Source organism: Hydra vulgaris, chromosome 05 (assembly GCF_038396675.1).
Source record: "Hydra vulgaris chromosome 05, alternate assembly HydraT2T_AEP".
Taxonomy (NCBI): Eukaryota; Metazoa; Cnidaria; class Hydrozoa; order Anthoathecata; family Hydridae; genus Hydra; species Hydra vulgaris.
The window spans coordinates 37297501-37570000 of record NC_088924.1 but is presented as its reverse complement, the minus strand read 5'-3'; the positions used below and the strand labels follow the sequence as shown (position 1 = coordinate 37570000).

At 28.3% G+C, this 272500-nt stretch overlaps 7 protein-coding genes and 1 long non-coding RNA gene across 8 annotated transcripts; 2 read left to right on the top strand and 6 right to left on the bottom strand.

Moving 5' to 3' along the window:
* Positions 1-23303: 23303 nt before the first annotated feature.
* On the bottom strand, positions 23304-24623 carry LOC136080042 (uncharacterized). Its single transcript, XR_010638404.1, has 3 exons — positions 23858-24623; positions 23551-23777; positions 23304-23468 (listed from the first exon to the last, which is right to left on the bottom strand). It is a non-coding gene; the product is annotated as an uncharacterized LOC136080042 (long non-coding RNA).
* A 9370-nt stretch (positions 24624-33993) lies between these two features.
* Positions 33994-35055, bottom strand: LOC136080833 (uncharacterized). The gene is made up of 2 exons (XM_065798091.1): positions 34490-35055; positions 33994-34409 (listed from the first exon to the last, which is right to left on the bottom strand). Exons 1-2 carry the CDS (start codon positions 35026-35028, stop codon positions 34121-34123), a joined length of 828 nt encoding a protein of 275 aa, XP_065654163.1. The 5' UTR covers positions 35029-35055; the 3' UTR covers positions 33994-34120.
* Positions 35056-35138: 83 nt separating this feature from the next.
* Positions 35139-37372, bottom strand: LOC136080360 (uncharacterized). Its single transcript, XM_065796976.1, has 2 exons — positions 37262-37372; positions 35139-37148 (listed from the first exon to the last, which is right to left on the bottom strand). Exon 2 carries the CDS (start codon positions 37140-37142, stop codon positions 35139-35141), a length of 2004 nt encoding a protein of 667 aa, XP_065653048.1. The 5' UTR covers positions 37143-37148; positions 37262-37372.
* An 11055-nt stretch (positions 37373-48427) lies between these two features.
* On the top strand, positions 48428-116234 carry LOC124806900 (pneumococcal serine-rich repeat protein). The gene is made up of 3 exons (XM_065798090.1): positions 48428-48615; positions 88163-88210; positions 103840-116234. The coding sequence occupies exons 1-3, from the start codon at positions 48567-48569 to the stop codon at positions 115632-115634; spliced, it is 11892 nt and encodes a 3963-aa protein (XP_065654162.1). The 5' UTR covers positions 48428-48566; the 3' UTR covers positions 115635-116234.
* Positions 116235-129473: 13239 nt separating this feature from the next.
* Positions 129474-130017, bottom strand: LOC136080359 (uncharacterized). The gene is made up of 2 exons (XM_065796975.1): positions 129956-130017; positions 129474-129816 (listed from the first exon to the last, which is right to left on the bottom strand). The coding sequence occupies exons 1-2, from the start codon at positions 130015-130017 to the stop codon at positions 129474-129476; spliced, it is 405 nt and encodes a 134-aa protein (XP_065653047.1).
* Positions 130018-138250: 8233 nt separating this feature from the next.
* Positions 138251-152014, bottom strand: LOC100199441 (S-adenosylmethionine synthase). Its single transcript, XM_065798089.1, has 8 exons — positions 150710-152014; positions 149849-149926; positions 147825-148049; positions 139319-139611; positions 139114-139197; positions 138871-138969; positions 138574-138791; positions 138251-138485 (listed from the first exon to the last, which is right to left on the bottom strand). Exons 1-8 carry the CDS (start codon positions 150765-150767, stop codon positions 138386-138388), a joined length of 1155 nt encoding a protein of 384 aa, XP_065654161.1. The 5' UTR covers positions 150768-152014; the 3' UTR covers positions 138251-138385.
* Positions 152015-158135: 6121 nt separating this feature from the next.
* Positions 158136-248844, top strand: LOC100214544 (TBC1 domain family member 9). The gene is made up of 29 exons (XM_065798088.1): positions 158136-158270; positions 170741-170855; positions 170940-170991; positions 174299-174376; positions 176782-176877; positions 180499-180585; positions 186978-187111; positions 195049-195114; positions 205948-206024; positions 213007-213048; positions 213442-213525; positions 213800-213932; positions 214092-214202; positions 214286-214371; positions 218727-218882; positions 229113-229221; positions 233405-233499; positions 234114-234208; positions 241016-241162; positions 241527-241638; positions 243539-243599; positions 243806-243994; positions 244167-244268; positions 244350-244448; positions 246421-246612; positions 246693-246888; positions 247007-247120; positions 247463-247908; positions 248035-248844. Exons 1-29 carry the CDS (start codon positions 158227-158229, stop codon positions 248716-248718), a joined length of 4002 nt encoding a protein of 1333 aa, XP_065654160.1. The 5' UTR covers positions 158136-158226; the 3' UTR covers positions 248719-248844.
* LOC136080832 (uncharacterized) lies at positions 160437-163317 on the bottom strand. The gene is made up of 2 exons (XM_065798087.1): positions 162872-163317; positions 160437-162770 (listed from the first exon to the last, which is right to left on the bottom strand). Exons 1-2 carry the CDS (start codon positions 163113-163115, stop codon positions 160516-160518), a joined length of 2499 nt encoding a protein of 832 aa, XP_065654159.1. The 5' UTR covers positions 163116-163317; the 3' UTR covers positions 160437-160515.
* Positions 248845-272500: the final 23656 nt, after the last annotated feature.

Sequence of the window (272500 nt, the reverse complement as noted above, 5' to 3'; positions counted from 1 at the left end):
TACAGTTCATAAACATATACTTTTAATTATATGAACTTAGAGTTTATATCAAATATAATTTATATATATTCATATAAATTGTATTTTATATGAACTGTGTGTTTATATAAAAATCATTTTATTTATAAAGGAATTAAATTTTTTATAAGCTTACCGTTTATAATATGAGGGCAAAATGATATTGGAATGTTATATTATAATATTCATGTTATATTATAATATAACAATGTTATACTATAATAATACAAGATGTTATACTATAATATAAGGGCAAACCATTGTTTCACCATAAATGGGTTTCAAACGGGAAACCCTTCAAAATCCCAGATTTTCTAGCCCATTTCATAACCAGATCTTGAGTTTTGCGTGGTTTTTAAACCATAAGGAATCCATCTAGAATTCAGAACTCGCGCCAACTAAATTCCGTTCCCGTAAACCTAGATAAAAACCGTAAGCAGCCCGTTTGCTATTGCTGGCTGGGTTTTTTTTTTAAAAACTAAAAATTTTGCACTAATTTGCTTAACCCCCTTTTATGATTTTAGATATCGAGAGAATATTTTCAAAATCTAGGTCATACCTAGATTTTGAAACCTTTCTACTGTTTCCGAAATCTTTACCTCTGTCCTGTACTGCTTGACCAACTTTGTGTCAAAGTGAAGAACAAGTTTTAAGCCCCTTACCTTATCCAGGTTCTGCTCTCTCACTATAAGTGCTTCATTCTCTATAATTTCATGTTTTTTTCTTGCCATCTGTGACTTAGAAATGTTCAAAATGTCAGTATCTACTCCCCCAGCTTGGAATAGGGAAGACAACAGATTGTACCTGAACAAGGTACGGTGGTTTCAAAAATGTAATCCACTTCCGGTGTACCTTTTTTTTTTTAAGAAATATTTCCACTAGGGTGTGGGGAAAATACCGCGTTGAAACATATTGTCAAAAAAGGTTTTAGTATTTTAGTATTAGGATGTCCATAGTACTTTAAACTATCTATGTTAATGTCACCGATACAGTATAATCTTTTTTTTTTTCATTATTGCTTTTAATAAAAATTTTTTGCAAATAATTCGAAATTTGAATAACATCGCCTTCAGGTGGTCTATATCAAGTAGAAACTACAACGTTTTTTGTATTTTTAATTATTATCTCAATTGTGAGGACCTCACTGTCTGAATTAGAGATCGAGGTCTTTTCTAATTTTAATATCGTGGTCATTACGAATGTAAACTAAATTGCCTCCACTCAAATGAAAAATTTTATAATGAGGAATCTTAAAATTTGAATTCTTTTCAGCATCACACCATGATTCTCTAAGACAAATAATGTTAAATATAAAATTGGATTTAAAAAAAATAGTTTTTTAGTTTGTCTATATTTATATTTAAACTTCTGATATTTATGTGTGTCATCATGAAATTGTTTAAATCTGTTTTTAATTGCGTTTTAAAAGTTTCAATATCAAAGTATTGCAAATGAAAATCTAAAGTCGTTTGTCTGCGTCACAAAAGTCGTTAAGTAAAATGTTATCAGTTTGAAAATGTTTCTTTTTCATGTCAACTGTTTAGTAAGAATGGTAAAGAGTTTTTTTTACAAAATTGACGATAAGCATTTAACTTATTTACAAAATTCTCGCACAAAAATTTTATCATATTTGATAACTGCATATTGACCTTCGTTTCGGTGTCTTTTTATTTCTTCTCAAAGCTTTTTTTATTTTTCTAAGGTTTCATTTGCGTAATAATCATTTATAAATATTTCACTGCCCTTAAGTTTTTTACAAAAGATAATATTTTGTTTTTTTCTTGAAAATTTAGAAGTTTGACGAATATAGTTTGTGGTTTGTCTTTTTTACTTGTCCTACTCGATAAGCTCTTTCAAAAATTTTGTCCTCCGCATTTCCTTATTATTTTTTAACGATACTCTTAACTATGTTAGGACAGTCATTCCGTGTTTCAGAGGAAGAATTGGCTACTCTGTCAATTCTTAGATTGTTTCGCCGCACAGTGGTTTGAAATAATCAAAAAGTGGCATTAGTTCCAGATTTGCGAAAATTTATTATAAAAAGTTCTGATTATGCAAGATTGTTGCAAATTTGTCATATTTTCATGTTCTGAAAGGATTTTTTTTAAACCACTTGGCGCTTCCCCGCAGATGCTTGAAAACGTCGTTTTTTAAAGAACAGTTATTTAGTGAAAAATTCATAGTTAAAGCTGAGTATTTATTTGCTATCGGATAACCTGCTATCGGCTCCTATATCAACGCAACCTAATTGTTGATAAACATCAATTAGTTTAGGTAAAATCTTTTCATTAACGTCGTTACTTCATGGGGAATTTTCAATCAGTAAAAGTTGCAACACCATTTCTGGTAGTACTGATTTACACACAGACTTCAAATGATTTTCAAAATAATACTGGAAATATAAGGATCAGATTTTTCTAAACCTCAACAAAAAACATCAGTTACGCTTTTAATTCTTGAGATTTTTTTTCATGATCCATAAGATCTTTTCTGTGACATTTGTGAGGACTTTCTCCACCGTTTTCGCATATAGTTCCAACTGGCAAAGTTAATTTAACCATCATTCGATCTTCATGAGTTAACATTTTATGAACACAAGTAGGAATTTTATACCATAAATATTTCTCATTAATAATTAAAACTGTTTGTAGACGACAATTTTCAAATTTAACCCTAACCCCTAACCCTGACAAGATTAATTGGAATTGGACAAGATAATCATTTGAATATTGTTCTTAAATGGACAATAAGATTTATATCTATATCAAAAATTTCTGAAAACATTATTGGATCAGAAAAAGCTCGCCGTGCAGTATTGTCATATTTAGATAAACTAGTGCTACCTGGATGGGATTTGTCTACGTATGAATTTAATTTATCTTAAAATCGTTTTTGCATAAAAGACTTTCGAGCTTTTACATAACCTTTATTTATTTTTTTGTCTGCCGTTGCTTAATATCCAATTTATTCGATAAATGAAGCAGATATTCCATAAAACGGATCCACCAATGAAGTGGACTTATTTTAAAGAGTAAAAACGCATTCTCAGTCTTCAATAATTTGTTTTTGTAATTTTCAATGTGACTCATTTCAGTAGGTGTTGCTTTACAAAGCGGGCACAATTGATGAGACGGTGTTTCAGTGATTTCCGCTTAAATTTGTCCATCGGTTGTTGTTAAAATAAAGAGCTTTTGATATTAGGAACTTTCCATTTGGCAGCCATATTAAAATATCAGAAAAGGAGTCTGTACTACTTTTATGCCTTTTGGCCCATAATCACGCCAAGCCAATCGTGTTTAGATTTTTACATCAACGTATTGTTAGTGTCTTACGGATTACCAGCCAAAAAATCTAAACCCGATCAGCTTGGCGTCATAGTTTTCTGGTAAATCTGGTATCTGGTAAAAATATTTTTTTGGCCAAAAATAAAAAAAAATAAAAAATCAAAAAACAAGAAAAATTATTGTAATTTTATATATTTAAGCCAAATAATAAAAAATAGTTTTTATATTATACATTTTTGGTAGTTTTTTGATGATAGAATTGCTTAAATCATCTACCAAATAAAATTCACTATTTAATAAAAATATTGATCTATAGTGGCTTGTTTCATTATTAAATATTGTGCAACATATAAAATTGAAACAACGTTTATCAATTATAAATGATAATGGGATATCATTTATATTTAGTTCATCTTCATCTTCTTGGAACACCTCTACAAATAAACAAAATGGGTGAAATAAAAACTTTGCAGTAGAATCATTAGAGCAGATTTTACACAATTCATTCAACTTGATATTTAAATATGTTACTTTCTCTGCGTTTTTAATTAAGATAAACTCATTAATGTTTGGACAAATCGTTTTGTTACAGGTTGAACAATTAAACTGAATTGTCTGAAAATGTATTAAAAAACGAATAAACGCATTGCATTCTGTATCAAGAGTACTGAAAGTTAAAGAATCATTTGGTTTTAGTCTCATAACAAGAAGAATCCATATAGTTTTTACTCTATCCCATTCACAAGTTTCAATGAGAGAAAGTATATCGAGTATGTGATTATATATTTTGATATCTTTTTTATTCTCTTCTAATACACTTATGATATTTTGTGACAATAAAGATGAGCACCAAATAGCCAACAAAAAATAATCAATTGTGCAAGTGTTCTGAATGATAATACTTCGGTATAATTGACACAGCAAAAAATAATCTGTATCCATTTTAAAATCATCTTTATTTAACAAAATACAGCCGCCCCATTTTGGTAAATGCTTTGAAAAAGATCTAAAGTTTGTTTCATTAATTATTTTTGCAGATTTCTTATTCAATAGTGAAATACTTAATTCAGAATCAATTATATTCAATTCTACGTTAGATTTAGCTTTCGATTGTATTAAACTCGTTGATATATCTCGTTTCATAGTTTCATTTATCTCTAATGTTTCTTTTTCAGATTCGCATTCTGATTCATTTTCACTTTGTAAAAAAAACATAAGCCTTGAGCCTGGATTAGGAGGTTTTTCTAAATACTTTCCACAACACAAATAAAGTATAATGCTAGCAATGTGACTACAACAACCACAAGTTCTTAAACCAGAAAAACACCCGCATGCCCAAGACAATACTGATTCTGGACTATCGATATTTGGCAAGTATTTAATATATAACCTATACTTAGTCGCGTTTGAATGTCTTGACTGAATTTCAGCGGAAATCAATTTATAATTTTGAATTTGTTGAATATTTTTATCAATCAAAATAATATATTTTCCATTTTTATTTAAATGTTCTGCTAGATAACTGTAACTTTGCTTTATTTGATAGCTACCAAATGTGATGTATTTTCGCATATCATCTATAGAAAACTTTGGGAAATCGTTTAAATCTAACGCGTCGATTGGTTCAAAATGCTTTTTACTTTTATTTTTTGTGTTCAAAATATATGATTCCAAATCATTTTTGAAATTAATTTTAATTTTCATTAGAATTGCAATATCTTTACCGTCTTTTTTATCGGATATATATTTTACATGAAAACAGTTAATCAAAGAGGCAGCTATTCTAACATCAGTCATTATATGAGGAAGCATTGTATTCCTTGTTTTTTCCAAAGATTTAAAAGATTGTTTAAATGTACCATTAACAGCCTCGATAACCCATCTGCATTTTGTAACAAACCTAGTATGGTTCGCTTGTAAACTAGTTAACTGACTTTTAGAACAAGTTGGCATCTTCGTAAACACTTTATATGTAGTTTTCAATTCATCAACGATATCTCTAAAACCTCTATCTAAAATGAATAAATCATTGGGCTCAACTAGTTCTCTTATATCGTTTTTGGTTTTTAAAATATTACTTAGTATAGTTGCGTCATTCATAGTTGCAGCAAAAGGTCCATAAACATCAATAATAAAACCATTTGCAGTGCATACTACAAAAGGCTTAACTAAATGTCTTTTTTTTTGCCCACTGTACAGTTTTCGTTGTAAAGTATTATTAGAACTTTTTTCACAGAATAGATAAGTACCATCGGCTATAATTGCTAGCTGTTCTTCTTTTAAGTCAAACAAATCTTTGATCATGTCTGTGTTATTTAAGAGCCAATCTTTTCTTGATCGTGATTTTGCTCCTAAATTCTTTTCAACAAAATCAGCACTAAGTGAGGTTCTTATCTGATGGCAATACTTTTGAACCTTTGACGGACACGACAAACCAAAATAACACGCAATTGAATTTTGATCAAGACCAGTCTTTAACCAAAAGAGATAAACGGCAAGAGCTTGCTCTTTCGAACGTTTGAAAGAGTTTTTAATTGTTTTTAATTCACTTACCAAATATAAAAATTCATCCTTGGTAAAACCGGTATTTTGGAAACAAAACTCAGTTGTTACGTTATTTATTTCGCTAAATTTTGCAAATATAGATGCAGTTTTTGAATCTCTAGACCGAAAACTTTTAAATAAATCTTGTATCATTGTTTTATTTAAGTTTACGGAGTTTTTGAAAGATGAAATATTATTTAAATATTCATCTTTAAGCCACTTACTGTCTGTCAAATGAAACTTACAACACCTACTATCAATAGGTATAAATATATTTGTTTTAATAAAAACATCAATTATCCCTTCATTTGATATTTTACTAAATGGAGTCGAACCAGATTCAGATTTACAAATAAAACAGTAACCATGTGAATTTGAAATTCTATCGATTTCTATATTGATCTTTTTCTTTTCAATAGATTTATTGCAATAATCATTGTCATCGTTGTCATCGACATTCTCGAACTCTTCAGAACCCTTATCAGTACTCCTAGAATCGAAATGATCATAGTTTTCAAGAACAATATTAGGATTTGACTCATCATTAGAATTATCTTCAACAAGTGTATTGTTAGAAATGACATTTATATTTTTATCAAGAAAAAACCCGGCTTTGTTCAAAGATTTTAAGTGCTTGTAACACATTATCTGATCATGTATAAGATTTATTCGATCAAGTTTAAAATGATATACAACTTTATCTATCATATTTTCATTTTTAATTTCAAAAACTTTTTTTGAGCCAATACTTTCACCTCTCTTTTTACAAACACAACAATATCTATTTCTAAGATTATTTAATACCATTTTGTAATATTATTATATAATTTTTTTAATTTTCAGTAGTTATAATAAAAATCTTTAAAGGATTTAATTCACATGAAATAAAAAATAAAAATTGCAAAACTTTTTATTAAGGAAATATAAAAATGAAATAAAAAAACCATTAGTGTTTTAAACTTTATTATTTAAGCTCAATTAAAATAGTTGCGGGGTAGTTAACTGTTGTTCTAATTCCTTTTATATCGTTTTAAAATGTGGAATTTAACCATACCATATCGATTCTATTAGCCACAAGTGCGTATTGAAAAGTTAAAAGTCTTTTTTTCAATTTTTTTGTAAATAAAAAATTGCCTTAAATTTTTATTTTTTTTGAGGGGGGAGGGTGGGTTAAAATTATTTTTAAGTTATAAAAAGTACTTTTCTAATATCCTTGAGCGTAATTATAAGTTTTAAAGGAGGAAAAAAAAAAAATTGGGGGAGGGGCGAAGAGGGGGAAGGGGGCTCAAAATTATTTTCACGTTGTAAAAAATAGTTTTCTAACATCCTTAAGCTTAATTATGATTTTTAAACAAAAAAAAATAAAAGGGCCAAAATTTCATGTAAGTTGGACATACTCCTTTATTTATTTGTCATTCAACAAAAAATTTTATTTTGAGAATAAGTTCTTTACTTTCGTTAGCATACTTTGAGATCATTAGTCTGCAAATTTTAACTGAATTAGGGGTTGTGTTTGCCCAAAACACACTCTAGTCATACGCTTGAAGTTTTAAGGGTACTATTGTAACAGGAAAAGAAAATTGTCTGATGAACTTTCAAATAATTCATTGAACTTTTGATTTAATTGGGAAAAATTACTGGCTCCATCAAATCCACAATTTAGAACAAAAATCAACTCCATTGAGTCCTTTTCGATTAGTAATTTTAGATTTAATTTGCGCCTCTTGTAATTCTATCATTCTTCAAGCAGTGTGTATTAAAATATTTTGCAATGGCACATTTGCCTCCTTGTCAGAGATGTATTGTTTGGTCTACAATTTTTTTTACATTCTAAAACATCGCTGTAAAGCGGATAAATATCTGCACCTCTCTCTTTACTTTCCAGTCTTACCGCTATGTACTGAGATTTACGAGTAAAACCATATTTCAATAGAAAAGCAAGTCCCTCTTCTGGAGACTTCATTGTCAATGTTTTTATTGATATCAATGCCAATCTGGATCTTGTAGAATGCACATGATAATTTTTTCAAAGTTCTTATTATCTAATTGTTTGGCTGTGTATCTTGCTGTTTCTAGTATATACTTTGTATCATATTAGGCTTTTTCAGACAGATTAGAAATTGTTATTCTTTTAGCTCGTTTTCCTTTGTCTTTAAAAGGCAATGTGTGCCGCCCTTTCTTTAATTCTGACGTTTCTAATACGTTTGAGAGTTTCCAGATAACTTCTTTAAATTCAAAATTAAATTCTTGTTCAAACCAGGAAAACAACTTTCTATGAAATTTATACTTGGAGTATTGAACATCCATCATTTTTTGTTTGTACGTGGTTTGTAATGTTCGTAACTTTTTCTCTAATTCTTTTTCTTGAGCACCTTTAGTTTTCATAAAATTCTTCTTCTCGAAAAATTTTAAACATTCTGACATTTTAATAACATCACCAGTCACAAAAGAAATAATATTTTTATTCTTTAACTTCATTTAAGACAATTTGTACTTTTTTATTTTTTACACAATTTTAAATCAACAAAAAGACTTTTTGTAAATTCTTTCAACTTGCGAAAGATTTTGAGGTTATATTAATTTAAAGAAAATATTTTAATGTTATATTAATGGTAGGTCTTAAAGTTACTACAAGTATATGTTTATATGACAATATTATGACATTTGATTAAAAATGACTCTCATGTTTTATCTGAAAAAATTTAAAAAAAAATTAAAAATTAAGTAGAAAAATTTTTAAACTGATAATCTTGTTTTTGTGCGGGTCCGGGCGGCATCAAAACCTATATTGGATTACATAAAGAAAGGTCAAAGTTTATTCATTCGTATTCAGATTTTTACAGGAACATACAGAATTTAATAAAAGTCACATTCAAGTATGCCATTATTTCCTAGTCTAAAAAGTTATCTTTCTCGGCATGAAATGTAATTTCATAAAAAATTTACTGCTTTTTCACTAAATAATTGTTCTTTAGAAAATGACATTTTTGAGCATCTCTGGGGAAGCGCCAAGTGGTCTAAAAAGAAAATTTTTTCAGAACATGAAAGTATGACTAATTTGCAACCATCTTGCATAATCAGAACTTTTTTATATCAAATTTTTGCAAATCTGGATTTAATGCCACTATTTGATTATTTCAAACCACAGTGCCGCGTGATCTATTTTCCAAATAGATTAGTCTTCCAAATAAAATAGTCTTTTTTTTTAATATACTAATTTCATTATTACACTCTTTGGCTTTTTTGTACTAGTTTACTTGTAAAGTTTTTCTCTTGGAAGTTAAAAGTTTCTTTGATATCGCTAAAGTTTTTTTGGATGGTAGGAGTTTTTGATTTGTTGATGTTAATGTCGCTTTCGAGGCTATAAAGTCTATCCGTGATAATTTTCAGATATATTTCAAACTATTTTTAAATTTTGAAGATAGTTTGATAAATTTGATTTGTAGTTTCGATTTTAAAAATAAATATATACTAAAAACTTTAAAATAATAAGATTTTTTTTATTCATTCTTACGGTGCAAAAAACACGACTGTTCACAAGAAGGCATGCGACTAATGTTAATTGTATGTATATATATATATATATATATATATATATATATATATATATATATATATATATATATATATATATATATATATATATATATATATATATATATATATATATATATAAATTATGTTAGTGTATTTTACAAACAGAGTGCTCAATGTTCTAAAAAAACAGAGCAATAATAAATTAGTAAAACACTTATCTATTTTTTGATTACTTCAACACTGTGTTTTTCCATCAGTAGGTTCATCAGGAAGATTCACCATCAGTAGGTACTGATGGTGAAACACAGTGTTGAAGTAATCAAAAATTAGATAAGTGTTTTTACTAATTATATATATATATGTATATATATATATATATATATATATATATATATATATATATATATATATATATATATATATATATATATATATATATATATATGTATATATATATATATATATATATATATATATATATATATATATATATATATATATATAGTTAGGCTGTTTTATATTTTGATCAATTATAATTAATTTAAAAAACGAGATATGTGCTAGGAAAATTTACTCAATTTTCATAACCACTGACCCCAAGATTAATAGCAAAATTATTCTTCTTTAACTTATTAAAAAGTCTTTGAATCTTTAATTAAAAAGTGTTTATATTTCATCTGGATTTTAAAATCAGGCAACAACTTGTAAACCTAATCTTTTTTTTGAGTTTAAGGCTTTCAGTGAAACCTCATCCAAACAAAACTAAGTTGATTACTGCAAATAATTGTTTTAACTTTGTTAATAGTTGTATATCTTAATCCTAAATCAAATTTTCAACACTACACAATTGGGCTTGTTAGTAAAATAAAACTCTTTTGTTTTTAAAAGTTTCCAAATTGTGTTGTTAGATCTGATATAGTCGCCAAAGTTCAGCAACTATTTTTGAAATTTTTTTCATTCTCCCTTTCTCAAAACTTAGCCACATTTTTTTAAGCTTGAATGTCTTTTTTTCCCAAAAAGTACTACAATGTTTACGCCTAAGGTAATCAATCATTACTTGTTCTAATTATAAAAACTCAACATTATGAGGTTTTCGATATTAGGTAAACTTGCACTTTTACTTTGCGCTAATTTTTTATTTGGCATGCTCTTTCAACTAATCTTCTCTAATCTACTCGAAACTGAAAATACTAAATAACTTAATAAAGAAATGTTGCTTGATAAGTTTATAGTCAGGAAATTTGCCTTGCTTTAGCCTAATCACGCAAAGAATATATAGACATATATTACCAACGAGTGGAAAAGATGTTCAATTGCACTCTGCAATAAAATTTTGTTGCTATTCTATTCACATGTTTCATAATTTATAACTTGCTATGTGTAAACCTAGGTTTAAATGATTTTAACAAACATTTTAAAAAAACTATCCGAAATTATCAGTACTATATTATAAATATATGCACATATACACACAGGCGTAGTATATTGAAGACATGTTAATAAATGCAAATAAAAACGTCCGTTAACATATCTTTAAAAATATTTAATTTTGTTGTTAAGATTTTTTTGCTAGTAATTTCTAAATCTCTTAACAGTCCAAGGCATCCACATAAATATAAAACCTTGTAAATTCTCCAAGAAGTTTGCATTAATGTTGTTATTGGCTTTGCGTTAGAGTTATTTAATATTTTTGATTTGATAACTGATAACTGGTCAGGCTAAAACACATTATTTAATTTCTATGACTGTTAGATAAGAATTAAACATCGCTTATTTCTTTAGAGTAAAGATTATTACTACTTTAATTGTGTCTTTAAAAATATTTACTTTAAAGTTTGACTTTTACTCTGAACTTAAATTTTCCATTTTCTGCCCAAGCTTCAATACCATCTGTGAAAAATCGAATGTTATAAGTGAACAGCTATATAAACTGTTTAAACTTTATCATCCAAGATGAAGGTATGAATTTTATAATTTATTATGTTTTTATCATTTGGGTAACATTTGTTTTACCAGTGAAGCGATTTACTCAGGATTTCTATTTTTTATTGAATTCAATGTTCTTGTATTTTTTTAACCAATCCTTCAAATTGTACTTACAAATGTTCTAACTTTTTAACCTTCTGTTCTTGGCTTTTTCCACTGCTAAGATAAAAAAAAATTTTGAATCAGCATATGTTCTTTTTAGTGTCTCTTTCCACAAGATAATTGTTTTTATTCATTTATCCCTGATTCACCTTGATCCAACTTGACAACCCAGCCGGCATTTTCACGTTTAAAAAATGTTTTGAAGATGTCAGATCGGAACGTTCAGACGTGGTTATTTTTAGGTACGAAGATGAAGATACCGAAAACGTTCCGAGGAGATGTTCAAAAGACGTCTGTTTGGAACATTCGAAAGACGTCCGATTCAAATGTTTAAAAAACGTCCGATTCGGACGTTCAAAAGATGTATCATTTTAACGTTTTCAAATGGTTCAGAATTAGTTCCCAGATGAAATTACCGAAGACGTTTTTTAAGGACGTACAAAAAAGCTTCGGAAAAGACGTTTAAAAGATGTATGCACGGGACGTCCAAATGTACATTTAGTACCGCTGCAATATTGTAGTATAATCAACAAATCTTTCCAGTCATAAAATCATTTATTAAAAATAAAAGGTACAAATAAAGTAAGCAATTCAGAGGTGTCTCAGCACCTATCGCTAATCTTTCTTTTCATATTTTTCCAATGCACCCTTGAGTTTCAATGTTGCTGAATTCAGTTATCGATTTTAAAACTAAATCTAAAGTTAGTAAAAACTTTACAAAACTTATAAAAAAGTTAGTAAAAACTTTTTTAGTTAGTAAAAACTTATGAAAAAGTTAGTAAAAACTTTTACAAAACTTATGAAAAAAATTATTTAAAAGTAGAAGAAGCATTACTTGAAACAATAAGGGAATAAATAGGCCTTTATAGCAGGTGACAAATCTATGGTACTTTTTTTGTTAATAACTATAGACATTCAGCTTTTCTAATTAGTAGACTTAGTAACTCTACTGATTGTTATAATCATTCATAAATACTCTGCTAATTAGTAAATATGTGCAATCAATAGTCATTACACAAACTTAGATTCGCTATTTAAGTTCATAGATAGTTTTTTATTTTGTCCCATAACTTAGAAAACATAAAGAGTAAAATGATTTTCTAGTTGAATACAAAGTATAAGTAGATAACATTTTGTTTTAGAAATAAAATAAAATTATGCAGTGTATATATATATATATATATATATATATATATATATATATATATATATATATATATATATATATATATATATATATATATATATATATTAGGGTGGTCCTAAAAACAACTTTTTTGAAAAAAATCTGCTCCCACCCCTTAAATGTGTTCTATATAATACGAAAACACTAGGTTTAAATTTTTTTTGAAAAAAACATATTTATAGAGGTCCCCCAAGACCCTTTAATATTTAACGGGTCCCTAATATTTTCAAAAAAAAAGTTTCTCAAAAATAGGTCAACCTGGTACTCAAATGAAGCGCAATTATATAAAAATTTCAAAAATAATATTCATTTTGAAAAATAAATTTGAAGTTTAAACTTATTTATCACAATTATCATGAAAAATTCACTTATTTCATTTTTTGCTAAAAAACAAGATTTTTACGTAGTAAAACCTAAAATAACTATATTATTTCAAAATGAATGTTATTTTTGAAATTTTTATATAATTTCGCTTCATTTGAGTACCAGGTTGACCTATTTTTGAGAAACTTTTTTTTTGAAAATATTAGGGACCCGTTAAATATTAAAGGGTCTTGGGGGACCTCTATAAATATGTTTTTTTCAAAAAAAATTTAAACCTAGTGTTTTCGTATTATATAGAACACATTTAAGGGGTGGGAGCAGATTTTTTTCAAAAAAGTTGTTTTTAGGACCACCCTAATATATATATATATATATATTTATATATATATATATATATATATATATATATATATATATATATATATATATATATATATATATATATATATATATATATATATATATATATATATATATATATATTATATATATATATATATATATATATATATATATATATATATATATATATATATATATAAATTGTTATGATCATGATCACCAACAACATAATCACTAACAACTTAATCACTAGCAACATCACTAACAACAACATAATCATCAGCACTTCAAATGCCTGTATTTGTCAACCATATAGGAACAAGAGAGATAGGAGACTTGTACCATCACCGTCATTGTTTTATCGTCCTTGTTTCCGCCCTTGCACAGGGTTGTACAGATGTCACAAAACAAAAAAGTAACAAAGTTAAAAGAAAAATGTGGTTTTTATTTACCTTTTGACTTTTGTTAAATAGTATTTATAAAAATCTTATTAATTATAATATTCATAAAATCATAGGTGGAGAAAACAATAATAATAATAAAAATCAACTTCTATGTTATTTGAAATAAATGTGGCTTTCATATATACATAATAGGTTAACTGAATCCAAAAAGCCATCCAAATAATGCGATCCAAATAGAGAACATCTTTAAATCACAGTTTGTATACACAATAAAATCATAATTTGAATAATTTGTAATATAACTAATGCTAGACCTTAAAAGCACATTAAAAACAATTAACAAAAATATTCTTATTAATAATTTATTAGCAGAAAAATTATTGAAATCACTTTATTAGTATATAAATATTTTGTTGTAGACAAAATGTAAATTCGAATTAATCAGTTAGATCAACATTAACAAATACTACGCAAACTTAAAAAATAAATGCAAGTTACATACTTATATATCGTAAATTGTATGTATATCCAATGTATGTGAATTTGGATGACACAATAATTAAACTTCGTGGTTATTGAAGATGTCAAATATACTAATTCACTCTGTAAATAATTCTGATTCACTCGAACAAGGCTGAACGCAACAACTACTAAGTTAGAAGTTATTAGAAAACAAAGAATAAAAGAGTAAGGAAATGTTGATAGAGGACTTAAATTAAAAATCGTAGGTTGTAGGAGTCGGGAAAACATTAAGATGAGAAAAAATAGAGTTCCAAAAAGATTAAGTGAGGAGGAAAAAAACAGACAAAGAAGTTTTTATTACATGCAGAGACAAATACAGTAAAAGGATGAGACTTTGGTAAATGATGAGTCTAGAGAAAAGTAGTTTTGTTTAATGGAACTAGAGATGATATCTCCTTTGGGCAACGACTATGAACTTTAATGTTTTAGAAATTTCGCAATAAAATACACAAGAATTATAATAAATGCAATTGGTTAATTCATTAGGTAAAATTTTCAGTTTTTTTAGATTGCATTACTGTGAAAAACTACGATAATTTTTAGATTGTTTCTTTTTTACACAACGTAATACCATTCATAATGTAACTTTGCTGAAGATGAATTATTAAAGTTTAAAAAAATGTCCTGCAAATTTAAATAAATATAAATAATATTTTTACTCAAAAAATTTAATATTAAAATAGAGCAGGCAAAAGTTGTAATTCATTCATTAAGTACTATTATCGATAAATTAGTTCAAAGAATTTTGTTGCGAATCAATAAAATTAAAGCAATAGACAGAAATTTATATTTTATAAGCATTAAAAAACTGTATTAAATAATAAAATTCATTCATATTTAACTTAACTTAATGGTTTTCCTGACTGGCATTTAATGGCTAAAATCAATCTAAAAGAAAAAAAAGAAAAAAAAGAGAAAAACTGCATGCAAATATCTTTTCTGTTGTGACAAATAGCCTTATCTGCAATTACCTTTTTATCATGACTAGCAATAGTTTCTATACTATTTATCCTTAATGGATGATAATTCGTTAAAGCGAACTTATTGACTGCATTCATACAACTTTGAAAATCAGGGAAGGTAAGCAGAAGATTGTATGGTTCACGATGTGACTTTTAATTATGCGTACTCTTTTTTTTCGTCACGGTAATATTAAATAACGTTGCGTAATTATATTTGTAATATTTAAATTTGCTGCTGTTTTGTTTTCGTAAGAATTAACTTATTTCCACGACCTCCCAACATTTCAATAATGCATGAAAGTAAAGATAATAGTAAGTTTATATGCTTTTAACATTAAACGATTATAAAATTGTTGAATTGGGATATCATTATTATTGATTAGGGTGATAAATTTATTAAAAAAAGACGATCATCTTTTTTATATAAACAATAGTATTCATATAATATGACATAGCTGTAAAAGAAAGAATTCGATAGTTTTGAATACTATTGTGTATAAAACAATCAATCAATCATTTATTTCATTTTATAGTAAAAACAAAACTAGAATCAGTCACTAACAGTTATGTAACTGACAAAAACGTGGCAAATATTCACTGTAAATTTGACAAAACATATATTATGATATTATTATGTTACTGTTTTTATTATTATTTATTACGAGTACTCGTAATAAATAATAATAATAAAAACAGTAACATAATAATAATAATATTATACTATAATAGTCAAAAACAAAATAAGAAAAAAAAACACTAAAAATAATAAAAAAACAACACTTATATAGAACAACATAGCGCTAATTTACATTTCGACACCCCCCCCCCCCCCTGTTTTTATTTTTGATTACGATAGAAACTTTTATGCTGATTAAGAATCGTATAAAAACATAAACTTGAAAACCAAAGAAAAGTTCTCTAATTTGATGTTGAAGTGTCAAAAAAATGTACCAGAAACACTAATATTCGCCATTTTTTTTGAAACACGACTAAGTTATAATTAAGGCGGTAAACATTATTAACTTAATCATTAAAAAACCTTATAGCCCGGTGTCTTGTTAATATTTTACTCCGTTAAAATTTTACTACGCAGTAAATTTTTAACGTCGTAATTTTACTGCGCAGTAAAATCTTAACGTTAAAAATTTACTTCGCAGTAAAATTACAACGTTAAAAATTTAATGCGCTTTTTATTTTTTTACTCTCATCAAGTAAAGAAGAAATGTTAAATTTTGTGGGAGGGGGGGGGGGGGGGGGGGGTAAAAATATACATGTTTTATATAATTAAGGGTACTTCAATTTATCTTCCTTTGAAACTTTTATTATTTAATGCATACATTAAATAATAGTTTAATTTCCAGGCAAGATTTTGATTCACATACCATCTGCGGTCATTCCACTTTTGGTGAGATAACTTTCCACGTCATTACCTAAATATCCTGATAAGAGACTGGAGCAAGGTTTTGTTGACATGTTGACATTCAGAACATGACAGCAAAAACGAAATTGCTCGAAAAAACCAATTTCCATCAGCTTTGCATGCATGCATTTTCAAAGGTACATCATTTTCTTTTCCATCAATAAGGTCTGGCATAACAAGTATTTTGTAATTTTTTTCAGAGCAAGTTTTTCAGCAATTTTCTGGGAAATATATTTGGAGGGATGTTTCATTAGGTTGAGAAGGCGTTGAAATTCATCTTTATGACCACACTCTGAAGATAATTCAGACATTTTTGAATTACTTCCTTTATCAATAAATAGTTTAAGATGATGTAGAGAGTATTTTTTTTTGCAATGTGTTATTCCCTTTACTGTTCTTAAAAAGCATGTAGAATTTAATAAAATATCAAGAATTTCATATGGACTCAGCCACGAGAAAGTCATTTTTGCACCTTTTCTATCATCTCTTTTAACATTTCTTAAAAATACTTTCTGACCAACACAATACTTTGATGCTGTTGTATGCTTTCTGTCATAGTCAATTTTTTGTTTCTTTTGTGAACAAACAATATTGCTCAGGCTTTTTCTTCAGTTCCTCTTTCCGTTTCTAAAGCTTTTTGTAAATCTTCTTTATCATATACAGGATTGTATTCATCATCGTTGAGTCTATCTATATATTTTACATCGATTTGAAGGCAGGGTTGTCGGTTATACATAAGGAAAAATAGTGAGTACCCCATTGAATCATGCACTTTAACACATAGAGCAAAAAAGATTCCATCTAAAACTGACACCCAATTTTGAACATTTTTATTTAAGACCTTAATAATTGCTTTCTCAATTGTTTGGTACTGTCTCTCTACAAGGCCATTGGTTTGTGGATGGTAAGCCGAGGCAACATGCTGCTGAGTACCTGCCATGTCATGTAATGCAATTGATACAGAGTTTACAAATTCCCAACCTTGGTCATTGATTTGTATTATAAAACAACCATGTCTGCATATAACTTTATAGAGAAAGGATGCTACTAATACTGCTGTTTTGTTGCTTAGAGGTTCAGCTTCAGACCATTTAGAAAAATAATCAATAAGAACAATCACAAATTTGAATCCATTCGATTCAGGTAATTGAATTAAATCCACACCAACTTGCTTTATTACTTGTTGTTCCACTTTAACAGGTTTTAAAGCAGGAGAGACTTTAAGATTTCTGTTGGAGATTTTCTGACATCGCTCACATTGATTTAAATGCTTTATAATATCCCGCACTATTGAATGTCAAAAAAATCTTGAAGATATTTGCTTTCTAACAGAATTAACGCCAAGGTGACTGCCTAATGCAACAGCTTTCTCTGAAGTTCCTAAATCCTCATGAACTTCTTTAACTATATTTAGTTGCTCTTCTCGATCTATTACCACAATCACCTACGAGAAACAAAAATTTGTTTGTGGACATTTAAATAAAAACAATAATTAGAACCAAAAAAATGTTTTAACTATTAACATTTTTTTGAAATTTTGAATTAGTTAAAAAGTTTTTCTCACCATGCCAAAATTTGTTTTTTTGAATACATCAACTTGTTGTCTATAGTTGCAAAGTTTTTACATTGCCTTTTAAAGTTTGCCTTTTTTCTTCTCTCGTTTACATCTGCAGGAAACTTTTTTTTATTCAAATATTTCCTGATATCATGAGGGTTAATATTTTTGTACATCTTGAAAACGCCGATAATATAAACGCTAAAAACTGTATATTAAAAAAGTCAGTAAAATAATAACAATAGCAGTAAAATTCCAAAGTTGAAATTTTACTACGCAGTAAAATTTTAACGGCAGTAAATTAAAAACGCTACACCAGTTTTTGTTCCGCTAAAACATTTTATGGAGAAATTTGTTGTTTATTTTCTCTTTGTTTTAGTATTTTTATCTTGAAAAAACATCGAATTTTAATAAGTATTGTTTTTTATTTTCAGATTATATAGGGCAAACTGACCAATTAATGGCCATATCTTTTTTAAAAGGCACTATGCAGACAGTAGTTTTGTCGGATTTAATTTTTCTTTGCTATATTTAATAATGGACATTCTTTCAATTTATTTTGAGTAATTGTAACCAAAATATAAAAAAAAACAATATAAACAATTCATTTGAACTTAAATTTTGAATAAACACCAATTAATGGCCGGGGTCATGAAATAAATTAACCCCCATAATAAATTAACTCCTGTTGCGTAAAAAATTACCCGGGGAGTTAATCTATTTCGAAATACGCCGTGGATAGCCTTCCGAAAGTCGGTAGGCAAAAAAAAATTCTTATCTTACCGAAAGTCCGTTTCATTGGTTAAGAATTTCACGTGTCAAAAGAAATTGAGTTTTTTTGTAACAAATACAAACTCACATAATAAAGTTGTCGATAAGAGATGCCAGAACTATCGAGAGTGCTAGAAAATCTGTTCTTGTTATATTGTTATAAAATATTCACGTAAGGGGTGTTACTAAAACCTAAAATATAACTTTTATAACATTAGAGATAATTTTGTTCTGTAAAAAGAATAAAAATACCAATAAAATGTTTTATCTGATGACATTTCACAAATATATTAAAAAACTTCTTTAATTTTAGAATAAACGCGTCAAATGACGAACTTTGCTAAATTTTGCTAAAATAAAAACAAAAAAAGCTTACTTAAACGTTTAAAGTTAACTAAAACAGATTTATTTTAAGCCAGTAAAGAAAATTGAATTTTCGCAAAATTACGAAAATGTCGTTAAAGGGGAATAAACTGTTAAATGACTAGTTTTTGAAAATTCATTCTATTAAATAAAACCAGATTTAAATTAAGGAATATTTAGCCTAAAAATTAAAAGCTTAAGCTTTTAAAAAACTTTTTATTATGTGCACACAGTTCTAATAATATGTTGTGAAAATGTTAATAAATAAAGACTCGCTAACTTTAAATTATTTTTGCGTGTTTAAATATACAAATAAAATTTGAAATTGTTTTTTTTCTCATAAAAAACTATTCTATAATCAGTTGGTCCATTGATAAGTCCTTTAAGTAGTATTTCTTTGTACACCCAGTTGATACTAGACTCATACTTCATTTTAAACCAGAAGAACGGTTGCTTGACTCGATAACTTGTGACAATAACTTGTACTAATTCTTAAATTATATTTTTACACCAATTTATATGAGAATTCCATTCCATTCGTTAACAAGAGTGGAGGTAGGTAGAGCAGCGGTACCACAGAGGTAGAATTAACTTCTAATGATAATAATCGTTAGTCATTTTATCAATTCTAACTAATCGCCTAACTAATACAAAGTTACACTCTTCTTCCCAACAATCTTCCCATTCGATGTATAGTTTTAATAATTTCCTTTCAGCAGAATACATAATGCTAAATAATAACAAAAATATAATACAATACAAATAAAATAATATTTATTGACAAATAGATGAACAAAATATAATAGGATTAAACTTATCTGATGTTAGTTGATTAGCCTCAAGTGAAAAAACCCGCCTAACTTTGTTTATTTTATAGTTCAAAATTTGTCTCGCTAAAAAAGTTGTTGTCATAAAATTCATGATATTTCTTGTTTGGTAACGAATGGAATTAAGGTCACGTGATTGTTTAAAAATGTAAACAAAAACTTAAAAATAAAACAATAAAAATTTGTTGCTAAACCAGCCAGGTTTAATTACCATATTTTTTAACATAGCTGGAGGTGCATGAAATAATTTTTTGATTTTCATGTTTATAAAGAATTGAATTTTCAATAATTTGGTGCATATTACAAAAAAAATTTGATTTTTATTGTAAAGTGGTAAAATTAAAAATAGAAATGCATTAAAAACTAACTTTTCTTACAAAAATGAGCAATATGCACCAAAAATCAGATAGAATAGACATTTATTGATAAGTGTTCTAAATTTCAACTATCAAACATGTAGTTATGTCAAAATATCTTAGTTGGTTCAAGACAGGTTTTCCGTGAAAATCGTAAAAAACAGAAAAGTGATCCCAAATCTTTAGCAATATTTTAACAATATCTTATTTTAGTCCGTTTAAAGGAAATATTTATTTAACAAGGAAGAATAGTTCTTTTATATTTTTTTAACTTGAAGATGAAAGAATTTATAGAAAAAAAATACCACTATTTTAAAGTTAGTGAATTTTTATACATTTTACGCGGAAATACTTTTCTTTTTTAAAAACACAAAAATTCTTAAGACGCTCAAGCTCGCTTTTATATTGAGTGAAACAGCCGTGGCACCTCAGATTAAATATTTCATCAAGTATTGTTGTATCCATGGTGGTCAAAAATTTAAATATACTGGCGAGGGAAAACGTAAATCTTCGTAAGTTTATGTGTTTTTTACATAAAAATTTCCTGTTCTATTTTAATTTTTTTTTTTATTTTGTTTTTATACATGTTTTATTTTACAACTACAAAGTAATTACAAGTTACCAATCACTGATTGGCAGTAAAGATATACAAATTTAAATCATAAATATAAAGTTATATTTATGATTTAAATTTTTATTTAAGTTATAAATAAAAATATAGTTGCTTACGATTCCGAGACATGAATAAAATAAATACCAATTACAACAAGATAATAACGTGTAAGTAAAAATAATCCGAGAAATATATCTCTATATTACTCCAATTAAAATAAAAAATACAATAAATAAAAATAATCTGCTGATTTTTTGGAGGAGAGTTTAGATGTTTCACTATAAGTTAATTTACCACATTTCAAGATAATGTTAGTGTATAAATATGATAAAAACAAAATTTGTGTAAGATTGATAAAAAGAAATACTTATTTGTAGTTATAGGAAGCTCGCAGAAGACTTAAGTCAGTCTTTTCATCGAGTACCCATTTCTTAGATGTGTAATACACATAAAAAATCAGTTGCATACGTGGTATATATGTATGTGTTACATATTTACCTTGTTATTAATATTATTTTTATTATCGATTTGTATTAAAAGTTAAGTTACATTTATTTATTCAAATTTAAAAAAATTCCTTACAGTTGTTTAATTTAATTATTGTAGATTTTAGCTTTTTTTTCAGAGAGTGTTCGTTGTTTAAGTTTAATAGTGATTCGTTTCTGGAAACTAATTTGTTAAATAAATAGGGACCACGATATGTAACTGAGAATTTTGAAAGTCTTGTTGTTTCAAAAGGTATCTTAAAGTTGCCTGTTGCTCTTGTATTGTATTTATTTATATTGTTTTAAAAAAGTGTGCTGTAAAATGCTCTGGAATATTATGATAAATGTTATACAATTTTTACAAAATTGTACATTTACTATAATTAATGATTAACTAGCAGAAAGCAACCCGTAATACGGGTTATGGTCGGTCTGTTACTTACTTTATAGTGACTGTTTTCCACAATTTAAAGTTGTGTAACCTTAACTAATACCCTGTAAGAAAAACGCCTTCAAATTAAAAAATTAAACCATCTGTAAAATTAAAATAAATTAATTTACCAATTATTTAACGTTATTTGAGTAATTTACAACTGACATAGGTCATATCAGTGTATGGCAGAACCATTTTCCTAGACATTACCAAGTTCAACACAATACGTTTTTAGTTACTGACACAAAATAATAACACTTCATCATGCCTTAAATTGACGAAAGATTAAAGCTAAATTCTTGTTATATTTTTTATAACATGAACTTTAATTAATAAGATTAATATGAAGTGAACGTAAATTATTTGAGTTAATAATTTTTTTGGTATCCCCTTGATACATGTTTCTTTAAAAAAGGAAATTGTCTTTAAAACGATAAATGCACACAACTAAATAAATTTATTATAAATAACTAAGCAATTGAGTACAAATACGTTTCAAACAAAAAAAAGTTGATTTATAATCAAACATGTGTATAACAAATTGTAAAAAATATGTAAACTTTGATCTTTTATATTGCATTAATGCGTCATATGACAAACCTAAAATAAAAATTGTAACAGATAAGTAGACATAAAAGAAAAACATAACAAAACAAAAAAAAAACAACTGGAATACAATTTACCTGCTTTTCGGTAGCCTGTTGTCATACTTAAACTGCTGTCATGATGCAACTTGTCAGTGTTGTTTTACGACGTTATTTCACACGTTGGCTTTTAGTAAACTTTAGTTAAATTTAAAAGACATAACAATAGATTTAAAATATTTTAATTAAAAAGCAAAAAAACAAATGCTTCAAAGAACTAAACTAAAAACATTAAAGATAAAAAATCAAATAGATATAAATAAATTGCATTTATATAGCTAAATAGTCTTGGCTTATAGTAAATTTTAAAAGCAGTGTTTGTTAATAAACTACACTACCAATTAATTATTTTTAACAAATAGAATGTAGCATCATATTATGATGATTGGGTAGTGAATCAATTTAACTATATTTAAGTTTATTTGGTGAAAAACAAATAAAATTTCAATTAAAAAAGACAAAAACAAACCAAATATACAATAATATATTATAAAAAGAAATTACAAATTTAAAAAAAAAAATTACAAAATTAAAAAAAATAAAAATAAGTCACCGAAGAAAAAACGGCAACAAAAAAGTTATAAATATCTTCACTGATAGAAGACATTTACAAGCTTTTGGTTGCTGTTTTTTCTTTGATGTCTCCCAACACCCCGGTATGGATGAGCCCTCCATTTGAAGGATGGCTCATCCATACCGCCATTACTTTGCCACTTATTGAAGGACCTCTCCGAGAGAGGCCCTGGGTGTTGGGAGCGATATCTTTTGTATTCCTCAAATGTTAACGACTCTAAAATTACAAATAGAAGGATATAATAAAATTTAAAAATATTGACAATTTTTTTTAATCAAAATATAAAGCATAACCTCACCATTTTCACAGGATGAATAGGATGCTAAAAATAAATTTAAAAAAAGTAAATTAAAAAGAGTTAAACTTGTGAGAAATTTAATTTTAATAAAAATATGAGTAAAATGCAAACAGTTTTAAAATGTCATATTTTTATTAAATAATTCCTTCACCTATTACACATATTTCTCCGTAAAAAAATATATAAAATTTAAAACACAGCCCTACCAGTTATGCTTCTACCAGACACTAAAGACACAATATACCTCAGAATAATTGATAGAATTATATTTACATATAAATAAATATATAACTATAATTTTTTTTACCTATTCCCCTCATTTCTTCCATGAAGTTGTCTAAAGTAAGAAAAAAGATAACTGAAGCTAAAACTAATAAAAACTAAACTAAAATAAACTTTAAATTTTAATATTTGTACCTCAGAAGACAAAGGTCGGTTATCCAGTTTTTTGTGAAAATGAGTTATGTATGAGACCTTTTTAGTTTTTCAGTATCTACATAGGTATAAAGACTGTTTTCCTGCAACAATGTGAAACAAAGTTTGGTCAATATAAAGGGTCTGTTGTCCCCACAATGTTCAAAGGAAAAAAGTCTGTAGTTCAGAAATGACTTTTCACTTTTTTTATTTAACTTTTTATTTTTGTCAAAATTATATTTTATGTGCCTCAAGTCAAATTAAATTAGACAAATTAAATAAAACATAAATTTAACCATCAAGAATAAAAAAGCCAATAAAGACTAATTATTTTACTATTTACTCTCTCCTGGACAATTTCTAAAATGTGACAACTGACTTGGACTACTGAGTGTACATATATAAATGCTTTATTTAACTATACTAATCACATAATTTATACTTAGTTTTTTTTCCAACTCTCCTAAAAGAAAAAAGAAAATAAATCTTAAGTACTTGAAGTTTTAAAATTCCAGTTACAGTACAAATAAACAAATTCCTATTAACGATTATCTAATAGCAAAAACACTGACTTATTTCAGTCTTCAATTCTGTGTCTAAACAATAAAACCACTTAAATGTATAGACGTTAAAATATCTACTTAACTTTTTAAAAATAAATTCACTAAACTAATATAAATCAAATCAAATCAAATCAAATTTATTCTGAATAAAGATCTTACATCAAGGATATTTACAAATAGTAATGATACTAATCTCAAGTAAACACCTATCAAATTTAATAATAATAAAGAGTGATAATAAAAAGAAAAGTAAAGTCAGATAAAAGGTGATAACTAATACCTTTATTAGCTCTCTCTTGATCAACTAAAGAAAATAAATTTTAATTAAACTAACTTGATGTAAAATAATAAGAAGCTGCTTATTGAGAATTTTAAATTTCTTCTCTATTATTGACAATATAATTTTAAGTATTACCTAAGTTCTTGGGCTTATTGTATAAAATTATAAAAACCTACTGTTTTACTTTTAAGTCAACAACAATATTTTAAAAAACATTACTTTATAAAAAAATAAAAATCCTTTTAAACATACTACCTCTCTCTTCATTGTTGTCAACTAAACAGAAAAACAAACAAACAACTGATATTAAATTTTCCCTTTGGTAGTTGGTTATTAAATAGATTAAATAGATCAAAGATCTATAATCTGCTTTAACAGTCTGCAACCTTATCATTAAACTATAACTATTTTCTACAACCTGGTGTAATTTAATTTCAAAAATTATTAAAGTACATTATATAAAATATTACATAGAATACATTACATAGAACAAATGTAGTGATAGTGGATTTAATCCAAAAATAGAAAGAACCTTTAGAAAAAAGCTTACTGCTTTTAAATCTACAAAAATTTCCAACTTACATTTTTTTATCTACATTTATCTATAATAAAATATGAATTAATGAGTTACCATTATTTAAAGTTGATCCAGAAGCAACTAAAATAAATTATCAAATAAAAAGTTTATTTATATAATCTTGACGATAATGTTGAAATAAACAATATTTATTGCTTGAAAAGTTAAGTAACAAATGTAATTTAAGTATATTAAAATAAATGTACGAAATTACCTGTTGTGGCTGGTGCAACTGAAGTTATAACTAAATAAAAAAATATTAAATAAAAAAGCTATGTTATCTGTCTTATCTATTTTATCCTGATGATTATGTTTAAATAAACAATATTTATTGATTCTTTTTAAAATAAATTAAAAAACATTACTATTTGCTGTAAAATAAAATAAAAGACATTACTATTTGCACCAACTGATGATGCTACCACACCTAAATGACAAAGTTTATTAAAATATTTAAAACATTTTCAATGCTTTAAAAGAATATTCGAAAGAAGTTTTTAAATCTACAAAATCTAAGTCCTTACTGAGTTCTACCTGTCTGTCTAAAAATAAAAATTGAGATAAAATTATATACAATAAAATTGCTAATGCTACATTTGTACTCAAATAAAATCTAAATGATAAAACTAACTTAAGTCGCTGTCAGCTAGCCTGTCTAAAAAAAAATTTGTATTCTCATTAATCCTAATCTATAATCTATAAATAAACTTACTAATATAAACAATAAATAAACTTGAACTAATATAAACTATAAATAAACTACTATATAAACTAATATAAACTATAAATAAACTAATATAACTATGTTACTAATATAAACTATAAGTAAACTACTATACACTATATACTTGTTAAAAAGGCCTTCAGCTTCTTTTAACTGCTCTAAAAAATGAAAAATACTTGCTTAAATTGATCTAAAAATACTGTAAGACAAAACTGAAACACTTTACTAAAAAAGAAACATTGTACTAAAAAAAAATTTTTTACCAGTCATTTTAGTTTTAACTTCTTTTAAAAAAAAACAGAAAAATAAAAACAACGAACAACAAACAAATTTTAGTTTTTAAACAATGAACAACATCAGTTCCTCTTGAAACTAAAAATTTATCAGCTCTAATCGGCTGGAAGACCTAGCTTGAAAGACCGCGTGGAGTAAAGAAAGGCTTTTAGAAAAGCCTAGAAAGTTCTTTATTAAAAAAGAAAGTGAAACGACACTTTCACTATTAAATTACAGTATTCATATTTAGAAGATTAGATAAATTACAGTATTCATGTTTAGATAGTACTAAAAAAACTATTTTACCAGACATTTTATTTCTAACTTCTTCTAAAAATGAAAACAGGCTATAAAAATTAGAAAAATAAAAACAACCAACAACAAATAAACGATTATTTAAATTTTCTACTTTAAACAATGAACAACATCAATTCTTTTCGAAAATAATAATATATCAGCTCTAATTTGCTTGCTGACCTCACTCGAAAGACCGCATGGAATATATAACCGCGCATTCAAAAGTCTAGAAACTACTTAAAAACTAAGAAATGGTGTATTTTACAGAATACAGAACCGTCATTAACAACAAGAACATTAGGTGTAACTATGCGCACTATTCATTAGCGTAATGATATTTAGATAAGCAACATATAAACAAATTTTGCATGTACTGTTCAGATTGCAATCTGAACAGTACATGCAAAATTTGCATGTATTGCAGTATTGCAATCCTAATCTTAACCCACACAATAATCTTATTAATGATAATAATACTTTTGTTAATGTTTAATAAAAATGTTAGATAAAATGAAAAGCTGATTAGATGTGGAGATGCAAATGGGCATTATGGTGATTTATCATATATCTTATATGATATAAGACAAATTGATTTAGAAATCACTGTGCTCCATTTTGCCTGTGTTCTTCTATCCATTTAAGTACTACACATTAAAAATTGTATTATTTGAAGCATATTTAGGGGTTGCAATTTTGTGTTTGATAGTCTCATATTATGTTTTTAACCTCTGATTAAATCAATGGTTGAAAACATAATATCAGCAATATGGCTTACAGCGTAAACTATAGTTTTTCAATATGTTGAATTAATTATTCGTTGATTTTCAGGTTACAAATTAATCATTAAATCAGAAAGTTTAATGTAAAAAATTATAAATCATTGATTTAGAATTTTTGTGGTTTTTTATTTACATTACATTTTCTGATTTATTGATTAATTGGTAAGCTGGAAATCAACAAATAATTAAGTCAATATATTGAAAAACTATAATTGACGCTGTAAGTCATATTGCTGTCTGCTAAAGAGTGTTAATCATTGTGCATAAGACCAAAAATAATATTTTGACCAGGATCAATGCTGGGTGTTTAATACGCCATATTTGATTACATATATGTTGTTACGTATTGTAGATAATTACGGTCATTATGCTAATGACTGATAAGGACTTTAGTTATGCGCATTGTGTTTATGTTTTTGTAAGTTAGTTATGAAGAGAAGAAAGCTGAATTAAGAACTTTGTTATTATACATGACGCTATGCGGAGAATTATTATATATAATACAAATAACATTGAATAAAACATTTAACCGTGTAAATCAAACACTGAAGGACAAAGTTAAAATCAAAGTCAGCGAACTAAATAAAAAAAATTAAAAAAATCAATAACAAAAAAGAAAAGAATGGCAACTCCTATATCAGAAATAAAACCTGAATCCAATCCATCATGCAAGCATAAATGACTGAATTGATGAAACAATTGATTACATCACAAAATCACATAACACAGCCACTTAAAGGAATTCGACCATCCATAGAAGCAGACACATCTGAAAATAAATGGCTAAATTTTCTTGATGTCTGTGTGAGATATAAAAAAGCCATTAAACTAACTGAATCAAGAAAAACATATAATGAATTACGACTGGCTTGCAGTACATCAATCAGCAAGATTGATGTACTGAGCATTTGGAGCTTAATGATCTTCAAAAAGCTAGAAGAATGGTTGAGAATGCTTTTGGACATTTTAAAGCTTGGCTATGTCATTTGCAAGCATATGGAATTTGATATTAACTTTGGTACAAAAATTATTAATGCTTGCATCACTCTTCACCACATTTGTGAATATCATGAAGATATTATTAAAATAAAGTAGAGTTTGCAATAAGAAGCTTATGCTTCATCATTGTGATGATTGTCTGGCTTAATCTAATATATATGGTTTAATAATATAATTATTGCTAAATATCTTAAAATAAAAAAAAGGATTTGAAAGACTGGAAACATGAGCGATTGAAGAAAATTTTGAACAAAATAAAAAAAAGGATTTGAAAGACTGGAAACATGAGATTTGTGAATATCATGAAGATATTATTAAAATAAAGTAGAGTTTGCAATAAGAAGCTTATGCTTCATCATTGTGATGATTGTCTGGCTTAATCTAATATATATGGTTTAATAATATAATTATTGCTAAATATCTTAATGAAAGGAACCAATAAATATAAATAATAGTATAATTAACAATATTGTATTACTGTTTAAACCTTTATCAGTAGTATGTACGGTATAATCACGTGTTTGTTAATTTATATATAATAAAAATTGTTCAAATAAATAAGTTTGTAAATTTAAATAACTTTGTAAATTAAACATTTATTTTCTCACTAATTTTTATATATTTCTTTTGACCCAGATGATAAATATTTTGCAAGCATCTGTAATCTATTAACAAAACTTTGCCTAAAGTATTAGTATGTTCTAAAACTAATAAGTAAATGAATAATTTGAATGAAAAATGAATAACACAAAATAAGACTTTTCCTTGATTTCCATGACCATTTTCAAATAGTCATAGGAAACTCATTATTATTCAGTGCTATATCGCCTACGGTCAGGGGTGTCGAGAGCCTTAGCGCTTCAATTTTTCAAAATTTTCATTTATAATCATTGAGGAACTTTGTATTTTATGTATCTTCTTATTTTATGGCGCCTCTTGAACATCTGCTGCCTTTCGCCCCTCTCATTGCTCCTGCTGATAGCCCACTATACTATATTGTCAAAATTGATTAAAAGTGGTGTATGAAAAATTGAAAAAAAAACCTTGAGTCGTCTGCTATATATATTATTATGGAGCTATCTGAGTCATCAAATCGAAGTTTTATAATTAATTAATTCCTAAAATTTCACTTCTGCAAAATTTTCTTCAATCGCTCATGTTTCCAGTCTTTCAAATCCTTTTTTTTATTTTAAAGCCAAGTCTTTTTGACCAACCTAAAGCTTGAAAACTTTGGGTTTGTCAAAAAATCCACCAGGCTATGGGCATTTCATTTGACCTCTTGATATTAATTATTTGAAACAAAGTTATATGGAAAACTGTTTAACGCTAAAGAAAAATAATTTAGTATAACTTTATTTAAGAGAAAATCGTTCTATTATGACGATTTAATTCTGATTACATAAGTTAATGACTGTTTAAGTGATTATATCATCAAGCTGATTTTATGTGTGAATGCTGGAAGGAACATTTTGAAGTAACATATCTTCTGGAATAATGTTCCGCCAAACATCGCTCATGTGAATAGGGTGTTAGGAACCGAGTAAAATGATGATACATAATTAAATAACGAATAACACAAGAATTAATTTTAGTAGATAGCACACGAGATATTAGCTCTTTGGAGCAGCAACTATATTATTTACAGAAAAGAGAAAGAGAAGCAACATTACATTTGACAATGGTAAGAGATTGTCTGCAAGAGCAGGTCCAAATATGTTTGCAATGCATTTTGGCGCCTTATGTAAAAGAGAAAGGGTATTATTTTAAGATCTGCCGTAGATATAACAACAGAATTCCATACGAAGACTGATTAGAGATTTATAGAGATAAAGAATAGATCCAGGAGTAAGAAAGTGACAAGCACAATAAAAAGATGCAACCTTTACAGATGCTAGTTTTGCAATTGATTTGATTTATGGTTTCTAGAAAAGATCAGAAAAATGAGATAATCCTAGAAGAGACAAGGTAAATGACTCATAGAGTTAATTACTGTTCGTATATAAAGGAAGATCTAGATTATTGCAATCACGATTAGCTGAAAAAGCTATTTGTTATCGTTATTTTATCTGAGTCAAAGTTCACTAGCCACTGAGAGCCCTGAGCAGAAGTGAGATAATTTTTTATCTTATTTTTTTTAGCCCTCTCTGAGCCCCCCTTCCTTATGAATAGTAAAACCACCCTAAGTCTTCAGGAGATAATAATGATGATGATGATATATACACATTTGTATAAAATATAACATGAATTTTAATTTTAAAAAGTATGCTTATAGGATCAATCAATATAAATGCAACCCTGGTCATAAACCTGGCCCCGGCCATGTTCTATCAAACCCAGCACCAATCAAATATCAGCCCCAGTCACTTATTAGACTGACTTAGAAAGAAGGTGTATGGAGTGTACACACATCAATTGATTTAAGGAGAACAGGAAGGGAGCATATCAAATGGTTTTGGTTAGGGCAGGCAATGATTATAAAACAAATTTAAAAAATCAAAAAACAAAACAAAAAAGTTCAGGTGCAAAATATCAAGTTGCTAAATATCAACTCAATCAAACAGCAAATATACATTCTTATTATTATTATATGTTATAACAACTATTAGAAGTTTACTTTATATTAGTTAGTTTGCTATTAATATATATTCTTGTCTGATTTTCTAGTTAAAATGTTTAAAATGGTTAAAATTGTTCTAATTATTATAGAACTTTTAAAAAAGACCTTTCTACCTGCATTTTAAAAAAGACTGTCCTTTCTACCTGCATTTTAAAAAAGATTGTCCTTTCTACCTGCATTTTAAAAAAGACTGTCCTTTCTATCTGCATTTTAAAGCATCTGAAGATGGACAGTCATTAGTTTTGCAAGAGATGGATAATAATCACAATCATGAAGTTTCTGAAGTAAGTTATAAGTTTATTTATTTTATCATACTTCTTCATATTACTTGATTGTATTTCTCACAGATAAACAACTTTGATTTTTGTTATTTTTTCAAATCTTCTTTTTAAAATCCATCAGATTCTCTATAAACACCTGCCTAATCAACAAAAGCTTCCAGACTATGCTATTCATAAAGCTAAAGAGTTGATGAATTTAAAACCAAATAAAAAGCTGCTACAAAAGGAATTAATTAATTCAACAGGCAAAGTTATAACTCTTAGAGATATGTCGAATATTGCTGCTTTATCTCACAAAAATGATAGCTGAAATGATATCACAACCTTTGTGACAACTTTAAAAGAAAAATATAGTAAGTAGTCTTTAAAATGCTTTTGCACTGTTATTGCTATGTTTACTATTAATCTATGAATATATTGAAATTTAATGCGCCTAAAAAATGCAGATAGTCATAAAATATGGTTAAAAGTTAATGCTGATAGACATACAATGTTTGAAAAAATGTTGCCCATAATGCTTAAAATAATTTTTATTTGACAAATTTATCATTATAAAAAGGTTTTTTATTCAAGCAGTTTCTATTAAAAGCTTTGTTATTACAATAGAACTATAGTTGTATCTAAAGTAGTCTCATTTTTGCGTGCTAGAAATAGAGAAGAATTATTTGCATTTGAATGTTGAATGAACAAGTTTAATACTTAATTATCTCGTAAATTGCTAATGAAAAATGTTTTTTGAAAAACTTTAAATTAAAATAAGCTATTCAGGACCAGGTTAGGTTATCCTGCTATTCTTAACATATAATTCATTACAACCTGCTTCATGTTAACGTTAGGAAGGTCATCTAGTTGTAAAAATTGCTTCAACTCTTTGATAGTGGCATTTATATATCACTATGGAGAACCATCCAAACCACACAAGTGTGGAAAAATGGATGTAAAACTTACCCAAAATTCTTAATTAGTAATGGCTCAACATAAAAATAAATTTGCAGATTATGCTAATTTTTTTAAAGTATATTTCATGTACTCAAAAAGAAGTAAAAACTATTTACATAAAAAATATTATTAAATATATATTTTTAGATGCAAATGTTGAAGTTTCAGCAGATCCAGAGGGGATTTTAAAAGGGATTTTTTTTCAAGATTTATATATGCATAGTGCATATAATGCATATCCTGAGTTTATATGTATGGATGCAACATATAAACTTTTAGAAACTCGAATGGTTGTTTATATTATACTTTGTTAAGATAGTGCTGGTTAGTATACTGCTTTATGTATTTTGTGTTTTAGTTAAAAAACTATCAATATATTTTGCAATATTGATAATTTTTTTATTTTTATTAATGCTATTATATAGGTGAAAGTGAAGTAGCCGCTGTAGGTTTACTTACAAATGAAGATGCAGAATCATTGAGGTTTGATTTATGTAGGCAAACAATACATGCATTAGTAATGTAGGAATAAATATTCTCAAAAAATGCTCCAAATTTTGTATAATATTTACTGTACTATAGTGACTTAGAACATCTTGTGTAGCTTACATTGGAAAACACAATCCTGGTACCTAAAGCTGCAATCCTATTTTCTTATTACAACCAGGGAGTACACTCTGCAAGACTCTGGAATTCTCCAGTGATGTTTCATGATGATACTTCCTCTTTTTGCACTATTTCAAGTTATGTGATTAGCATAGAAAAAGTTTTTTATTACAATATAAAACTCTTTTTTAATTATTTTTAGTTGGTTTGTGGAAGCATTTCAGAGAAACAATGTTTTGTGGTCTAAGACTAATGCTATCATGACAGACAAAGACATGACAGAAAGAGGTGTATTACGTGCTGCTTTTCCAGATGCATCTCTGTTACTCTGCTTATTTCACACTCTTAAGTAAAGTAAAATAGTAATATATATGTGTGTGTGTGTGTGTGTGTGTGTGTGTGTGTGTGTGTGTGTGTGTGTGTGTGTGTGTGTGTGTGTGTGTGTGTGTGTGTGTGTGTGTGTGTGTGTGTGTATTATAAATAACAGAGGCGTGGTGGCCCTAGAGGCTATGCGGGATTCCCGCATGGGCTTTTCACTTTTTCATCTAAATTTGGGCCTTTTGGCAAATTTTAATTTTTTCAAAATTTTATAGAAATTCCACAATTATTTACAATATTTCTGTTTATTTCTGTTTAATCACTTGATATAAAGTCTTCAGTTTTGAGCGCAATTATATTAGTATTTTGCATAATAATAATATTGCTCTGAAAACAAAGTAGATGTTTTAAGACGTATTATGATATATTTTTTTCATAAGAAAAATTATGAACCCATAAATGGTTTTTAACGATCGTAATGTTGACGAAATAAATTTAAATAAGTCCACATACCCAACAATAATAATAGCTATTATTATATAATTAAATTAACTTAAATTAAATTAATTTAAAAATTTAACCCCAAAACATTTTTCTTTAATAAATTAAATCGCAATACAATTACAATATAGTAATTGTATAGCGTTTTAATTCATTTAAGAAAAATGTTTTGTTGTTAAATTTTAAATTAAGTTTTATATAAATAAGCATCGAACTCATGTTTTGCATTTTAGTAACGTTTCGAAACAGATATAAACTTGTTTTATGATAAATAAAGTTTTTTATTTTTATACAGTTTATATTATTGTATGTTAAATAAAGAATTCACTCCGTAATATCCTGTCCTCAGACAGATTAAAAAAAGGAATACATATTTAAATATACAATATATATTAAAAAAAACTATCCGAGTAGAAGGCGGCGTCGTTCATGGCTTCCTGCTGCAAATATATTAACAATTTCATCTAAAGGGATTTCCTCTAAAATATCCGCATTGTAGTAACATAGTAACGTATCTCGCGTATGTTCCTGGGTCAATTTGTTTCTTAACTTGTTTTTTACATGTTTAAGAGCGGAAAATACTCTCTCGCACTCATCAATATCAACACTTATTGTCAAAATATGGTGATATATATGAAACGTATTTTTCATTGCCAAAGATCCGCCTAATGCTCTCCGTTGCAGAATATATCTAAAGTATGGAAAAATAACCATAATTAATTTTAAAATATAATAAATAACTGAACACATAATAAAATATGATAAACTCACTTGTAAGTGCATACAAGACATTGGTGCACAAGATGATTCTTTTCTTTATGAGCTCCTGTTTTGTAGTCGTTTTCTGCCAATACGCGTTCTTCGTTATCTGAATTTTCTGCTTCGCTATCTTCCATTTCATTGTCGTCATTTAGTATCCCGATTCGACGTGAGCCAAGAGCTTTCAAATAGAGTCGAAGTATTTTGAGTTCTTGTCCAAGACTAACACAATCAATGTTGTTCAATGAGGGGAATTTTGCAATATATGTATTGAAATTGTACGCATCAATTTCTTTGTCAGTCTTACAAATCAGCATATTTGGACATACAATTGAACACAAAGTATTCAAATCTTCGCATCCTTTATCACTAAATCTAGCACGCATCTCTGTCAATATATTACCGAATATTAAAGAACGTATTTCTTGAAATGTTGATCTCGGAAACGCATATAGCTGTTTCATACGGACACTGCCACCACCGTTCCCGTATGCTATACTTAAACGTTCTAAATCATTTTTCAACTCTGAGTTTTCAGGATCTAATTTCATGATACCATATATATTTCTTTAAAGTACCTATAAATATAATAGTTAACATGCAAATATTTTAACATTAGAATGTATATGTATCAAAATATTCTTTTAACAAGGTTAAATAATTATGAAGCAATCAAACAAGATAATTCAAAGTAATTTAATATTGATATTATTACCTTGCAATATGAATCAGCATATCTCCAGAAGTGGTCAAATTTTTTTCCAGTTTCTTCCAATTTCAACAGGGTTGCAGAGATTAATTGATTCACGCTGGAATAATCGCTATCTCGAAACTGCATTATTGCCATTAACTCATCCACGTGAGACATCATCTGGGAATATAATATAGCTAAAATTATACTCTCTTTTCGTAGAACTTGTTGAAGAAACGTAAAGGCAGTTCCTCGCGTTTCCACATCGAAATCAGAGTCAGCGGCAATTAAATCCAAAGTAGAGATTAATTGAACAACTAATCCATCGTTAACTTGCTTCTCGGCATCCTCACTGTTAAATCTACCTATTAAACTAGTTACAGCCTTGCATCTTCCTTGCCACTTATGCGTAAGGAACTTAGCCAGCTTTCTACTTCCACCTTGATTATGCTTGCTTCCGTTGACTGTATTCACAAATACTGCACATCTCTTGTAACCTGCGTTTACAAAGTTAAATAGGTTTTGAAGCATAGAGAACAGCTGCTGAATTGAAGGATGATCAATGAGGCTACAATGGTCAACAACAGCAAGACTAAGACGATGAGAATGACACCAAATGTGTTGATTCACATTTTGAGTAGCTTCACGAAAATGGTCCGCAAGCTTTGTCATCACTGATGCACCGTCGAAACAGTGCGCAATGCAATTCGCTTTCCAGTCAAGGTTTGTTTTGTCCAACATATTAGATATGTCTGTAAATAAATTTGTTGCTCTTCCACGAGTTATTTCACACATATCAATCAACCTCTCTTCAATGACATTGTGTAATGGAATGTAAGAAACGTATTCAGCGATTTCCACTTGGTGTTGCTTCTGAATGGTACGAATTACAAGACACATCTGGTTGCACAGAGCTATATCTGTTGTTGAATCAGCTTGTATACTAAAAACACCATTTTTATTTATTAGGCTAATAATTCGCTTTTGTATTTGAGTATTGAAAACTTTCAGTAGTGCATCAAAGGTGTCGTTACTAAGCCAGGTAATTTTTGATCCTCTGCCAACTGCACCAAATTTTTTACCAAACTTACATTTTTGCGATGTCTTTTCGTTGGCTGAAAGCTGCCTCAAGTGTTCATTAAGCATTGGATCCACTGTTATAAGAAGTTTTAACAAGGCTTGAATGTTTCCATGCCGCAAATAAGGTTCCAAAATGGCGGTAGCATTTTCGTTTCGGTGCCCACGCCATGGTAGGCCTTGCATAACAAGAGTGCGAAATGCTTTTATTATGCTTTTAAGAACAAAACGGTTTTGGTCTACAACTGTTTTAATCCCTTGGTCTAGAAGGTGACGAGTGGATTTTCCTGCTTTAGAGATAAAGAATGCGTCTAATGCTGCAGAGTGGGCAACTGATAGCTCATGTCTATTAATGTTGTGTAGATGGTGTGATCTTCCGGTTGGGTCTAACGGACATCCAGTCACGAAAATGTTGTTAGCATCACCATTAAAACATATACATACACTGCAAAAATATTTCTCTCTCTTCTGGTTAAAGCTGAGCCATGTACGTACAGTTTCATCTTGTTCGTTATCAATATTGCGTTTATAACCTCTGGATACTGTATTCTTTACAGAGCTTGGTTGAATTGGATGGGTACAAGTTATAAAACTTACCTCTTGTCCCGTTGCTGGCCTTTGCCAAAGTTTAATTGAATCATCTATGTTATCCAATGTTTGGAGGGATTGAATACTAATATGGTCTGACGTTTTCGAAATTGAAAAGTCAACTGAATTAATGTGACTAGAAACCTCGTCTGTAATTGCTTCAAAGGTATCATTGGAATCAGATGGTATAGGAGTAGTTGATGATGATGCAAAGAATCCAGGGAGAGTTTTTTGACCCGATTGCAATATCTTTAACTCAGCTTGAATTTTTTCTTTCTTCTTTTCCCATCCGGATTTCTGTTTTTTCATATTTTTCTGGAAAAAAAAATTTCAAAATGATAAATCACACACTAATACACACGTAATTAAAATTGAACAAAATTTAGAATACATTAACAATTATAAATGAACAAAAAAAAAAAAAGTACCTTTTAAGTGCTTTGTTCGAATCTTTGTTGAAATATTATAATAAAAAAAATATCTTATTAGTAAATCTGTTACTCATATCATTTTACTCACTGAGTCAATTTTCATGAGTATTTATACATGTCAATAACAATTAAGATAACCATAAAATTACTCCCCGCTATCAATTAAAATAACTTGCACAAGTTTTTAATATGTAACTCCTACGAGTTTAAAAATATGTATAACATAAATAACCTTTTAAAAATAGCGTAAAACCATATTATTTAACGAACTTATTTTAATTGAGGTGTGGGAGTACCGCAAATATTTTAAAATAAAATTTGATATTACAACCATACACTTTATATATTTACGACACATTTTTATTACTATTATTTATAGGTAAGTTTAAAATGAATTATAAAGATTCTATGGCTTTAAATTTTTTTATTTTCCCTATTTATTTATTATTTTTTTTTTTTTGAAATGAAAAAACAATAAAATAGCATTTTTTTAAAGATATGAAATACTTTTCAATTAAGTAACTGCTAAATAAAACTACGTTATAAAAACTTTTATGTTTAAATTATGTCAATAACGGCACCATTTTAAGAGCGGCATTTTTGCTGTTGTGAGTTTATGCGAAAATGTTAAGAAAGGTTAAAACACCGAACTAAACAAAAGCATAAACTATCTATAAAAAGAATTTCTTATTTTTCAAGATTTTCAATATTTAATTTAGAATAAAATTATGTATAATTTAAAAAAATTTATATTATTATACAATAAAATATATATCATTATATAATAATAGAAAAATTAAAATCTTTGATTTTTAATTTTGTGTTGGGCTATGTTCTTCAAACAATAAAATACTAATCGTATTTGCTTGCGGTAAAGTTGTGTTTTAAGAAAATCAACACAAAAACGTGGTCGCTACATCGTGTTGTAGCCATTTTTTATTTTGAAGTATTACAAACAATACTATTAATTACAAATAGTATTATCTCAACTTGTTAGTTTGTATTAATGATTTATTAGAATAAGGTCAGTTCTTATATATATATATATATATATATATATATATATATATATATATATATATATATATATATATATATATATATATATATATATATATATATATATATATATATATATATATATATATATGTATATATATGTATATTTTTTTTTCGTATGGGCCTTTACATCAAGCATATATGGTATAATCCCGCATATATAGGCCTTTTAACAAAAATCCCGCATGGGCTTTTTAGAGCCACCACGCCCCTGATAAATAATATGTATTTATAAGCCATTTTAAAGCATTTGCTCAACTTGACAAAATGATCAATCATATCAAATAATGAGTTCCAACATGTCTTGTAGTCTAAAATAAGTTTAAGTTTGAATTCTGATTTTGATTCTGATCATTCTTGTCTTTAAATGTTAAGTAGTCTGGTTTTACATCTTGTGCATTCAAATTTATATTTTTATATTTTTGTACCCATAGATCTTTTAATCGTGAAATTACTACTATTAAGCTTGGTATAACAAGTGGACAACATACATCCTGTCTTGAGCAAATTCAGAAATTGGCTTATGCAAAATCAGAAGAACAATATAATGAAATTTATGAAGTATTTAATTCTTCAGCACCAACCACAGTTTTGGAATATTTTAACGATAACTGGCACAATATTCGTAATGAGTGGGTTTTGGGATTAAACTATGCTTGCTCAAATTTTATGAACACAACTAATAATCGCTTAGAAAATTTCAACGGAAAACTAAAAGAGGTTATTGACCTTAATAGTACGTTTGAAAACTTCCTTGATATGTTTTATGTTTTGTCAACTTCAATGCGAAATGAAAGAGACCATAAAACTATTTTTCAAATGCAGAAAATTTGTGTTGATGTGTTTGGTTCTAATTTTGCTGAGGCAAATTGCAAGAGAATTCTTACATCCTATGCATTTGATCAAGTACTAAAACAAATTACCTTGCGTTGCAAAGTCAATGTCTTACTAGTTGAAAATAAAAATTATGTAGTTAATAGCAGTGAAGGTTTGCTTAAAGTTACTTTTAAACTCGTGTAATTGTATGTTTCGCAAGTTCATGATCCGCCATGTTGCCATATCTTTGCTGTTCGCCAGTTGCTAGAAATAAATCTCTTTGAATGCTGAGTTATGATGCCATAACTGAAGAATCTTGTTTAGCGTTTCATGTAGCTCCAAAAAAAAAAACTCTCAGAATGAAAAATTCAAGCTTGCTCTTCAGGCAACTTCATCTATAGCAACTCTAGTATCAGAGTCTACTGGGTATGCTTTTGAACAGAGAATGAGCATTCATAAAGAATTGCAAAAGGGTTGGGAACAGGGAAAAAATATGGTTGTAAATGAGCTTGAAGAGATAGACTTAAGCACATCTGATAATTTCTTATCTCCAGATTTTTCCATTGCAGGAGTGCCTGAGGATACACCAACATCGTCATTAACTGTTAAGGAATTACTTTACAGTGGAAAAATAGAAGACTTAATTGGAAACCCTTAGAAAAAGGATAGTTTAATCAGAGATGGGGCATCAGAACAATCTGTTGTTAGTAAAACACAACCACACCCAGAAGAATGTTTTGCTGTGGAGAATGAAGTAAGTATTGAAAGTAAATATAAATTTAAAATTTTTATCTGCAATTTCAAAAAAGCAATCAAAGCATGAGCCATGATAAGTCTTGTAAGGTTCAAATGTTTATTTTAGATTCTTTCTTAAAAAAGATACAGTTGCCTCAATGTGTTGCTCGAAGTGGACGTCCGAAAGGTGCAACACGCACAACTGAAGGTCTTCCTAAAAAACTTCAACAACACTCTTCTAATGTTCCAGTTCCTTTTGTGAAACTTGAACTTGCTAAAAGACATGCTATCAATTGTTGAAGTATTTATAAAAGTTTTATACACTTTCTTTTATTTTTTTATTTGTTTATGTATGTGAACCAAAAAGTGATTCAGAATTGAATAGGAATCAACCTTAGCTATTAGTGAATAAAAAAGTAAAATCAGTTTTAACAAAAATTAGATTCTTTTTTTAATCTTTATATATTTAATTTTCAAATAATTTTTTACCTGAATGTTTTTTTCCTTAATCAAAAGATATGAAATGCAAAGTCCTATGGTTAACCTTCTCGTGGTGCATTTCGTTAAATAAGTTACATAAGTTTCAAACTTTTGTAATTTATGAACCAATAACCAAGGCAATATTTGTAGTAAGTTATTTAAAGTATTAGTAAAATTATATTATATTTATATATGAAGCCAGGGCCGTGGCTTGGCTACCCGTGATTACTTTTTTGGTAATACCTATTTATGGAAAGTTTTTTGAATTTGGATCCGAACTTACGACCGGTTTGTTTGTTTTTGTATACTTTTTGTTTTATTTGGAGCTTCGACCTTCTAGCCACGGCACTGTATGAAACTATTGATTAAAATTGTGCAAAGTAAATTAAAAGCCAGCATCGAATTGCTTAAATGATCAGTCTAAAATTAAATAAGTGATTTATTTAAGTAGACATTTCGTATATTTCTTATCATAAGTTAGATTATATTTTATGCATTCCATATATTTTTATTTGATAAGTCCTTTATCATTAATGTTGCATTACGTATTGACTTTCATATGAAAATTCCCTTCTTCGTTTTTCAAAAAAAGATGGTTATTGAAAAATGTAAATTAATTAATCAATCAATTGAAAACTGTATTTAGTTATGAAGGTATTTTTTCAACAAGTTAAACAAATCTAGCTAATATGGAAGGTAATCAAAAATCAATTGCAAAACTCCGCGACAATTTACAACGGACTGCGAACAAAAAAAACATGAATTTGAATAAAAGGTTGTATAATTCGGATAATAATATATATATAAATATATATATATATATATATATATATATATATATATATATATATATATATATATATATATATATATATATATATATATATATATATATATATATATAATCTATTATTAGTGTCGATTTTCAGTTTTAATGATTTGTAAGCAAGCAACCCCATATTTTCACTTCACAATGTTAATAAAGTTTAATGCCACTTTCAATCAGCATCCCTAATTTACTAGGGTAATGTTGTAGTGGTAAGAGCGCTTGCTTTATAAGCGAGAGGTTCGGAGTTCGACTCCCACCACGTCCCTGGAAGTACTGCGCTCAACTTAGTTTCTCCGCGCAGCGGCCTTGGTCGTAAAGGTTTGTATTTCGGAGTTAAAGAGTTCAGAGAGGGTTCTACCACGATAAAAACACAGAAATTGAAAAAAAAAATGAGTAGCCTCCTCGACTGTAGTGAGCCCCTCGGGCCTTGGAGAGGTAAATAATTAAAAACAAAAAACAAACAAAAAAACATTTTTTTTTGAGTTTTGTTTTTTATAAATCTTTTTATTTAACACAGCATGTTATTTGAAAACTAGTTTTAAAATATGTGTTAAATACAAAGATTTATAAAAAACAAAATTCAAAACATATAAGGATCGCCCATCTCCCCCTCCTTACTATGGATCTGCCCTTGTAATTGTAATGGATACATTCTTAATCTCTGCTAAATTGTGGCCATATAAAACATAATAAACCATGAAATGACTGTATATAAGCATATGTATATATGCCTCCTAAGAAAGGCCTAATATAAAATCCCAACATCGATAAGCATAGACAGGGTCCTCAAGAGAAAAAAAATTTGATGTAGTAGTAAGTTATATGTAGGACGGGGCCCTATATATATATCTGTGGGGGCTCCACAGAATCAATGCGGGTTCTCATCCGATCAATTAAAAAATATGTTCTGAATGTCTTTAGAACATTTAAAGAAGGTTTTGAACGAGCAAAAAATGTTTACTAAAAACTGTTGTTTGTGGACAGGTAAGATTATATACATAAATTTACGTATATTTTATTATATTTTATATTTCTCTGTATCTATAATATAGACTATATTTTCTCTTAGAAAAAATAGTAAGGAATAGACAAAGACAAAAAAATTCTGCTGGATGTAGTCAAAAGAATGTTTTGTTATGCTTCTTTTTAAGGACTATATATTTATTAGAAATTTTTAATTTTTGATTTTATAGAAGAAATGATCCAGATTTGTCAACATTGTGCTAAAAAATCTCTTGATGAAACACGTTTTTTATGTTGCCATAAATGAAAGGTAGATTGCTTCCATTTTCACTACATGTTATTTTTTTTTAATAAGCATAACGCTTTTAAGCATATGGAGGCTCAGATTTGAAAAAAAATAAGCATATGTAAGCATATTCCTGAGCCTCGATAAACCATTTAAAAGATTTAAATTTTATTTAATTAAAACATTTATATATATTTCTAAATTTAAACCAACAAAAACAACAAAAATCGAAGTTTATGTTTTGCAATGCTACGACTTTATAAAGTAATGAAGTCATTGTGTTGCAAAACCTAAACCTCAATATTTGAACAGAAAAACATAAAGCTTAAGAGTCGCTCTGAAGTGTTTTATTTCTCTCTCTCCTTTTTTTTCTCTCTCGCTTTTAATGTGTAGTTTATTTAATGCCATATTCAAAATGTTTATTTTATTTCTAAGTCTTATTTTCAGATACTGTTAAAAATAGTAATATTAATGTCAAAGAGAATAACGAGAAAGCAGCCTACATTGCCGATTGCCGTTAAAAGCCGAATCCGATTGCCGTTAGAAGTTGTTGAAACTAGTGTTGAATGCAAACATTGCGAAAAATTATTTAAAAACCAACAAGAACTAGCTTTTCATGTTAAAGTTACTCATGGAATTAGCAAACAAAATCTTGTTTGCTAATTCATTCACAATCACAATTTCTTCAAAGTAAACATTCACAATAACAAGTTCTTAAAAGTAACGAAGAACTTAAGTGAAAGATGTGCTCAATAACATAGTCAACAAAGTTGTTAGTGCAATGAAAAAAAGTGAAGAGTCTACCAAATTAGCTGGTAAGAAACGCCACCAATAATATGCTGCCTTTAAAGCAGAAGCAATTAACGCCTACGGTTATGAGGCAAATCAAGAAACTATAGCAGAGTCGTTTGGTGTAATACAAAGTCGGTATTCGCGATAGCTTAAAAAAAAATGAAACTATTATTAAAAATACCAAATTATGCTATCGCAAGCTGTTTCTAAAGGAAAGACGTTCCACAAAATATCTTGAACTATACGAATTTTTTTACAAAGAATTTTTACAAGCCAGATCGAAAGGTCATATTGCTAACTTTTCCTGGCTTTGGAGTAAAGCTAGAAATTAGGGTCTATTCTAGGAAAAAATTTTGGTGGTGGAACACCCACCCCACACCCTCGTTCCGGCAAACTTTAGCGGAAAATCGGCGTTTATTTTGCGAAAAAAATAATATTTGCCGTAAAAACGCAATCGAAAACAGTCTAAAATAGCTCCTGAAAATATACATTTGAACATTGATCCAAACGTGGAAATAAAACACCATTTTATAGTTTGATTTCTACAAAAAAAAAGAGTTGAAAATTAGATCGAAACAAAGAAACAAAAAGAAACATAAGAAAGAAATGAAACCATTATTACAGAAATGGCAATGTTGACCAGAGCCCACATCCCTTTGTTGTTCATGAAAATTTACGAGTATGTACCCAAGGGTCAAGGTGAAACACATAATAGATGCATCTCACAACCGAGCTCAGGATTGGAAAAAAAACACTCCCTTTAATTTATGTTTCGGCCAGAAGGAGAGTAACCAAAGCTAGTCATCACTTTTAGAGGTCAAGGAAAACGCATTTCAAAAGACGAAAAGTTAGCATGCCACAAAGATATTCACGTTTACTTCCAACAAAATGCTTGCTTAGATCAAAACTTATGTAAGCAGTGGTGTGATGAAACAATCCTTCCATTTGTCAAAGAATAAAAAATTGATAAATTTGTTTTTTGCTGGACAATTTGAAGGGACAGATGCAGGAGGATTTTAAAGATGCTGTGGCTGCTGCTAAAAGACTTCACTAGTACGGTCTACCAAGTGCTACTGACCTTTGGCAACCAGATGACGCAGGATATGCTGCCACTCTGAAAAGACTTATTGCCATTGAACATCAAAAATGGCTATATAGAGATGATCATTCTGATAGATGGTTTAGTAATTAAATGCCCTATACTACAAAAGAGAGACGAATTTTGATTAATAATTGGGCAGGGGAAGCATGGAAAGCTTTAAACACTTCGAAGTATGACAAGCAAAGGAAGAAATGATGGATGATGACTGGGCGTTTAATGACCAGAGGGCCTTGTTAGTTACAAAGTGCCCCACTATCCATCATTGATCCTGGCAGTGATCAACCCATAGGAAATCAAAGTGATATTCAACCGGTGAAGGTAGGTGATGCTATAAATGAGGATGCCAACAAAATTCTTCCAGATGACACCTTTATTGGTCTAGACGAGAAGGAATGCGAAATTCATTTCTTTGATTTCATTGATAACATTTGCATATAGTATATTTGTTTTATTTTTTATTATTATACTACAACATTAACTTTAACATTAAAACCAAAGCAAATACAGAGCTTAAGTCAACTTTTTATTTTTCTTATACCCATAACCTTTAGTGACGCGCACAATTTAGAAAGTATTGAAATAAGCATATTTTATTAGAAATATGCTAAAGCTTCAGCATACTTTTGAGCCTCTTTTAACTTTTTGCTTAAGCATACCCGAACCTGTTTCAAAAATTTCATACGCTTATAAAAAAAAAACGTGTATTTCTGCATTATTTACAGGAAGTTTTATATATTGTAACTCCAATATCAATTTTTTAAGTATATTAGATATATTTATAATGCCTTTCTTTACTTTGCTTTATTTACTGATAATTTGGTTTAATCAATAAATCATAGGACGCCATGTTTTAAAATATGCTGTCAAACTTTTTACTGTGTAGGTAATCTTAGGCCAGATCAAGATAATTCCCCAACATTATCAACTGGTTATCTCTGACCCGATTGCATCAGTAAATTTTGGCAATAATATAGTTATCAACTTTGCTTACATAATTTAATGTTTTATTTGTAAACTATAGTTAGTGAAGTTGAAGTTGTATTCCTTGGAGAAAATGTTGCTCCACCTGCTTCAGTGAAGTCATTTACCCAAAAAATCATTTAGAAGTTACATCAAGTATGTCAGCTAACTTAGATCCTACAGTTTATTCACTTTTTTTCCAAGAGGTGATATTATTGATGCGCAACGCTGAACAAGCAACATTGGTTAGAAATCATGTTAAATTATCTCAGTTTTACAATTATGAACCTTCAGTAAGACAAAACTTCTGTTCAACAGTTTATGGCAAGAAACTATTTCTGCAATATGCAGCTGATGTATATATTAAAATTGAAGAGCATATGATGTCTTACATGGAGATGCAAGTAACCTTGGTAACAATAATAACGTTAGGCCAGGGTTTGTTATAGTTTTTTATTTACTTAGGTCTTAAAAAAAACTTTGAAAATGTAAATATTAGAATTTATTAAGCTACATATCTTTTTTTTAATTACCAATTATATTTTCTTGGACCCATCAGATGGTAATATTTATATTTTAATTGAAATTTAACCTTGCATATATCTATTATTTATTATACTCAGCTTTTCATTACTTTCAGATATTCTACGATATCACCATGGATACGATACCATGATAAGTTTAAGATTACTATAATAACTTTTTTGTTATCAATTTTTACGACAATTATTAATTAGACTATTTTCAGATTTGTTATATGTTTTAATTCTAATATAAGTCATAACTTTATAAAAAAATTTATATAACTGATTATAATTATCCTAAAAATAGATGTTTTTTTTAGTTGTCATTGCTTTTTTAGTTTGCTTTACTGTTGAAACATGGTCTTTATTTAGTAAATTTATATGGTATGAAATTTACTGCGTTAATCATTATTTAACAGTTATGAAGAAATTGGAATTCTAAACTATTGAGGTATAGATAATTTTGTTTAGTGGTAACATTAAAAAGCCTTTTTTTTATGGTTAATTGTTCTATAGCTATTTTTTGCTAATATATATTTTTTGTCATTGTCATTAAAAAAAGTTATGATTATAATAATTTTTGCAACTTTTTTTAACACGCGTGACTTTAAAAGTCTCCCCTCTGTTTAATGAACGTTTATTAATAAAGGGGAGCATTATTGGAACACTCTGTTATTACTAAGCTCTTATGTATTTTTTCGTACCCTAATTGATAATTACCTTTTTTTTTTTATTTATTTCAAATTTACACTTTTGCCGATAAAAAAAAATTTACAGTCGTAACTTATAAAAAAATATTTACATGACCGGAACTAGAAGAAGACAAATTTAGTCTTATCATTAAGCCCCAAAAAATGCGTCATTACTAGACAAAATATAGTTTGACAATAAAATATAGTTTCAATGTATATATCTCTGACATATATTATAAAAGAAAATTTAAATATATCGCATATCGTTTAAAATTTATAGTTTTTCAAAAAATAAGATATAACAATTGCTTTGTAAAATAAAAAAAGCAAAATTTATTAAAATATTAAATGACAAAAATAACATTTAAGAATTGGTTTGAAAAATAAGAAGATATGATTTTATATAAAAACGTTTTATTGGTAGAGCATTTTATAGTTTAACTTATTTAATTATATTTATAATACTTTTCATTGCCAATTAAGTAAAAGCAAATAAACAGCATAAAATAAAAGTAAAAGATTAATAAATAACGCAAAAATAAAAAAGAAATTTCTCAAAAAGAAGATTATCATTTAAAATGATAAAAATATATGTACAATTATTGATTAATTATGTATTAATAATCTAAAGTAATTAATTAATTAACTATTAATTATGTTAATTATTAATTATATTAACCATGCTTAAGAAATGTTTTAACAAGTCACTAATTCATGAGCACAATAATAAATATATAAAACAATGCTCCCCTTTATTAATAAACTTACTTATTCTAAAACAAAATAATAAATATGTTAAATATTGGTTTTGTAGTTTAAGATGATCTTTTTTTTTTAGGTATTGGCGAGTTGTACTTGGCTTTCCTTCTACGGTGCTTGCTGTTATTAAAAAGAATCTAATAAGCGAGCAATACCAAAAATTTATATTATATAGATCAAGCTGCCATTGTCCCGAGTTTTAAGGAGGAGAGCGCAAAACTAATTAAAACTTTTAGTTCTTCAGCGGAAAAACCGGGACAATCGGAGCCCTATATATAGACGAATTTGCATTTTAAATTTTTCAGAAAATATATCAAGTTAATTAGTTATTAGTTATTTATTACTAACCCGTATTACGCGTTGCTTACTGCAAGTTAAATATAAATTTCTGATATCAAAATTGATGACGTCAAAAAAGTTTATTCGTTCTTCAGCAACTACAAATTGCTTGCCATTAAAACCATTTTTTTCTCCAAATTTGTCATTTAGTTTGTACTTATACTTGTTGCTAACACTGCCACGAAAAATTGAATCAAAATGCAGTCATTTAATTTTGTCAAAACTTGGATGTAAAGTTTTATTGTTTGTGCTTTGGCAGAACGATTGGGCATTTAATTTCCCAAAACAACTTGTAAATGTAGTATTTCTTCACTTTCCTTACCAAAAAAAACTTTGTACTTTTTAGCTCTTTCTCTATAAGACAAGTCTGGATTTTTTTCAAAAGATCAATGATTTTTATTTACTTCTGATTTGTAGTGAAAAAACTTTTTTCTTCCCGATTCTTTAGCTCATTCGATGGATAAAGATCAATAGGTGGTTACGGGTAAAGAGTGCAAGTCTTTCTCAGCGAGTAACTCAAATGACGTGCACGCAGTTATTTTAAAGTAGGGTAAGATTTAAACCCTACTTCTTGTTTTAGTTCAACTTGTGTTTTGAAATTAGAGTGACTGATTTCATTTTCTGATTAAATTTACTCTTTTTATTGGCTTTACTTGTTTACAAGCTCATTTTATCCTATTTTTTTTTTCTTTTTTCTTTCAAATGTTATATCGAAAGATTAAATTTTGTATTTTTCAATCGTCATTTTTACATATTTTTAAAATTAGGTGACAGCTTACGACACATGTTCTTTTATGATTTAAACCAATGAAAAAGTAAATTTATTTATTACATTGATCATTTCAAGCGAGTCAAATTATTATTCAATGATACATTTTTGTTTTTGTTTTAATCACATTAATGGTGATGAGTTTTTAATAGAGAGTTATATTTTATTAACGTTATAGCGTTACGGATGTATAAAGAATGATATTTTGGTTCTTTTTGTTTTTGACTCTAAGTCAATTGTTTTGTGGTGAGTAAACTTTTTTACCAATAAAATGTTAAAGGTTTAGGTGATTTTTTATTGATATTATTGATTAATGCAATAAAGGACGATGTACGATTGTAACATAAATTATATTTGTTTTATAACACTATTTAGTTTTTACTGTGTCGAGTATCTATGAATTAGTATTAGTATTTAGTTTTTATAAATATATTTAAAATTTACAAAAAAAATGATTTAGATTTATTTCTGTATATTCCAATAAAAAAACTTAAGAAAAACGCATTCCTTGTAATTTATAATTTAATTTATTTATAATTTTTTATCAAAACTAAAAAATGAGGAGCCCATCTGCAAATCGCCCTAATTTGGACAAAAAAAAAATTTTTGTTCTATTTGCAAATTCTGTATATTGATATCTATAATTTTATAATAATATTATACTATATTATATAATATTATAATTATATAATAATATTAGACTAGTTGAAAAGTTTTTTTGTCCTAAAAATAGACAAAAAAAGTATCAATTTCTGTTGATGCGCAACTATGAGTAGTTCAGTTTTTCGTCGTTTTCTCAAAATTTATTTAATAGAACTTAACACGTTTTTAAAATGGGCTCCTCAAATATGCGTTATGAAATTACAATGATTGCATTGTGCATCAATCATTCGTCGAACGTCACATCTTCTGTCTTTTATTGGTTGGGCGAAACTTTTCTCCTCTAATTTTTTGCAGATATCTTGTCAAACTTGTTTAATATATTGTTGAATCTAATTTTCTTAGAAATCTTAAATAATGAATGCGTACAAAGTTAAAGAGCCGTTGTAGTTTTTTTCAAGTCGTTGTAGTTTTGATTAAAGCCAAAATAATGGAATTTCTAGATATCGGCATACCTCATGACGTTCCTTAAAAACACCGACAAATTTGCATTTGAAATATATTATTTCTGAGTGGATTCGGAGTTAATTTTTTTGTCAAATTTTTATGTCATAATATTCCTTCGGGGCTTTAAATTGACGTCATTTAAGATTTAAATAAAAAAGCTGAGTGGGTTTGAAGTTATTTTATGTTGTTAAATTGTTATATGTTTTTTTCATTAACTTTAAATTGACGTCATTTAAGACTTGAAAAAAAAATTTAAAGGTAGAGATTTTTTAGTTTAAAGACAAATGATTAAAAAGGCTCTTTATTTAACCTAATATTAACAAAAAAAAAGTTATTTAAAACAAAAAAACATAGAAGTATAAAATAAAAATAAAAACTAAATAAGCTTTCAGATTAAAAAAAATTAAAACTTTTCAAATTATAATTGAGTCAACATTAGAAATATCAACCAAGTAAAATCCTTCTTACTCTTGCGTTTTAGCGCTAACACTAAAAGCAAAAATTTTGTAGCCTTAATATAAAGTACATGTTGGCCAAGGGTTGTTTTGAGGTAGGCAACGAGACAATCGACTTAGGCCATAATGATTAAATAAAAATATTTTACACTATTAAAAATATTTTTTTTTTTATATAAACATAGTTTAAATTGGTGGATTTAATGAGTCAGCACATTTAAACCGTAATAGGTTTTAATAACATTAACACGGGAGCTTTGTTGAAAATATAACAATATATTACTATATTTATTCTGAAGATGCAAAAATTAAAAACAGTAAATTAGATTTTTGTACAATATTTGAAATATTTAAATATAATAGCTAATCGTATAATAAGTTTCAAAACTGCGTAACTGTAATAGTGACTGTAATAGCGTTTATAGAACAATCATTATCCGGTGTGGAGCGAACCCTGAACTCTTTGATACTTAAATTATTTTTATATTTCTTTCGTCTTTTTAAAGTTTGTTTTTCTTCAATAATGATAAAGAGATAATTGAGACTTTTTATTAGAGTTAAAAAAGGTTAAACCGTTAAAAAAAAAAAGCAATTGCTCAGCGTTTATTGGAGTAATTGTTCAGCTTTACGTAAATAAAAATTTGAGCAAAATCCCTCAAATTTTTATTAATGTAAAGTGAAGAAATTTACTCCAAAAACGCTGAGTAATTTAGCTTTACGTAACAGCTTACGTTTTTTATAAAAACTTGACCAAACTTTCAAATGGGTTTATTCACGTAAAGCTGATTATAAAGTTTATTCACGTAAAGCTGATATTCACGTAAAAGCAATTGCTTTTTTTTATTCACCCGGCCTATTATTAAACCGCTTTAAAGACGTCATTTTCGAAATAAGTTATAACATTTCAAGGAAATTTTTAAATGAATAAACAACATGATGTTATGGTCAATGATGAAAATAGTAATAATAAATGATATTAATAATACTAATTATTATAAAGATAATAACAATAATAATAATTGTAATAAGAACAGTAATAACAACAACAACAATAATAATAACAATAATACCAATATTAACAATAATAATAATAACAATAATAACCAGGGGCGGATCCAGGAATAATATTGACTGTAGCAAAAGTAAAACCCGATAAACCGAGCAACAGAGGACTTTTTTTTTTTTTTCCCCTCTTTTTAAACTCCAACATATAGACTTCTTCTAAAAATTCCAAAAACCTTACTTATAATTACAATAAAAATAACAAACAATGAAATTTTTTTTTTTTGATAGCCTTCGACATTATTCTAACGGGCATTGTAATCAAAGTTTAATTGTATGAAAAATAACATTCGAGCTGTTCTAAAAAAGGAGAACTGATGTAAAGTATGTGATTTAATACGTTTATTGGAAGGTCATTGTTATTATTAATGATATAAACAATATAGTGCTTTTTTTCTAAAAAAGAAGGTGTTAGAAATCATCATTAGTATATCACAAAAAATTACAAAGGTAACACTTTTAAGCTTTTTTTAAATGGTGAAGTAACGGCGTTCGGTGCGTTCGAGGAGAAAAAACGCACTGCAATATTTTAACCGCAAAACCTGTTTTGCAAGGTTACTTAGTAAACAAACTTATCCTTACCTTAATTGTATTCAACATCCTAAACTGTTGGCTAATGATCAATAAAGTAAAGTTCAAATCATGAAAATTTACTAAATTCAAACCATATTTCAACAGTAGGCAACTAAAACAAAATAATGGCAAAGATAGAACTCAATAAATATAAAGAAAAATAAATTTCATAAAAAGTAAAAAACCTAAAACTTTTTTAACAAAATATAATAAATAATAATAAAAGTATTCATGATAGCATTAAAAAAATATCCTGTAAATATTCTATCAGTATTAATAAAAATATCCTGTAAATATTTTATAAGTAATAAATAAAAATATCCTACACATATTCTCTCTTTCTCTCTCTCTTTATATATATATATATATATATATATATATATATATATATATATATATATATATATATATATATATATATATATATATATATATATATATATATATATATATATATATATATATATATATATATATATATATATATATATATATATACAGTGCTTTTTTTCGCCTGGAACGCACCGGAACGGCGTTCCGGCACCTTTTTTTTGATATATATAATTTTTTTGCTTTATATAAACATTTTTTTCCTCGTATTATATAATGAAAATAGTTCATTTTTAAATATTAAACATTCTTTGTAGATTTTAAAACATTACAGCGCTGCGTTTCAAAATTTGCTCGAGAAGAATTTAATTTATTTTCATTTTTTCTTAATAGCGTTCGTTTTTATGACGTTAACAAGAAACTGAGTTCAACAAAAACTTTGTTTTTCCGATTATAATCGGAAAAACATACAATTTCTTGAAAACGCGTATGGTTGCGAGATTAACAATTATTAATCTCACAACCATTCGCGTTTTTAAAAAATCTTTTAAGAAATTCTATTGTTTCTGTGCAATGTTTGTCCGAATATTAATCTCACAACACCTCACGCAACTTTAAAAAGATCTATTTTTAAAACAAAAACTTTACAACAGTATTTGCAACAGTAACTTTTATTGTATCGTTAATGAATTTCCTGTTATTAGCGTTTTAAATTCAAAGTTATAACCTAATTTATATATTTAAATACTGATATAAAATATCAATTAAACAAAATAACGCAAAACTAATTATGAAAAATATTACCAGTTTCTTCTCGGTGGATTCCCCTGTTCAGAAAAAAATCAATTTAAATGCAAAAGAAACAGAAGAAATCAAAATTACAACGTCAGATTTACCTTCTGCAGACAATGACACCAATTATAGCTGGCCAAGTTGCTGGACTTTAGAGCAAAAAACAGAGTTTTGTTCCAAAAAAGAGTGGCTTTGTTTTCGACAAAAAAAGCTCGGTTGCACTGCCTGCCAAAAAGTGAAAACACTTGGCGTAGAAGCTAAGATGGGAATGAAAATATCTAAAGAATGGTTCAATAATAAAGTTTTTTATTATGGTGAAAAAAGAAAGCAACAGTTAAGTTCGTTACGTAAGAAAATATTTGATCACAAAGAATCTGTAGGACATCAAGGTGCATTAAAGATGGTAGAAGAAGCTAAAAAAGAGACTCTGTCAAACAATATTTTAAAATCTTTAACGCGTGTGAAAATTGTAACAACAATTTTTTGAACTGCATATAAAGTTGCTAAAGGAAATCAGTCTTTTAATAATTTTGAAATGGAAATTGATCTTCAAGAAATTAATGGAGTTGAAATGGGTCGTATTCTTCAACGCATGCATTAATATTGTCAATCATATAGGTAACGAAATGAGGAAAAAAATTATTGCAGAAGTCATAAAGTCAAAGAGTAAGATTTCGATAATTATTGATGAATCAACCACTATAAGCCAAAAATCTTAATGCCTTTTACACAGCACATTCTGTGCTGTGTAAAAGGCAGCGGAATGAATTCACCAATCAATTTATTTTTGGATTTAGTGGAGCTTGAAAGTGTTACGGCTAAAGGACTTATTGTTGCTTTACTTGAATGTCTTCATTTTTATGGGATGAAAGATGAATATTTGAAAAATTATTTAGTTTCTGTAGCATGTGATAGCGCAGCAGTAATGTTAGGATGCAAAAGTGGCGTTTTTAAATTAATCACTGAAAAGTTTCCTTTTGAAATAGTTTGGCATTGTGCTAATCATAGACTGGAACTATAAGTAGGCGATACTATTAGGGAGATCTCAAGTGTTAACAGATTCAAATCATTTCTTGATAAGCTTTTCGTCGTGTATCATGCTTACCCAAAAAATAGCAGAGACTTACGTTCATGCGCAGAATTAATTTATATTCAGCTGCTGAAAATTGGTCGAATTTTAAATACACGTTGGGTGTCATCTAGTTTCCGTTCAGTTTTTGCAGTATGGGAAAATTACGAAGCGCTTGTGAAACATTTTGAGGAAGCGATGGTTGATCCTATAAGGGACAAAAACGAAAAATCCACTTATGCAGGTTTAAAAAAAAAAAATTACATCAACAGAGTTTTTAATAGATCTAGGATTAATGTGTGATGCTCTCCAAGAATTATCGGAATTGAGTTTGGACCGACAAGAGCGCAATATTGATCTATACAAAGCAAATCAAAAAATTAAAACTCTCGTTCAAGTATTCGAAGAAAGCAGAAATAATGGTGGTCCCTATTACAAGTTTGCTTTAGTTTCAGCACAGAATCTCCGTTTTCATATAGTTTTACTTCACAATAAAAATTCCAAAAACAATTCAGCTATTAATCCTAACGCCTTTTATATAAAACTAAAAGAATCAATTGAAAAAAGGTTGCTTGCTGACAAAGATGTTGAATTAGCTCAGTTGGCTCGCATCTTAGATCGAAATCATTGGCCTGATAACATAAACAACCAAGTGACATTTGGAGAAACTGAAATCAGAAATCTGTCGTTAAGACTACAGTTAAATGAAAGAGAAATGATTCGTGGATTCCGTGAATACCTGGCAGAAAAAACATATCCTGAAAATTTAGTTCATTTGGTACACTACATACTATTCCCATTTCCTCAAGTCAATGCGAATGAGGGTTTTCACAGATGAATCTGATCATCACACCAACAAGGGCTTCATTAATGGCAAAAACAGTTTAAACGTTGTTATTCATTAAATTAGTGGGACCACCGCTAACAAGCTTCGATCCTTCAAAGTACGTTGATTCGTAGTTACTTAGCGGATGGCATTCAGCAGTAGACACTAAGAGCAAGGAAAGGAGACAAGAAGATATGTCCAACGAAAATTTACAAAAACTATGGGATTTGTTATAAAAGTTTACAGTTTTGTAAAGTTTGCATTTTATATACAGTGACTGACCCCTCCCCCACTCAACCCCTATCCAAAAAAAAATATCTGTCATTATTTGAAAAAAAGCTTCTTTTATTAAAAAACGGTTTTTTATATTTGTTCCCGCCTTTATGGGTGTGATGTACGGGGGAGCCTACCAACAGCTATACATATAAAAATTATTTATAAATTAAATTACTAATTTCTGCCTCATTTTTGAAATATAAAGAAAAATACAGGTGAGTTCCGACACCTTTTTTTTTAGAAAAAAAGCACTGTATATATATATATATATATATATATATATATATATATATATATATATATATATATATATATATATATATATATATATATATATATATAATCCGTATAACTTTGTAGCAAATGTATCTACTCATCAGAGTTCAATATATTTTCAAATTCCATTTTTCGTGGAAATGCAGTTTTGGAAATGCAAATTTATCTACAACAATATTCAAACCAATTTTAATATCTCGATGAATGTGCAATATGGCAATACCATCTAAACGACCATCCCCCATAGTATTGCACAAGGAAGTTTTAATTCATTTTAGAGCTGATAATGATCTTTCGCATGTACATGCTGTGACTGGTAATGTGCAAAGAATTCAAAATATAGTGGAAATTTTGGGAAACGTATGGTCATCACATTTTTCTAGTGAATCTGAAATGGTTTTAGGAGCACTATCAGAGTGATTTTCCCAGTAAACTTCCCACATATCCAACTCAGCATAAAAGTAGCTTGGTTCTGGTAAATGGTTTTAATTTGTACAAACAAGTTCTTTAGCTTTTTTCCTCCACTCCTTGTCAGAAATTAAATTTGATGGTATAACGGAAAAACTAGCAATTCTAAATTTTCTAAAGAAAATAAAGAACCTTGCTGTATCAGAATGTGATCAAGAAAAAGAATTGAACAAATTACTCGATAATACTCACTCATATCATCTACTTCATGGTTATCACTTTGTGTTTGTTGACCACATGTTCTTGGTTTAGATGGCATTGTACTAGTAGCTGCAGCTATGCTAACAGCTTCTTTATACCATTCTGTGTGTGAAATATCAATAGAGCTAGGAAGAGGTATAAGAGTATTCTTTAAATTTTTTTGATCAACTTTTTGCAAAGTTTTTGTCAATGGTCTTGTATAGCCTAATAACTTCCTAACTATGATTAAGGTGATGATAAACTTAAAAGAAAAACATATTGCCACATATGTAGAAGCATCACCTTTGGATTTGTAGTTCCATGTCACATCTTCTTTGATACAAATACGAGATGCAACTATAGCTGGATATATTTCAATGAAGGCATCAAGACCATCAATTCTTTTAATCCTCCCGGTTCTACAAACATTGATTGTCTTTTGAAAAGAGGATGTCGGGCATAGCTCATTAATTTTGTAGATAGATCTTCTAACCTTTTTGGAGAGTTATTAAAAAAATCAGAGACAATTCAAACATGATCCATCATATATCGAATGGAAGGAATTGCACATGCTTTGGCAACACATAGATTAAGTTGATAGGAAAAGCAGTGAAGCTTTAGTGGGAAAGTGGAAAAGCATGGAGCTTTAAGAACATCTTTTAAAATTAATGCTGCTACACCACAAAAACGCCCTGCCATGTTACCAGCCCCATTGTAACCTTGCCCACGACAATAGGACATTTCCAGGTCAAGTTTATGAATACTTTTCTTGATCTTGGTTGATAAAGAAACTCCACTTAAGCCAGTATTACAAGAAACAATTTTCAGAAAATCTTCCTTAACTTTACAGCATTCATCCACATATCGAACAATTATAGCCATATGTTCTGTTTGGCTAACATCTGAAGCTTCGTCAGCTAAAATAGAAAAAAACTTTGCTTTCTTTATTCTGTCTGTCAATAGCGATCGAACAACACTTGCATAAATATCAATCAACTCATTCTGCACTGCCTTTGATCGATAAGTAGCATTTTTAGGACCATTTTTAAAATGGTCACTCAATATCTTGTCACCGTATAATGCCATCAGATATAATAAGCATATTTGAAAATAAGCATCAGATAATACATGCAGTTTCGGAATTGTTACGCATGATATCAATTTTTAAATTTATTATTTAAATATAAAGATGAATCAGACACAGACGATGGTTTATTGTTCACAAAAAAAAAATTCTTAATACAAAATGAGGGTTTGGTCAAATTACTTTTTTGAATAGCAGAACAGTGGGGTATTTGAATAAGTTGGGTATTTGAAGTGCTTTTTTCTCTCGTTACAACAATATTTTTTGCAGAATTTAAACTTGTTTGAGTACGAACTAAATTATTTCAAAATTCTGGCTGAGCGCTTTTAAAAAATACCAGAGGCATATAGTGATTAGATTTCAAAAAATGCATTTTTCCCATATGTGTACGGTTGCTTGGAATTTCTTTATTTGTTTCAACATTGTACAGCATCAAGTAAATTATTTGATTGGGTAATTCGAATTTCTTAAAAGACTGTGTATTTCTAAAGAGATATTCGAGACATGCATCTCCTGTAGTAGAATAAAAATTTTTTAAAGGAATCTAAAATAGAAAATAATTACATACATAATAATATTCATATTATAAAATAATAAAATTCAAATCAGTTAAAATGTTATATTATACAAATAAGAATATACTTTTAAAATATTTGAGATTGACATCACACAAACTAAAGATGACCAAACATGAGATATTTGATGCTTCAGCCAAAATAGCATCAACTTTAGACTTCTTAGCCTCAAATGCAGTATATGCGACATTGGAGATACCTAAAAAAAAAACAGGATGCAAAGCAAAAAAATTTGCACTATTGTATAATTCAATTGCACAAAGTTTCCTAAGAGTTGGTGCTAGTGTATTTTTTCCGATTAAAGCAATGGATACAGCAGAAAAAAAACAATTGCCATCTTGTGGAGTTCTGGACATAAGATTAAATTTATATGCATACACACAATATATATATATATATATATACATATATATATATATATATATATATATATATATATATATATATATATATATATATATATATATATATATATATATATATATATATATATAAACTATAATTAAAAACTATCTGTTTATCCACTGCGCTGCTCAGATAGAAATCAATAAAAACTATTAAAAAAATATAACCTAAGAGGCACCATGGAATACGTTTTTTCGTCCATAAGTTTATCAACAATCTTGCCAAACTATTACTTGCTGCAGCATCTATAAAACCATCGGCTGCACCAGACAATTTATATAAAATATGTATTCCCTAAGAGTCTCGCTGGCAGAAATTGTTTAATTCAGCGGTGTTACATAATTTAATCTGATCTATTAAAAAATGATTGTTTGCTTTTAACGCTTGATACAGCTCCATTTCTTTCATTAAAAAAACTTTTTTAACCGTATATATAGTAATATCAATTCACCCAAGTATAATTTTGGTTTTTTGCTACACTTGCTACAGGTCCTCGGTTGATGACTTTTAGTTCTTATATAAGACCTCCTTGTTAATAAAAACATAATACAAAATAGGTATTCAATATAATAATTGCACAGGGGTAAGTTTAGAGTTGTTTGAAAACATCACAAACAGGATTTTACTACAGTTGCAACACGTATTTTGCCATTTTATTTCACTCCCAGTCAAAATTAAGTAGCTACGCTCCGAAATGTTTGACATTCTTACAAAAATTTATGAACACGAGAGACAAAACCCTATAAAAACTCGGGTTTCTTTAGTGAAAAATTTAATTTTCGATTTAGTAAAATTAGTTAAGCTACAACAGCGGTCAAAATTTGATCTAAAATTTTTCTATTCTTTTGCATAAAAATATATACATATTTATATATGTGTGTAGAAAATAATAATAAATGTAGTCCGAGTTGACTGTAGCAATTGCTTCACTTGCTACACCCTGAATCCGCTCCTGATAACAATATTAATAATAATAGCAATAATGGTAATAATAGTTATAATAATGATAACATAATTATAAATATTAAATAATAAAGGAGAATTTAATAAACGAAGACAATAACAACAGCAACAAAAATTTTTTAAATAATGACAGCAACAACAAAGATTTAGTAGTAAGTTGAAAATAGTTGAATGAAAAGAGATAATTAAATAGATAAATAAATAAAGAATGTCAAAATATTAGTACTAATATTAATAATATTAGAATGAAAAATTTAATTAAAAAATTTAAAAATGGCAGATGATGACCGACAAACACATTACCATGTTAAGCTTTAGGCTCAACCTTCATATCATCAAGCGTCTAAAGTAGAGCCCTCTCATAAGACCCTATGTTATTTTTTTAATCTTTTTTTAAGATCCTCGCATTTTAACAGTAATCTATTATAATCAATGTCTTAGACTTAGTGTTGCGCTCTTATAAAAGCAATTTTTTCAGAAATATATATATATATATATCAGGATTTTCTACATCTTCACCCTGACATCCAGAATCACCAATAATTTCACAAATTGATGTGACCACCAGAGACACCTACCATACTGCACCCAATCAATATTAGAATCATATTTTGTAAATAAACACCTTATGCTTGCTCGTGTTTCTTTTTTTTTTTTTTTTTTACGGTTTTTATTTTTATTGTAGGAGTTTTGAGGCTAACGTTCTAATTCAGAAAAATTATTTCTTTGCTGGCTATCCATCGTTCCTGTAGATTTGTAATGTTTACAAATTGTTTACCTAAGAAGCGCAAGGATTCTGCTGTATTAGAATTCTTAACATAATATGAAAAACAGGGAACAACATTTTTTAAAGTTATTATCGGAAAAATTACAGGAGCAATTATTGAATAATGAAACTTACCTAGATTTCTCAAGTTTCCACCATGTCTACCATCACACAAGTTTGCATTGTAAGCCTATTTTAGACGATGTATTGTCCTTAAGATATTACAATTAGTATAAGTGTGAGGCATAGAGGCTTGGCTTCTTGAAGATTTTAATTTAACTTCTCAGCACATTAACGTTGGGCCAACGTCGAAAAATTCGTTGGCCGATGGTTGGCAACTGACGTCGCCACAACATGGATTTGGTTAGGCTAACGTTGGCCCAACGTTGACATCTGACGTTGGGTGAGCGTCGCATTCTAACGTTGGTCCAACGTAATATTTTGATTTATTTGGCAAGCACGTGCTTACTATTTCTTATGTAGTGTTCCTTAAAACTATTACATTGATTTCTTTTTCTCCAATTAAGTTTGAATAATTTTTTTTTGCGATAAACGAAAATTGATTTTTTTGCTGATAAATGAAGCAACTTGATATCGTAATAACACGGAAAACCAAATTTGTTGTAATGATCATTATATAATGACGTTAAAATATTCGTACAAATTATACACATATTAAAAAATATTATTATTTTTTTTGACTGCTTAGCTTCCTTACGAATCTTGAGTCTTTACCTTGCTTGAGAGGAACTTTTACGTTCGAACGCTACTCATTATATGATTTGATAGAAATCTCAGAAATTGAATCTTTTGTTCGACAAGCTTTCAGACAATGCCATAACTACTGTTAAATTTATATATATTTAAATATATATATATATATATACATATATATATATATATATATATATATATATATATATATATATACATATATATATTTATGTATATATATATATATACATATATATATATATAAATATATATATACATGTATATATATATATATATATATATATATATATATATATATATATATATATATATATATATATATATACATACATACATATATATATATATATATATATATATATATATATATATATATATATATATATATATATATATATATATATATATATATATATATTTATATGTATATATAATAGAAATTAAAATAGTACAAAAATCAGTAAAAGTCATTGTGTAACTTTAATTTAATCTACATCTATAAGAAATAACAAAAAAATGTAAAATATATGTATGTAATACTATATACAATAAATGTAAAAAATAATAAAATCAAAATGATGTAATACCTGCATAAACATGGAGACAAAGAATCACTACATTTTTTCTCAAACCATACCTAAATAGAAAATTATTGATTAACAATATCACTGCAAATATAAGAGTTAACTTGCATTAAAATTCCTTTACACAAATATTAGTCGAAATCAAACTGAAAAAAGTACGTATATAACTGTTAAGCAAAACTACAGTGGTCCGCTCAAAATGACTATATAGATCCACTGAAATTCTGTTATTGAATGTTTTCTGAAAATGCATTTATATTTTTAATAGCCTAACTTTATTTTTCAGTATTAATACTATTTAATTCTATATATTTAATTCCTCTTTAATTCTTTTACGGTATTAACAATATTTAAAAAAAAAAAAATAAGATAAAACCATCTAATCATTAGACAGTAAAATATTTAAAGTTCTTTAAGGATAATTTAAATTCATATCAACAGATGCTTAAATCAGTTCAGATATTACAATGAAAATAATATTAAGAAATAATGATAAAGTATAATGATTTTGACCTCCAAAAATATATCTTTTAAATTAAATTAAAGTATTAGAGAATAAAATGTAGTCTTGATTCAAATTATGGTAGGTTTATAAAAGCCTTATAGCACAATTTTGTAGATTCTCCTGCAATCAATGCTGCGCCATTAGGGGACATGGCAACTGCACAATTTTACCCCAGACTCTCATGTAAATTCTAATACCCTTAAGTTCTTGATAAATTATACTCTCTAAAATATTGTAGATAAACTTATTTACAAGTTACGTAAACACCTAAAATATACATTTTTATTGTACTTTGTATATAAAAAAATTATTTTACTCATAGTTCCATTTTATGTAAGAACCCCATGACTGTTGAATTTTGATTTAAAAATATGAGAAAAATAATTTATTACATAGAATTCTTATCAAAAATCTAAAAATAGTGGTAGTTAGAGTATAAGTACTAGTTTCAAATAAGCACAAAAACGGAAATAGAGTATTTTATACCTGTGCTCTCTAAATAACAATTAGTGCAATTTCTTTTCACAACCACCTCGTCTCTTGATTTAATCTTTTTTGATTTCTTTATTACCACTTCTTCTTGTGATTAGCCATTCTGAGTTCTAAAGACCACTTCTTCTAATATGTAATTCAATCTGCTTATACTTTAAAATGATACCTTCACAACTTCTTTGCATAACTTTGTTAATTAATAGCTTACAAATTTAACCAAATAATTTCGCTATTTCGTATGAAAATGTTTGAAAATGATGCTTCAATGATGTAATTATTAACTAGAAACAGATAACTAAATAGTTATTAGCTACTTAAGTAAACCCTTATTTTAAAGAAAATTAAATACTACATATATAATAATATACAAAATTAAACAAGTTTATGTAATGATTTTATGATTTAATGTTATATCCAAAAATACTCTTGATTATTTTAAATTTATAGCAATAAAATATTTTATAAATACACAATATAAATATTATATATAATATAATAAAAATTAAAAATAGTACACAAATCAGGAAATGTGTTTTGTACTGCTAACAAATAAAAATTCTTGTAATAATCATTAAAATTATTTTAAAATATTCGTATGGATTAGGTCGAGGTTGTCACGTATGTTCGTCACATATGTTCGTATGTCACGTATGTTCGTCGTATGTCATACGTATGTCATATACGTATGTCAATATATCATATCGTTATATCGTATGTCAATAGGTCGTCGTATATCGTATGTCAGTATATATCGTATGTCAATATATATCGTATGTCAATATATATCGTATGTCAATATATATCGTATGTCAATATATATCGTATATCGTATATCGTCCCAGTGGACACAGGGCGTAAAAAAGACGTCTTTTAAACGTTTTTTAAACGTTTCGGACGTCTTTTGAACGTTCAAAAGACGTCTTATTTAGGTCCTGTTCCCACTGGGGTATGTCAATATGTCATATCGTATGTCAATACATATGTCACACGTATGTCATACGCTATCACGAATGTTCGTATATTCGTATGGATTAGGATGAGGTTGTCACGTGATTGAAATGTTATCACCCCATTCAAAATGGTAGAAGCTGTGAATTGTTCTGAAAACGTAAACATTAAAAAACCTTTAAAAAATCGTTTTAAATATTTTTTTTTCATTTGAGTTTAAATAACAATGTAAACATTTTTTACGCTGCTTTTTATCAATGCCGTAGCGAGGAGGAGGGGGAGAGGGGCCTATGGGGCTTAGGCCTCGAGCGCCATTTTGGTAAGGGCGAAAAATTGGACAATTTTACTTTAAATATTTTAAGTTAGGTTATTGTAAAGGTGGAAGTTTTCAATTGTTAAGATTATTTATCTCCTCCCACTTCATCACTCGCAAGTTTCTTTCCTCAATGTCTTGCACGATTCATAACTTAAATTAAAAAATCTCATTTATGTGATAATTAAATTTTGTAAAAATGCCGTAAAAAAGATATTTTGCGCAATAAAAAATTATTAAAAATTTAAAAATGGCACCTCCAAAAAAACTATCAGGGGGATATTAAAAAAAACAAAAAAGACAAAGGGAAGAAAGTGAAAAGAAACTAGAAAAATTTAAAAAAAAATGGTTTGTGAAAGACGCTGATAGTTTTGTTAGCGCATCCCAAAATGAAAATTTAACTGAAAAAGAAGATTTAACAGAAATAAATTCATGTCAAATACAGGCTTTTATGAATTCATCCAATCAAGGCATTAACGAAATTCAGTCTTCCTCGCCGGTATCAAATCAAGATCTAAACAAAACTAAGGTAATCCAAATTTCATCTGATATAAACAAAGCACTTGTTGAGGATTTTTTTGTAAGTGATAAAAAAAATAACTTTCAATCATCAAATCCCAAAGAAGAAGGAAAAAAGGTATTCCAAACACAAATTTTGAGCTAAAGGATCCAGCCACATGGCCACAAATAACTGATTGAGTGAGGTGCTTTTTAATTGAAAATGGACCTGAGCAGAAAACCAGAGAAACCTTTCCATCAACTTCTCCTTCTGATACAAAAATACGACATTCAGTTCAAAGTGGTACAAAAAGATGCTTGCCAATGTCGAACTGGTGAAAAGGCAATGCTATAAAACAATTTAAAAGATGCAACGTTCTGTTTTTGTTGTGTACTTTTTTCCTCAACAAAAGCTAACAAGTTGTCTGATACTAAAGATTTAGTGACTGGAAAAAGCTTAATCCCAAAATTCCTGAACATAAAAATAGTCCTGAGCATAGAAAATGCTATGCAATTTGGAAGGAGAATGGAACAAAATTTAAAAAAAGGCCAAACTTTAGACAATGACCTTCAGAGAACAATAAACCTAGAAGCAAACAAATGGAGGGACATTTTAAAAATTATTGTTGATACCATATTATTCTGTGCAAATAATAATTTAGCTCTAAGAGGCAGTACTGATGCAATAGGGGAACAAAAAAGTGGAATCTTTTTAATTACCCTAGAGTTGATTAGTCATTACAATCCTCTATTGGCAGACCATATTGAAACAATAAAAACCAAAAAAGCTGCAGTTATATTTTTCACCACAAATTCAAAATGAAATAATTACACTTGTGGGAGAAAAAGTTAAAGGAGAAATCCTCTCACGGATTATAAATGCTAAATATTATTTCTTACTTTTTGACTGTACACCTAATGTTTCTCATAAAGAACAGCTGTGTAAAGTGATAAGATATGTTCTTATAAAAAATGGAATGTGCTTAATAATTAATTTGGTTGGCGTTCATGCTGCTGAAGTCTCACCTCTTATGGTTACATTCTTTGGATCTGTTCAAAAAATATTCACATTTTTCTCCAATTCTACATCAAGATGGGAAAACCTGATGAAAGAACTCCCAATTTCATTAAATGGTTACTGTGAAACAAGATGATCATTTAAATTTAAAAGTCAAAAAAAGTAAAGAAGTGATTAAGATAAATCTTTACATTACTTTACATTATGTTGTTGTTTGAACAATTTTAAACGCAACAGGTTTTTAGCATTTTTATTCTCAATTCATATCAACTTCTTGGTCCTTTTATATCTACTTATTCGCGTGATCTCTTAACTCTATTATAACCACTTCTTCACGTGATACAATCTTTCTTAACTCTATTATAACCACTTCTTCACGTGATACAATCTTTCTTAACTCTATTATAACTACTTTTTTACATGATACAATCTTTCTAGCTCTCGTACAGCTAACCTTACCACTTTATCTTCCTCACTCATTATCTTCCTCGGCATCATTCCTTCTTCTGCATGATAATCGCCTTCATATTTTAACCATAACTTTATAATATCTTCAATAACTGCAACATGTGCTTCAAGGCACTTATTCATTTGCATGGCAGCTGCTTAAAACAAGTTGAATAATATGTACATAAATATACATTTATCAAAGAATATATGAGTTATGGTCTATATACTAATTTTAATTCGATTATAAATAAACAAAATTCTCTAATATAAAAATTGCGCTAATTATAAAACAGCATTTAAAAATGAACGAAAACTATTTCAACATTAAAATCCATTCTAAAGTCAGTTGTATTACGACGTTGGTTTGACGTTAGCGCGTAGCTAAAAAAAGTTGCCAAACGCTTCCGACGTTGTTCCTACGTTGGTCAACGCATGCGTGCTAGCTGGGTCTGTAGAACTAGGAAAGCTAGCAGCTGAACCCTGGTGTACCAGAATATCATTGGTAAAAGGAAAATCTCCAGCTAAGAACAACAAATTCTTTTACATTTTAGTTTAAACCTGAATTCTATTAATGTCAACTGAATTATATTAATTTCGTTGGCATAAAGCCCAAAAAAAATAAGGCAATATTCTCACGACAATTAGATCCTGATAGATGATGATAAATCCTGATATATAAAAAATAAATGAGCATCATACACAGATCCAGATGTTTTAAAATTAACAACTTCGAAATGGCATTTCTTTCCACCTTTATCTCCTGCAAAAAGGAGCCATACCTCATTGCCAAAACCAATATCGAAGTTAATATGGTCTCGAAGAATTAAGCCAGACTTATGCAGACAAAGATGTCTTCCTAAAAATTTGTAAACTTTTAATCCGTTTGGGTGTTTTTCCAGTGACATCTGGTGAAGCATAAATATCATTTTGTTCTTCGAACAAAAACATATATGCGTTCAACTTTGCATCAAACACTTTTGATTAGCATGTGTTTAATATATACAAAGAGAGAGAAGTTGACCGTGATCTCAGTGGCAATCAATGCCAGATAATTAGAAATTGCTCTCTGATGCAGAATCCTAATATTTATATCCAACTACCTACAAGATATTTAAGGTAAAGTCTGAATGATGCCCCAAGGTTTAGTTATTACAAAACATCAGCTAAATGCGCTCTGTAAGACCACATCTTATCCAGAATTCTAGAAGCAGTAGATAAACACTAGTTCTACCTTTCGAAAAAGAAAGAGGAAAACTCTGAAAAGGACTTTTTGTCTCAAAACTGGATTTGGCGAAGCATCATGTCAGAATGTTTATAAACACAAGTATGAAAAAAATTCCACTATTTGACGTTCTGCAAGATGAGGAATCTCTATTTCAAACAGGAATAGTTTCGTTGAGAATAGTTATTGATAACAATACAAGAAATAATCAAAGTAAATCTACTAGATTTACAAGATTTGCTAATACTACCATCTGCTAATCAAAAATGATCCAGTAACCTTAAGTAAAAGTTTCATCAATCACAAGAACTTGGATAGAAAAACTTGACCAGATAAAGTGCTGCATCTTCTATAATAATAAAGTTTTTTGTGTTTGTATAATACATACATTGATTTTATCATATTGACTCACATACATAGTTCTGTTAACTAATGCCAACATACATGGTTCTATTAACTATGTATGTTGACATTAATATCCATAATCAGCTAGTAAAATATTGTTTTTTATCCTAAAATGCATTCCTTAACCTCAAATATTACATGTTAAAAACGCATAAGTGAACCCTAAATATTTACTAGCCAGCTATTATCATATCAATTAAAAAAATTTAATGTTATTTTTAATCTCAAAACTGAATATTCTAACCCCAAATGTCGGTTTTTTACGGTTTTATACATTTGGCAGTTTTCTGTGCTTTGAGCTACTGCGCTAAATACTCTCATATTTCCTCATCATTAAAGTGATCATTTATATGATCATTTATATGATTTTTTAACTAAATATAAAATTTTCCTAAAATTCGAGATAATGATTATTGAGTTTACTAATAAAAGGTTATAGCTTTTATTCATAACTTTTTCCCCTTTAATTAGTCACGTTTTAGTCATTTCCATAAGTACTTCCCCGTCCCCCGCCACTACCTTCACTAACATGACAATTTTTTTTTCAGACCAGGAATTACGATAAAACTCTTTACTGTTAGCCCTCTCATAGTTTTGAAATTAAAAATATATGTATCAGCCTACTTTTATGTGCTGTATTCAGAAAGTAACATGCATAAAGTGATCAAATATAATCTTTAACTCCAAAAATATGTAAAATATGTTGTTTTTTGGAAGAATAATGATTTTAGCCGTTTTTCTACCTCATTGCGGCACTTTGTTTTGGCTGCAGTAAGGCACTTTGCTTTGGCTGCAGTAAACACGACCGTTTTTGGACTTTCTACTCGGTGTATTGAAGTCAGAAATACAATCTATATTTTAGAATACATATACAATATACAAAGAAAATTTCTATAGACTATAGAAATAACTCAGGATAATGTTGAAGCTAAAATCATCTTTTTTATGAAGTACATTACCAGTTTAAAATGAATAACGTTTTCCTAAATGATAAATATTTAATTTTTAATACCTTCAAACTGGATCCTTTCAACGATATTTTAAATCTAAAGTAGTACTTTATAGGATAAATGTTTTTTGCAAAGTTGCTTATATTTTAGACACCCACCAACTAAATGTTTTTTTTTATTGGCTGAGTTCATACCACTCTCAAAATAGTTTAATTTTTTGAGATTAGTATGAACTCAGTTTCATTGAAAGCATTCCCAATCATTACACAAAAACCAAGACAGAAATTAAATTTAAAATCTGGATGGAATTCGGTCACTGGCTAAAACTTGTTTACTTTAACCTGTTCCTAACAAAAAATATTAAAGATACATCTTTACTTTCGGATGTGGTAGAAAGTTTGTTTCAATATTTTCTTTTTTTGCTTTAATGTGTTTTATGTGTGTTTTTATGTTTCATTTTAAAGTGTACGTAGTTTTGACTTAATCGTTATTGTTGATTATAATCAATTATGAGAGAGAGAGAGAGAGAGAGAGAGAGAGAGAGAGAGAGAGAGAGAGAGAGAGAGAGAGAGAGAGTTTGTTATTGGTTATAACAGAGTGTTTGGCTTGACCAAAACCTTCATTTTTAATTATTTAAATCAGTTGATGTATGTACACTCAGCTGTGCGTTCCGCTGCACAGTGACTCAGGATGATCAAAAAACGGCAAAAATTAAATAAAATTTGACATAAATTCTAAATAAATAATTTTATATATCAAAATAATATATTTTGGGTCAAAGATATCAAATTTGTTGATTAATTTTTTTTTACGCGCAGCTTCAACGCGTATAATGCGCGTATGCGTGCATTAAAGGTGACTATACGCGTACAAAAAAATTTTCTTGATATATTACTTTACTTAATATTAAAAAAAAAAGATTTTTAAAGGATGTTGATACATAGAGAAAATATAATATAATAAAACTATATTTTGTTACATTTATTTTATTATTTACATTACAATTAATTGAATAACTTCGTCTGGTAACGGTTTTCCTTGATAACTCTTATGTTTTCCAAAAGATATGCTTGATACTTTTGGATCTGATCTTACTAGAAGGTAGTGCATCTGATTCATCATTGTGTTTGACCTTGATATTTTTACCGTGTGCTTAAGTCTAGAATATCTTATCTGTTTATTTAAACTCTCCAATGCATCTTCCGAATATACCCCAATTGGCATAGGTAATTTATGTGATATAGAAAAACTATGCAGTAGCAGTTTATGTACAGTATAAGGCATAACATACCAGTCGTACAAACTCACTATACGTTTACCTGTTTCAGTGCAGTATAAATCTAATTCATTGATATTAATAGGACATCCACAAGATATGGTTATGAGAATATTATGCAATCTTTCAATTATATCACAATCAACTTTACTAATTTTAGGAAAAACTTCACTATTTTTAAATGCTCTTCTGGCAGTATTGCCGTCATTGGTATTTACAGACCCAGTTTTAGGCATGTCAAAACTTAGGCTTAACCGTTCTCCGAAGAGTACCTGAATCTCTTTTTTTTTTAAGTTTACAGATAATTTTTCCTCAATTGTTTTTGGCTTATATTTTTTAATTTTAATTTTATAACTCAAATGGAGAATAAATTCCAAGCATTTTATCCAGGCAATGCAAAGCTGAAATTCCGAGCCCCAAGGTTGACTCTTTCTCAGTTTTTTCTTTTAATAAATCAATATTGTTCATTTCGTTGGGTTTAGCATCGCATACATTGCAGGATTGAGTGGATTTTGTCTCTGTAAGTGCGTTAACTACTTTATTATCAAACATTGTAAGATCAACACTATAGCTGATATTAAAGGTCACCTTTCTTCCTGCAATATCAAAAACTTTGCGAAATGTCTTTAAGGTATTTATTTGATTTTTTAGATCTGATTCTTCTTCTCTTGATAAAATTGGACTCTCTTCTTTATATTGTAGATAAAGAGGTCTACAAAAGTGACAACTTGAAGGATTTCCTTTTTTCCAAAATTCGACATCTTCTTCTTTAAGCAATAGAGGCACAAAAGCTGTACTAAAAAGATTTTCTTCACTTTTAAGTTCTATACTTGTGTTGCTTGTCTCGTATTTCTGTTTATAAATACTTTAGCTTGATGCTCCATCAAAACCAATTTTTCCATATAAAACTCCAAAAATTTCGTTACCTTGACCACAACTAGGCATATCAATCATTTCATCTATTCTACTCACAGTGTGATCTAACATGCTTTGAAGAGTACACTTTGCAGAAATTTCAGAAAAGTGTATATTCTCAGGATAGCATTTCAATTTTTCCTCGAAAATATCGTGCAAGTTAGGATAAATATGCACATTGTGTACAAGAGCTGAGTTTTTGATCATTTGATATTGTTTATTGCTGAGATCAGTGTTCATTTTTAACGCAAGAGCTTCCTCTACACTCATATTAATGGGAAAGGTTTTATCCAAACTTTCATCAACTTTTTCTCTAAAACATTAGAAATATTGTTTTTTATAATGGAGGCTTTTTTTTTTCTCCAGCAGCCTTTGTACTTTTTGCAGAAGCTAAAAATAGAGCTTCATGATGTTCAGTAGCTAGTTCTTTTATTATTTTTCTTTTGCTTCGCTCTCCAAGAACACTTCATTGTTTATGGGGCCTTCCGGAGCCAAAATGGCTTTTTTTATTGTTCATAAGATTTTTTTGATGCCAACGATTTTCTCTTTGTATAAATGTATCATAACTTCGTCCACATTGTTTTAGTTTTTTTTCACCTTTGAAATAAATATAACTAAAGCAACCTTTACTTTATTTAAGTTTTCTTTGCGAATTTCTTCAGTATTTTTTATTTCATTAAGTAATTCCTTCCATAATCTTAATTTATCCACTCCTAATTCAAGTATATTTGGGATAAGATCTAATCTTTTCATTGCTATTGTTTTTAAGAACCATCAATATAATAAAACTAATATATCAGAAACATTTTAAATTACATTATATATTCCTTTACTTTACACTGTTTAAAATTTGCTTTTTTTATGGCTTTAACAATTGCCACATTTTTACATCCTGTAAAAACACTATATTACTAAGTTAACTTTATATTACAGAAAATAATAAAGTTGTTTAGCTAAGCTTTTTCAAACATATTGTACTTATCGAATAATAAATCGTTCTTTAAAATTGTCAATAAATATTTTAACAAACTTTTAAATAGTATATAATGACATAAGCACGTTTTTTAAAACTATATTTAATATTTATGATTTAAAAACTATATTAGAGCAAGTAATACAAGAAAAAAATTAAAATTTATGCTTCCCGCCATTTTCATTTGTTTTGATTATAAAAAATATTTTCAAAGATGGCGGAAAACAAGGTTTTTAAGTGTTTAACAACATTTGTATTTCTTTTATAACTTCCAATACCGCAGGAGACCGCAGTAATACCTTTATAATTCAAAAGTAGAAATGTTAATTAACTAGAAAAAAATATATATATTTTTGGAACTCGGTGGAACATTTTTTTAGCTGATATATAAACCAAAAAAATACAATTACTTGCTGCCTTTTTTTTCAAAAAGTCTTTAAACTTAAACAAAAAAATCAGGCTTTTTTTTTCTTTTTAGTAATTTAAAATATATAGAGCCAAAAGATTATCTTTAAAATAAATATACACTTTTATTTAAATTAAAACTACTCTTTTTTAGTTAAATAAAAATCTCACATTTTTCAGATTTTTTTGAAAATAATAACAAATTTTTTCACTTGTTTTACCATAAAATACAAAATAAAAGTTTTATTAAAAAATTATTTATACTTTTGAAATAAAAAATTATTGCAATTTAATATTATTTAAAAAAGGGCACTTAGTTTAGAGAAAAGTTGTGAGGGGTTTATTACCATTTTTTTGTTGTTTTGAGTCACTGTGCGCTGTATCATTTGATATATACACCCATTCAATTAAGTTTAAATAATCATAATATTATAAAAACATAGTTAATAATAAACAACAATAACTGTTAAACAAAAAAAAGAACACACACAGTTTTCCCTTGCAAAGCCTTTGATTAAACCAAAAATTAAAAGCATTTCTACCTTCTTATAAATAAGTTTAAAATGCGTAATTTATGGACATTCTCTTAGTAAAGAATCTGTACACTTAAAAAAAATGTTTCAATTTCAGCAGGACAGCCACATTACCAATACGTAATTTTAACCGCAGTTCTAATTAGTTTGTTGGATAAATTAAAAACTAACATTGCCCAACGGGTACAAGACATGTTTTAAACGTCTAAAATACGTACTACATTTTAATACGTGTTTTAAACGGTTTAAACGCATTTTGTGCCCTTCGTGTAAATACTTAACTTATAACTTGCTTCTACCACGTCCGAAAGTATAAACATCTTTAACTTTTTTTTTTTTGTTAGGAATAAGTCTAAACCAATGATATATTATATAAACTAGATGTCTAACTTCCATCCGAAAGGTGTAGCCGCTTTTGCCCTTTTTTACTAATGACGGATTAAATCTGTAAAAAATATTATTTAACTTTTCTCTTCTTAAATGAAGTAAGTATATTCTAAATATAAATACTATTTATGTAAAAGTATTAAGAGAAAATTAGAACAGTTGTAAAATAATAATTTATGGTTCCAAATTTATTTTCGATTAAAAAGGGATTGAAGTTATGAATAGTCAAGTTAAACGACTGACACTTTTGAAGCATTTTTATGAATTATAATACTTTTTAATAAACATAGGCTGATAAAAATATTTATAGGTATTTTGTAATTATTAAAACGTGTTTTAAAGTTATCTTTAATTCATTAGGAACTTATGACTTGCATTTTTAACTTTTATTCCGCACATCGGCTTCAGCTTTTGTCCTTTTTATAAATGGCGGACTATATTTAAAAGCAAAAAAAAGCCGCTTCATTTTTCGTCCAATAATGCCCCGCAAGTTAGATATCAAGTTTATACAATATATCAATGGTCTAAAGGTATCCGTTCACTGGCTCTTAATAAATCTGTATCTAATTTTGAAATATCATATTCGATTAATGGAGTTTTGGTAATAATAATAGATTACTGCTCGATGTAGTTAAGGCAATTTTAAAATATTATAGCGTCTGTGTAATATATTGTTGACTACGATATATTTCCGTTAAATGATCAGGTCTCTGAATTATGAAAAGACAAAAAAAATTAAAATGATAAATTTTGCGGTATCATAAAGTATAAATGTTTATAGCGAAAAAACTCAGACCGAAGATTCTTTTTTTTTTAAAAAAAATCTTCTTAAAATCACAATCGCTTGTCCAAATTTTAATAAGATTTTAAATAAATACGCTTTTTAAGTAAAATGAACATCATAGTTTAACAATATGATCTGTTCTAATCGTTTATTGACAATTTTTCTTAATTATAAGCTCTTTCTTGGTGGGAATTTTAGTATTTTTTGTGAAAATTGATAGAAATATTGTATTTTGACAACTATATGTAGTTAATATACGTCAGAACCGATAAGAACAAGGAATTATAATTAATTAAGGAATTTTTTCAAAAGATTTTATTTAAATTCATGTTAACGCCGATGAGCGGAATTGACCTTAAGACTCCAAAATGGTGTTCTTTAGATTCACTATTACAGGTAGTAAAAAGGTTTTGAAAACTATATATAAAAAAAAAAAGTTCTTTAAATATTAAAAAAACCTGAAGCAAACAAAATTATACTATTTAAAGCTCTTGTTTGGACATAACAAGCTGAAAAAACCATGCTAATTCCAAATAAAAGAATTCGAATAATTTGTGAATCGCCTTAACTACACCGAGTGTATTCAGTAAATAACCCATCGGTTTTGAAAATTAAAGACACGTGACTCAAATTATCATTTTAGGTTGGCTTGTTTTTTTTTAATTTATGTATTTTTTTTTTATTATTATAACAATATTTATTCAAATATATACAAGAAATGAAATTACAGGTAAAAAAAATTCGTTAAAAAGAGTAAAACTTTAACAATATTTAATAAAAAAATACAAAGGACACTCGAAGAAGACCGAAGAAGGTTTTATCAACAGGAACCGCTAAAAAAAAAAAACTACATTACGTTACCGTTTAAAAATAAATACTTTACTCTACAGTACATGCAAATAAAATAAAGTCAACATATAAATATGATCAAAAAACAGTAAAATTCATATTGCAACATATTTATGTAAATACGTAATTACATAAAGTTTATGTAACATATTACAATAAGCTTCCCGTAAAAAAATAAAATTATATACATACACACAAAAATTGAGATTCGTCTACGTTTTAAAAGTATACAGGGTCGTTTCCACACTTACCGCGAGTTTAACAAAAGTTATTATAATATGTTAGGTTACTAAAAAAGTAGAAATGCATTAGAAATAAATTTTTGCAGCCGTCAATGTAATACTATAAGGGTTAGTTTAAAATTATTCTCACTCTAAAATTTAAATCAATAATGTACTTATTTCGATTAAACTTTTATAGCGCAGTTTTCCATACTTATCGTATATATTGTCGACACTTATCGTGTATCTTAAAATCTACTTCGGTGTCTGGTTTAAAATGCGCTCGCGGATTCTAATGCATTAGAAACATTTAATTAAACTTTTTTAGGTATATAAATAAAAAAAAGACTATTAAATAAACATTAATTATATAGTGATAAAAATATTATTATGAATTAAAACTAAAAATTTTAAAGCATTTACATTATTTTAATACAAATCATTTAAGTTCTTAAACTGGAAAGGATAGAGTTTCATCATAACTATCTGAGTCTTATTTTATAATTATTATCAACATTTAAATGGAACTTATTTTCTGATTCAGTTTCGAGGCTTTCTTTTTTTTGTGCAACTTTTTCATATTTTCTCTTTCTTTTTTAGTTTTTTCATTTAACAACTTTTTCTCCATAGCCAAGTGTTTCTTTCTTAACCTTTCTTCCTCTATTTTTGACTTTTTATCTGCAGCTAATTGTTTCTTTCTTAATTTTTTATACTTTATTTGACTTTTCTTGCACTTTTGTTTTCTGAAACAAGCTGGTTTTGGTTCTATTACAGCTGCATTATTGCAATCAGGTATTTCCATATCGGTTATACCTTACACATTTTCTGAATTACAAGTTGTTGATAGATTTTTATTAACCCTGTTGTATTTCATCAGGTAAAATTATGGTCTTATATGTTTTAGATAAGGGTCTTTTTGAAAATTGATACAACTCGAGGTATTCAAGATTACCTTTCCAACCTAAATGTTCGTCAGCCATTTTAAACTGGTCTAAAATACTTAAATCAATGCACTTTTCAATAATGGTTATGGGAGAGGCAGCTGATAAATTCACACTTGAATGGTTCTCTTCTAAATAAGGAGCCGGAGCAACAGGTGACTTAGACAATTTTTGAACAATTTTTTTGAAGTCAACACTATTAGCATCAAATGGAAAAATTCTGGTATTTTTAAAACCACTTTTAATATCATTTGCCATAGAAGGATCGATTATAAAAGAATTTAAAACTTCTAATACATTTTCATTGTTTATCTCTTGTCCTTCATGGTCAATGCGCCATTTTTGGCCAAAGGATTTTCCCTTTGCTTTCATTGGCCCAAAAACAGCCACATCGAGCGGCTGCAAAATATGTGTTGCATTTGGGAAAAAGGCAACAATAATTATTCTATTTTTAGAGCAAAACTCACTAAGTTCGATAGAAAAATGTGACGCATGACCATCAAAAAAAATTATAACTGGTAAAGGAACTTCTTCTTTTATCAAAAATGAATGAAAAACGTTTGTAATATACTCAAAAAAACATTCTCCGGTTATCCAACCATTTTCACATTTTTCAATACCCCATCCTGATGGAGCAGCATTTATAGTTTTATTTGGAAGACGAACATATAAATTGTTAATGATGGAGCAAAAGTTCCGCTGGCATTTACTGCAAATAAGGTGGTGATGCTTTTTTTATTACTTCGAGCACTTTCTTCATATGTATTTTATCCTCGTTCACCAATTAAAAAATTATTTTTTGGTGACAACTAAAAACCACTTTCATCCATATTGAAAACGCGCATCTTATCATTTATATATTAAGCGTTTTCTCCTTAAAGCTTTGGAATTTCAGTAGACCAATCTCTTATGGCTTTTTCAGTTACTCCTCCTCTAGCTCGGTTTAAGTATTCGCCTCGTTTTTGAGATAGCTGTTTGTGACGGCGAAGAAATGCATAAAATAACCTTTTCCAGGACGGTTGTTAGTAAATTGTGTTTTTATATTGTTGGAATTCAAATATTTTTGCACTGTATCTAATAACTGTACTACAGACGTGGTAAATCCTTTTCTGGTGCATGTTAGTAACCACTCAACCAACTTGTTTCAATTTGTTCATCTTGAACCGATTCATACCCGCAGTGTTGTATCTTCAAAGAAGTTCTTCCAGATATTTTATCCCAAAACGTCTGAAAAGGAATTCCAAACGTCTTGCTTGCTTTGTACACAGCCATACTTTTTTAACAGCATTAATAGCATTACGTAATCGACTATCTGTATATTAAAGTCTTCGTTTTGAGCTACAAACTTTTGTCTTATATTTATATAATATTTCTGGCTTGTCATTGTAAAAATCTAAGTAAAATAATATTTATTTTTATAGTAAAAAAACAAATTGATTATTCATTGGACATACGATATGTATGGAATGACATTTTTTTTAGTTCATACATATCGCACATTCAAAAATACTATATTGGTACTATAATGATGAGTTATTTTAATAATATTAATAATGATTCATGTTTTATTTTCCTAATTAAGTCAATTTAGAAATAAAATTTTATGTTATCTTCTTAAACTTCCTTGTTTTATTTGAAACGCTTCTAACAGCTGCATAGTGAAGCGAAATGGTTAAAAAGCGGCAAAAACTCAAAATTTTGTAAAGTAATAAACGTTTTTATTAAATTATTGTTCCAATTCAAAAACAAACTTAAAAAGTGGGTAATTAAAAAATTTTCAAGTTGTAGACCCCTCCGCTTACCCCTCTTCCCTCCCCCTTCTCCCTTGAATTTTTAATGCAATTTTTTTTTAATTTTTAGATTCTAGAAATTATTCTAAAAATATTTTCTAAGTGAAAAAAATGTTTACCTTATTTATTAAGCATTAATATGTAATCCCTGATTATATATACTGATAAAGGAATTTTTACATGAAAAAGTTTAAATTTGAAAAGATAACATTTATTAAGAAAACAAAAAACTATTTATCTTCTCTGAGAAGGTCCTGTACGTCAGGATCAAGGTTAGGACCAGAAAATGTCTTTGGGTTCCTGAAAGCAATCGTTGAGATGACAGGGTCGCTTCTTGTTAGTAAATAATGGAATTGGTTCTGCATCACATTAATTCTAGATATTTTGCATGTGTGATTGAGTCTTGCATTTCGTATGGCCTTATTTTGTGCCTCCTGAGCCTCCTACGAATACGCTTCAATGGGAAGATCCAAATGCTCAGCAATTAAAAACCCATGTTCTAGAACCTTATGAAGTGTAGGTGGCATAATGTACCAAGGATAGGTTTCCAATATCAGCTCTGAAGTTTTATAACAGTATGCTTTAAAAGCATCCAAGTTCAGGTGGAATCTACTGCAAACGGCATTCAATATGTTTCTTAGTCTTAATATGATGTCCAAACTAACTCCTGTTATTTCAGAGAAAGATTCTGCTGCTAGAAATGCCCTCTTCGCAGTGATTCCTGTATTAGTACCTCCAAATCCCTGCTTAGGAGTATCAACCACTAAGCTTAACACCTCTCTAAACTTTTTTTTGATTTCTTTTCTTTGAGATTTTACAGATAATTTATCTTCTGGAGTCGGGACTGGTATATTTTAATATCCATTTTATATCCCAAGTGTAGAATGAATTCAAAAATTCGTATCCAACAGTGCAGTGTGGATAATCCTAAAGCTTGCTTATTGCAAACTTTTTCTCTAATTATATCCAACTTGTTCATTTCACTAGGTTTGGCAGAACAAACATTGCAAGATTGAGTTGAGTTTGTATCTGTTATAGCATTCACTGCCTTGCCGTCCAACATGGTCAACTCAATTTTTATTTTCATTTTTGCTTTCTGGTTAGAGAGGGGGATTTCAAGTTCAAAATCTTGAAGACTTTCTATTTGCTTCCTAACATCTAATTCTTCAGCTCTTGTTGACTCTTTTGTTTCTTTTTTATATTGCAGGTGAAGAGGCCTGCAAAAGTGGGGGCTTGAAAGCATTAGGTTAGACCATACTGTGATGGCCCCTATTTCCAGTTTCAACGGAATAATTGCAGTTTGGAACAAGAAATTTTCCTTTTTAACTCCTGTTGAAAGATCTGTGTCATCAAACCTTTGATTGTATACACTTTGAGATGAGGCTCCATCCATTCCAGCTTTCATATAAAATTTTCCAGTTGTTTCCGATCCATCTAGACACTCTGTATTAGATATGTTTATAATTCTTGATAAATTGTGCACACTTTATCAAGAATGTTCGCGTACAAATACATTAACAACAATTATCCACTTTAATTATGAACCACTACACGTCATATAACATTTAACATAATATAATCACATCATGTTAACAACATTTGTATTCAAGATTCAAGAAATACGGATGAAACAATTTTCCAGGCATGATGTGAACTCCCAAATTTTTTATTTAATACTATTTTCAAATGAGGATGTGTTACAAAATATTACGGTTATTGGAGCTTGGGAACATGAAGAACCCAAATAACGGCCCCCTCCAACCCTTTGAAAGGGGGGACAGTATTTTAAACAAAATTATTTTCAAAACTTAAAACGAACTTTAATTTTATCAATAGAATTCAAATTTCATAAAAAAATCTTTTGGTGTTCATAAGTAATGACCACGTACAGTTTACAACCCTCTCATTGTGGGGGGAAAAATATTTTACACTGATTTTTATTTTCTATAATGCCCATTAATCCATTTTGGGAAATTTGGGGCAGCTAATTTTTTTTTTTTAGTTATCCATTATAACATCCCCTAGAATAAAAAAGTCATTTCAGGGTGGAACTCTGCGGAACTTTTGAGATATATTATTTTCAAAAACAATATTTATCGGAAAATTTATATTTCCACCTAATATTTTAATTACTCATTTGGCAAAAGCTATATATTCAATATTTTAAGCTTTTTACTTTCGAAAAAGATAAAAGAATGTCTAATAAAGCTTTATGATAAAAAAAATAAAAAAGTCATCTAAATGAGTAAAAAAAAAAAAAATTTGAAATGTATAAAAAGTTCGCGAATTTTAGCGAACTTTTTTTACCTTCTATAGAAGGTAAAAAAATTTCGCTAAAATTCGCGAAAAGAAAAATGTATAAGAAAAATGTATATTTTGGTTCTCTCTAGTATACTAGAGAGAACCAAAATATACATTTTTCTTATCATTTGATATTTTTTCTAATAAGTTGTAAAAAAAAAGTAATGAAAATGGTGTATTAAAAAAATTTCACTTATGGCCACTTTTTGAGCTTTTCGCTTCATAGTGAGCTGGTACTTAAAAAGTATTTTCACTGACGTAATAATATTACGTCATATAATAACAATGACGTAATAAACCCACTGAGTTCAAATAAATATCTGTGTATTGCGGTTTTTATGTATTGTAATAGAAGCGCATGGCGATGTGTTTGATACACAAAATATAAAAATAAAAAAATATTGACTACTTTTGCAAAATTTATGTTAGTATTTTAAACCTACGATAAGTGTCGACTCACGGTAGGTGTGGAAAAGACCCTAAGTATATTTTCAGTGGAAAAAATGAGTTTTTTAAGACTTTTTTTAAAAGAATCAAACAGGTTCTTGAGAAATGTCTTTTGTAGTATTTAAAACTATATTATTCCATAAAAATGGTCCACGAAATGAAATAAAATACTTAGTTTGAGAAAATGGTTATCTAATTAAATTTTCATTCCTTAAAATATATATTTTTATATTTCTTTGCAAATACAAGTCGCGGAAAGAAACGGGCGATAAGTTCTTTTTACATTTATACATAAAAAAACGAATATTAAAAACATTTAGCTCGTATATATTATGCAAGTATGCACAGAACTCGCTTTAAAACATTTTAAAAAATAAAAAAGTTATAAATAAAAACGTTAATCAATTCCTCAAAACAGGAATTCATTTACATCCACAGTACTACGTATATATATTAACACAGTGTAAAAACTATAGTGTTTAAACATTTTTGGCCTACAAAAAAGGTTTTATTATGTAAACCTTATTACTACAATCGTACAAATAATAACTTTTAATTCTTTTTTATTTTAATTTTGGATTTCAAGCGTTTGGCTTTATAGAGATATTTTCTAAACATTCCGAAAATATATCTTAGAATATTTTATTAAATTAAAATAGTTCCTTCATGAGCGATTTTAGCTTTGAAGAAGTGTCCATTGGTTCTTCTCGCAACATTTACTGCAGCGTTTCCGATATTGTATATACAGTACTCAATTATTTGGTATGTAAAATATATAAATGAGAGGGAAAAAGGCTCCATAGTTATGGTGACAAAAAGAAAAACAAAACAAATTATCCGCTATTAAACATAAATTTTATTTTAAAATTAGATATTATTTAAAAAAATATTCTCTAGCAAAATATAATCCGGATTTTATACAAAAACGCAAACACTTTATTTAATATGTTACTCAAAAAGCAGTGCTCTAGCAAGAGGTTATAGTTATAAAATAGTTTAAAGGAAGCTATCTTAACTACTTTGGAGTACCAAAGTGTAATTTTAAAACGCTAATTAAGAACCTTTGAAATAAATTTGTGGTTTTTTAGTGAGGTTCGCAATTGATCTTTCGATTTATTCTCCTATGGTCACATATTTACCGCGTTATGGAACGATTTACTCAAAGTTTATAATAAATTTTCATTTACTTTATATTTTATATTACGTGAACAAGTAGCAAAAAATCGTTTTCAGACTAATTAAATGATAATATAACATTCAGAGACACATCATTACAGTGAAACACATGATAACATCATTACGTGTATCACTGTAATGACATTTAGACATAAAATTCATTTAATGCTTTTTGCTAAGAATTTCTGCAAAAACTTGTCTATGACCTTCCATTCCAAAAATAATACAACAAACCTTGGAACATATTGATAAAATTTTTCAACACTCTGTGAATGGGAAAAAGTATTTTTGAAGTCGAACTTTTTTCCAGAAAATTACTTTACTCATTAGTAAAATCTTCAGCTGGTTCATCTGTCTTAATCAAATATATTTATGAGCTCATACCATATACAAACATCATTTCTGGAACTTTATTTATTTGGTTTATAGTCATAAAGGCTCTGAGCTTGTTTTTTACTTCCTGTTGCAACAGGAGGAAAAATATTTGAGAGTAAGATATTCTCCGCCTTAAAGGTTAGCGAGAGGTTCTTTAGCCACAGTTATATGAAGTTCTGTCTTTCTTATACACCTAAAGTTTCATAATTAATTTTACTAGTAATACACTAGTATTTATTTTATTCAAAAATGTTTCTATTTTATTTATGTAATAGTTATTAAAAATAGAACGTTGTATCTTTTTATCTGGATGTGCATTATTTACACTTGATATTTTTATCATCAAAGAGAACAACATTCAGACACAAGAGCAAGAACTGATATCAAAAAGTCCAGTTTTTTAAAAGTTTTTGTGCCTGTTGCTACTTTACATTTACTTTGGTTTATTAGTCTGGATATTTTTTGAAGTACTTTGACTTTTTTTCTACGCAATAAGTGAACATTAAAGGTAACCAAATGACTTCTTTTCTACGCAATAAATGAACATTAAAACTAACTAGTAAAATATGTTACTGTAAACCCTTTTAGTTTGATCAAAACTAAACGTGTCAGATATAAACAGATAGAGGATAAAATATACATAAATATATGACCTATTATATATATATATATATATATATATATATATATATATATATATATATATATATATATATATATATATATATATATATATATATATATATATATATATATATATATATATATATATATATATACAGTCGAATCCCGTTAACTCGGACCCTGGATAAGTCGGACTTTTACTAAGTCGGACCAGTTTTTAATTCCCATTGAATTCTCTATACATACCGAAAGCTTCGCTTAACTCGGATATTCGCTAAGTCAAAAAATATATATATATCCGTTCACAGTCTGAGTTAACGGGATTCTACTGTAAATGCGGCCGTGGCGTAGTGGTTAGAGCGCTTGCTTTATTAGCAGGAGATCCAAGTTCGAAACGAGCTTTGGACATATTTTCGCGTCACGCCAAGGAAGGAGGCGTGAACTTCCTAGTTAAAGCACTTCCGCGTTGCTCTGTGGCAAGACTGTTAGGTCGTCTTGGGGCACCTAAATAACAAAAAAAATATATATATATAAATATTTATATATAATTGATGTATGTACGAGTATTTGTACATGCATCATCTAAGGGTTTATGCTTGGCTAGACACTTTTTGAATCTAAAAAAAGATATATTGAGATTTTAAACAAACAAAAAAAAGTCTATTACGTTACAAAATCGGATATTCCATCAAATCAAAATAAAATCACTACCTTCAAAATACAAACATTCAAATTCTAAAGCTATGGGTATTAAAAGCATATACTTAGGCTGGTTCAAAAGCTCGAAACAATTAAAAATATAAATCATATTAAGAAGAAAAATCTGACAGCATGACTATAAATTGCGGTGTTCCCCAAAGTTAAATTATGGATCCAACTTTATTTCTTATTTATGTAAATGGTTTCCATAAGTTTTTAAGCGTTTTAATAAAATGTATTTATAGCATAGGGCTACCATATAAAATTTTCGAAAAATCAGGACATCATGTCTTTTTTAACCTGTCAAATCAGGACAAATATAAATAAGCAGAAAGTCTAAATCAGGACAAAAGCTCGTCACACTAAAATAGAAAATGACAAAAAATACAACATTAAAAACCAGCTTTATTTTACATTTTTGTAATGACTACAAGAATTATTTTCTTTGCTTTTAAACCAATCATATTTTTCTCTAGAGTGTACTTTTTTCAGGAACAACTGGTCATTTTTTATCTTTTCATAGAACTGTGAGCAATTGAGATCAATATTTAACTTACAAAAAAGCAAACTTTTCACAGTAGAAACTAGCAAAGAACCTCTTTCAGGAGGCCAAATATTGTTCATCATTGAAAACACCCTTTCCACAGCAGCTGAAGTTCCAGGAAGACTAAAAATGTATTCCAACACCAGTGAAAAGTTTGCTACTGAAATGTCCTTTTCTCAAAATATTTCATCATCAGGACCCATTTTTCTTCACAACTCATATCATCAGATTTCCAAGTTTCAGAATTAGTTGACAAGTATGCCTTGACCAAAACAACTTTATCAAATAGTTCATCAGTATTTATTGCTGTACGTCTAATTTTTTGGTTAATTCTTTCTGCAGCTTCTTCCAACTCTAGAAATGTTATTGCACTGTTTTGAATCCACATGAACTTTTCAGCATCAGCAAAGCTATCTTTCCAAAGGTCAATATAAGAAAGACATCTCTCGTAAAAACCAGTAAATTCTTTTTTGACAGCAATTTCGTAAATAATTCCGTCTTCAAATAGTTTTGCAAGTATCTTTTTAGCTTCCAGTGAAATAAACTTATTCTCAAATCTCTCCTTCAGATTATTCTGCAATACTTTAATCTCATTAACAATATCACATGCACTTGCTCTTGTTTTTTCAATTCTCAGAATTGTTTTGTTGAATGTCTGAAGCTGACCATGCCTTATCATGTCTGCTACCACTGCCATTTCTGCCAGCACTGCCTAAAATTGCAAGAAATTAGTAAAAATGGAATGGAGAAGTTGGAGTTGCCAAGTCAATATTTTTCTCTTTGCTTTATTTTTTAGTTTTTGTCAAAATTATATTTTTTTCTTTTTTGTTATGGTTTTTTAAAATCAGGACATTTTGGCACCTGATCAGGACAGTCAGGACAGACCCTTCAATTCAGGACAGTCCTGATGAAAATCAGGACCATAGTAGTCCTATTTTAGCATGATATTACGAATAACTGAGTATAAAATTTTTATACTCAGTTCTATTTGCAGATGACACAATGTGCTGAGGCTTTTTAAATGTTTTTGAAAACTAAGTCAAATGTTTTAAATTTGTATGAACTGTTTTATTTTGGTTGAACTGTTTTATTATTTATTATTTTATTTGTATGAACTGTTTTATTTCTCTCATATTAATATACAAATACCATGAAAAAAAAGCATAAAGAAGTTGAAAATAAAAGAGGTATGAAGTTTATATAAAATAGTATTTGTTTTATTATGCTTTGTTTTTAAAAATCTCAACAACAATAACAAAAAGTAACAAATAAAGATGTTAGATTTTTGCATTTTTTTTTAATAACATTTGTGATTATTTTTAAAAAAGTTGCCTGCTTTATTTTGATTGTAAACGTTACAAGTTTGCCTTTCATTTCTAGCACCATAGGCTTTATATTAGAAAAGCATATTCTAATGGTGACCAAAAAAGTTATGTATAAATAGTTTTGTTAATGTTTTACCAGAACAAGAATGGTATGTTTTAACATACCCATTTTGTCTTACTTTTATTGTTATTGTTTGAAATAAAAATGACTGGGTCAACAGATATAATTTAACATAAACTTGTTTAATGACATTACTACTAGTTAATGTTGAATAGCGTTTATATAGTATTATAGTTTAAAGTATACTTATTAACCTTTTCTTTTTTTGTCTATTTAAACAATACATTGAAGTCAAGCTGTAGAGAATTATTTATTTTAGTTTTCTATTAATGAAATTATTTTCCAATTATCAGCATATGTCATTGTTTTCTTATAAAAAAAATTTTGTTAAATTGTTTTAATAGATTATAAATTTCAATAGTCCCAAAAGCTAAAACTATGGCTTAGGTCAAGTAGGAACTTGAATTAAAGCAATATAAATGAGGAAAAACATAATTGATTACAAATTAATAAAAAATCATTAAATGTCCCAAATGATTATGGACATGCGGAAGAGCCAAAAATAAACTAAAAATGAACACACTGTCCTTTATTTTCCTGAAGAAATTATTGAAAATGAATTTAAAAAAATCATTGATACACAATGTAATGAGATAAGCAAGAATTTAAAAATAATACTTGGTAAAAGTGTAGAGGAAGTTTATAATAATAATGTTGACAATATACTTAGTTTCGATTGCCTTATTGAAAATAATTCTAACCACTTATCTGTATTTCATAAAATTAATGATGCTGGAGCTTTGAAAACATTTTTCAGATTGTGATTATTTAGCTGCAGTTGGTATATACCTAGTACGGCATTAAAATTGCATAGTGATGAATGTGGTAATTGTCGTTTTCCTACCTTGATTTTTAAAAAAATACTGATTGGTTGATTGGTTGGTTTGCGTGGAGTATTGGTAATTAAAAAATTTTTTTTTTTTATACATGTTGTTTTTTTTGAGACAGGTTTTTTGTAGAAATGGTGTCAGAAAAAAACTAAAAAAAACTTTTTAATAATTATGTCATTAACTCTGAGGGCAACCAAAAACACCTAGGAAAATATTTATTATGGAAGGACTCAGTGAAAGCAATAAGTGTGTGAAGTGATAGGAAATGCAACAAATACTTGCAATTTTGTATTAACACATAAATAGAAAAATGGAAAATTTAGAAAAACGCAATTGATCAAAATGGCTGTGGACTTTTTCTTTCTGTTGTAAAGTTGATAATATAACAAATAAACTTTAAAGAAAATTATTTAGATAAAGTATGTCTAATTACTGTTTATCTCAAGGAAGTCAAAATACAGTTTTTCTTTTGGAAATTTGTGCCAATAAAGTTCAAAATTAAAAATATAGAAGAAAAAAAGCAACTTTAGATGGTAATCCAGATGCCTTACACAGAGGACAATTGGTGTTCATAATAAGATATTTTTTTGAGAATGATGGAACTTAAGATATACTAAAAAGATTTCTCACAATTGTTGATTATAAAAACAAGTGCTGGTATTGCAAACAAATTAAAAGAAATTATTATAAAATGTAATTTAAATTTACATTTTGCCTGGGTCAAAGATACAACAATCCAGCAAATATGTCTGGAAAATACAATAGCACAAAGACTAAAATAATTAAAAAGCATCCTTAAGCTTTTGTCTCCCCACGCATTGCTTATTTTTTAAACTTATGTGGAGTGCGCCCAATGGAAATGAAATGCCAAAAAATAAAATCATTTTTTAGAAACATTAAAAGCTATCTCAATGGAAGTTAATAAACCGCTTATTTATAACTGCTCATTGTTGAATTCACTCAATATCAAATACTAGAAGGAGCACCCGAATCAATGCTGTTCATCCATTAAATATTTATTCAGAAATTTGAAATTTAATTGTTTGTTTAAAAAATAAAGCCAATTTGCCAGCAGATAGTCATGCAAAAGTTGTTGTTCTGATTGCATGGTAACACCCATTTCAATTATATTGTTAATAACTATCTGAAACAAAGTTCTCCAATGTATTGATGATTGCAAGAAAATACTTCAGAGGAAAAAATTACCATACCTGAAAAGTTCAATTCAATTTCAGCATTTGACAATTGAAGAAATTCAATATAAACGATTGATGGAATGACTTATTACTAGAATTCCTCATTGACATTAACAACCCAATTAAAAATAACTTTAAGAGTTTGAAGAAGAAAAAACATTACTATGGCAATATTTCAGATAAACAGCCGTTCTAAGATCCTGAAAGCAAATTTAGAGTTGATGTCATAACTGCTCTAGGTTTTTATCATATATGTAGCATTCAAGTAAATATGGAAAAATGTCTAACATATTTTTACCAATGGTTAGTTTACTAGAAATAGAAGATGTGTTTTTAAAAACTCAAGCTGTAATTGTTTTAAACAAATATTCTAATGATATATGTACTAACTTGTTGAATAAGTAAGATTTATAAAGTAGGCTATAAGACTTATAAAGTAGGCTATAAAGGTATATAAAGTAGGCTATAAAGGTTTATAAAGTAGGCTATAAGACTTATAAAGTAAGCTATCTATATTAATGATTATTTTTGATGAAAGAAAATTTCCAATCGATTTCAATTCTTAATCAAATATATGTAAAAAAGCTTCAAAATATACTTTCTCAAATATGTGTTTGTTTTTGAAAACTCTCTACCATTCCTATGTCAATTTCAACAGTAGAAAGATCTTTCAGCTAATTAAAATTAATAAAAGTTAATAAACAAGAAAAGCAGTTTTTTAACTTTCTCATTTAACTGAAAGTATTAAAAAAAATCACTTTTTTTAGCTATGTTCCCTTTTAGGGCATAAGCAAAAACTAAGGATTTTTTTTTGGTAGTAATATTCCAAAAATCTTTCACCTTTTGTAAAAATTTTATGTAAAATTTTTGTAAAACCTTTTGTAAAATTTTTATGTAGGCCTCAATGTTTAATTTTTAGCCCAATTCCACGAATTAGCTAGGAGCTGCCCTGCATATATATATACATATATATATATATATATACATATATATATATATATATATATATATATATATATATATATATATATATATATATATATATATATATATATATATATATATATATATATATATATACATATTTAGTATATATAAATACATATATACATTATAAATATACGTATATTATATATACATACATACCTACCTACATACATACATACATACATACATACATACATACATACATACATACATACATACATACATACATACATACATACATACATACATATATATATATATATATATATATATATATATATATATACATATAGATATTCAACCCTCGGAATTAGGAAAAATGTGATCGGCAATAATTTGCCGACCTCAATCTTTTGAGGTCGGCAAAAAAATTTTGATACAAAGGTCTTACCATAAAACATATAAACATAGTCGGCAATTTTTTGCCAACCTCAAACACTTTCAGGTCAGCAGTTAGGTTAACATTGCTGAATTCCGACCCTAATTCCGAGGGTTGCATATTTAATATATATAAATATACATATGTTATAAATATATCTATATTATACATACATACATACATACACACACACATACATACATACATACATACATACATACATACATACAGACATACATACATATATATATATATATATATATATATATATATATATATATATATTTATATATATATATATATATATATATATATATATATATATATATATATATATATTTGTGTATATATATATATATGCAACATTAAATAGTTTTTATGCTTGCAGGTTTAACCACAACAACTCCAGCTACTACAACTCAAACTGGAGTTACAGGTATATAAACTTCCTATGACTTTTTAGTTCTATTAAACTCAAGAAATTAATGTATTGTATTTGCATAAAAAATCTTTTTTATTAACAAATTAATTATTTATTTCAATCTTGATTTTTAGAAAATATGTGTGTTTTTTGTTATATATGTGTGTTTTGCTTTTTTTTAAGCCTACTTTAAGAATTTGCTTTAATAACAATAATTGTAGTATTATTGTTTATTTTATCATACATATAATACCTGTCATTTTTCATTATATCATAAATTTATATGAGGAAAGCATACCTGTTTTGAAAAAAATCAAATCGAAATTTTTTTTTTTTAATTATTTTGAAAAGGAAAATTTCAAAGTAATTAATTTACTTCCATTTCAAAATAATTTCTCTAATGATATTTCAAAATAATTCCAAACTAGGATTTTCAAAAAAGTTCCTTGAATTTTGGCAACGAAATATATTTCAATTAGAAATATATTTTGTTGTCAAAAAAAAAGATTTCAAAACAATTCCTATTTTTCGGCACTATTCCACTTTTTGTATTTCAGGATAATTCTTTTCTTCAATTTGGAAACAGGTAATGCTACCCATTTATATGTATGATATAATGACATACCTACTATGACATCTATCAAAGTTACCTACTATGACATCTATAATAAATTACATTTTAATATTTATTGCTTTTTTGAATATTCTTTCAAAGAGTTTCAAAATATTTTAAAATTATAAATAAGTTTTATTGATAGTATTATTAATAAATAATATCTATAATTATAATTTATATAATTATAGATATAACTATAATTTTTATTAACAATTAATATTAGAATTATGATATTTATTTATAATAATTATAACATAATTGTACTTATGATATTTATAAATATAAAGTATTATACAGTTATAATATTTAATAATTTATCAACATTTTGTTAAATTTAAGTTTCACAAAAAGTTTTTCTTAAAATTAAGAAATATGCTACTTCAAATTTAATTAATATATGTGTTCTATATAAATATAAATAAATTTTTTTATAGTGATAGCTCACTAGCTATCACCATAGCTAGTAGCCAGTAGTGGTCCCATAACCAAATTTTATGTCAATTTAGATATTGATAAGCATTTTTTATGATGTTGTTCAAGCAATATTTGACTGTTTGATGATTTAAGGGTTTAGGTTAGGTTTAGAGCAAACAGACACAGTGCCCAATTATTACACAATAGTAGAAACTGACACATTTTATCTTTGAGTATTTGGTTGTTTTTTTTTCTTTGGAAAATAATTTTATTGACAAAAAAAAGAGTATTTAAGTATTATTTAATGTATTTTTTTTTTTTAAACATCTTCGCTTCCAACAAGGCTGCAAGCAGCCACTAATTAAAGTTGGAAGTTACTGAAAGAGAAAAGATGAAGATTGTAGAGCAAGATAGCGATTGACAGACAACTTGAAAGATTGCAAATTATATGAGTCAGGAAAGCAAGATGAAGGAAGCGAATTCCAAAGAGCTGATGTTCGAGGAAAAAAACTAGACGAATAAGCGTTTTTGAGCACTTAGGAACAGTCACAGAAAAAGGATGACACTTTATTGAATGCCGAGTAACACGAGAATGAATTATAGTAGATGGCACAAAAGATGCTAGCTCTTTAGAGCAGTGCCCATTATAGTATTTGTAGAAAAGAGAAAGAGAAGCAACATTACAACGATGTGATAATGGTTGGAGGTTGGCTGCAAGAGCAGGTCCAACTATGTTTACAACGCGTTTTTGCACCTTGTCTAAAAGAGAAAGGGCATCATTAGAAGATCCGCCCCAGATATGGCAATAGTATTCCAAGATCTAAATTATTGCGATAACAATTGGCTGAAAAAAATTGAGTTTTATCTGAATTAAAGTTCACTAGCCACTGTGAGCCCCATGCTGTAGCAGAAGTAAGATCCTTTTCAAGCTCAAATGCCCCCTCCAAGCAATCGGAGGGTGTTGGTTTTTTATCACAACAAGAATAAATAGTAGTGTCATCAGCAAACAATGCCACCTTAGATGAGACAATATCTGGAGGATTGTTAATGTAGATTAAAAAGAGTATAGGGCCAAGGATAGAACCTTGAGGAACCCCTGAAGTTACAAAATAAGAAGAAGAGTGTTGTCCATCGAGGACAACTTTTATGCTACGATTGGAAAGGAAGGATTCGATGATCTTAAAGATGTTGCCGGATACACCATAAGAAGAAAGCTTATGGAGAAGACCAGCATGCCAAACTTTATCAAAAGCTTTTGAAATGTCAAGAGCGATGGCCTTAACCTCTCCACCTTTATCTAATGCACGATAAAACCTGTCAGTTATTACTGTTAACAAATCAGCTGTAGAACGAGAAGATCGAAATCCATATTGATGGTCAGAAAGTAAGTGATTAGATTCAAGATGAGAAATTAAGTGTTTGTTAATTAAAGATTCAAAAACCTTACTTATGATAGGAAGAAGACTAATAAGATGGTAGTTAAACGAATCAGATCGCTCTCCAAAATTTTTGAAGATAGGGATAACAGATACCGCTTTCCCGCAGGCTGGAAAACAAGACTCTGATAAGCACTTGTTGAATAGTTTTGAAAGTATAGACAACAGCTCCGGAGAACACTTCTGCAAGACAATAACAAGTATGTTGTCCAGGCCACAAGCTGTAGAAGAGTCTAGGCCGGAAATCACTTTAGATACAGATGCTGGAGTGATATGAATGTCAAGCAATGGATCAACCTGTTTGTTGGCAATATCAGTTAGAACGCAACCAGCGTAATCAAGAGATGATATTGATGAAAAGTTTTTAGCAAACAATTCAGCTTTGTCTTTAGGTGAGGTGACAAAGTCTGAACCATACAAGAGAGGTGGAATTATAGATTTGCCCTTATTGATATTATTGAAGATTCTCCAGAAGTCACGAGAGCCTAATTTTTGAGATGAGATACGAGATCTCATGACCTGAGAATAGCGGGTTTTGGCGTTAGACAAAACCTTTTTACAATTGTTTCTAGCATTAATAAACAGACGCCTGTTTCCTGGAGAATTGTTTTGCTGATAAATATGGAAGTAACGGTTTTGATTGGCAATCGTAGCAGCACAGTGTGAAGAAAACCATGGAGGAGAGTGAGGCTTGACCTGGAATCGTTGAGAGGGAATAAAAGATTCCATGCCAGTCTGAATTCACAAAGTTATGTAAGAAGCACATTTGTCAACAGGAAGACGAAAGATTTCTACCCAAGGGCCATCGCAAAGAAAATCGCGGAAAGAATCCCTGTCAGCTTTACTGTAGTTGTAAGAGGTTCGATAATAGGGGGATACAGGTGATGAAGAAGATATTAGTTTTAGAGAGATCAAACAGTGATCAGAAGCACCTAAGGGTGAATGTGGAGAAACTGAGCACTGACTAGGATCAGAAACAAAACATAAGTCGAGTAGAGAAGGTAAATGGTTCGGGTTGTCTGGAAAGGGAGTTAGAAAGTTGACTATTTGAGTTAGGGATTGAGAAAGGCAAAAGTTGTGGGCTTTAATGCCTGCCGAATCACTGACACTAGAGCCAAGCCATTCAGAGTGGTTAGCATTAAAGTCACCAACAACAACTATATTAGCTGTTGGATAAAGAGAGAGGGCTTGGTCAATATGATCAGAAATAACATCAAAAAGTGTGCAGTCTTGAGATGAAGGAGAGCGATATAGAACAAATAGAAAGGCAATAGAGTGAAGTGGTGCTAAACGAAAGCACATAAAAGAATAGTCTGTGGATTCAAACCTAGTTTCACGACAAATGGGTGAATTCTTACGAATGTATTGCCCAGGCTAAGCATGTGACTATTGGAGTCTTTACAAATTAGAGGAAGATAACCATCAACACTAAGATCACAAGATGAGACAGCTGAACTCAAATTAGTCTCACAAAGAGCAAGTAGGTCTGGTGAACTTTGCAAGAGATAAGACTCAACAGAAGAAAAGTTACTTCAAAGACCACAAATATTAGTGAATGATAGGTTTAGAGAACTTGGTGATGATGATGGTTTTTTGTGTTTTATATTTTTTGGTACTTTATTCATTTTTAAATTAGATTGAAGAACTTGACTCAAAGCATAGATAGTACTCATAACACTGTTTAATAGCCCAAGCAATTGTCTCATTACTACTAATAAAATCTAAGCCATAACAAAGGGCTCCAAATGTGGCCTTCGCAATGCACACCAAAAGTAAAAACAGGGACACCATCCATGCGCAACATGGCACTGTTAATACTTTGATATTTTTCAGCTGTTGATGGAATCAGCCTCTCTGAGAGCTACAACAGAGTTTGGGAAACCTGTCTACCAGCCGGCCTCAGAACCATAAAACTGAGTTTTAGAGCTGTACCCTCATTAGGAGATAATAGAACGAGTTGCCTAGTCATAAAAACAGAGACACAAGCAAAACCCATGCATTGAGTCAAGAAGATCCAGCATTCAACATCCTAAACTGGAAACAATGTATTAAAAATACATCTCCGCATGTATAGTATTTAAATATTATTTAATATAAATAATATTTAAATATTATTAATAACATGAGTATAGCAATTGTATTAGGTAGTATTAATCATATGAGTATAACAAATTTAATATAAAGAGTATTTAAATATTATTAATCACATGAGTATAACAATTGTTCAAATTTTCCAATGAATTTTTATTCACTTCAATAACACATTATTAGAGAGTGTCTCAGAAATTTACTTAAAAATATTTTGTGAGCAACACCTTAATACAGGCTTTCACAGGAATGGCGTGCCATCGAGCGCTATTGCGCTCGATCGCACGCTATTCCTGTACTTAATACTTTTTTAAGGTGTTTTTATTTAGTTGTATTATGATCTACATCTTAATAAAATATCATGATAAATAAGGAAACCAAACTCTTTAAGAAAACTCAAAAATTCCTTTGATCGAATTATAACAAAATTTATCCTACAAGTTCTTATCCTACACAGCCTTCCGAAAATGCACAAATTAAGGTCTTCTGATTATGATATATGCTTCTGCCCTATTGTATCATCTATTGGTACTTATAACTATATTTGCCTAGATTTCTTCGAGATTTATTATCTCTATTAATACCGTCTTAATTCACCTTTGTTAAAGAATTATACTAAGCAAACTTTTTTAACAACCTTCTGTATTTTTTGATATCACAAACTTCTATTACCAGAAACAATAGATATTGCTGTCAACGTTATTATAAAAAACAATATAAAGCTCAAAATCAACAAATGTAATTTAAATAAACAATTTACTTTTGAAACAGCACAAATGCATTTTCTCTTTAAAGGACAAGTTTATGACAAAATTAATGGTGTTGCTGTAGATTCTTCATTACCACCTGTACTTGCCAATCTTTTTATGAATAGTGTATGATATAATATGAATTTAAAAAAATGAGTCAAATCTTTATTCGAGTAAAACCAGTTTTTTACAAATATTATGTAGATGATATTTTTGCAGCTTTTCCTTATGAAATCACACATTATTGCTAAATCAACAATAAGCATTCCTCAATATCTCCCGAGACAATTACAGCTGTTTTTCATAAAAAACTATTTTCAGAATATACACCAATCATATCAGCTTTATTTAGTTTTCATATAAAATAAGTCTTATAGATTTGTTTGATATTGATAGAACCTTTTTAAACTTTTTAAATTGATCATTCTTGTTTTTTGTTTCAATATTATATCTTTTATAGGCTTTAAAATGTAATATGTACCCATCTTGGATAATAGAAAAAATCCACAATTCTTACTTAAATAAAAATAATTGAGATTTTCCTTTATTGTCTGAAAATCTAACAAATCTTTACTGTCTAAAGATCTAAAAAATGTTTCACTAATTATAATAATATTTTTTTTTTCAAGTTTTAATTGTTCCTGTAACTAATTAGAATTAAAAATTAAAGGATTTATATAAGGTGGAAAAAACCCCATATGAATAAACAAGTAAACATTGTTAAAATGGTTTTTACCATTTGGAATAATTTACTGGTTCTTTTGTTATATTAGACATTTATAAATATTTTTTAATTAATTTTTTTGTGTATATTGGAATGTTGTTATCAATTAAAATAATAAGATATCTTTTAATAAGATTAAAAAAATTTTCTCAATTTTAAAAGTATTAACGCATTTTGTGTTAAGAAGAAGTTTAGGGTATATATATATATATATATATATATATATATATATATATATATATATATATATATATATATATATATATAATCAGGCAGTTTCAGAAAGCATGTGCGGTTAGGCACCTTGTCTGTCCACGCATATATAATTTTTTTTTAAGACAACTTTCCAAAAGCTTTTTTCTGAAACTTTTCAAAAATTTGCAGAACAAAATTAAGCTAAACTAAACATAAAAAATAAAAATAACAATAAACTAAAGTAAAAATAAAAAATAATTTAATAAAAATTATAAAAAAATAAAAATAAAACTAAACTAAAATAAAAAATTGTATTATAAAAATGTTTATTTAAATTATCAAAGAATATTATATATAATATAACTTATTTTTTATTTAAAAAAATATTTTTTATGATAAATAACTTTTAATTAAATCTTTTTGTTTTTTATGCAAAAACGCTTTTAAATAATAACAAATTAGTTCAAACGATTGTTTATAATAAACATATTTTATTTAAACATAGTCGTGGTATTTAACAAGTTTGGAAACGCAGGCCATTTTCTTTAGATTTTATAAAATAACTTAAATTTTTAAATATTCTTTTCTGGCGTATATTTTGATCATTTGGATGAGTTGGATGCTGTTTTAACTGCTATTGAGCTGCTATTTGTTGGAAAAAGACCTCAATTTTAGTTCAAATGATACCTAATTTAATTTATCCTAATCAATGTGAAGAAAGAATAATTATGTGTTTGTTTTGCAAGAAGCGATGTAAATCACAAGGTGACTTGTTGCCTCATTAACAAACACAAGGATAAGGTTATTAATAAACATTTTAGTAAAGAGTAAAAGAAATCAGAGCTTATACTTTATCTTAGTTGGTTTGAAAATAGTTAAGTTATTATAAAATAATATATAAAAGTTTGTAGTTTGTTAAAAAATGATGAAAGATTTTAAAGGGTGAAAGCTTTTAAGATTTTAAAAAGTCAAAGAAAATTGAATGAATTAAGAACAAATTTAAAAAATGCTCTTAACTTTGGAACAAGGGCATTTAGGTGAAGGAGGGATCACTTGATCCAACAAAAATGGCTTTTTTCATAAATCAATAAAAATGGCTATTTTCATAGCCACTTTTCTTTGAAAAATATTATTGGTATATTATTAATTTCTCCTAAAGTAGTAAAATAAATACTTATTTTACTACCTTAGTTTTATGGTGTATTAACTTTATGATAAAATAGAAATACAAGATTGGTCAATAAAAATAATATAATTGTCTTTTTAAATTTAAAATATCAATGACACCACTAATATTTTACAATATGTTTTATAAAAGAAAAAAAGATATTTTGTTTTGAACAAATCTTAGCCAAATTAAATTAATACAAACAATTTTTAATTGCTCTTAATTTCTTAATTTTTTTGTTATTGAGCATGACTCAATACTATACTGCTATAATGTAATAATACATATTACCCGTAAAGCTAATTACATTACATTTCCAGCTACTACAAATATTTTTTTTTTTAATTTGTTATTATTGTAACTAAAGACATTAACAGATGGGTTATCCTTGCAAGCACCAAGTGATCGTTGGTGTCCAATATAATTTTCAAATAAGCTATTTGCTAAAACTCTAAAATTCTCCTAAAAATGTTTAGAGACTTGGAGATAATTTAAAACAAATGATGTCACTGATGCATTAGCAGAATGTAAATTATCCCACAAAAATATTAGGCGCAGTAGCACCCCAAAAACTTTTAGCACAACGTTATTCTATATGCAAAAAAATATCATTTGGATACATATGATGAAACTAAACAAGAAGAACAATAAAAGGAAAGAGACTCCACAAGAGAGAAAATTAGTAGCAATAAAGTCACAAACACAAACTAACATAAATGATTTTGTTCCTAAATAAGTTTGGAATATAAAAGACTTGCACTCCTCCAAAGTTAATAAAAGAATAATAAATATTATTATGATGGACAATCAACCTTTTTCTGTAGTTGTCGATCAAGAGTTCGTGGAATTGATTTCTCGCTTGCAACCACAATAACTAATTCCGAGTAGAAAATTTTTTAAAAATTCTACCATTATCATATGAAAAAAAAAGTAGTATTTAATGACATTTCTGTAGCTGATCATATTTTATTTACAACAGATATTTTGACAAATATCCATAGTAATGATGCATTTACATAATATGCTGTGCATTGGATTATCGATTAATAGAAAGGATTGTGTTTTATACTGTAAGCATTTTCCAGAGTCTCACACTGGAATAAATATTTCAAATTTGTTTGATGCAATGCTAATTAATTAGGATATTTCCAAAAAGTAAATAAATATAGTCTTTCGAGTCAGTGCACAGTGGGCCAGAGGTGAGCAAAACCCTTAAAAACCAATTTTATATTAGTGTAATTTCTTTTTGTAAATGTAATCTAAAGACCCCCAGCACTCTAAAACTGATCTAATTTTTTCGCTACTGTGATTTTCGAGCTCAGTATATCAACTTTACCGCAAAAATGGCAATATTTTACCTGTCAAATATTGGTGAAAATGTAAAAAATCATATAAAAATTAAATATGAGGCCAGCAAGATAATTTTACAACATTTTACTTTCTTAACAGTTTATATTAATCCATTGACATCATATATCAAATTAAAATAAAGAAATATGAAAATTTATTTTTTATGCTTGCTTTTTTCAGTGTTTTTCGATAAAACCCCTTAAAACGTGGAATATTTTTTTTTAACACTTACTATTACACAAGTAGAAAAACACTAGGCTGCACTTGCCCTCACCCTAAATGTGAGGGCAACATGTTGATAAAATATTTTTTGTATTATTCTCAACTTGACTTATATTCATCGATAAGTTTTAAGTTTCATAGTATTATCTCTCAGTGTTCAAAAATAATGAAGATGAAATTTCGGGGCTTATTTGTTCCCAGCCTTAATCATCACAAACTTTTGCAAAGCCTCATTATTTAACATAAGTATAAACATACAAATGTTTGGAGTTTGCTCCATGTCTGCAAGTTAGCCATCCTAAACACCAAAAAATGCTGGATCCGTCACTGAAGAAAATATTTATTATTTGTATTTGTGTATGCAAAAAGTTTTTATTTATATAAAAAGAAGAGTTTAGTTTAGTAAGGAGAAATTAGTTTGTTTACAAGAAAAAAAGATTTTTAATTTCTTGTTGTGTTGAAAGCAAAAAAACTACATCATCTAGTATTTTAGTTTTAATGTCATCTAAATAACTTTTCTCGTTTTCATATAGAAAATTATACTTTATATGTGTCAAATGTGTTTTGTTCATTTAAATAACACCCATAAAATGGAAAAACAGTCAATTAGTTGTGAAAAGTAGTCATTTCATATACCCTGATATTAATGTTTTAGACTAAAACAACAGAGAGCACTACACAATAAAATTCCCCAGGTCTTAAACAAATTATGATCTTATGATGAAATTATTTGGCAGCTATGTTACAAAGATATCCAGAATAAGGAGGAGTCAGGGAAAAGTCAAAGACTCCTATCAACCTGAGGAGGTCAAGGGACTCTTGTTGTACTAATGTATGATATATGTCATTATCAATGAATATGTTAATAAAGTTCAATTTTACTGAACATTAATTGTTTATATTTACAATATCAATAAAATTAAGTACATAAAATAAATAAATATCAGAAAAAGTCTTGACAATCCATAACCACACCTACCTGTGCAAATATAACCATTTCTAGAGACCAAATATGGCCAGATTTAATTTTCCTGATATTAATTACCTATATTTAGGCATACAACATGTACCATTTAATTGTAAAACCATCTAGATATTCCAGAAGCACCCTTAACCACCCCTAAAATGATCACCTGAGCGGTCATGACCACTCCTGAAGACCAAATATGCTATGTCTATATTTAACCCATAAATAGTTTTGCTATTTTTAGACAATTCTGGCCCACTGTGTAGTGCTTATAACGTGCAACTTGGAATTAACTAGTTGAAATCCTCAGACATCTCAAGTTTTATTTATCAACTGCAGCTCGTTATCCAAAGATGCACTTTTTGATCAGGTTGCTGTATATGTCATGATAAAGAAATGCAGAAGCATCCGCACTCATTTTAACCATTCGAGTTTAGATTGCACCAAATTAAAAAAAATACAGAAAGAATTAGATTCCAAAATTTCAACAGCTTAATTACCAATTCAAGATGTTCCAACAAGCTGGAATAGTACATGTTAAATGTTGTATTAAATTGAGAATCTCAAAAGATTTATACAACTTTATACAGCAGACCACCCTCATTTGTTAAATTTAATATTAAGTTCAAATAAATGGGAGTTAATTGAAAATGTATTAGGAACTTTACAACCACATTTTACAAAAAATTTTATGATTACTGATAGTCAGTAAATCAAAATCAATGTTGTCATCAGTAATTAGCCATATACATGCATGACATAATTTTTATGAAAGACTTGCTTAATGTTATAATTAAGACTATAAGTATGTATATATTATGATTCAGATTATTTCAAAATATTATATATTATATTTTGAATTAAACTTCTGTAATAATCATTTTTTGGTATACTTTTTTACATATGCTTTTTTTATATGCTTTTTTTTTCTCTTTTTTAAATTGAATTCTATATGATTATGTACTTTAGTGATGCAATATTTGATAGCAGACTTTTTTGCATCAAGTATAAGTACTTTGTTTGCAATTATATACTTTGCAATACAACATAGCAAAAATAAAAAATTATATTCAAGCTTTTGAATTTTAATTTAAGAAGCATATTTAACTAGCATATTTAAGTATAATATATTTATAAGTATTTAAAAAGTATTTGTACAAACTTATTGAAAAAATATCTCTTTTTTCCTAAATAATTTTTTTTAATCAAGTTTTTTTACTTAATAATATCATTTTTTATTTATTTATTATTAATTTATTATTATTGATTAGTAAATGTAAATTACTTAATAAATATATTAATAATATAATTTTACTTAATAATAATAAAAGTAGAAAAGCATTTTTCCACTAAATTTTTTGTTGACATTGGTTCATAAATATGTGCTTTTAACTCATCTAAAATTATAATAATGTACATGAATTTTCTTGTTTCTAGTAAAGATTCCAACATAATGTAAAGACTGATATATAAATTATTAACTGATCCAGCTAAGTAAACTTTATATAAAATAAAGAGTTTATTTATGCTTTATTAACTAACATTACAAATAAATATACACTGAATAACTGACACTATTGATTTACATCCTTAGACATCCATCTAATTATACAGTCAATGAAATGTTTGCATCTATAATATTTTTATATAGAAATTATATACAAACTTTATCACATAACTACATTTCTTAAATGTTGATGTCTTTATTCAATGCTAAATTTGTCAATTCGTCTTAGTAAACAAAAAGAAAAAGGAATTAAACCTTATCATTTATTATTACATTTAGAATATGTAACATTAAACATGGACTATTTTTAAAGATTTTTCTAAAGTTTTTAAATTTTTTTTTTTTTAGTTAAAGTTTATTTATTTTTTTATTTTTTATTTTTAGTTAAGTACTTTTTTTTTTAGCTTGCTCTATAATTTGGCTAAACTAAATTCTTTCACCGCATTTTAAAAAAATTTGATTTTTATAAGATGCAAACAGCAGGTTTGCTCAGGTCTGAAATATTATTTGATGAATCGCCACACAAGGAGTGTGATCCACACGTGCTCCCTGTAACGGCCATTAATATATATATATGGTAAATGGTACATGTGGTATGCCTAAATATAGGTAATTAATATATATATATATATATATATATATATATATATATATATATATATATATATATATATGTATGTATGTATATATAAATATATGTTTTTAATTATTCACCTCACCATGACCAAGGGGACCAACAGTCAAGGAGGCTACTTTTTTGTATTGGAACCAAATAAGGGAATCAGACAACTTTTTAAAACTTAAAATTTTAAGTTACTTTAAGGACCACCCTAATATATATATGTGTATATATATATATATATATATATATATATATATATATATATATATATATATATATATATATATATATATATATATATATATATATATATATATGTATAAATTAGTAAAAATATCTTCTACAGCATGTTTCGCCATCATTAGGCTCATCAGGAAGAATGTCTAAACATCAAAAAGTTTAAATTATAGAAAAATTATTTCACAGGAAGTTGGGAATTGATATAATTATTTATGTAATAACTGTAGTATTTTGCAACCAGGAAGTTGCATCAACTACATTAGATAATTAAAAAATCATGAAAAGAATTCTTTAGAATTAGGGTAATTTTCGACTGGTCATTTGTTTTTATAATTTTTTAGAAGAAACTTATTTTCTTGTCTGCAGTTAGAAATTAATTCAGATTTTTTATTCAGTAAATTTTCTTGATCTAAATGTGTAATAATTTCAAATTTTTCTTGTAAACATAGCACACATTTTTTGGAAATGATATTATAGGCAGGCGCAGTTTTTAGAATGGCCCAGTTTAATTTGAAATTAATATTTTTTTCTTTCAGTAGCCAAATATATTTTGATAGCATAGTCTCTTTAGAGTATTTTTTATGTTTAAATGATTGTTTGTGGTTGGCATAATGTTTTTTCCATTTGCCTTCGGTTAAGCCAATATTTTGTTTATCAGGGTTGTTTTGCGAGGAAACAATGCAGTCATAGGGTAGTCAATTTTTTGCTTGCAGTTACAATTTTCAGTATTTTTTTCTTTGGGAAATTCATTTTTATTAATCAATGCAAAATTATGGCCTTTTATAATTCTTTCAATATTTTTCGTACAGCTATAGCTTACCTTAATAGTGTTTCTCTTAAAAATTTTGTGTAATTTATTAGAGGGAGGGAAATGTATGTTGACTAATTTTAAAAACACTTTTCCAATATTTGTTGAAACATTTTTGCTGTACGGAGGGTTGAACCTAATTATATTTCTATTTCTATTTCGCTTTTTTGCAATTTTTGTTTAAAATTTTAGCTCGAAATTTTTAAATCTGCTTGTTTTAAGAGCATCTTCATACACGCGTTTGGAAGAGTTGAAAATATTTTCATTAGAAGAGTTTTGATTTAGTCTATTGTTAATTGAAATAGGAATTTGTTTTAGGATTTGAGGGGGATGATTTGAATTTATATTAATATACAATAATTCATCATTAGGTTTTTTATAAGGCCTATAAGAATTTTCCGAGTTGTTAAATGTGACATCAAGAAAATTCACAATTTTTAAATTAATGTTAATTTCAATTTGGAAGCCAATGTTTTTGAAAATTTGTATAATATTTTTTCTGATTTTGTCAAGTTGAGGCCCTGATTTTTTTTTTGCATAATAATTAAACCATGTTGTTTAATTATTATGCAAACCAATGTTTAATTAGACGAATTGTGTTGTCTGTAATTTCAGTGTGGATTTTTCCAAATTCTATTGTTTTATCTAAAATTTCGGCCATAATTTATATAATTTTACATAAAATATATAATTTTGCATTGATTAATAAAAATGAATTTCCCAAAGAAAAAAACTATAAAATTGCTAATAAAAATGAATGCACATTTATACAATTTGATATTAATGATTTTTACCCCTCAATTACGGCGATGATGGTTAAATTATAAAACATTAGAACAGTTGACATAATTAGAATGAATTAATTTTGAACTAAAGTGGATTGCTTTGCATTAGGAAAGCTTGCCCAGTTTTCTTCAATAACTTGAAGAGCATACTGCAGCTGCTCTTCCCTCTTGAATTGACCAGACTTTGTTGCATCTTGGATTGGGACGACCTCTCTTTCTGCATGGTCATTGGTTAATGGTTGGGATTTTACAATTGTCTCTGCTGCGTTGAAGTTATCTCAGCTGTTCCATGTTTCCGGATCTTTAGCTGGGAATATATCTGGCATGTCCAGAGTAACAAATATGTTACTACTCCTCTTGTTAACAAAATCAGGAAGAGTTTTTTGTTGTACCATAGCCAAATCCACCTGGACGTGTTTCAAGGGTTCCTCTTCTCCTTTTTACTCTGAGGATCCTTTAACAAGTTGAAGCTTTGTGTTGAAATTCACCTCGGGATTGAAAAGGTAAAAGAGAATCAAATTTTTAATAGATACCAAATGTGGCCTGCAAGGTTTTGGCATTCTTTTACTGTATCTGTCTCTGTATGCTCTAAAACCATTTATTCGTCCAGTTTTTTTCCCTGCATTTCAACCTTTTCGAACTCTCTCCCATCTTCATGTTTTCCTGATTCTTCAACTTTTTAAGTCTTCAGTCAAATGTTTCCTTGCTCTATAACTCTATTCTTTTATCCTAGTAACTCCCAACTTAAAATTAGTTGCTTCTAGCCTTTTAGGAAGAGAGATTTTTTTCTTTTTAAAAAAAACATAAAAAATTAAAAATTACAAATCTAAAAAAAAAAACATTTTACATATTCACCTTTTAATGATGTTCTCACAAATGTGAATTATTCAGTAGTTTTAAATTGTAAAAAAATTGTTATTATTAAAATTTTAAAATAATTTTGAAAGGTGCCAAAAATGTGCTAACAACAAATTATATAATTTACAACAAAATATTTTAACAATTCATTTATCAAAACATTTTTTAAAAAATTGAATTTATATTTACTAATAGCATTTATATTATATGCAACATATAAATCATTATTATATTATACTCAAATGTATAATATTTAAATGTGTATTTACTTAAATAAAATGTTTATTTTTACTTATTCGTTAAAATCTATTTATTTAAATATATAAATTATATAAATTATATTTATAGTTTGTTCCGAATGGCTTCATTTTGAACATATATTAAACATTTTATTATATAAGATCTTTCAAGAACTTCTTGTATGCTGATATTCTCACAAAACAAAAAACTTTGTTAACCTCCTCTAAATATTGATCAAACCTATTTGAAAAATAACCAGAGCTTCAGACAAAAAATTTTAACACATCAAAAATGACGACTACCTTAATATATATATATATATATATACATATACTGTATATATACATATACTGTAATACTGTATATATACATATACTGTATATATATATATATATATATATATATATATATATATATATATATATATATATATATATATATATATATATATATATATATATATATACATATACATATATATATATATATTTATATATTTATATATATATATACATATACATACATAAATACATATATATATATATATATATATATATATATATATATATATATATATATATATATATATATATACATGTACATACATATATATATACATAAGTATATATATATAAATAAATCATATGACTTTTAGAAAAGTATTCTTGTTCCTGCTTACAAGAATTTTGTAGTAAGCACTACAAAGCAGGATTCTGTTCACTAGTATCTCAATCATGTTTAACTTCAACAATAATTACTAATGCTACAACATCAACAGTCGAAACATCAACAACAATTGAAGTTCACGCTACCTCGACTAAATCTACAAACACAACAACTAAATCTACAACAACAACTGAAGCTCCATCAATTGAATCCACAACAACAGCAACCAAGACCACAATTATGAATAAATCTTCAACTGCTGAACTTAAAACAACAACTGCTAAAACAGCAATTACAACTGAAGCTCCAACAACCTCTACTGAATCTAAAACATCCAAAACAACAAAAACAACTGATGGTCTAACTACTGAATCAACAACTTTAACAGCCGAGACTACAGCAACAACTGAATCAACAACAACAACTGCCGAGAGCAAAGCAACAACTGAAGCACCAACAACTGAATCAACTACAACAGCAGCAGAGACTATATTAACAACTGAATCAACATCAACATCAGCGAATACTACAACAACAACTGAATCACCAACAACTGAATCAACAACAACAACTGCTGAAACAACAATTACAACTGAAGCTCCAACATCCTCTACTAAATCTACAACATCCGAAACAACAAAAACTACTGATAGTCTAACTACAGAATCAACAACTTCAACAGCCAAGACTACAGAAACAATTGCCCAGAGCACAACAACAACTGAATTACCAATAACTGAATCAACTACAATAACAGCAGAGATTACAATAACAACTAAATCTACATTACCATCAGCAGATACTGCAACAACTACTGAAACACCATCAATTGAATCAACAACAACAATTGCTGAAACACCAATTACAACTAAAGCTCCAACACCCTCTACTGAATCTACAACGTCCGAAACAACAACAACTGTTGGATTAAATAATGAATCAACAACGTCAACAGCCGAGACTACAGCAACAACTGAATCAACAACATTTACACTTGAGACCACAACACCAACTGAAGCACCAACTATTGAATCAACAACAACAACTGCTGAAACAACAATTACAACTAAAGCTCCAACAACTTCTACTAAATCTACTACATCCGAAACAACAACAACAACTGATGGTCTAACTACTGAATCAACAACTTTAACAGTCCAGACTACAGCAACAACTGAATCAACAACAACAACTGCCGAGAGCAAAACAACAACTGAAGCACCAACAACTGAATCAACTACAACAACAGCAGAGACTACATTAACAACTGAATCAACATCAACATCAGCGGAAACTACAACAACAACTGAAGCACCAACAACTGAATCAACAACAACAAATGCTAAAACAACAATTACAACTGAAGCTCCAACAACCTCTACTGAATCTACAACATCCAAAACAACAACAACAACTGATAGTCTAACTACTGAATCAACAACTTTAACAGTCCAGACTACAGCAACAACTGAATCAACAACAACAACTGCCGAGAGCAAAACAACAACTGAAGCACCAACAACTGAATCAACTACAACAACAGCAGAGACTACATTAACAACTGAATCAACATCAACATCAGCGGAAACTACAACAACAACTGAAGCACCAACAACTGAATCAACAACAACAACTGCTGAAACAACAATTACAACTGAAGCTCCAACATCCTCTACTAAATCTACAACATCCGAAACAACAAAAACTACTGATAGTCTAACTACAGAATCAACAACTTTAACAGCCAAGACTACAGAAACAATTGCCCAGAGCACAACAACAACGGAATTACCAATAACTGAATCAACTACAATAACAGCAGAGATTACAATAACAACTGAATCTACATTACCATCAGCAGATACTGCAACAACTACTGAAACACCATCAATTGAATCAACAACAACAATTGCTGAAACACCAATTACAACTGAAGCTCCAACACCCTCTACTGAATCTACAACGTCCGAAACAACAACAACTGTTGGATTAAATAATGAATCAACAACGTCAACAGCCAAGACTACAGCAACAACTGATTCAACAACATTTACATTTGAGAACACATCACCAACTGAAGAACCAACTATTGAATTAACAACAACAACTGCTGAAACAACAATTACAACTAAAGCTCCAACAACCTCTACTAAATCTACAACATCCGAAATAACAACAACAACTGATGGTCTAACTACTGAATCAACAACTTTAACAGCCGAGACTACAGCAACAACTGAATCAACAACAACATCTGCCCGGAGTACAACAATAACTGAAGCACCAACAATTAAATCAACTAAAACAACAGCAGAGACTACATTAACAACTGAATCAACATCAACATCAGCGGACACTACAACAACTACCGAAGCATCAACAACTGAATCAACAACATCAACTGCCGAATCAACAATGATAACTACAGCTTCAGCACCCTCTACTGAATTTACAACATCCGAAACAACAACAGCAACTGTTGGTCTAACTACTGAATCAACAACATTAAACTCCGAGACTACAGCAAAAACTGAATCAACAACAACATCTGCCGAGAACACAACAACAACTGAATCACTAATAACTAAATTAACTACAACAACAGCAGAGACTACATTAACAACTGAGTCAACGTCAACATCAGCGGATACTACAACAACAACTGAAGCACCAACAACTGAATCAACTACAACAACAGCAGAAACTACATTAACAACTGAATCAACATCAGCATCAGCAAATACTACAACAACAACTAAAGCACCAACAACTGAATCAACAACAACAACTGCTGAAATTACAATTACAACTGAAGCTCCAACATCCTCTACTGAATCTACAACATCCGAAACAACAAAAACTACTGATGGTCTAACTACTGAATCAACACCTTCAACAGCCAAGACTACAGCATCAATTGCCCAGAGCACAACAACAACGGAATTACCAATAACTGAATCAACTACAATGACAGCAGAGATTACAATAACAACTGAATCACCATTACCATCAGCGGATACTGCAACAGCAACTGAAGCATCTACAATTAAATCAACAGCAACATTTGCTGAAACACCAATTACAACTGAAGCTCCAACACACTCTACTGAATCTACAACGTCCGAAACAACAACAACAACAACTGTTGGATTAACTACTGAATCAACAACCTCAACAACCGAGACTACAGCAACAACTGATTCAACAACAACAACTGCCGAGAGCACAACAACAACTGAAGTTCCAACAACTGAATCAACTACAACATCAGCAGAGACTACATTAAGAACTGAATCAACATCAACATCGGCGGATACTACAACAGCAACTGAAGCATCAACAACTGAATCAACAATAACAATAGCAGAGACCACATTAACAACTGAATCAACATCAACATCAGCAGATACTTCAACAACAAATGAAGCACCAACAAATGAATCAACAACAACAACTGCCGAATCAACAATAACAACTGAAGCTTCAACACTTTCTACTGAATCTCCAACATCCAAAACAACAACAACAAATGATGGTCAAACAATTAAATCAACAACAACAACTGCCGAATCAACAATGACAACTGAAGCTTCAACACTTTCTTCTGAATCTACAACATCCGAAACAACAACAACAAATGATGGTCAAACTACTGAATTAACTACTTCAACAGTCGAGACTACAGCAACAACTGCCCATAGCACAACAACAATGGAATTACCAATAACTGAATCAACTACAATAACACCAGAGACTACAATAACAACTGAATCAACATCAACATCAGCGGATACTGCAACAACAACTGAAGCACCATCAACTGAATCAACCGCAACAACTGCTGAAACAACATATACAACTGAAGCTCCAACACCCTCTACTGAATCTTCAACGTCTGAAACAACAACAACAACTGATGGTCTAACTACTGATTCAACAACGTCAACAGCCGAGGCTACAGCAACAACTGAATCAACAACAACAACTGCTGAGAGCACAACAACAACTGAAGTTCCAACAACTGAATCAACTACAACAACAGCAGAGACTACATTAAGAACTGAATCAACATCAACATCAGCGGATACTACAACAACAACTGAAGCATCAACAACTGAGTCAACAATAACAATAGCAGAGACCACATTAACAACTGAATCAACATCAACATCAGCAGATACTACAACAACAAATGAAGCACCAACAAATGAATCAACAACAACAACTGCCGAATCAACAATGACAACTGAAGCTTCAACACTTTCTACTGAATCTCCAACATCCGAAACAACAACAACAAATGATGGTCAAACAATTGAATCAACAACAACAACTGCCGAATCAACAATGACAACTGAAGCTTCAACACTTTCTACTGAATCTACAACATCCGAAACAACAACAACAAATGATGGTCAAACTACTGAATCAACAACTCCAACAGTCGAGACTACAGAAACAACTGCCCATAGCACAACAACAATGGAATTACCAATAACTGAATCAACTACAATAACACCAGAGACTACAATAACAACTGAATCAACATCAACGTCAGCGGATACTGCAACAACAACTGAAGCACCATCAACTGAATCAACCGCAACAACTGCTGAAACAACATATACAACTGAAGCTCCAACACCCTCTACTGAATCTTCAACGTCTGAAACAACAACAACTGATGTTCTAACTACTGATTCAACAACGTCAATAGCCGAGGCTACAGCAACAACTGAATCAACAACAACAACTGCCGAGAGCACAACAACAACTGATGTTCCAACAACTGAATCAACTACAACATCAGCAGAGACTACATATACAACTGAATCAACATCAACATCAGCGGACACTACAACACAAACTGAAGCATCAACAACTGAATCAACAATAACAATAGCAGAGACCACAATAACAACTGAATCAACATCAACATCAGCAGATACTACAACAACAAATGATGGTCAAACAATTGAATCAACAACAACAACTGCCGAATCAACAATGACAACTGAAGCTTCAACACTTTCTACTGAATCTCCAACATCCGAAACAACAACAACAAATGATGGTCAAACTACTGAATCAACAACTTCAACAGTCGAGACTACAGCAACAACTGCCCATAGCACAACAACAATGGAATTACCAATAACTGAATCAACTACAATAACACCAGAGACTACAATAACAACTGAATCAACATCAACATCAACGGATACTGCAACAACAACTGAAGCACCATCAACTGAATCAACCGCAACAACTGCTGAAACAACATATACAACTGAAGCTCCAACACCCTCTACTGAATCTTCAACGTCTGAAACAACAACAACAACTGATGGTCTAACTACTGATTCAACAACGTCAACAGCCGAGGCTACTGCATCAACTGAATCAACAACATCAACTGCCGAGAGCACAACAACAACTGAAGTTCCAACAACTGAATCAACTACAACATCAGCAGAGACTACATTATCAACTGAGTCAATATCAACATCAGCGGACACTACAACAACAACTGAAGCATCAACAACAGTATCAACAATAACACTAGCAGAGACCACAATAACAACTGAATCAATATCAACATCAGCAGATACTACAACAACAAATGAAGCACCAACAATTGAATCAACAACAACAACTGCCGAATCAACAATGACCACTGAAGCTTCAACACTTTCTACTGAATCTACAACATCCGAAACAACAACAACTAATGATGGTCAAACTACTGAATCAACAACTGCAACAGTCGAGACTACAGCAACAACTGCCCATAGCACAACAACAATGGAATTACCAATAACTGAATCAACTACAATAACACCAGAGACTACAATAACAACTGAATCAACATCAGCGGATACTGCAACAACATCTGAAGCACCATCAACTGAATCAACCGCAACAACTGCTGAAACAACATATACAACTGAAGCTCCAACACCCTCTACTGAATCTTCAACGTCTGTAACAACAACAACAACTGATGGTCTAACTACTGATTCAACAACGTCAACAGCCGAGGCTACTGCATCAACTGAATCAACAACATCAACTGCCGAGAGCACAACAACAACTGAAGTTCCAACAACTGAATCAACTACAACATCAGCAGAGACTACATTAACAACTGAGTCAATATCAACATCAGCGGACACTACAACAACAACTGAAGCATCAACAACAGTATCAACAATAACACTCGCAGAGACCACAATAACAACTGAATCAATATCAACATCAGCAGATACTACAACAACAAATGAAGCACCAACAATTGAATCAACAACAACAACTGCCGAATCAACAATGACCACTGAAGCTTCAACACTTTCTACTGAATCTACAACATCCGAAACAACAACAACAAATGATGGTCAAACTACTGAATCAACAACTCCAACAGTCGAGACTACAGAAACAACTGCCCATAGCACAACAACAATGGAATTACCAATAACTGAATCAACTACAATAACACCAGAGACTACAATAACAACTGAATCAACATCAGCGGATACTGCAACAACAACTGAAGCACCATCAACTGAATCAACCGCAACAACTGCTGAAACAACATATACAACTGAAGCTCCAACACCCTCTACTGTAGCTTCAACGTCTGAAACAACAACAACAACTGATGTTCTAACTACTGATTCAACAACGTCAATAGCCGAGGCTACAGCAACAACTGAATCAACAACAACAACTGCCGAGAGCACAACAACAACTGATGTTCCAACAACTGAATCAACTACAACATCAGCAGAGACTACATATACAACTGAATCAACATCAACATCAGCGGACACTACAACACAAACTGAAGCATCAACAACTGAATCAACAATAACAATAGCAGAGACCACAATAACAACTGAATCAATATCAACATCAGCAGATACTACAACAACAAATGAAGCACCAACAATTGAATCAACAACAACAACTGCCGAATCAACAATGACCACTGAAGCTTCAACACTTTCTACTGAATCTCCAACATCCGAAACAACAACAACAAATGATGGTCAAACAATTGAATCAACAACAACAACTGCCGAATCAACAATGACAACTGAAGCTTCAACACTTTCTACTGAATCTACAACATCCGAAACAACAACAACAAATGATGGTCAAACTACTGAATCAACAACTGCAACAGTCGAGACTACAGCAACAACTGCCCATAGCACAACAACAATGGAATTACCAATAACTGAATCAACTACAATAACACCAGAGACTACAATAACAACTGAATCAACATCAGCGGATACTGCAACAACAACTGAAGCACCATCAACTGAATCAACCGCAACAACTGCTGAAACAACATATACAACTGAAGCTCCAACACCCTCTACTGAATCTTCAACGTCTGAAACAACAACAACAACTGATGTTCTAACTACTGATTCAACAACGTCAATAGCCGAGGCTACAGCAACAACTGAATCAACAACATCAACTGCCGAGAGCACAACAACAACTGATGTTCCAACAACTGAATCAACTACAACATCAGCAGAGACTACATATACAACTGAATCAACATCAACATCAGCGGACACTACAACAACAACTGAAGCATCAACAACTGAATCAACAATAACAATAGCAGAGACCACAATAACAACTGAATCAATATCAACATCAGCAGATACTACAACAACAAATGATGGTCAAACAATTGAATCAACAACAACAACTGCCGAATCAACAATGACAACTGAAGCTTCAACACTTTCTACTGAATCTACAACATCCGAAACAACAACAACAAATGATGGTCAAACTACTGAATCAACAACTCCAACAGTCGAGACTACAGAAACAACTGCCCATAGCACAACAACAATGGAATTACCAATAACTGAATCAACTACAATAACACCAGAGACTACAATAACAACTGAATCAACATCAGCGGATACTGCAACAACAACTGAAGCACCATCAACTGAATCAACCGCAACAACTGCTGAAACAACATATACAACTGAAGCTCCAACACCCTCTACTGTAGCTTCAACGTCTGAAACAACAACAACAACTGATGTTCTAACTACTGATTCAACAACGTCAATAGCCGAGGCTACAGCAACAACTGAATCAACAACAACAACTGCCGAGAGCACAACAACAACTGATGTTCCAACAACTGAATCAACTACAACATCAGCAGAGACTACATATACAACTGAATCAACATCAACATCAGCGGACACTACAACACAAACTGAAGCATCAACAACTGAATCAACAATAACAATAGCAGAGACCACAATAACAACTGAATCAATATCAACATCAGCAGATACTACAACAACAAATGAAGCACCAACAATTGAATCAACAACAACAACTGCCGAATCAACAATGACCACTGAAGCTTCAACACTTTCTACTGAATCTCCAACATCCGAAACAACAACAACAAATGATGGTCAAACAATTGAATCAACAACAACAACTGCCGAATCAACAATGACAACTGAAGCTTCAACACTTTCTACTGAATCTACAACATCCGAAACAACAACAACAAATGATGGTCAAACTACTGAATCAACAACTGCAACAGTCGAGACTACAGCAACAACTGCCCATAGCACAACAACAATGGAATTACCAATAACTGAATCAACTACAATAACACCAGAGACTACAATAACAACTGAATCAACATCAGCGGATACTGCAACAACAACTGAAGCACCATCAACTGAATCAACCGCAACAACTGCTGAAACAACATATACAACTGAAGCTCCAACACCCTCTACTGAATCTTCAACGTCTGAAACAACAACAACAACTGATGTTCTAACTACTGATTCAACAACGTCAATAGCCGAGGCTACAGCAACAACTGAATCAACAACATCAACTGCCGAGAGCACAACAACAACTGATGTTCCAACAACTGAATCAACTACAACATCAGCAGAGACTACATATACAACTGAATCAACATCAACATCAGCGGACACTACAACAACAACTGAAGCATCAACAACTGAATCAACAATAACAATAGCAGAGACCACAATAACAACTGAATCAATATCAACATCAGCAGATACTACAACAACAAATGATGGTCAAACAATTGAATCAACAACAACAACTGCCGAATCAACAATGACAACTGAAGCTTCAACACTTTCTACTGAATCTCCAACATCCGAAACAACAACAACAAATGATGGTCAAACTACTGAATCAACAACTTCAACAGTCGAGACTACAGCAACAACTGCCCATAGCACAACAACAATGGAATTACCAACAACTGAATCAACTACAATAACACCAGAGACTCTAATAACAACTGAATCAACATCAACATCAGCGGATACTGCAACAACAACTGAAGCACCATCAACTGAATCGACCGCAACAACTGCTGAAACAACATATACAACTGAAGCTCCAACACCCTCTACTGAATCTTCAATGTCTGAAACAACAACAACAACTGATGTTCTAACTACTGATTCAACAACGTCAATAGCCGAGGCTACAGCAACAACTGAATCAACATCAACAACTGCCGAGAGCACAACAACAACTGAAGTTCCAACAACTGAATCAACTACAACATCAGCAGAGACTACATTTACAACTGAATCAACATCAACATCAGCGGACACTACAACAACAACTGAAGCATCAACAACTGAATCAACAATAACAATAGCAGAGACCACAATAACAACTGAATCAATATCAACATCAGCAGATACTACAACAACAAATGATGGTCAAACAATTGAATCAACAACAACAACTGCCGAATCAACAATGACAACTGAAGCTTCAACACTTTCTACTGAATCTCCAACATCCGAAACAACAACAACAAATGATGGTCAAACTACTGAATCAACAACTTCAACAGTCGAGACTACAGCAACAACTGCCCATAGCACAACAACAATGGAATTACCAACAACTGAATCAACTACAATAACACCAGAGACTACAATAACAACTGAATCAACATCAACATCAGCGGATACTGCAACAACAACTGAAGCACCATCAACTGAATCAACCGCAACAACTGCTGAAACAACATATACAACTGAAGCTCCAACACCCTCTACTGAATCTTCAACGTCTGAAACAACAACAACAACTGATGTTCTAACTACTGATTCAACAACGTCAATAGCCGAGGCTACAGCAACAACTGCCGAGAGCACAACAACAACTGAAGTTCCAACAACTGAATCAACTACAACATCAGCAGAGACTACATTAACAACTGAATCAACATCAACATCAGCGGACACTACAACAACAACTGAAGCATCAACAACTGAATCAACAATAACAATAGCAGAGACCACAATAACAACTGAATCAACATCAACATCAGCAGATACTACAACAACAAATGATGGTCAAACAATTGAATCAACAACAACAACTGCCGAATCAACAATGACAACTGAAGTTTCAACACTTTCTACTGAATCTACATCATCCGAAACAACAACAACAAATGATGGTCAAGGTACTGAATCAACAACTCCAACAGTCGAGACTACAGCAACAACTGCCCATAGCACAACAACAATGGAATTACCAATAACTGAATCAACTACAATAACACCAGAGACTACAATAACAACTGAATCAACATCAACATCAGCGGATACTGCAACAACATCTGAAGCACCATCAACTGAATCAACCGCAACAACTGCTGAAACAACATATACAACTGAAGCTCCAACACCCTCTACTGAATCTTCAACGTCTGAAACAACAACAACAACTGATGGTCTAACTACTGATTCAACAACGTCAACAGCCGAGGCTACAGCAACAACTGAATCAACAACAACAACTGCCGAGAGCACAACAACAACTGAAGTTCCAACAACCTTATCAACTACAACAACAGCAGAGACTACATTAAGAACTGAATCAACATCAACATCAGCGGATACTACAACAACAACTGAAGCATCAACAACTGAATCAACAATAACAATAGCAGAGACCACATTAACAACTGAATCAACATCAACATCAGCAGATACTACAACAACAAATGAAGCACCAACAAATGAATCAACAACAACAACTGCCGAATCAACAATGACAACTGAAGCTTCAACACTTTCTACTGAATCTCCAACATCCGAAACAACAACAACAAATGATGGTCAAAATACTGAATCAACAACTTCAACAGTCGAGACTGCAGCAACAACTGCCCATAGCACAACAACAATGGAATTACCAATAACTGAATCAACTTCAATAACACCAGAGACTATAATAACAACTGAATCAACATCAACATCAGCGGATACTGCAACAACAACTGAAGCACCATCAACTGAATCAACCGCAACAACTGCTGAAACAACATATACAACTGAAGCTCCAACACCCTCTACTGAATCTTCAACGTCTGAAACAACAACAACAACTGATGGTCTAACTACTGATTCAACAACGTCAACAGCCGAGGCTACTGCATCAACTGAATCAACAACATCAACTGCCGAGAGCACAACAACAACTGAAGTTCCAACAACTGAATCAACTACAACAACAGCAGAGACTACATTAACAACTGAATCAACATCAACATCAGCGGATACTACAACAACAACTGAAGCATCAACAACTGAATCAACAATAACAATAGCAGAGACCACATTAGCAACTGATTCAACTTTAACGTCAATCGTGACCACAGCAACAACTGAGTCAACAGCAACAACTGCCTAGAGCACAACAACGTCTGTAGCACCAATAACTGAATCAACTCGATAACAGCAGAGACTACAATAACAACTGAATCAACATCAGCGGTTATTTCAACAACAACTGAAGCATAGAAAACTGATTCAACAACATTAACATTCGAGACCACAACACCAACTGAAGCATTAACAGCTGAATCAACAAGTTTAACTGCCGAAACAACATTTACTTTTGAGTCTATATCAACCTCTACGTAATCTACAATATTCGAAACAACATCGCTTTAATTACAAAATATGTACATATTTTACAACAATTTTTTACTATCACAAATATCTTTTTTTGCCGAGTAAAATGTAGATTTAAATTTAGCACTGTTATATTTTATGCCTTGATTTTTTTTTTAAGTTTTCATTAATTTCGTATCTTTTTCAAACTATATTGTTTTTTATCTTTTTTGTTTACTTATTTCTTATATAAGGATTTTTTTGATATTGTTAGATTTGCTTGTTTTGACTATTGTAATAATTTTTTTATTTATTTGTAATTTAAATGTTTTATGTAAACTTTTAAATTTTTATATTTATTTTAAATAAAATAAATTAAGATTTTTTTAATATACAAGTTAAGATTTTTTTTTTTTTTTTTTTTTAATCTTAACCCTTAATGGCTAAACATTCAGAGAATTTGGATAGTAGACAAATGTTTTTTCTCTAAGTGGGGAATTAATATCACAGTAATTGGTTTTGGTCTAAAAGTTCAAGATATATTTTTTGTGCACACTGATAAAAGATTTTTCTTTCTGAAAATAATCATCGATAAGTTTTTTCATTTCTAAAGGAACTTTTTAAAAGTTTTGTTTTAGTAATTTTTCATGATGAATAGCTAACAAAAGTTGTTAAAAAAAAAAAAAAAAAAAGGATAACGATATAGAGGTCGCGGTGCAGTCGTTTGAGCGCTTTCTTAGAAACCACAGTGGGCCAGAATAGACTATTTGGAGACAAAATTAATAGTTAAATTAATAATAATACTGTATTCACCAAATTTCACAAGAATACCATAATGAGGTCTGCGCTTCTTGTGAAAGTGATAATTTTATTATTTAATTACTTTGGATACCTAATTTTGCATAGCAACAACCTATTTTTGGAAATCATCAGTTTTTCGTTGGTGCTATATTTACCGAATTTGACATGAGTACAAATATTAGGTTTAAGCTTCTTTAAAAATTTATATTTTTTATATTTGGTTTCTATTGATACCTTACTTTGGATTGCAACAATTCGTTTTTGGTAGTTAGAGATATTTTATTTGTGCTACGTACACTAAGCTTTACCATGTTGTATTAATATAAGGTCTTTGCTTCTTATAAAAGTGATTTTTTAATAATTTGTTATTATGGTTACTTAATTTTGCATGCGTAATTAGGTAGTATATCACCTACGGTTTACTAATTTTGCTTTTAAAATTAGGTAACTATAGCAATATATTTAATTAAAATTTATATTAATTAAACAATTAATTTTTTTTACACATAACTTTAGTACTTGTTCCCCAACAGCCCTAAGTGCCGCCACGAAAACAAGTTCTTGTTATGAAATTCTTATTAAAATTACAAAGCTACAAACCTAACTTACAATAACTATATTACTTCATACATCTATAGACTAACTAATAAATTACTCACACATACACATCTATTATAATATACTTCATAATACTATTTATATTTTTATATCAATTTTTAATTTTATATTTTTTTTAATATATAAATAATGCACATTATCACATAAACGAATATTTTTAAACAACCATCAAAACATTTAACTATTTCACAACTATAAGCTAACTAAAAACGTAGCAATAATAACATTAAACTAACTACTAAACAATTTCCTTCCCGTAACAATCTAAAATATAAATATAAACCGTAACGTCCACTAAACATATCTTATTAAATTTTGCAAGTTGTCTGAAGATTGTCGTAACACATGAAACTCAGAGTTGCAATATTAAATTATAAGCATAAGCATTTAGCTGATTCCTGGTACTGCAGGTAACAGTATCATATACACTATATAGCTTTAGTTTATATATTGAGAAATCTTTTAATTAAACAACATTATACATGATAATATAAAGATATTTTCTTTATACATATATATATACTCTTATGTATATATAAATATATATTAGGGTGTGTCAAAAAAAAGTCATGTCTGAAGAAAAAAAAGAGCCCTAGCTTATCATCTGCCCAGACCATGATTTAGTACTAAGGATTTTTTTTTTTTTTTTTTTGGAAAACCGTAAAGGTCCCTCCAGGGGGTAAAAGGGGCAATTTTTATAGCGTTTTGTACCGTTTTTATAACTGTTTGGAGGAAGTCTTAAAATTTATATTTTTAATTTTTTTTTTATATTTCTGTCTGTAAAGACCTATTTATTCTAAATAAAATGGGCTCTTATCTAAAAAAAAAATAGATAAAAAATTTAAATAGTTTTAAAAAACCTTAACTTTAGGGTTTTTTGGATTTTATAAAACCCATAAATATTTAAAAAAAATTATTGAAATTCATTTGAGTAGGTTTTATTTTTGATTTAGTTTTAACGCAGTACTATATTAAAGTCACTTGTATTCAGCTGCAGGGTTTATTTTAAGAAATATAAAAAAGAGAGGGCGAGGATAGGGAACAAATAAATATTTTTTGGCAATATAATAGTGAAAACCAACCAACCAATTTTTTTTTCTCTAACTAAAAAAAAAATTACAAAATAATAAAATTTCAAAAAACTTCAAAAGTAAAATTTTTTTAAAATTGAAATCCCAGTAAATTAATGATTATCTCTATTTCAGTTATCTATTAAAAACAAAGCAAAATAGATTTTAAAAATTTTTTAACAAAAAAATGTAACTAGATTTTCTCTAGAAAGAAACTAGATTTGCTAGCGGCCTTTTCGTAATCAATTTTTTTTCTACTTTTTCTGTTTTTCTTGTAATTATTTGTAAAGAGAAGGGTGTCCTGCCTTTTCTCCTCGGAATTTGCTCTGTTTATTAGGTCTTGAACTAACTTAATCGCCCTCTCAGAGCAGTCATTAACAACATCAAGTCCCGTGACTGTTGCTCTAAATTCTAAATAAAAATCATTGAATTCCCAAAACTCTGGAGGTATCTTCATCCATTGAGTTTCTGCCTTTCCATGTCTAAGCATGTCAAAAACTAGCCACGACTTGTCTGTTATTAATGGAGCTAAACTAGGAGGCTCATCTTTACTGAAGTTAAGACTTTTCAATACAGATTGGTCCATTATTTGGCGCTCCAAAGGGAAACTGTCAATTGGACATCTTTGTAAACTATACAGTTTCTTGGCCATATCACCACGTTCCCTACATTTTTCATCTGCTAGGGCGAAAACTACCAAAGTGGGATCCAGATACCAAGTATGTCTGAGAATAGAGCTCACAACAACCTGGGAGCCATGTAGATTCCATTCCTCAAACCTTTTCATTTGCCAGTAAGCTTTCATATCCTATTAAATAATATTAATAAATATTTTGAATCATTTTATTCAATAACAAGCCCTCTAACTTCTCAATAAAATACTTAAAGACCATATACCTGTGCTGGTGCTAAAGAGCTTAGCTCTGCTTTTAGAAACCACTCTGTAAAGAATGGAGAAATGAATAAAATCATACCAGTTATTTCTTCTTTTTCATTGTCAGTGAGGTTTGGGATTTCATTCATTAAAAGATATAATTTTAAATAGTATAAACCTTTCCCCATGAATCTTGAATGGTGAACTGGTCCGGGTAAATGAAATTTAAAGCTATTTGACGATAGAACCATTAAAGTAAGTTCAGCTAGCTCATGGTATTCTTTTCTAACATTTCCATCCTAAAAAGTTTTGTTATATTTTTAATTTGTTACAATTGTTTATTTTAAATATTTAGAATAAATAGAAACAAAATCAAAATTATAATAGCACCTTTTTAAAGATCTTTAAATTGATCACATTATTACAAAACTGAATAGCAGCTAATTTTTGAGTATATATCCATGTTCCAGGTGGTAATAATATTCTTTTCAGTTCCTTAGTTTCATTATCTATATTGTTCCAATTTTTTTTTAGAAATTCAAATAGTTTGTTTTGTGGACCAGAAGTTTTGCTGCTAGGGTAAATCTTCCAAAAATGAGTTATGTGCCGCTCAATTACATGATGTCTACATGCAATCAGCAACAATGGGCGTTGAATTTGACGAACTAATCTCATGCAAGTACCTTGCCAAACACCTGTATTTGCTGAAGTTGTGTCAAAGCAGATACATTTAACTTTATCTTCTAATCCAAAAAACTCCATTAATTCAAAAATAGCTTGCTTTTGATTATCCCCTGAACTAGACTCTATTGGAGGAATGCCAAGTAGTTCTGTTTTCCCATCAATTCTTACCAAAACTGCAATTCTATCTTTTCTTAATTGCTTTCCGGCCGTCAATTCATTGACTATTTTTCCATCAAAGTGTATGGTCATTAGTGAGTCTGATGAAACTACAGCGTTTTTTATATATTCCCTTATTTCTTTTGCTCCGGCAGATATTATGTTCTCTGCAGCTCTGTAAGATGTGGATTTAGAACACTTGAAGTTTGCTACAGAACCACCAGCCATGAAAATAACACTACTAATCAAAGCTGTATGTTGGTGGGGTGTTATACCCTCCCCAACTGCTGTATGAGCGGTAGATTCAAGTATATTTTTAGGAAGAAGAACAGAATTTTGAATATTAGGAATCTCGTTACAATCAAAGTCGATATCTGTTTCCTGGCCTAAATTGTCGCTAGTGTCACTAGAAGAACTTAGATAATCTAAATCATTTGTATCTAACACTACTGATAGCTCTTTTTCTAAATTTGATTTGCTTCTTTTATTTCTTTCAACAGAATACTCATATCTTTTATCTCTACCTCCAAGAAATCCTTTCCTTTCCCCAAGCTGGTCTTTTAAAAAAGCAATATCTTCTTCCTTGTCTTTCACTCTTCTCATTTTATCTTTTAGTATTTCTTCAAACATAACATGAGGGTGTTCTCCAATCCAAAATACTTTATTCATTTGTTCTTCAAATAAATGTCTCTTTTTTACTTCAGCAGGATTTGCTCTGTTTCTTTTATCTTTTAATTTCACCCACTCCTTTAACAATTTCTCAACTTTAATCCTTTAAAAAACAATATTTACTTGTATAAAGGTTTATAGAATAAACTGATTAGAACTCAATGATAAAAATTACCTAAGCTTTTGTATTGTAAGCACTTTAAATCCACCATGTATCCAAGGATCCATCAGTTTAGATAGTATGCAGCAGTCAGACTGATTAACTGGGCAGTTAGGTATAAAAGAAGAACTTTTGTTAGGACAACCTACTAAGCATTTCACTTTTGTTTCACATTTTGATTTTCGTAGAAAGAGATAATATTGAATTAACTCTTTAGCAGTTGCGAATCTCTTTGCTGGAAGTTTGGAGATTAAATTTTTAACTAAAAATATTTCATCCAATCTATTACTTCTAGCTTTTTTTTTTGGTGGCATTTTGTTAATTTTTTTATTATTTAATCTAAAAAACAAAATTTTATATAAAATATATTTCAATAAAACATATTATTTACTGAAAAGATTTAGAACTTTATTTAAAAAAGCCTAAATAAGTGCTGCGTAAAAATATTTGTTTTTGTTAAATATTTATGGATTTTGGGGTTTTTTAAAACTATTTAAAACTTTTATCTATTTTTTTTTAGATAAGAGCCCATTTTATTTAGATTAAATAGGTCTTTACAGACAGAAATATAAAAAAAAAAATTAAAAATATAAATTTTAAGACTTCCTCCAAACAGTTATAAAAATGGTACAAAACGCTATAAAAATTGCCCCTTTTACCCCCTGGAGGGACCCTTACGGTTTTCCAAAAAAAAAAAAAATCCTTAGTACTAAATCATGGTCTGGGCAGATGATAAGCTAGGGCTCTTTTTTTTTTTCAGACATGACTTTTTTTTGAAACACCCTAATATATATATATACATATATATTTAATATATATATATATATATATATATATATATATATATATATATATATATATATATATATATATATATATATATATATATATATGTATGTATATATATATATATATATACATATATATATGTATATATATATATATATATATATATATATACATATATATATATATATACATATATATATATATATATATATATATATATATATATATATATATATATATATATATATATATATATATATATATATATATATATATATATATATATATACACGTTGACACGGACCAGACTTAAGAAAATGAAACAAACCAAAAAAGTTGCACTTGTTTTGTCCGCTGCAAAATGGCACTTGTTAACGAAATTCTGCCTGTGTGCTGTCACCTGTCAGCTGATTGCTCATGTCATGGCATGCTATGACTCCAGACTCCTGAACTGTTTGCTGTGGTAGTATAGTTCGTTTCGTTTTTAAGACGAAAGACGTTTTCATGTCATGGCATGCTATGACTCCAGACTCCTGAACTGTTTGCTGTGGTAGTATAGTTCGTTTCGTTTTTTAAAATTAGGAACACTTTTTAGCATTGTTCGATGTTGGTTGCAAATGTTTTGTCCAATACTGTATATTAGGGTGAAGCGATTTTCATAGCAAAAAAAAAAGAGTTTAAAAACCAATATTACTGAGACACGAATCAATGTCTATTAATTATAAGATAAAAGTAAAAAAATATTTTTTGATTTTGATGAGATCTTGAGGGTCTTCTTTGGAATTTAAATTCTTGACAGGTCCTAATATTTTTGAAATTTTTTTTTCTAAACCATATCAACCTTGGACTCAAAAAAAGCAGAAAAAAATGCTTGTTTCATAAATAATAATTTTATTAAAAAAATTTTTTAGTGAAAAAAATACTTGCAAAAATATACCTTGAAGCCCCCGTTTTGTTGAGGTCGGGGGTTAATTTTTTAATAAAGACAAATATTATTTTCAAAATCAGCATGTTATTTTTCTTCTTTTAAGTATCAAGTTGATATAGTTTAGAAAAAAAAAAAATTAAACAATATTAGGACCCATCAAAAATTTACAATCCAATTGAGGAACCTCAAAAACTCATCTAAACTAAAAAAAAAAAGAGTAAGGTTCTTTTTTCACCAAAAGATATTGATTTTTGAAAATTTTTGAAATCAAATTTCAAAAATTTTCAAAATCGCTCCACCCTACTGTATATATATACTACTGTGATCAAAAAGTAAGGTGAATTTTTTTATAAAATGAAAAATCTTTATTTATTCTTCCAAATCTGTATCGTCCCCCTCAAAATAATCCCCCCCCCCCGGCCCCAATGCACTTTTGCCAACGTTTTTTCCAGTCTTTGAAGCATGCCGAAAAGTCCTTGGTAGGGATAGCCTTCAATGCGCGTGCCGATTCACGTTGGATCTCTTCAATGGACTCAAAACGATTTCCCCGGAGTGGTCTCTTGAGCTTTGGGAACAGCCAGAAGTCACACGGTGCTAAGTCGGGCGAATACGGTGGTTGTGGAGCAACATGTTTAGAGTTTTTGGCGAAAAACTCACGAAGAACCAGTGCTGTGTGCGAAGGCGCATTATCGTGGTGCAAATTCCAAGAGTTATTGGCCCATAATTCCGGTCTCTTTTTGCGAATAGCTTCACGCAAACGTCGCATAACGCTTAAATAATATTCCTTGTTGACAGTTTGGCCAGTTGCAAGGAATTCGTAGTGCACGACACCACAATAATCAAAGAAAACAGTCAACATGACCTTGATTTTTGAGCGACTTTGACATGTTTGCTTCGGTCTCGGCTCGCCTTTTTCACGGTATTTACTCGATTGGTCGGTTGTTTCAGGGTCGTATGCGTAAACCCAAGTCTCATCGCCAGTAATAATTTGTTTGTAGACGTCTTGATAGTCAGAAAGCATTGCTTCACACGTTTTAACGCGACACTCTTTTTCAAAGAAATTGAGAAATTTCGGCACCAAACGTGATTTGAGTCTTCTGAGGCCCAAATGATCCTTCAAAATCGCTTGCACCGACCCAAATGATATTCCAACCATGTCAACAAGGTCTCGAATGGTTAACCGACGATTTGCAAGCACCAATTCTTTGATTTTGTTGATGTGGCGATCATTAATCGAAGTCGATGGTCGTCCGGAGCGTTCCAAGTCATCAACACAAAAATGATTCTAAAAAAACTTGGCATATTATTAAGGAGGTAATTGGTAAAAAAAGCTTATACAGAAATTTACTTCCTCTAAATCTTAAATTTAATAACAAACAAATTGTAAATAAATCCTTAGTCGCTGAAACACTTAACCAGTTTTTTGTAAATATAGGTCCTACTTTATCATCTAATATAGCAACTACTCAATCACACTTTAGTTCGTACTTAACCTCAACCAACCTTAATGTTATGTCTAATTATAAACTTACAGAAAAAGAATTACTAGACGCAGTCTCTTTATTAAAACCCAATAAAAGTTTAGGATTTGATGATATAAGTAGTAATGTCATTATCAAATCAATAAAACAAATTACAATTCCATTACTACATATTTTTAATTTATCTCTAAAACAAGGCGTTTTTCCAGATAACCTAAAAATTGCAAAAGTCATTCCAGTGTTAAAATCAGGTTATCCTTCCGATGTTACGAATTATAGACCAATCTCAATTCTTTCTTGTTTTTCTAAAATATTAGAGCGGGTTATGTATAATAGACTATATTCCTTTTTAAATGTTAATAATATTCTTTTTCATAAACAGTTTGGATTTAAATCTAGTCATTCAACTGATCATGCAATCACTCACCTTGTTCATGATATATTTAAAGGGTTTGATGAAGACAAATATACCCTAGGTGTATTTATCGATTTAAGTAAAGCTTTTGACACTGTCAATCATCAAATCCTTCTATCCAAACTGAAAAGTTATGGTATAATAAATACTAATTTGTCCTGGTTTGATAGTTACTTGACTAATAGAAAGCAGTTTATTTCATATGATAGCGGAAAAACGGAATATAAGTCAATCACCTGTGGTGTTCCTCAAGGATCAATTTTAGGACCACTTTTATTTCTCGTTTATATTAACGACTTATATAAATTTTCTAACATTTTAAACTTAATTTTGTTTGCAGATGATACAAACTTGTTTTATTCTAGTAACGATATCAGTAAATTATTTCAAACAGTAAACAAAGAACTTGAAAAATTAACCCAATGGTTCAAATCAAACAAACTATCTTTGAACATCAATAAATCCAAATACACTTTGTTCCATCGTCTTCATAAAAAACAAGATATTCCATTAAAACTTCCTGATCTTTTTATTGATAACGCATTATTAAAAAGAGAGCAATCAATAAAATTTTTAGGTGTGGTTCTGGATGAAAATTTAACGTGGAGGGACCACATAGGTCTAATTGAAAATAAAATATCAAAAAATATAGGTGTTTTGTATAAAGCCAAGCAGTTTTTAAATCTATCTTGTTTAAAAAACTTATATTTTTCTTTAATTCATTGCTACTTAAATTATGCAAACGTTGCTTGGTGCAGCACAAACGCAACAAAAGTAAAAAAACTGTTTAGTAAACAAAAACAGGCTATAAGGATAATTACAAACGTTGACCGTTTCTCTCACACTCAAACGTTATTTAATAAACTTAATATTCTAAATGTATATAAACTAAACCTTTACCATATTCTTATCTTCATGTTTAAACTTGATAAAAAAATATCACCAATGTTATTTAATTCACTTTTTGAAAAAATAAACCACATATACCCTACCAGATTTTCAAAAAACAATTACATTCAATCCAAAACACATTATTCAGCAACCAAATTCTCAATTGCTAACCGAGGTCCTAAGCTGTGGAATACAATATTAAATAATGAGCTGAAATCTAATTATTCTTTAAACCAGTTTAAAACAAAACTTAAGCAATTACTGATGATACATGAAAATGAATTAAAGTTCTTCTAAAAAGCTTTTTAAACTAGCAAACAAAAACAAAAATTAACCTACTAATTACTCTTTAATATTATATTTAATATTCTAAACAATAGTCTGCTATTGTAAATGTATTTCTTATCTTATAAGTTTTGAATTTACAAACGATTTTTTTTTAAGTTTTATTATTTGAAATACTAATTACTAAAAATATTGTAAAATTTTATAATTTCAATTTTTATTAAAAAAAGTTATTGTAAATTCTTTTTGTAATATTAATACTTATATATCATCTTATTTTACTAATCAGTTCTTGAATATAAATACTCTTTGAATTACTAAATATTTTAAACGTTATATATTTTATTTTTTGCATTTTGTTAAAACATTTATTTGATGAATATGCATTTTTTTTGGGGGGGCTTAATGATAAGATGAATTTTGTCTTCTTCAAGCCCCAGTCATGTAAATATTTGTTTTTATAAATTACGAGTGTAAATTATTTTCAATCGGCAAATAAATAAAAAAAAAAAAAAAAAAAAAAAAAAAAAAAAAAAACACGTTCTCGGCCTTCTTTGAAGTCTTTGTACCACTTGTAAACATTTTTTTGAGACATAGTCTCTTCACCGAAGGCCTTTTGCAACATTCGATACGTTTCAGCAGCAGAAATATCATTCCGCAAACAAAATTTAATAGCACTTCTTTGCTCAACAAAATTAGACATCGTGAAAATCGCCGAATGCACTTTTGGTACTTCAGAAACAAGCGTAAACATAAAAAAATAATTATGAGTTTGACATGTAATTTGGCGCAAATGTTAATGACATTCCTACCAACTTAAAAATAAAAAAGATTGGACGATTCGAATAAGGCCGGAAGTTTAAATTAAAAATTCACCTTACTTTTTGATCACAGTAGTATATAAATATATATATATATATATATATATATACATATATATATATATATATATATATATATATATATATATATATATATATATATATATATATATATATATATATATATATATATATATATATACATTATTGGACAAAACATTTGCAACCAACATCGAACAATGCTAAAAAGTGTTCCTAATTTTACATGTCTTAAAAACGTTTCCAGAAGTTTCCAGAAGCATGCAGAAGTTTCCAGAAGAAGCATCTGGAAGCATCCAGTAGCATCCAGAAATATCCAGAAACATTCAGAAGCATCCAGACGCATCCAGAAGCTTCCAGAAGCATCAAAAAGAAGCATCTAGAATCTTCCAGAACAGGTTCACAGGTTTATTTTACTATAAAGAGACATGTAAATCGACATGTAATTCAGTCAGTATATGGAAGTCAATCAGTCAGTATTATCAAGACAATTTATCGAAGTGAGTTTTAGCAAAGTGTTTTATCGAAGAACATCAATACAAGAAGTAAAATACAACAAGTGTTTCGTTACATCAATTTAGTCCACATCCAACCAAGACATTGTGTTCCACAGAGCATTATTGTATCATCACAAGGTAAATGTAACACGGTAAGCCTTGAGAAGCGTCATTATTTATTTTTATTATTTTTATGACTTCAAGTGCAAAAATGGCTCCCGACAGTCTTGGATTGGAACTAAGAAAGAAAATTATTGACGATTACGTAAGTGGAATGTCAAAAAAAAGTATTTGTGATAATTATCGCGTGAAAAAATGGACCGTATCAAGACTATGTTCCAAATATCGTTCTACGGGAAAGTTGGCAGCAGATAACAAAGGTGATAGACCGCGTTCCACCACTTCTAGAGAGGATTCTATGATCGTCAGATCCATCAAGAAGGATCCCTGGATATCATTAGTCGAGATACAAAAGCAATTAGAGCTGTCTGTATTGGACCGAACAATCAGACGACGCGCTGTTGAAGCCGGATTTTTTTCTCGACGTCCTGCAAAGAAACCGCTGATTTTACTAAAAAACCAGTAGAAAAGACTCCTGTTTGCTACATCTCATATTGACTGAAATGTGCAGAAATGGCGAACTGTCCTGTTCAGTGATGAATCGAAGTTCATCATCATTGGGAGTGATGGCATTATCCATGTACGTCGACCGGCCGGAAAACGCCTCGATTTACGTTACTGCAATAAGACCGTGAAGCATGGTGGAGCCAATGTAATGGTCTTGGGGTGTTTTTTTGCAAACGGTCTAGGTCCAATACATCGAAACAATGGAATAATGGACCGTTTCATGTATAAAAATATCCTGAAAGATGTTTTGTTACCTCATGCTGAATGGAATATGCCAATAAAATGGGTTTTTCAGCAAGACAACGATCCGATACACACTGCAAAAGTAGTCAAGCAGTGGTTTCAAGACAACCACCTATCGGTGATGGGTTGGCCGCCTCAATCTCCGGATCTCAACCCTATCAAGAACCTGTGGGAGATCGTCAACCGCAGAATTAATCGTGAATGTGTTCGTAATAAGGATCAACTGTTTGAACAAATCCAAAAGGCCTGGGCAGCGATTCCACAATGTTTCATTGATCACCTGATCGAATCTATGCCTCGAAAATGCAAGGCTGTGACAACAAAGGATTCGCCACGAAATATTGATAGCGAAATACAGCTTGGTCAAAGTTTTGTCGAATTGCACTTGTTTTGTCCAGAAGGAAATCAAATTTTTTTAATACTTTTGATTAATTTATTAATTTTTGTGTACAAATAATGAACTTTGTGATGAATAAAACTTGAAGAACTTTGTCTCTAAACAGTTACATAGTTATTTCTCTAAATTGAAAAAATCCAGCACTTTTATATAAAGAAACTAAATTAACATTATTTGGTTGCACTCGTTTTGTCCGATACTGTATATATATATATATATATATATATATATATATATATATATATATATATATATATATATATATATATATATATATATATATATATATATATATATATATATATATATATATATATATATATATATATATATATATATATATATATATATATATATATATATATATATATACAGTGGGGTGCAAAAAAAGCCACACTCAATTTTTTGATAAAAAAACGTTAAAAAATGTCTTTAACTCATATAATAAAAGTAATTCAGGACAATTTTTAAAGAAATGTATATCATATTATTGTACATTACATGTAATGAAAATAAATTAGGATTTGTAAAGTATTTTTTAAGTTTTAGCTGTATTAGTACTTAATTGGCCATCCTTTGTTTCTTATGACTTCTGCGCATCTAGAAGGCATACTATTTACAAGTCTTTTTAATAAGTCATTTGGTAAAGCATTTCAACCAGCATAAGAATTTGGAACAGTTTATCTTCATTTGTTGCCCGACAATTTAAATCAGAACTATTATTGGATTTAAATCAGGAGACTGTGCTTGCCAAGACATAACTGATATCAATTTCGATTCCAGATGTCTTTTATTCAACCGTGCTGTATGTTTGAGATTTTTATCTTGTTGAAGATGTAGTCATTATTAGGGAAAAGTTCTTCTATACTTGGTTCAAGTTGATAAACTAAGATTTTGTGGTACAAATGCTGGTCCATGTTACCCTCCACCCGGTAAAGCTTTCCAACTTTGTGTGCACTAAAACAATCCCAAACATTAATCTTTTTGTCATGTTTAATGGTTGCCTTGCATGTTTGGGGGTTGAACTTCTCCCCAATTAATTTCCAGCAGTGAGATCAACTATTATGAAACAACACAAAAGGAGACTCATTGCTCCAAATAACTTTAGCCCATTGCTCACATATCTAATCTTTGTGCTCAATGCACCACTTTAATCTTTTTTTGCGATTGGTTTCACTAACAAAAGGTTTTTTATATTTGCTTTCCAGCAAAAAACTCCCCTGATGCTTTTATTCGACGAAATATTGTCCATTTTGAGATATTAGTAAGGTTTAAATCTAGTTTTATCTCAAAACATGTGATTTTACGATCTTTTTTGACGGCATTTAGAATATAGCGATCTTCCTTTTTTGATGTTTTAGGCTTTCTCCTAGATCCAACAGACCTTTCAGCTGTACCAGTGTGCTTATATTTCTTTACCAATCTACAAATAATTGAGTTTTTTCTTTTGAAACGTTTTTCAATGCTTCTGCGAGACTCTCCTTGGTCAGCAGCTTCAATAATTTGTCCAATTTCTATATTTTTTAGTTGTTTTCTAAAATATTAAATGTGTTTCTTTGAGCGCCCTCTTTTAAAATAACTGTCAACTTTGAAATGGGGTGTTTATTAAAAAACGTTTTCAACAAAGATTAAAGATCTTATTTAAATAAATATTAGTGTATATATAAGCATACCTTTTCTGTCCAAGGATTTTCACTACCGCATCCAATTTTTTTAGTTTTGCTTCCTTAAACATTACATACTTTAAATCAAGAAAAAATGTTTGTGTGGCTTTTTTTTTTGCACCCCACTGTATATATAAAGAGACGTATTTATACTTTTGGCGCCCTGGGGCACTAATTCTTTGAGCGCCCTCTTTTAAAATAATTGTCAACTTTGAAATGGGGTGTTTATTAAAAAACGTTTTCAACATCAACATATATGAAGTTAAACTCACTAAAATAAAAATAAAAAATCATAACTTTCTACATGACTTTTGTTTTGCAAATGTATTTACAATGTCATTAAAGTTGATATCGATGGTAAGTGCAGAATAAATAAATAGAATTGCTAAACTATTAAAACGATCACCAGTCATTCCGACCTCAAATCAAACTTAACCCTCTTCTGCTGAAATGGATCTCTCGGCTGAACAATTGTACGTTGGGCAGTATAGATATATCCTTAATGCCTACTTATAGTAGTTATAGATATAACGATAGTTATATTGTTCTTGAAGTTTATCAGTTCTTATCATTTTACAAATATCTATTATAGTTTTATGTCTTATTTTTTCAGATAAAACTATTAAATAACTTATGAATTGTATACACTCGTTAGCAAATAAAGACGAAACATCATTTTTATATATATTTTGAAGTACTTCTGCTTTTTTGTAAACTTCTAACGATGATAATTTTGTTATTTGAAACAAAAAATTAAATTTTTATATTTTATATTATGTATATATATATATATATATATATATATATATATATATATATATATATATATATATATATATATATATATATATATATATATATATATATATATATACATATAATAGAAAACTAGATATAAAAACCACAACTCATCATTCAATAATGTTAAATACAAAAAGTCCACCGCCCTAACAAAACTTTTTCTAAAATTTAAAAAACAATTTTAATGAACCCCCTATATTAACATGGTCTACTCTAAGGTCTGTACCCCCTATACTATGTACTGTACTATGTCAATACGAGAAATTTGCTATAGCAAATTTTTCCGTATTGATCTATTGTGCACCTGCACATTGACATTCGATACGATATAATATATTATATCGTATCCAAAACCATAGGAAATGCTAAATAACTTCTAAATAATTTCCGTCATTCATTTCATTACATCCACACACTGAACATGAATGACTAGAATCAGCTGCGTTGGCGAAGGCAGTGTGCACCTTTCCATCAATCATAGTGATTTTGATATGGTTTGTAATAGATATTTTTCGCCCTTCGAAAACAACGATGGATGGAACCAAATTTTCTATTTCACTTTTAAATTTACTTTCTTCATCAACCAATACAGATTTAGTTTCTTTTTTAAAATCAAAACTTAATAAGTTGACAATAAATGGCTGACGATGGATTTAAGTTTCTCCATGAAATAACTTTTTTTTCATCTATACTTGTAACTAGCTCAAAAGGAACAGCACAAGTCAAAAACAAATAATTTTTATTTGATAACCTACGACTAGTTGAGCCATCAAATCCAGCTTTGTAATATAGCGTTGCTTTATCAAATTTACGAGACAAAATAACTTCTCTCTGTAATGCTACTAATCTTTAAGAGTATGATAGAGTACAAGTATGATTTACCAGATCTTGTAATGGAGTATTAGCTGAATAATCACTAACGAATATGTTATAATGATCGCATAGTTCTTTTGCAGCTCTAGCGTTATTATATGCTGGGTATATACAAAAAAAATTTCTAAAGCATTATTTCGAATGTATTGATAAGAAGTCTTTGATACATTACAATCTAAAAGTAGTTCTAAAGCCTCAGTGAGTTTCATTACTGTTGATTTACTATTTGTTTTTAAAATGTTATGAACAATTTCATCTTTGTCTTTCCTTTTATGATTATTTATTTTGACTTTAGCAGCAAATAATATTGGATTAGTTGTACAACTATCCGTAATTGTACCAATTTTTCTATATTTTGTTCTTGAAGAATAATCGTAAAAGACTACAATTGGTCAAACAATATGATTGTTTAACGGTGTAACAAGACTTTCTGAATTGGAAAGAATATCTTTAGTCACTCAAAATCAAGTTCTCCTTGGTCCAGCCATTCACTATACTTATGCTCAAATTTTACAGCAATTCGTCTGCATTCAATCCAACTTTTTTTAAATGTTCATCAATTTTTTCTTTATTTTCTCGACTTTCTCTTGTTCAATGAAGTCATTAAAATCAGAATTAATTTGACAACATGGTACGGAACACTGTTCATGTATTGAGAACTGATTATTTCTGATACATTTCTAAATTTCAAAATATTTCACTACACAGCTAAAAAAATGTAAACAATCTAAAACGAATGAAAATAAGTAATAATTTAATAACAACCTTAACTTAAGTGACAACCCTAACGTTAGTTATTTCCATTTGGGAGGATGAGATAGAGCTATTACTGGTAGTAATTTAAATTTAAGACATATTTTTATCATACTCATTTCATAAAATTTTATAGAATTCATCAACAAATCCTTCGGCATTTTTAAGTTACATCAATGTCAAATATTGAACCCCCTCACTTTGAGGGGGTTTATATTTGATTGTTCAAAATTTATTCAGCTTTAGAGCATGTCAGTGCTCAAAGCTGCAAGAAGTAGCAGCCAAAACTAATTTTACCTCATAGTAAACATGTTAATCATTTATTGTATAAACTAATAGATGTGTTTGCTTGTGTTCCAATACGTGTAAGGATATATATATATATATATATATATAAATATATATATTTATTTATTTTTATTTTTTGTTCTTTAATCTTTACAAATTCGTAATATATAATAGAATCTTTACAAAGTAAGTAAAGTTAAATAAAAATCACAAAGTTACGTTATACAAAAAAAATATAAAATAAAACTGTAAAGTATTAGAAAATTCAAAGAACGCGGGAAACTTGCAAAAGACCGATGGTCTTGTCATCAAGAAACCGCTATGCGTTACTAATATTTTTGGATACTTCAATTTAAAATAAGTTAATATTTAAAAAATATGTTATCAGTTTTGGCAGATTAAAATTAAAATGCAAAATGCAAATAACAAAGAATGCAGAGAAAAAGAAGTTTTTAATTTTTTTAATTTTATTTCAATACGCATAAATATAAGTGGTACACGATTTGCTAAATAGGTAATATATAGTCGTTCACGTGTTCATAAATAAGTCTATGATTTATTTTTTGTTGTTGTTGTTGTTGTTGTTGTTGTTGTTATTGTTGTTTTTGAGTTATTTAGAGTTTTTAGAGTTATTAGAGTTTACATTGGTTTCGGAACAAAGTTAGTTTTATACATAGTTTTAAATGTTATTGGGTTAATAAAAACTCATAAAGTTGTTAGTGTTTACAATGAGATCTTTTAATAACGTTTTCAGAGTATTGAAGTTATTCGATTTTTCCAGTTGAGTAATTTTGTACATTAACTTGTTACATAGACAAGGCCCACGATACGAAATGGAAAAGCGCGAGAGATTAGTTTTTTTAAAAGGTACTTTGAAGTTTTTCTTTCCTCTCGTATGGTATCTATTTTTGTTATTTTGGAAGAAATTCATTGAAAAGTGAGAAGGAACAAGTCCAGGTTTATATTTGAGCATAAATAACAAATTTTGGAGTATACTGATTTGATATACATTTAATGCTTTCAAATTTTTTTAAAGTGGCTCAGCATGCGAGAGTCTATCCTTATTAAAAACTATTCTTGCAGCATGTTTTTGTTTTCGATATAGTGTGGTTAGTTTGGATTTATGAGTTCTCGCCCAGGCAACATAAGCGTATATGTAGTAGCTTTGTATAAACAAGAATTATAGGAACTTTAAATTATCAGGAGGAAATATAGAACTAGCTTTGTAAATGATACCAATGTTTTTTGATATTTTGGTATTTAATATATCTATATGTGATTTCCATGAGATGTTCTCATCAATAAGTATCCCTAGAAATTTAGTTGCTTGGGTTCTCTCTATTTTTTTAGTACTTATATTTAGCGAAGTTATATCGGGAGGTATTTTTATAAGGTTAGAATGAAAAAGAATGTATTTGGTTTTTTCTGTGTTAAGCGATAATTTGTCAGATTTTAACCAACTGTTTATTTTTTCAAGTTCAGTATTTGTAGTTTCATAAAGTTCTGTAATTGATGAGGATGCATAAAATAAATTAGTGTCGTCTGCGAACATTATGACATCCAATTTACTTGAGGCTTCAGGAAGATCGTTTATGTATATTAAAAACAAATGAGGTGCAAGAATGGAACCTTGGAGTCTTTGTTGATTTATCTAAGGCGTTTGACACAGTAGATCACGCTATCTTAATTAGGAAAATGGAAAAGTATGGGATAAAAGGTGCTGCAATAAACTGGTTCAAAAGTTTTTTACTAGACAGAAAACAATGCGTTAATACTCATGAAAAAAAATTTCAAAATAACTTAAAATAAAACGCGGTGTCCCCCAAGGACGTATTTTTTGTTTTCAAAGGAGTCATTTATATTATTTATAAGATCAAGAATTGCGTGTTTCGTTGAATGTTGCTTTTGGAAGCCAAATTGTTTTTCATTTTGGATTTTGTTATTTGTTAGATATTTATACAGTTTATTGTATATTACTCTCTCCAAAAAATTTGAAAATACAGGAAGAACGGAGATAGGTCTGTAGTTATTTAGTGTAAATGAATCCCCAGTTTTTAATATTGGTATTACAGTTGCTATTTTTAATTTATTCGGTACAGATCCTGTAATAATTGAAGATTTAAATATTTCATAGATTGATTGTTTTATCACCGGAAACACATTTACAACTATAAAATAAGCTACAAATATCGTCTATCCCAGGAGCCTTATTCGTGCTAAGCGGGTTTTTTGCAATATCTAGTTCTTCATGGTTTAGTCCAGAGAAAATATTTAAACAGAAATGTTGGTTTGTGATATAGGTTTCGAAGAAAGATATCAGGGCGTTAAACTTTTAAAGTCATGTTAGGGTCTATGTTTGCAAAAAAAGCTATTGTAGTTTTCAGCGATAGAAATTTTGTCGATAACGATAATTTTGTCGATATATTCAGTTTCGTTAACGATAATTTAATCGGGTAAATTATTTGATTTTGTATGGTTTTTACCTATTATTTCTTTCAATATGTTCCAGGTTTTTTTAATACCACTTTTGCTTTTTTGTAGTTGTTTTGAATAATAATTTTTTTTTTTGAATTCTTTCTTTTTAATTTTTTCAAATAGACTTTTGTATTCCTTGTATGAAGTTATGTTAGTTTCGTTTCTGTTTTTTAAATACTTGATATAGAGTTTTTGCTTTGTATTTGATGATTTTTTAATCCCGTTAGTTATCCATGGGCAGTTTAAATATTTTAGCTTTATTTCTTTCTCTTCAACAGGGAAACGTTTATTGTAGTAATCTAGAAAAATATTTATAAATAAATTGTATGCGGAGTTTGTGTGTCCAAGGTTACATTCTTGATACAACCCATCCCAATTTACTACCGATAGCGAGTCTTTAAAATTTTTAATTGAGAACTGATTGATTTTTGTTTTATAAATTTTGGTTTTAGGATAGTTATAGGTTCTTAAATCTTGAGATAATGAAAAATAAATAGGAAAATGATCTGATATATCGGGTTTGATAATTCCTGCTTTTAAGAAGGTTTCTAGAAATGTATTTGTTAATATATTGTCTATAGCAGAGACGGAGGTTGGGGTTACCCGTGTAGGTTTGTTGATGATTGGGAGGATACACAATTGAAACAGATTATCAAAAAAGAGTTTAGTAATTGCATTTTCTTTGTAGTTTAGACTGGTAATATTTAAATCCCCTATAAAGAAAATATTTTTTCCCTTGTCATTGATTTTGAGAAAGACTTCATTTTAGAAGTTTGAAAATTTAATGATATCACCTTCTGGAGGTCTATAGCAAGTGGAAATTATAATATTTTTTGATTTATTACCCGTTATCTCAATAGTAAAGACTTCACTATCAACGATAGTGAAGTCTTTACTATTGAGAAAACGGGTAATAAATCAACTATCTAACGATATCTTGACTTGTTAACTTTTCTTTTTTATATATATATTTTTGTATCTGTATCATAAATACTGTAATAAAGAACAAAAAAAAAAATTTCCGTTAAATGATCACGTCTGTGAATTATGAAAAGGAGAAAAAAATTAAAATGATAAATTTTGCGGTATCATTAAATATAAATGTTTATAGCAAAAAACCCAGACCGAAGATTCATTTTTTTTTTTAATTTTCTTTAAATTACAATTGTTTGTCCAAATTTTAATAAGATTTAAAATACATTCTTTTTTTTGGTAAAATGAACATTATGGTTTAACAATATGATTTGTTCTGATTGTTTATTGGCAATTTTTTTAAATTATAAGCTCTTTCTTGGTTGGAATTCTAGTATTTTTTGTGAAAATTAATAGAAATATTGAATTTTGACAGCTGTATATAGTTAATATGCGTCAGAACTGAATGGAATTAGGATCACTAGTAAATAAAGGAATTTTTTTTAAAGATTTCAACTAAATTCATGTTAACGCCGATGAGCGGAATTGATCTAAAGACTCCAAAATGGTGCTCTTTAGATTCACTATTACGGGTAGTAAAAAGGTTTTGAAAATTATATAAAAAAAAGGAAAGTTTTTTTAAATATTAAAAAAAACCTAAAGCAAAAAACTTATACCATCTAAATCTCTTGTTTGGACATAATACGCTGATAAAACCATGCTAATTTCAAAAAATTCGAATTATTTGTAAGTCGCCTTAACTACACCGAGTGGGCAGTTCAAATATATATATTTTAACTCTTTTTTCTCGATTTGAAAATATTTATTGTAATGTTTAAGAAAAGTATCAATAAATATATTATATACAGATTTTTTATGTCCAAGGTTACATTTTTTGGTATACTTTATCCTAATTTACAGCCGATGGCGAGTCTTTAAAATTGACAGCCAATGGCGAGTCTTTAAAATTTACAGCCGATGGCGAGTCTTTAAAATTTTAAACAGAATGTTGATTTTTCTTTTATAGATTTTGGTTAGTATAGAAAGCGACAAAATATATTTTAAACTTGGTGAAATTAATCTGGTCCAAAACTAAAAGTAACGTTAAAAATTCGATTTGCATTGAATTTTTAAATTTGTATTCGTATTAGGTGCTGGCATTGTATTGTTTGAAAAGGTGTAGGACGAAAATATCCTTAAAAAGGTTCGTCATTAAAATTTTTTAAAGAATTGCTTTGATTTTAAATAGTATAGATTGATAATCAAATCTCAAATAACATCAAAATATATTTAGTCGCTCAAAAGATTATAAGCTTCTCATATTTTTAGCGTTTTGCAGTTTTAAAAAAAGGTGAAAAAAAAAAAAAAAAATTGGTTTTTGATTTGCTTAGGGATCGTCCATAAATTACGCAACGCAAAATATATTTAAAAAACAGAAGGAGATCTTTTACGCGGCGGTTTCCAATAAACTTAATGGGCTATTTTTAATTTTTTTAATTAAGATTTTGTGAGGAAAAACTTTTGATCTTTTTTGTTTTGTTCATTGTAAAAATTTGCTTTACGTAATTTGTGGACGATTTTGATATTAGGAAACCTAGCTAAAGTATTTTTAAACCTATAAAATAAAAGTATCGTACGTGAAAATTTAAACTTCTTAAATAAATATTGATTTAATATTGTTCCCTTTTTAATAAAAAATCGTTTAAATCGTTTTTTAAAAAAAAATCGTTTTAATCATTTTTATCTACTTATTGAGTCATTTCAGAAGAATGTTAGGTGAGATACTATTTATTATCAATTACTATTTATTATCAAAAAACATTTACGCTTACTATTTTGAGTTTTAGTATTAGTACACGTATAGGTAGTACGTATAACACGTATAGGTAATACGTGGTACACGTTTACGTAATACCTGTACGGTAATACACGATAAATACGGTTTATAAATTAATTAAAATAAAACTAATAAGTAAAATTAAATTAAAAGGTAATACGGTAGAATTACCTATACACGTAAAGGTAAATAGGTAGGTAGTACAAGTATAGGTAATACGTGTACTAGCATCCGATTAATGGGTTTATAAATTAATTTTCATTTTAGAAATCATGTTTAAAAATTCAAAAGCAACATTTTAGTTCAGGGAAGATGTCACATGAGCAACTATTCTTTTTTTTTTTGTACGAAATAAACAAAACAAATCGAGATAAACGTTTTTATTTTCATATAATATAAATAGAAATTGCAAAAATATTATTAAATTTAAAATTATTTAAGCAACTAATACAATTTCTAACTAAGTGATTTTTTCTTTGTCATCGGATCGCAAGATACATTTAAAATACTAATTGTTTAGGAATTTCCCAAGTAAAGCCTGGCTTAAAGTGACCATAGACACTGGTTTTTTCGTATATAGGTTTCTTTAAATCAAGTTCCCTAAAGCAAAAAAAAATTTAAGGAAAATTTTATTTTAACCAATAAAATATACTAGACATGATTTTAAACTAAAGGTTATTTAACATACCTAACTATAACTCCAGGACGAAGGTCAAAATTATTATTGATTATTTCCAACAATTCAGAATTTGTTTTTTTACCAGTTCCGTACGTCTCTATAGTCATTGAGAGAGGTTTAGAAATACCAATAGCATAAGATACTTGCAATAAACAACGGCGAGCCAAACCTGCAGCAACAATTGATTTTGCAACCCAGCGAGCAGCATATGCAGCTGAACGATCTACCTAAATATATACCAAAATGCTTGTTACAATTAAATACACTTAAGAAACAATTCTTATTAATTAAAATTATTCTTCACACCTTTGAAAAATCTTTCCCTGAAAAAGCTCCACCACCGTGGGCACCCCAACCTCCATATGTATCTACTATAATTTTACGGCCTGTTAAACCACAGTCACCCTAAAATGTTTAAAAAAGTAATTTTAAAATATGATTTTTTCTAATCTAAGAAATTAAAATAACAAAATAAACTAAAAAAGATAAAACAATAAAAATATTTATCAAAGAAATTAAAATAACAACAAAACACTCTAAGCAAAATACCATAGGACCACCAATAATAAAGCTGCCAGAGACTTGGATATGGTAGATAGTCCGGTCATCCAACATTTTTGGATCAATAACTGTCTGTATAATAAAATAAACTCAAAATACAAAATATTCTGAATTTAGAGATAATACCTCATGTTTTTATGTAAGATAATAATATCTTATAAAAAAACTAATACTATTAATAATTAGAAATTACATTAATAATTTTTTCTCTGATGTCTTGACATATTTTCTCTTGAGTCACATTTTCTGAATGTTGTGTCGATACGACTATTGTATGAACTCTTAATGGTACACAAGCACCATTATCCATTTTGTATTCAATTGTTACTTGAGTTTTTGAATCAGGACGCAAATAAGGCATAGCACCATTTCGTCTATTTTCTGCAAGAGCTTGGTTTAATCTATGAGCATAAACACAGGTAAGCGGCATAAGTTCCTTTGTTTCATCGGTTGCATATCCAAACATGAGTCCCTGGTCACCAGCACCTGTAAAAAAAATAAAAAAAAATAATGATAACTCATTATATTTAGAGTTAAAGTGAAGCCTAGACTTTTTTTTATTATTAAAGTCACCTCCTCAAGGCTCCAGAGGGCCATTACACACTTTAGAAGATAATAGTGTCTGTATGATATTTTGTTGATTACAACAAATTTCCGTTAAATGATCAGGTCTGTAAATTATGAAAAGACGAAAAAAATTAGAAATAATAAACTTAGCGGAATCATAAAATGTAAATGTTTGTAGTGAGAAAACCCAGACCGAGGTGATTTCACTGTTTTTTTTTTTGTTTTTTTTTAAACTTTTTAAATTTTTTTTTTCTTAATTTGCAACTTTTTTCCAACCCTGAACTGAAGATTCCTTTTTTTTTTTTTTTAAATCTTCTTAAAATCATAATCGCTTGTCCAAATTTGAATAAGATTTTAAACAAATATATTTTTAGGTGAAATGAACATCACAGTTTAATAATATGATCTGTTCTGATTGTTTATTAGCAATTTTTCTTAATTATAATCTCTTTGTTGGTTGGAATTCTAATATTTTTGATGATAGAAATTGATAGAAATATTGTATTTTGACAACTATATATAGTTAACATATGTTAGAAACGATTAGAACTAGGATCTTTAGTGAGTTAAGGCATTTTTCAAAATTTTTTAACTAAGTTCATGTTAACACCAATGTATGAAATTGATCTAAAGACTTTAAAATGGTGTTCTTTAGATTCACTATTAGGGGTAGTAAAAAGGTTTTGAAAATTATATATAAAAAAGAGCAAAAAAAATTAATACATTTAAAGCTCTTATTTGGACATAATACACTAATAAAATCATGCGAATTTCAAATAAAAGAATTTAAATAATTTGTATATCGTTTTAACTGCACTGAGCAGTTGAGGTGATTTCTCTGTTATTGTTTTTTTTTAAAAACTAAAAAAGTTTTTTCTTCTTAATTTGTGACTTTTTTTCAACCCTGAACTCTGAACCTTTTTAAACAAGTTGGCCACTACACTGAAAAATAGGTTAAGTGTAGTACTTCCAGAGGTGTAATGTGGAAATTTGAACCTCGTTGTGAGTCAATTTATTTAACACTTGTCTACTAACACATTTTAAAATAATGAAAACAAAAAGCTTATTAAGTTCTAATTTCTTCATTTTATTTGATTTGATTTTTAATTAATTTTCTATTTCTTTATTTGCTATTATACAACTTTGGAATACAATTCAAAAACTGTGGGGGCAAAATTGATTCCTTTATAATTTAATATTTATTTTTAATGTTGATGAGTAGTGATATGCCAGATAAGAGCCACTTTTTAAAGATAACTGGCAATGAAAACACTAATTCAGGTTTTAGACAAAAATGTAATTATCAAATATGATGTGACTTTTTATATTCTAAATTTAATTGTTTTATTTTATTAACTTTAATTGATCATCTAAAATATGTAATAATTATTCAACTTACTATTCTTAATTTTGATATCAATCCTAATATCAAATCTCAATTTTACTATCTTGAAACTGTGGGAATTTCGGTTATTATTAATAATTAATTATTATTATTATTATTATAATCAGGAATATGCTACTACTAAATTATAATTAAAACAAAGACATTCAATATTTATGTTTTTATTAAGATATCAAAAGGTAGAACAGAGGAGGGATCAAGATGAGGGAAAGATGGTTTGTAGAGCATAAAGATACAGATGACCAGGGGTATCGATAATGTAAATAGTGGCAGATGTAGGAAAACTTGGAATGAGCGCACAACAGAATACACGATGAGCAGAGAAATGGACATTAAATCAACAACAACAGTAATAATGATGTAAATGACAATTATTGAAGCTTCATTAACTGTTTAAACCCTTTCCCCCTTTAATAATTCCGAAAATTCATCAAAAAAATGAACAAAAATTTTATAACTTTTTATATTATTTTATAAATTTTTTTTAAACTCTTATACTTTTTAATTTATCTCAGTTTTTTACTGAGATTTACATCCTGTTAATTTATTCATTTAATAAATGAAAAAATGGTGTGCTTCAAGGTAACCTGTTATTTAAAAAATCCTTTTACTTGATCAAAATTAAGTTAATTAAATATTATCTTCTTAACATAAAACACTTAAAACTTCACATCATTTGTAACTCAATGATCAAAACAACATGGGTTAGAAAATTTATGACTATATATTGTCAGTTAAGAACCCGCTGACCATGAAAAAAATGAAATCATGTCAATTTCATTTTTTTTAAATGACATTATGGATGAGGTAATGCAACTTTCTACAATCAAATGTTTTCCAGGGCACTAGTTTTGCAGATTGAGTATTGTTATTTTAATACTCATACTAGGAAGGTTTCCATTCAAGGGTTAAGAGCTCTATCTAATCAAAAATAAATTGGGACTTTAAATCAAAATTTTCAAAGTTATCTTAAGCAAAAGGTAATATATATTTAAGTTTGAAAGTATTTTGATGTTCATTAACAAACTTGATTAGGATTCAGGTATAGAGGAGGGGAAACAAAACCCTAGCATCAAAAAAGCATTGAGGGCAACTTTGTTTTTAATTTTCTTACTTCTCTACTTATTATGATAAACTATAACCCAATTTTGGATTTGGTACTAACTGTTACTTGTTTTGTTTGTTTTATTTATTATATTTTCTGTAATATATATATATATATATATATATATATATATATATATATATATATATATATATATATATATATATATATATATATATATATATATATATATATATATATATCTATATATATATATCTATATATATATATCTATATATATATATCTATATATATATATCTATATATATATATATCTATATATATATATATATATATCTATATATATATATATATATATAATATATATATATATATATATATATATATATATATCTATATATATATATCTATATATATATATCTATATATATATATATATATATATATATATATATATATATATATATATATATATATATATATATATATATATATATATATATATATATATATATATATATATATATATATATATATATATATATATATATATAGATATATATAGAACCCTTAGATGTTGTCCGAAAGTTTTTTCCATATTTTGTTGACAAAAAGTAAAAATTAAAATGCAAGACCGGAATTTTTTTTTTTTTAATAATGATAGACTGCCTGCCCCAACCAAACCCTCAGTCGATGTAGCAGCACTCCCTTGCGGGTCAGGCTATTTGTCAGTTGATGTAGCAGCACTCCCTTGCGAGTCAGGCTATTTGTCAGTCGATGTAGCAGCACTCCCTTGCGAGTCAGGCTATTTGTCAGTCGATGTAGCAGCACTCCCTTGCGAGTCAGGCTATAAGATAGTCGATGTAGCAACACTCCGCGCATGATTTACAGTAAAAAAAATAAAAATAAAAACATTTTATTAAAAAAAATAAAAATAAAAACATTTTATTAAAAAAAATAAAAATAAAAACATTGTTTATATTGTTAAAAACATTCAGAATGTTTTAAAAACATTCAGAATGTTTTTAAAAACATTCTGGTCAATTAAATTTGCGTTTTTTTATATAACAATTAATTCGTAATTAAATTAATAGTTTTGACTTTCGTCCAACACGAAAATGTTGGACGAAAGTCAAAAGTAATTAAAAGTGACGTATGTGTTGGCGTAAGAATCACTTTTTTCCTTCCGCTCTTCCCAAAGCCAACAAACTATAGATCTATATATATATATATATATGTATATATGTATATATGTATATATGTATATATGTATATATGTATATATGTATATATGTATATATGTATATATGTATATATGTATATATGTATATATTTATATATTTATATATGTATATATATATATATATATATATATATATATATATATATATATATATATATATATATATATATATATATATATATATATATATATATATGTATGTATATATATATATCAACCCTCGCAATTAGGGTTGGCATAGCCTTACTGCCGACCTATAAGTGTTTTACACTTATAGGTCGGCAGGATTACATTACAGGATTATTTCTCAGATTTTTGATGTAATTTTTAACATTGTTTGTTGTTTATGGTTGAGTGTTAAGATAAGCTAACCTGTTGCTAAACCTGTTGTTGATTTTAATGTTGGAGTTATCTCTGTAAGTGATAACTCCAACATTAAAAGTGCAAATCCTTTTTTTCACACAAAATATAATAAATGCAATAAATCAAGACTTTCAAAGTGGAAAAAACAAAATTTCTTTTCAAAATGTCTTATAACTCAAATTAAAAACTTTTATTATAATGTCATCAATTTTCCATTTTCTACAAATACGCTTGTATATATAAAATACGACCAGAGTTGGCATTAAACAACCAAAAAAACTTGCCCCATAAAACCTACCTGAAAAACCCCGGACAATCTGGGTTTTTTGGATTTTTTTAAAGATATTTTATAATCTAATGAACTAATTTAACCAACATTAACATTATAACTTTTATATTAATAACTAAATTATTATTATTTAAATTATTTATTTACTATTATTATTAGCAATTATACAATTTTAAAATAAATCAATACATATACAGTGGTGGCCAAAAGTCTTGGAACAAAACATTTAACGACCAAAAAAATTTATTTTTGATCCAAAGTATAAATTTTGAAAGTTTGATGCTTTTGTTTTTACATTGCAATATGTTTATAGTTATATATTTGTATATTGCGCAATTTATTATCGTTTTTTATTATTCATAAGCAATTTATCAGCTATATTATGCCAGAACTTTCACCTAAAAAAAGAGGAATTATTGCTGCATTATGTGAACAAGGTTTAGTTCAAAGAGAAATATCTGAAAAGCTTGGTTGTTCATTATCAACTGTAAGTAGAACTTTAAAAAGGCATAAAGAAGAGCCCCAATTAAATTTTACTTCAAAGATGAGATCAGGCAGGCCCAGAGCAACCACCTCAAGAACTGACAAACTTATTGGCCGGATCAGCCATCCAAATCCACGGCTGCAAATCTGCACACGAGATTTCAAAAGAAATTTTTATTGAGAAAAAAGTAAGTGACCGAACAGTTAGAAGAAGGCTTTTGGTAGATTTCAAAATGAAGGCATGCAAGCCAGCAAAAAAACCTTTTTTATCATTAAAAAACCTAAAAGATCGAAAAACATTTTGTCAGCGCTACAAAAATTGGACTGGAGAAAATTGGTCTAAAGTTCTTTTTTCAGATGAAACATGTATTAAACAATTTAATGTTACAAACAACTTTGTAAGAAGACCAAAAAACTGTAGATATATGCCAAAATATACAGTTAGCAGTGTCAAGGCTCCTGTGTCTTGTATGGTTTGGGGTGCTATTTCTGCCAAAGGAGGTGGGCCATTATGGATAATGCCCAAGAATACCACAATAAACAGCAAAGTCTATTTGGATGTTATGAAGGAGAAGTTGCCACCTTTCATGCAGATCTTGAACTGCACTTATTTCCAACAGGATGGTGCACCATGCCACACAGCCAAAATTGTAAAGAAGTGGTTTGCTGATGAAGGAATTCAAACCCTTGAAAATTGGCCTGGGTCATCACCAGATCTTAATGTTATTGAAAATTGTTGGCATATTATGAAAGTAAAAGTTGCTGCCAAAAAGCCTATATCCTATAATGATTTAGTTGAAGCAATCAAATCAGTGTGGATCCATAAAATTACACCAGACTATTGTACAAAACTTGTTAACAGCATGCCAAAACGTATCCAAATGGTAATTGACAATAACTATGCTTCCATTAAATATTGAACTTTTATCATGTATGTGCATGTACCTATCATCTTTAAAATTGTTATAAACACTTATTTTATTGAAAAAAATAAAAAAATTTACTAATAAATTGTTTTTCACACAAATATATTGATTTCATAACATAAAATATGATGTTCCAGGACTTTTGGCCACCACTGTAGATTTAACATGAAATTTTTTTCTATTACAATCATGTTAGAAAACTTCTTTTTATAAATTATTAAATAACATTATATAAAATATATTTTAAATAAAGTAGAAAATTATACTAATTTTCAATATCATTAAATAAAAATAAAAAATTTAACAGATATAAAATTAAAAAAAAAACCAAAAAAAACCCAAATTAAACAGAAGTGTAAGGTATTTTAATTTAAATGATTTTCTCAATCAAGTTCAAATTCAAATCAAGTTACTTTTAATACTTTATATAAATTATTTTTTAAAAAACCATCAACCTGAAATCCATTGACAATAAAGATCCTTTTCTATAAATGACCTTTTTTCAACTTGAAAAAAGTTGTACTTTCAATAATTTTATTAACAACTTTTTTTTCAACCTTACTTATAATGAACATATAACTTTGTCATTTAAATATTAAACAACAAGGCCATAGACAACTTTTTTTATGTTTAAGCTACGCAACTTTGAAACATAAAGCAAATTCCATATTTAAGTATGTTCATATATATGAGGAATGAGGATGCTATGCAAAAAATTGTGGTGATTGGAGACTGGGAACAACAAAAAACCAAAAATGTTAGCTCCCCCCAGCCCCAAATAGAAGGGTAATGAGTCAAATTTGTTTATTGTTTTTGCAATCTTAAACTTAATATATATTCATTATTAGGTCATTAAAGTCAAACAACAAGAGATTATTGAATCAAATTTGAAATTTGTCGATGAATATAAATTAAATTTAAGATGGAAAAAACAAAAAACAAATTTGACTCATTGCCCTCCTATTTGGGGCTGGGGGGGGAGCTAACATTTTTGGGTTTTTGTTGTTCCCAGTCTCCGACCACCGCAATTTTTTGCATAGCATCTTCATTCCTCATATATATGAACATACTTAAATATGGAGTTTTCTTCATGTTTCAAAGTTGCTTTGCTCAAACATCAAAAAAAGTTATCTACGGCCTTGAACAAGATGTCAAACAGTTTACAAATCACTAAAGGTCACTTATCTAAAAATTTAGTTAAACAAGATGATTTATAATTCTAATCTCAAAATGGTTAAACAAACCGAATTACAAAGAGCATGCTAATCAAATGCAAAATGCAAGACAAGCCATTCAAGCTTTGCATAATAAATTAAAACATAGTATTTCAAAATCAGAAATTAAAAATATTATATTAATATATATATATATATATATATATATATATATATATATATATATATATATATATATATATATATATATATATATATATATCAGTCTTTCACAGGAAGACCTGCGATCGCACATCTTTATATGACCAGGCAAATTATATTTTGTTTACATTTTTCTATTTCAAAAAACATTTTTTGTAATACACTTTTATTTAATTGATCCAAAAGTACTAAAGTTGCTTATTCTAATGGAATTGATGGGTATAAGTTCACAATATCAAAGGATACCTGTATTTCATCTTTGTCAATTAAATACGACTTGAATTTTTTAACCTAATAGGATTTTCATTTATCTATTATATCTCCTATTATATTTGATAAAGTGTCTGTGAATCAAAACTTCAAATACAAACAAGGGTTCAACAATACCAAAAATTTTTGACTGAAGGCAAGTTAAAAGCCTGCATTAGCTTTGCATAAAAGGAATTGCAATGAGGATATTGAATGGGATAAAGCAGAAATAGTTAAAGTTGAGGGAAAAAAATTTGAAAAAAAAGTCTGTGAAGCCTTGGAGATACAAAAACATCAATGTTCTCTAATATACGGTGGTATGATTTTGGACAATAGACATTATGTTAAAACAAATTTTTGGACTTCATTTTTTTATACTTAAGTAAAAGAAGCTATTATAAAGGTGATGTCAAAATTTAAAATTTTGTTGTTGTTATTTAATGGTCACAATTTTTGTAATTATATTATATGCTGATGATGCCGGTGCCTATAATCTGGCGAAAATTTCAAATAAATTATTTAGTATTGAGAGAATTCGTATTATCTGATGTTTTAAATTAGTTTATAAATATATACTCTTGCACATAATGTCAGCATTTAAATCATATATATATATATATATATATATATATATATATATATATATATATATATATATATATATATATATATATATATATATATATATATATACATATATATATAATGTTTGTTTGATTTTAAAAACATTACCAATCTCTTCTTCCTTTTCTTTTCCAATATGAACAGCCTGTGCAATTTCTTTTTGTTGTTGTTCAATGGCTACCAGTACATTCATAGTTTTGTAGTCAAAGCCTTTAGAGGAATCATCATATCCGATTCTTTTCACAGTATTACGTATAATTTTTTGATAATCAACCAAAGCATTGGAAGTAATTTCTCCAGCAACTAATACCATTCCTGTTTTGGCGAGCGTTTCTAAAAAATAATTAATTGTTGTTCCTCAAAAAAACCTTGAAAAAAAATTTAGAAAAATTAGACACTAATTTTTTCCCTAATTTCTTGTAAAAAAAAAGACTCAGTTTTTGTTAAAATTAATTTTTAAAAACTTAGGGAGTTAACGTAATAGTTGCTTATCGTCTGGGATAGTGCGAAAGCATGAACTAGTATTAGATAATACCGCGTATCTACACTACAGATTTTTTACTAGAGAAAGTTAAAAATTTATATATATTTTTATTTCAACAGACTTTGGGTTTTCCATCTTAAAAAGATAAAATGGAAGATTAAAAAGATAAAAAGGGTTTAAGATAAACATAAGACAAAGGCAGCAACGTATCCAGAAATCATTTTGGAACAGTTTTAAAATTATACCGGCACTAGTAGGTGAATTATCCATGGATGTTTTTAGGACCTCTTTTTTTTTATATGAATGCTGCATATTATTTATTAAGTACTGGAGTTCGGGCAGATATTTGGGCACCCGAACACTTTGATACCCAATATACTGATGTCAAAATCAGCTTAGATTAATCACTCTAAGATTACACATTAAAAGTTAAAAGTGAGCTAGTAAAAAATACTTGAAAAAGACTGGGGTGTGAAAATAAGGAGTTTATTAGTATTAGGACACTTTTCGTTGTATTTATTTTATTGTATGAACAGCAAAATGTTAAAAAAAAATGTTGTGGTTATTTAAAAGATTTTGTTTTATTTATTTGGTTTTGAGAGTAGCAAATTGAAAATATAGAAAAGAAATTAGAATAAATAAATGGAAAAACAGTGTGTTGGTAAGTTTTCTTATTTTAAAAAGGAAGAGGAAGATGAGCCCGGACCATTTTTTAGATTAACTTAATTCCACTTCTAACAGGAATAAGTGCATTATAATCATAATTATTTATAGCAGTGAAACATGGAGAATAAAGGTTGATGATGATCAGTATTTTTAAAGGACATCTTGTCACTTCTTAAATTGCTAATTTTGTATTTTGACCTATCAAAAATCAACTTTTAAAATTAGTGGATGATTGTTTAGGTTACCATGCTTTACAGAAGTAAGTCTAGAGTTGTAAATAATAAAAAGAAAAAAAGTTTTCTGAAATTTTCTTTTAAAAATTTAAATGACCTTATCTCAGGAACCAAAAAAAGTTTTATAGTTTGGAACCCTGAATTAAGTAAACAAGTCAGGCATAGAGAGACCGAACTATTTAATTTTTACTTAATAACAACATTTATCTCTTCATTGTAAAATTCAAAATAAACCACCTTTAAATGATATTTGTATTAGTTTCTAAAAAATTTTGTATAGTAGATTTTGATGTATTTTTATTAAATATTAAAAAAATATAATTTTTTTTACGGATTTTTAACTAACTTGTGATTTTTAAAATTAAAAATTTTATTTACTTATAAAAATATTATATTTACTATTATAAACTGATGATAAATTATAAAAATTCAAAACATATATATATATATATATATATATATATATATATATATATATATATATATATATTTATATATATATATATAAATATATATATATATATATATATATATATATATATATATATATATATATATATAAATATATATATATATATATATATATATATATATATATATATATATATATATATATATATATATATATATATATATATATATATATATATATATATACACACATACATATATATTTTAAAATTCTTAATACATTATTTTTTAATTTAATATTCATCAATTGAAAATTTTATTCATTCAAAGAGAATTACCACATGCAACTTTTGCATTGGGATCACCTTCCAAATGAGCATCTAGAATTGCATCAGAAACTTGATCACATAACTTGTCTAAAAAAAAAATAATTTACTTTGTTTTTATACAACTACTACCATAAATGATCAATGTATTAACATTTGTTATCATGTACTAAAACATGTATTTTATAAATGAGCTGAACACAAGTAAGCTGATTTATTTGTAAAAAGTTCAAATTATTATTAATGCATGTCCCACATACATGTTTGCAACAAAGGAACAAGCAGAAGTCATACTTTTTTATTTAGAAAAACATTTTAGTTTGTTTTCAATCAATTATATATTTGATATAAAAATAGTTAATTTGTATATCACATGTTATTTAATAATATATTCTGAATGATTTTAAGAACGTATCTTGTACAATAATGTATATTTACTTTTCAATAACAAAAATAAAAGTGTCAAAACAAATAATAAAAAATTATAATTTTTCTGTTTATTCTTTCACCACTAATTGTAGTATTTAAACTTAAATAACTCACGAGAACAAATTTATCAGCTTGTTTTTACAAGGTAAAAAATAACGCTGTTATCTATAAAAATAACGCTATTATCAATCTTATAAATAGTTTGTGTCCATACTATTTTGTGTCTTAAGCAGTAAAAAATACCAATCTTTAATTTTACTTTCGATCGGAAAATATACAAAATCTTAAAAACGTTTGAAAATTTTTTTTGTAGTTTTATAATTTAAATTAACTGGGTGACAGATAAGTTAATTGAGTGGGCGTTGGCCACCCAGATAGATGAAAAAAACATTTTCTGTGACTAGCACACTAAAAATTAACAAAAACTGAATAAAAGTTACTTACCAGGGTGACCCTCTCCTACAGATTCTGAAGTAAATAGAAAAGTGCTATCGTTTGACATTTTTGAATACTGATAATTGTTAAGTATGCAAACTTGCGTGGAAATCACTCGCCTTCAATTAAGTCGAATGTTGCAAAATATGGTACATGGGTTTGCGAAACAATGACGTCATATCGTCAGCCGAGAACCAAGAGGCTGTATGTTTACATAATGTGCTTTTTCAGTTTATTATCAATAAATATTCAACAATCAATATTGTATGTGTCCAATAAATCTAGTCTCAAAAATGATACAACTTTTGAAAGCATTTTAAAAGTTACTCGGACATTTTGGCAGAAAGTCTTTACAAATTAAATTTTAAAACTTGATTTTCTCGGAAACACAACATGTGGACATACTTAGTTCACGGCTGACGATATGTCGACGATAATAAGATAATCGTCAAAATTAAAATGGCTTCGGCAGTTTCGGCCGAAGCCATTATTATTATTTTGACGATTATCTTATTATCGTCAAAATATTGATTTTAATCCTTCGTAAACACCAAGTATGTTCAACCTATGAAATGCTTGTAAATATGTATAGTTTTATCATTAAACATGTTCAAACAAAAAAAAAAAAATAAAGTTTTGCATAAAATTAAGTGATATTTCCATAACTTTTGTCCGTTCTGTAACCACGCTATCGATGCATCCATATTTGTGAACTAATCTTTTTCTTATAACAAATCCAATTTTTCGTTCTCGAAAAAAAAAAGGTTTTCTAACTTGAGTTTCATTAGCACAGGTTCCAGATGTGCATAAATTGTTAGGAGGATTATGTTTTAAAGAATTGAATATAGTTGTAAATAACTCTTGTCTATTTCTTTTATAGACTACTCCTGTATGTAATGCAGCTTGTTCATTACTCGTAAAAATCTACACGGGTTTAACTTTATTCACATTAGTTGTTTCTTTTGAATGTTTGTAAACTCTGGCCTGATGTCTTTTTATACATACTTGCATAACTTAGTTCAAATGAATTGGAGATATTTCAGTATTCCATTCCTAATTTTCATCAAAGTAACATTTGTTATTAACCGGAACCTTAACTCTAACCCAGACTGTAACCCAGACCCAAACTAAAATAAATTAAATCTTTAGTAATAACTTTTATTAAAATTGAACGCAAGGTTCTAAACATATTGCACACTCTCTTAAAATGGATTCTTTTATATCAGTGCAACAACAAATATTTTCCAACGCTTTTTAAATATTTTTTTTACTTTCAAAACACTTAGTTTATTAGGTTAGACATGTATCTAAAAAATTAAACGATATTTCGTGTTGTGTTTTTTATGAAAGTTTACTAGTGAATACAGTACAGACGCTTTTTTGTCTTTTATTGTTATCTTTTTTAATAAAATAGATAAATAATTAAATAAAACTAATTTCTTAAAACAGAAGAGATTTTTATTATTATTAATTTATAAAAATTTAAACTAAAAGATTGATGTCTTTTAGTTTAAATTTTTTTTCGCAAAAAACCATATTCGTTTTTTGTGTGGAAAGTAATATTTTAATAACAATAATAACAGTTATAATAATAACAATAATGTTTATCAGTATTATATAACATAATATGATAGTTGATTTTTTATTAAAATATATTATTTATATATATTAACGATATTTTTTTATCAGTATTACTTTATTATTATTCTCGTTATCTATTTATTTGCATATAAATTTTATTTATATATTTTATAAGTTTATATACTTTATATGATAAATTATTAATAAAACTAATAGGCACAGTATATAAGTTCCAATTTTTATTTGTAATCTTTATTGTTAACCGTATTATTAATATTGTTTTTTATTGCAGTTTTCAGCATAAGTACGTATAATGTGAAATCAAAAACTAATTCAAAAACAAAAGTTAAATGTTAAGAGAAATAATTCACAAACCGAAAACTTGAAATTACTTTTACATCTTTAAGATTAAATGTCAAATACAAAGCCATAAAATCATTTAATATTGCTTTATATGTTATCAATTTATGTATCATTTGCAAAAATGACACATAAATTGATAACATACTCTTTTTCAAGTCAAATCCAGTGTTATTTGTGTTCAATAACTGAACGACCTGGAAAATTCCCAAATTTAACAAGAAGTGTAACAAGAAGAAAAAGTTTTCGTTGAAAAGTAATTTTTCCGTCCTTCCAAACATTATGCTTTCCCTAAAAGAAGAATCGTGGCTCGAGATTGTTTATGAAACATCGTTGGGTTATGGATTTTCTATAGTTGTAAATACAATAAAAAGTATGATGCATAAATTATTTACTTGTCTATCAAGTTAAAAGAAAAAAAAACAAACAAGATAAATTAAAAATCAGAAAAGTAATGAAGACATTTACATTACTAACGCATTTTATCATAGAAAAAAGCTCTAAAATGATTTCAAGTTCACGTAAATTTGTCACGGCACGTCACTAAGTTGCCTCGTTATATCCTCAATGTGAAGATCGTTCTACAATGTGACGACATTTGTATTTAATAAATATTCAGGTTTACAATAAGAAAACCATAAAATAAAAATATTTCTCGGAAGTTATCCGTTGTCTGCGTTGCTTCAAGAAACAAAGTATACATCTGTGCGGTTGCGACACTCTTTTAATATAATTTTGCTTACAACTGCGACGTAGCCAACAACAAAAAACCAACTTTGGTACAACTTTTTAAATAACTAATACATAGGTATAAAACAGATTTATAAATATTATTCGTTTTGTTTTGCTTGCGGTTTGATAGTTCAATATTTACGGAGGATTTTATTTAAGCTATATAATTTTACACTTGTAAATTATACATTGGATCAACGTTGATCTATATACGTTGAACAACGTAGGGTTATATACATTAGATTAAAGTTGGGTTTAGGTTGTAAAAAATCAACATTGCGAACTTATTTGCAAACGTTCGCCCAACATAACTGGGCGAACGTTGTTTTTAATTGCATCTGTAATAATCTTTTTATTGATATAATTGCTAAACACGTGATATTGAACTTGCGTCTGAAAAAACAGCCAACGCCATCGATGGTTTTACATCAGTTGGCCCAATATACGTATGCTAATAAATCATTAAAGTTTTACCTTATAATAAATTTGAATTAATAAAAATAAACAGATATAAAAAAAGCTACGTATAATTATAAAGTATAATAAAAAGTTGTTTATATATATTATTTCAACAATTCAAGTTTATAAAACAAGGATGTATTTTTAGTCAGCAACGACAATATATATTAAATGTTTTGATATAACATAAATTTACTTAATATCCTCAAGTTTATTTAATATCAAATATACACATATTTCATATTTTATTTTTTATTATCTTCATCTTTTTGTTAATGTAAGATGCATTTTTTAAAAGGAAATATGACTGTCATAAGGACGCTTTAACTTTTATTTTATTTTGAAAAACATTCTAATTTTTTAACATAAAATACATTTAATGCTTCAATAAAATAGAGGTTTAATTTCGTGGTCTTATTTCGTGGCTCAATTGTAAAATTTACTAATTTCAAACTATCGCACTGTTTGCAAATACTTTATCCCCAAGATTAATAAAACAAAGGAAAAATTTGATTCTTGGGTATCTCCAAATATAAAAAATTTAATCCGAGAAAAAAAAAATCCGCTTGGCATATCAACTGCTCGACTAAATGGAAAAATAATGACGTTAAAATATATTACAATCGTTTTAATCGTTTCCAGTGACGTATCCAGGATTTTTTGGTGTTTGAGCTAACTTTCAGACATGGAGCAAACTCCAAACATTTGTATGTTTATAATAATGTCAAATAATGAGGCTTGAAAAAAATTGCGATGATAGAAGACTGGCAACGAAAAAGCCCTTTAACTTCACCCCCTCTTCCCCTTTCCACCCCCATCACCCCACCCACCCCCAAACGTGGTGGGCAACAAGTTGATAAAGTATTTTTTGTACTATTCTCAACCAGACTTATATTTGTAGATAAATATAAGATTTCATAGTATTACCTCTCAGTGTTCAAAAATTGTAACCATATAAATTTTGACCATATAAAATTTGTAAACCCCTCAATTTGAGGAGTTAACAAATTTTATATGGTCAAAATAGATTTTTTTTTTCAAAGATACTTCAGATAGTATTATTGAGGCTCGTCCTGATATAGTTGATCTTCTAAACTCTCAATTCAAATCTATTTTTACATTTGAAAAATCTGATAATTTTCCATCGTTAATGAAAGTGATATTAAATCTGAATGGATTGTTATGGTAACTTGGGTTTCTCAATTTCAGATATTATTAAGGAACTAACCAATCTAAACCCATCTAAATCTTTCAGATTTGTCGGTTTGCATCACTTAATACTTAAGATATGTGCAAATGGTTTTTTAATTTTAATTACAAAAAATTTTCATAAATCCTTTAATTCTGAAACAGCAACCACTCTCTGGAAATTGGCGAATATTAGTCCGGTCTGTAAAAAAAACAAAGATAAGTTACTTGCTAAAAACTATAGACCTATTTCATTAACCTCTGTTGCCTGCAAATTCATCGAAAAAGTTATAAAGAACAAAATCTTAAAGCGAAATAATATTCTCTCTGCAAATCAACATGACTTTTTTCATCATAAATCATGCGTAACTAATCTAATAGAGACCTTTGATACTATTTTGTCTTTCATAGCATCTTACCAGTTTATTGATATAATCTATCGTTATTTCACCAAACCTTTCGATTCTGTACCTCACAACACATTTTAAAATTAAGATCTGTTGGAATAAACGGAAAACTCCTACAAAGGATTAATTTCTTTTTAGTAGGCAGAAGGAAACGCGTTACAATTAACAATACCAGCACTGTTTGGGTTGGTTATAAATCAATGCCTAAAAATCTCTAACGCGTGATTTGGGAGTCATCTTAATATTTAAGTGGAGAACTCATTGCTTGCTTTAGAAGCAAGAGATCCAGGTTTCGAAACGAGCCCTGGGCATATTTTGCGTTATTGGTAAAGAAGGAGGTGTAAACTTCCTGGTTAAATGCCCTTTAGCGGTGTTCTGCAACAAGAATGTTAGGCCTTCTTGGGGCCTAACATTCTTTTTTTTTCTTTTTAACGTTTTTTTTATTTCTTGTTCTACAAAAAATAAAATAAATAAATAAAAAAATTCTTAGTATGCTAAAAAAGACATTCACTTTCATTGATAAAAAAACGGCTCTCAAGTTATGTAAAGTGTTTATAAGACCACACTTTGAATATGTAATGTCTATTTGGGGTCTTTATTCAATCAGTTATGTAATAGATCAGCAAAATTCTAGAACAAACTACCTGAGAAATAAATTTTCTACTACACTACACTTTCTTTTAAAAATAGACTAGACTCCTGGTTGAGGAAAAAATTTAGAACAAATATTTATTAAACTGGTTGTTTATTTTGGGGTGTTTTCCCTGCTCACTGTATCTATAGATTATGGGTAAATTTACGACTACAACTATAATAAATAATAATAATAAAATAATATAAATGATTATAATTTTGGCGAAGTTTTACCTTATAATAATTACAAACAAACTCAAGTAAAACATTTTTTTTAAAGTCCCGTGTAAAGACATCTAGCTAGAGGGGGGTACAATTAATTTTGACTATTAAAATTTTCTTAAATTAGCTCTTCTTAAATTAGCTCTAGTTTTGCATCCCTTCATTTGTATGTGATTTTTTACTTTAAAAGTGTTGGAAAGTTGGCAAAAAATAGCGGAGTATTTCTAACTTTACATCGAAATTTGATATAATTTAGTTTTTTTAATAATAGATTTGATAAAAAGTTTATTTTTATTAAATCATAATGCTTAAAGTTTTTTTGTATAACCATTAAGTTTAAAGCTTTTGATATAAAAAAATGGTTTAAGCCGTAACAAATTTAGTTACACAAACGAAAATGTTTCATTCAAGTAGTTCAATTTTAACATCATTTCATAATTTTTATATGTTATGTTATTTACCAAAAATTATTTAAAAATTTTTAAGAATTATTTTTTATTATAATGTTATGCAGTTTTACAATCATAATAAAATTATATATTTTATTATATTGTTATAACTTTTTTTATACTATTTTACTTATATTGACAATATAAGTAAAAATAATGTAAAAAATTTATAGTAATAATGATAATACAATATTATTGTATTATTATTCTTGTTATTATTAACAATAATAATATTATTATTATTGTTATTATTATTACTATATTATTGTTAATAATATATTATTATTATTATCATTATTACTATTATTATTATTATTATTATTATTATTATTATTATTATTATTATTATTGTTGTTATTACTATTATTATTGTTATTATTATTAATAATAATATAATTTTATTATGAAAAAACATTTGAAATAAATTGTAATGTGTACTACATTTCTTTGTACCAATCCTTTTTATCCCCAAGATCTATAGTCTGATGAAAACTACAATTACCAGGTAGCTGTTACAACATTGTAATTTTTCTTGTTTTTCACATTTTATTTGTATGATTTTATAAATTTGATTGATTTTTTATTCCTTGATTTTTCAAATACAATATTCAAACCCAGCTTCTAATGTAGGTATTTGACTCTTCTTATAATTTAGATATTTGACTCTTAGGTATTTCTTTGATTTTTTCAATACAATATTCATACCTGGCATCTAATGTAGGTATTTCACTTTTTACAATACTGCTGATCGTGTGGCATGATGACTTTTGTTGAGGGGTAGCAAAAAGCACCTAAACTTAATTTTATATATAAAAACATAGCATTTCAAAACTTTGCTAAATATCTGGAACATTAATTTTATAGCAAACTAAAGTTTGACAGGTTTTTACATTTTTGGCTTTTGGACCATTCCCTAACAACTTGTACTAATATTCTAACAAAATTGAAATTACATTTTATACTTACTGTGCATTTAGCTTTGATTTCATTAAAGACTGAATAAAAGAAAATTGCGTACTCCAAGCTCTTTTAAAAGAACAAGACAAATGGTTTTTTTTTCTATGATTCATTCAACACTATCATAAATTTATAAATTAATACCGAAACCAAAATAAACCTTTATTTTAAAAACTGTTAAAAACAAACAAAAAAAATAATTGGTATTATACGTAAATTATTCAATTATAAAGTTAGGTATTTTGTGTGAGTTATTTTTTATTAAGTAATTATTGTAAAATGCCTAGTAATTTTTTTTACGTATCAGTTTTTTTCGCTGGTTTTTTAAGTACCTTTGCAGGTTAGCGGGTTTATGCCAGTCTGACCTGCAAATTGCAGTTCACTTAGAAGCTATGCTGTAATGTCTTCAATTTTAATTTTAATTTATATTTTATATATATATAATATGATGTAATGTATTTTTTCTAAATTAGTACAATATGTTAACATAATCAAAAGTGGGATAAAAATATACAAATATTTTATACAGCTCAATCTCATGTGGGTAAAGCCACAGGAAGTGTTACTGGCTAATGCATTTTGGTAAGTGAATTTAAATTTGTCTTTTTAAAAAAAAAAGATAAACTAGAGACAATAAAAGTATAAAAGTTTTAATTTAGAATAATTTAGATTATTTTAGAATAATTTTAGAAGCGTCTGAATAGTTCAAACATAATTATAAAATCAACTTAAAATTGTTTCAATAGTTTTAATTTAATAATTTTTCCTACATGCTAGTAGAGTACCTCGGTTGATTTATTGTTATATTTAAGAGGCACAACTGATAGTTTGTCAAATCCTTTTAGCAGATAATTTTTAAAATGTTTTTTAATTGCTTACTAGTCATTAGAAATTATCAAAGTTTCAATTTTTTTAATATATAAGTTTCAAAGAAATTAAGCTTGTATTAAATAACTTTTAATTTATAATAAAGACATAATAATTTTTTGCTTATATTTTTTCTGATTTTTTTATTTATCTTAACAATTGTTAAAATTTTTATTTTTTTAGTTAAGTTTTTTTTTCAGTTTTTTATTTCTCTTTTCAGTTTATGGTTTGTAAGGACCGTAAGGACTTCTTGGAAAATAACCTAAATTGAGAAAAAATAAAATAATATTATTAATCTACAGAATCTTCATCTGTGAAAACTTCTGGAAACTGATGGAAACTATATTTAAAACTATAACTGCTGACTAGGATGGAAACTATATTTTCTGACTAGGATGCAGAGGAATGAGCATCAGAATCAAAAGAAACCTCACCTAGAACTAGGTCGTTTTTCTTTTGTCCTTTCTCCACTTCAGCATTTTTTATATTCTTTATTGCCCACCATCGATCTGGTCTGTTTTTTTAATAGATATTTCAAAATCTTTGTCTACCTCTGTTGTAATATAAATTTTTATATCCTCTTTCTGGCCTGAAAAGCTGAATATCTTCTACCTCAGCCCACTTGGAACAAAATCAATCTGATCGGATCTTCTCCTTAAACTTCCCTACAGATATGTTAAAGAATTTGTTACACTCCTGTGTGACAAATTCTTTAACATTTTCCTGCATCTAGGTAAATCTAATAATGCTGGAATCCAAGATTATAGATTATTAAAGAATTTGTTTAGTTACTTATTGTTATATAGAAGTTTTTTTTTAATCATAAATTACTACAGAATTTTTTAGTTATTTTAGATAATTACTTTTTGTTATTTTTACGAAGTTCTCATTAAAAATAATAATAAAATATTTAAGACATTTTAAGCTTGTTTATTGCTGTAAATTAATTTTGTGTTTTATTTTATTGTTAATAAATTATTATTATCCGTATAAAGGTTCTGGGTCATTCCATGCCAAGTGGTGCAAAGGTCCCTTATGGACCATCTCAGATTTTATTGAAATTTTTTGATTTTGTACATATATATGTTAAAAGCATGTTTTGAAAATTTTAGATCAATATCTAATATGGTTCTTGAGAAAACGCTATTTAAGTAGTGGGCTATTTTGCATAAAATTTCACTCTACAAGAAAAAAGGGTTTTTTCATCATTTTTAACAGCCAATAACTTTTGAACAAGTTAGTTTTATACTTCAATTATTATAAGATAGCAAGTGTGCTGTGGATACTTTAAAAAAAGAAAAAAATATTATTTCTGGCATCTTAACTTTTTCCATAATGGCGGGCTAAAGTTGATTTTTTTGTTTTAAGAATTAGTTTTTTTGTGATTTTAAAGACCTTAATCTTAAAAACTAGTTACAAAGTTAATACAAATCAAATTGCCTGCTGATCTACATGTGGTGGATAAACATTTTAAAAAAAATCAGTTGATTAAAGAGCTGCATTCAAAAGTTATAGGTCTCCAAAATGAGTCAGATCGAGATTTTCATAAAATTGATCTGTGATGCAAAGCATCTGTTACCTAAGATGGCACTTTTTTTTTTTTATAAAATTTTTTATACGCATCAATTAAAGACTGTTAATTAATAAAAACCAAAAAAATTAATGGGCGCTTATTTATAACCCCCAAAAGGTAGTCTCTAAAAGTCAGGTAAATTTTCCATAAAATTCTGAAATTGACATAATAAATAAATGCATTGAATTATATAATGTTATTTATTATGAAATATCAATTAAAAAATATCAATGCTTAAAGCCTTTTAATCCCTTTAGATAAAGAACTTTTAAATCCCAATAGATAAAGTCCCCTCCCCTCTGTCCCCTCCCCTCTTTATAATACAATAATTTTTTTAATGAAAAACAAACAAAATGTTTTTAAGAAAATAAACAAAAATAATAAAATTTACAAAAAGTTAAATTTCTCAAATAATAAAATAATCTCATTGATTTCTTTTAAGTCAATACTATAAAATCTTCCACTGTTTGACTGGACTTTAAGAGATTGCACTTTGCATAAAATATGCATTAGAGGTACCCAACAAAGATCATCTCTGCATGGCCACGTAAACTTGTTACATAAAGACTTTTTCATGAATTTCATATTAAGATCTTGATGCTCTTCTGAAATACTAAGAATATTTCCTAAATACCATTGAGCATCGTAAACGCAGGCCACATATTCTCCTGGTGAGTAACTGGAAATTTTATTAATATAAATTCTGCAAGTAGAAAAATCCACATTAGTGCAAATAATATCAAATGAGACTCTTCTTATTTTTATTGAGGTAAGTGACATTGGGATAAAACTGTGGTGGTTTCGTGTCCCAGGTATTGTCGAACAAGAACGATATCTCTCTTCCAAATTGAAGTTTGTAGTATGTGTTTCTATTGAAACTTTGTCAACAAAAAAAAAAGATATTCCTTTGACGTGTTGAACACACCAGCTGTACATTTTGCTTGGTGTGTCAATAGGATCGTTTAGTGATTGTAGACTGGCTCGTGCAACAAGACGTTTCACTGTTCCACCAACACCATCACAAGGGCTTTTACCATGCGATGTTGCAAAAAAGTGCCACTCTGCAGTCATGTCAAAATCGTGTTTATGGTAGCATAAGTTGATAAGATTTTTGTAATTTTTATATTGTGATGCAGCTCCATCACTAAAATAGATAATGTGTTCAAATGTTTGTAATTGTTTAAGTTTATCAATAACATTACCGATAAAGCAATGAACAGCATCTGTTCCATGTTTCAGATGATCTGATATAACACAATAACTTTGACTATCAAGTTTTCCATCTTTTATAAAATACGCAACAAAGGGGTGCACAGTTGCTTGGCTGTTATTCCAGTGAAAACCTTGCACTGCATCCTGTATTAGAAAACTATAGTTTTCTGCAAAGTCAAGAAGAACCAAAGCTTGATTTTCTTTTAAATTAGTTTTCAAATGTTGGTAGTAGGTGGCTTGACTTTTTGATATAAAATGATGCACTCGTAAACTATCTAACTGTTCATAAACCATTTCAATAAATTCATCTAAAGGTAGAGTTGCTGGTACTAAAGTACATTGGTAATTTGATTTTTGCCATTGATAAAAGTTAACTTCACTAATTTCTTTTTCTGTAAACAAAGTGTCAATGTAGTCTAACAAAACCTTTTTAGCAGGACATTTATCGCAGCTATGCAGCATACAATCTCTATTTTCAATGCTACAAGCCATTAATTTTAATAAGATTTTGTAATCAGAAATTCCAGGAATTTTCTGTACAAGGAGCTTTACATTTTGATGGTACTGGCAAACACAAACTGCATGCAGACCAGAAGCACCACCCACAGGAATGCACCACTTGGACCTTAGCTCACATAATTTTGAAAATCCAACTTTAAGATAATTATATTTCTTTTTTAACTCAATATGTAGCTCTTTCATATTGACTAGTAGAAGGCGCTTTTGGATATGTTGCTTTTTACTATCTACTTTAACTGAAACAAACTCTTTTTTTCCTGGACAAACCCTTGAATATTCATCGCATTCGTAGAAATGAACAACCTCTGTAATTACATCTTCGCTTAGTTTTCTACCCGATTTTGGAGAAGGTTTTGATAGTATTCCACTTTTTTTACTTAATTTTCTGGCTTGTACTACAGATCTTTTTGAAGTAAAAAAAAACTTCTGAGTTTTCTCTATTGACCAACTGTCTGGAGTGAGTGTAAGAAGTGTGATTTTTTCAGAATTTGACAATGTTTTTTCAAATTTTGACTTAATTTGAGTCATAATATTGTCTAAATCTGTGTTTGTTTTTTTCAAACATTTTTTTGAGGGTGATTCAATTCCACAAAGTGCAGCTATTTCTAAACCTAGCACATTGGCAACAGCCTTTTGTGTATGAGCTCTTACGCTATCAATTTTACGCTTTCCATATGCAACTCTATCTTTTTTTGAAACAAGTTTTAGAGGTGAGCATCCAAAACTTGCAATACTTGAATTAAGATCTTCTTTTAATGTATGGTTGTCAACATAAATTTCTTTTTCTTGGAGTTCATTTTCTTTTGTATTATGTTTGCAATTCAGAACTTTTCTGCAACTAGTGCAAATTTTTTGACCAGGTATTAAACCAAAATCTTTGGCATATGAAAGACTGATAACTCTAAGAGAATCTAAAAAATAACGGAAATAATTATTAAATATATTTTTTTTTATTTATTTAGTGTTATTAAGGTATTTTTATTAAATTAAGATATTAAATATTGAAACTTACTTTTCACATTTTTTGCGTGCTTGTTCAACGGATTACAACAATACCTGCGATGTTCATTCTCATACCTCGACAAGTAAACTTTCTCGTGATAGCTACAAATAAAATCTATGGGATTTATTTTGCTTCTCAAAGAAATAAGCTCTTGGTTTAGTTTAGACAGTTCTTGGTAGCGTTTACTTTTATTAGATAGATAGCACTGTTCATTTAATGCTTTACCAATACAGCAAGTAGAAAGCTCAGGCATATTACTTATTATTAATTAGTTCTAAAATACAACAATTTATTTGGTTTTATTAGTACTTTTTAGATTGACATACTAGTAATATAGAATTAAATGAAACAATAACTAAACTTTTAAAAAGTAATAATTTTTTATGGAAAATTTACCTGACTTTTAGAGACTACCTTTTGGGGGTTATAAATAAGCGCCCATTAATTTTTTTGGTTTTTATTAATTAACAGTCTTTAATTGATGCGTATAAAAAATTTTATAAAAAAAAAAAAGTGCCATCTTAGGTAACAGATGCTTTGCATCACAGATCAATTTTATGAAAATCTCGATCTGACTCATTTTGGAGACCTATAACTTTTGAATGCAGCTCTTTAATCAACTGATTTTTTTTAAAATGTTTATCCACCACATGTAGATCAGCAGGCAATTTGATTTGTATTAACTTTGTAACTAGTTTTTAAGATTAAGGTCTTTAAAATCACAAAAAAACTAATTCTTAAAACAAAAAAATCAACTTTAGCCCGCCATTATGGAAAAAGTTAAGATGCCAGAAATAATATTTTTTTCTTTTTTTAAAGTATCCACAGCACACTTGCTATCTTATAATAATTGAAGTATAAAACTAACTTGTTCAAAAGTTATTGGCTGTTAAAAATGATGAAAAAACCCTTTTTTCTTGTAGAGTGAAATTTTATGCAAAATAGCCCACTACTTAAATAGCGTTTTCTCAAGAACCATATTAGATATTGATCTAAAATTTTCAAAACATACTTTTAACATATATATGTACAAAATCAAAAAATTTCAATAAAATCTGAGATGGTCCATGAGGGACCTCATTAAAATTTGCACCACTTGGCATGGAATGACCCTTCTGTTAAAAAAATTATTTTGTATTTTTTAACTTTATAAAAGTTTAATTAATTCTGCAAGGAGCGTATATGAGATGAAGGGCAGGGGATCAATTATAAAAGTACGGAGATACTAATGTAAAAAAAATTTCATAAAATGTTGGGTAGGTAGGTCAACAGCGTAGATAGTTTTAGGGAGCTGGAGGGTACTCAAAAAAACAATAGCAAAATGTGGAATGGGGAAGGAGGGGGGGGGGGGGAAGAAGGGTCTAAATTCAGGCGTACGCACATTATGTACAACCCCGTAATTTGCTAAACTTTTCATAGAGTTAAATATATTCTCGAAATACTTATTTAATCAAGCCAGATATATTTAATAAAATTTATTCTATAAAACATGTATTGCTCATTTTATTTTATTTTTAAAGTTAAATAATTACTGTTGAAGATTGCAAAAAAAGTGTAGTATTACTGAGTCAATATGAAATCGAAATCGTTTAACGAAAAACCTTTCATTGTTAATTTTGCTAGTTTTTTGATAAGAGAAATGTACAATACTTGCCAAATATGACATAAATTAGGAAATATTAAATATAATGTTTTTTAATGTGCACTTCAACACAATAACAGTTTTAATCGCCATCTGTCTTGAATTATTGCCATAAAATATTATTTATTGCTTTAATTAATAAAAAGCTGTCTGTTTTATGCTCTGTTATGCATTGATGATCTTAAAAAAAAGCACTTTTTTTTACTTTACATAGCCATTATGTACAAAAAAGTTAATGTTTCTTATTAATACTACATACATCAGTTTATACTTTAAAGAATGTTACTTAATTTGTAATACCTGCAGCAATATTTATTTTCTTTATTTCAACGCAACAAAGACATTCTTTTTCAAGTGGCATAGTTTTACAATATCCATACTTACACCATTGTTCAGCGCCAACACTTAAACAGCCTAACTTTGACGTTTTAGCAATATCAAAATTCAAATTTTCATAGCTGATACGATTTTCAACTATTTCGTTTCCTTTATCCATACAGGTTTTTTTTGTCTTTTTTAAAAGAGGTTTGAATCGGTATGGAGTTGCCGACATTTTAATCGTTTAGTTATCAAAATCCAAATGCAAAATACAAAATTACCTTAATATTTATATGCAAATCATCAAAATTTATCAATTTCCACTTAATTGAAATACTTAATAGTATTTTCTAACTATAAATTAAAGAATTTGGCTATTATCTCTAATAAATGATGTCGTTTACCAAAATCATTATGTCATTAAAAATTGTAAAAATTTATTATGTCATTAAAATGTCATTTCAATAGGAGAACAAAAACGTCGTAGCAATAAATGGGTCAGATAAACTAAAAAAAGTTTCCATTATTTACATAAAAAGAAAAAAGGATTCAGAATATATATTAAGGTGATCAACTACTTTTTTATATATTTATTTTATTTAAGATTGTAATATAAAAATCTTAATTTTATTTAGTTCTCGCGCTCTATAAAAAAATATTCATGTTTAGCTTACTATAAGGTTTATAGGAAAGTCATACAATTGATAATAAACGCTATTTTAAAAAACAAATAAAGCAATAACAAATAATATTGATTCAAAAAAAACATTCTACAATGATGTCATTTACTAAAACTCTTTGGAATTAAACGCGCTCAAATAAATTATAAAGTCTGTAGATTGCGGCGTAAAGACTCAGAGAGTATTGCTACTGTAGAGACAGTGAGCTTCGAGTAAAACAACAAAGTTTGTTTTTGTTGGTATGCATTTATTGTTTTATTTTACTTAAAAAAATTCTACCCAAACATTTTTTTTATTATTCTCTTTAAAAAAAAAACACTGATTTGGCACTTTGGGATCCCTTTAAAAGATAACTTGCATCAGTTGCATATTTTAAAGTACCGCATTGCAATTAAATTTAAATTGAAACCTCATTAAAAATCATTTTAAGTCTTAAAAAAATATGTATTTCCTCACCTTAAAAAACTTATACTTATACTATTTATTTCTTAAAACATTCATAATAACATTACCATCTTATGTTTGCTTTCTCACAATTTAATTTTTTTTTTTTTAATGAGGGGGAATTGTTTATGGGTGAAGTTCTTAACTGTCAAAAATGTTGAAACTTTTAATAATTTTATTTGACATTTTTGCTTTAACGAAATCTTTACCAACTACCCATAAACTAGTTAATCATTTCTAATCGACATTTATTCTATGTTCAATCTAAAAAATTAAATCTTTTTATAAATTTGTTATAAAGTTTACTAAAAAAAATTTTTAAAATAATTTTTCCTACAGGCTTGATTAGGGTTTGTCTGGCAATGCATTTATATACAGTTGCATAAGTACATTAACCATTTTTAATTCTATATTAGGACTTTTCTAATAAGATGAAAAAAATTATTGATTTATAACTATAAAGAAATAAATAAAGCATAAATGAATAACGAATGTAAATATGTAAATGTAGTTTTTTTTATGTTCGTTATTTTTGAATGAATGAACATAAAAAATAAGAATGTCAAACGAACATAAAAAAGTAACTGGAATTAAAATACTAAAAATAATTTTCTTTAACATAGTTTACAAATTTTAACAGTAAAAAATTTTTTTAAAACAGAACATGCTAAATTTGTAAAAAAATCTTAAAATTTCAAAAATTTTAATGAAATAAATTTAAATTTGTTATTATTTAATAATAAAATAAATTTAAATATAATAAATTTAAATTAGAAAATTTTAAAAATAAAAAGCAGTAAAAAATATATTTAAAACTGTTTTTTTATCAAAAAAAAAAAAAAATTATTTCATGTGTAATAATTGCAATATACATAGGTGAACACATAGGTGAAATTGCCATTTCATATGTAAAATTTACATTGCATAACACTTCTTAACAAGGCCTGTAGTATAGAGCTTCAGAATCTTATCCCATAATAATATAAAAAAACATTGTTTCTTCAGTTAGTTAATCTTCTATATATGGTTACTTTTTTTTATTTATGTTTGTATTTAATTATTTTTTTGCTAAGTTATTTTTTATATACATAATTAAAAATTGCACTATTTTTTACTTGACAGCAGCTCCAGAAAAAATAAGTTCTCCAAAACCAGCCTTCTTCCACACATCCATGTGGATATGTGGAGCAAGGCTGTTTTTGGAGACTGATTGATAAGATACTTTATAAGAAACAGTAGGGTCATTCTATACCAAGTGGACTAAAGTCCAATATGGACAACCTCAGATTTTGATGAAACTTGGTGGGTTGGTTAATATCAACAAGTAAAGCAATAAATGAAAATTTCCAGCATAAAATCTTTTGTGGCTTATGATATATGGTCATTTGAAATTTTTAATTTTGCCAATGATAAAAACTAGAGATGGGCTGATTCCGATTCTCCCGATTCCACCGATTCTCAAGGAATCGTAAGAATCGCGATTCTCAACTTTTTTTAACGATTCCGATTCTTTTTTAAAAAATTTTTAAACGACTTCACTTCTTTTATTATTAATCCCTTGATAAAGTTAATATATACACTCTTTGCCGTTGAGATTTTTTTTTGTTTAATTTACGTTAAATCTTCACTTTCCCATTTAATATGATCGTTGAAGTTAAGTAACTGTGAAGGAAAACTGTTTTAATTTCAGAATATAAACATATATATATATATAGTGTCATTATCATGCCAAAACAAAAAAAGCGAGGTATGGGACTATTTTGTGATCAATTCAAATGACACTAACTCTGCAATATGCAACTTTTGCAAAACTGTTATATCCAGGGGTGGTGGCAGAGTTTGTCAGTCATACACAACATCGAACATGCTAAAGCATTTAAAAATCTTTCATAAATCTGAAATCAAAAATCAGAAACATGATAAAGCTAGCGTTATCAATTTTTATATATGCGAGGATAGCTCTACCGCAGGACCATCTTGTAAATCCAGTCCTAACCCTGCTTTTTTTCAAGCAGAAAATCCTTCTCGACTATTGAATTGAAGGTATCAAGTAAAATTCAGTTCTTGGCAAAAAAAGCTAATCATGTTAGTATAACTACTGACATGTGGAGCTCAACAGCCAATGTTGATTACATGAGCCTAACAGCACATTTCCTCACAGAAGATATGAAACAAATTCACATTTGTCTTGATGTGGTACCTTTTCCTTATGAGTCCCACACCGCAACCAATCTTGTTAACTTTATGAATGAATCACTTGAGCGTTGGGGACTACTTGAAAAACTCAATGTAGTAGTTAGAGATAATGCCAGAAATATTGTTTCTGCTATGGAAGTCGGGAAGGTTACAAATATTCCTTGTCTTGCCCATACACTTCAGTTGGTTGTGAAAGACAGCTGCCTCGACAATGAACGCATATCTTTATAACTGCTACCTGTAGAAGAATAGTAGGACACTTTAAACATTCAGTTGAGTCATACTTTTGAGACAATCTCAGGAGATTCTGGGACTGCCTAAACACAGCATTTTTCAAGATGAGCCAATTAGATGGAATAGCACCTTCCACATGCTGAACTGTTTAATTGAACAAAAAGATGCGATTCTGTTGGTAACGCCACATTTCCCAAAAGCTACTCAACAAAACACGGAATCGTCAACCGGAGAATGGGATAGTTTGGTTCCTCTCGTTGCTGTTTTAAAAGTGTTTGAAAAGGTCACGCTTACTGCAAGTTCATCGAAAGTGACCACATCAGAAGTTATCCCAATAATAAATGCAGTTAACATGTCAATTGATCGCATCAAGGACTACGGAAATTTTAAAGAATCTCTGTGTCAATCTTTTCATCGACGTTATGCGAGAACGAACCTATATATGCTTTTGCCACAATACTAGATCCCAGATTTGAAAACAAGATTTTTCGGAGCAGGACGATGGCTGAGAAAGTTGTTACTTTATTAATTAGCAAGTTAAATGGATTGGACATAGACGAGGGTCATGAGATTAAAGCTGCTGAAAATCAAGAACCTACCACACCTGCTCCAGGTGCTGTTTGGTCATTATATAACCAATTAATCAACACAAATTCTGTAGTAAGTATTGTGCTTCTATATTAGTATTGTACTTTAAATATTGCAAGCCTATAAATTGTTTTAATGTTTTAGATTTATACTGCGCATTGCACAATGTCAGACCAAGTAGCAGTGTACTTGAAAGAACCTCTACTTACAAGTCACGAGGGCGTCTTTGAATACTGGAGGAAATCCAAATTTCTTAACATGAAAAAACTAGCACAGAAATATTTAGGGACGCCTCTATGTACAGTGTTTTCAGAGCGGTTGTTTAGTACTGTGGGTCTTATCTGCGATCGGAAAGAAGTCAGTTAATTCTGGAACGAGTGCAAATGCTTATGTTTTTGAACAAGAACCTCCTGTTTCTTAACTATCAGTACTAACGGTACTAATATCATATGTAAAAGCTGGTTGAAAAGACAACATTCTGTGTATCTGATCACTTTTACCATTACTTATGACTATATTATTTGTTTCTTAATAATAATAAGTTCTATACTAACATATATATTGTTTAATATTATGTTACTTGTTTAGTTGCTATTATTTCACAGGGCCGACGACACGGTTTTCAAAATAGAGGGGGAACACTCCCTTATTTCAAAAAAAAGTCTATTTATAGGTCAATTTTTTTAAAAAGGGGCATGCCCCTGGGCCTTGGTGTCTTTGGTCCTGTTTCACCTGTACCAATATAACTAATTTTGGTGTTTTCACTTTTAAAATCTGCATAAGTATTAAACTAACATGATATACCAGTTTTAATTAAAATAATAAGAATCGCAAAAGAATCTGAATCGGTAAAGAATCGGAATTGCAACAGAGAATCGGAATCGGTATTTTTCGAAATCGGCCCATCTCTAATAAAAACTTAATTCTAGAGTTGTATAGAATAAAAAAAGTTAAAAGGTTTTCTGAATTTTTTTATTTAAATATAGCACTTCAAAGTTTTTATTTTTGGAAAAATCAGAAGTTTCAAAATGATCATAAATCATGAACCATAAAAGATTTTATGCTGAAATTTTCAGGAATTTATTTTCGTGTTGATATTAACCAATCCACCAAGTTTCATTCAAAACTGAGGGATCCATGTTGAAATCCTAAAATCTTGGCTCATTTGGTATTGAATGACCCATAGACTAATAATATTATTATTCAACTAATCAATAAATTTAATAGAAAATTTCCTTACAAACTAATCCAAAATTGACATTTGGGAAATGGGAAAGACTTGAGGTCTATCCTGGGTAAAAAAGGATGTTTCTGGGACACTCTTATATAAATATAAAATATAACGCAAATTTCAATTAAAGATATTTATTGGGTTTGTCATTATTTATGAAGTCCAGGTTATAGCACTAGCTTTACCTTGTTTTATCAAACTCTGATCTGGTCAAATACTATTTATAAGTATTTGACCAGATCAGAGTTTTTTTTATTTATATCAAGGGTTAAAAACTGGCAGAAAAATATATGGTTCCGTTATGGCTTTCCAGCTCTTAAGTGTTTTGCTCCGGCTCTGGCTCAAGCAATGTTAAACATTGATAAAAAAAAATTTATGCGTTAAAAAATTGTTTTCAAAATGTTTAATAAACCTCTAGACTTTTCCAGAAATCTACTACATAATTGATAACTTGAATTGAACATTCAAACTGAAGGTTTAACCATTCAATTCAATTTTACCCCTGGTTTTTGTATTATGTAATTTAAATTTATCTTTTTGAATAGGGAAACTGAACGAGCAAATCCATACTTTTTATTACAAAAACGACGTGGTCATGGTGGAGGTGGTGGGTTTGCATCATTATTGCTTGGAACCTTAGATAATGTTTTTGATAATAAGGTTTGTTTCAACAGTTTTAGAATGATTTTATAATTTTTTTGTCTCTTGATACTTGTTAAGTTTATGTTTTAAATTTTCATTTAGCCACTTCCATTTCGGCTTCTCCTTCAAACTTCTGAATCTGACATATGTTATTGTAAGTTTAATTAAATTTATGTATTTTGTTTGTTTTGCAATAAATCTGATAAAAAGTGTAAAATTAATCGTAAGGCTAATAAAAAAAGTTATTCCATTTGTATTTAATTTTTTTCATTATTTGTACCTGTTTATTTAAAAAGGAAGTTTGAATAAAGCTATTAAATAAAATAGAAAAATGGAAATTCAAAAATGTAGTTTTGTGTAGTATTTTCGCAAAGAAATAAGTAAACTTAGCAGCTAGTACTGTCTGTTTATAAGAGATGAAGCGCTAACAGGCAGTTGTTTGTGTGTGTGTGTACATCATGAATTTACTACTAGTAAAGCTATACTTTTGTGTAAATTTTTATTAATTTGTCAAAATTGTATTTTATAGTGTTCAACCAGACTCCAGCTGCAATTTGTAAAAATAAATAGGTTTTTTTTGTAGATAGATTTAGATCAATTAATGACCAAAATTGAAAAGGTTTAAGCGAATCATTTTTAACTTTTCATTTTTTTTGCATTTACCGCTGGTTGTTTATACTGTCTGTATACCATTAATTACATTTGGATCTATTGCTGGTATTGGTGTATTTAAAAAAAGCACTAGATTTGATAGCAAGAAGTACTGAGTAGGATTATAGTCTTGATAGTACTGCATCTAATTGTTTTTTTTCATAAAGCAGTCTTGTTCATTATGGTTCATATTTTGGAGTTGTAGAGTTAATTGTAAAACAATTAAAAAAGAACTGTAAAAAGAAACAAAAGAACAGGGTCCCTTTAGTGAATATAGCGAAACAAAAAATAATTGAATTATTAGATTGATTCAAAATTTGAGTTTCAAGTCATCCTGGTATCTTAAGTTTCTGTAATGAATAAACTAAGCTTCATGTTTATAATTTTTTAATTATATTAATTGTTGTCGCCTTATTATAGTTATCAATTTATGATTTTAAATGTGATCCAAAACATATATTAGATTGAGATCACTATGTTCACTGATGTTGTGTTCACTGCTTTTGTGTCGCCTATAATTATGGTAATACAATTTGATGAATCAAAATCATTTAGCAATTTTTCGAAGCTTTAGAAGTATTATTAGATTTTCTACTTTTATATTTAACAATTCCTAAGTTATTATTCTTATTTTAAAGCATTATAACTTGGTATTTAGTCCTTTTTACTTTAATTTTATCAAAATGTAGAGAAGTATTTTTCATCTTTTATTCATATCTTCCTGTGGTTTTTTCTTCCTTATTGTTAATACTCCATACTTCAATCTGACTTGGAGTTTCAATTTCAAATTTAATTTAATATAGTTTTTACAGATTCTAACTGATTTATTTGCACATAAAGACATAGTTGTTACATAATTAAAATCTAACTTGATTTTGTCTTATACTTTGTCTTATTCATTTTTATATTCTTAATATCAACGTCTCTAAAAACAGAGCATTCTTTCATTTTTGGTTTTTAAATATACTTGTTATCTTTTTCTATAATCTTTTAATTCTTTATCCAACAACATCATTTTTAAAGAAATACTCATATAGCTGAGTTTGTTTCATAATTTTCTAATTTTAACACCAACTAACCTTACTCTTTCTTGTCTGTTTTTTACAATTGATGTCAGGTAGTTGTAACACCAGATAATAAAAGAAGTCAGATAGTTGTAATGTCCGATAATCAAAGTTTAAAATTTTTCTTCACTTCATCTTTAATTTTCTAGTGAAGTTGAAAAGTTGGGAATATAATTTTTTATTTTTACCTATATATTGTTTTTAAAGATTTAATTTATATTTAATTTATATTTAATTATATATTTAATATATATATATGCGGTAGTGGTTTAGTGGTAGAGCGCTCGCTTCATAAGCGAGAGGTTCCGAGTTCGATTCCCGCCACGTCCCTGGTAGTACCGCGCTCAACTTGTTTCTCCGCGCAGCGGCCTTGTTCGTCAAGGTTCGTGTTTCGGAGTTAAAGAGTTGAGAGAGGGTTATAACCACAAGTAACCTCCTCATCTGTAGTGGCCTTCTCGGCCTTGGGGAGATGAATTGTTAAAAAAAAAAAAAAAAAAAATTATTTATTTTTCTTTCATTTTTAATAATAATAATTATTTATTTTTATCTTCATATACTTTATCTTCATTTATTATCTTAGTTTTCTTTTCTTTGTTTTTATTCAGTTCAGGCAAAATGTTTTCATATTTACAGGGTTATTCATTTTTATATGCGTGCCTATTCATTTTTATATGTGTGTTTATTCATTCTTAAAGGCGTATTTATTCATTCTTATATGCGTTTTAAAAAAGCACAGTTTTTTCTAAACAAATTGTTCTTGATTCCTGGTAATAGAGGTTAAAAATACTTAAGACAAAGACTTTTTACATATGATGATGGTTTATTTAAGGTACAAACTACCCTCTTTTTTTAAATTAATTTAGTATTAGGTCATTGTTTGATTTTATTATTAAATTTATTGATTGATTAAATTATTATTTATCTAATTATTAATTTATCTAGATTTAAATTTAATTATTTATAATTATTATTAATGCACAAATATTTACCCTATGGATGGAGGAGAAAATAATAGTGCCAATGGAAAAAAAAGGAAAATGTTGCAAAAGAGCACATTGAAATGCTTAAGTATTTAGTTAAAGGAAATGAATCTACAACAAGCATGGAAATACTTGTTGTAGATTCTTATCTTAATTCATCCAAGTGCACAGTTCAAAATCTTGTCATTAAGTTAAACAGAGGAGAATTTGGTGACATGACTGCATTCAAGTTGTTATCTGATAAAAAAACAAGGTAAAAGACCTATGAACACTCAATAAAAATATTACTGAATTACGCGTACATGGAAACAATTTTTGTACGCAAGAAGCAAAAAAAGAAAATCTTTCTGCAGCAGGCTTCAACATGTCTCAGCTTACTATTTCAAGAAAACTCAAACGCTCGGATTTATCAAGAAAGCGTGTTGTGCATTTACCGGAAGAACAAAACTCAACACAAGTTATTGATGCACGCAGTGGCAACAACCTAATTTATATTTTGAATATATCTATATAAAAACATAAAAGTCTATTTATTTTTTATATAAAATTATATTTGAGATTTTATGGGTAGTTGACTTGCATATAAACGCGCATATAAGAATGAATAAATATGCATAAAAGAATGGATAAATACACATATAAGAATGAATAAATTCACATATAAGAATGAATTAAAGTGAGTAAATAAATTTTTATTTTATGCTATATTATAAAACTAATTTTTTTTTCTAGTGATACTTTTTAAAATGATCATCTTTTTTACTAGTGATAGCAACTTCCTCATCACGCAAAGAAGCCGAGGAACACTGGGTCTGGCTCCAAAAATATTTGATTAATACATTAGGTACTGAATTTTTTTATTTTTTTATAAAAATTTTTGTTTAATAAGTTTCAAAAACTACATAAAAAATACTACAACAATATGTTAAAAATTAAATTATATATGTTGCTTGCTAAGAATGTGGTTTATTATGATTCTTAAATTTATATAAACAAAATAATTTGAAAATGGATTTCAGGAAGATAATCAGAATTAAAAAAGGTTAAAAAAATCATTACAAGTAACTCAGGTTTGTCTTGCTTGTTTAAAAAAAGAAATCAATTATTTTAAAAATTTGTTTTTCAAATACTAAAAATTTTTTTGTTTTCTTTTTAATTTAAAAGATTATTTATTTACTTATTGAAATTATTTATTATTATTATTATTATTTATTTATGATATTTATTATTATTTATTGATATTTAGCTACTGATATGTTTAAAAAAATTGGAGGGAATCCATGTTTATGGTAAAAAAATTAATCAATATCTTTTAATTTATTTTGGAAATTTTCGAAGAATTTTGTCTGCTTGAAAAAACTTGTTCAAGTCTTTTTGAAACAACTATTCTTTTGTATTCAAAAAATCTTTGATTCAGCTAGTTTTTTTTCTGTATGCATCCATTCTTTAGAATTCTCCTATCAGATCATATCACACGTTTTTTTTATTTCTTTAATATGCAGCTTTTTAAGTTTTCTATTGGCATCTTTCTTGGTCTTTAACCATCCTCTTTATTTTTTTAATAACTTTTTTTTTAAGTTTTTTTTTAAGTTTTTTTTTAAGTACTAATTATTTATAAACTTTGGCATATATATAATTCTAACATATATAAAATTCGTCGAATGGTCACACACGAGCAGTGAACGCCTGAGGGAAGAAATGAAGTACATTAGAATAAAGGAGAATTATTTATCAAACAAAGCATATTTTGACAGTTGTCAAGACAAAAATAAAGATTAATAGAGGAATATTTAAAATAAGACAGACAATGCACCTAAACAGTACTAACAATAATAATAAAAAATAAGTTGTTATATAAATACTAATATGAACTAAGATAAACAAAAAATATATCACCAAACAAAAAATAAATAAAACAAAAAATACATTAAAAAATAAAAAGTATGCATACAACAATGAAAGGCCTCAGAATGGAAAAAAAACATTATTGCCAATGTTTAAACATAATTTGTGTAGTGATTAAGTAATAAACATCTCCTCAGAGTCGCGTCTATTATTACTGGCGTTTCGATGAGGATCAGCACTTATAACTAGTTTATCACGTCAGACAAACGTCATTGTCACTTATGCTTTACCCCGCGACTTACGCCTATTCCATACTGCAGTAAAAAAGGATTCACTACAAATAGCCAAAACCCAACCATACCCAAATTTGTAAAACACTAATATTTTTTTGATGATATAATATAAAAAGTGTTGATCTACTGCACAATATAAATAGTTAAATAAATCACTTACCATACCACTGGTAGAAAAAACTAAGCACTATAAATTAAAATTCAAATAAAAACACCAGAAACAAAACTAAAACAACTAAAGTGTGCAAACAGAAAATACTATTAAATTTTCCCCTAAGACCATGCAATATGTCAGCGATTTAAACCACATAGGTACTTCCCGCATAAATAAACCAAAAACAATCAAATGGCAATATACCCTATTAAAAAATCTTTTAAAATAAAATAAAACATAGTAGAGTCTTCAAAAAACTCTAACGCTGTCATAGATACTTCATTCGAATTTTGTTAACCAATCTAAAGTGTAAGAAAATGAAACAACCCGCGCAACTTAAAATCATAACTAAAAATCAAGTAATATTTGAAAGTAGAAAAAAACATATATATATATATCGCCTGCAAAAATGTAAAGATTTAAACATGTAGTGAAGGATATAAGAAATTCTCCGAATAATAATAAAAGACGAAAATTGCGCCTGTGAAAATTAAAACAAAGCTGAGTAATGAATGTAAGATAATATAGCATAAAAGTACTAATTAAGTACTAAAAGTACTAGTTTTTAAGTACTAATTTTTAGGTTTTAAAAAAAGTTCAAATCATATTTGTTTTTTCAGTATAAAGTTGATGACTCCATTTTTAAATCTCATCAAATATTGTTACTGGTTAAGTTTCAGTCTGTCAAATATCAAAAATACTCAAATAACTAACACAAAAATATTAATATTATAAAAAATTATTTTATAGAAATAATATTTTATAGTTTATAGAAGCAAATAGTAATAAATAAACAAAAATTTATCAAAAAAACTAAAAAATTAAAAATTAAAAAAAAAAAGTAAAATAAGAATAACAAAATATATAAACTTTAAAAAAATTATTTGGTTCATAATTAAAATTATGTTTCATTTATAAAATTATTAATATTTTTATTTTTTGATTTTTTGATTTCAGAAACCTTTGATCAATTAGAAGATGCTAAAGAGTTTGTTAAAGCAAAGATTGAAAGCTTAGTAGCCACACATTTATTACACAATGCATCATATGTTGGTAAACTTATATTACTTGAATATAGTCATTATTTAAGTTTTCAATTATGGTGATATGTATGTATGTATGTATGTATGTATGTATGTATGTATGTATGTATGTATGTATGTATGTATGTATGTATGTATGTATGTATGTATGTATGTATGTATGTATGTATGTATGTATGTATGTATGTATGTATGTATGTATGTTTGTATGTATGTATGTATGTATGTATGTACATATATATATATACATATATAAATGTATATGTATATAAATATATATACATGTATATATATATATATATATATATATATATATATATATATATATATATATTTATGTATATATATATATATATATAAATATATATATATATATATGTATATATATACACTGAGGCATATTCGTTTAGATGCATCAATTTGTTTCTCTTTGTCTCAATTTTTTTCTATGAATTGTCAACTGATATGCATACAAGTTAATATCAAAATAATTGTTGTGTTGTAAGCTAATAAAATTCACAAAAATTTTTTTTCTATGTGTCTTTATTAACATGAGAGTATGTTTGATATACAAAAGTACATTTTTTAATTGGAATATATCTATAGATGCAGTCATATTTTTGACATTAAAAGATGGAAATTAGTAATGCGTATGTCCTCCATTACACTGGATCACCTCAAAAATTCTGCCTTTCATTGACTCCACTAGTCGTTGAAGTGTAGTTTGATCCAACTCAGACCATGCTTCAAGGATTTTACACTTTAACTCAGTAACAGTTTTAAATTGGTGTCCGACTGCTTTAGCGTCATAAACTTTTCTTGATAGCATTTCCCACACGTTCTCGATTGGATTTAAGTCCGGGCTACAAGCTGGCCATTCGAGAACCGGGATGTTCTGGTCTTTAAACCATTTCATAGAATGGCTAGATGTGTGAATTGCAGCATTATCTTGCTGAAATATGGCATTATCGTCCATATTTTCATCCATATAAGTTATGGGAACATCATCCAACATTTCTGTATACTTTATTGAGTTCATTTTAGGTAAACCACAACACAGAGTCAATTTTCCTGAATAAGAAAATCCACCCCAAACCATTAAACTTCCTCCTCCATAATTTCGTTTTGTTTGTGGGTCATTTATTCCTCTTAGATCATGCCAATAACAACTGTAAGAGTCCGGACCATCTAAATTGAACTTTTTTTTATCTGAAAATATTACGTTTTGCCACTCATTAGTCCAATGCATATGGTTTTTAGCAAACTGTAATCTAGCAATTTTATGGTGTTTTTTTAACATTGGTTTTTGGTGTGGTTTCTTCCACTTTATGTTTGGTGTTGTACGTAGAATATGTGCAACATGTTTATTGGTGACAGGCAATAATAATTTATCCTTTATTTGTGTTGCATTCAATTTATTTTTGGTCGCTTCGAAGCGAATTCGATTAATTTGCTGATTTGTTAATACTTTGTTGCCGTTTGTTGCTTTTTTTACACCGTAATTGTCACCTTTTGCAATGTAGTTTTGTACAACATGGTCAGATCTTCCAATTTTTCTTGCTATTTCTCGTATAGAAAGTGCTGGTGAGATTTCTGAGCCACAATATAAATTAATTTGTATTTTTTTAGCATCTGTCAAATACTTTCCTTTAGGCATTTCGTAAAATGCAATAAAAATGATACTGGCAGAGCAAAAGATCAAATTACACTAAAATTTATCAATTTATTTGTGTAAAAGTGATTAAAAATCAATAATTACTGTTATTAACCTGATTGCGTCTATAGATATATTTCAATTTAAAAATGTGCTTTTGTATATCAAACATACTCTCATGTTAATAAAAATACATAGAAAAATTTTTTTTGTGGTTTTTATTAGCCCACAACACAACAATTATTTTGATAATAACTTGCATGCATATCAGTTGACAATACATAGAAAAAAATTAAGATAAAGAGAAAAAAATTGATGCGTCTAAACGAATATGCCTCAGTGTATATATATATATTTATATATATATATATATATATATATATATATATATATATATATATATATATATATATATATATATATATATATATATATATGTATTCACTTTTTTAGACTTTTATATTACATTAATAAGATTATATCTTATCTTAAATATACCTGAATTAGGAGTGGATTAATTATGTTTATGGAAGGATTTACTTACATAAACATAATTAATCCACTAAGAAAATCAAGAAAACTGATGAAATTAGCAAAGAAAACTTAAATAAAGGTTGCTTTAGTTATATTTATTTTGAATAAAAAGTAAAAACTAAAACAATGATAGATTATGATACATTTATATAAAAAGATTATCATTGGCTTGAAGGAAATCTTGTGACCAATAGAAATCGCCTTTTTCGTTATTGGAAAATGATAAAAGATAAAAGAACTAGCCACTGAACACTATGAAACTCTATCTTTAGCTTCTGTATGAAGTGCAAATACTGCTGAAGAAAAAATTACAGCCTAGATTTAAAAAAATAATGTCTAATGTTTTAAAGATCAAAAAAGTTATAGATGCTTTAAATAAAACCATATAAAATAATAATAAATTTGTAATACATAAATATAATTAATATAAAATATAGTTATATTATAAAACCATAAAAAATCTCATGAATCTGAGTCTAGAAGAAGTTCTTGCATTAAAAATAAATACTGATCTCAGCGATAAACAACATCAAATTATCAGAAACTCATCTCTTGTACACAATGTACATATTTATTCCATCTTATACAATATTTTAGTGGAAAAATTGAAATGCTGTCCTGAAAATGTACAATTTTCTAAGATTTCTGCCGAGTGTAGTCATCAAAAATTGTTAGATCACACTGTTAGAAGAATATCTGAAATGATTGATATATCGAAATGTAGTCAAGACAACAAAATATTTTGAGTTTTTATATGAAAAAACTAGTTTTGATTGAGCATTGAGCCCCAAAGTATTTATAAGCAAAAGTATGACACATGCAACACAATTATAGAAATTGAAGTTTTGTAGGACCATAATTATAGAACATGAAGAAGTTTTTAGTACAACTTTAGTGCTCTTATTTCTCAAAGTAGGAATGCTAAAATTTTGAAAAATGAAAATTTATTATTATTTAGAAAATTGCAATTTATTAAAAAAAGTTTATGTTCAAAAATACGAAAAGCAAATAAAAAAATATGATGCTTATTTGTTATTATTACGGTCGTAAAATAGAAAGTTTAGAAAACATAACAGGAGCCAGCCTTAATAATTTCTTTTGTTGTAAAAAATCTAACTATATACAGATTAGTTTACAATTAATAATAAAGTTACAATTTATGTTAAAATATTAATAATATATGCTATAATGTGCTAAATTCATATGTTATAAAAATCGTGCGCTTTAATATGGTGCTTTTAGGCTACAGAAAATGTCACTAAATTTAAAATATTTTTAAAGTAATGTAAAATTTGTTTTGATTTATTTATTGGTAATTGGTTATCATTCATATTTGTTTAGTTTAAGTTTTTTGTTTAAGTTCAACTTATATGGGCAATAATGAAAAGAATGTAGCGGTTTACTGTGACTGTTGCAAAAACTGTAATTTATTTCTTTGTTTAGGTGATACAGATTCTGAAAAGTTTCAATCAGCAGTGGCACGATTTAGGCGCTTGTTTGGTATGCCTAATGAGGAAAAGTTAGTAAATTGTAAGAAATTATTTTTTCTGTTATCAGTTCTTTGTTTTTCAATTTTTTTCAATTTTTTTAGTTGGTTTTTATGTCAGAGTTTTGCTTTTCATAGGTATGTTAGCTTTACTGCAGCTAAGGAACCTATCTGCCCCATATAAAACTGGTTCTACAGAATCATTATGGGAAGTTTATTTCAATTTAAAAGTATCAACTAGGATTAAACTTTTTAGTTTAATCCTAGTTGATTTGATTAATACTTGAGGGTTAAAGATTTTCTAGACTCAGCTATACTGATATAAACATTTTAGACATGCAGGAGTACAAACTATTATTTTTTGTTTTTCAGCAGAATTACTTAAATTTTCTTAAAGTAAATATCTCAGTTTGGGAAATGCCAAGTATCAATCTACCTGGAAAAGAGCTATCTATGGATAAAAATTTCTATTAACCATGAGTTCTGTAGATTTTATTCTGTGAAAATAAACATTTTAGCAGGTGTAACCCAGCTTAATCTTCATTTGAAGTCAAAGAAACACAAAGAGAATATGAAATCAGCTTGATCAGTCTAAATTTGTTACAAACTCAGATGGTTTAGCTCTGAAGTTATCTACAAAAAGTATAATATTAAGCACCAAAGAAGAAGTAGTTATGGCTGAAATTGTTCAATGTTAAGATATTTATGATTCAAACTGAGCATTTGCTGCAGCTGGTAACAATGCAAAATATTAGCATATGTTTTTGGGTTTTAATATTACTAAAGCATGTCAACAAAAATTGGGTGAGCTGAAGTATATGATTCTGTTCGGAATAACTCCTTGTATTCAAAAAAATATTTTTACTGAGTTGAAATATTTGCCTTTTACATTCTGATTTGATGAAACAACTACATCACAGACAAACAAATAATATGATGCTTCTGCCACATACCATTCATATCATTTTCAGCAAACCATAACATCTTACTTGGGAACATTGTTTGTAGGGAGGTGTAGAGCAGAAGACCTTTTTGATCATTTTTAAAAATTGTTAGGAATAAATCAGCTGCAATTAGTATCAATTCTTTCCATTAGTATGGATGGTCCCAATGCCAATAAATTGTCCTTAAAAAAGTTGGAAAATGATCTTAAAAATAAGGAAAACTTTTTTTTTATTGATGTTGGATCATGTCGTTTCATACAGTTTCCAATGCTTTTTTGGAATGTTTGAAAGCATTGATTTCTGAGGAATTAAAAGAATTAAAAAGAACTGAAAGATTTAATTGAATTAAATCTTTCAATTGTAATGGACTCGATTCAGCGGCAACCAGACCGCTAATTCAGCAGTCTGAATTCTTATGAATCCAGACTAATGACTAAATTTATATTCAAGCACTATATATAATGTTGTATATAAGCGGTATATTATATTATTAGTGAGTTAAAGTTTTATCAAAAAGTTGATAAATTAGTCTTGAAGAACTTAACAACTTTTCTTTTGTGAATTAAAAAAACATTTATCAGATAGGTAGGAAAAAGACAATGGTTGACAATTTGATTATGAAAGTTTTTATTTCAATTAAACATTATTCACTAGTGACTTTGTTCATTAAAATTTATTTATATCATTTTAAAATTTTTTAAAAATCTATTAATTTGTTACAAATATTATTAAGTAATGATGCAAAAATACAAAAACTTTGTAATACATTTTTGATACTCAGGTTTATCATTTTTAATGTATAAGTCAAATATCTAAAACTGTCACTAATACTATACTGTATACTGTGTATGCTTTATACGCTGTATAAAGTGGTATTTTGGTACTCCATAATATTTGGTAGTACTCTAAAGAAATGCCAATCATCTTTGATATACGTTGTTAATTTTGGTACATGAGGTGATAAGATTTTTCTAATACCACCCCCCACCCCCATCCTGTCCCAGAGAAATTTAACAAAAAATCTGCGTTTTTTAGCAAAAAAAATAATATTTGCCATAAAAAACCTAAAAAAAAAAAAAAGTCCTCAAATTTTAATTTGGGCGGCACCCGCTGGTTGATGGTCGGCGCTGTCGAAAACAGTCTAGAATGGCTATTCTATAAAATAGAATATGTATCAAATAACAAAATCACGAAAATCACAAAAAGTTCATCATTTTATACTTTAAAAAATATTAAGTATCAGATATAAATATGAAAAAAGTAGAAGTCAAAAAAGCGTTTAAGGATTAGATTAGACTTTTTTTGTGTATGAGTTAAATAATTTGCGGAATAAAATGTAAACAAACTAAAAGTAAAATTTGGTTGTTATTCAAGTTATTCAAATTAATTTTTTATTAAAAAAAAGTTATTTTATAAGTTCTTGTTAATAAAGTCATGGCGAAAAGAAGTGCAATTCTGTAATCAATCAAAAAGTTCATAGCCATGGCAACAAGTTTTATGGTAAGATGAAACAAAAACTTTTTTCTCCGCGCAGTGGCCTTGTTTGTCAAGGTTCGTGTTTCGGAGTTATAGAGTTGAGAGAGGGTTATAACCACTTTTAAGTAGCCTCCTCATCTGTAGTGGCATTCTTGGCCTTGAGGAGGTAAATAACAATATATACATATATATATATATATATATATATATATATATATATATATATATATATATATATATATATATATATATATATATATATATATATATATATACATACATTAAGGTGAGTCGAAAGGTAAAAAATCTTTAGTTGGAGATCCTGAACATGTCTAAAAAGTTGCTTTTTGATGTACTCGTTTGAAAAAACCTCACTTTTTATTTTATGAACAGTGTCTACAGGTCCCAACTCTGACTAGAAAGACTACATAAATACCCAATGTTAGTGTAATGTATTACAATGTATTACAAATTAAAAAGAATGTAAACTGTAACGAATCAATGTTAAACAGCAACAATACAAAGTTGTTTAACCTAACTGTTAATAAAATCTTTCTTGCTGTCTGTTTTTGGTATCTCTAATCTGAATTTCTTACTCTGTAACACCATGCCATGACGAGACTTTCTCCCATAAACTTTACAGCTCACAGCGCTAACGTCTTTAATTGTTCTCTCTACTGCCTGTGAATGACATGGAACATCGGGCAGTAGTATTGGATGTGTGTAAGTAAGTTGATCATTTGAAAGCATCGTGTGAAAGCATCGGAGACATAAAATTACTCTGGTCCCAGTCAATCATGTTAATGAACGATGTCGCAGCCAGATTTAATGTTATATCCTTCTTATCAAAGACGCGAACCGGTATGTTACTATTAGTCTGCTTTTCTCTTGCTCTTGTTATTTGTTCTACTGAAAAACGACGAATTTCCATATCACTATCACTAACTGCAGCTAACAGAATGTTTTCAGCATGCGCAAAGTAGCAGCTATTTTTGAGAACAGGACGAACCACAGCCTGATCTAATGCATCAAGTTCCTGAAACAACTGAACTAAATAAAAGAAGTTGTTAGCACTATTTTGGCAAGAAGAATTTGATTTGATTTTGAACCAAGAGGGTCCGTAAAAGTTCAAAATGAAATGTGTTACTCTTCTGAGAGGTTCAGATGCCACCTCTCTAGGCATGTAGAGGCGCAAAATCCTGTTGGCTTTCGTCAACCACCGAGCATGACTTATATTTCCAGGTAAACTCTTCTCGAGGAAATCAATATCTGTAGAAGCCTGACGTCCACGCTGTACTGCTAGACATGCTTTCAAAAAGTACAGTTGGTCTGTGCTAAGATCCTTCTTGACAGCTTCATCACAACCAGTCACCTTACCAGTAATTGGCAAATAATTAACGACAGGCAGTTCATTCGGATCATATTCTAGAGCTGAGCTAATTGTACCTGTCAATGTGGAAGGTCCTGTAGTTCGAGCAAAATCCACACCTGCCAAAAACCTTCTAAATGGCAGCTCGTTACAGTGTAGAAGGCATACCAACCACTGTAATGGTCTACCTAAGTTCTCCTCCAATTTTCTTATGATTCCCTTGCTTTTACCTGTATTATTATTTGTGCCATCACATGCAACACCTTGAATGCTTTCTACGAAGTTTGTCTCTATAATAACTGACATTAACTCCTTTGTTATATCAGCAGCTTTACTACTTTCAGGAACTACTTGATCGATGTATATGTTTCCTGGATACGAGACAATACTATAGTGTTCTTCTTTTTTACTTCTTCTACAACCAAAACTCTCAACTAATGTAACGTCTTGTTTTCCATCAAAGCCTATACAGCACAATTCCTTATTGCTCTACATATGTTCTTCAACCAGAGTATCTCTCCAGAAATTCCTTTGTCGATGTAGCTTTGAAGGATCAAGAATTGTTGCTGAAGACAACATACTGAGGTCTTTTAAAACAGCATTAACAATAAGACATGTATCTTTGTTGCTAATTTTGCATCGATCAACTGCTTTACATAATTCCTTGTACTTGTTTCTGTTCTGCACTGATACTGTCTCTTCCTCTGATGTATAATTACTTTCGGACGTGTTATGCTTATCCTCATCAATATCTTCCTCAGTTTCATATTCAACCTCTTTTGACTGTGCTTCATCACACACTGATTTCATAAATTTGCGTTTTTGTCTCTTTTCCAGTGTTGCTGTCATTTCTTTGTCTACTCCACCAATTATCATATTTCTAACAGTTTTCTGGTCAACCCAGAAATCCCACTCTATCAATGGAATTTTATTTGGCAGTGGGCACGTGCATAAGTTTCTATCTCTAATGCCCGAATCAAAGCATTTGCAGGTACAAATGTCAAATAAATGCTTAAAAGAATTCAACTTCTCAGTGAACTTGTCTGATGTTCTTTTTGCATCTGAATATTTTTCAAGTGTATGTACTTTATCCATAAGTCTTCTAATCCTAATGATTGTGCTATTCACTTCTATTGTGGGAATACTTGCTTTTGAATAAACACATTTCACTCTGTCTGCTAAAATTGAATATCTTTCTTGCAAGCTAATTTCTAATACTGTTTTCTGATTATAATAGAACACCTTAATAACGTCTTCATATGATGGGATTTGATTTTCAGGAAGATCAACTAACTGTCCAAACAATGGATGTTTAGTTGCACTTCGTGTACACATACTATCCATATTTAATATAATTTGTCTAAAATAATAAAAAAAACTACAACAAGTTATGTTTACAATAAATAAAAGCTGTTAAAACAATTTTTCATAAGAATTTAGTCAATAAATATTCCAATATTTATACAGACTATAATATGTTTAGCCCTCTCATAAATAGGCCTAAATGTTAAATGAAGTGATCTTTCTACAATCTAAACTATAGCCTACTGTAATAATTTTAGAGCAAGATAACACTTAACAAACAACTTAAAAGATTGCAAGTTATATGAATCAGGAAAACAAGATAAAGAAAGCGAATTCCAAAAGACTGATGTTTGAAGGAAAAACTAGATGAATAAGAATTTTTGGAGTAATTAGGAACAGTCACAGTAATAGGATGAGACTTAATTGAATGACGAGAAACACAAGAATCAATTTTATTAGATAGCACAAAAAGGCTAGCTCTTTAGAGCAGTGCCCATTATAGTATTTATAGAAAAAGGAAGAGAAACAACATTACAATGATGTGTTTTGAGGTTGGCTGCAAGAGCAGGTCCAACTATGTTTACAAATTTCTCTCAAACATAGTGACAGTATTGTCACATACTGTATATATATAAACATATATTTTTTTAATTTTACATTGTGTTTCCTCCTCAGAGCGACTCTTCAGAAATGAATGTGGAAATTAATAAATATCACTTTATACCAAAAATTAAATTACATGAAGTCATAAATGTCTTAACTACTGTAATATTTCACACATTAGTAGAGTTTCACATATCTGTGGAATATGTCGACACTATAAAAAATTCTTTAGATTTGTTTATTTCTGTTTTTTAATATATATATATTTTAATGGAAATTTTTATTACTGTTTTATCAGCTCAAATATTTTTGTACCTTTTTAAGAGAAACTTTTCAAGCATTTAGAAATCAATTTGGATATTTTATTTAATAAACATTCTAGATTCACATGTGTAATTATTTCAAATTTTTCTTGTATGCATAATATACTCTTCTTGGAACTGTTATTATATGCAGGTGCTATTTAAGGAGGATCAGGTCAATATAAAATTATAAATTTTTTTTAATCTTTCGACTCCATGTGTATTTTTACAACATATTGTTTTTTAAATTCTATTACTTTTTGAAGGATTTTAAATAATGATTGTACATTTATTCAATTTGAAATTAACCCCTCATTAGCGGCAGATATTTTAGTTAAAATAGTTGTCATAAGTGATTCTTAATGAATCCTGATTTCATAATATCCATAAATTCAGTTCTACGTTCTTAATTAATATTTAGTTATATATTTTTATAGATTATTCATGCAGTTATTGGAAGGGAAAAGTACCTCGACAAGGATGGCTTTACCTCTCCATCAACCATCTATGTTTTTATTCGTTTTTACTTGGAAAAGAGGCTCGTGTTGTCATACCTTGGATTGATATAATAGTGAGTTTTTTTATGAGTTAAATTGTTTTTAAATAAAATTGATAAAGTAAATATAAAAGCATTTACGGTAAGTTTACGGTTAGTATATATAATTATTTAGCTAACTACTGATTGGTTAGGGGGGGCACTTAAATTATCAATAGTTAAATCAAAAAATTATAATTAGTGGTTGAGTGCAATTGTGGCGTAGGGATAAACCATTTTGGTTATAGGTTGTTTTATTGTATTGTATTTTATTGGTTGTTTTTAGGCATTTTTAGTGAAGACTATAAAATATTTTAAAAATGAGTTGTGGGTAATTTTAAGATTGTGAAAAGGTACTGTAAATAGGGGAATTTAGATTAGTTGCATTGATTGTGTGTAAAGTATTTGGTTTTAAGGTTATATATATATATATATATATATAATATATATATATATATATATATTTATATATATATATATATATATATATATATACATATTTATATATATATATTTTCTGCTTAACATTATTAACATTACCTATCTACCGTGCATGTGCAATAGCCATAATGCCATTTTCTTATTTAGATATGACATTTTGAAAGAGTTGAAGCAACTTTTTTATAATTGGATGCCTTTTCTGGTATTAACCATTATTTCAGGTTCATAAAGAAGGTTGTCATCAAAGGTTTATCTGCCTCTTCTACCTTTACCCACAATTAAAATGGAATTAATAGGAATTCCTTTTCCTAGAAAAGTTGCCTTTACCAAGGCTGAAGGACTTTAGATAACAAGGTGTTATGAGTTATGTATATAAGTATTCTGGATAAATATTGTAAATAGTATGCTGGAAAGCGGCATCTGTTATCCCTATTTTCAAAAATTCTGGAGAGCGATCTGATTCGTCTAACTACCCTCCCATTGGTCTTCTACCTATCATCAGCAAGGTTTTTGAATCTTTAATTAACAAACACTTAATCTCTCATCTTGAATCTAACAACTCGTTCTACAGCTGATTTGCTAACAGTAATAACTGATAGGTTTTATTGTGCATTAGATAAATGTGGAGAGGTTAAGGCCATCACTCTTGATATTTCTAAAGCTTTTAATAAAGTTTGGCATGCTGGTCTTCTCCATAAGCTTTCTTTTTATGGTGTATCGGGTAACGTCTTTAAGATTATGGCATTGTTCACTTATGATACTACCATTTATTCTTGTCATGATAAGAAACCAACACTTTGATTGCTTGGATGGGGCTTTTGAGCTTGAAAAGGATCTCACTTCTGCTATTGAGTTTTATCTGAATTAAAGTTCACCAGCCACTGTGAGCCCCATGCTCATTACTGCATGGGGCTCACATTGGCTGGTGAAACTCAATTTTTTTCAATCAATCATTATTGCAGTTTAGATCTTCCTATATTTATGAACGGTAATGTACTCGAGTCATCTACCCTTCAAATGAAGGGTAGATGACTCGAGTACGATACCGTTCATAAATATAGGAAGATCTAAATTATTGCAATAATGATTGATTGAAAAAAATTGAGTTTCACCAGCCACTGTTAGCCCCATGCAGTAATGAGCATGGGACTCACAGTGGCTGGTGAACTTTAATTCAGATAAAACTCAATAGCAGAAGTAAGATCCTTTTCAAGCTCAAAAGCCCCCTCCAAGCAATCAGAGAGTGTTGGCTTCTTAAAATTTTCTAAGGTTAACTCTTACTTCTGATCTTTCTTGGAAACCATATATCAAATCCATTGCAAAATTAGCATCTGCTAAGGTTGCATCTCTTTATCGAACTCAACACTTTCTTACTCCGGATTCTATTCTCTATCTCTACAAATCAGGCTTTGTATGGAATACTGTTGCCATATCTGGAGCGGATCTTCTAAAGATGCCCTTTCTCTTTTAGACAAGGTACAAAAACACATTGTAAACATAGTTGGACCTGCTCTTGCAGCCAACCTCCAACCATTATCACACCGTCATAATGTTGCTTCTCTTTCTCTTTTCTACAAATACGATAATGGGCACTGCTCTAAAGAGCTAGTGTCTCTTGTGCCATCTACTAAAATTCATTCTCGTGTTACTCTTCATTCAATTAAATCTCATCCTTTTTCTGTGACTGTTCCTAAGTGCTCCAAAAACTCTTATTTGTCAAGTTTTTTTCCTCGAACATCATTTCTTTGGAATTCACTTCCTTCATCTTGCTTTCCTGAATCATATAATTTGCAATCCTTTAAGTCCTCTGTCAATCGTTATCTTGCACTACAATCTTCATCTTTTCTCTTCCAGTAACTTCCAACTCTAATTAGTGGTTGCTTGTAGCCTTGTTGGAAGCAAAGATGTTGAAAAAAAAATAGTATGCTTTATGTGGTTTTGGTTACATTGCTCATTGTGAGACTACTTTGAATTCAGCTGTTTTTACTTTAAATTCAGCTGTTTCTTCTTTAAATTTAGCTGTTTCTCTAAATTCAGCTGTTTCTTCTTTATATCTCAGTGTTAATGGCTATTGTCCTTTGATTCACAAAGACTCCAATACTCTAATAATACTTTGTCTGAGCATAAACTTGCTTATCAATTCAACTATTTGTCTTGAAATCAGGTTTGAATCTTCCTAATGGCATCTCTGGGTACTCATCCTGAATATCATGGCTCTGATCAATCTGGTACTTGTCAAATTAAAGTCTAATGATAATGATATAAATAATGATGATAATAATGAACATAAGTTAAAGTAAAATTTTAATCTCTTGCTCAGACAGTTAATTTTATTTTACAGGCAACTAGAATAATTAACCTTTGCTCTTTGAATTGTGTTTTGTCTTTAACCCTAGGTTGTGCTTAGTTTCTACTTGTTCTCTTTAATGTGTTTCATATCATGTTATAATATCGTTTTAGCTTTTGTCTAGTACTCCTACATTAGATTCAGCCAATCATCACACTTCATTAGATTCAGCCAATCATCACACTTCTTTTACTTTTACATTACTTTTGTGCTGACTGTGCAGATTCTTTTTATGAATTTCATTGGATGGTCCTTGGGCTAATGTCTTGATCTCTCTGTTGAAAGTTGTACCTCTTATTTAATCTCCTTGAGACCTGAAAGCTTTCATTTCTTTATGTTGGTTTTGAGGCAAACTTTGCTCTGCCCCATAGTTTTTTCCTTCCCTTGCAGCTCCTATTTCTAATTGCATTTTTTTTTTTTTTACCTTTTCCTAAAGAATAACTTTTTTGAGAATCTTTTTTTTTTTACCATTGGAAAAATTGATGCAAAACTGTTTTTTTTGAATGAATTCTGGTCCATTATTCTCAGATTTTTTGTATTTTATCACAGAAGTTAAGAAGATATCAACTTCACATTTTATCACAGAAGTTTCAAGCGTTCACTTAAAATCCCTCATACATGGATCTGATCTTTTTACGTCTCCCAAGTATTAGGCAAAAATATTTGCAAAGTATTTTTTCTCTAATTCATCTTTTAAATTGGATGGCCTTTTCTTTTCGTACCAAAGAAATAATTTAATTCACTGTTAGACATCCATATCACTTCCGTTTTTGTTACTAAAGTTCTTTCTCACATAAAATTCTTCTTGCATTCATTAGAAGATTCCTGTCATAGTATCACAAGAATGGTTTTTTTTTTAGGGTGGTACCCTAGCAGTTTCATCTTTTTTCCTTTGTTGTTTATGTCAATGATCTTCCTGGTAATATTATCTGTAAAGTAGAGATGATATTTGCAATATATATATGATAAATGTAACTCGGAATTAAAATTTACACAATTTTCAGAAATGAATAAGAAATAAAGCTATTAAAATATGTTTTGTAGATATATAGTTTTTATCTAATATTTATATTATATAAAAAATTTTATTCATTGAGAATAAAAACATCTTTGTTGTTGTTGTTTTAATTGCAAGAAAATAACAAGCTAACTGGGTATGGAACGAAGTATGGAATTATTTGATATGTAAGAAACCTATGATGGCACTTTGTATGCTGCTGTTTGAATGCAATGAATTAAAGTAATTGCTGAAATGCAGAGAATAAAGCTACTAATTAATTAATTAATTAATTTTTATAGTTTTTATATAACTGCTTATTCAGTTTGAGGTGTTCACTAAAAATAAACAAGATGCAATAGATGTTTAGCATGCGCAACACACTGCAAACAAGTGGCAATAGAAACGTGTACTATGTAATTTATTGTTGAATAATAAATAAATTTCATTTCCAATGTATTGTAATGTAAGATATGTATTCCATGTAAACTTTCGAAAGTATTGAATACAAAAGTTATTTTGGGCCGTATATTTTTTATACTTTAAGGGATCAAAACTATGTTTATATTAAGATTATCAAAGATTGTTATTTTCAATTTCAATTTGACAATTAGGTTTGGCCAATTCAAGGAAGATGTGAAAGTTTAACCCATCTTTACATAAGAAGTTTGAACATTTTTAAAAACAAAAAGTTGAAGCAAATTTTTTTAAATTGGTTATTTTTGCTTTATCATATTTTATTTTAAGATGACCAAATTTTTTTATTAAAAATTTTTTTTTGTATATATATAAGAGTTTGGCATTTCCAGGCATTAGTGAAAGTTTTTGAATGGAAATTGAATTTCCATTGAAATTTGTTGTTTTAGGCTGAATTTCCTAAGATAATTTCTTTTTGAATTGTTTTGGGAAAAAAGTTTGAATAAAATCTGAAAAACAACTTTTTTCATTTTACATAAAATTACCCATTATTGTTTTTAATGCTAATACTTTCATATGGGTAATTCCATGTTAAATGATTCAGACATTTTTTAAAGTATCACCATATATCTCAGATTTTGCTGATTTTTACACAGTTGAGAGTACTTAGTAAAATAAGAATTCCTTGAAAATTTTAGCTTCTGGCTCCAAGAAGATCCTGAAATATGACCATTTCACTTTTATCAGATGTAGGCCAGGCCCCTCTTGTCCCTTCCCTTTCTCTCTCTGCCCCTCTTGTCCCTTCCCTTGTCCTTTCCCTTCAGAATTGCAACGTTTGTTTAGAGGTTTCTAGTTACATAACTTTAAAAATATTTAATCTTTTTATTTAAAAATTTGTACCTGGCTATTTTCAGGGGTGGCGAATCCAATATAATGGTCGGAAAGTTCAAAAATTATTTTTGAGTACCTGTATTTATCAATTTAAATAAATTTAGGTAATTTTTAATATACCAGATTTTAATGCTCTAGAAATCCATGTGGCCTTGATGATATCAAAAAAAATTATTACTTATTCTATATTCATTGATCAAAAAATACAAAGATTTTGATTTGCAAGTATATGGATTTCCTTATATGGATAATGGGGCACAGGGTCCCAACTTCTTTGTAGCGGTGTATTGCAATTTATTTTTCAATACTTTCTAGACTAGCTTGAACTCATAAATTTCTGGCGTTTCTTTAGTGCCGATGTATGAGTGTTTAAAGGTGTTTTTAGGGCCCAATACACTAGGGAACAGGGGGGGGGGGGGCTAAGTCATGGGTCCACTTTTGTTGTGGAATTTTGTAATAGATTTTTCACTACTTTGCAGCCAAACTGAAGCTCTGAAAATTTCAGCACTTGTGTAGTCCTGATGAGCGTGTGTTAAAATTGTTTCCAGGGCAGATGACCAGATAGCCGGGGCACTGGGGGCCATGCCCCACTTTTCTCAAAAAAAAAAATTTTTAATTTGCATTTTTAACAAAGTAAAGATAACTTTGAAAATATTACTTTCAAGAAATTGGTTTGTATTTGCTCCAACTGGTTTTTGAACATTCTGTGTTCAATGATCTTTCTTAAAATGTTTTAAGAAAGTACATATGTCTATAAGATTTTTGATTTGCAAGTATACAGATTAAAAATATTCATCCAAGAAAATCATTTTAACAGAATTTTACATTGAATAATATAAAACTTTTTGAATTGAAAAGAAAACAGACAGAACAACATTGATCTGTCAAAGAACAACAATTGAAGAATATAAATTGATGTTATCAGAGGCAATAAACAAACATTGCAAATGTCAAGCAAGATATCTAAAGCAACAAAAAAAGTTGGCAAAAGACTGCTGTATTGTTGTGCTGCACAGTATAAAAACCACAAAAACTTTTACAATATCTGTTTCCATAAAAATGATTTTGACATTGATTTTTTGCATCAAGTCATGGTAAGTCACCATGTGATAATATTGGCGGCACTGTAAAACTATTTACTGCAAATGCAAAAATGTCTACAAAGGCCCATAAATGACCATATTGTGAATTAAGGAGATTTGTTCAAGATTGAAAAAGAAAGACAGAATTACGTACCACTTTGAAAAAACCTTTTCATCAATTTAACCCAGAATCTATAAATACTGTTAGCTTTAGAATCTATAGATACTGTTAGATTTTAATATAACAGGCATGTTTTCTTATTCTGGTATTCAAAGTGTTCAACCTAATCAGCAAATTAACACAAATACATCGAAATTTGGTGAATTAGTTCTGTGTAAGTATGATACATTTCATTGATTGGTATGATAAATGAAATTGACAATTTTGAGCAAGATCTTATGGTAACATTTATGCATCCACATGGTCCTTTTAACAAACTTTTCAAGCCACCTATAGCAGATGAGTGTTGGGTTCCAATTACCAACATAATTTGTATCATTAATGCAGCTGTAACAACAACTGGGCGTATATATACTTTGACTGTTGATGCATCTAACCAAATCTTAACACAATCTTGATATTTTTTTACTTTATATTTTTGTATTTGACTTTGTAAATAATTAAATAAAACAGAACAAGTACAAACTAAAAAATTTTTTAAAGACAATATTTTTAAAGTTATCTTTTTTTTTTAATTAAAAACTTTTTAATTAAATTTTTTTTGAGTAAAGTTTTTTTTTGAGAAAATAAGTGGGCTTGGCCCCAGTGTCTTGGGCCCTAAAAATAACTTTAACATGCACATACATTGCCACTAAAGAAATGCCAAAAGTTCAAGCTAGTCTAGAAGATACTGAAAAATCAATTGCAATACTCCGCTACAAAGAAGTAGGGATTCGGTGCCCCATTATCCATATATAGATAACCATATACTTGCTGATCAAAATCTTTATATTTTTTGAAAGATCAATGAATATAGAATGTGTAATTTTTTTTTGATATTATCAAGGCCCCATGAGTTTCTTGACCATTACTAACAGGTAAATAAAAATTGCCTAAATTTATTTAAATTGATAATTATAGGTACTTTAATAATAATTTTTTACACTTCTGATCATTTCATTGGATTCATCACCCCTCAAAAATACCCAGCTACAAATTTTTAAGTAAAAAGATTAAATATTTTTAAAGTTATGTGACTTAAAACCTCCAAGTAAATGTTGCAATTCTGAGGGGACAAGAGGGGCCTGGCTGATATCTGCTAAAAGTAAAACTATCATATTTCAGGATCTTCTTGGGCCAGAGGCTAAAATTTTTAAGTAATACTTATTTTACTAAGGACTCATAACTGTATAAAAATCAGCAAAATCTGAGATGTATGGTGACATGACCTGGGTCATTTGACATGGAATTACCCTTATAATAATAAATAAAATATCTCTTCTTTGTTCGAGCAAAGATCATCAAGGTAACAATCATATGGGTATCAATTATTTTTTTTATTTTTTTATATTCTTATGCTCAATAATAAAAAAGAAGCCATTGTAAAATGTTAAAATTTAAAGATTTTCTACAAACTTCACTGTTTATTTTTTTCCCAGATTTATTTTTAATAAATCTTGGTAGATCTTAATTTTCTTGTGTGATAAAATAAAGTTAAAAATTCTTTGCTCTGTTTTAATTTTTTACTAGCTTAATGCACTTATATGTGATTACCTAGCAATACTTTTTACTATAAATTATAAATGGTTATAAATTTTACTATAATACTATTCTAATTAAAAAAAATTTTTATTGCAGAGTTTAGAAAGAACAAGCGGATTGGTTCTTCCAGATGGAATTAAAGTTGTAACAAGAAATGTTACTGTAAGTTAGAATTTTTTTTTAACTTCTAATCTAAAAACATATCTTTTAATTAGTTGGTAATTAAGTTGGTTTTTAATTAGTAATTAAGTTGGTTTTTAATTAGTTGGTAATTAAGTTGGTTTTTAATTAGTTGGTAATTAAGTTAATTTTTGATTAGTAACTTTTTATGTCAATCAAAAAAAACTAATCAATTGGTCGTTTTGTAATTTTTTTAACTTTTTTGGAATACATTTCTTTTTTGTTCTAACATTTCAGCATCTGTGCATTAAAATACAAAAAAAAATTGTTAAAATTTTATTTTTAACAGAAACTTAAAGTTTGAAAAATTCAATCAAGTTTTTTTTCGAAAATTTTGTTGAAAATAAATAAATATTATTTTAATTAAATGGCATTTGGAAATTTACTTCTGGCAAATAAAATTTTTCCAGAAGTAAATTTTAGGGGTGGGAGTTAAGGTTAGTTTTAGTCTAACTGAATTTAGTCGACTAACTTTTTAGTCTAACTAAATTTAGTCGACTAACTTTTTAGCGTAACTAAATTTAGTCGACTAACTTTTTAGTCTAACAAAATTTAGTTGACTAACTTTTTAGTCTAACTAAATTTAGTCGACTAACTTTTTAGTCTAACTAAATTTAGTCGACTAACTTTTTAGCGTAACTAAAATTAGTCGACTAACTTTTTAGCGTAACTAAAATTAGTCGACCAACATTTTAGCGTAAATAAATTAGTCGACTAACTTTTTAGTCTAACTAAGTTTAGTCGACTAATTTTTTGGTCTAACTAAATTTAGTCGACTAACTTTTTAGTCTAACTAAAATTAGTCGACTAACTTTTTAGCGTAACTAAAATTAGTCGACCAACATTTTAGCGTAAATAAATTAGTCGACTAACTTTTTAGTCTAACTAAGTTTAGTCGACTAATTTTTTGGTCTAACTAAATTTAGTCGACTAACTTTTTAGTCTAACTAAATTTAGTCGACTAACTTTTTAGTCTAACTAAATTTAGTCAACTAACTTTTTAGCGTAACTAAAATTAGTCGACTAACTTTTTAGCGTAACTAAAATTAGTCGACCAACATTTTAGCGTAAATAAATTAGTCGACTAACTTTTTAGTCTAACTAAGTTTAGTCGACTAATTTTTTGGTCTAACTAAATTTAGTCGACTAACTTTTTAGTCTAACTAAATTTAGTCGACTAACTTTTTAGCGTAACTAAAATTAGTCAACTAACTTTTTAGTTTGACTAAATTTAGTCGACTAAGTTTTTAATTTGAGAAAAATATATTGTTACTTTTACCCAAAAAATACTTTTTTTAAATCTTGTTATGTGTTAGTTGTGAAGTGGTTTGAGCGCCATTTTTTTAATAACAAATTGCTGTAAGTTACAATTTAGATCTCCATGGCATCTTTTTCAAAGTTGATTTTCAGAGTTTTTCAAGTTTTTGGAGAAAATTTTTTTTTCTTAAGTTTGCGAGATATACACTTGGAGTTTTGTAATAGTAAAAAAACTGTATCCAATTACTCCCCCCTTATTACTAAGTAACTTTCAATGAAAAGCGGTTTAAATCTGGATTTAAATCGCTTTAATTAGAAATTGAGATTGAAATCTCAATTTCTAATTAAAGTGAACCTTAAACTATTAGAAAAAAAAATGGTGCCATATTTTTGAAATGTGTTGTATGCAGAAGCTTTTTCGGATTTCTTTTATATAATACCAGCAATCATTTTTTGAGGTAATAATACCTAATTTATTTTGTTCTACACTCATAAAACGCAGTTTTTACAGTGACGACAATATGATTGTAGTTGTTAGTAACAATTACACAATATAGAAATAATAAAAAACATTAATTGCGTAACAATTTGTTACGCAATTAATGTTTTTTATTATTTCTATATTGTGTAATTGAATATATATCTTGTTCAACTCTCAATTTTTATTTTTTTTAAAATTATTATTAAAATGCTAATAACTAATTATGTATTCGGTATAAAGTATCAGCTGTTTTTGGCGGAGTTGTTCTACTAACAAACCAATTTTTATTTAATTCAATGAAAGAAAATGTGGGGCAATACTAGGTACAAACAAAACATTTTTATTACCTAATTGTCACAAATTATATTACGTATTTTAAATTTCTTAAAAACAATAAATTTTAATGAATGTCTTTAAGTTGATTTATTTGTCTTAATTCATATTATGTTCATATAATTTCTCAACACAACAAAATTTAAGGAATGTCTTAACTGACACCTCAAAGTAATGGTTTCCCGCTATATATTAGATAAACCGTTATTCTCAATTATATATTTAAATTTACTTTAAGAAATTGCATTTTTAAACTATGTCGAAAAATAATAGGTCTTCTCCAATTGAATATGCTGCTCCAATATCTGATTTGATGAATCTGACAAAGAAAAGATTGGATAAAAGAAAGACTATAGATGAACAAAACCCTGCAGATCATAACGATAGCGAAAGAAGTTCAAGTTTTTCATCCGGTCAAACAGAAATTGAAGTTGATGCTCAGTCCATTGAAGCAGCAGCTAAAACTACATACGAATATTACTCAATTGATGAGGAAACATCAAAATGGATATGCAATCAATGTAATAGTAACAGACCTAAAAAGTACTCTTGTAAAACATCAAAGAGTATATTAGATTACCATCTTGAACATGATCACAAAATAATAACGCCGAAAAAAAAACGAACTATGAGTGGCTTGTCAAAAGGAGTTAGCAATAAGATTGATAGAGCTCTTTTAATTTTCATTATTGCCTGTTGTCTTCCATTTATGTTGGTAGAAAGTAGTGCATTTAAAGAATTTGTTTTGTGTTTAAATCCAAAGTATAAAGTGCCTTGCCGAAAAAAGTTAAGATCTCTTTTAACTGATTTATATCGAGAAAAAGTTGAACTTTTGAAATCAAAATTATTATCAATTAAAGTTTTATCTATTACTACTGACGGATGGACGTCCTGTCAAAACTATAGTTATATCTGCAACTGCACATTTCATTTCTGACAAAACAAATTTCATCAGTTTTTGTTTGGGCTTTGCATACCTTAATGGCCGCCATGATGCAGATAATTTAAAAGAGGCTTTGCTAAAAATCGTAAAAAAGTTTAAAGTAGATGATAAAATAATGAGTATAGTATCAGACAACGCCAGTAACGTACGCAACTGTCTAAATTCTTTAAAAGTTTGTTTAAACATTCAACCAATAAGATGCATGGGACATGTTTTGCAATTAGTTGTTAAAAATGTCATAGATTTAGTTGAAGAAGGTGAAAAAGATACTTCGTCTAAATTCTTTTTCATTGCAAGAACATTAACTAAGTGCAGGAAAATTGTTACATCTTTCAATCATTCTTCTCAACTTAATGATTTATTAGAGGAAAGTCAAACACGACAAGGGGTCGAAAAAAATCACATACTTCATTTGATTCAAGATGTGAAAACTCGTTGGCACTCTACGTTTCTCATGGCAGAGCGAATGCTTAAGCTTCACTCCTACGTAAAAGATATCTTTAATTCGAAACAACATTACAAAGATATGAGAAAATATTTACTCGATGAAGATGAAATGGTTAACTTAAAAGAAACGGTAAATGCTTTATTAAGCTTTAATCAAGTAAGTGTTTTACTATCTGGCGATAGGTATGCAACGTGTTCTTTAATTATTCCAAGTATAAAGTACCTTGAGATGCAGCTGAGTAAGAATAAAAGTGAGACTCCTCCTTTAATTGTAATATTGAAATCACATTTGTTAGAATCTTTACAAACTTACAAAGATTCATATGAATTAGAGAATAATTCCTTTACATTGTGTGCCACTTTTTTGGATCCAAATTATAAAAGTTTTTAATTCTTTGAAAAGTGCGAAAAAAAGAAATAGTTAAAAATTGTGAAAGAATTTTTGTCAGATTTTTATCTCGCAAAAAGAGTTGGTGAAATAATTCCAATTAAAAAGGTGACAAAGGAATCAAAAAAATTTAAGTTGTCATTTGAGGATGAAGAAAATGATTCCGGATGTGATAGTGACAAAAATGTAACCTTAGATTTAAAAAAAGAAATCAGTGAATATATAAGATTGTCAGTGCACGAACAAAATGTTTAAGAGTTTTGGCATCAAAATCAATATGTTTTTCCAATATTGTATTGCATTTCAACGATGATTTTATGTACACCTGCTACCAGTGCACCAAGTGAGCGCCTTTTTTCTGACGCATTAAACAATTTGTATACTAAGCGAAACAGGATGACGGCTGAATGTTTTCAAATGTTTTTGTACGAAAATTTGGAATTTTTTAATTTGGTTAAAAATTGGTGCAATTTAATCAATGTAATACGGAAATATCTTGTTGTAATAATTATTTTTGAATTTATTTTATTGTTCTTAAATAAAAACTTTTAAATTTAGAACTTGAAATGTTTTGTTTTAAAACAATCAAACAAGGTTGCAACATGTTTAAAAAATGATTTTATAAAGTTGTTGCTCTCATGTTTGGGACAGGGGGGGGACCCCAGAAACTTGAGGGCTTTTATGTTTCCAGGCTACAATTATCGCAATTTTTTGCAAAGTATCATTATCCGATTTTCAATTTTGTTTTTAGAAAAACCAATTGCTTAATTAGACTATAAAACTAAGTGCAAAATATGAACGTAGCAAGTCTTCCCGATTCTATGTTATTTAAATTTAAGTTTTTTTACATTTGTAAATGTATTTTACATTTTCATGTATTAATTATGACCCACCCAAGTTTATATTTCATAATGAATGATTTCATTAACCTTACCTTTTCTTTATAATTCTACAAAAAATGGCGTCTTAAATGCGGTTCATTTAAATTGATATTTCAAACTTACTTTTTAAATAAGATTGCTTCTAGTTAACTTTAGATCTTACTTTTCACGCTAAAACTCTTATTTTCTAACAAACTATCTACTCCAGCTTGAAGCAATTTAAAGCCAAAAATTGCTGCTGCCTAGTATACAGCCATATTTAATATAATTAAATGAGTTTATATACGACTAAAAATTAAACTTTTGATACAAAAAAAACAACTCTATTTTGGGAAAAATATATCGTAACTTAATTTTTTTTTAACAAAAAGTGAAAATGTACTTTAAAATGATAGATATTCTGCATTTTTTAAGTAATTGAAAAGTGATAAGAAATTTTCTGGTTTGATAAAGCGACCGCTGCCATTTAACAGAATGTTTATTTTACAGTTTTACACGATTTAATTGCGGAAGTTGCTTTTTTAAATGCGGACGATGAGCCTCTCGGTAAATGCTATTAAATGTTTTGCATTTTGAAAACTCTATTAATACGTTTAACATTTGGTATGCATTTTAGAATAAATAAATTGCCGAAGCTTAAATGTACTTAAAATGTAACAAACATAACCTAAATACGCCAACCAATTTAAGTGCAATTCTGTGCTTATTTGTCCGTACGTTGAAAAAATGAGAAAATGATAAAGTTTTATTTATGAATGTAATGATAACGTTGCATATATAAGCTTTCGCATTAAATTTCAAGCTTGTTGAGAAAAATGATGGAAGTTAGCGTTAATAAATTGGTACTTCTTATCGCTTATATGAAATTAAATATTTAGAGACTAAGTATATTCGCTAGTATTCAGGGGAAGGGGGGGGGGTGTGGTAAGTTGAAAACTGCCGTAAGAATAATTGCCGATTAAAAATTATACTTGCTGAGTATAAGAATATATATATCGATTGCTGAGATTTGCTAATAATTATAATAACATCTTAATTTGCCGAATGATCAAACTAAATATCGGTAATAGCATGGCCTGTAAGAGATGGACTTGCAACCTATTTTTTTTTTTTTTTTGCGAACCATGCTCATTGCGCATTGTTACAAATCTTTTGTTTTAAACAATAGAAATTAAATTATAAAGTCTGTCGGATTCGTCGAAAACTTTTGGTCTCGTCTAACCAGTTACATCAACTTCCTTTTAGTTATTCAAGATAACAGCAATAGATAGCGATTCCATGGCTCAACGAAAAACATTTGACGTTTGAAAAAAAACACGTAACTTTCATGAACTTTACTCTCTTATATCTTTTTGTATGCTTAAGCAAACACCTTAAGGTTTTTTGCATCAATTAGTGTTACTCAACCTCTTTCCAGTCATATATAGAAAGTACTATAGTTTATATGGCTTCATTTAAATTTTATCCATATCTTAAGACCACTTTTAAGAAAAAAGCTCGAAGCGGGAACATTTTTTTAAAACAAAGCTTTTAGAGGTTAGGATTCCTTAGTACCAAAACACATCCAATTTTTATAAAACTTTCCGTATACATTAAAAAAGGGATGACGAATCAAATGGAATGTGCACACTTTTTAACTTTTATACATAAATTTTTAGTTCTTAGCGTTTCAAAACTTCAAGGTTTATTTTTATAGAAAAAAAAAAGTGTTTTTTAAAAGTGTCCAGGTGGAAATTGCAAGTTTACTCTTTCCTCTTTTTATAACAAGTATTTATTTATGTTTTCTTGAAGAATAGGTTCTAAGGATTTGTATATAGAAACTATGTATATATATATAACTATCTTCCTTCGCATATTTTATGACGTTTTTTGTTTTGATTTTGCGTGACATAATGCAAATTTTCGGTGCCATAACAATGCAAATTTTCCATACTCAAGCCCTATACCTTTCGTCAAAAAATCATCAATTATTGCACTACAAAAAATTCAATAACTTTAGATCCGCTTAACTTCAAAGGCTGAATGACCCCTCGTTTTTTAAGTCAAGTCAAGCTCTATACAATGATATAAGTTACATATGTTTATTTGAATAATAAAAAAATCGTCAAGAATGGCTACAATAGAATCAGATTTTAAGTTTAATTTTATATAGCTAGATATTCCTTATATTTTAAGAAATAACACTGATAATAATATAGAAATTGAGATCATTTACTTAACTACTTTAGTACATGTATAACTAGAGATATAACAAATAATACAAAATATCAACTAGTTTTGTAGCTACTTAGAGAATATTGGTTTCATGTCCAGGGAACTACACCATCTACTACATTGCTGTAGACTTATTGTTTATGAATGTTATAGAATTTTTTATTTTTATGTTTAACAACAGAAATATATACAGTTAAGGATAAATAACTCATACATAAAATGAATATAAATACAATAAAGAAAAAAATAATTTGTCACAGTTTTAAAGAATTTAGCAAACCAATTTATGGCAAACCGCAAGAATAACTAAGTATTTAATATTAACATAGCATGATTTACCAGCTATATATAAACTAATTTTTATTTGACAAAAACAAATGGGTTATTATGTGCCTTGACTAACTTGAATAACTTTTTAAAAGGTTTTGCATTATCAAACGAGTTATAAAAAAGCCCATTAGAAAATACACCTACTAAAAAACAATGCTCAGTGGAATATATATTATGGAGCTTATAGAGTAGTCGAGGCAAAAAATGGCGACATCGGAAATAATACTCAAAAAATACACAAAACTAAGGCTGGTGAATGAAGGACCAAGGAGTTGCATGAAACCAGACCTTGACTAAAAATTTTATTTAAGCATTTTTACTTTTCGCTTTACTTTTTTAAATTATAATTATCTTTACAGATCTATTTTATTATTGATGGAACTAATTATCTTTACAGATCTATTTTATTATTGATGAAATTTAAATTAAAATTATCTTTACAGATCTATTTTATTATTGATGGAACTTTGTTTACACGAAAAAAGTTCCCAAATTTACAAATGTTCATCTTGGAAAAATGATGAAAATCTGTTCGTGCCGACAACTGATTTCCTTTTCCTTGGTGTAATTTGTTTAGTAATTTGTCAACACGTGAAGTAGTTACTTATCCTGAACAGTCTTATTAAACAAATGCTATAAAATTTAAACTAATACCACATGATCAGAGTTTCTGTTTAAAAACTAAGGGCAGCCATTTTAATAGATTTTTTTGTTGACGGGTGAAAATTTAGAGTTTGTCGGAAACTCGCATGGCTCGCTAATTTCTGCGGCCTCTTTGATGTAAAACAATAGGTTGCACGTCCATCTCTTATAGTTCCATGGTAATAGATAGTGAGTGTCATACCCCCAACACCACCTTCCCTTCTCGCTGGCTCCAATACTATATATCACTGATATAAAAATGAAAATTTATAGGCAATGTATAATAAAATCCAATTTTAGGAATGTTACTTATCTGGGATAATTTTTCCTATGTTGCTATTTTAGGCCTTTGAAATAGGGTTGTTAACCGAAAGGTTTCAAAGATTTCTGTAAAAAAATCTTTCAAAAGGGTATATACAATTACTAATTGTAATACTATATTATTTGCGAAAGTTACTTTGACAAATTTTGATGCTTCTATATATTCGTTACGAATAAAAATAAATACTAATTGTCAATTAGTATTTATTTTTATTCGTAACGAATATATAGAAGCATTAAAATATGTCAAAGTAACTTTCGCAAATAATACTTCTGAAAATTAGACTTTCGTAAGTTGCTATTTCAAATAATGCTCTTCCAAAACTTCCAAAAGTTTCACTTTCGGAAGTAGCACTTGAGAAATGAGCGCTTTTAATAACTACGTTTCGAAATCTATAAAGGAAGTTTATTCGCCTAACTGCAAGAAATGTGAAAATAAAATATCTGTATATATCAAACTGTTTGTAATGAAACTTTATCTTCAGTATAGCAACATATTAAATTTTTACTAGTTTGTTTTTTCAAATAATGATCAAAAAATTTATTTCGAAAGGAAAATTTTCGATAAATCCACTTGAAGAACGGTCACTTACGGAAGAAAACTTGAAATTCGTCATAAAAACAAGATTAAAATGTTCCATTTAAAAAAATCCGTTCAATGAACTAAGTAATTAAAAGCTCATTACTCATAAGTGTCAATTATCGCGCATGCAAATTTTTATGAAGTAAAAAACTGATATTATTTTTTAACTGAGTCCTTTCGGTAGGTTTCAAAAATCTTCTTTCGAAATGAATCGATTAGCAAGTTTCTTTTCGCTTGAGATTCTTGCGAAAATTTTATTTTTCGTATATTGCTTTACCAGCGGCGTGGGCAGGATTTTTTTGATGTTTCAGATATGACACTTTTAGGCATCGTGCGAATGTTGTTAAGTCAAATTAATTAATTAAGTCAAAAAAATTAATTAATTAAGTCAAAAAAAATAATTAAGTCAAAAAAAAATCAAGAATGTTGTTAAGTCAAATGAAAATGTTTCTCAAAAAAATTGCGGTGATTGGAGCGTGAGAACAAAAATACCCCCAACAAGTTGGCTTTCCCAACCCCGAATTAGACGTTAAATTAAACTGCAGAATGTTAATTAAACGTTCAAAGGGTGCCTTTTTTAGATTCCGTGCCCATTGGGTGTTTATAAACAGTTGCAACAACCGCATTGGTAGTTGTCTCAGAGCTGGGACAAAATTCTAATAATCAAAGTTGATTTAATACGTTACGAATTTGATTTGACGTGCCCCTATGAACCATATTTGGGACATTCAACCGCCACAATAATGTGCCATCATGTGTGAAATATTCATGGCTTCTTAGGTTATTCAGTTTTTAGTACTGAAGCTTGTTTTAATCGACTAATTTTAGTTACGCTAAAAAGTTAGTCGACTAAATTTAGTTATGCTAAAAAGTTAGTCGACTAAATTTAGTTAGACTAAAAAGTTAGTCGACTAAATTTAGTTACGCTAAAAAGTTAGTCGACTAATTTATTTACGCTAAAAAGTTAGTCGACTAATTTTAGTTACGCTAAAAAGTTAGTTGACTAAATTTAGTTAGACTAAAAAGTAAGTCGACTAATTTTAGTTAGACTAAAAAGTTAGTCGACTAATTTATTTACGCTAAAAAGTTAGCCGACTAGTTTTAGTTAGACTAAAAAGTTAGTCGACTAAATTTTGTTAGACTAAAAAGTTAGTCGACTAAATTTAGTTATGCTAAAAAGTTAGTCGACTAAATTTAGTTAGACTAAAAAGTTAGTCGACTAAATTTAGTTACGCTAAAAAGTTAGTCGACTAATTTATTTACGCTAAAAAGTTAGTCGACTAATTTTAGTTACGCTAAAAAGTTAGTTGACTAAATTTAGTTAGACTAAAAAGTAAGTCGACTAATTTTAGTTAGACTAAAAAGTTAGTCGACTAATTTATTTACGCTAAAAAGTTAGCCGACTAGTTTTAGTTAGACTAAAAAGTTAGTCGACTAAATTTTGTTAGACTAAAAAGTTAGTCGACTAAATTTAGTTACGCTAAAAAGTTAGTCGACTAAATTTAGTTACGCTAAAAAGTTAGTCGACTAAATTTAGTTAGACTAAAAAGTTAGTCGACTAATTTTAGTTAGACTAAAAAGTTAGTCGACTAAATTTAGTGAGACTAAAAAGTTAGTCGACTAATTTTAGTTAGACTAAAAAGTTAGTTGGGTAATTTTAGTTACGGTTTTTTTAGTTAAGTTAGTTACAATTTTTAGTTTTGGTCACAACACTAGTAAATTTCCAGAAGTAAATTTTTCCAGAGGTAATTTCCAGAAGAAAATTTTGAACAATATATTTTGTATTGAGAAAATTATTTTTAAAAGCTATTTAATTGCTTTTAAAAATATATAGTAAAAATACATAATAAGTTATAACTGTTTCTTTACTGTTTTTTTGAATAAGTTACAAGTTTATTTTTAGAACTTTGATCAAAAAAAGGTTTATGTAATAACTACTATTTTTATTCTCTGGTATATTTTATCTACTTAGGTTAGTAATTTTTATTTTTTCAGCATTATTTTTCCATGTTACTGCATGCATCAGATACTTTTGAGTTAATGGAACAATTGGCAAATATCGGAATGAAAAGGTAAACTTGAATTCCAAAAGTATAGAATACTTTATTCTAAACTTAAAGTATAAATTAAGTTTTCTATACTTGCAACTGTTTTTCTACTTTATGGGACAATTGTAGCAGTATGAATATAACAGACATACTTTTTTTACTTAAATTTTTCTGCTACTTTGGGTAGATTTCTTTAGTAAAAGAAAAAACTCAACATTTTTAAACTTTAGGTTGTCTAGAAATCATGATCCTAAACCACTAAATTTAAAATTGCACCCTAACTTTGGGCATTAAATTTCTTATGGCCGTTTCTTGCACATAGTTTTCTTCATAGTGATTTTGAAATCTACTAGAACATACATTGATTATATGGAAAAAAATTATGTGCATGCAAGTACTTGGAAAGGAGTTAGCTGTCAAAAATTTGTTTTGTGGTTGATGCGCTTTGTTAGATTATTCATAACAAACAGAGCCTTAGGTCTGCCTATTTGCTTATTATATGGTTTTCTTATACATGCATTTTTTAAAATCTGAAAAAAAAATCAAAAATGTGCATAGTTAAAACAATAAAATTATAAGCGACATCTTCCAACAAACCTTGCAAAAAACTTCAATGTTTTATTTTTTTGTTTTTTGTTTTTATGCTTTAATTTTTCAAATTTCTTAACTTTTTGTTTTAATCCTAAAATTAAATCTTTTATTTGCTTTTGCTTTATATGAAAGAAAAGTGGTTTAATTTAAAGTGCATTAATGCTTCACACAAAGAGCTAGTTGTTTTTTCTTGGTTCTTCAATAGTTTCATCTGAAGTGATCAAATATGAATTTCATGTTGTATTGACAACTGTTTGGTTCCTTCCAGTATATACCCAAAGAAAAACTATGGTATGCATATAATGAGTCATAGCATGAAAGATAAGTAAAGCATGACATGTACCAAGTAGTATTTAATACAAATATCACACCAAGTTAGGAGTTGTTTCTCTAAGTTAATTTGGATATTACACTTTGCAAAGGACTTGACTTGTTACATTAAAAAGCAATGAAATTTTTTACTCTTGTACACTTTTGTTGCAAAAATGTAATATATCAAAACTTTTAATTACAGGGTCATTCCATATAAGATGAGCCAAACCTTCTCGGGTGGCCATCTTAGATTTTCCTGAGATTTACACCCCTTAGAGGTTTTATGGAAAAAATGATTTTCCTAAAGTTTTAATTCATTATCTTGAAGCATTCTAAAATTATGGCAATTTGAAATATTGTCATAATTTTAGCCTATTTCGAGAAATTTGTCTATTTCAAAAACGTCTCATTTTCAAATACATATAAATAAAAAACCAATTATTTTAAATACTTAAAAATTAATCTGATGGCAGTAATCTACCTCAACTTTCAAAAAAATAAAATTTATTTTACGAAAATAAATATTTTTGCCCATCTTGGACTTAAAAAAAGTTATTTAAAAAAAACAATTTAAAGAAAAAATTTCAATACTTATAAATGCATATGAAAGCGGAATGCACAAGCAAATGTGAAAATTTTGTTATTTTGTGAGAATATAGGTAGTCATCATTCCTGTGTGGTAGTCATCATTCCTGATAAGTTTTGTAACATTGGGTTCAAAATTATAGAAGTTAGACCCCCCTAAAAATGCCTCCAGCTGTAAAATGTTAAAATTAGGACCATTTAAGAACTAAAAATTAAGCGGGTATCCAGTAAATTTAACACTTGAAACTTTTATGAATGTATCTTCAATATAAGAAGAAGAAATACAGAAAAAATAATTTTGGGATTTCTTGTAATTGCTGAGATATCTGAACTTAAACTTTCTATCAAAATAGGATTTCAGAAATCAACATCGGCCATTTTGAATTTGTTATATAACCAATATCTCTAAAACGGATTAACATTCATACCTAAAAATTCTTTTTATTCTTTTGGAAATAAAGTGTTCTAAAATTAAATTCAAAATTAATTATTTTCAAGAAGGGTTAAAAAAAAGTAGTGGCCAAGTATTACTTCATTTTATGATGATGCAATCTTTATTTTAAGTTATTGAATATGTATGGTGCAAATACATTTTATTAATTTTGATAAATTAAAGAACATATTTTAATATTTAGATGAAATAATAACAAGTATCATAAAACTAAGTATTAAAATGAGTAACAAAAAATATAATATTGGAGTTTTACTAAAGCTTGATTGTCATAAAATTTTGTTTACTTAAATGGTTGGCAAAAGATTTATTCAAAGCTTCACTGAAGAAGAAAAAAAAAATGCTTGCTTTGTAATATAACTTTTAATGATTATAGTTCTATATGTTTTCATTATGAAAAGATGTTCCTTGCATGTTATGAAACTACACAAAGGTATTGTTGTGACCTATACAAAGTTTATAAAACTAAAGCATTTAGTAAGTAATAGTTGAAAATCTTACAAAAAAATTTTTTTTCTGTGATTATTTTTAAAGTTAAAAATTATTTAGTAATTTTTTTATCATTGCTTAATGTTAATGACAAAAAAATTGTGATGGAAGTGTTTTATGTTTACACAAGGTTTTATATTTTGGATAGAAGTTGTTATAATTGTATAGACTTGTTTTCTTTTTTTTTAAGAATCCCTTCAGTCAATCAATGAAGAAACAGCTTAAAGAATGAAGTTATGCCTGTAGAACTTATCGTTAGAAAGATGAAGCTGTTGAAAATAATTAGATTGATGATGAAACCAATACAACATACATTCCAACTGGTTCTGAAATTGAAAATAAAGTATTGAGGATGTTGGGTTGCTCTCCATTAAAATCAGTGACTATTTGAAACAGACCCAGTTATGGGGGAAAAAAGTTAAAGGTTACAAGTTCTTGCTAACCATTAATTTCAAGTTATTTGGGAATTTCCAATAATGAAATTTCTATCAATTTTTCAATAAACAATGAGTATTTGAAAAAATTGACAGACCAAGATTTATTTTGTGAAACCATTAAGAAAAAAATGCCCAAATCAAACAGAAATAAAAAAATAAACTTATTAACATTAACATCAATTAGTTGGAAAATCCAACAAACAACAGAATACTTTTCTGTACCATTAGTAACCAAAGTCATTAGAACCATAGTCAATGGTTAAAAAAGCGTGTAAACTAAAGGGGTCTTAGGAGAGTTTAAAAAGATTACTAGAAATAAGATGTTACAAGCACATAAACCAAGTATCAAGAATTTTTATCTGAGTGACAAATATTCTTGGATTTGTCCTGGTAAGAAAGAATTCGTTTCAGTTAAAATCAATGGTCAAAAACAACATATCCAAAAGAGATTATTACTTGCAAACCTAAAAGAGCTACATTTAGAATTTCTAAAAACAGGAGAGAAAATAGGGTTTTCAAAGTTTTGTCAGCTTCGTCCGAAATGGTGTGTAACAGTAGATAGTGCATCTGGTGTGCATTCAGTTTGTGTCTGTCAAGTACACCAAAATTCAAAGTTGATTGCTTATGCAGTGCCTGGTAACATTGAGTATAAAGAACTTTTATCAAAAACAGCATGTGATATCGAGAATCGTAGCTGCATGCTTCATAGTTGTGATAACTGCTCTAATGTAGAGAACTTTAGACAGTATATAAGTGATATCTTCAATCAGCATAGTTTTTAATATGAGGATATAGTGCTGTACAAAAAGTGGTCAAAAAAGGAGAATGCTATTAGTTTGGTAACTTTAGAACTTCCGTTAGAGAAGTTTCTTGAAGAAATTGTTTCTGCAACTAAAAACTTGCGATCACACCATTTTATTTTAAAGGCACAGACCTTGTTCCTTCAAATTCTAAAAGAAAATCTTCAACAAATCCAAATTATTATTTTGCTTGATTTAGCAGAAAATTATAGTTTTTCATTGGAATAATAGCCCGGCAACACTACATCCATTTGTTATTTAGTATAAAGATTCTGAATATAAACTCAAACCAATAAACTATTGCATAATATCTGACTGTATGCAACATGATGCTAATGCTGTTGATGCATTTTTAGCTTGAGTTTTTGAAAATATAAAAGTTGTCTTGTCAAGTTTGACCTTATGTTATTACTTTAGTAATGGAGCAGCTAGCCAATACAAAAACTATAAAACTCTTAGCAATCTATGCCATCATTTTCAAGACCATGGAAAATGTGCAATTTTTTAGACCATGGAATAGTGGCATTTTTTGCAACAAGTCATGGTAAAAGTTCATATAATGGCATTAGTGGGACTGTAAAACAACTTGTAGCAAGGACTAGCCTGCAAAATAACCAAATATTATCTGTCACTGAAATGTTGTACTGAAAATATAACAAGTATTAAATTCATTAGTATTTCTGAAACTAATATGACTATAACAGATCATATAGAAAATGCTAAGCTTGATGACCGCTACTCTGATTCTAAAAGATTTCCAGGAATGCGTTCACATCTCTTTTTTATACCATGTAATGATGGAAAGCTAGAAATGAAATGTATATCAGGTGATACATGTTTTACAACAGTTAATGCAACTAATAATAAAGAAGCCTGGACTTCAGACTACATAGGTGATTAGCATACTTAATTGATTAATCTTGCATGATCTTAATTGATTAATCTTGCATGATTAATCTTAATTGATTTATCTTGCATGTGTCTATGATAATGAGTGGTACATTAGAATTGTACAAGAAATTGCAGATGATTCAGATATCTATCTAAAATTTGTGCAACAAAATGGAGTAAACTATAAATGGCCCAGGCAAGAAGACAAATGTTGGGTTCCTGTTGTAAAAGTTTAAGCTAAAGTAAATATTCTGCTTGCACAATGTCAATCAGCAAGAAGCTATCAAATTTCTGAGCAAGAATTTGAAGAAATATCAAATTTTGAAATGTTTAACAAAAATATTTAGACTATTATTTTGAGAACAAGATTTATTATTTATTATTTTATTTTATAGATTCTTTTATTGTAATTGAGATTTATTTCTTGGCTTTTTTTTTGAGTATCAAATTTATTCATCTATTGGAAAAAAATAAGTCTTTATGTACGGATATCTTTTTTTAAATTTTAGTTTTAAATTCCTTGTTAAAAAAAATAATTAAATAAACAAATTTTTACATTAAAATGTTCATCGGTTTTAAAGATATTGACTATATAAAAATTCAAAATGGCCGATTTTGAATTCCAAAATACTATTTTGATAGAAAGTTTAAGTTCATATACCTCAGCAGCTACAAGATATCCCAAAATTATTTTTTCTGTATTTCCTCTTCTTATATTGAAGATACATTCCTAAAAGTTTCAAGTGTTAAATTTACTGGATACTCGCTTAATTTTTAGTTCTTAAATAGACCTGATTTTAACATTTCAAAGCTGGAGACTTTTTTTAGAGGGAGTCTAACTTTTATAATTTTGAACCCAATGTTACAAAACTTATCAAGAATAATGACTACCATCTATATTCTCACAAAATAACATAATTTTAACATTTGCTTGTGTATTCTGCTTTCATTTGCTTTATTAACATTAAAAAAATTATTTAAGTTTTTTTTTACAACTTTAAAGTCCAAGATGGCCAAAAATAATAATTTTTGTAATATAATTTTTTAATTTTTAGAAGTTTTAGGTAGATTACTGCCATTAGTATGATTTTTAAGTATTTAAGATAATTGTTTTTTTATTTATATGGATTTAAAAATAAGACTTTTTTGAAAAAGACAATAAATTGCTCAAAATAGGCTAAGACATTAGTTTTTCAAATTGCCATAATTTTAGAATGCTTCACGATAATGAGTTTAAATTTTTGAGAAGTTCTTTTTTCTATAAACTCTACAGAAGGTGTAAATTTCAAAAAAATATGAGATAATCACCCTGGAAATTTTCAAAAAATTGGTTCATCTTTTATGGATTGACCCAACATAACTAATTATTGTAATTGAAGAAAAGCAGTTACTACGTATATCTATACCAATGCTAGGGCATTTTTTAGTTTACATTTATGTGAAGTAAGGCTACTTCTAGGACTTCTGTAGGCTTTTTATCACCTGTGCTCATGGATTTTTTTTTCAGATATCGAAAAATGTAAATGAGAAAGGGGCACAGATAAAGGGGGCAGTAACTTTTTAGAGACGTTCATAATGGTTCAAATGCAAGTCTCTAAATTAATTTAAATATTTAGATACTTAATATCTAAATATTTAAATTAATTTTAAAATAAAACCATTAATTCTTTAAATTCTATTTTGTTATAGGTAATCGGTGGTATGTATGTGGTTTGGACCCTCCCCTCCCCCCCCCCACTCCCCAAGGTGAGGGGAGGGGAGGGGAGGGGTGGCACCAATAAAAAAGGAGGGGGGGCAACTAATTTTTAGTAATTTAATTAACTTTTGTTAATTCCCTTTTAAGACCATAACATTGTATATTTGCTGGAAAATCTGGCACACATTTTTGATAGTCACTATCAAAATTTGAATCTTATGGTAAAGCATGAAAAAATCCAATAAAGATCTAATGGCCTTAACTGTATATTCATTAGAAAATGAATCATGTATGTTTCATGTTAGAAAACGAATGCTTGTATCTTTGTAAGTTGCTTGCCCCCTCCCTCCCCTTTTGATTGGTGTCACTCCTCTCCCTCACCTTGGGCAAAGCGCATTGACCAAAAAATTATTTTCATATAATTGATGTATGTTTTAGTGGCTTTCAAAATTACTTAAGAAAACTATATGCAAGTAATAACCTTAAGAGATACTAATGCTCAAAGTTTAAGTACAATTTCAAATTTAGTGGTTTTGAACCGTGGTTTCTTGTCTCATAAAGTAGTAAATGCATTTAACATTTTCACAAAATAGGCTGAAATAAATAGAAATTTTCAAAAAAATCTTTACTAGTGGTCCATTTTTATTTTTTTTTACAAAGTATCTGAAAATGAAAACAATTAGGAAACCAGATTTTGCCTAGATTTCTCAGACGATGGCTTTACTTTAACATAATGTAATTCTTTTCATTTTAGACTTCTTTCAGAGGATTCAATTGAAGACAGGAAAAATGAAAGGTTTTTTCTTTTTACTAGATTATAAATAAAGGAATGGTGCAAACTTAGTCTTGCTTCTTAAGCAATAGGTACAGAGTTAAGGACCATCGTGTTTTGATAAACAAGTTTATTTAGTATTCTCAACTAATCTAATGGTTTTGTTTAAAGTAATCAAGAGTTTAAATACTTAAGTTCTTGAGTCAATTTAAAAGTCATTTTTTACCATTAGCGTTTGATTTGAGCTAACAAGTATAAAAATGTATATATGTGTGCATATATGTGTGTGTGTGTGTGTGTGTGTGTGTGTGTGTGTGTGTGTGTGTGTGTGTGTGTGTGTGTGTGTGTACATACACATACATGCATTTTGATTTTTTCATTCTTAAGATTTAGTAATGTTTTTTTGTTTTTTTTTAGCCTAAAGTCCAATACAATAATGAAAAAATCTTCTTCTTTTTTAAAAAGTGACTTGGATGCAAGAGCTGCAAGCGAACATTATCGGTTTGAATTTTGTTTTATTTTAGTTTATTTTTGTGAGCAATCAATGTGTTTCATAAATGAATCAAAGAAAATTCATTTATTTTTATATATATTGTTATTTATGTATCGTTTTTAAAGATTACTCATAATAAGTTACATTTTGTGGTTTAGAATTTAAAATGTTTACATTCTGTTGCTTAACAGTTAAAAATGCTTAAAATCTGTTTTTTGACACACTTTTCAAGTGACATTAGGTCAAATTTAATTTTTTTTATTTTATCATTTTTTTGTCCAGGCGAATATTTCATTTACCAAAAGATGAAAAGCTTGATGTAAGTCTTCAGTGTACATTATGGAGTCCTTTTAACAAAGCTCACATGTGGGGGACATTGTATATTTCACCAAACTATATTTGTTACGAAAGTAAGGTGTGTTGTTTACAAAATATTTATCATTAGCTTGAAAAAAAATTTCAATTTTTTTATTAAATTAAAATTTAGTTATGTAATCTACAGTAATTAGTTAGAACCCAAATTTCATCTGTTGCTACATCTTTACATACAATAACATTTTATTATTGATATTAGATAAAGCAACTGTGTTCAACAATTTTGCCAATGCGTGAGATTTCTGTTGTTGAAAAGATGAGTGCAACAAGTGTTGTGCCTAATGCTGTTCTTATCACAACTAAAATGAAGGTAATAATGTACCAAGTTCAGTTCTTCTCTCAGGTTTTTTGAACTTTTAGTAATTTTCTTTTTACACTTTTTTGTTTATTTAGACAACCTTTTTATTTGCCTCCTTAAAAGATCGAGACTGTTTAATGGAGAAGATTTCTGATTTTCTCTCAAAAACTCCACCAATTAAGTGAGTCATTTTAAATAATTTTATTAAAAATATATAATTCAATAAAATAGATGAAAAAAGAAGAAATTTTATAAATTTGTCTCTGAGCCAAAGTACTAGGATGGCAGTGGGTGGGTAGCAGTGATTAGGTGGGTAATAATTGGTGCACAAATTAGTGCCACTCAGCCACCTCTACCATTGCCACTCATGCTGCTTCTACCATTATAATTTTAGTACTATATCTAATGTTGTGCCCTCTAAACAGGAGTTAACAAATAAGTCATCGATTTTGGCATTAGAAAAGGTTTTAAAATCAACATTTAAAACTATTGTTTGGTCAGCTTAGTTTTAATATTTATTTTATTTTCTATTTTAATATAATTTTATATTGTTTTTCTATTTTAATATTTATATTATTTTTAGTTCTAATATTTATTTTATTTTTCATTAAATCAAATCTAATATAAGGTTTTTCCAGATCTGGATGATTGAGTAATTAAAAAATAGACTTGTTTAAATCAGATTTTTTTTTTTAATTTAAAAAATATTTATTGTTATATTTAGTGATGTACTGATTAATCGGCATCGGTATTGGCATCGGCTTAATCTGCCACTTTTTGCACAATCGGTATCGACATCGGCCTCATTTTCCGATTTTCCAACCGATGGCATTTTTATATTTTTATCCTGCATTATAATAATAATTAAATAACAAATAAACTAAACTTTATGCATTATTTAGAATTTTTTTGATAAATTTTTATTTTGACTTTGTTTACAGGCAATATTATTTATTCTTAAGATGATGTTTATAAGCTTTAATTTAACAGCTGAATGTACTTATACTTTTACTACCATTGTGTTGTTTTTAGAATAATTTTATTTTGTGTTGTTCTATTGTTATACTTAAAAGTAACCTATTTAAGCATTGTTATCTATATGTGTTCAAGTATAACCTACTATATTTCTATATTTTTATTTGTTATTTTTGTTTTATTTCAATTCACCTCCCCAAGACCACTGCAATCGAGGAGGCTACTTTAGATTTGGTTACAACCCTCACTCAACTTTATGACTCCAAAACACAAACCTTGACAATAAAGGCCGCTGCATCAAGAAACAAGTTTAGCGCGGTACTACCAGGGACATGGTGGGGATAGAACATCACAAAATAAAATAATTATAAAAACAACTTAATTATCTAAAAATAGTTTATATATCTAAACAACATATGATTGTAGTTTAAATATCTAAATTACTATTAAATTAATAAAGACTTCTAAGTAAACTGCTTATGATAGAACCATTTTCTTTTTAAAAATGAAATAAAAAGGGTTCCTCGAAAATTGTATTTATTTTTTGAAAGTTTACTTTTCATAGTAAAAAAAACTAAAAAATGTATATTTTTTTAACTGAGTTTTTCTAATATCTTTTAAAATAATGGTTTGACTCTAATTTGAGTCTAAGAATTTGTTTACCAGTACTGATTCCATGAAAAAGATTACATGATTTAAAGTTTTATGGTTTTATATTTTTAAAATTTTAATAATTAGTTAATTCATCGTTATCGGCCTTTTCCCATCCATTGGCATCGGCCAAAAAAGTGCTATCGGTACATCACTAGTTATATTATATCTTTTGGTGTATAAAATGTTCTCTCTTACCTGATCTTGATAATATATGTTGTGCTAGATTTTGGCCTTCTCTAATTTAGGAAACCCACGATTCAAAGTTCATGGTCTTGTGGTTTAAAAGAAGCCCTCAGGAAATATATTAACATAAAAAAATCTATTTAATAGTTTTAACTTGTTTTTGGACCTTTGTACATAAGAGAAATGCAAAAAAGTTCATTCAGTAAAAAAGTTTAGTTTTACTGTGAACCTTATTGAAACTTTGATGATACACTCTACATGGTAATCGTGGTTAAAACACTCAAAACATGGTAACCATGGTTAAAACACTAATACTAGTTATCATGCTAGTTAACATCTAATATGGTTCTTGAGACTATTTAAATAGTTATACATTTTCTCACTTGATTTTGTTCCATAATGGCAGGCTAAAAAGATATTTTACTTTTGTGTTTCTATTTTGGAACACAAAATAATGCCATAAATCACTTAAATGTAATGTATTAACCTAAGTTATTATACAGGCATATGTGCAACCACTAAATCTATTAAAATATTTTTTGAACAGATCAGAACCTAATTTTATAATTTTATAGTTTACAAAAATATTTTTTTGTGGGTTGGGCTTAATTTTAAAGAGCTTTATTTTATTTGATTGAAAATTTATTAAGAAAATTTTAATTGAAAATTAATTTATTTAATTACAAAAAATGCTACTAATCAAATTGGATGTAAATTTATTTGTGGAGGATAAGTATTTTAGTAAAATTCTTTTGATTTGTGAGCATTTAAAAGTCATAAGTCATCTAAGTAAGATTTAAAATACAAAATGTATAACACTAATTTATTAAAATTTTTTAAGACCTTGACTAATTGAACTTTGCATAAAGTATTCATCAAAGATACCCAGCAGAGATCTTTGCAAAGCCATGGAAATGTAGTACCTGAAAAATTACATCCATAATTCAATACTGGAATTTTAACAAAGTTTGGGTGCTAATTTGGGCGCCCAAACCAGGCCTGCATACCAGTAAATTAGTAGGATTAACCAGTGTAAGAAATTTTAATTATAAAAACAAATAAAGTATGTCATAAAAGGGGCCAAAATAAAACCCTAGTTGTCCATTTATATAATCCTACAAGCCAAATAAGCAAAATGAAAAGAGTTGAATGTTCCTTTTTTCATGTATAAAAATCAAACTCAAAAGACAAGGCATATTGAAAATGTTCTGATGCCTTGGTCAGAGTTATAAAAACTGTTATTATAAAACAATTAAAACTGTTACTATAAAAGCAACGACTTACTTTATGACTCATCAGTTACATTAAAATGTTTAAATGTTATTGATTGTTACTGATTTTTTGCTTTTTTGCCTAAATCTTTTCCTAAAAGTTTTGTACAACAGTATTCAGCAGATTTGTCAACTAAATTGATAACCAATGAAATATATTATTCTTTCAAAAAATTAATTTTTATACTGTACTTATTGCTTTATAAATATTAATGGACAAGAAGTACCTGCAATAAAGTGTAGTACCTCTGCAATTACTTATTTGAATACCAGATTTTTCAAGAAGAAAATTTTTGATTTTCAAGTAGATTTCATAACATTCTACTTTTTATTTTACTGTTTTCAAAATTCTCTTGTTTATTTTACAGATCTTTTTGAGTTAGAAAAGTACTGCTGAGTTTTTCTAGTGTTCAACTCTCTAGTGTCCAACTCTCTGAAGTGAGTGTAAAAAAGGCAATTTTTTTTAGAATTTTTGTGATATTTGGTCAAGTTTTAATTCAATTCAAGTCATATATTTTTCGTATGCAACCTGATCTTTTTTGAAACAAGCTTAAGAAGTAAGAAGTGAACATAAACAACTTGATCCAAATTATCTAAATTGAGAGCTTCTTTTTATGTATGACTGTTAAAATAATTTATTTTGTTACATTTGATGCAGGTAATCTGTGGTGCTTGAACTAGACTGGGTAATAAAAGCCCACATAGAATTATGAAACATTTCTGTTGAAAACTTTTTATATGTAGGAGGATAAGTAATAACAACAACAAAAAAACGAACAAATGTTCAGAATAAACACAGGTTTGATTTAGGAAGAAAATGCTTATACACAATTCATAGTTATCAGTAATTTTATCGTTAAAGTATACCTAAAACAAAACATAACACATAAGTAACCATAAATCTTCATTAAATACAAAAGTTTAACAAAATCTCTTGGTTTGGTTTAGACAGTAAAATAAAAATTTTACTATTTTTTTGACTTTAATAAGAATTTAATAAGAATTCACTATTCATTCAACACTTTACTAATACAACAAAAAGAGAGCTATACTAATCATTATTAGTTCTAAAAAATAATAACAATTTATTTTTTTGAGTTTTAAAAAATTATTTTAAATTTTAAAAATTCTACTAACCAATCCTGCACTTTAACTCAAATTCAATTTTCAGTATAATAGTTAAAAAATCTTTAAAAGTTTAAAAGCTAAGTAAATCAATTTACATTAAAAGTTTAAAAGCTAAGTCAAAAATTTTGTGAATTATACAATACATTATACATAAAGGTATTATACATAAATATAAAGGTATTATAAATATGTTACACAAATATATAAAGGTATTAAAGATATATTTAACTTATTTAAATGTGGCAATTGTTTTTTATCTTTAAAATTTTATATTATTAAAATATGTTAGTTGAAGCTGAAGTTGTTATACTTTGTCATTTTAAAGATACAATACACTGGCTATGTTGGATATGCCAATGCAAATTTCTTCTTTTCAACCAGCACTTAAAAAATTATTTTCTTTGACTAACAAAGATGGCAATCCAGTTAAAGAATCTGTTAAGGAACATTTGTGGTCTTTGCACTTTGAAGAGTATGGCAGGTAAATGTTTTACAACGATTCAAATTTATATAAGTATAATATTTTGAACATTCAAATAAAATGTTTTTAAATTGCTATACATTTGAATATTTTGAATATTTTGATTATTTGAAATGGCTTAATATTTTTTTTATTCAAATGAATGTTTGAATAAAAAAAATATCAAGCCAATATTTTGTTTTAAATAATGCCATTTTTTAAGATTATAATATTTGCATAATTTAATTAGTTGTAAATATAATTTTTATAGCTAAAAAGCCCTTAATAACATTTTTGAGTAATTCTTATAACACTTTTACAATACTGTAAACTTTACAATGTAATTACATAGTTACGTTAAATAATTTAAGGTGTCCTATAAAACAATGATGTTTCTATGTAATTGACGTTTTTATGTAAAATCGCAAAAGCAATAGGAAATCGCGTGCTATTTTAACTTTGAACAGTAACTTTAAAACAAGATATCGCTTTAATAACACTTATAGTTTAAATCATTTCTGGAATAATAAAAGTATTTAAATGATTCGGTTTTTTCAAAAACTAAAAAATTTTTTTTTTAGTCTTCAGATAAATATGGTTAAAACTTAAGATAAACAATAATAAGACAATACCAACAAAGTTAGTGGATGGTAATGAATGGCATAATGTTTCAATTTACAAACGGGCTCTGTATAGTTGAAATTTATTATTACATGAAAACAAATAAAATTTCTAATAAGAAAACTAACTTTTTATGGAAATGCTAAAAAAAGAACAGAAAACTGTTGTGGCTAATTTCATTTTCAAAAACAAAGAGAAAATGATCAGTACTCTCTCTTTCTCTCTGTCTTGCAGTAATCAAGATCAAAAAGAAAAATGGCAAGAAGATAGAAATCATCTTGTTGCTCACTGTCTTTCTTCTACTGTAGTTTTGCCACTCACTTGTCTGAACATATTCAGATCATAATCAAGATCAAAAAGAAAAATGGCAAGAAGATAGAAATCATCTTGTTGCTCACTGTCTTTCTTCTACTCAGTTTTGCCACTCACTTGTCTGAACATATTCAGACAAGTGAGTGGCAAAACCTGAAGAGATCAAAAATGGGTAAATTTAAAAAGCCTAAACAAATATGGTGCTGAAGGTTCTTAACTATCTGACTATAAATGCACTGTGATGGAAATCATTGGAAAAAAATCAGCGCATATTCTCCCAGTCAAAGTTGATGACATGAAACTTGGAAAGAAGGTTTTGACCAACAAACTCACTGGCAATGCCATTTTAAATGAATTTCTTCAAATTATTTGTGTGGACATCCCAGACCCAGCTAGTTTTGTATCATATTTAAAAATCACTTTAATTTTTCTTAGATGTTTTGAAAAGTTTATTTGAATCGATTATAACAGTTATTGATAAAAAAATTCTATAAAAATTACAAAATTTTGTAGTGTTTTTATTTTAAGTTAAAACTCACTTATTTATAGAAATCTTAATTGGGCAAGACGCAAATTCATCAAGCTCTTGCATTGTTGTACCAGTTAATCCAGCCTCTAGCCTAGAGTCTGTCTCTAAAATGCCTGTCGAAACAGAAAGTGTTCGTTTTATAGGAAAAGAGAAATTTCCTCTTAAGTATTATGCATAACCGAGCATATGCTCGGTTATGCATAATGCTTTACTATTTTATAACTAATACTATTTGTAAATACTTTAGAATATTTCAAAATATTTAGAAATAGTATTTGTTATAAATATTTGTATTTATTAATAAACACTAAAGAAACACAATGCTTGAAAATCTAAATATTTAAGGTCTCTAAAAAGAGTTTTAAATTTAAAAAAATGTGTATATGTTCTGTTAGCAACTCGGTTAGCAAAATGTTTGATATTGTTTGCTTTTAAAAAGGCTTTATATTATATTTTTACATATTACGAATGTTTAAAATAAGTTACATTGTACATTTGCTTTATAGATAGGGCCCGTGATTATCTAACTATGGCACTAATTGAACCAGTTTGACGAAGTTCAATATTGTTAATCACCTATAATTAATAGTCAAGGGAGGATCAGACAAAATTTGGGGTGATTTATAAATGCATTCATAAAATATTTAATACTAGAAAATTCATGAGCGCCCGTGGCATCCATTTTTAGCAACCTTTTACACTTGTAAATGATATTTTATTTTGATAAGTGGAGTGAAGCCGGTGAAGGCAAATAAATCTTATATATATTATGAGTATTTATAAGTAAAAAAGAATTAAAATTAAAAATTTAAATGACTTAAAACAAATGTTAAAAATTAAAAATTCTAAGTTAAAAAATTTTATTAAAGAATTTTTTTATGAACTACATTACTCTCAAGTCCCTTATTTTTTTTTAATTTCTGGAAAATTTTACCACCCACCCCAGGCTTATTAAGACCCCCCCTTCCCCTCGTTTAATAATTTTAAATTGTTGTTAGCAAAATTTTTAAATCTCAAAACTAAAAAAAAAAATCAGTGAAAAGTGGACTTAAAAATTAGAAAATGATTCTTTCAGTCATCAATAAAAACAAAAACTTTCAGTGTTAATAGGCTTTAAAAATCACCGACCTGGTAAATCTTGATCCAGCATATTAAATCCTATTGAAATTATGCTAAAACAGCTGTTCAAAAATGCGCATTTGATCGCAAGCCACGCTAGAATTAAATAGTTTTAAGCGTATTTTGTTCTACCTCCTCCTTGTATTAAGGAATCAAGAGTAAAAGCATTAACGATAGCATTTTTTTTTAAAAGTGAGACATGATACACGTATTTATGTTATTAATTAACTAAATTAATTAAATATTTATTAACTGCCGTGTCTTTTATTATATTATTATTTATTATTATCAATATAATAGCATCAATTAGTTAATTAATAAAAAAATATTCTGAAAAAAAATGAAAATGGACTCCTATAGTAATTAAACCCAGAGTGCAGGCACCATGATCAAATTTATTAACCACTACACCACACAATGTTATAACTCAATAAGTTAATGAAGTTTAAATAAAATGAATTTGTTTTGACACATGATTTTTTAAAAGTAATTAATGCTCTTTAAAATGAAATAACTTCCGCATGATTAATACGATCAGGGATTCAGGAAATCAGTGACCTGGGTAAATATATATTAGATAAAAGAAACATATTTGCTAAAATAATATATTTGGATTGTTTCATTTCAGCCAATTATGAAAGCAGTTTCAGGCCTCTCTATAGTTGCGCTTTTTTAAACAGGCCATAGAGAATACGCTGTGACTTTATCTACTATTATTCCTTTATTCCTTTATTTGTGACTGGTAATCTTAAAAAACTTCTGTTAGTTTAATTAAGTTGTTTGTTTAATTAAGTTGTTTAGTTAATTTTAATTAAGATGTTTGTTTTATAAAATTAACTATAAAATAAATATAATGATAAAATAATTAATTAAAGTGTTTTGCAAAATATTATTGCATAATTATGCAAAAATCATAAAATTAAGCTTGTTTTAAAGGAAAACTAGTTTTGTATTAAAAGACATTTTCAGTTTCCTTGCGTTCATATGGAACATTTTTATCTCAACATGAAAAATGGCGCTCTCAAAAAAAAACTAGATCTCAAACCTTAGAATATTCTTGTATATATCAAGAAAAAAAAAAACTGCGATTATAGTACATATTGATAAACTGTATTTGTATAACAATGACAATAGGATTCAAAACATAAGAATTTCCAAAAGAGGCTTTAATTATCTATGTAAGGAAGTTTCCCCTTTTATGCCTATACAAGAAACTAACTTTCGCAAATATTTGCCTGTAGAAATAAAGAAACATTTTGTTGAAAACCTAATTAAAAAAATATATTTTCTTACCCTCAAGGAAAGAAACAATGGAGATAATAGCAAGTTTTGAAAAACTTTAAGGTTTTCCTCAAGTAGTTGGAGCAGTTGATGGATTTCACATGAGAATAAAGGCACCTTATAAAAATTCAGAGAATTATATAAACAAAAAAAGAATATCACTTAATTATTTTACAGGGATTGGAAGGTAGCAAGTACTTAACAGGTGATGCGGAAGTTATCAGACAAATCTAAATTTTATTGTTTGAGAAAAATAATTTGTTTTTGTGGTTTTATGCGTAGGCATAAATGTTTTATAAAATATGAACTTTATTATTTAATACAAATTATTTTAAATGAGGTTAAATGCAGCTGAACGAGAATCTTTTTGAAAGCAACTCCAAACGTTTTTTGTAAATAAACCTAATGTAGAACAAAAAGAAATCGTAAATCATTTTGAAAAGGAAGGATTTGCCTGAAGTACAATATATGATAACCTAAAAAAATTTGAAACTGTTCAATCCTTTTCTGATAGAAAGCACTCTGGTTGTCCAACATCCTAGACTAGAGAAAAGAAAGCAGAATTAACAAAAATTGTCAACAAGGTTTTAAATTCAGTGTAAATCAGTCGACAACTGGTTGTCAGTTAAAAAAACGAATATTAAATATAGAAAATGTGAAGACTCCAAAATACACTTTAGAACAACATTAAAGACAAAGAAAAGAAGCAGGAAACTAGTTAACCAACTCTATAACACAAAATTGCTTCTGGTCATCGATGACAAAAAATACTTTTGTTTTGTAGGGGACAACATGCCTGGAAATTCTGCATACTACACAAACAACAAAAAAACATCCCCAGAAAGTGTTCGTTTTATAGAAAAAGAGAAATTTCCGAAAAAATTCGTCGCTTATGAAAGACGTTAGAGCAAAATTAAGATCAACTGCAGATAGTGGTATTTTTTTAATTAAAAAATAACTTATTTTTATAAAAAGATAAATACTTTACTTAAAATATAATTTATATTTATAATTAAAATAAAATATAAATTATAATAGTTTTTTTTTCATTTATAAATAAGTTATTGATGTTTTTATTTTGTCCAATAACTTACACATCACCTGTTATTCAGAGATATTTTTGTAGGGTGGCAAATCTCACAATTTTTTAACAATATTGACACAGTCAATATTGTTACAACATGGTGTATCCTATATCATTTCTGTACTTTGACAAAGCAATATTTTTTTAACCAATGGATTAAACAAATAGAAGTTGACTTTGTAAATACTCTATTAAACCACAGTTGGATTGAACTTGACAATAAAGCTGTGTTTATAAGGAGCGATATAAAAAAACATTTCTTTACAAGTAGTTAGGTGTAAAGAGCTTTTTTAAAACAGTATTTAAAAAGGTATATTTTTTATTTTGAAAAAAAAACAAATCAGAAAAAAATAGTTTTAGATTTTTTTCATTACAATCGAAAATTCACTCTCAGCTCCACTTTTGAGGTGTTTAACATCCTTATCATTTCTCAGTTTTATGTTTCTGAGGACGCTCTAAAAATTCTTATTTTTCCAGTTTATTTTCTTTGGAATTCACTTTCTTCATCTTGTTTTCCTGATTCAAATACTTTGCAATTTTTCAAGTCGTTTGTCAATCGTTATCTTGCTCTATAAACTTCATCTTTCCTCTTCCAGTAACTTCCAACTCTAATAGTGGTTGCTTATAGCCTTGTTGGAAGTGAAGATGTTGAAAAAAAAGTTCATATTATTACTTGTATTGTTAAAGAAATTCAAATATTTTAGAATTTTAGTTTTATTTTTATTTAGAAAAAATCTAAAAGTATAGATGAAAAGGTAAATAAAATGAGTCTTCTAGTCTTATAGACATGTGAAAAAAAAATCATTATTTATCTTGAATTTCTTTAACAATGATATACCAGCAGAATTATTCATCAAATGTTTAGACTTTTTTTCACATAAAAACATGATTGATAACAATGTTTTACACTTAATACTAACTGAAAACAACAACAAAGATTTTGATATGATAACTATGACTCTCCTCTGGGCAATATAAAGTATGATAATCACTTAATTATTATTAATTGCTCGCTTTAAAAAACACCAAACTAGAAAGAAAAATTCCTTTATAATAAAGGTCATTAAAAAGAAGTGAATAAATATTTTTCTATAAATTGAATGGGATACAAAATTTTTAAACTTAAATGCTAATGAAACTTATAACAAAAGGTTATTTATCTATCAGGATGCTTGCAATAAATTCAAAGCCAAAACTAAAAATCTATGATAATAAATGATCTAAAGACCCTTGAATGATACTAAATGTATGATATGAATGATACTAAAAGTAAATGTAAAAAGAAGATAATATTATGGACCAAAAGTAGAAACAACAAATTTTAAAGTTTACCAGAAGTATAAGAATATAAAATAGTTATATAGTAATATATAGAAAAGAATTAAAAAATACAAAAAGCAACTTAGCAACAAACAAAAGTTATATATGCATATATAAACAGTTAAACCAAAGCTAAAGATTCTATAAAAGCGCTCTATACAAATGAAAAGTTAACCAATTATGAAACTGCTATCACTAGTGATGGAGTTGAAATAGTAAATATCTTGAACAAGTTAAAAAAATGAAGCTTTCTTTCTTTTTTTTTTACTCACTTTCCCAAATCCAAGGCCACTCAGTTAAGAAAACAAGAAAATTTTATCAATTATAGTTATGACTCTTTCTTAACTCTATAACTCCAAAACACAAACCATGGCAAACAAGGTCGCTATGCGGAGAAACAAGTTGAGTGGATTACTACCAGAGACATATTAAGGAACTCAGAACCTTTTGAAGTAAATGTTTTACACTACACTACATTTTAAAATGTATTTTATTTTACATATTTTATCTATCAGTTGTAGCATTTGAAATTTTTTGTTCTTTTTTTAATCATCTTCACTTCCAACAAGGCTGCTAGCATCCACTATTAGAGTTGGAAGTTACTGGAAGAGAAAAGATGAAGTTTATAAAGCAAGATAACAATTAGCAGGCGACTTAAAATATTGCAAATTATATGAATCAGGAAAACAAGATGAAGGAAGTGAATTTTAAAGAACTGATGTTCTAGGAAAAAAAAATGGACAAATAAGAATTTTTAGAGCGCTTAGGAACAGTTACAGTAAAAAGATGTGTCCTAGTAGAATGTTGAATAACACGCAAATGAATTTTAGTAGGTGGCGCAAGAGACGCTCTTTAGAGCGTCAAGTGACGCTAGCTCTTTAGAGCAGCGCCCATTATAATATTTATAGAAAAAAAAGAAAAGCAACATTACGATGTTACGATGTGACAATGGTTGAAGGTTGGCTGCAAGAGCAGGTCCAACTATGTTTACAATGTGTTTTTGCCCCTTGTCTTAAAGAGAAAGGGCATCATTTAAAGATCTGCTCCAGATATAGCAACAGTACTCCATACAAGGACAGATTTGAGATTTATAAAGATAAAGAATAGAATCCTGAGTAAGAAAGTGGCAGGCATAATAAAGAGATGCAATCTTAGCAGATGCTAATTTTGCAGTAGATTTGATATATGGTTTCCATGAAGATTGGAAGTAAGAGTTAATCCTTGAAGACAAAGGGTAGATGACTCATCAAGTACACTACTGTTCATAAAATGACCACTGCGATTTTTGCATATTTTTTAATGCATTCTACTCTGAATTGCTTTTGGGCTACTTTAGTGCTACAATTTTGTACCAATTTGTGCTAATTGTCAATCAGAGTCTAAAATTGATGTTTACATGTTTATTTTCAGATGTAACTGAAATATTTTGGAACATTTTATATTACAGAGACCTTATTTGAAGCAGTACTAGTTAAAATGGTACGCGGTAAAGAACTGGTACCAAGGCTGTTAAGGACTGGCTGCGTTCTGAAAACATCCCGCTACTGGAACCTTGGCCAGGCAACAGTCCAGATCTCAATATTATTGAGAATGTTTGGACTGTAATGAAGCAGAAGATTGCTGCACATAGCCCAAGTTCTGAAGATGACCTCATCAACTGGATTAAACGCGTGTGGGTGCAGGAGATTACGTCGGACTATTGCAAGAAACTGTGTAAATCGATGCCAGGACGTATTGAAAATATTCTCAAAAATAAAGGATTTCATTGTAAATACTAAAATATGAAAAGACATGCTGTTTAACCTGTATAGTATGAATAAACATTCGAAATATATGTACTGATTTATAATTTACTACTTGTTTTTCTAAATTTTGAGTGTTTTCTGTAAAAAATTGCAGTGGTTGCAAACTTTTGTCCATGACTGTAGATTGTTGCGATAATGATAAGCTGAAAAAATAGAGTTTTATCTAAGTTAAAAATTACTTACTAAATTTAAATAGTTTTAATACTATTATGGGAAGATAAGTAACAAAAAAATTAGGGATTGTACATAAGTTTAAACAATTTGATTATTAATAAATTTTTTATTTATTTTTAAGTTATTTGCATATTCTTCTGTAGACATTAGCCGGGTATTTTTGTATTTTTATTAACAATCATTTTAATTTGAGTTGATCTCTGTGGCATACCTACTTGCATCCTTAAAATAAGAACATCATGCTTCATTGTTTTGTTTTTAGTATTTTAACAGATCTTTCTCTGTTTAAATAGATTCTTTGACATCTAGCTCACTATTAAATGAGTTGTTTTGTAATTTTAAACATGTAAAAAGCAAAATAAAATTTTTGCTAAGGGGCCTGATGTAAAGTTTGTAGCTTTTCCATTTTATTTTGATAACTTGGTATTTGTTTCTTGTTCTGGTATCCTATATAGGACCTATTTTCATAAATATTTCTAAATTACGCAAATCTTTATCTTTTATATGGTTTCAACATTTAAGTATAACAGCAGTCTATACCCATAATATGGGTTCATTGTAGGTCTGTTCTGCAACTACTAATTATATACTTATTCTTATCGTCAATTTCAATAGATTAAAATTCTTTATCTTGGTTTTAAGTTAAGATAAATGCTTGATACTTAATAACTCAAAAATGTAATATTGTAAAGTTGTAAAATAGACAGGTGGTGAAGGCTAATTAGTTTTTTGCTTTTTATTTTGTGCACCCCCATTTATTAATTTATGATGATAAAATATGCAATAAAGTTTACAAGTTATATATCTTTATAACAAATTATTTACAATCAATAAATGATAACAAAGTATGTTACAAAATAAAAAAAATCTTTTTAGCAAATTTACAAAACATAGCAGTTTTCTTCTATATTGCATAAATAGGTTGTATGATAAATTTAAAATAAAAAAAATAATGAAATTATATGCAAATACAAATAAAATGCATCACCTATAAAAACTGGAAGTTAATTTATCTGTTGTGCTGCAGTTGTTGTTGTTGGTGCAGCAGTTGTTGGTGGTGCATATAAGATCATTCAATTGTTTCAAAATATTGCTTGAAAAGCCAACTATGAAAGAGGAAAATCTATAAACAATTCAAAAGATAAAAAATCAAATTGAGATTTAAAAATGAGAAAGCAAAATCTTTTGTCTCAATTTTTAGCGAATGATTAAAAGCAGTGAGTTCCAGTAATGAAACTACTAATTAATCATTTTCAACAGACATCAATAGGAAGTTAAGCCAAGCTGTCTATCAACAAAAAAATATCACAATAATAAAACACAATAGCACATATGATATATGTAAGTAAATATTACACTGCACTAAAGATTAACATTTATGTGTTTCCAGAATAATATTTTATAAAGATACCTCTATTAGCTCTTATTCTATTTTGAATAACTAAAAATGAACAGTCACATAAATATTTACTTTTTTGATTAGTTCTTTCTAGCTATATTGTAAAGTTGGCTGTAATGTTTCAAATTGTTAATATCACCTCTGCAATTTTTGCTATTAAATTTTCTAAAGAAATTATTAGTGATTATAAAAATGAATATTTAAACTAGGAAGTGCAAAGTTCTTGAATAATATGTAAACTAGAAATTTTGTAGAGTCATTTGCACAAGTTGCTATGTCTTGACTATTTTTAACTTACACAATTTTGTCTGCAACCAGACCAAGAGAATATGCATGCATTTGTTTTAGTTTTTTATGGATAGCACTGCTTGTTAATATTAAAATTCATGAATCTTCACAATTTTTTTATTGTGCTTAGATACTTAGTATTTAGTACTTTTCCTCAGCAATTTTTAATTGTGTTTTAAAAATTCGATAGTCAATAAATTATAAAATCTCTATCTGCTTAACTTTGCTCATGCATGGTAGATATCTGTTTTGTGTGTGTGTGTGTGTGTGTGTGTGTGTGTTAGTTGAAAAATATGTATGCATTTTCCTTTTTTTTTAGAGGTGTTTGTATGTACCGTACTCCAAAAACACATGAGCTTATATTGAAAGGTGTTCCGGATAGTTTACGTGGTGAAATTTGGATGTTGTTTTCTGGAACAGTCAATGAGGTAAAAGAGTTTTGCGCTTTACTGGTAACAAGTTTTTTTAATTAATACAATTTTTTTTTTACCATTTGTGATTTTCTATTGTTTTATTGTATTGAGTTCATATAAAATAATAAATATATTAAAAAATGTATTGCAAAAGAAAATATGTTAGAGTTTTTAATGTTTATTGTCAAGTTATTTTTTCAAACTAAAATCTTTTGATTGAAATAAATAAATGAAATTGAAATAAATAAATAAAATTGAAATAAATAAATAAAAAAGCTTTTAAATTGTCTCATTAAATTGTTTTATTTTGCTTTTTAACAGATAGTTTAACAGATGGTAAGTCAATCAAATGCTTGCACAACATACTTAAACTTATGTTGAAATCAAATCTATTGATAAATTAAGGAGCATATGACCATTGTTTCTAAATTCCAAAGCACTGATGTGGTTTTTCTCAGTTGCAGTAATAGTTTTTGGTGGGTAATTTACTGAGTTGCTACAGTAATAGGCTTTGTTGAATGATTAATCATTCAAAATTGTTTTGGTTGGCAAAACAGGTGGTAGTTTGCCTCAGCAGCAACCATGGTATTCGTAAAAATAAAAAAATAAAAAAGCAGGGTAAAAAGCAATACAGACCTGATCATAGAAATCATTGAATTATATTCAACTATCTATCTAACCGCAGCATTAATTTTGTCATTGATAGACAACATTCTCCTTCACTTTCAGTATCCTCAAGGATCTATCTGAATATAGTTAGATAGATAGTTGAATATAATTCAATGATTTCTATGAATTTTCTAATTCACATTATGAAGAAAATAATGGAGAAAATCAACACGCCTGAAAGGTTTAAAATTTTTAAAATGTTTTTAAACGCGTAATGTTGTTAAAAAACAGTATTTTAAAATTATACATACACTGTTAAAAATTTGCCGTAGATTTAACAGAGAATGTCCAGCAACAAAGTGACAGCACTTTCTCTGTAAAAATTAACGGTTTTCGTAGTTTCTATTTTCCGTAAAAATCAACAGAAAAAGTCCGTTAAATAAGTTACCGACTTTCTCTGTAAAATTCACGGTTTCCATATTTCGTTTTTTATGTACAAATTAACGGAGAAAGTCAGGCAGCAAAGAGACAGCACTTTCTATGTAAAATTTATGGTTTCCTTTTTACCGTTTTAATTTAATTTTTACCGTTCAAATTAACGGAAAAACTCCATTAATTCTGCGAATTGCAAAACAGTTTATCTCATTTTACAGAGTTAACTTAAAAGTCAAAAATAAATGAATCGAATTTAAATGTTGTTATAATAATTTGATTATTAAGAAACTACCCGTGAAATGATGAAAAAATATATTATAATACACATCAAACACAACAAAAAAGCTCAGTAGTTTTAAGTACTTTAAACTTACAAAACATTTAAGAAAACCTATTTTAATCATATAGACCATCTGCAAAATGTGCTAAGTCTTAAATATATCAATTACTTTTGATGCACTATAAGTAGCTCAGTTTTTACTAGTTTTCTTAAATTCAATTTACTTGGACTTTCAGTGCGTTTTCCAGATGAACCCCTCATATAATAATAGTTATAATAAATATAAACAAATTATATTATATAATTATTATATACATTATATAATATTTATGATAACAAATAATATTTTATTATGACAAATTGTACTATATTATAATAGTTATTATATATTATATTAAAATAGTTATAATAAATTAAAGATGTCTTCTGATCTGTTGATGCTCTGTCCATTCAAATAGCGCTAGTTCGTTTACGAAACTCAAAACGACATACTGTTTTTTACCAGTGTTTTTTTCGATTTAATTTCTTTTTTCAGGATTCTTTTTTGCAATACATCTACATAATAATTACAAAAATAAAAGATCAGATTAATAAATCATTATTTACAAAATGATAAGATCAGATTAATAAATCATTATTTACAAAATAATAAGATCAGATTAATAAATCATTATTTACAAAATGATAAGATCAGATTAATAAATCATTATTTACAAAATAATAAGATCAGATTAATAAATCATTATTTACAAAATGATAAGATCAGATTAATAAATCATTATTTACAAAATGATAAGATCAGATTAATAAATCATTATTTACAAAATGATAAGATCAGATTAATAAATCATTATTTACAAAATGATAAGATCAGATTAATAAATCATTATTTACAAAATGATAAGATCAGATTAATAAATCATTATTTACAAAATGATAAGATCAGATTAATAAATCATTATTTACAAAATGATAAGATCAGATTAATAAATCATTATTTACAAAATGATAAGATCAGATTAATAAATCATTATTTACAAAATAATAAGATCAGATTAATAAATCATTATTTACAAAATGATAAGATCAGATTAATAAATCATTATTTACAAAATGATAAGATCAGATTAATAAATCATTATTTACAAAATGATAAGATCAGATTAATAAATCATTATTTACAAAATGATAAGATCAGATTAATAAATCATTATTTACAAAATAATAAGATCAGATTAATAAATCATTATTTACAAAATGATAAGATCAGATTAATAAATCATTATTTACAAAATAATAAGATCAGATTAATAAATCATTATTTACAAAATGATAAGATCAGATTAATAAATCATTATTTACAAAATGATAAGATCAGATTAATAAATCATTATTTACAAAATGATAAGATCAGATTAATAAATCATTATTTACAAAATGATAAGATCAGATTAATAAGTCATTATTTACAAAATGATAAGATCAGATTAATAAATCATTATTTATAGTAAAAAAAAAGAAAAGTTGAAATGTTGAAAATGTTTAAAAATTGTATGTAGAGCAAGCATGTAGAGTGTAAATAAATAAAAAAACTTTTAAATTGCCTCATTAAATTGTTTTATTTTGCTTTTTAACAGATAGTTTAACAGATGGTAAGTCAATCAAAAGCTTGCACAACATACTTAAACTTATGTTGAAATCAAATCTATTGATAAAGTAAGGAGCATATGACCATTGTTTCTAAATTCCAAAGCACTGATGTGGTTTTTCTCAGTTGCAGTAACAGTTTTTGATAAGATCAGATTAATAAATCATTATTTACAAAATGATAAGATCAGATTAATAAATCATTATTTACAAAATGATAAGATCAGATTAATAAATCATTATTTACAAAATGATAAGATCAGATTAAGAAATCATTATTTATAGTAAAAAAAAAGAAAAGTAATGTTGAAAATGTTTAAAAATTGTATGTAGAGCAAGCATGTAGAGTGTACAGTTGCAGATAATTAGGATGCAGTGATATAGAAGAAAGTGTAGGTTAGAAGTAGATAAAGTTAAAGAATACATTGCAGATAATTTAAAAAAGCTATGGATTTTTATAGATTTTTTATAAACAATTATGAAAGTATATCTTCACAAATGACCCTGATCATTGTACTTGTGTGTTTTGGCAAAAGAGGAGCATTTTGTGGAGTAAATTCACTATATCAACTGGCAGCTTTTCCAGGGAACTTTGAAAACATCTATTCAATTGTCCAGCATAGCACTTCAATATTCAGATGTAGGTACATTTGAAATTCAAGGTTGGGTTAAAACCGAAACCAAAGCATGAACCTGAGAAAAACTTTCAATAGTAGTATTTCATTTAGAGTTACAATCAAAATTAATCAATATGATATAAATTGTATATAAATAATAATAAAATAATAATTTAACAATTATTAACATCAAAATTTTTGTTCTACAGATGACTACAATTTTAAATAATTTAAATATAGATCAGATAACGAGAATAATAATTAAGGGAGCTTTTTCAAAAAGACTGGGCACTACAAAAAAATAAATATAAAAATACATCTAACATACTATTTTATTTAATATATACCTTCTTTCCATGCGTTTATCCTCCTCCGGCTAATTGCAATATAGAGGCTACATACCAAGGCCCACGAAGACAATATAAATATTATATTTTATATGTTGACATCTTCAAAAGAGTTTAGTAATATAAATGTTTTAAAAAAAAAACTTCTTTTATTTTAAATTCTTTATAACTTAAATACCTTTTTTTTATTAATTCAAAAAACTTTTTGAAATAATAGAATAAGTTATTTTTATTTTTTTATTTTATTTATAATTTGTTTTTAGCTGGTCTCAAATCCAGGTTACTATGGCAAAATGGTCAATGAAAGTCGTGGTAAAATGGTTATGACGAGTGAAGAAATTGAGAGAGATTTACACAGGTGATATAAATTCTGTAAACAAAAACACCTCATCATCTGCTCACTAATTAGCGTTCCTAATTTTTATTCTACTTTTTAGGACTTTTTGTCCTAAAAATTTTGAAATGAGCCCTTCTAAAAAGTATTCCACTTTTTAGAAGGGCTCATTTTTTTTAAAAAAAAACATTTTTATTTTTATAAATCTTATTTCTATTATTGTTATAAACAATTTATTAAATTATAATTTTTTTTTTTTTTTTTTTGAAGTACTATAAAATTTTATATTATATATTTTATACTTGTATATAATATTGCATATATGTTATTAAAATTGTATGTTATTGAAATTTCATATTATGTATTTATATATATTTTATACTTGTGCCACTACATCGACTGAGCGTTTGGCATTGGGCAGCAATCTTTTCTTTCATTATTCTCCTTTTTTTCTTCTTTTTTTTTGAAAATGTTGTATAAATTAATGTAGTATGCTATTAATTTATACATTTTATTATTTTAATACACATTTTTTACAGTACAATACAGAATTTACAAAAATATTATCACAAAATGTTGAAAAAATATTATAACAAACATTAAAGATTTATCTTTGATTAATATAAAATCTTTTATAGATCACTACCAGGACATCCTGCTTTTCAAACTGAAGTTGGAATTGATGCACTGAGAAGGGTTTTAACTGCCTATGCTTGGCGCAACCCTAATATAGGTAAAACTTTTGGTGTTTAAAAAATATTTTAATGATGTCATGCTGTAATAAGGATAGGCGAAGTTAAGTATTATCGTTTCCCTTTGTCTCTCTTCTGAAGATAATGCATCGTCTTTATTTTTTCTAAGGTAGCTTTGATTATATAAGTTATTGATTTTTTTGAGATCATGATCTCAATTACAGATAATCATAATTACAACTCATTTGATTACCTCAGTATATTACCTCATTATATTACCTCAGTCCAGTTAATCTACCACTGTTGTATTTTCAAGATTGTTGTAAATACATTTCATTTAATAAAGGAGAATGCAGTCATTGCTTATTTTTTTTCTTACTTAACAATAACATTGATGATTTTATTGAATCAATTCCATGGTACTAACTTTTTCAATAGTAACATTGAAATTAAAAAAAGTTGACCAATTCCATTGTATAAGTACAAAACATAATACTTGTTAAGAATATGGACAATTATTGGTTTTATATAAGATTAGTTATAACATTTCATTAACTAAACAATAAGAACTCTCTTCAAGGTTTTGCATATAAGACATCAAACTATTTAAAATAGAAAAATTTGTGAGCTAACAGTTGTTAATTGTTCTAAACCAATGAGAAAGTGGTCAACTGTTATATAACTTCATGATTCAACATTTATTGATTTGATCAAAGGGGTAGAGTCTACAAATAACAAAAATATAAAGCAAGACTTTAAAATCTTTGGAAAATAAATCTATTTGAAGAGTTAGATTATCATATCATATTTATGCATATGATATCCCAGTGGATAAAACTGGTATGATAGCATATTAATGTTATTTTATGCAGTTTTTGAAACATGTAACTTTTATCTGAGATGGAGGTTTCTAAGTTGGAGGTTTACAAATAATATAAAATTTTAAGCATTATAGAAGATAAAATTTTTTCGTATTTTAAATTTTTTCAAAATGATCCAGGCACATAACTGATGCTTATTTGGCTTCCATTCTATTCTGTTTATAAATTTCATCAATTTTTCTTTTATAATAGTATCTTTAAAGAAACTAAATACAACTATACTTACAAAAAGTGAACTAGGTTCACCTTTTTAAATTTATTGCTAATTTGACAAGTGCATATTTGTTCACCATTATAATCACAATTCCGTTGGCAACTTAATCAATATCTCCTTAATAAAATGAAAATGATGTTAATTAAGAACTTTATTGATGTATTACGCATCGGTTTTATCTGTTATAACCAGTATACACAGCAAAAATCCAGAGACCCTTGTTCTAAACAAACAGTGTTGAAGTTTCCATAAATTTATCTGATTGTACTGGTTATAACAGATAAAACCGATGCGTAATACATCAATAACCTTTACTAGTAACCCTTTGTATTTCGTGTTTTATAATAGATACCACTGTAGATAATCTTCAGTAAGTTTTGTTTATAGCATATTGTATTTTAATTAATAAATGTATTTAATATTCTATAGCATATGGTGTGTATAGCATGTGGTGTGTATAGTATGTGGTGCAGTAAAACCGCACCGGAGATGTTAGAGACCTAAACTTGCAAGATTACATGTTATTATACTTATGCTAATTTAATTAAACTTTTTTATAGCGTTTTCATTGTTATTAACAACTAACTATAACTTTTATAAATATGAAGTAAAAACATAAAGATTAAAAAACATTAGTCGAAGTGTTTTATTCATTTATATTAGCATTAATTTAACTAGAGCACTTTGTGTTGAAATTAACAATTTAAGAAGTTAGTTTCTGCGTCGTTATAAATCAACGCTTGATTCGACTGATATAAAAACAAATGCTTGATAAAGTAAAAAAAAAAGGATATATTAAAAAGTTTCATTATATTTCAATTAAAACTTAAGTTTCCAAATATAAACATGTGTTTATATTTGTAAAAAAATATTAGAGTTAATATAAAATAATAATCCTTTTAACTAGAATTTAATTATGATTTTAAGCTTAAGAAGAAATTGTTATCAAAGTTACACTGTATATTAATAAAATAATATTTTGTATTAATAAAGTTATATATTAATAAAACTATATTGTATATTAATAAATAACATAATAAAATAAATAATAAATTTACCGATTGAAGATTGTTGAAGATTTAAAAAAAAAAAAATTAAGATTATTCTAATTTCATTTAAAAATTTAATTGAAAAAATTTATGTTTTACTCATGTGTTCATAAACTCATTAAAAATGGAAAAAAAATATGGGGAAAAAATAAAAAGATAGAAATATTTTTATTAGAGGGTTGTCAAGTACACAGCAAAAATAAAACTAACATAAAAAAAAAGAAAAGAAAAAGAAGTTAGCGGTGCTACCGAATAGTTTGCAATTCATTAACGAATGTTGGCATGGAGAACAAAAGGTTTTGGGATAACAAATTTATATTGCATTTTAATAGCAATTGTTGTCATGTCTGTATTGCGGTGTCTCGGTTTGCTGTTATGTGGTATCTCGGTTTGCTTTATTGTGATTTGCTAATATGTTAAGAAATGCAAAATTATCATGTAAAGTTGCAACATGCTATATTTTTTTTAAAAAAATATATTGTTTTAACCTCATTTTTAAATAATTGAAAAATGAAAGACTAGCAGGTGCAGCATTTGACAATTTTGTTTCTATCACGTGTGTCTGTTTAGATAACAATAAACTGCAAAGTTGTTTTTAACTCTAAATCGCATTTTTTTGCGATTGCCAAAGATAAATTATTAAAAGAAAAAAGTGACGGCATATTCGTCATTCATTTTTTACATTCCAACTACATTCTTGTCTTTTCGTCTATAAAAAAATATCTCTTAAAATTAGTTTTTTTATTTTTAAATATAGATTATTTTTTGAAACTTGAAACATATTTTTAAAACTTTTTTTTGATTTAACTATAATGTCTATATATTTATTATATTATTATTATTATCTATTTATAATATCTATATATTTAATATATTATTATTATTTATCTATTAATGACTACTTACGAGCTAGTAATTTAGAAATTTCAAGTTATTAAAACCTAAATAAATATGTGCAAATTATTTTGGCCTTAGTAATCTCAAGAGTTGCTAAAAGAAAATTATTAAAAACTGTGATATTCAATGATTATTGGTTAATATTTGAATAAATAGTCTTTTTTTTTAATAAGAGATTTATATTAATATGAATCTTCTTTGTCCAGAATTTGTTAAATTAAAAAAAAAATTATATAGGTAATTAGAATCTGTCAAATTTACCCTAAGCAAGAAACATTTTTAATACAAAACTTTCAAAACTGTCTGCGTCAAATAAGAAAATTTTTAAATTAAAAACGTATTTTTTCATTTATTTAAATAAATAACTTTTTAAGCTAGGTTTTTCGTTAAGCATCGATTTATTATCTGTTTATTTTTATTTATTATTCTTTTTCATTATTTTTATTCAATTATATTTGACCATTACTCCGTTTTACAAAACTAGAAAAAATACCATACAACAAACTTTTTCTGTGGACCAGTGTGTAAACAGGCTTGTAATGTTGTGTTTGGTTTTAAAATTGCACAAATACCTATATTAAATAAGTTATAACCCGGTAACAAATACGTCAACGGTAACTCTGTCTCGGAAATTATAAGCATTTTTAAAATACTATTTCGCTTTACATCGAATTGCGTTTCTTGCAACGTTAATGCTTCTCATTTTTTGTTTTATGTTTCCATGGATGTATTTACAAAGTTTTTTAAGAACTTAGTTTTGATATTATTTCCGCAGAATGTTTCAGTGCAATAAGTCTCATACTATTGCATTTTCAAAGATTTTCAAACCTTGTTCCTTAGAGGTGAATTCCTCAGTACTCATTATTTTTTATAAATATGATTTGAATAATTTAGTACGATTACTATTTTAAGTTTCTAATTTTTTATTTATTTTACACATTCAAAACTAAATTATTTCAAATTATCAGTATAACAATAAATAAATTTAGACGGAATATTAACTTATATTATTTTGTTTGCCCGCGTTTTAAAAATAGCGAAGTGCATTGTTTTGAGTTTTTCTAATCTTTTTTTTTTTTGATCTTGTTTATGGCTCTCCTCAAGTTTTTAAAGTTAGGTTTTTAATGCAGCTTAAAAAAAGACTTTATATGTTATCAGCTTTTTAAACATTCCAGGCGAGATCAGTTTGTGTTTAATTATTTTTGTGGCTGAATGGTAAAAATCATAAATAACTTACTTTTGAACAAGATTCAAAAATTTGTATAATTGGATGATTCACAAAATCTCGTTTATCCGACGAATAATGCGTAGGCTCGTTAAGAATGTGTGTATCAGCTAATTTGTTTCCGATATTCAGCGCGCCTGCGATCATTGGTCCTATAAATAAACACCTTGTTTCTTTTATTACGATTAAGTCTGCTTGTACACGATCGGTGTGGTCACTTGTCTGATTGTGGCCTTTGTTTATATTGCTGTTATTTGCTGATAGATTTTATTTGTGACGAGAAAATACTGATTTATTACGATTTAACCTGAGTAGTTAGCTGAATACTTTTTAAATTATTATCGAAAATTATAGAATTGTTATATTATAAAACCATAAATCAAGCATCTGTGTAAAACTATTTTACACCGGATAAAGATGAATTACATACTCTTCTACGCCTATATGTATATCGTATTTTTAATTAAAATGACGTGCTCATTACCGAACGGTAAGCAAAACCTGAAAGTCGCTAATGTTGAAAATTACAGTGTGCAAATGAAAAGTTTGGGTGATAGAGAGAAAAATGAAAATTTCATGACAACTGTTTTAGAGTCATCAGCTAGTGCCTCACTAAGCGAACTTCGTTTTGCAAGTAAAAAAGGTTTATGGAAAAATGATGCTACTGAAGACGTTATTCTGTCAAAAGTAATTGCTCCTGTGAACGCTGACGGTAGTAAAACTGAAAAAATATTCACGGTTTTACGTAACAGAGTGATAAAAAAAGTAAAAAAAATTGATATAAATACTAAAAAACGGTTAATACACGGTTTTTGGCATGGGTAAATACTAATGACATTATATTTAATAAAATAAATACTATTAAGATGTAAATAATGTAATTAAAAAATGTAATATAAATTGAATAATATATTGAAATAGAATTCATAAATCTTTTAGGTTTTTTTTTTAATGCCTAATAACATTTTAACATTTCTTTTAAACATGTTAAAAAGAAAGAAAGTAAACCTGAATTTTCCATTTGCGTTTAGTGCTTGAGTTCAATTTGATAAAGCATATTAATAAAGTACCAATGATAATAAAACCATATTGTTTTTAATTTTTTACTCACAAACCATTATTGAGTATGCAAAGTCTTGCAGTATTGTGTGTGTGTATATATATATATATATATATATATATATATATATATTATATATATATATATATATATATATATATATATATATATATATATATATATGTATATATATATCTTTTAGAAATATACTGTTGTATATTATATACTATTGCATTTTGTGTTCAAAGCAACTCATGAAAGCAACTCAGCAAATATTAGGAGTTACTTATATTGCATTTTACTTGTTTAAGCATTAAATATTATAAAGATTTTTTATATAATTCTAAGAAAAAAATGTTTGTTTTTCAATAACTCTGATACATTAAGTTCATTAATAACAATTAACATAATCAGTTGGTATTTTTATTATACCAAATTAAAACTATTAACTTTGAAAACATTTTCTATCAATTTTTAATTGTTGATTAACAAAACATGTAGAAAATTATAAAAAAAAGTTTATTTTTTCAGAATTATTAAAAATTATTATATAATTGTCCTTTTATTTATACATATTAAATTAGTACGATCAGGCTGAATATACGGACAAAATAGTTCCGATTATGCTTGGCGGGACTATTTCTCCGGCTATATGAGACTATTGTATCGTCATTGTTAGGATAAGGCTTGAAACTTTTAAATAACTTGTAATTTTAAATTTATTTTCTCGTTAATGAATGTATTTAGTATTTAAGTTTAAATTGGATATTATTTTTTTAAATAAATTTTGTTTTTCGTTTAAGTTTTTACAACTTTTACTTACTTTTACGGGAGGATATAAATACAACGAATAATGATAAATTCTATGCTTAATACCTTTCAGTTAAATAAAATATTTTGGCTTTTACTAATATCTTTTGTTATACTAAAAATAAACAGTTATTTATACTAAAAATGTTAATCTCTTTATGTTTCAATAAACTCAAAATTAATATACTTGTTTTTCACAAGCGAAAACATTCTATAATGGAATTAAAGATTGATATCGTTAAATGAGCAGCTAGGATACGATTTTGTTGCTAGGATACGATGTAGAGCGAATCAAAAAGCGAAAAAAACGGATGTTTTAGGAAAAGAGTTCTGAATAAAGTTCTAATAAGTTTAACGTCAAATTAATTATTTTTTATAAGTTTAAAAAAATGATTGCATCTATCCCGCTTTATTATTTATTTATCTTTTTGATTTGTTACAATTTCTAGCTGCTCTAATGTTAGTTCAAACCAATGTTTGACGCACTAACATTATACCTATTAACCATAGTTACCAATATTTTCTGGGCAAGTTGTTACCTAACTCGGATGCATTTTGAAAGAAATAATTAAAAGTTAATTAGTTTTTTTTTATAAAAAAGTTAAAATTACATTTACTATAATAAATTAAATAATATACTTTTTAAATATAACTTTTCAATGTTTAAGCTGTTAATTGAGCGAAAAAATATATTTCTTTTTCTTTTCTGAAGGTTATTGTCAAGCTATGAACATTGTTGCGTCTGTTTTATTATTGTATTGCACGGAAGAGGAGTCATTCTGGCTATTAACGAGCGTCTGTGAAAACATGCTACCTGATTATTACAATACAAAAGTTGTTGGTGCACTTGTCGATCAAGGTATAGTAGTTTATAGGTAATAATCATTTGCAGTATTGCAAATAGAGTAGTTTAAAGGTAGCAATCATTTTGATCCTACACTGACGTCATACTTAAAGTCTCTGAAGAATAAAACATAAGTTAAACGTTTAAGAAATATTACGCAAAGGGTTACCTATCTTGCTCTTTTTTAGTGGAAAAAGATGTTTTAGGGCATTAAATTTAGGAAGCGTTTTTCCCTCTAGGAATTTGAATTTGTAAGATCCTCCATCGGTTGATTAGCAGGGTCTCTTAAAAAAGGCATTTTTTTTTTTGCATGTGTATGTTTTCTGTACCTTTTAATTTTATATAATTTTTTTAATTATGAAATTTATATATGTTTTAGCTGTGTTTGAAGTTTTAACTGCTGAATATATTCCATTACTGCACGCTCATTTAAAAAAGCTTGGTATACTGAGTATGATTTCGTTGTCATGGTTTCTCACTATCTTCATAAAGTTGGTTTTAATTATTTTATATTTCATTCAAGATTATTGGATTTTTTACTTAAACTGATTTCTAAAATGTTTAATGTGAGCAGCAAACTGCAAACCTGTAAAATACGAAAATTTTTTTTGAGCTGTGATCTTATTGGGAATTAATGAAGTAATAATTTAAAAACAGTTTTTAACTGAATAAACCTAACCTGAAGTCCAAGCCAAATCAAAACAACATAAAAAGTAATTTTTTATAAAAATAAAAATATTTTTATAATTTATCAAGTAAAAGTTTTTTTTAATAAATAAACTAAAGTTGGCAACATTTAAAGTTTTAAATATACAATATTTATGACGCTGCTGTTATTTATGCATAAATAACGGCAGCGTTAAATAAAATTGACAATGTAATTAATATTACAAAAAGATATGACTATGCAGTTCATGATATTCTTGCAGTCGGAATGTTTAATGATTATTGTTCGCTTCGTGACGAAATGCCAAAATACGTACAACTACGAATGAACCACAAATGCTTTAAAATGTTTGCCCGAAAATTTAATCGTTTGATTTTTTACCTTAATTTCTAAATACATTCAAAAAAAAGAAATATGGCATTTATAACGATGCATACCGTGATATTATTTTAAAATAAAAAAACTAAGGTCTAAAAATTTTAAAATGAAAAATTTAAACTTTTTAATGAAAAAATTAGAATTTAAAATAATGTAACCTAATATTTAAAAATTTTTTAACGAAAAACTTAAGGTTTAAAAAATTAAATTAGTTTCACTTAGTTAATGTTTTTTTACCAATGTTTCGAAATACTGTTCTGATTTGTATAGACCGTAAAGAAGTATTGAAAATAAATTATGTTGTTATTTATTTATTTTTTTTAATATATCTTATTAATATATTTTATATATATATTTTTTATATAAAATAGTATATATACTTTATATAAAAAATAAAAAAAACTAACAAAATTTATTTTCAATAATTCTTTATGTCGAATGCGAATGGGAACAATATTTCGGAACAGAGGAAGTATATTTTAATTTTTGAGCTGTAATTCGTTTTAACAGAAAAAACGTTAAAGTTTATATTTAACAAAACAAATGTTAAGTTTGTATAACAAAATGAAAACCGCTTGGAAAATGCCTAAAATTATATATTATTAAAAAATAAAAATGCTAGCATTCTTCCATTCTATTTGCACAAACACTAAAAGCTAAAATAGCTTGTATTTACCGTCTAATTGATGGCCCTATTGTTTTGTGATGGAAATGGAAATGTTGGGCTAACTTAAAACTAACTGGAAAGTAAAAGATGTTTTCAAATTCAAAATATTGAACTTTCAAAACGAATTTTTGTTGAAGTCTTAAAGATAATTATCTTTAATAATTTATAATAATAATTATTATCTAAAATCAAAAAACACCAAGTCTTTTTGATATAAAAGACTTTTTTGAGATAAAATTTATTGCAAGTATGTAAAAAAAAAATTTATTTGTTTATTTATTTAAAAATTTTTATAGTACAAGAATGTTATGTATTTTTAGAAAACAACAAAAATTAAGAAGCAAAGTACGATATTGTATTAAAATAGAAAATAAAAAAACGTGTAAAAAAAAACAACTAAATTTCGAAAACTTACTCTCTCAGTGTTTTTTCCTATTCCTCGATTGCCAAATTTTTTCCTACTCGTTTTCAACCTAAGTTTGCATGGTTAGGTATAACAATATTTTCTTTTTGAAAAAATCATATTTGAGAAAAGATTTTGATTATTTGACCAGTTTTTTCATTTTTTCTAGGTAGATTTTTTATATTGTTTTTATTTTCAATGATATTTATTAAGGTTTTTATTGTTCGTATGTTTATTGTATTGAATGTTTCTTTGTTTATTTTTTCATCATTGAAGCGTTGTACCTTTGTCATGTGCAGTAAACATACTAGATTGCTTCTTTTATGACGGCGTAAAGGTATATTTACATTTTTTAAAAAAGCCATGGCCTTTATAAAAATTTTTTTACAGGCATAGACTCAGACTTCAAACAACGAATTTAGAGATAAATCTCGTTTATTTTGTTTTAATTCGCTTTACTTAATACAAAAAATACTGATCTTTATTGCTGTTAAGCTACAAAGACGTTATTAGCATGTCATTTACTTTGGTATATTTTTTTAGGTGTTGTTTCAGCTGGCGTTTACTATCCTTGAAGCGAATAAAGAACGTTTATTACAATGTGTTGACGATGGAGAGTCAATGACTGTTTTAGGACTTTATTTTGATCGGATTACTAGTAGAGATGCTTCTCAAGTACTTGAGAGATCTAACCGCAGGCAGAATTTGCCATTTAATACAGGAACTCCAGTGGTAAATATTTCTTTAAACATATGAGGTCGTCCATATAGTACGTCACACTTTTAAAGGAGGGGGTGAATTAGTGGTTTTGTGACAACTCATACAGGATTTGTTACTAAAGAGTTGTGACGGGGAATATTTATATTCTACATTATCTGTTGGTAAAGTGTTTATCAAACTTTAGGATATTAACGATTTAATAGTACAATCGTATCAAAAATTTGGGTTTATGACATCTGAAAATATCGACAAGCAAAGAAACCAACAAAGGTTGCGCGTTATGCAGGTAAGCTTATTATGAAATTAGAGTTTATGGTGATGAGTTTATTCTTTTTCTTTCCGTTTTATAACATTTTATAAATGCTAGCATTTAGAAGACAGTGTAAAACGTAACGTGTTGCGACACTTAGCTGCTGATAGTGCATTTCCAGCAGATGAACTGGAAAACTTATTTACAATATTCAAGGTATATTAGTGTGTGTGTGTCTGTGTGTGTACTTTTCCATATAATGCTTTTTTGTATATCAGTGTTTTTAAATTTTTGTTTGCTATCCTAAATAATATTATTATCAGCTTTTTAACTCACAAATAAGGTAAAGCCAGAAAATACATCTATGTATTGATTGTTAATTTATTAACAATCAAAGAGTAGCGATTGTTATTATTGGACTTCTCTTGAGCGCTTAAGTTCGTACATGATAGAAATAAGTGTTTAATTTTTGAACTGAAAAACGGTAATTTGAATAAAAAACAACAATAATTGTTACAAAAATCAGTGTTACTTATTTAATTTATAAGTTAATAAACGACAAAATTTAGAACCTAAAATATACTAATCCGTTATATTGAGAAAAAATATAACGCCAAAGATGACCAAATTTAAATGAGTATTATATACGAATTATTATACGAATGTTATATTGCATCATAATAGCATATTTTTTTTGTTGTCATTTTTGTTAAATCTCTAACTTTATATCGAGGAGTTAAAAAGTTAAATTGTTGGGTTATATTATTATTGATTGCGTTATATTATTTATATATATATATATATATATATATATATATATATATATATATATATATATATATATATATATATATATATATGAAGTAACTTTAAATTTGATTGCCAAAAAGTAAAAGATTATTATAATATTTTCGTTAACCACAAAACAAAGTTTTAAAAGTATTGCCGATATATGTTAATATATAATATAAGTTGATATGTGTTTAAAATAAAAAAGTATTTCAAATACATTTTTGGTTTGTGTTTCCATTAATTGCATCAGTAGTATGTTGTTAAATTATTTTAAAGTAGTATATTTAATTAATTGTTGCTCAGTGATTTTCAAGGTATTTTCTCTAAAACATATTAGATATATATAAATAGTATTGAAAGTCAATCTATGCTGATGATGACTATTTTACAAAATATTTTACAAAATATTTTACAAAATATTTTACAAAATATTTTACAAAATATTTTACAAAATATTTTACAAAATATTTTACTAAATAAAAAGCAGTTTCATTATGTCAAATGTTTAATATGTCGCGAAACTTTACTAAAAAATGTGATATTTTATTGTTTGTATTTTAAATTACTTGATGTAGAGTAGTAAAGATTACAAAAAATAACAGCTGCTTCAAAAGTAAAATAGTTAAAATTTATTTTTGTCTTTTTTTATTTTAAAGTGCATTGTTTTGAAGCAGGATACATTTGTATTTGAACTCGATTTTTCCTCCTAGTAATTGTGAGGTGTTATGTCCTCTGCTGGTATCTACTAAATCAAAGTATCTACTGGTTTTATTTTATTATCTCAGAATTCATTTTCATTCCAGCGACTTATAAAAGTAGAAGTTGTTTTGCCCACTTGTTCAAATTTTTTTATTTGCTTTGCATCTTATTTTATTCTAAATATCTTATCGCTTGCGATACAAACGATACCATATTTAGAATAAAATGTTTTGAAAAGTAAACATAACGGTAACCACAATATCAAACGCTGCAGAGAAGTATGTAATGTAAATGTGTACTATGTAACAGTTACTGGTAACCATGTCTCTAGTACACGAAATGGTACTATTTCGTAATATTTAGATTTGATGCAGTAATTTGAACTTAACCCATATTTTGAACTTAACCCATGTTTTGAACTTAACCCATATTAACCATAACTTGCCTATATTACCTATTTTCTAAAACTCATACTACTTGACATTTTAAAATAAGGTACTACTTTTGGAACATAATTAGTGGTACAATTTGCACAACTAATTTGACATTCAAAAATGTCAGATTTAAAAGTTTAAGTAATAAATATGACGTAAATTTTGAAAAAGTATTATTTAATAATAAATAAAAAAATAATGAAATAAATAAGCTGATTTGTATACTAATAAATTTATCATGCGTATTATATTATGGTGAGTAGACATCACATATGAAAAGTCGCTACTGGGGTAGTAAGAAGACTGATAGGGTATTACCTGCTGAGTACAGTGGCTGGAAAGATCCACATGAAGAAATTTGGATCGATTGTGAACGTTTTCAAGAATTGTTTGCTTATCTCTGTCCGTGGGGTGGAGGAGAGTTAAGTGACACGCTTGCACGGAGATGCTTTATAGTATGTTTAAAAGTTGTTTTTTTTTTCTGTGATTAAATGTTATAAAAGCTCGTTAATCAATGTAAAGATTATTTCTTCAGGTGGTAAACACGAGTGGTAGTGGAATGATAAACTTCAAAGAGTTCACAAATGTGTTTGAAATTATTTGTCGCGGAGATATGAACAAGAAAATGCGTTTGCTTTATAAAATGCATTTGCCTCCAGCCCTCACACTGGAAGAAGTTGCAGAGCTTTCTAAAACAGACAATAATTCGTATGATGTTGTAGAAAGTGCGGGTTAGTTATCTCCATTCTATTCTGTTCAATTATCTCAATTCTATTCTGCTCAAATAATGAAGTATATACTACCTTTCATCATTTCTACTTGTTTCAATTATTTTGTTTGCGTATCTAGCAGAAGCAGTTGAAGATGATGCCGAGTTGAGCATTTTTGGTGATGGCAATATCTTGGTCATTAAAAAATCACCTTTTTATCGTCAACAAAGCATAGATGAAGATATGGAGACAGGTAAAATAAGTCCAATGGGTATATTAATATATATATATATATATATATATATATATATATATATATATATATATATATATATATATATATATATATATATATATATATATATATATATATGTATGTATATATATATGTATATATATATATATATACACTCCTAATATTAAATAACCTTATAAAGAGGTTACAAACCAGGAAATTGTAAATCAATCTATTAAAAAGGTAACACCTTAAAATCATGTCATTCACTTTTTTATTTTTCTACACAAATATCTTTCTGAAATATATAAATTTATTTATAATGTAGTATCTATTTAAAAATAAACTAACATATTTTAGATTCATCTAAAGGACATAATCTTAATTTATTGTCCAAATCTCTAACTGACAGAGATCGCACAAACACAAAAACCAGTCAGCCCTTAGAGGTTGAGATTACGGCAAATTCTCTAAAAACGATTTTGGACAGACAAAGTCCTTTAAACTTTCTTTCAGAACATTTTGACGGAAAGAACGACAGAGCAAAACGAACCAAAGCAGAAGATTCTAACTCTTATGTTGTAGTTAACAAACCAAACAGTGACACCTTGGATTATGTTGATTGCTGTGTTCATAATGATGTTGCTGATTCATTTACTAGCGTTACAAATGATGATCAATTTGACTTTGATGCTTCGAACATATTTGATATGACAAAATCGGGACGTCTAAAAGTGAAGCAGTTTGTTGAATTTATGATTGAAGATAAGAGTGAAGATGATAACGATTTACCAGATATGAATCAAGTATAATTTATAATTTTTATAGCACAGCCTAAATACTGGGTTAGGCTTTAATTATTAAACACTGGGTTATCCTTTAATCTGTAAAGTCATTTTTTTTTTTTTTTAATGCAGTTTATTTATTTATAGGAACAATTTATTGAATTGTGGAAAAGTTTTTTTTCACTGTTTCGAGAAGATCCATTAAAAGAACAAGTTCTTTACCAGGCTATTGCTCAGTGCGGAACACTATTGTTACAAATCGGAGACCTTGCAAAAGAATATGAATTATCCAACGAGTCTAAAGAAATTCACACCGATCATTTTACCGGTAGTAACGATAAAATAAATTCGCCCATTTCAGAAAACAATGTGCTTGAAAGATCTTGTAATAAAGATCTAATGAAAATACTGCTTGATCAAAACGATTTAAAAGATTTTCAAACTCAAATTTTGGATGCAAAATCAACTGATGAATTTACAGATTACACTATTGTAAATCAAAATAATTTGTTTCTGGAGAATGAGCCTTTATTATCTTCATTAGAATCCGAACAATCAACTGCATCCAATTTTGAAATAAAACATAACATAACACAAGAATCTGATGGCATTCCTGATACCTTTGGCGAGGTAAGTAAGAGTGAGTCTGAAATACGCTTGTCAGCTCTCGGTGTTCTGGACAGAGAGTGGCGTATAAAATTTCGTCAATTTTTAGCTTGTATGGTATTGGAAACTACGCTAGCAGAACATTTTGAAAAACATTTCGATCTTGCTAGCGCAATTGAAAAGTACAATCAAAATGGCGGCTTTTCTTGTTCTCAATCGTCTTAATTAATACTTAATGAGTTAAAACATTTTTTATGTTCATTTATAGTCATTTATATAGCTTTTTTAAAATTCTATTTCTTCTAATAAGTTTGTATCAAATATTTTCTGAAATTAGTTTTTTTTTATTTACTTGAGTATTTCATTTTTTAACAAATAAATTGAGCAAAAAATATTTTCTATTGCTTAATGGAAAAAAGTTTAGTGACTGTTCAGTGAAGGTGAATGTTCAAATTAGTTAATATTTATATCAAGTCCATTAACTAAGCACCGTTGTAAAAAAATGAAAAATTGCTTGATGTCATGACCCAGAAAAATCCTTTAGGCGTATGATTGTACTATCATTGGTGGTTACTGGGATATAAGTCCCTAAATCTGGTTACACCGTCCGTGGAAGAAAATCCATTCTCAAATTTACATCGCATTAAAAAAGCTGCAATATATTTGACTCTATAGCAATAAAACTTAATTTTTTACAACTTTACTTTCATCCACTTCGTAAATTTTGATAGATTGCGTTAAATAAGTTGTTTTTAAAAGAAAATAAAAAAAATTAGAGCTTTTTTTAGTTCAAAAAAGAATATACGAGTTATCTGTACCAAAAAGATTTAAAAAAAGAATCGAAGTTGCTTTTTTATAAACTATTATAAAAAAATTCTGAGAGAAAGCTTGAGCAGTAGTTATTCAATCAATTTTTTTCGTAGATATAATATCTGAATTAACGAAACATATGCCAAATCGAGCAAAAAACCACGAGGAAGACTTCTTGCGTCTTGGCAAGGCTAATCGCTTTTTAACCAGTTTTATGACAGAAAAAATGCAACAAATTTGGGAGCAGCTAATTGACTATAATGATCTAAAAGTCCCGACTGGCATTGGTAAGCGTTGCCGCTCTAATCTTAGGAGGCTTGAGGAGGGGAAGCTTCAAACCCAACTAAAGCTGTTTGACTTCTCCAATATCAAAGTCCATTCTGTTACAAGAGATTCGGTTTGTTATTGTTTGATTTGCTCAGTTCGCAAAGCAAAGCACAATTCTCCACATCCAGTCTTGGCAATCCAGAAACCTAAAGCAAACCAGAATTCAGTTAAAAAAAGATGTTCTCAATGCTTTTCAATAGTTGGCAAGGGTCTCCCACACAGTTGCAAATAATCCCACAAAGACTACCTTGCGAAAGAATATAACAGAAATTACGTCAAAGGACTCTGTGGCAACTGAAAGAGTTGCAGCATCAGTTATTGCCAACAAGGAAGCTTCATCAAAGTTGCAACTGACAAGGGCATAAATCAGGTGGATAATCTTGTCATTCACTGCAAAGACTTGAAAGCTCTTTGTCAGCAAGTTTTTGAAACTAGAAACCTCTCTGATGACTACATTATGAAGCTGGCTGTGGATGGTGGTGGTTTTCTAAAAGTAAGCTTTGGAATCATGGAAAAAGTTTCAGCTTCGCAATCTCCGCCATCAAAACGACTTCTCATCAATTCTCTGGCCAAAGATTCTGGTGTTAAGCGTCAGTTACTGATTGCCATTTCTGAAGATCTCCAGGAAAACTATAGCAATATCAAGCAAGTCTTTGATCTGCTAAACATTTAAAAACTTCCCTTTGTTTTGTCCTGTGATATGAAGCTGTCAAATATCATTTGTGGCCTACAAGTACATTCTAGTGCACACTCTTGGTGTGACATTTCATCAAAAGATCTTGCTATTGTGGATCTCTAAGAACTTTTGGATCAAATAGAAGAGATTATCAGGCATTCAATGTGGCTGGTGCTAACATCAAGAAAGCAAGTTCACTCAGAAACTCTATTCATGAATCCATCATCAATGCCTCAGATGAATCTTTTGTCTTTCATGTTCTTCCACCCATGGAGCTTTATCTGTTGCTTGGTGTCTTAAATCATCTTCTACAGTCTCTCTCAAAGATTTGGACACATGCTCCTAAATGGCTGGCATTACTTCATATTCAACAGCAGTTATTTCATGGTGGACAACTGGCTGGAAATGTGCAGGAAGCTCTTTAAGAATGTGTATATTTTGGAGAGATTGGCCCAGCAACACTCCTTCTTTCCAGCTGTTTCCTTTATTGACACACTAAGAAAATTCAATGATGTTGTCCATGCTTGTTTTGGCAATGCTCTTGATAACAGCTATGCTGAAAAAATTCAGCAGTTCAGAGTCTCCTATTTACAACTTTAGGACGCCACCATCGCTCCCAAGGTTCATGCTGTCATCCACCATGTTCCGCAATTCATCCAACGCCGCAATAGCTTTTTGGGAATTTATTCAGTGCAAACAACTAAAGCACTCCATCATCTTTTCAGTAAAAATTGGCAAGGGTACAAGAGAAATGAAGAAAAATGTTATTTACCAGTGAATTTACTGCATAAAAATTTTTGTTATGTTTTTGGGATGAATAAAAATTTTTAAAGCCTTGTTATTTACATCAGCTATGTGTTTAATGAGATTTTATGCAAAATTTGAAAATGAATTTTCTTCCACGGACTGTTTAACCAGATTTAGGGACTTATACCTAGTAACCACCAATGATAGTATAATCATACCCCCAAAAGATTTTTCTGGGTCATGACATCAAGCAATATTTCATTTTTTTACAACAGTGTAAGATATTATTTACGATATATATATACAGTATTGGACGAAACATTTGCAACCAACATCGAACAATGCTAAAAAGTGTTCCTAATTTTATATAATAAAAACGAAACGAACTATACTACCACAGCAAACAGTTCAGGAGTCTGGAGTCATAGCATGTCATGACATGAGCAATCAGCTGACAGGTGACAGCACACAGGCAGAATTTCGTTGACAAGTGCCATTTTGCAGCGGACAAAACAAGTGCAACTTTTTTGGTTTGTTTCATTTTCTTAAGTCTGGTCCGTGTCAACGTCACGGAAGTTTTTTAATAATTAAAGGAAGTATCTAGAAGTTTCCAGAAGCATGCAGAAGCTTCCAGAAGTTTCCAGAAGAAGCATCTGGAAGCATCCAGTAGCGTCCAGAAATATCCGGAAACATTCAGAAGCATCCAGACGCATCCAGAAGCTTCCAGAAGCATCTAGTATCTTCCAGAACAGGTTCACACAGGTTCATTTTACTATATAAGAGACATGTAAATCGACATGTAATTCAGTCAGTATATAGAAGTCAATCAGTCAGTATTATCAAGACAGTTTATCGAAGTGAGTTTTATCAAAGTGTTTTATCGAAGAACATCAATACAAGAAGTGAAATACAACAAGTGTTTCATTACATCAATACAGTCCACATCCAACCAAGACGTTGTGTTCCACAGAGCATTATTGTATCATCACAAGGTAAATGTAACACGGTAAGCCTTGAGAAGCGTGATTATTTATTTTTATTATTTTTATGACTTCAAGTGCAAAAATGGCTCCCGACAGTCTTGGATTGGAACTAAGAAAGAAAATTATTGGCGATTACGTAAGTGGAATGTCACAAAAAAGTATTTGTGATAAATATCGCGTGAAAAAATGGACCGTATCAAGACTATGTTCCAAATATCGTTCTACGGGGAAGTTGGCAGCAGATAACAAAGGTGGAAGACCGCGTTCCACCACTTTTAGAGAGGATTCTATGATCGTCAGATCCGTCAAGAAGGATCCCTGGATATCATCAGTCGAGATACAAAAGCAATTAGAGCTGCCTGTATTGGACCGAACAATCAGACGACGTGCTGTTGAAGCCGGATTGTTTTCTCGACGCCCTGCAAAGAAACCGCTGATTTCACTAAAAAACCAGAAGGAAAGACTCCTGTTTGCTACATCTCATATTGACTGGAATGTGCAGAAATGGCGAACTGTCCTGTTCAGTGATGAATCGAAGTTCATCATCATTGGGGGCGATGGCATTTGCCGTGTACGTCGCCCGGCCGGAAAACGCCTCGATTTACGTTACTGCCATAAGACCGTGAAGCATGGCGGACTCAATGTAATGGTCTGGGGGTGTTTTTCTGCTAACGGTCTAGGTCCAATACATCGAAACGATGGAATAATGGACCGTTTCATGTATAAAAATATCCTAAAAGATGTTATGTTACCTCATGCTGAATGGAATATGCCAATAAAATGGGTTTTTCAGCAAGACAACGATCCGAAACACACTGCAAAAGTAGTCAAGCAGTGGTTTCAAGACAACCACCTATCGGTGATGGATTGGCCGCCTCAATCTCCGGATCTCAACCCTATCAAGAACCTGTGGGAAATCGTCAACCGCAGAATTAATCGTGAATGTGTTCGTAATAAGGATCAACTGTTTGAACAAATCCAAAAGGCCTGGGCAGCGATTCCACAATGTTTCATTGATCACGTATGATGTATATAAAGATGGTACTCAAGCACTTAGCGGAAATGAAAAATTCAGGTTTGCTTTTTTATTATCTTTTTAACATGCATAGAAGAAATGGTAAATAAGCATTAAAAAATTCAAGTAAATTCAGTTAAAAATTGTAAATAAAAAAATTCAGTGAGAATTGTAAATAAAAAATTTAGTGAGATTTTTTAGATAAGCATCAAATTTCAATTTGGTGTTTAAAAATAAACATATCTAGTTGTTCTTGGTTTTTTTTCTTTGCAACCAAATAAAGTTAAGTTCGATGAATTAGTTAACGTCATACTTGGACTCAAGTTTGATACGTGTTTGATGTTAGTGGTTCTCTCTCATATTTATGTCAATGTAAAAAAAACTTGTTGTTGCTAATTCATGGACTTATGAATTAGTAATGATAATTGAAGAGAAAAAAATATTTGGGTAGACTTCGGTCCCTCATTGGTGGGTTAAAGTTGAGTTAAAGTCAAGTAGCCCCTGTTGTGGGGCTACTTGAAGCCATAGTGTAAAAAGCCCCGTTTTTTTTTTGAGGTTTCCGGCAAATCTCTCGGATAGCTAATGATGTCTTCAAATAAAGGCTTTTACCCATTTGACACCTGGGAGGTTTTCATTGAAACATTGAACATCACTCCCTAATTGATCTAGATAGGATTTCACAATATTTCGAAGTTCAAATGAGGACAGTGGGTAGCCAAAAGTTGAAACGTTATTCAAGTGATCACAATATGACTGTTCTTCTTCAGGCGTGAAGACAACTGGATGCCCTGCATAAATCTTTGTTATAGTAAGGTGTCGTCTTCGAAGAGCTCTCTTACTGCTCGAACGGCTGATCTAAATTGTTCTTCAGCAAATTGTTGACTCATAGCTCCACGTTCAATATTCATTGTCTTTGTAAGCTCTAGATCCCTATTTTCTTTTATGTCTGCAAACCATTCTGGTGGTACCAGTTATGATAGCACGAAGTATACGCAAAAAGGTGTATAACAATAGCTTTAACCTACCATCAACATTTAGTCTAAACGACTAAACACCAGTAAATTATTTAAAACTGAAGTTGGAACACATACTTAAAAGTATTTTTTTTTTCTTGCTTTTTATGAATCTCAAAAAAAAATCTTTTTATATCGCGCTTACTGTAAGACATAGCAATATAAAATAACATAACAATTGATAATTAAAAAATTGATGTAAGTTCAGATCAATCTATCTACTTCGAATTTTATAGGGGAAAATTTCTAACTAAAGAGGTTTTCGAATTATAGAAAGTTGACTTTTTAGTGATACAAATTGTAAGAACAAGAAATATCTGGATTCTCTTTATAAAAACATTTTAGTCATAAAAAAATTATTGTAGCTAAAAAGTTGAAATCTAAATTATAACAGGTTAAATTTTGGTTAGATGAAATTAAACACTTGATAAATTTAACAGCAAAATAGTTCAATATGTTGTATTGTTGTTAGGATACAGGCCGACGACACGGGTTTTGAAGTAGGGGGGGGGGGGGGGAATAACAATCATTAATTTGTAAAAAAAGTCCTCTATACCTAGAAATTTCTTTTAAAAAGAAGGGTACTTTAGAAAAAAAGTGAGGAGCACGTGCCCTCCGGTGTCGTGGGCCCTGGGATAATTGACAATCTTTGATATCTTTTTTTTGCCATACACTTTTTGTTACTATGCACTTGACTTTTTGTTGCTATACAATTGACTTTTGGTTTCAACCACTTTCAAACCAATAAGAATATAAATTTAAACTTATTTAGTCTAAGTAATTTTAACTTGAGGTTAAATCAACTAAATGTAATGTAAAGTCAACTAAATGTAATGTAATGTCAAATTTAAGTAACATTAAGGTAAAATAGTTAATTTAAAACTTCTTTCCTTATTTGCATTCCCAAAAGTTTAAGCGGCCGTGGTGCAGTGGTTAGAGCGCTTGCTTTAGAAGCAGGAGATCCAGATTCGAAACAAACACAGAAGAAACTTTAGAAGCACAGGATCCAAATTTAAAAAACCTGTTCAAATATATACACAGTAGACAGTGTGTTCGATTCGCCGAGAGGTGACTGTCATGTACTAAAGCGGCGGAGATCCGAGTTCGATTCCTGGTAAATATCCAGTTTTATTTTGTTTTAATAACGAATCAAATAAAAATAAAGTATACTTAAGGCGGACGTTTTTTTCAGACACCCCTCTCTTGTAAGTCCGTAAAAAACGAGTCTTACGCGAGATCATTAATATTGAAAACAAAGCCTAAAACCCAGTGGCGAGGGTAGTTTGCCCATACCCTTTAATTGTTAGGGGGGGGGGGGGGAAGGGGAGGGAGCAGCAAGTTTTGTGTCCTTTTGTTAATTTAAATTTCTCTATCTTGAGTATGTTTATACTTATGCCAAATGAGGAAGCCTTGCAAAAAATTAGTATGGAGGAGATCTGGGAACAAAAAGCCTTGAAACGCTTGTTCCCACCCAAAAGCGTGAGAGCTCTAATGTAGTAAAATTTTCAACTTTAATATCTTAAACTAAATTTAAATTTATCGACAGATTTTAAATTTCGTTGAAAAGTATTGTAAATTACAAAAAATATGACCATGCAAACTTTACAGCCCCTCAATTTTTTTTTTTGGTAGGGGGAGGAGGAGAAAGGGGCCGAAAAATTTGCGGCCATGCATTTAAAGTGTCTTATTCAACGTGCCTATCAATAAGTAATTTTATCGATAAGTATTTTGTAAAATACATTCAATAAGCCTTTTAGTTCATTAAACAAAATAATTGAAAAAACAAGTTGATATTAAAAATAAAGCGATGTTTCTGTTAGCAAGTATTAGGTAACTTGATACAGCATTTGTGAGGGGCCCTAAAACTGTAGAATAGAGCCGGAACCAGCTTTTTTTGGTCTTTGAGATAGCTAACTTCCAGACATGGAGCAAACGCCAAACATTTATATGTTTATAATTATGTCAAATAAGGATGTTTTGCAAAAAATTGCGATGATTGGAGGCTGGGAACAAAAAAGCCCCAAATTTTGTGCCCCCTGCCCCAAACGTGAGAGCAACAAATTGATGAAATATTTTTTGTACTGTTCTCAACTAGACTTATATTCATCGATAAATTTTCAGTTTCATAGTATTATCTTTCAGCCTTAAAAAATAATGGTCATATAAAATTTATAAACCCCTCAAATTGAGGGGGTTTTAAACTTTTTATGGTCATAATTTTTGAAAGCTAAAATATTTTACTATGAAATTTAAAATTTATCGATGAATATTAGAAATTTATTATGGATATAGTTCCGGCTCTGGAATAGTACTCCATTGTGTCATAAACTTTCTAAAAATCATTTCTTTTAATATTTATAGTTACTTTTAAAAAGATTTACATAAATATAATACAAAGAGATCCCATTTCGATTCAAAGTAATTATTTATTGACGCTTAAGAATGACACTTAAAACGATATATTATCTGGTCTTCTGAAATGTGATTCGGACCATGGGATGCATTATTTGGGTTATAAATATTAATTTGTTTATATTTCGAATAAAAATCTGCCTTTTCTCTATGAATTATACTTTTTATTTACTTTTTTTAATGGTACTCATAGTGTGTATCAAAGTACCCCATGGGTGAAGTACCTTAAAAAACAAATTTCTAATTTTACTATAAATAGCCTCACAAGTTTAAACTGCTATATATTGGTAATTTATAGAATCTATTTTGTGGGTATAAATTCATTCTACAAATTAAACCAATCGCTTAAAAAAAAAGGCGTATTAAAAAATTTGTTACGAAGCAAAGACCAAAAGTGTGTCATGCCCCACTCTCCCCAAGTGTATGCCGAGAATCAATTTCGTACCTAGAAATTTATGCTGCTTGTAGCAGTCTCGAATTTACCGCCAACTAGCGACGCTGTAGCAGTTGTTAAAAATTCTTTGCAAAATTAAAATATTGAATGCAGAGTTTTTCAATCTATGGTGATAAATAAATTTTTTATTAAAAAAATACAGACAAAAGTTAGATTTAATGGGCACCACTTTAATGGAATAAAAAAAAAAGGAATTAATAAGTTAATTTACTTAGTTTCTAAAAACTAAAGCAGTAAGATAAATTATTATTTGCTAGTCACATAATATTTAAACAAACGTGAAGTAAAGAGCGCATACAGCCGACCGACTTATGAAAACAAATCGAATATCGTGGAAGTCCGAGATTATTTCGTGGCCGCCAGTTTTTAATTCTGCAATGGTGCAGAATTAAACATGACATGTCACAACATATTGTTATTTAAAAGTATCTAATTACAATAGTATTTTTTTTTGCATATTTTGCCTGATATATATAATTATAGATAGATCCAAGTTGTAGATTAAACCAATTGCTTCCTGCATTGCAGGAAGTTGGTTGAAAGTTTTACTCTTTCCTCCTTCCCACATTTTTTTCACATCTTTGGACAACCTCTTTTAAGTATTCTAACTTATCTAATCCTTGTTCATTAGCATGTTTTTCCACTATGTCCACAAAATCATATTTTGTTTTAGTTACGTTTTTCAGGTTGATCACTGAATTAAATGATAATGTGTTGTAAAAAGTAAAAAAAAAAAAAAACTACAGGGTGTCCCTAATAACATGATACTTAAGAAATTCAAATAAATGTCAGCAGCTCAATTTTTACTTTAGTTTTTTTGATTTATGTCCTCTTTCAGCCTGTGTAGCTCCCTCATCTATATCAATCATGGATGATGATGATGATTATGATGATAATGCTGCAGGGTGGACTCCCAGACAGTTTTATCCCAACTTTCTTTCTCCAAGGTTCCAATTCAACCATAAGTTAATTTTGTTTCAACTTTGAACATTTTTGTATGTGTCTTTCGATTTGCTTCAAAATTTTCTTGATGTTTTCTTTTTCATCTTTTAAAGTTAGACTACATCTTAATTTGATTGTTTTTAGAACCAGATTTGATTTTTCCAATGAACTTAATTTGATGTTCAAAGTTAGCAAAAATCCTTTTAGTTTTTCTTTTTTTTCAATAACATTTTGACACAAGTTTTGACCTGTCGTGAAAACTTTTTATTTAATAGATCGGCTAATTTGTGGAATAGCTTGCCAAGCGAGTTGGTTAAAGCACAATCAGTTAACAGTTTTAAAGCAGGTCTTGATTGCTGGATGAGCAGCAATCAAGCAAATCGGCTGTCATAGTGTGTTAATAGCACACTCACTGACTCACACCAGTTATAGCAATTCTTAATACTAATACTAATACTAAGTTATCAATGGGTATTTTTGGTTCGTCCGTAAATTGCGATTTCATAATCACCCATCCTCGTATATCAACACGTACAAACAATTTAAGTTCGAATTTAAATTACTAAATTTCTGGGGATAACCGGACTGTGAAATTTTTACACATGAAAATAAAAACTCTATATTATATGAAACAACTGGGTTTGTTTGCGGTCTCCTATGGCCTTTTTTTTCCCGTCACTTTGTTTTTAATATATTTTCACATAATTTAGAATTTCTTTAGGTCCAAGCAAACCTACACAAAATATATGTTTATACTTAAATTTTTCCTTTTCGTTAAATAATTTACAAATTTAATACTATTTTTAGATAAGGACAGAAATTTTTTTTTAATTCATGGAGTAGTTTTTATTGTATAGCACTTCAAAGTTGTTGTTAAAAAACAGTATCGGTGCAACTTTGAGATAAATATTTTGCTTCACTTTTTTCTTCAACTTAAGCAGCTATAACAACAAAATGGTTTGATGAATTTCAAATGTTCTAGACAATTTAAAATTACTATTTAAAATTAAAAAATAAAAAGTCTAAAAAATGTATTTTTTCATGTTCTGGACACACTGTGCGACTGAATAAATGCGAGTTTCATAAGTGCGTACTCGAATGGCGAACTGGCGTATGTGCGATCTTGCGTAAGTGCAAACTGGCATAAGTGCAGAGCAGTTGCAAAAACTGGCACAAGTGCGAACTGGTAAAAGTGCGCCAAAAATGTTTGCAAACATTTGCATAAGTGCGAATTGGTATAAGCGCGAACTTCATAAGTGCGAATCAGTTGCAAAAACTTGGGCTGGTATAAGTGCAAATTGGCATAAGTGCGCCAAAAGAATTTGCAAAGATTGACATGAGTGTGAAATGCCAATTTGTATATATTACAGCCCTTATTAATACGTGCTTTATAGTTTATTTTTTTTTATTTTTTTCTTTTCTTTCAATTTTTCTTATTAACTTGATTATTACTCTTAATATGAATATTGTTCTTGAAGTATTTTTTAAACTAATTGTTATTTATTTTACATTTATAGTTTTCAATAAATAGTTCGTAAAGTATAAATATATTATACGTTTATTGTTAATACGTACGATTGTGGCTCGGCGATAAGACAAAATAATGTCCTTTACTTGCCTCCCCCCCCCCCGCCTTTTTTATTTATATACTTTTAAATCGTAAATTTAACGGCGAAATAAACAAACAAAAAAAATGTTATTAAAATTTTGCGTAAAAAAATAAATTACAGCTTATACTATACACCGCGGTGTAAATAGTATAAGCTGTAATTTGGTGCATGAAACTCAATAAAAAAAAACTTTTTATGCTATTATTTTACATATAAATATTAGTTATATAAAATTAAAAAAATGACAAATATTTGTTGGTAAAATTTTTAGAAATAGACCTTTAAAACCAGCAAAAATAAAAAAAGAGCTATAAAATCTTTATCTTAAAGTAATACAAAACATAGTTTACAGTCAAGTACAACTTAAATTGATACAGCAATTGAGTATACATAAAATTGCATACTAAGTTATCACTATAATCACTTTGATCGGTTGAAATTCGGACAATTTTAAATTGAGTTTTCTCTAAGACAACTTAACGAATTGTAATGATTTTCTTTTTGCATTAATGATGCTGACATAATTAATTTTTATTTCAATAAAAATAAATATAGCCTTAACTACGACGTGCAAGTAATTTAATTTTTTGTAAAGTACCCGCCATCGCCTCCACAATTTTACTTTGCGCCACTTTTTTTGTAGACTTAATCCATAAATCTCGGAAAATTTTAACACTATTTTCACATTTGCCTCTTTTCCTCAATTTTCCCAGTAAGATTCGATAAATCGCTGCTCAGGACAGTTTGGTGGGTTAACATTCTTTGGAAAAAAATTGACTCTTTTTTTCTTATAACACCGAATAACTTTTTTGGAATAGTGAATCGATGCCAGATCTGGCCAAAATAAGGTTGATTATTTGTGCTTTTTAATTAGAGGAAGAAGTCGTTTATTAGTGCTTGTTAATTAGAGGAAGAAGTTTCCAGTATTCACTCACATATAGATCTGGTGTCAAAGATTGATTTGTTAGGAAACGAGAGCTTTTAAAACCTCAACTGCAAATTGCCTGCCATAAAGGAACTCAACAGTGATTTTCTTAAATTTGTCTGAAGCTTTATAACGTTTTGACTGATAATAGTATTGATTACCTGAAAGCATTGAGTGATCTTTTTTACAGTAAGTTTCATCGTCTTCTAAAATGCATAATTTTTTTTCATAAATAATTTAAGCAAATTTTTGGCTAATCCAATTGCCTTGATTTCTCCATCAAGCGACCTTTTTGGTATTTTTTTCTTGTAATATTCTTTCAGATTTTCTTTTTTGAATACTCTTTGAACGAAAGCTTTATTGCATTTTAACTTCATAGCTAAATTTTGTTGTGACTAAGTCGGATTTTGATGAATTTAGTCGACTATTAATTTTTTCTTCTTTTTGGAATAAGCCTTGATTTTTCACCACTTCCCAAATTTACTTTACAGTCTTGTTTTCCTTATAACATTTTATAATAATTCCAACAGTTGATTTTGGAACTTTACATGCTTTTGAAATCATGGAATATGAGAACAATAGATTTTCTATGTAAAATTTCAATTTTTTTTTTCGATTTTCTAACTCTTTACTCGACATTGCAAAAACTAATGAGGACTAAACAAAACTACACTCACACACAAGAAAACTAATTATGTTAATTATGTTAGCATCATTATATAAAAAAACCATTTCAATTGGTTAAGTAGTTTTTGAGAAAGCTCAATTTAAAATCGTCCAAATTTCAACCGATCATGGTGATACTAAATGAGCTGGCGAGAATCAGCATGGTGAAAGTAAAAGAAAAATTCAGTTAAGCCAATATTTATAATTACAAAGCCTCATTCTGTTAGATTTAAGACTGGTGTAAGGTGTAAGTTTATGAAAAGAAACTGGCAACTGTTTTTAGTTTTTAGTTTGTAGGGTTTTTTCTACAGTAAATCTAATAAAACCTTAAAAATCTCAAATTGAGGAAACGTTGACTTACACCATTCTGATTCTCACCGGCTCAAATATTATTAGAATTAAGGTTTAGGATCGTCTTAAAGTAGTTTTCCATCTTGGTGAAAAAGTGTATTTTATTAAGTATCACTCCTTCGAGAATGCTGAATGTAAGGATAAAGGTTGTTTTAACCTGCACCAATTCCCCTTTTCCAGGTTAGTCTGGTAAAAGATCTAATGAATGTTAGATCATCTGGGTCATAAAGTGTACAAGTTAATTTCAAATTTTCATAAAGTGTACGAGTTAATTTCAGATGTCTTTTTTCTGAAATCATAACCAAAATTTAAAGCTTAGAAAGGCTGTTCTCTACTTTTAATAAACAATATAAATATTCATTATTTAGATTAAAATAATGAGTACAAAATTTTAAGAAATAAATAATGACCATTTTAACTACCTTAGATATGCTAGTTTTCAACAAAGATATTAAAACAGAAGATATAGGGTCTAATTATTTCTTTTCCCACTAGAGTCTTGAAATGTAGTTGATTCCTGAGCAAAGAATTTATAAAAGATACCTTTCTGATCTCTTATAGCCTCTTTTATATAAAAAATAATACATTTCCGTCCCCATTGAAGTCTCAAGTTTCTCTGAACTGAAATAACTTTACGATCAGTCAGCCTAGCTTCATGTTGTATTATAGAGACATTCTTTGCAGGCATATTTTCTTACGGTAATAGTATCAAAGGTTTTCCACCATTAGAGGACAGACTGAAATATAGATTTATAACTGATTAATTATAACCAGTTATAGTTGTATATTATAGTTTTATATATATCATAGTTTTATAACTGATCTGTTCATGAACAATTATAAAACTTCTGGGAGCATCTTAATAACTACAACAAAAATATTGACTAGACAGTTGGAGCAAGAGTTATTAGCTGTATTTTTTTAGATGTTGCTGTAGACTGTGCAATTTTACAAGTAGATCCTCACACCACCATAAAATTTTCATCATGGTGCGAGCATATAACAGTAATTTGTTGTTCTTTCAAATTTGTTCGTTTTACAAGTAATTTATGATCATTCCTGTAAATATTTTTAACCAGATTTATTACTTTGTTTATAATTGATTGGGATATAGTTGTTTATTACAAGCTCCAGAATTATTTACAAAGCAACAATTTTTTTTTTTATCCATATAAAACTATAATGAGAAATCACAATCTAAATTTTAAATACGATGTCCCTAACGAGTAAAGTACACTTGAACACACGAGTAAAGTACACTTGAACACAAACAATATGTCCAAAATAAAAATGAAGATATATTTTTAAAGAAAAGATCAAAAAATATTTTTAAAGCAAAGATCACCGGTAAAATGGTAGCTAAGATTTCTGAAAATGAAGGTAATCTGATAAGTTGTTCGGCAAAGATTACAGAAGCTGTACTCAATGCACTTGGTGAGACATCGATTTGCAGATCCGCAGTCCGAAAAGTATCAACACTTGTGTATGAATTAAGCTTGATTCGATCTTATATCGACTCTTCTGAAGAAACGTGGAGCTTACATTTGATGGTAAGAGCATTGGCAAACAACATAGTTATAGCACTTGCATTTCGAGCAAGTCTTTAATTTTGAGCAAATTTCTAAATCTTTGGTTATATCTTTAAAAAAATTTGAAAATTAAAACTCTGTTTCTACTTATAACACAGTATTATTTTGGAATTTAGTTTATTAAATAAAATTTCCGTTGCAATATGTGACACCACTGCATTAAATACAGGTTCTACAATTGGAGTAATTAAGCTTTTGACAAAAATTGTTTAAGGTTAAGTATATCATCCTTGTCGACTTCATGTTGTCGATTTGTTATATAGAGGATACAAGTCTTATAGAGACAAAATGAGTTTACCCGCGATTCATTTTTCCGAACAAGAGCTTATTTCAAATGCACGATGGAATTTAAGAGCTATCTAATGCTTGAAATATATGCTTTTGACTCAAAAAAAGAATCAATAATAAAGGCGTGCAATTTTATTGTAGATCACTGGGCCAAACCATGGTTCACTTGTGCCTAGAGGGTCAGAGCTCCCCCCCCCCCCCCTTGGGGGGGGGAAGGAGCTCTGACCCTCTAGGCACAGCACTGCTCGTAAGTTATTTTCAGCCCTATGTAAATTTGTTACTTTATTTTTTTAACTAGTATTTTAGTTTATCAAGATCATTCCTTTTAAAAACAAGGCTTTTCAATCTGTCGCAACAATTGATTTTTAAAAAAATCAAAAGATTGCGTAGAGTGTTTTTGAATCTGTTACGATTAAAATTATTTTTTTCAAATTCATACTAATAAATATCACAACCTAATGGTAGTGTTCTTAAAAAAAACTTTTAATGAGATTGATGTCTAACCCCGAAATTTCACCATTTAATTTCGATTTTGTATAAAACCTGCATGCTGTGTTTCCTCCATTTGTATTCTCATAGCCAGGTTTTCGTTCGTCAACAATAAGTCCCATATGATTTTTGTAATTATGCTTGATTTCTTCTAAACTTTGTTGGGCACTAGATTTATCTTCATTAATCCTAACATTACTTTTTTATACCTTAACGATAGCTTAGGCATAATAGTCGTTTATTATTATGCATATATTGAATATAATTAATTTTAATTATATAATTATACAATTAATTATAGTTATAATTAATTAAATATATTTAGTTAAATAATTAGTTTATGTTAAAGTGTTATATGCACTCAAAAAAACGAATTCATGCAAAGTAGACAGACCAAAACTATAATTTTTTTTTTTAGCAATTAAGTTCATCATTAATCATTTTAGGAGTCGCACCACATAAATAGCATTTTTGTTGAGATCGTGTGTCAGTCAAGAAATTGGACACTTTTCCATCTATCATTGAGAGTATAAAGTTGAGTTTAACAGTTACTTAAAATTCTTTGAGTCTTAAAGATGTTGAAATAAGTTGCGATTTTTTAAAACTTGGAAAGTTCTGTTAAGTTCTGATAAGCACTTTTGTTTCTTTTTTGAATTAATAATTTTATTTGATTGGCAATAAAGTGTGGATAATGTCTGTGGACTTTGCCAAATAGTGTTTTGGCCGTCACTCAATTTTAATGGAACATAGGAAAATACAAAGAGCAACTCATGAGTTGCATCAGAATTTGTAAATTATTGTTTATAAGTGCTGTGACTGGACTCCCATTACAACCCCATTTGCTAATAATGTAATTTTCGTCGAAAAAATAACATTTTTGAGATTTTTGGATTGAGCTTCAATTAGCCGTTCAGTAGTAGTATGATCATCTAGCGAGAAATATAACCTTTTCGACTAGCATAGACTATAATAAGATGAAAACACTAGATGCCCTGCCTTTAAAGAATTCCGCGTCTGTTTATAAGAATGACTAATACGTTTAGAATAATGTAATAAGCTTATACCTTGTCAAAATTCAATTGTCTTCCACCAATAATAAAGTCTCTTGTTTTTCTTTTACGATTTCCAACTTTTCTGATTAAAGTAGCTTGGTTTTTGTACCCGACAAACAATGTGCTACTTCAGCAGCTGTGGTCAATCAGTAGCGCTTTGCGATTTTACCAAGTCTTCAACCTTACGTTTTTTGTTTTTAAAGAATGTGTCTTCAAATTTTTATCAGTCCGTCCTTGAGTTCTTTCAGATGATGAAAAAAGGATACCGCTGATATATACTATTTAAATTCTTTACCTCCATCTAACCAGCTTTTTTTTGTTTGTTCACAATATCAATGTAGTTTTTTCCAACCATATTCTAATACGTATTGCTTTACTTTTCAATAAAATTGTTAATGTAATTAAAAAATAAAATCACAAAAACAACAAATATTCTTAAAATAGTAAGGGAGACCAGGGATGGGCAGTTAGCAGCATAGGTAAGTAGAAGAGCTTCAAAGCCTTTCACTAAAAAGCGTCAGAAATTAAATGAACCTATCTAGTTCACTATACCAACTTTCATTTATTAGCGTTATTTATGTAATTTTTTTTACTATTGTAACTTTTATAACTTCATTATCTTTACAATTTTTAAAAGCTGCAGCATCAAGTGAAGTAAATTGAATTTTATTTATTGTGTGGTTCAGTTAAAAATGACCAAATTTTTCTTTTTCATTAACTTGTTTTTCGGGAATCAAGTGGACAAGTTTGTAACCAAAAAACTGTTGGGAAGCATTTTAAACCTTTACATTTTTAAGTTTTTATTTCTATTTTATAGTTCAAATTTAATTACTAAACAACAGTTAACAATGTTATTAACATATCATAATATGGCTATTAAATAAAGCTATTTCAAAAATACTGCGGTTCACGTAAACATCTTTAGAAATTTATTTAAATACAAAATTGCCTTTTTGTTCTTTTTTTGTGTCAGCCAGTGCAACCGCAAACAAAAGTTTATTATTATTGCTCGAGTCTTAAACAACTTTCAATTGATAACACTGAGCAACAAAAAAATATTTTTTTTTTGTATCTTTAGCAATTTTTTTCAAATTATACTAATTTTGGGCTGAGAAAAAAGAAAATGACAACGAATATTTTTTATTAGCTCTAGTTTCTGAGATATACAAAAAATTTTTATTTCAGTTAATTTACAACAGAGCAGTATGATATATAATTTATATATTCTAATAATATTCAAAGCACTTTTGGTTTTTTTTATCGTATATCTTTTTGCTTTCCTTTTGTAGACTAGTTCTGGAACATCCGTACACACAAACCAACAATAATCTGCAAGCATAGCCTCATTCCAAAAACCCTGATATCTTTGTTCTATTACAAAAATAACTTGGTGAAATCACTACAAGGGCTTCCCAAGTTTCCTTTTTTTGCCTCTTCAAAACATTGCCAAATGCAGGATCTTTCATAAATTTACGCATTTGTGGCCCAACAAAAATACCCTCTTTAACCTTTGCATCACTTATTTTTGGAAATTTATTTCTTAAATACCTAAAAATCTGTCCTTCTTTGTTCATACCTTTGACAAAATTTTTCATCAAACCCAACTTAATATGTAATGGTGGAAGAAGTACATCTTTTAGATCCACAAATGGTTCAGCAATAACATTTTTTTCATCTATGTTGAGATTTTATGCAGGCCAGTCTTTTTTAAAAAAATGTGAACTTCTATCTTTACTGTTCCACATACACAAAAAGCAGCAGTATTTAGTATACCCTAATCGCATTCCTAAAAGTGTAGCAATAACTTTTAGATCACCACAAATTTTCCGTTTGTGTTCATTGTAGCTAATTGAGTTGAGGAAAACTTTCATGTTTATATAAGTCTCTTTCATGTGAACTGCAAGGCCAGTAGGAATAGAAAGAAGACGGTTTCCGATGTACAGTAATACAGCTTTCAAGCTTAGCTTAGATGAGTCTATGAATAATCTCCATTCAGTTGGGTCATAGTTCAAATTAATGCAATACATTATTCCAAAGACATCAATGCAAACAACAAGATTATTTTTTTTCTCAAAAAAAGAAACCAGGATTTGCGTTTTCTGTAATGTGAAACCTTGACATCAATTTGGAGAAGATTTTGCTGCTTTAGTCTTGACCCTAGATGTTATGCGTTTTCCTGTGACAAGTCCAAATTTCGAACAGGATCACTTAATTCTGCTTGACTCAATCTGTGTGGTACATCATCTGTTAACACAAAATCAGGATCATTTGATGTGAATGGCTTTTTTTCTTCTTTTTCTTCTACTTCTACTTGATTTCTGCCTTCTGAAAATGTTTTTTCACCACAAATGCAACAAAAATTGTCCACTAAGTTTACATTGGCATGTTGATCTGTCAAGTTTTACACTAGTAAATGAAAAAAAACAACTAAGAATAGATTAGACCAGAGACTTTAGCAAGAACACATAACTAATATCACAAGTTTTAAACATGAATAAAACATTATGGATAGTCAAAAACAAAACAAAATTTTTTTTAAATGAAAATTTATACCCTTGGGAGAAAATATTTTTGCTTTTATTTTTTAAACTAGAGCTAATATGCCATTTTTAAATTCAGCAGGTGGAAAATAACAGGTGGAAAATACATAAGAAAAAACTAATTTTGGTTTCATAACAAAATCATTGTTGGGCAGTGTAATAAATGTAAAAAAATTTTTTTCGTTGTATGTGCTTCGTTTTTCGTTGTAAGAGATGGCCTTTGAACTTATATTTACGTTTTCTAATAGTTTTTTTAGTCTGTTTTTTTTTCAATAGAAGACGCAAAAAAAAAAAAATGTTTCATAAAAATGGTTAAATTACAAGCATGTCAAAAGGTTAATTAATATAGATCATACTATAGAATTTATATTATTTTGAGCTCTATTAAAAAGTTTAATCAAAGTAGATTTTTCTAGACTCAAAAACCTGCGGTTATATGGTTAAAAAATTAATCAATAAATTTGTTGCTATGACGGTAGTTAGGGAAGTCTAGAAACAACTGTGCACTGAAACATAATTATTTAAAAAACTACATTAAGTTAAACAAATTTCACATATTTGTTGTTAAATTCTGCATTAAAAATAACTAAAAAAAAAATTCAGAATATCTTTTCTTTTGTGGGGCCCTGCAAACAACATTATTTTTTCAATTTTGATATATCTTGATGCCCTGATTTAAAAAAAAACTTGTTTTCTGAAAATAGTTTCCATTTGGTTAAAGCCATTTTTCTCAGAAACGAAAAGTTAACACATTTTATTTAAGCGTGTTTCCTTTTTTTAAATCCGTTAAATATATAGGCTACAATCATTGATTAAATTTACTCTGTTGATCTTCATTAGTCAAGGTCTGTTAAGCAAATTTTATAGCAAAAATTAAATCCAAAAATTACAAAACGCCGAACAGCAAGATGTTTTTTAAAAAAATCAGTTATATCAAGAGTCAGGATATTTTCTAGGATATCTTTTAATTGCTCCGTAAAAACAGTGTGTTTTGTTTAGCGTGGCTCATAAAAATAAAATAAATTTAAATATTGCATTATTAACAATTTTGTTGATATTTTGCAATTTAATACAAATTTCGCTTGGTAAATTTTATTATTTAATAATTTTATTATTTTACGTTGCAAACCTTTATATACAAATATTTTTTTAAAAATCTAAAATTAAATTTAGTGTTTTTTTTTTCAATTTTATAAATAACCTCATTACTCAGATTGAATATAGACACACAAATATTTCCGATTTTTAGCGTGTCTAATAATTATTTCTGTTGATAACCACGCTGTCGCTTTTATTTCTAATTTAACTACGCATTTTTACTAATGACTGGTGGGACAATAAAAGGTTTCAACTCGTATTGATGCATACTTTTATTAAGATTTCATTTTTCTTAAAAATTTTTAAATAAAAGTTTACGAGGTTTTAAATAATAGTGAAAGTGGTTATCACAAAAAACGAATATTGTTTTTTTAAAGTTTGCAACTCAAAATAATCGTTATTAGCACATCAATAGTCGAACAAAATGTTTACAAAAAATTGCATTGCCTGCATTTATGCTTCATTCTTAATCAATTGTATAATTGCATTACCGTATAGTGAGCAAAACAATCATAATGCTAAAGTTAAAATTTCACGGATGCGAATAAAAAAATTTGTCCAACTAGAGAAAGTAGAAAAACGATTGGTATCAGTTATAAAGTTATTTAGGAATAACTCATCAAATGAAAAAACTGCAACAACCACACCACCTTATATAAGTGAATCAACTACACCACCTTATCTTAAACAAATGCTATATGTTACCAAAATCAAAAATCACGACAACATGCAAACAAAAAAGTTAGTTGAAGTGAAGACAGAAACAACAATGGCAGCTCTTATAAAACCATTAAATAATGATTCTGTAAGTGAAATTAAATTTGAAACCAGAACTTTCACAATTCCACGAAAAAACGTCGATAATGTAATTTTATCAAAAGTAATTGCTCCTTTAAACGCAGGTGGAAGTAAAAATGAAATAATATACGTGGTTTTACAAAACGGAATGGCAAATAAAATTAAAAAAACGGAAATAAATAATCAAAAACGCTTTTTACATGGTTTTTGGTATGGCTAAATAGTAGTAATATTGTTTGACGTTATGTAAATATATAAATACTTTTAATAGATGTAACTTTTATAATATATTAAAGAAGAAAATTTAAAAATTGTTTTATTTAAAAATAAAGAAAGTTTTTTTGCAAGGATCGCAGCAACATTTTTGGTATTTACTCTTGACCATAGCAACGGCAGGATTTTAACAGATTACGAGGATCTTATCAATAAGCTCTTTACAATATATATAAATAAATTTTATTTAATTTAATTTATTTGCCGTTTGTTAACATTACAATAAAATAATTACAGTACTACAAAACCAGTAGAAGTATTATTACCGAGCCCCAATACACTTGCAGTGATGGATCCAGCATAGAGGTGGAAGAGTGAGAAAGTGGGAGGAAGGGGAAGGTGGGGGGGGATGGGTATGTATCCCCCCCCTCCCACCACCACCTAAATTTGAAAGTCCTAAAATATCTTAGAAAATAAGGACCTTCTTTTTTTTTAGGAGACGCAAATGTGGTACAAAATACAAAAATATTTCAACATGTTTTAAAATTTAAATATATAATACATAGTAAATAAAATAGCAACAAGTAAACCTTAGCAAAATACTTCAGATGGTTTTATTTTCATGAAATTATTTAAGCAATAAAATACAACAAAAATAACACTGCGGTTATTTTTGATAGTTTCTCTCTCACTTGCAAAGATTTCAAAAAATTATTTATTATTCGGATGTAACGAAAACACATTTACTCTATCTGTTTTAAGCATTCAAGGTTTAGGCAGTTTTAAGCATTCAAATATGTCCATAAAGCGAGGTAATAACTTTTGGGTTGAAGAAGAACTGAGGGTTGGAACATGCCAACCCAGATGGATTAAAGAAATAATTAATGGTATTCATAGTTAAAAATCTTTTGGTGGGGATGAAATGAATGATATTGTTGAGAGAAATGTAGGTTCCCATCTGGTATTGGCTGGTCCAATGATAGATGGCTACCATAAAGAAATCGGTAAAGCATTTCTTCGTAAACTAGCAATAGGAAAGACGACTGGTTTTGCTCCTTCAGTTTCATTGTTTATTCCATGGGGAGTTATGAAAAATATAGTAACTCTGATGAAAGCGTATGGTTGTGCTTGTAGCATGCTACAGACGCACAATAACAAAACAAAAAAACTCCAAATGAAAAAAATAACCATAGAAGCAGCAAAAAAAGTTTTTGATCTTTGTCGATTTGATGGAACAAATTTTTTATCAAAAAGGATGTTTCACAAATTTAATCAGAAAGGAAACCAAAATAAACGCTTTACATTTAATTGTAGCGCAAAGATTGTAATAACAGAAAGCACTCCAATTGAATTTGAATACTCACACATCACACAATATATAAGATTAGGCTTTTACATTTAAAGATACACTGCAGATTATTTTGTTGTTGATACTTCATTACAAGCGTTAATTAATCAATAATTTGTAAACTTTAATTATATATGTGTATATATATATATGTATATATATATATATATATATATATATATATATATATATATATATATATATATATATATATACATATATATATATATATATATAATTTATATATTATATATATACATATTTATATATATATATATATACATATATATATATATATATATATATATATATATATATATATATATATATATATATATATATATATATATATATATATATATATATGTATATATATATATATATATATATATATATATATATATATATATATATATATATATATATATATATATATATATATATATATATATATATATATATATATATATATATATATATATATATATATATATATATATATATATATATATATATATATGTAGAAGTAGTAGTATTTAAAACTGTAGCTGTGTTAACAGCGAGTGAGTTAAAAACTCACTTTGACAGCTTTTGACAATCTAAAAATATACAAAAATTTACAAAAATTTACTAAAGATAATAATGAACAAATTAAAAAATATATATATATAGTTAGTTTTAAGTTATTTTTTTAATGCCAAAAATTTGTCCAAACTGTTTTTGAAAATGTTTACATTTCCCGACATGACTACTTCCAATGGCATTTTGTTCCACAAATTCACAGTTCTATTTATGATAAATTCATATCTTGGCACAAACTTGGTTTGCTCTCTGCTGTATTTTCTGCTGTGACCTCTGCATGATTTTGAAAATACTGGTTTGTTTAAAAGGTCTACTGCTTCAATCTCATTAAAAATCTTAAATATTTGAATAAGATCTCCTCTCTTCCTTCTTTCTGACAATGTTGTTAAACCAAGTATCTGTAAACGGTCTTCATACAGCAAGCTTCTTAAGTTCTTTATCATCCTTGTCACTCTGTGTTGCACCCTTTTGTAATATTTCAATGTCACTTTTGCAGTACCCTGGACAACTCTTTGAATTCGATTATTCAGAAATGCCTCAATCCAGTTCAAAAATTTTCCTTTTCTTCCATAAGCATTCAACTTTAATAAAAGTCGCTTGTGTGGCACGGTATCAAATGCTTTCGCAAAATCTAGCATTATAACATCTACTGGTATGTTTTTTGCTAGTTTCTGTGTGATAAAATCAAGTGTCTCTAAAAGATTTGTTGTAGACGATCTCCGTTTTACGAAGCCATGTTGGCATTTTGAGATTATATTATGGTTGTCAAAAAAATTTTGCATTTCATTTCTTATAACTCCTTCAAATACTTTACATGCTATTGATGTGATTGACACAGGTCTGTAGTTGGATGCGTTTAGCTTACATCCTTTTTTAAAAATTGGAGTCACATTTGCTGCGCGCCATTGTAGAGGAAGGTTACTTGTATTGTAAGATGATTTGTAGATTAATGTAAGTGGTAGTGCCAATGATTTTGCACAATGCTTTAGTAAAATAGGATGTAAATTATCCACACCACAAGCTTTGTCTGTATTTAATTTTTCAAGACGATTCTGAATATCTATGTAGTCAATAAAATT

What these genes read in the sequence shown, in the direction of transcription:
- LOC136080833 (XM_065798091.1), bottom strand. Translation starts at nt 35,028, where the DNA reads ATGAAATTAGATCCTGAAAACTCAGAGTTGAAAAATGATTTAGAACGT. An exon ending in TGTCTTGTATGCACTTACAA is followed by an intron (nt 34,410 to 34,489) that starts GTGAGTTTATCA and finishes TCCATACTTTAG; the next exon opens with ATATATTCTGCAACGGAGAG.
- LOC136080360 (XM_065796976.1), bottom strand. Translation starts at nt 37,142, where the DNA reads ATGAAAAAACAGAAATCCGGATGGGAAAAGAAGAAAGAAAAAATTCAA.
- LOC124806900 (XM_065798090.1), top strand. Translation starts at nt 48,567, where the DNA reads ATGATATTTTGGTTCTTTTTGTTTTTGACTCTAAGTCAATTGTTTTGT. An exon ending in TCTAAGTCAATTGTTTTGTG is followed by an intron (nt 48,616 to 88,162) that starts GTGAGTAAACTT and finishes TTATGCTTGCAG; the next exon opens with GTTTAACCACAACAACTCCA. An exon ending in AACTCAAACTGGAGTTACAG is followed by an intron (nt 88,211 to 103,839) that starts GTATATAAACTT and finishes TATGACTTTTAG; the next exon opens with AAAAGTATTCTTGTTCCTGC.
- LOC136080359 (XM_065796975.1), bottom strand. Translation starts at nt 130,017, where the DNA reads ATGTTTAAGGAAGCAAAACTAAAAAAATTGGATGCGGTAGTGAAAATC. An exon ending in AAAATCCTTGGACAGAAAAG is followed by an intron (nt 129,817 to 129,955) that starts GTATGCTTATAT and finishes TTAATATTTTAG; the next exon opens with AAAACAACTAAAAAATATAG.
- LOC100199441 (XM_065798089.1), bottom strand. Translation starts at nt 150,767, where the DNA reads ATGTCAAACGATAGCACTTTTCTATTTACTTCAGAATCTGTAGGAGAG. An exon ending in AGAAAAGGAAGAAGAGATTG is followed by an intron (nt 139,612 to 147,824) that starts GTAATGTTTTTA and finishes TTTTTTTTACAG; the next exon opens with GTGCTGGTGACCAGGGACTC. An exon ending in TTATTATTGGTGGTCCTATG is followed by an intron (nt 138,970 to 139,113) that starts GTATTTTGCTTA and finishes TAAACATTTTAG; the next exon opens with GGTGACTGTGGTTTAACAGG.
- LOC100214544 (XM_065798088.1), top strand. Translation starts at nt 158,227, where the DNA reads ATGTGGGTAAAGCCACAGGAAGTGTTACTGGCTAATGCATTTTG. An exon ending in TTGTAACAAGAAATGTTACT is followed by an intron (nt 195,115 to 205,947) that starts GTAAGTTAGAAT and finishes TTATTTTTTCAG; the next exon opens with CATTATTTTTCCATGTTACT. An exon ending in ATTGAGAGAGATTTACACAG is followed by an intron (nt 233,500 to 234,113) that starts GTGATATAAATT and finishes AATCTTTTATAG; the next exon opens with ATCACTACCAGGACATCCTG.
- LOC136080832 (XM_065798087.1), bottom strand. Translation starts at nt 163,115, where the DNA reads ATGCCTGAGCTTTCTACTTGCTGTATTGGTAAAGCATTAAATGAACAG. An exon ending in GCACGCAAAAAATGTGAAAA is followed by an intron (nt 162,771 to 162,871) that starts GTAAGTTTCAAT and finishes GTTATTTTTTAG; the next exon opens with ATTCTCTTAGAGTTATCAGT.